We start from the raw sequence: 212,017 nt of genomic DNA on the forward strand, positions 1-212,017 counted from the left end.
GTTTTATTTAACTCCTGACTTTCTGATGAAATAAACCAAAATTAATATCTCCAAAGAAATTTACTGGTGCATAAATATTTTGGCCATTAAATGCAACTGCAAGCCAAGTATCCGCATGTCCTGTCAAATGAAAACTGCTCCTGGCATATACTCGTATGCCACATCATTCACAGTTCAGAAGGCCTGGGAGAAGGGTTGTCAATCCCAGGGTCGGCCTTATTTGGATGTGCGCAAATATTAAAGCACCTGAAACGGCTGGAAACATGATGCCATGTCTGGGGCAGCATGCCAACCAGACTCCGTCAGGGTACAGAGAGAAGGAAGGACTCCCTTCCGTCAGGAGTTAAAATTAAAATTTAATTTCAATTAGCTTATGTTGCAGCTCAAATGGAATCAAATTTTGAGCCAGAATTGAAATTGAACTAGGACCTGAACATAAAACGCACTCAGACATAGAAATGACGTCTGACGGAATGTCCTTGTACATATGTATGTACATTAGAGCATGCATACAGTGCGTTTCAGGACAGTCAGTTTAAGAGTGGAGTTGATAGATGGATTACTTCCACTAGCACGTCGCTTACATTCGAGAAGGGCAGAGGTTATATTCCGCTTTCAGGCGTGATTTGCACCAGAAGTTGTATCGAAACTTTTGGGATGTACACGAAACAACGAACAACAGAACGAAATCTGAGGGATTATTATTAATTACTTGTAGTCAGGCCTTTATTTCCGGTTGCCTAACAACTCCGGGTCGCACTGTACGCCCTTGGAGCGACTACCGTACGGAATGTTGTATTCAGTTACAAATTACCTTATCAATGAACCAGTGCGGGTCTCGCGAGTCAATTTGGAATACATACCTGAGACAGGCACAAAAGAATTGGAGTGTAATGCGTAATGGGACATGTGATGCCGTTCACTGGGCCAAAACAATTCAATTAGCTGTCATCGAGTACTTGGATGGATACTTGTGTAATTGAACAAACACAATTAGGGAGCATACGCGACCGTCCTGACGTGAGAGTACTGGCGGTAATCGGATCTATGAGCTGTGAAAATTAGCCCACTCATATGTAAATTCCTTCTAAAATGCTTCTCAGCAAATCCTATTAACCCACTCATTGAAGAAGACTCTCGAAATTAGCATAAAAAGCATTGGGATGACCCTGAACCTGAACTTGAAAAATGCATGTGGGAACCGGGTCAAATTTGCTCCCGCTCATTGCGGCCGAGTTAGCAGAAAGCTCTGACCATGACAATGCAAATGGGAATTGAAAACTAAAATACTGATTTAAACTGAAGCCAGAATTAAATCTTTCATTTGTCCTCCCATGAGAACCGTTGATCCATGCCATCCACAGAAACTGCAAACGAAACGCACAAAATGATTTCCAATAAGAGCAACAATTCTAGGCTTTCATTTATTAATATGAGGTGAGGTACTAGAGGGACAAAAGAGAGTCAGATCAGCCGTACTGTGAATGCCTCACCCTTTCATGAACTTTACTTGGGACTTGGACTCATTCCTTTTCTATTCTCTTCTTTACTGCATCCCACTCCTACTCCCGAGTGAGTAATGGGAGTGGGAAAGGGACAACACTTGACGAATTTTCAAGCACGCACACACAAACACATAGCTGGAACTCACGTGATCAAACGAAAAAATGGCAACACCACGGAATAATAACACATTTCAGATTTTGGCCCTTTAAAAATATGAAATTATGTTAAAATAATATGTTTATCTGTACTAACATAACACATTTTAAATATATATCACACATTGCCGTCCCTTTCCTTCGTCAAGCTGCCTTTTTGTCGCCATCTTGAATCTTTCTGATCTGATTTTCTTGCAATAAAACACGTTTTTGTATATAATCAGTGCATCACTATACTAAACTTCACTTTGCACATCTGCGCTACATTTTACCCGTTGGATTTTTCACTATTTTCCGAATTTTCAGGGATTGAAACGCGGAGCTGACCTACAAACACGCGCTTTGACCGGGCGAAAAAATTATAATGAGAGCGGTGCAAATGCGTTCATTCTATGCTCTCCTTCTACTCTTCCTTATTGCTCTCTCTCTCCCACGCACACTTCAACTACTTGTATAATTTCATCATGCTCCTTGTCTTCTTCCTCTGCTACTGAAAAGAGTGATCAAAAGAGTGTTGGAGTGGGAGTGAGATGGAGTGACTGGCGAGAGGGTTACGCTACAATGCGCGTGCTGAAATTATCTAATATAAATAAATTATTTCATATCTCTTGATGATCCTGGTCCTAAATTAATTGATTTAAAGACAGCTTTGAAGTAAAAGAAGATGAAGATAAGGAGTAGAGTTAAGCATAAGCAAAAGTACTCGAGAGAGCGTGGGAGAGAGAGCAATTAGGAAGAGGAGAAGGAGAGCATAGAATGAACGCATTTGCACCGCTCTCATTCTAATTTTTTCGTCCGGTCAAAGCGCGTGTTTGTAGGTCAGCTCCGCGTTTCAATCCCTGAAAATTCGGAAAATAATGAAAAATCCAACGAATCAAATGTCGGGCAGGTGTGTAGTGAAGCGCAGTGTAGTGATGTAGAAATTTGATACAAAAACAGTGCTTCAGTGTTTGATCAAGGGCGGAAAAGAGGCAAAATGGCGACAAAAATGCTGCTTGATGAAGGAAAAGTGCGGCAATGGGTAATATTAAAGTGCAATATTGGATACACATGTAGAAAAACATATTATTTTTGCATACTTTATTTTCGTTTATGTTTCAAAATCTAAAATAAGTAATTGTTTTGTTGTCTCGCCATTTTTTCGTTTGATCACGTGAGTTCCAGCTGTGTGTGTGGGTGTGTGTGCTTGAAAATTCGTCAAGTTTTGTCCCTTTCCCACTCCCATTACTCGGGAGTAGTAGTGGGATGCAAAGGAGAAGAGAATCGAAAAGGAATGAGTCCAAGTTCCAAGTAAAGTTCATGAAAGGGTGAGGCATTCCCAATGCTGCTGATCTGACTCGCTTTTGTCCCTCTAGTGCCTCACCTCATATTAATAAATTATTGACTGAAATTTGTGCTCTTATTGGAAATCATTTTATGCGTTCCGTTAGCGGTTTCTGTGCGATTTTGTCGTAACTTCGTAACACGTAGTACCATGACTCTCTTCATCAGAATCGTCCGAATCGGAGCAAGTAAGCGAGAAGAGCGATGACAGAAACAATGTTGTTCATTACCATTCCACTTTTATTTTCTTTGTGGGGTGGGGAACGCATCCTTCTGGGTGTAACGCACATCCATTTCCCCCATCGAATATCGGGTATAAAAATAGCCCAGAACAATACGTGAATTAATCTGAATGGCAAATTTCTTACGTTTCATAAATAAACGCTCGAATGGAATGCAAGGCAGCTGGCAACTCAAAATATGTTTACCTGCTCCAAAAATTAGAGCGTAATTGGGGCTTACTTCCTTACAAAGAGCACAGTGAAAAGAAAAAAGTTTGTTTTTCTTTCCCTTCAAAAGTTGGTAATTAAGGGGATGTAAAAAACAAAATACTTACGATAAGAAACAGTTTTCGAGGAAACATAAGATGCGTAAGTTTAACTTGCTCTTTCGCTGTTTTGTAGATGAATCTGTAATCCAGCACATATTACTTCCCACAAATACCTAAGTATTTCCTCCATACACAAAAAAGGTCGTCAGATTATCTCCATAATTGACGACTAGACTGCCTGAAGATGCCATTTGATTGCAGGTGGAAATGTGATTCGCAATTTGCAGACAGAATGAGTTGGATAAACATCAGACAGGAAGGCAAGACAGACAGGAAATAAGTAATGTGCTCAACAGGCCAGAAGCCATCCGACCGACTGAGCGACCGACCGACCTACCGGTTGTGACATAAATCCCACGCCTACGCCTAGGCCTACGGCGTACACAAATCAGCATTGGGTCACAGTAAATTTAAAAACGGAAATTTTCGACCCATGAGGGAACGAAAACAAACAAACGAAAGTCCTTCACATGGTGACCATTCACGCAACACGAGCAGGACGACCGGGCCTCCCCTGATCCCAGGACTCTATGGTTTTTGTCATTCATAGACCACTTAATACTGGCGCGACCCCTCCGAGCCCTCGGCCGTCGGCAGTCGAAAGCCGGAACCGAATCGAGTACGAGGCGGGACACGAAGCGCGTAGGCTATAAAAAGCCATCCGTCTCGGAACAGGCAGCCACAGTCTCCGCCAGACTACGGCCGTGATGCAGTGCCGTGCCGCACATAAACGGAACGGATTGCCATCACCTGTTGGGATTGAGCATATATTTTAATATCTGTGGACTCTGGTGTCGGTTGTTTATAGATGCACTCCCAAGCTCTAGTCCGTACCATGTGATGGTATTCCTTGGTGACGTAGTGCGTCAATCAGTGTCGTCGTCCCCGTCCGAGTGCGTGACGATATCAGTTTCGTGAAAAATAAAACTTTATTGCGTCCGTTAAGAATGCCTGCCACTGCCACAGCCACAGCGAGAGCCACAGCCAGAGCCAGAGCCGCATTCTGTTGCAATCTCGCGTTGCCAGCTGCCATGCTCGTCCTGCTGCTGCTGGGCTCTCAGAGGAGCTCCCTGGCGGGCAGAGGAACGGCAGCAGCATCCTCGACACGCCGTCTCTCTGACACGATAAATATTGGATTCCTAGCGGAATACTCCCAGATGAGGGTAAGTAAATGGCATATCCCTAAGCTCCAATCCTGATTTACGTTGATTTGTTTGCATAGAAAATTTTTTTAAATATAATATCACCGAAATTATCGAAATTCTGTCGCCCATCCCGCACATAATTGTAAATTGTAAATTGTGTAACTAATTGTGTATGTGCATGCATAATGTATGAGAGGACTGGTGAACATTTACAATTCTAATGCGAATCCGTCGCTGGGCCACAAGGCAACGCATCCTGTCCGAAAAATATCATGAAATTCATGGCTTCGATATTGGGCGACACCAAAATGACTCCAACCCATCATCCGGCGCGTGTCCTGCCTTGAGACTTTTGACGGGCATACGCTGTCCATAATTCTGCACGCACCTACAGTGCGTTTCATAAGCATAGGGCAGTTTAAAGTGGCGACAGGGTGGCAGCATGTATCTGCTAATAATTTTGGAATGACAAATTTCCAAGTTCTTGATCTTTAAATTCGATTTAAGATTCATTTCGTATCCAATTCTTCAATAATAAGTGTTCTCTTTCCAAGATTTCGAAGACTCGAAAGTGTTTTATTCAGAGTGAAGTTATCCTTTGGAAGTTGTCTTCTCTTCCTTCCGCCTTTCTGGATATCATATTCCCATAGTTCTGAAACGCAGTGTAACACCACCTCACGGTCATTAAATTGAAATTTTTGCACAAATTATATTTAAACAGTATCATAGCCTGGGGAAATATTGACAGTCGTGAACCCCGCCTTCAGGGTATGTGGACTTCGATGTAATGAAGTGGCACCTTTCCCAAGGATTCCTTCTTTGTTTCTTTGTTTTGCTTTCAATTTACTAGCCGTGCACGTGAAGCTCACGAGAGCTAAGGATAAGGATTATGCAGCTCCAATCGATTGACCAGTAATCCCCATCAGGACGCACTACTTCCCAAAGCTTTCTTCCGATTGGAATCCGATTTAATTGGCACCAGCATGAATGTCCCTAGACCTAGTATATATGTAAATTTTAAGCCCGAATTCGGGGCAAATAAAAGGCACAAAGGCAAATCCATCAAGTGTCAGTTGTGCTCCATAAATTGGCCAGCAAATCCAGCAGCTTGGCCGTGTTCAGTTGGGCTTAATATAAATGGGAAATAAATGTTTCGTACATCTCATACAGGGGGGTAAGCTGTCACACGATGAGAGATTGTGTGGATCAAAAATATGGTGATGATGGGCATGAAAAAACAATCTAATCATCTTCTATAATCCCAGGGATTTGTGGCCATGTGTACAGATTTGTTGATGGAAAACTTTGGGAGGTATTGAGTTTTTAATCATTTGGTGGGGGCAATCCTAGATTTCTCAGAGCGTAATGTGCTATGTGCTCCCTGGAGAAAACCACGTGAATAAATCAAATTGATTGACATAGAGTAGAGCAGGCTAGACTGGTAATTTAAGTAAATATTATCTCGCCCAGTTTTATTGTTCCCCTTTGTACCATCCGACGATGGTTTTTATAGCACTTCAGGGCATTCAAACCACACCAGACAAAAAAAGAAGAAAGGAAATATTAATTAATTTCATTCATAAAGGGGAGATATGATAGTGGGTTTGTCTTTGGGGAAGTTCGGAGAATAGGAGACTAGCGAATGGATTTTATTTCAAGGAGTAAAATGTACTCTGTTTGAGTGCAATTGAAGTGTGGGCTTCGCGTAACATGTGTCAAAGTATCCCAATAAATCTGGTAGTCCAGCTTGCGATTCCGCGAAACCAGCTATAAAGCGGGGAAATTGCTCATAAAAGCCACACCAACGCCTTGCCACAGCTCGTTAAAAGGACAGAAGCCATCAAAAGGACACAATCTCCTTTCGTTTAAATGTAATCAATCGTGGCTTTAATTGACTTCTCATGGAAAAAGTACACATCAGCTGTATCAACAATATACAATGTACAAATATATTTTACTGAAAATCAATAAGGAATACAACAGTGCGATGCTCCGACCGGAAGCGGCAGAGCTACAAATATTCCCAGAAATCATTTGCTATAAAATTAAAAACCAATTCTGTTTCCAGTTAAGTTTCACTTCAAAGGAAATATTTATGCTTAGTGCCCCCTCCCCCCTCCAGAGCCTGGGGCCAGCAGCGTTTAAACGACAACAGAAAGTTGCAAACTGAATAATTGATTTGGCCATCAGCTATTTGGCTCTGGAATTTGAATAATTTTTCCTCCGAACATTCTCAAAGATTATTGAAATCAAATGAACGCTAAATCGGCTTTTGGAACCCCACCTACCAGCACACTAATGTGTTTGATTTCTAGAGAAGTGGACACATTTCCTTGGAACTGATTGGCGGATCAGGAGGACGGGCTTTGTCGGCGGACACCACAAGCCGGGAACTATAGCGACAAATTCCCTTCGTTTTTGGCCGGTTCTCCGTTCTGCTGGTCGGAAAATTGCTTCAATTTATTTTAAGCCAGCAAAGAGCTATTATGCTAAGGGGCCTTCTTTTTATGGAATTTTTTCCATGCGTTGCACAGTAGGTAACACGAAACAGTGGGGTGAAACTGAACTCTATCGAGCACCCCCTATAAACGAGTACCCCCATCGAATGATTTTTATGGAAATTGCCCCTGAAAGACAGTCTCTTCTTTATTTTGCAACTGGCTTCGAGTACTGGGCCCACTGTGCCGGGTTACTATGGCATTAAAACACATGCTGTAGCTAGTTAATTGCCAGGTCATCTGTCATCTTGCCACCTTTCACCTGGATGTTGCTCATTTCCGTAAAAGGCGCGCCACTTTTCACCGCTTGTTAAACATTAAGGACGTCAGAAAAAAGGAAAACCCCTACGTGAAGCAGAATATGAGAGCATGATTAATTAATTTCATTCTTTTGATATGAAAATATGCACTCCATTCAAACAATGCTGTTCTCTTGGTAGAAAAATAATGCTAGATGAAGAATATTAAGTGTTCTCTTGGTATTGTACTTGCTGGCAATCAAAGTGGGTCTCGACATTCCGAAAATTAGGTTCATTCAGGGCCTGCACTCATTTGAAAAGAATTAAAGTCTGCCTTGAGTCCCTGGCGTCCTTGGGGTGCAATCTTTTCACCACTTGTTAAACAGGAAACACTTGTTAAAAAAGAAAAACTCTACTTGCAGCAGAGTATGAGCGAGAGCATGATTAATTAAGTACAATCTTTTGAATTGCAAATATGCCTTCATTCAAAGGCTACAAAATGCAATTAAAGCCAAGGAATTCAAGCAATTTCGTTCCCTCGGCAGGGAATATCTTTCATTTATTCCATTATATCCAATGGATAAGAAGTTTCTTATCGTAGTTACGAGTATGCATCTGAAATAGGTGTGGTTTTTCATTTAAATAAATTAAATGACCCTCAGAGGGACCATCCATAGGCCACTATAGTCCTTTGTTATCCATATGGGGGGTATGAACCTTGGCGGAAGTGCTTATGAGGTTTCAAAGTCCTCAAGAATCGATGTATTTCTATTGGAAAGACTTCCTCTTGGAGGCATCTTCTAGTATTGGCAGCTCCGGGGCGCCCAGGTATCTTCTCCTTGACCGTGAGAGAGCCGGGCAGTTACAGATGATATGCTCCAGGGTTTCAATGGCCCCTGGTTCATCACATTTCCTATAGCCGTCTCGTTTGGTCTTTCCTAGCTTCGCTGCCTGCGCCGCACCCCCACAGTGACCTGTGAGCATTCCCCCCAACAATCTGCATTCCCTCCATGGTAGGTGCCGTAAGTACTGACTGAGCTTTCCATTGCATTCTTTGCACATAGTTTTCAAGGTTCTGATGGGTGTAAGCTGGGCTGATGCTCTAAGGCGCTTTTAGGGGAGACAGAGGCCCTCGATGCCTTGGCGGCTGGCAGCCCAGTAGATCCGCACTGACTTTGTCGTGCCTGGGGGTGTCTAGGGCCTTCCTGCTCGTCAAGACACTTCTGGAACTGACCGCAGACGACTGCTTGGCTGTCAACGCATAGATTGACCACATCGTGTGCTCGTTCTGCTGCTTCCTTGATGGCGAAATCTTCCGCCTGGAATATGCTTCATCGGTAGGGTAGCCTTATATCAGGGTCTGTACAGTATAGGCCCGCTAAAACACCTCACAGTCATGGGGTCCCATAAACCAGATTGTTTTCACATCGACGCCAGTTTGGGGGAGTCATGAAGTCAGTAAAAGGGGATCACAACGGATTTTCACAATGCATTTATGCGCTGTCCTGCCTTTCCATGTCCAGGGGGTCGACTCCGAGTATGGTTTCGAGTGCTTTTTTGGGGCTCATGTATGCAGAGCAGAGCCTGTGGCTGAGGTTTTACCAGAAGCTTATTGTACGTCTTTTTTTCGTTAGCTTGCCAGTGCAGAGCACACAGAGACTCCAACACCTCGGTGGAGAGGTAGATCCATTGCATTAGAGCAGGTGACAAGCCCCCTCTGCTGCTGAGCATCTACTTGGTGCTCCCATGAAACAGCCACAACTTGCATACACATCCATCCGCCTGGCCAAGACTTTCATCTATCTTCTGTCAAGAAGGAAGCAAATGCATAGATTACTTATAAATTGCAACTGTCAGCCGAAAAGGCTCTCACTTTATTGCAGTTCGGTTCAGCAGAAGTGTGTCCTGTGGGCTGTGGGCTAAGACTCGATTGCATCTCCTCATTATCCTGTTCGTTTGCTGCCCCCAGAATGTCCAAATGATTGCATTCGGTTTTGAGCCTGAGCCTCGGAGCACAAATTGCAATTTTCCGTAAGCCATGGGCCAGACGAAAACGCAACGACATTTGGCCCAAACTGGGAAATATTGTTTTAGGCCGAAATCGGGGCCACACGTGGCGCAATGGGTGGCTGCTTTTTGGGGCCTATGGCGGTTCGAATAATTGCTTGGCGGACAGCCTTTGGCAAAGGCCTCAAAACTCCACAAATTTTCTGTTTAAAGCCTCATCCATTGCATTTCTTTGAAGAATTTTTAAGCCGAATTGGGCCAAGTTTTAATTGGGAATTAAATAATTAATTTTTTAAGGGACACACTCAAAAATGTTTTCACATGCAAAAGCCAGAATTTGCAACAAATTTAATGCCGTAATTGCTCACCAAGAGCATCGTCGAGGCGTCACCACATCTCACGTCCCTCATCCGATGTCAAGTGCACAAGGGAAGGGGACAGACCACAGCCTGCCACCGGGACTGGCCTAGCCAGCTGCTTATTTAAAGCCCCGCTATAAGTGGATTAAAATTTGAATTAAAACAAGTACGAAAGGCGGCAGTAGACGCGTACTCGTGTGCCCTATAGCGAGCCACCTTTAAAAAGGGCAAAACCGTATGGAAGGATGGATGTTTGTTGTTACAGGGAAGCTGAAAACTATACCCAATCATATACCTGAATATAATATACACTAGGGACTAGCTTTTTTCCAGTACAGTACAGGGTATACCGTATGTTCGGGTATGTTTTTGGTATCCCTCTACCTTTTCCCGAGTCCTTTTTTTTCTCTTGTTGTTTTAATAGCTTTCTGCGAATGGATTTGACGAGGGAGGGGCTCTGCCTCTCCACACTTCAACCTTGACGAATATTTATAATTTCCAGTAAATACTCGTAATTCGAAAAGGTCCGTTTACATCGTTCTAGAGCACCGATGAAGCCACCAGATGGTTGTGTTTTATGGCATTACAAATGTCTGATTTATGGAATAATCAAAAGTGACAGAGTAGATTTTTTAAAGAGCAGGCGTGATGTCCATTGTGTTGACCGCTATGACCTATGGCCCTCAGGGCAAGCCTCTACTGAAGCCTCTCCGCCTTGAAGGTTCGACGCTTGACTAGAGCAAAAAACCTTTGGTTTATGCATTGAGGTCCCAATCTTTAGGTCTTCTAAAGTCTACCTCGTAATAGAACCACTGGATGATGGACTTTCTTAAAGGACATTGCAACTTCTTGGACAAAAGCAAAGGTTAAATCTCTGATTACTCCCCACAGAAAGAAAGCCTTCTGAAATTTGAATTTTTCATTTCTCACTAAATCACCTGTAGCTCAGTCCTTAAGCCCAGCAGGCCCTCTGAGATGGCGGAACCAAGACATTGCTCCATTTTGGGCAGAACTTTGATATTCGAGATCAAAAGTACTTCCTGGCTTTTTGCCCTCTTCGAGCATCGGCGGCCTCCGCCTCCCATCCCTTTAGACGGAAACGGACGAGACGGGGCCCAACTCCAAAACTTTGCGGGCTGTCAAATGCCACAATTGTAATAATTTTGTTTACACATAACCTACGTACAATTGAAACGTGTATCAGGCCCTAATTAAAGGCACGGTTGGCTGGCAACAGCCCAGCATTTAATTATAATTAAATTAGCAACTTCGGGTTTACTATTAATTTAATGTGGTTTTAGGTGGGATTTGGTTTGGCTTCCGTTCAAAGGACATGCGGCGGGCTAATTATTTCATAATACAAATGGTTTCTAATGAACTACTGATGCCAGGCCCTACTGCCATGGATCTATGAGGCACGAGACGTGGACTCCTCTATAGAAAAACACCCCTGTACGAGAACGGGGGGCATAACCCTGATCAAGGACTCTCTACCATTTGTGTTATACTGTCTGATCGTTCAAAATAATAGTTTTTTATAGTTACACCTCTTGGTTCCAAATTATCTTTTGTTACTCTGTACAAAATGGCCAAGTTTTTGCCATATCCGGTGTGTGTGTTCCTGATGCTCCAGCTGACGGCCCTCGTGTCGATGGTGGACGTGGAGTACAAGGTGGTGAAGATACGTAGAGGCCGCAAGCCGCAAGCGCAGATGTTCTGGAGCTTTGATGCCCACGAGCTGCTCTTCAGTCCACTGTATTCTCTGGCCGCCATGAGCCTGTTTTACTACGGCTATGGTCTGGTGTATCTGCGCCATGAGGGCCCCTACAAGAACCTTCTCCTATGCCTGTGCAACGCCAGCGTGGACATGTGGCGGAAATTCTGGCCGGTGATGCTACTGCCGTGGCTCATGACGGTGCTGCCCGGCGTACTGCCGTATCCCAATCGCCTGTGGCACTGCCTGGCCATGGATACCTCGAGGATAGACTTTTGCTTCATCCATGTGGTGGCGTGCATTAGCTTTTGGATCGTGTCGATGATGGTGGTTTTTCTGACCTTCAGCTTTACCGTGCTGTCAAATCTCTGCCTGCACCGATCTACGCGAATCGATAGGTACGTGTCGCCCGAGCTACGCGCCTACATACGGGGCATAAACGAGTCGTACGGCTTTCAATTGATTACCATCCATCCGTAAGCAATGGCCCTGAGATCTCCAACCATAACCCACGTAATTCTAAACCACATATCATTAAAGATCGATAAGTTACATCAGTTTGTGGTCGTTCTATCATGTAGCGCAGTAATACTTTTGACGAGACAGCCAGGACTAGCTGTGTAGATCCCGTCAAGACGATCCACTAAGCCGCTTCCACCGATGCAGCAATCAGATATGGCGATCCTGCTTCACATATACTACCTAATGTACAATAGTATACCAATTAAATACCAAACCCAAACTGAATCTTTCCTGGGTAGAACTTTCCCTGTTTCAGGCTATATTTTATTACGGGGGGGGTGCTTCGCCGATGAAGCCAAGCGGAATATTTTGGTCGGTTGTTTGCCTTTCCCACCGCCCCACTAGCCGACAAAATAGGAATAAATTAAGACACAAAACCCTGTACCGCCCTGCCCTGCCCTGCGGATGCTGCCGATTCGTCTGGCTCTTCCCTGGCTACTGCTTTAATGTGATTCAATTTCCCTCAGGTGACTCTTGGCGGACTGCCGCTGGCCGTGGAAAACGTTAACAAGAACCCACATCTCCTGCCGGGCAAGAAGTTGGCCTTCAAGCCCGTGGACATTGGCAAACAGAGTACATATCGGATCAAGCCTTTAAGGTGAGTCGTAACCACAACCCAACAGTGGGCCATATGCAGATATTGTACTTTTTTTGATTGAATTTTCCAGGGCAATGACCCAAATGCGGGAGACTGGCATCACAGCCTTCATTGGGCCCGACGAGAGCTGTACGACCGAGGCCCTGCTGGCCTCCGCCTGGAATACCCCGATGCTGTCATTTGTGAGCCTCTCTTCTCTCCCTTCATGGTATTTTCTGTACACCATCTCCCTTCTATCCTATGTAGAAATGCTCTGACTCAATTGTCTCCAACAAAAGCACATTTCCCACCTTTGCACGAACTCTGGCCCCAGCCTCGAAGGTAATGCCTCTCAAAGACCTCAAGCAACTCCTTAAACACATCTTATGCCTTCCCATAAAGGTCTCCAAGAGTGTGATAAGTCTGCTGAGCGCTTTCCACTGGCAAAAGTTTGCCATCGTAGTGAGCTCCAAGCCCATTTGGGGCTCAGATGTGGCACGGGCCATACAGGTGAGTGGGATATGCTATTCTGTGGCTACATCCTCCATTGACTTGGTGCTCTTTCGTATCAGGAACTGGCAGAGGCCAGGAACTTCACCATCAGCCACTTCAAGTATATATCAGACTATATCCCAATCACGAAAACCCTGTCGCAGATTGATAAAATCATAGAAGAGACCTACACGACGACACGCAGTGAGTTTTTGCCTCCCACAAAACTTTGGGTATAATCCCACGACATTCTATAACATCCCTCAGTCTACGTGTTTATCGGGGAGCATATAGCGATGGTGGACTTCGTGCGAGGTCTCCAGAACCGACGGCTGCTCGAGAGCGGCGACTACATCGTGGTGTCCGTGGACGACGAGATCTACGACTCGAACCGACGGGTGAACATTATGGAACGTAGTAAGTGGTTGGTTCGATCCAGGCGGTCCCGGCTAGAGTTCTAATGCATGGCACCATCTATTCCAGATTATTTAGATCCTTATATTAGAAAAGAAAAGAGCAAATCACTGGACAAAATCTCATTTCGTTCAGTTATAAAAATAAGCATGACATATCCACAAAACCCCCATATTCGGTAATTTATCTGAATCTTAGTTATCTAACTGTGCGTATTTCTGTTGCCTCTTTCAAAACAATTATTATAAGATATATTTAAAGGATCGATTTGAGTTTGCCTATCAACAAATGTAGTTTGAGTTCGTTGAGCATGTTTTCAATTAACTATTGGAAGATATCAATTAAGGCTATACTTTTGGCAGAGATATAGTGCCTTTTAGGGATCCTTTTCTTATTCCAATTATTTTTGAAAAATATCTAAAACAATTTTCGATGCTAGAGTTCCATTTCCAGTAATTCTTTTGCATGGCTTTTCAATATTTTATGCATAATTCCGAAACCCATTTTTGTCCGTCTATTCTTCCGTGTTTCATTGTGTTTCCAGCGATATTTGCTCGAAAATAAAGGAATATGCACGCAAGACTCCATTCCTGGTGCCATATCATCAGCGTGTGTTCGACAACATATCGGTGGGTAGTACCTCAAATACTATATCCCATCAGATCTCTACTTTAACACTTGTTCTAACCAATCTAGGTCCCCATTTATGGCCTGCATCTGTACGATAGTGTTATGATATATGTACGCGCCATTTCGGAGGTCCTTAAGCTCGGCGGAGATATATACGATGGAAACTTAGTAATGAGTCATATATTCAACAGATCTTACCATTCAATACAGGGATTTGATGTAAGTATTCGGGAGTTTATTTAATCTAAAAAAAGTAAAGCGGGAAAAAACTTTTGTTTGAGACAAATCGGAATATATTTTCCAGCAATATTCATAAAATTAAATATGCAATATCCCCTCGACTGTGCATATGAATAATTTCATTTTAAATACGAACAAAGTCTGCGTAAAAGCCAACAGTTCAGGTGCAAATGACCCAGTTAATCGGCGGACTGTCAACCAGTCGACCGTTGATTTGTCAACTGTCGGCCGATGCTAATGGGCTTTCAGCTGAGTCGTAGATATGCCTTCTGGGCGGCAGTCTCTGCTGGAATGTAGCTATTGCGGGGGTCATCAATGAACCTAATGCTGCTGATGGGGGAGACAGAGAGTACAGGACAGGACAGAGTTTACGGATGCCAAATCAGCAGGGGAGGTGTCTCTCATCTAGCAGAAAAGTAACAGGAGAAGAGCCTCATCGAGTACTTAGATTCATATTGGTCTCCTCTGATCTTAAATTTGTATTAGAGGCATTTAAGTCCTGCCACTATTACGATTCCCTTACATATACGAGTATGCCTAACAAACCTCCACCTATCATCATTCCCATAGGTCTACATAGATGCCAATGGCGATGCGGAGGGCAATTACACGGTAATAACATTGCAGAACGATTTGAGCAGCGGATCCTCGGGCGGATCTCTGGCCAAGATGTCCATGCAGCCAGTGGGATTCTTTGCCTACAACAAGCATTCCATGATACCCGTGAGACCCATCAGAAAAGAACACTATTAGTGGTGCTAAATAATTCCCCAATTCTTAGGAGTTCCGTTACATAAAGAATGACAGAACCATACAGTGGCTCAATGGTCGGCCACCACTGGCGGAGCCCGTCTGCGGCTTCCACGGGGAGCTGTGTCCGCGCAAGAAGCCCGATTGGCGGTACCTGGCCACGGGTCCATTGTGTGCCCTAGTCGTGGTCGTGGCCATCGCTCTACTAATCAAGCAAGAACCCATCTTTCCATTAGTATGTATCTCCACTTAAGTGTTTATATGCCTTCGCAGACATTATCGCTATGAACAGACCCTGGCTGGACTCTTGTGGAAGGTGGACATGAAGGAGGTGACGGTCATCAATCTGGGTGAATACAACAATCCCAGCAACAAGAACATAGTGGGTGAATCCTCATTAAAGCACTCTATTTAATGCCTCTCTTTAACGACCATCTGTTTGACATCCCTGCAGTTTCAAATCTGTCGTCAAAGTATCCTTGTGGTTGGAGAGCCGAACAAGAGGTCCTTTACAAATATTGGTAGGCATTAAGTATCATATTAAGGTCCATATTGCATTATATTATCGTTTGATGCAGCTCTTTTTCGGGGGAATATTGTGGCCATGAAGAAGATTCACAAGAAGAACGTGGACATCACGAGATCGATACGAAAGGAATTGAAACTAATGCGTGAAGTGAGTCCGAATCAGTAGCAATCGACGCCCATAACCCCCGTCGGAATTCCAGGTACGGCACGAGAACATCATCAATTTCATTGGCGCCTCCACGGACCATGGATCCGTAATACTGTTTACCACGTACTGTGCCCGAGGCAGCCTGGAAGATGTGCTGGCCAACGAGGACCTGCATCTGGACCACATGTTCGTGTCGTCGCTGGTCTCGGACATTTTGAAGGGCATGATTTACCTGCACGACTCGGAGATCATATCGCATGGTAACCTGCGGTCCAGCAACTGCCTCATCGACTCCCGCTGGGTGTGCCAGATATCGGACTTTGGCCTGCAGGAGCTCAAGGCGGGTCAGGAGGAGCCGAACAAGTAAGGACTTACTGGTTGACTTTCCACCGGGACGAAAGCACTCCATCTTTGGTCTTGTGACGTTCGCAGAAGTGAGCTGGAATTGAAACGTGCCCTGTGCATGGCGCCGGAGCTTTTGAGGGATGCCTATCGACCGGGCCGTGGCTCGCAGAAGGGGGATGTCTACTCCTTCGGTATACTCCTTTACGAAATGATTGGCCGCAAGGGTCCCTGGGGCGACGCGGCCTACTCGAAGGAGGGTGAGGCCAGAGATCCCTGGATTTAATTCAATAAATAACCAAAATATCTACATATCTTTTTCCAAAGAGATAATTAAGTTTGTCAAGTGCCCGGAACTGCTGCAGCACGGCGTATTCCGTCCGGCTCTGACGCACACCCACTTGGACATACCCGACTATATCCGACAGTGTCTCTGCCAGTGCTGGGACGAGGATCCAGAAGTCCGCCCGGACATTCGGCTGGTGCGCATGCACTTGAAGGAGTTGCAGGCTGGTTTGTATGTACCCAAAATGTTCCCTATAATTTCACAAGGATACTGTGTAGATGTGAATATGCGAGGAATGGGATATCCATCTGTGGGCTCCTTATTTTTTTTCTGCCTTTTGGGGGAAGAGTTGTTTTGGTACCTGTTTTCCAGGTTACTTCAACGAACGGACAGACGTCTAGGGTTACTTTAAATCTACTACTCATCAAATCCATTCAATCCATTTACAGAAAACCCAACATATTCGATAACATGCTCTCTATAATGGAGAAGTATGCCTACAATCTGGAGGGCCTCGTACAGGAGCGAACCAATTTGCTTTACGAAGAGAAAAAGAAAACGGATATGCTCCTCTACCAGATGCTGCCCAAGTAAGATTTTCTGACACCAACCCATCGAGGAGTTTGCTTCACTTAAATCTCCCTTCCTTTGGCAGAACTGTTGCCGAGCTACTGAAGCGAGGAGATCCCGTCGAAGCAGAATGTTTTGATTGTGTGACCATCCTGTTTAGCGACATTGTGGGATTCACGGAACTCTGCACCACCAGCACACCCTTTGAGGTGGTGGAGATGTTGAATGATTTGTACACCTGCTGCGATACCATTATATCCAACTATGATGTTTATAAGGTGCGGCTATAGAGGAGCTTTAAGATTCATTCAAAAACGTTGATCCCATGCAGGTTGAGACGATTGGGGATGCCTATATGGTGGTGTCCGGATTGCCTCTGCAGAATGGAAACCGACACGCTGGGGAGATAGCCTCCTTGGCCCTGCACTTGCTGGAGACGGTGGCAAATCTCAAGATCCGCCACAAGCCCACGGAAACTGTACAGTTTCGCATCGGAATACACTCGGGCCCGTGTGCGGCAGGTGTCGTGGGACAGAAGGTATGTGAAGACCACAAAACATTAGGTGTATGATGTCTGTTGAAATATCAAACCCTATCAGATGCCCAGATACTGCCTCTTTGGGGACACTGTGAACACAGCCTCGCGCATGGAGAGCACCGGAGAGTCTATGAAAATCCACATCTCAGAGGTCACGTACCAGCTCCTGCAGTCAATTGGCAGCTATGTCTGCATCGAACGAGGTCTGACCAGCATAAAGGTAAGCTCAGAGTGTGCAGAGTGTACAGGGTGATGGAAGTTTCTGTTGATTATACAATCCAACTGTAATCGTAGGGCAAGGGTGACATGCGAACCTATTGGCTCACGAATCGCCTACAGCCCGAGCTGACGCCGGACCTCATCAGCACCGTGGACACTGTGGATGCCTACTGTTCAATGAGCCGGACCAGCATGGATCACACAGTGCTGCAGTATCGCAGCCCCACGGCCCTGCCGGTCAACATCAGAACTGGTGCCTGCAACTGTGCCACGAAATGCTTGTACAGTCGTCGCTCCGATGACAATGTGACCAACTCCCACGAGACACCGGAGTTCCCAAAGATGACCGAACCGACGCCGATGAACTGCAGTCATCTGTGCGTGTGTCGCCTGAACAGCAGTCAACTCTTTAACAATCGCAGTCCGCGATCGGCGCCAAGCATTACCTTTAGACTATAAGAAGTCCATATCTTTGACAGAGGAGCTTCAGATGGGATCTACATCGATCTAGAACTATTTCCTGACGTCCATCAATGTTTATGTGTTTGTGATTCAATTATATACATATACGTAATTACATATTATTAGTACGTATATATTCTGTGCTTTAATTTGGCACAAGAACTATTTCTGTGCTTTTCCAAGTGTAAAATTATCCTTTAGGGCCTGCCAGCATTCGTAGTAAGCGGAATCCAGCTTCTGGCATGTGTCCTCTCCCCATTTGGTGACGGCCAGACTCAGCGAGGACTCGAACATAAAGGCCTTAAAAGGATAAAGGATAGAGGACATCAATATCCTACATATTTTAAAGTTATTCAGAACCAACACAAACCTGTGTTCCCTCAGCGATACGTTCCGGCACAAGTTTCGCATTTGAGGCGCCCTCAAAGCACTTTACATCCGGACCATGTGGGGTCATAATCGAGTGGAGAGTGGCTCCACCAGCGGCAAAGCCATCCTCCTTGGCCTCATATTTACCCAAAATCAAGCCCATGAACTCGCTCATGCAGTTTCCTATCGATAAAGTGCAACATTAATTATAGAATATCTATTTTTGTTGGTCAATCTCTACGTACTGTGATAGTAGGGCGGTCGGAACGTGTGCTCCTGAACGGACCACCTGGGTGGGAAGATGACAAAGTCGGCAATGGCGGTTCCAGCCCTCAGACTTGGACACGTGAGGACTGTGAAGATGCTGGGATCGCAGTGGTCGAAGCTCACCGAATTGATGACCATGAACTTGGATAGATCGTATTTGTAGGGAACATAGTTTCCATGCCAGGCCACCACATCGAAGACACTGTGATTCTGCTGGGCAACAAAGAGACTGCCCTGGAATTTGGATATAACCTGGAAGTCTTTAGATGTTTATTAGATTGACGGCTCGAGGCTGATAGGAATGTAGTCACCTTCGATGGGTTGATCATTGAACCAAGCCACTGGCGTTTCAAAGTCCCTGGGATTGGCCAGACCATTGGCACCGATGGGTCCCAGGTCTGGCAAAACGAAATGACCATCGTACACCTCCAGTATATAGCCTCTGAAAACCAATTTACCATTTAAGAGATATGCCAATCCCGATACCAATCCTTACCTGGAGGGACCGTTCACACTGACAGCGAATCGAATGCCCTGAGGGATCACGCAAATCTCGTTGGGTGCCACTTTCATTCGACCCATCTCGGTGGTTATATCCAAAATTCCCTGCTGAGGCACTGGAATGAAGAATAGGGTATGATACAATTAAAGTATTCAACGGAAAGAAACTCCCTCTTACCGATCAAGAAATCACCATCGCTGTTGTAGAAAGCCGAGTTATCCATGGACTCATTGCACGAGTATATGTGGATCGCCAGCCCATGTCGAGCCCTTGGATCGCCAGCACCACAGACCGTATGCAGACCCTCTACAAAGGTAATCTTCCTGCCCTGCTGAGGCGGCAAATCGAAGGGTTTCCAGCGAAGCTAAGTAGCGAAAGGGATTGCTGCACATTTCTATGTGAATCACCAATGAATATTTACCTGATTTGGGTTTGGTGGCTGCTCATCCCAGTTTTGCTTGAAGTAGGTCGCCCCTGTGAACGGCTGGAATGGTTGATGCACTGCCGAAGGCAGTTTTCTGTAGAGCCAGGTCCTTACGTTTTCGGTTCTAGGCGCTGTGAAGGCGCTTCCTGAGAGTTGCTCTGCATAAAGTTTGTAAGGACAAACCTGAGGCGAGTTCTGACCCAACGGCAGGGAGTTGGGATACCGCTCATCCTCGGAGGAAAAGTGCGAGCCAAAACCCGACAGGTACTAAATTGAAAAGATGATAGCTCTATAAATGTTGTGCCGGAGATTTGTACGCTCTCCCAATCGGAAACTTGTTTATTTCGAAGAAACCGGAGAGTATGATCGTGGGGTGTGTCACAGGTAGTGGGCGCGTGCCATATCTGTCGGTTTATTTAGCTAAATTAAGCATTATGTGATCGTTATCCATATTTAAAGAACTAAAGTCTTTAATCAAATCGTAGATTGAAGAAAGGACCTAAAATCAACAGGCCGCTTGGCAAAGCGATTCCAGAGTATTAGAACTCAAAAATCAGATAAACTAATACGAATCTAACGATATGATAATATTGTTTCTATAAGCTGGTAGCACTGTACGAGTATTATACTCATTTTCTCATATAATCCATTGTCTATAGATGTTGATCAAGAAACACAGACTGTACACTATTAAACTGTTTTTGGGTTCTAAAAATATCATTCGCAAGCAGAGCACAGCTTTCTTTTCTAGCCAAATCCAACGGATTAAGATTCACGAATCACGAAATGTTTGAGCAAACGTTTACCTTATATTGCGACATATCCTCAAGCGGTCAAAAGTATCAACTGAACTTCGTCGATCAGCAGAGACTTGTATTTATACACGATCGGTCTAGTCAGGCCACTTGTTTACCAGTTACTAGATGGCAAGTGTTTTGAATACCTGCTGGAGAAACTAGTCGCCGGGAATAGGCCAGTCCTCCAAAATCTACCGAATGATAGCAGAGGCAAAAACCAACACCTGCGCCCCCTGTTGTTTATGCGAGATTGTTTTGATTTTGCATATATCTAAATCGAAGCACTGAACCTCTGGGAGGCATATCATGGGTCGACTTAGCATAGCAGATATTCTGGTTTTCCGGCCCCCAATCCTACAGCTAGATGTATGCCTAATCGGAAGCAACGAATGTAACGAACCGGTGGGCCTTTGAGCAAAATTGAGAACTGCAAATGGAAAAGAGTATTTTCCAGTCGATGGACCTCTGCTTGACGCTTAACAGCAATAATAACATCTCGTTCTCTCAATCCAAATCCCCCTACAACAGATTTAAAATAGAATTATGATTATTCCCGCTGCTGTTAGCAAATTTAGCAGTCAAACTTCAGTCTTTCCGACGCGACGACGGCAATGGTCTTCGGGATGGGCTTCTTGACAGCAAGCTTTTGACGCCATCTCCGTAGTATGCACCTTCCAAGATGCTAAGTTAAGTAGGAAAGTCCAGTAAACCACTAAAGTAAGTAACTAGTCGTGTAATTTATTGCGGCAAAGATTCAAAGTTATAGTTATGCGGTAGGCAAATACAATACAGTTGATGTGTCTTTCATGTCCGTCCGTTCGGTTCGTCTGTCTGTCTATATATTAAAATACTTAAAGTACTTTTATGCAGTAATTAAGACTAAATTAGTACGAGTACATTAAATTAAACCGTTTAAGGACATGCAGCGCTCGTGAGTAAAAGCGGAGATTCACTCGCAGGACTGGCGAAATCTACAATATACGATGGATACAGATCAGATGATTCTGGCTGATGACAAATATGCACGGCATATCTGGAATGGTGTGGGATGAATCGTGGGATGAATCGATATCAAATCATATTTTGATTGCTCAGATTATAAGGTCATAAGAAGGTTATACGAATATAAGGAAAGTTTATCTGAGTTTCATATGCTTCGTCTATGAACTTTACACCTAAACAGAAATTCACTTAAATAAGGGTACAACTTGAGAGAAATATTGTTGACAAACCAATCAATAGAATTAGGTTTTGTCCCGAAAGATCGTGATACTTCCACTCGGATGGGGCGATTAAAATGACGGACACTGGTACGCTTATGAGTGCTACGTTACGTTACGATACGTATGAGGATAGATACTGATGGGGAAATACTGCATCTGCGTCTGCGTCTGCTGGCAAGGATCCTAATCGTGCGACAGGTTCAGGATGTCATCGCTCATGCTGCTCTTGGGAATCTTGGCTGGCGGCGGTGCAGCCAGATCGGCCACCGAGGCAAACTCCATGCGTTTTTTGGGCACCCCGCTGCCGAGAAGGCCGCCCGGGGGCGCCAGCTCCCCGTACAGTCGGCTCAGGTCTGGCGATGGCCGTCGGTGAGAGGAGCCACTGCTGCCATCGGACGGGGCCGGTGACGGTGTGTTTGAGGGCACACTCGATATGGCCAGATCCACGGCACTGAAGTTGTATTTGCTACCAGAGTTCGAGTTGTTGCCACCACCGCCGCTGCTGGACGACTTGGTTGGGGTGAGTCGCTCCAGGGCCGGCGAAGCCGAGGATTCTCGGGTGCGCGCCGACGATGGTGTAGTCGACTTCGGTGGCTTCATCATCATGGCCGACAGCGACTCTTGTTGGATCTTGAACAGCGCCGACGGCGACATAAACATATTGTTGGCGGCCAGGGTCGTCTTCGAGAGCGGATCTGGTATGCCGTATTTTCCGTGCTGCTGCTGGAAGAAGGCCGCATAGTCCTGCATTTTTTCCTGGGCCAATGCATTGTAGTAGGCGGCCGGACTCGACAGGGACGAGGGCGAGGGTACACCCGTTCCGCCAGCACCGCCCGACGAGCCGGAGGATTTCATCGAGTTCGACGAGGAACCGGCCCCCACCACAGCCCCCGATGGCGTGGCAAACAGAGCATCCAAGTCGGCGGCAGCCTTGTTCTGACGGTACAACAGCGCCTTGATCTCCGAGTCCTGCTTCTCTAGCTGCAGCAGCTGGTTCAGCATATCGTTTCCCATGTCCTTTTGTTTCTGCTTTGAGCTGCTGCCGCCGCCGCCGCCGCCACCCCCACCGATGCCTGCTCCAGCGTTAAGCAGGGCCGAGAGTTCGTTGTGGGCCCCGGCCATGTGCTTGTTGGAGGCCATTGCCGCCGCAAACTGATTGTTGGGATCGAACAGTTTGGTGTAGGTCTGTAGCAGAGCCGTGTAGTCCGCCTGGGCCGACTGCTGCTGCAGCTGATGTTGCTGCTGCTGCTGCTGCTGCTGTAGTTGTTGCTGCTGCTGTTGGTGTTGTTGCTGTTGCTGCTTCTTGGAGCTGCTGCTGCTGCTGGCGACTGGAGGCGGAGGAATGGCAGCGGCGGCCAGACCAGCCATCTGTTGCTGCAGGAACGCGTTGAGGTCATTACTCTGCTTACTTTGCTGCATGTAGGAGTCGTAGCCGAGCAGCTTCGAGGCCTGTATCAAGTTGTTGTAGTCCGCATTGAGGGCAGCCGCAGCTGCCGCAGCCGAAGCGGAGGCAGACGTCGATGGGGACGACTTCGAGGACTTGCCAGACGACGAGTTCGAGGGCTGGCTGCCAGTGAGCGCACTGGCCGTGGGCACTCCCAGTCCCGCTCCTGTCAGATAGCTGTAGTCGGAGCCGAATCCAAGGGTGCCCAGTGTGGTGGCTCCCAGCGCCTCTGCCTGCTGCAGGAGCAGCGCTGCATACTCCGGGGAGCGGATAAGCTCGCTCATCTTCAGGGGATCGTTCTTCAGCTCGTCCAGCTCCTTCATCAGCTTCGTTTTGTACGAATTGGACGTGGAGCTCGAGTTCGAGGAGGACGACGACGATGAGGATTTTGACGACCTTTCAGACTTGGATTTACTGTTGCTGTGGCTGTTGTTGTTGCTGCTGCTACCACCAGCACCTCCACCACCTCCACCGCCTCCCGTGCCCGTGGGCAGTGGCATGTTGAAGCTGTTCGAGTAGGCGGCCACCGCTGCTGCGACATTCGGATCATTCAGACCGCCCAGGGCCGCTGCTGCCGCCGCCGCGGATGCGGAAGCTGCATTGGCAGCATTGCTGCCCTGCTTGGAGCCTCCCACTTTCGCCGCAGCTGCCGCCAATTGATTGAGCGACGAGTTGCCGTAATCCTTGCGCTGCTGCTGGAAGAGGGCTGCCAGATCTGCCTGCAGGAAGTTCGGCGGTAGCTGTCCGGCGAGCTGGGCCAGACTGGCGGCCATCAGATCGTTGGCTGTGGGTAGACAGGCCGCTGCTGGTGGCACCAGGGCACCTGCTGCTGCCTCGTACTTGTTGGGCGTAATGCTGGGGCTGTTGCGGGCAATGTCGCTCACACTGAATTTGCCCGGACTTGGCGCTGGCGAGTTTCGAGTGCGGGACGTGGACGTGTGGGACGAGGCGTCCGATTTGGCCGGCGACGGAGAGGCTCGCACGGGCACCTCGAACTTAGCCGGACTGGCCGAGTTCGATATGGTGATGGGGCTATCCCGCGGCGAGGCGGTCAACGCAGAGGTCAGGGCTGACGTTGTGACGGCTGAGGGGGCGATTGCCACACTTCCACTGGGTGTCTGTGGGGGAAGGAGCTGGCTCGTGGTCGCCGACGGTGGCATTGCAGGAGCCGCAAGATTTGGCAGAACTGCGGGTAGGCTGCTCGTGGGATTGGGAGTCGCTAGTGGCGACAGCATGCGCACTGGATTCATGTTCAGGCCGGATGGCATACAGAGCTGCTCCTGCAGCGACATCACCTTGAGGTCCCTCGCCTTCTGTTCAGCCTGGGCAGATGATTCCTCTTCCGCTTTGCGCGCACTCTCCTCAATAGATGTCGCACCATCGGCGAGAGGCTCTTCCTTGGCCGATGACAGCTTCACATCGCTAGTGGCCTCACTAGTCGCCCCAGCACCGGCTCCTGGCTGTGTCTCCATCTTCACATCCATCTCATCGTTGTCGATAATCTTAATGGTCTTCGGTGGTATGAAATCATCCTCTTGCTCGCAGTCCAGCACAGCGCATATCCAGTTCCACAGCGCCTTGTCGCTCTGCTTCGATGGGAATTTCGGGTACAAGGTGTTCTTCAGCTTTTCGTTGTATGTCACATCGTTGTTGAAGATGTTGCGGAACTTGACCACTTCGCCGCGATACTGTGAGTAGTAATCCACGCACAGCTGTATCTCTGTGCGCACCTCCTCCGGTATCTCCTTGTCCGGCAGCACCGAGTACTGCATGAGCATGGGTCGTCCGTATTCCATGGCCTGCTTGTTCTCGTTGGGCGGCACAATCCAAATACATTTGACCACCGACTCCAATGTGGGATTCTCATCATAGTAGGGTGCTGCAAAAAAAGATTAAGAATTACAAACATTCCTAAAATCTTTAGGCAATTCTCTGTCATACAAAGAATGAGGGAAACACAGGGCGTGTAGGTAAGATCGCTCGCCCCGCGCATTCGTATCTGGTAGTCCAGCTGAGAGTCGCAGTCACGCAGTGTGGGCTCCGCTTGGAACTTGGGATGGGAGTGATACCATCCCACCAGCAGAAACTGATCCTGGATCATCATCTTCTGTATATCGCGCTCCACTTCGCCGGCTCGCTGTCGATCGAATCGCGTGTTGCGACAAGGATATGTCTTTGTAATCGATAGAGCTGCCGAAGGAGTAAAGTTTAGACGAGGTTAGGGCTGGTCTCTAGACTCTGGAGATGTGGAACCACGAGCCGGACTCACTGTGTGTGTTCATGTCCCAGGTGCCGCCCAAGTAGCCGCAGACCTCGCGCACTGTCAGATGGCTGTGGAAGTCGGCCAGCAGCAAAGCCGACGAATTAATGGTTATCAGGAAGGGCTGCAGTTTACCCACAGACGTGAACGGCACGGACTCAATGAGCATGTTGGCATCGCTGTGAGTAAATCTCCATAAGAATTCAGACTTTCAACGGTTATGGAAAATACTCACTGAACAATATTCCGATTCGATATGCTGTTGTGTGCGAAAACAGTCCTCTTCACGATTATCTCCGGAGAGTCAGTCTTTCGCTCAGCATCTACAACGAAAACAATTTATAATGGATTACCAACAAAGGAAGGCCAGGTAGCTGGCTGGACACTTACCTGGATCACCGTCGTCAGGTGTGGATTCCTTTTGCAGGGCACACTTCCGCAGATAGGTGTTTTTGTACGAGTCCAATTTCTTGTTCTTGTACTTGACCGATGCCCAGCCGCAGCCGCTCTTCTTCTCTGGATTGATGATGCGCTTGCAGTGCATGGCCCAGGCACTGGGTGTGAGAAATATCGTTTCAGTCTCTTGCGATTTGATTTTCCCATCGGACAGCAGGTCGCCGACAAACTTCTGGCCAAGGTACTCGATGGTCATCAGACCCTTGCCGGGCTGCAGCACATTGGCGGCCATCAACGTTTGCAGAGTAACGTTGCGTCCGACGGTGCCATTGAAGCCCTCGTAGTTCTCCTTGGCCTAAAATTTAAAGGTGCATGTGTGAGCACAGGCGGGCAGATATGTTTGTGAGTAGCCATGCTCACCTCATCGTCGTTGTCGTCGTCCGGCGCATCACTGTCCACATCCTTTTCACAGAGACTGTCGTCTAGTATGGTCGCGGGTGCTGCTGCAATATCGACTACCGTTGGCTCTGGATCCGGGATGGCTACGGCGGTTGTCGGTGTCGACAAATCGCATTCCCCATCCCCCTCGCAATTATTTGTTGTTTGCGGCAGCGGCGGCGGCTGCTGAGCCTCCCCCTCCCCATCGCCCTCACCTTCAGAGCTGCTTACCACCTGGTTCTCGCCACACTCGTCTACTTGGTCGCCATCGACCAGTGAACCATTTTCCACGCCGTTCTCCATGCGTCTTCGTCTAGAATTTGATCAACAAAGCCTTAAAATTAATGCAATTCTCCTCACAACGCCGCAGAATTTGTGTATGTGGTAGCAAAGTAGTGTTGATTTATTATAGAGCTGCAGAAACATCGATGGCAACATCGATAGTATCGATGATTGTGTGTGTATCGCATAAAATATATACAAAATTCAAAATTTTAAAAATGAACTAGTATAGTGAGGAAATTGAGGCAAAGAATCTGTTCACTGTTTCTTTTCATTAATTGATTTGAATCACTAACCATACAGTATGTATATATATCTGCGACAATTCGATAATTTCGATATTTTGTTACCATCGTTGCTTCTCTCATCTCTAGAAATTGTGCAAAAAGGCGCGATCTCCAACAAAACAAATCAAATTCGGCATTTAACTCAGATTTTGTTATATATTTTAATGGCGCTTTGGGTGGATAAATACCGGCCCCGGGAACTAACAAAGTTAGATTTCCACAAGGTAAAAAACGCTGTCGCCATTAAAATGCTGTGTATACATTCTTGAAAAAAAAAACTCAATTTCCATTAATTTTTGCATACAACAGGAGCAAGCCGAAAACCTGCGCAACCTATGCAAGCAGAGTGACTTTCCTCACCTCATGTTCTACGGGCCATCCGGCGCCGGTAAGAAGACGCGCATCATGTGCCTACTACGGGAAATGTATGGAGCCGGCGTGGAGCGCCTGAGGAGTGAAACAATGACCTTTACCACGCCATCCAATCGAAAGGTAGAGGTAATGACTGTCAGTAGCAACTACCACTTGGAGGTGAACCCGTCGGATGCGGGCATGTACGACAGGACGGTGGTCATCGATCTGATCAAACAGGTGGCCCAGACCCACCAAATCGAGATTAACGGCCAGCGGGAGTTCAAGGTGATTGTCATCTCAGAGGGCGACGAGCTGACCAAGGATGCCCAGCACGCTCTGCGTCGCACTATGGAGAAGTACGTGGCCACGTGCCGCATCATAATGTCGGTAAATTCGACTTCTCGCATCATCCCAGCCATACGATCTCGTTGCCTGGGAATTCGCGTGGCCGCGCCTTCTGAGGCAGAAATGACCGCCATTCTGCAGAGCACCTGCAAGCGCGAGGGCCTGGCCTTGCCCGTCGAGCTGGCCAAGCGGGTGGTGGACAAATCTGAACGGAATCTGAGGCGCGCTCTGCTGATGCTCGAGGCTGCCAAGGTGGCCAAGTCACCGTTTACGGCCCAGCAGGAAGTCCCCGACCTGGACTGGCAGGTCTTTCTGCGTGAAACTGCCTCACAGATCATCAGTGAGCAGACGCCCGCCAAACTGGAGAAGATACGTGATCGTTTGTACGAACTACTAACGCAGGGCGTACCACCCAATCTTATATTCCGCGGTCTGGTCGAGCATTTGGTCAGCAACTGTGATATGTCCATCAAGGCAAAAACGCTTGAGCTGGCCACCGAATACGAGCACCGCATGCAAAACGGCGCCAAGCACATCTTCCACCTGGAGGCCTTTGTTGCCCAATTCATGAGCATTTACAAAAAGTTCATGTCCGAACTGCTCATGACGGACGACTTTTAAGATTAGCATTTAATTCGAAAAACATACATTTTACTTAATAAACTGAATTACTGGCGTAGTGCCTGCAGCTGCTGCTCTTCCCGATTCCGCAAAATGGCCACTTTCATTTTATCCGATGTGGTACGGCTGACAGTCTCAATGTATCTGGCCACATCCTCCTCCAGCTGAATGCAGGCCACTTCGTATTCCGAATTTTCCTTGCCATTGACCTTCAGGGCGTGCAGCAGCAGATCAATTGTGTTGATGGGGAATGCGAGCTGCGGAGTCGTCACATTGATCGACTGCTGGAAATCAAAGTATTCGCTGCCTGCCCCGAGCATGGCACAGATCATCTCGCTGGCCATATCGGCGGCCTCCAGCAATCGATTGTGCCTGACGTACAACTGCAACAGCTCGCGGGAATTGCTCAGCTTGTAGGAGTCGTACAGCCACTTGGGCACAAATGCGTTCATCGTGAGCAGTCGGTTCACGACGCTCTTGCGTATGACTGTCGAGTCCTTGAGCTCGTGGTCGAGTATCAGCTTCTGCAGCAGGGACCATGCCATATCTGCGGCATTGTTACGATGTGGTAGATCTAATAAGAGGATAATCAGAGATTAAATCAATTGAAATTTTATAATTTAGCCAGATTTATGCACCTGCCAGATCGTTGTTCTGCAGCCAATCCCAGGCATCGCTGGCCGCCTCTTCTGTGGCGCTCACACAGGCAGCAGCCAGGCTCTGAAATGTCGGCAGCACAGAGAATTTGTGCCCGCGGGACAGTTTCAGGGCAGCCGTATACAGACCATAGCTTCCCAGGAGATAGGATAGCTCCTCTGCCCCTGCCAGCACATAGGCGGCTATGTCCTTTCGATAGTGTGAGAGCTCCTTCAATGCCACGTTGTAGACAAGCTCGCGACGTATGTCGTCCAGCTCTAGGACCAGCACTTCATCGTCGATCGGCGGCAGATCATCTTCGTTATCCAAATCCATAGCCGTCGACTCCCGCTCGTCGCCAATGATTGGCTTGGCTATCCATCTGTACCGACTGTCGACCAAATTCAGGCAATTTACACAAATCAGGAGCGCGGAGCAACGCTTTTCCAGTGCCTTTGGGTCATTGCTGCTCACCTGCAACCGCATGGCCTGCTCATACATGACTGTGGCAGCCTTACGCATATTTCCCTTGCTCGTGTGAAAAGCATACAAAAAGTTATAGACGTCATTCTGATCGATGCTCAAAGAGCGCGCGCGCGACTCCACAATGCTCTCGAACTCGTTCTGCAGCCCATTGTAGGGGAGCTTCATAAGCAGATCCAGGTTCTTGCATTGAAACAGCGTCACCACCAACTGACGCAGGCAATCCTTGCGCCGTGATATGTCGGCATTGTAGATTAAAGCGTGATACGCGTCCTCGTAGTGGCCCAGATGCATATGGTTATTGAAGACTATAGACTGGAACATCGGCAACTGTGGATCATGATCCCCCAGCTTGCTTATGGCCGTAAGAGCCAGCTGAATGATGTAGTCGACGGCCGAATACTGCTCAAATAGCTGTATAACCTTCAGATAATAATGCACCATCGCCTGTTTTCTATCCTCCACTGATGGTCCATCATCATTGCCCAGTTCGAGGCTCTCTTTCATTTGACTGTACAGCGGTGTGGTCTTCAGCACGTGCTCAATGAGGAATGCATCGTCGAGCACCATTTCAGCTGTATTCTGAAAGATGATCACTGCCTTTTGTGTCTCGCCGCAATCCAACAGCGTCACAGCCAGCATAAAGGCTCCTGCGAAATAAAGATTGGATTTGGCATTGATGGGATAAGCAACTTCGACGGACTACTCACGACAATAGGATTTGCTTTCGCACCAGTCGGCCAGCAGGCGCACATAATCCTGCACAATGATTTGATGGCATGTGCCATAGAGCCATTCTGGGAATACATAGCTGGGAGATTCGGGCCATCTGAAAGGACAGACATAAACATAAATAAAGTACATAAAGAACCTACAAATATTTGGCTAGGGCTTTACTCACAGCATCTGATTGCTGTAGGTAACCAGCTTCAGCAGCGTTTGACGCAATGTTGCTGGCTCCGTCTCCAGTTGCATGCTCGACTCCTTCAGCAGCTTCGACAGAGCACTGAACAGACCCTTGGAACGTAGGAATAAACAGAGCAGCGTGGTCTGGTCATTCCCATAGCCACGCACATGGCTTGAGTACGGTCGAGAATAGCCATCAAAGAGCTGTGCCCGATTGAGGCGCTGAATGGAAGCCTCACTATAATATGAACACGATTATAATCATTCAATGTTTAGGATTCAGGGTCTTTTTGCTTACAAGCCTGCTGGGGTATTCGAGGAAATGGGTGTCACGGCCATCCAAACAAGAGTGTAATACGATCTCATGTAGTTCTCAGTCGTCGTAAGGAAACTTTGATCCGTCTCACAGTGTTCCTGGTCCAAAATGTAAAGTACAATGAGTAAATTGCGGCAGACGGAAAAGCTGCAAAGGAGATATAATATTAAGTGTAATTAGATGCAGATTAAATCAGGAATATATTTGTATTCATATTGTACCGTATCAAAGCCATTTGTTTGAACGTCTCGGCTAGAATGGATATTCCGTATTCGCTGCCAAACAATGCCCCAGTTGGCAGCAGAAAACGCGTGGACCTGGCATAATCTGCAAAGAGAAAATAGAGAATAAGACAATAATAATATGAATGAAGCTATAAGGATTAACTCTACCGTTTGACGGCGGTGCATCCGGATCGATCACGCAAAGAATATTCAGCAGCATATCGACAGCGTCCTGTAGGTTGGGTATTTGCTCTAGCTCGATCTTCAGTTTCTGAACGGTGTCCATTGGGAAGATGGCGCCAGTGTCGTCATCATCTAGGCTTTTGGCAACCAGTTTGGCCACAAGATCGATGGGCGACTCTCGCTGATACAGTTTCTTATCCATTTCCATTTTGACATCCTCTGGGAGGGTCTTTTCCACCTGAGTGACGATCCTTATTAGCTCAGCGAATGCCGTCGACATTGAGAGATTGTCTTGAAAGAATGGGGACATCAGCGAGGCCACATCTGTGGCTTGCTCTCCAATGAGCAGAATATGCTCCCACAGTTCGCATGGACGTAGCAGGGCAAAAGATTGCCGCCTGATGAGGCATGCCGCATCCATGCCACCCAATATGGACAAACCAATGGGCTCCGAGTACTTGATGTGGTATTGCTCGCAGCAGGAGTAGAAACGATCCCATAGCCTAGTGGCGATTTCTAGATACTCCTCATCACTGACCACAAACTCCTTGAACTCGTTCTGGATCTCATCCTCGACGGCCTGGCACACCTGCTCCTTGAGCACTGTCATCGACAGCTGCCTAACATCAAACTGCAGGTTGACGCGTCGGAACATCTTTTGGGGGGAATCAACAATAGAATAATCTACATATCAGGCAAAGATATACTCACATATAAGGCCTTGGTAATCACAGTCCGATCGAATCGACCCGGATGGAAGATGTACGAGCAGTAGGCCTCGCGTGGATCGATTCCCTGCTCCGTGGTGAGACAATAACGATCCGGTGGCGGTTCTAGGACAGAAGAAACCCATTGAATGGCCTGATTAGAGCCATAATGAATCGTCGAGGCATTAAAATCCCCTTCAACATTGCTCCAGAGCGCCCAGATGTGTGTGAGGGTGACATTAAAGTCGATCAGATCCATGTCTGGTGCCACCACTGTGTGCTTCACAATCAATTCTATGTCTCTAGAACCCACATCCGTCATATTCTTGTCGATTTGCACGCAAACAAACTCGGCCCCTTCGTCGTGTGAGAGGAAGACGCAAAAGTTTCGGTCGTCAATTTTTCGTATCACATTGGTTTGTGCTGCAAAAATAAACCAAATATGCAATTAGCAGCTGCACAAATTTAAGCTTTAGAATTCGAACACTTACGTCCTTGTGCTGTTGGTGCTCCTACACCCCCACCAGAGCAGCAGTTAATGGTGGATACTGCCTGCATAGTATCCAATGACCAGAGTCGCAGCTCATTACTCCTGTAAACAACCAGAAGATAGGTCTTGCCATCGATTTCACTGAATGACATGTCATTGGCCGCATCCACAGATTCCGCTCGTCTAATAAAATAGCAGAAAAAGACAACATTAAATCGGTATGGCATGACCCAGAAGCTGCGGCACTCACCTCAGAGCACCCGCAAATTTGTACAGAAACCGAGGCATCAGATGCGGTTCCTTGACCTCTTGCGTTACAGTAGCGCCATCGACACAGTTCATCACGTGGTGCAGCAGCTTGTTCGGGTAGGCCACCGCAAAGTGGGCTACTTGAGCGTGCTTCGACATAAACGAAGCAGCGACAGTGGGCATTCCAAGTCCGTCCGTAAGAAAGTACGCACTTGGATCGTCGATCTTTTCAGTCACATCATAGAATATAGATTGTGACTGCAGATCGTCTGGCCCAGCAGCAGCGCCCACTTCTACAGTAGCCGTCTTCAGTGGAAACACATATCGATGGACACTGCTCACAGTGACAACCAACAGTGTAATGGCTTGTGGCTGCTCCGTAAGGGAAACATTGAGCACAGTCGACTCATTGAATCGCATACGCAGTTGGTTCCTGACAAGTGATATATCCAAGCTCACCTCTCCGAGCTCCAGCACCGACTTGTTAGTCCGCCTTTAGGCAAAAATTTTAGTTGCTTTACCGATTTGTTCACAAATTAACTTACCAATATATGAATCGGTTCCGGTACATCACATTATTGTTTTTGTAAGAATGTCCGCCAGATATCTCAAAGTTTTGGGAGTCCTGCAGACTGTTCAGTGTATCTCCTGGCAGATGGAAATTAATGAATGGTCTCTCTTTTTATCTGGAACAACCTACCCGTATGTATCGTAACATCTATCCAGTCTGCTGGCTTCAGGTTTTTAGTCGCAACTTCGCGGTAGCTCATATTAACATCCATGTTGAACTAATAACAATCCGGAAAAGGTTAAATTATTGACGCCGGCAACTAGAGCTGTACTTTTTCTAAAACATCGATGTTTCATCGATTGTTCTCAAAACATCGAAAAACATTCCGATATTACCTATAGATATTCTGTGCACACATGTGCCTTTTGACAACAAATTGAAAAAAATGAGCTCAGAAGGAGATGAAAACACAGTTGTGTGCTTGCCAGGAGAACGCTTGTGCCGAGTAGAAGACAATGTTGTTTTGGGCATAGGCACATACGAACAGAACGGCTACATCTACGCCTCCAAATCGGGGGTCGTGAACATTGAAGAATCTGGAGAAAACGTAAGTTGGCCTGAGGGACAACCTGCCGCAATAAATTGAACCAACCAATTGCCTCTTTGCAGTGTCAGGTTGTAAGTGTTCACAAGCCAGGCTTCCACCTGACCATTCCGGCCACCGGGGACGTCGTCACAGCCCGTGTTCTGGTCACAACACCAAAGTTCGCCAAGTGTGCCATATTCTGCGTGCGAAACGTCTTGCTGGAGAGCAGCTATCGCGGGCTGCTGCGGAAGGAGGACGTGCGGGAAACGGAAAAGGATCGTGTCGACATATACAAGTCGTTCAAGCCTGGCGATGTGATACTGGCCCGCGTCATCAATCAAATGGAACAATCATTTCTCATAACTACTGCCGAAACAGAGCTCGGTGTGGTCGTAGCCTATGCCAGCGATGCCCGTAAAACCCGAGTGCCTATGGTACCGGTGGGCTGGAGCGAGATGCAGTGTCCACTGACTACCATTAAGGAGCCTCGCAAAGTGGCAAAAGTCCTGCCTGAAAGTTCAATAAATATAATCAAATGATGCCCAGTAATTTATGTAACTTATCTAAAAAAAAGTCATTAATAATTCTCGGTTAGTCACTAATTAATTCTGTAACGTTGCCTTAGATTGCGGTTGTACGTTCATTCTATTTCCATAGTTACATGTTCTATAATATTACAATTTTCTATATAACCAGACAGAAGCATACAAATTGATAGCATCCATTGGATTCGATTCCATTGGATTTTCTTAACTTAAAACATTCCTATCCAAGGCGTTCCTCAGCCTAATCATCTGATTGGTGCGATCGCATCGTCAGAATTCCCCCTTCAGAAAAGAAAGAAGTGAATGAACCTTAAGTTACCATAGCTACGTCGTTAGTTCTCGTAACTAATCTTGGCTGGTTGCCACGGTTCTCATGTCAATTTAAATGCATTGTTTGTACATATTTATTTGATTGGGAAGCGATGAACCCAGGCACATGACAGCCAATTGAGTTTATCAATTGATCTTATATTCTTGAATATGTGCATATAAACATTTTAGGTGTGATTTAATGTTTTTTTAATGTACTGCCTAGACGTTTGCGATCTATTGTTTCCCCTTCTGAGCGTTTCCCCTTCAAGTAATTTAAGGGTCAGCTCATCTATAAAAATCAGTAGATTTAGAATCAAGAATCCTACAGGCAGGACATGTGGAATAGCAATCTGGTGGTCTACTGATCTTATACCTCTATTATATTACATGTTTCATATGTAAATATTGCGTCGCAAATGCAACGCCAGGTATAAAACAAATCAAAACATTTGTCGTTCATATAAAAGTTTCCTCTAATTCACAAAGCAAATTATCGAGGAAATCAAATAAGTCAAATAAATGGTAATATATGTACGCGTCATAGCATCGCATGGGCTCCATAAAACACTAACCCGTTGCCAATCAATGTCGAGGGAAACTGTTATTGAGTGGCATGTGCTATGCAAATAGGAATTCGCTTCGCGTGTTGGAGCTGCGACTAATTCAATCAGAGGAGTAGGAGCATAGCAGGCAGGCAGGCAGCTCCTGGACTAGGCCACGTTATCTTGTCTTGCCAAAAATGCAAATGCATAAAATGTTACAGGTGTGTGTCTGGGAGTGAAGTCCCGGCCGAGTCCCAATCCCAAGCATGGGGGATGGATGGATGGATGTGTATGGCCAATCGTTGTTTGGTCGATAGGCCACGCGGCCGGCTTGGCTATTCGAAGACTGGTTAATATTCAAATTAAAGTAAATCGAACCAATATGCACTCCAAGTGAACATTGTATTGTAGTTGTAGTGTTGGCCCTGTCGCAGTTGTCAGCTTAAACTGCTGCTCTCACAAATTCCGGGAAGCCTATAACATAAGTTTGAGCACTGGGCGATTGCTCAGTCGGAAATAACTCGCGAGGACGACAGCATACCGGCAACGGAAGCGAAGCTCATCATGGTGCAGATATCGCAGACCGAGGACGACATCAAAATTTCAATTGAACTCAATCGTCTGGTGACACGGAAGCCGGACGTTGTCCTTCTGCCCCAGTACTTGAAGTTCAATAATCCGCCCATATTCTTTGAGCGTCATCTGGCCCAAGAGATCGACGAGATGGCCAGGTTATTATCACACCTTCTATACATATGTATATTCCTCCGTGAGTAATGATATGATAACTCTCGTTCAGTTTTTGCCGCATCTTCAAGAACGAGGCCCGCATCGTGCTGGTAAAGAAGGAGAAGGGCGTTTGGCCAGAGATGTTTCAGAAGCTGGACAAGGAGGCACTCTTGAAGAAGCGCCTGGAAATCGCCGATCTCATTGTAGAGCGCAACAAGCAGCGCGATCAGCAGGCCATGGAACGGTACGAGAACAAGCGTCGCGCCGAAATCTCGAAGGAAATCAAGCGCGAAACAGAAATGAGGGATCGCGTCAAGCAGTTCCAGGATAATGCCCGACGTGAGGCACTTGTGGTAGATGTGCGCAAGGAGACATCCACGAAATCTGTCAGTCCCCCATTACACGCCCCCTATCAGCAACCACCCGCACCGACAGCTGCCGCTCGCCTGTCCACTCCACTGACTCGTCCCCCGATGACCGCCGTACGTGGCAGTGGACGCATCAGTGTGAGCTTCACCAATGAACACAAGCGGGTCACTCCCAAGCGCGAGTCCCAAACAGACATACAGATGGCCTTTGCGGCGGCCGGCAAACCCACCGACCCGTCCATGAAGTCTCCTATGGATACTCTGGATGAATGATTATCCCCACATCATCACAATATTATACATACATATATCCCTTTTTATGCGTGTGTGGGTCAGCCTGTGCAAAACTGCTGTTTCCTATTTTCATATCTCTACAAATTTAAACGTGAATTAAACTAAAAGACAAGTGGGTTTCAATATCTTGGGAACATCAATATTGTATAATCACTAAATATATTAGATAAAACCTAGTCAAAATTATGCAGTCCACTAATTCATAACTAACCACTGATCGATCAATACGGATATTAGGGCAAAACATAATAATAAACAAACATCTGTCAATCCCTTGACGTGCACAAGGACTGGGGCCCAGCCGGTTACAAAAGGTAGATTCCGCATACAGGAGACACAGCCAGCGCAGCCACAGACTTTTCCATCTCCAGGCCGCTATTGTAGTTTCTTTAATGCTAAAAATAAATTGAAAACTATAAACAAAAAATCGGCGGTTTAACCAAATACAGTGCTGGCAAACGACATAGACCGATGCAATATATCGATACACATCGATAGGATCAGCTGACACACAGTTTTCTTCGTTCGACGACGTTGCTTCTTTTTTTCACATTTTTTTTTGCCGCTATGAAACTTTTGTAATCTGTAAAGAATCGTATTTAATTTGTAAGAAAACATACATTTGGAGACTGAAAGAACCAGGATAAACCCATGAGTACGAGAGAAGATACCATCGAAGGCGCTGCCGGCGACACCGACCCAAACCAAAGGCTATCTAAAAACGGGGCGACGACGGCCGGCAACCTGGACGATCTGGTGAAATATGTGACCCTGCACGTGCGCATGCCAACGCCACTGAGCGGAGTGGTATTGCCCTTTGTCCCGTTATACCTGACTGCGTTATACCTATGCATCTACATGTACGGCGGCGAGGACGCGGATGTTCCCACCACTCAAGAGTTGATCTCGTCGGAAAACCGCACAACGGACTCGACCATTGCCTGGAATGACATTGGCTTCATAGCCGTTCTGGCCATAGCATTTCTACACATTCTCACATTACTCTTCTGCTACTGGAGCGTTCATGTCCTGGCCTTTCTTACCTGCCGCAAAGCGAAGCGACCGGCCCCGAATGTCCTGGCCAAGGTGGTGCCCACAGCGAACAATGGCAACTCAAAGATAGTTCCGATACGCTCCGCCAAACTGGAGGATGGTTCAACGCAGTATTTTCTGGTCTTTCAGAAGACAAAATATGTGTGGAACGACGATAGGAAAACCTTTCGCGCCGTCGAGTTTCCCGTGGACGGACTCTTGAGAAACTATGCCGCCTCTCGAGGACTGGAGTCAGAAGAGGCTGTGAAGAAGGCCACTTCCACGTATGGAAATAACGAGATGGATATGGTGGTACCAGAGTTCCACGAACTCTTCCTTGAGCGGGCCACTGCACCGTTCTTTGTGTTCCAAGTGTTCTCGGTGGGACTGTGGTGCATGGACGACTACTGGTACTACTCCCTGTTCACGCTCTTCATGTTGATTGCCTTCGAGTGCACCATTGTGAAGCAGCAGCTGAGGAATATGTCCGAGATCCGTAAAATGGGTAACAAACCGTATCTGATCTATGCCTTTCGTCAGAACAAGTGGCGCCACATTGGCTCGGACGAGCTGCTTCCTGGAGATCTAGTGTCCGTGACCCGCTCCCAGAACGATAATATTGTACCCTGTGACCTGGTTATCCTGCGCGGCACATGTATTGTAGATGAATCGATGCTGACGGGCGAATCGGTGCCGCTGATGAAGGAATCGTTGGAGTCTTTGGACAACCTGAATACCGAACTGGATGTGGACGGTGATGGAAAGCTGTTTGTGCTCTTTGGTGGCACCAAAGTGGTGCAGCACACGGCCCCCACCAAGGAATCGCTGCGTGCCCCGGATGGCGGCTGCATTGGCTATGTGATCCGCACGGGATTCAACACATCGCAGGGTAAACTCTTGCGCACGATTCTGTTCGGTGCCAATCGCGCCACAGAGAATAACAAGGAGACTTTTGCGTTTATTGCCTTCCTCATGGTATTTGCTGTGGCCGCAGCCTCCTATGTGTGGGTAAAGGGCAGCGAGGATCTGGAGCGCAACCGCTACAAGCTCTTCCTCGAGTGCACTCTAATTCTGACGGCCATCATACCGCCCGATCTCCCCATTGAGCTCACCCTGGCTGTGAATACATCGCTAATCCAGTTGACCAAATTGTTTGTATTCTGTACGGAACCCTTCCGCATTCCGTTCGCTGGAAAGGTTCAGATCTGCTGCTTCGACAAGACGGGAACACTAACTACGGATAACCTCATGGTGGAGGGCATTGCGGGGCTGACATCGAATGGGAGTTGTGTGCCCATCGAGCAGGCAGAGTCCAACACTGTTCAGGTCCTGGCCTGCTGCCACTCGCTGGCCCTGCTGGACGATGGGCTGGTGGGCGATCCCCTCGAGAAGGCCACCTTGGCAGCCGTCGATTGGAATCTCACCAAAATGGACAGTGTCATACCGAAGCGGACGCAGTTGAAGCCGTTGAAGATCATTCAACGTTATCACTTTTCATCGGCCCTGAAGCGCATGTCGGTCCTCGCTGGCTACCTGGTGCCCTACTCCAACGAAGTGAAGCACATTGGAGCCGTCAAGGGAGCACCCGAAGTTATTCAGAAGATGTTGCGGGAAGTGCCGTCGGACTATGAGAAGGTGAGTGCACAATTAAAAGAAAATTAGGCGAACATTAACCTTCTTGTAAATAGGTTTATCTCGAGTATGCTCGTCGTGGCGCCCGTGTCCTGGCTCTGGGCATCAAGGAGTTTGGCAGCATGGGAACTCAGAAAATACGCGAACTGAAGCGCGATGAAGTGGAATGCGATCTCACCTTTGCCGGCTTCGTGATCATCTCGTGCCCCATGAAACCCGACTCCAAGACTGCGATCAAGGAGCTCATTCAATCCTCCCACAAAGTGGTTATGATCACAGGCGACAGTCCGCTGACTGCCTGCCATGTGGCCAAAGAGCTGCGATTCACACGCAAGAAGCTGCTCATCCTGACCCCGCCCGAACCGGCAAAGCGAAACACTTGGAACTGGATATCCGTCGATGGAGAGCAGTCGTATAAAATGGACGAGCGCAGCAAGAGCATATCTCCCATGCTTGCCACGCACGATCTGTGTATTACTGGCGAGGGACTGCTGCATCTACAGCACAATCAACCCCAGTATATGCGTCAGCTGCTGCCCCACGTGACAGTCTGCGCACGCTTTGCACCCAAGCAGAAGGAGTTTGTGATCACCACGCTAAAACAGTTGGGCTTCTGCACGCTCATGTGCGGCGACGGCACCAACGATGTGGGGGCCTTGAAGCACGCCAATGTGGGCGTCTCTCTGCTTACCAGCGCGCCCGCGAAGCGCAAGCGCACCGAAGAGGAACAGCAGCTGGCCACCGCAGCAGCGGCTGCAGCCACGGCCGCCGCTGCCAACACTGCCAACCAACAGTTGAGCCCGCGAGAGCGTGCCATGCGCCGGCGACAGGAGCACCTTAATCAGTCGCAAGCTCGCATGCAGATTGCTCTGCGCGACATGGAAGAGCAGACGATGGTTAAGTTGGGTGATGCCTCAATTGCGGCGCCGTTCACCAGCAAATCGTCCTCGATCATGTGTGGTGGGTAGCCCTGGGATTTCACAGCCTTTTTGATGCATTTCTGATCTTCCTTTTTCTATATTTTCCGTATCAGTCAATCACATAATCAAGCAGGGACGCTGCACTCTGGTCACCACACTGCAGATGTTCAAGATCCTCGCTCTGAATGCCCTCATTCAGGCCTACTGCCAATCCGTGCTGTATATTGATGGCATCAAATTCAGCGATACTCAGGCAACCATGCAGGGCATCTTCATCGCGGCCTGTTTTCTGTTTATTACTCGATCCAAGGTCTAGAAATTATAACAGGTCTATGGCTCACTGTACTCACAATTCTATTTGCAGCCACTGAAAACTCTGTCGAAGGTCGCACCACTGCCAAACATCTTCAATTTCTATACAATTTCTACGATCCTCTCGCAATTTGCAGTGCATTTTGGCACGCTCTATTACTTGACCAATGAAGCCACCAAATTGGCACCGCCAAGGTGGGTCTACTACTATAATACTCCTCTATATTGGTACTAACTCTTTTTTTTCTCTTCCTAGAGTGGGCAAAGTTAAGCTGTATATTGACATGGATGCCGAGGAGAAGACCAAATACGATCCAAACATTGTTAGCAGCACGGTCTACATTATTAGCATATCACTGCAGGTGGCCACCATTGCAGTCAACTATAAGGTAGGAACTAGACCGATCCCTGCCGAAAGGAACTATATAATATAATCCTATATTTAATTAACAGGGGCATCCCTTCATGGAGAGTCTGCGCTCCAATCTCATGCTGATGTATGCCATTGGCGCCTCAGCCGCGTTGGTGCTGCTGTTATCCACGGGCCTGGTGCCCGATCTGACGGAATTTTTCGAAATTATTGATTTCCCCACAAATGTACGTATATGCATTTGCAAGCCATTATGCGAGACTATACATTAATTTTCCCTTTATAGTTCCGTTGCGTATTGCTCGCTGTCCTGGTGGCGGACATCATTGGTGCCTTTCTGTTGGATCGCATTTGCTCATGGCTGTTCGGGGAGACACGTGGCAAGTCCAAAGTGTTGAACTGTTAGGACCATTTAGATTTAAGTACTAGACAAAAGTTGCAAACCCCACAAAATCTTACGTTCCACAGATCAATGAAAAATTTCTTCGTTTCATTATAATATCTTTAAAGCCAGGCGTCGGTTTCTTAAATTCTAAAAATCCTTTGGATTGTATTAGCGGCCAATTTTGGTGCTTATTTTATTACTTTGATGCAATTAGCAAAATTGTCGTAATATTTTTAAAGCAAATAAATTTAAGAGGACAAGTATAATTTATATTCAAGTCTGTTGCTGGTCCTGTATGTTGTCCTCCACTTTAGAGTCCTCCAGCTGTTTGAACTGTATCAAGATGACCAAATAAGTGGTCACAGCCGAAAAGATCTAAGATTTAACAAATTTTTAGTCATTTATTTGAACACCTGTTACGCACAGACAATAGTCACCTTGAAGAGTGTGGAATTGTCTATGGCAAAGAATCCATAGGCCGTGAATTGTACTTCCTGCTTTATGCTTTTGGTTAGAAATTTATCAATCTACAGAAGAGACCAAAGACAATATAAATACAAATTTTAGGCAGAATTTTGAGCTGGCTCAGTCTCTCTAAAAACATTATTGAAAAGCCAGAAGAGAGCGCTTAAAAGCCAATTCGAATTCATAAAATAATTTTCATAGATTTTTCCTTTAAGAACTCACAATATTCTGATACTCCTTGCTCTTGGCATAGACCCTGGCTAGGATTTGGGATGTGGCATTGGCCTGGAAATAAACCCATACAGAAATCATTAGTAAATCAGTTATCCCTGATTGAGATTGGGGCCCACCTCTCTGGTGGTTAGACCACAACTGCGAGACAGCAAGGCCAGCAGGGAGACATGCATGCACAGCCAGGCAAAGCACCATTGAAGAATATTCGATGAGACCATTCCCTTGGCTGTGATCTGGACAAACAGATTGTAGCAGTTCGTTGTGACCGTGTAGAAGGAGTAGCCCAGAAAGGAGACCAGAATTAGGTTGCAGCAGTCGTTGATGCCCTTGTAGATGCGCAGCAATTTGTTGTGCATGCGATATATGAACAACGAGTCCTCGGGGAAGTTCTCCATGAGTGTAGCCCCTGCCGCCTGTCGTCTATGGCCGCCCTTTTTCCGCTGCTGCTGGGCATAGGTGTATCCATTCAGGAGCTGATTTATAAAGTGGAATCGAATGTACACGATGCGTAGCAGAGCCGAGGCAAATACAATGTACGTGGCTGTCAGACCATTCTGTACGGCATAGAAGGCCAGTAGTACGTAGGATGTGGGCGTGATTACGCCATCCACCGCATAGATCTTCAGCACAATGATGTACGTCTGACAGGCGGCAATACCGAAGAGATATTTCACCGAGAAGCCAAAGTTTTGGCTTAAATTGGCCCCAAACTGGCGGCGCACTTCATCGTCCAGCTGAAGGATCTCGTTCATGATCCGCAGGATGTTCTTGGTGTTGCGCGCACACACGAACACGGTCAGTGTGTAGGTGAGGATGCAGAGCAACAGCTCGATCCACTGATTCACATTGTCCGTCTCGCGGTAGGAGTAGAAGAGCTGCGCCGAGCTGGGCGTGAAGAGGCTGTACACATTGAAGATGGTCAGGGCGTGGACCACGCCCCGCACAAAGAACGAGTAGAACTCGTTGGTCTTGGTGGGTGGCCCCACTTCGTGGCTGGAGAGCTGCTCGTAGATTGGCATTAGCCCACTGGCCTTCAGCACGGACATTATCGTTCTGATGTCCTCGAAGACGGGATGCTCCAGAGTCCTTGGAGGCGGCGGTGGTGGTGGTGGTGGCGTCTCATGACTGAAGGCATACCTATTCACTGAGGGAGTCCGATACGGCGATATCCGACGTGGATACGGATGCAAACGCGCTTTCTGTGTCGGCATTTCTATTACCCAAGTGTTCGGTGACATCGCCAACAAGGCACTGACACGACACCACCCGGCTTTAGGATATGGCTAACAGGGGCCAAACTTATCTGATTAAATGGCCAATGACCAGGGACCTAGTTATCATTCGTCTGACTTCAGTGGCCATTAGAGTAATTGGTTTTCATTGTGGAATATTGAATATTTGCAGACAGAGTGGAGCTAAAAATCAATTATCCCATCAGCGAATAATAGATAATGCTTTTGAATACACTCCCAAGTCAATAATAGAATATAAGCATTCATTGGTTGAGGTATAGAACGGAACCAATCTGGAGACTCATAGTAATGGAACAAAGATGTATTTTATTTAAATAAATTATAGCTAAAAATGTATCACATACTCGTTTATTTTTGAAGTGAAAGTTCTTTAATTATTTTTAAACTATTACAAATAGTTGGAAACGTGTATGGTTTTTTAAAAAAGTTTGAACTCATAAGATTGTTCCGAATTCCGAAAATTTTAATGAAAATCGAAAAGAATATCTTATAATTACAAGAATAAAGATATTCTAAATAAAACTCGTTAGCGAAAGTACCTAACCCATTCCTCATAAGTCGGTGTAATCTCTCAACAGCAAAGAAATGTTCATGATTCATTAAATAAATGGCGGTTTAATATAAACCTCATTCATTTAAGCTTCAGAAATACTATTTCCATAAAGTTTTATTATAATAATTGTCAAAAACAGTCAATAGGCTTATAAGGTTCTTAATTTTTGCTATTTTCTTTCCAACAATCCATTTTTCAGATACCACCACCAATTAATTTTCGTGACCAAATCCCTCTGATATTCTTTTTGTATTTACTTTAATTCCTCTTAATCCCACAACCAAGACCCACAAATCGGACAGTCATTTCGTTGGGGGGAAACAATCATTTTGTATACCAGTCGGGTCCAGTCCACCCTCGGATGTGATATGTGTTATGAGAATGTTATTGCTATATTATCGCTGAGATGCGTGGAATATTATCTTCGTCACACCTTTTACTCCCCCAACACAGGCACGCGACCAGCACCCACACATACGCACACCAAGCATATGTAAGAGTTCTATATACATATATATAGATATACCGACAACCGGCCTCTCACATTTTTCCACCCCTAATGAGGGATTGCAATTCAATGTGTCCCCTCTCCAGGTTTTGTGTGACTGCTTTTTGTATACCCTCGTCAAAGGTAATACCACATTTTGGATAGGATGGAATCGATTTCGAATTCATCATTATTAAGCATAATCGATATAGCCATGTGCGTTCATCCTTCTGTCTTTTCTTATAAAAAACTATACAGAGATTGAACCTTTTCATACTACTGATACTACTATAGTATATATCTGGCAACTGATAAGATCGGATCAATATATCCAAAAATGTTATAGATTGCAGTTCATCAACATTAAAATACAATTACTATTTCATCGGAAGAATTCCAATTAGATACCAACTATAACACACAAGATCGGATCACTTTTATAGAAACGATTATGAATCGATATTTTACATTTATTACTACTCAAGAGTGATATAATCATCAGATGCTGAACATTTTCCAGCAGCATAAAAACATCTTTAGTTTCAGTTTTATAAAGATTGGATGACCATATAATAGATCAGTCTTTGGAAAGTTCGTTCTAAAAGGGTTTCAAGACTCCATCCAACCATCTCATGTGATTCCCCGTAGTTCATCCAAATTTGATTAAGATCTGCCATAGAACGAATCTTCTGCAAGGGTATCAAGAGCTTCGGTCCTTGCTGAAAGCCTCCCCTGAATGTTTTTGTCATTTCTTTGCCTCACCGTTTGGGGGAGATATGAGGCAGACAAAGCAGAGACATACTTATAGACATAGAGAGAGATAGAGAGAGAGAGCGAGAGTGGATAAACTGGCACGCTGTTGCTCCACAGCAGCTTCTGTGACGTCACGACACGGTGAGGGCTTTTCTAAGCCCTGCACGGCCCTGCCCAGCACGGCGGGCAACAGATACAGACACACGACACATCGTGCGAGGGGCGGCTCTTATCAGCATTCGGCATCGGACAAATCGAAGACAAAAACAAAAGCGGATTTAATCTCGGAGAGAAAGGTCCGGCTAATCATTCGAAATGTTGCCACCGCCAACGACGCCGGTGCTCCTCTGGGGGCTGCTGCTCTTCTTGACGGCTACCCTGGCCGGACGCGTCCACGCCCACTACACCAGCGGGGATGTGGTCTACCATCCGTTGTCGCACTTCTGGACGGGCGTGGGCTTCTGTCCAGCCGGTGACATAGATCACAAGGGGATTAGCGCCGCCCTGAGCGCCCCTGAGCTGCAAATGAACCTCCGGCAGATTGCAGCCCTACCGGTGGGCGCTGTGACCCACATACGCATCCACTGGCTGCTGGAGCTGGTGCAGTTCCTGCAGTACGACATGAGCGGTGTGCCACAGTACGACTTTGGTAAGTTCGACAACTTTATTGACTTTCTGCACGAGGAGCTGCGCCTGTCGCCGGTTCTTGAGTTCATGGGGAATCCGGGACAGGTATTCACGGAGAATCCACAGCAGATCTCCTTCTTCTGGGACCACTTCGTGAAGACTACCCTCAATCATCAGATAGGTGAGTGTGTTTCGACCCAGGAAACCATGCCGCCGAAGCTCAATCCTTCTCACCTTTCCTTCTGCAGTACGACATGGCTCTGCCCGGATGACCAACTGGCGCTACGAGACCTGGAACGAGCCAGATCTGAGTGGCTACAACACGCTCAACCTAACACTGGACTACTACTTGGAGTATGTGCAAGCCGTTCGACGTGGTCTCAGCAAGGCGGGTGGTGCCCATTCCCACACGAATCTGCCCATGTACCGGGCTCTGCGGGGCCCTGCAGGCCTGTTCAAGAACCTCAACAGTCACCCACGTTGCTGGAAGCTGCTGCAGCTGTGCAATCAACGTATGGTCCACTGCCCCATCGATGTGCTGACCTTTCACCGCAAGGGACTCAACGGAAGTGCCGTGGAAGTTGTGAATGCTTCGCTGTCTTTGCTGGCGAAGATCTACACGGAGTATCCCAATCTTAAGCAACTGCCGGTGGCCAATGAGTAAGTAGATCCAAAGAGTGCGGTAAAGAGTAAGCTCCAAATCTTGATTCTCCCACAGTGAAGCTGATCCTGTGGCTGGGTGGAGCACACCGCGCGAATTCCAGGCGGATGTGCGGTACGGAGTGACTTTGATGTCCACGGTGATGCAGCATTGGCATGCCAAGCTATCCGGCGGTCCGCTGAGCCGTCTGGAGTCCATTAGCCATGACAATGCTTTCCTCAGCTATCATCCGCACGAGTTCACACAGCGCACCCTTTTGGCCCACTTCCGGATGAACGAAACAAATCCGCCGCACTCTCAGTTCATACAGAAGCCGGTGTACGCTGCCCTGGGGATGCTGGCCAAGTTGGGAAGCCGCGCTGCCGACATGGAGCTGGTAAACATGGACACCAAGCACAGTGTACAGGTCTGGCGCACCGTCTCCGGCGGCATGGGCGGACCGGGCCAGTACATGGCCACCATTTTCCTCAGTCCCGAGGAGGCAGTACCAAAGATCACGGCCTTCCATCACAAGTACACGCTAAACATGTCCATAGCCAACGAGTCGGCATTCATCACCGAGCTTCTGATGCCGCACAACACGGATCCATACTATCTGTGGACCCAGGCAGGCAGTCCAGCGTATCCCAATGCCAACCTGCGCGAGGCCATGCGCCGGGCGCAGACACCACGGCTCTACGAAACGGGTCCCATCTGGCAGTACAACAGCGAGCTGGTCATCAATTCGGCCAGCATACCCCTGCCCTGGGCGATGCTGTTGCGCGTGTGCTCCGCCTCGTGGCCGAAACTAAAGCGACCGCAGCAGCTGTCTATTGTGGAGGTCACGCACCGCGAGGTGTTCATCAGCTGGCGCGAGCATCCCAAGTCCATGCAGTGTCTGAAGAGCTACGAGGTGTGGTTCAAGCAGCGTGGGGGCCAAGGTTCTGCCGCCGACTGGCTAATGATATCCCGCGACTGGCACTTGCCCTATCCATCGTTTCAGTATGCACCCAACGGCCAGACGGGATCAGTGAATGGTTTGTGAAGGGTCCTTAATAGAGAGAGAGAGATTTTTAATTCCTTGTCTTCTTGCAGGTTTCTACAAAGTCCGCGGTGTGGATGTGTTCAATGAGACCAGTCCCTTCTCACAAATAGTCGAATATCTGGAGTTGTAATTCAAGAAAAACAGTTTATCGCACACATATTTAGACAAAAGTAAATGACAAAAACATAATCAGGCTATGGCCAGGCGCCATCCCTCTATCTGTCTCTCTTGGAATGGAACTGGAACTGACTTCATTGGGCACAAAACTTCTGGACATGCGCCTCCGCCTTAAAGCCACCCATATACATATATATATCATATACAATATTTAGTGTATAGTACATAATCTGTGTTGTGTTCGTAATGCATAAAATGCCCTCATCCTGTGCAGGGAATCGGCCAAAAGCGTAACCATTAAGCATTCTCTGTCTGGGCGGGGTATTTACAGAGAGAAAGAGAGAGGATCAGGCACTTAACAGCATAAACAAGTAGAATCCCTGTTCTCTTTTAAACAATATACTTTTTGTTTGCTTAAAGCAAAGAACTACATAAGTCTCTAAATCCAGTTCAGCCCTCGGCATCTAGGACCAGCCACTTTTCGTTGATGTGTTCGATTTGCTTCGTCAGGATGGGATTGCGGACACGCACTTTCACCTCCAGCTTGCCTCCGACCTGCTTGCGGCCATCCATCAGCTGTGCGAGATAAAAGATAACCAAGTTATACGAACTGCTGGTGCCACATGGTGTTAGGTTAACTCACATCGTACGTGTCGTGTATATCACACTTAGTCTCCAGTGGCTGCAGCTTTACATTGACGGTGCCGATCAGTATGTCAGATCGCAGGAATCCTCTGAAACAACATAGGGGCAGTTTACGACTTAGTCCACAACAATCTATGCTGCAGCTATTATTTGGTTACGATTTATTTAGCGCGTGGCATTTTGAGATGAGTTTATAGTGTGGTGTTTGTTTTTTGTTGGGAATTGAGGCGTAAACAATTTTGAGAATATTTTATTAAAACCATTCCACATGGGAAATCAAGTGAATTCAATGGATAATGCATATGAATAATCATATACTACTGTTAGATATATGTATCTATGTGTGGTGCTGAAGCCGTGACCGAAATGCAGTGATCTAAAGAATTTATACTGATTACGGGAGGGAATCAAATCAAATATTGCATAATTTGTAGGCAAACAAATATTACTAAGCCAAATTATAAAGAAATATATATAAAAACAAACAATTTCTTTCAATCTAAACTAATTTAGCGAATTTCTAAATACGTTTTAAATGGGAAATTAAATAATAATCTTTTTGGAATGTAATGAATAACTGTCTTAGGGAATATCGACTTTAAGAGTCTATGAACATTGGATGATTTGAATCTTTTTGAATACTTCACATGCTTTAAAAAGTTCCCGGAATCACTCCAAAGTAGAACTGCTTCCTTTTGTGAGTCTTAGGTACCCATATGGGTAGTAAAATTTTCATCTCTGCGAAGTTCCCATTATAATTTTAGCAACCATAGTACATGTTTTATGGGAATATATATCGTTGAAGTCGAAACGTGACCAAAAGTGACTTAATAAGTGGAACCATGTGGAAGGGATTTGTGAATGGGAAAAGTTTTTAAAAATATCGAAGTAACTACCATTTTGACGAAATGCTCAATCTTCAAATGCTCTAAAACAATAACTAATTATTTAAACCATATACCACTTCTGTTAGTCCCGAAAAAAATGCATGGAAAGCGCCTTAGTACGGATTAAAGAATTGTGCTAAGATTCACCCACTCACCCTCTGGAATAGATCTCTAACTTGACACCGTGCCGCTTAAAGATTCGCTGGAACTGGCGATTGCTGCGCTGAATGTCCACCTTAAAGCGTTCGTCGTAGTCGGGGCTGTTTGTGTCCTTGATCACATTGGTTTTTGTCTTGAAGGATTCATCCTGGAAGGGTACACAATTGCGTTAGGGGAAAAAATTCAAATTGTACTTGTATTTGCTTACGTTAAGGAGTGGAAACTCTACTCGAACATAGGTGTCCACTTCCTTGGGATTGGGAACATTATAGTTGATTCCACGGGCCACAACAATTTCCAGCTCGTTGTCTGTCAGATCCGTGTTGCAGTGGACAATATTAAAGTTACGCTTTTCGTAGTGGAACTTTGGCAGTGGCTGGCCCTTTCGCTTGGAGTAACGCACCAGATCCAGGTCCTTTTGGACAGTCAGGGCCAGATTTTCGAAGCGATTCATGCCGGCCACATCGCCCATGGCCTTGTGATGGTCTCGCGTATTCTTACACATCATCAGCTGCTTGGCTAGCTGCTCCTCCATGCGTACACCGATCTCACAGATGTCATCGCTGGGATCGCATTCCTCTGCCGAAACAATGGCAAAGGAGGCCTCCAAGTTATCACGTTGAGAGGGCGGTACGGGCAGCTGTAAAGGATTGCATGTTAAACTGATATCTTTTTGATATAAATCCCATAAAACTAACCGTGCTGAGGTCCACGGGCAGTCCGCTGCTGGCTGCATTGAGCAGCGAATCGAATCCCTTGTAGATCTTGAGGTACTCCTTGGCCTGATCAATTTCTCCCGCCTTCTTGGCTTCGATGGCGGCCACCTTGAACTCCTTTTGGCGCTCGAGCAGCAGCTTCATCTGTTGCTCGGCCAGGTTGCTCTTCTGGTGATTGCCAGTGACGCGTGTCGTCAGCTCTGTCGGCTGCGGTGGTGATGGTGCCGCCTTTCGTGGGACCGTTGGCGTGGTCGCACTGCTCCCAGATGGAGTTCCTCCCGCAGAAGTGCTTGCCGTAGCTGGCGGAGATGTGGGCGAAGTGGGCAGTGATGGAGTGGCTGCTGGAGCAGGCTCTGTCGAGGGCAAGGGTCCGAAACCTGGAGGCACAGGCAGCTCATCGTAAGCCACAGGTTTCCCTGCCTTGTACTGTTTTATGGCATCTTCGTACTGCTTTACAATCCGTCCAAACCGTCGCGCCTTGCCGGTGTTTTCCTCAGCCTTGGCCGCCGCCTCTACAGACTTATACTTTTCCAAGCGCCGCTGCAGTGCCTCCAGCATGGATTCTGCAGCAGCAGCAGCAGCAGGCGGGGTAGCCGGAGCTGGAGCGGGTGTCGGCTCAGGAGCTGTGACCACTTCTGGGGCGGCTTCACCTTTCATCTTGGCTAGGAACTCAAGAAACTCGGAGGGAGGAGGGGGCATGTCACTGAGATCCACTTCCTGACCATCCTCGCACATCTTGACGACCACATCGAACTGCTTCACGACCTTTAGGAACTGCAGGGCATTGGCTGTGTCGCCACTGCGCTTGTATTGCAGGGCCGCAGCTTTGTATTCGCTCTGACGGCTGCGCATTTGGGCCACAAGTGGATTTGGTGGCGTGGCAGGCGCCGGAGGAGGAGTTGCAGCCGGTGGTGAAGTAGGAGTGGGCGGAGCAGGAGCCACACGTGTGGGCTGCGACACTGGAGTGGATGGAGCCGGAGATTCGTCTGCAGCTGGTAACGGATCACCAGCTGGTTTCACGCTCACTTCAGGAGGGATATCATCCACATTGATGGTCTTTCCAGCAGCCGCCTGCTTATGCAGATCCTGCAAGGTTTTGAGACCCCGACCAAAGCGACGCGCCTTTCCAGCATCACCCGACGCCTTGGCATTCGCCTCCGCCTGCTTGTATATTTCCAATCTCTGCTTGATTATGCCCAGAGTATCCACTGTGGTGGTGGGCAAGAACGTCTGCACAGGTTCCTCCTCGCTAGCAGCCGGTTCAGCTGCAGCTTCCTCTGCCTCCGGTTCTTCCTCCAAGCCCCCAATGCCATGCAGTTCGCCCAACAGGTCAGAGTCATTTTCCAGATTTTCATCGTCGTCATCATCGCTGACATCACGCAAGCTGTCGGCAATCATTTTGTCCAAATCACTGGTGGGCATTAGCTTTGGCTTCGGCTTCGCCTTTGGCCTCTGGCCGCCTCCACTGGCAAGGGCGGCCAGCTCTGCCTCCAGGTCGCTATCCCCGCCATCGTCATCCCCATAGCCAGAGGTGGGATCGAAATCATCTGGAATTTCCGTCAAGCCAAACTGTCGCGTGAGAGTGTAGGGGGAATGAAGAAGCGATGACTCATAATACATAAATAAGCAGATCTAGTTGTCTAGTTCAACCATTTACCTGGGCCAAATTGTGCTGTCGTCGCTTGGCAGGCTCTGGCTTTCGCTTGGCAAACATCTTTGACTAGTTTAAACCTATAAAATTACTACAGACACTTCTATTCCAAATCCTTTTTAATTGCGTTGCAGCTGCTCTCAGACAACAATAACAGAATCGCTAACGGGAAGCAACGAAGGTGACGCAAGGAAGAGCTGGTCAAAGCCTGAGCGACGTAACTTGTCCAGGGCTATATAGCAGCTATATTGAATTATTTTTGAACTATGTGTTAATTTTTATTGAATATTGTTTTCTAGAACATCCTTGAACGTTTCATTCGGAAATTTCTTGAAGTGCATCAATGAAATCCGGCATTCAAGAGCGGCAAAAACCTTGCGCCACCTTCTCACTTGTCTTGTTTCAGGGCTGCGTACACACTCACAAGCAGGGCTGCTCGCCAGCTGATTAATCGATAGAAAAACATCGCACCATTAAAATCCATCTATCGAAAGCCAGCGCACACACAGTGCGAAACATTTTGCGAAAAAATTAGACCAAAAAGTTATATTGATTGGAAAATTGAGCAGCTTAAGCTAACTGGTGTAGCCCCTTAACAAGTGGCAAGGCATGCTTTAATCCCCGCCAGCTCAAACCCGGCTGTGGTGGCTTTGTAAGGCTAGCAAAACCATTGCAAGTGGAGCTGTCGTGGTCTTATTTGCCTACTTTTTTTCCCACCTCCTCCAACTCTGTCGCTGTGTGGGCCATCAGCAGCAGCAGCAACAGCAACAGCAGCAGTTTAACAACAACGAGAGAGGAGAGACTTCGTCACGAAGGGGACAAGGGGCCGCAAGACCACCGACAGTCTGTTTGGTTTAGGCGTGGAAATAAACAAATAGATCACAGGCACAGAGTTCCAAGGAACGGAACGGGGCGTGGCTAGCTTAACACTCGGCTTGGCAACAACAGCAGCAGCAAGAGCAAGAGCAACAAGTAGGCGGCATGGACGTAACGCTTACCGAGCCCGAGACACGTTTCTACAGTGAACTCTTTCATTGCTGCGATGTAGAAAAGACAGGCATGGTGCCAATGCTCAAGGCAACGGAGCTCTTTCGATCGTCGGACATTGCCAGCGCAAAGCTGATTGAGGTAGGTCCAATTCCCGACCCTCCGATCGTGACACAGCTAATTAGTGAATCTCGTATCTCCGGCAGATCACCGGACTGGCAGGGATTCCCTCGACAGCGTTGCACATCTCACGCGCCCAGTTCTATTCATGCCTCAAGTTGATTGCCGCCCACCAGGCAGCGATGCCGCTGCGTCAGGAGCTGATATTCGCCACGTGCCCATTGCCAATGCCACATTTTAGCTGGAAGGAGTTGTCAGCAGCGTCAGTGGCCACAGAGAACGGACTGGGGGCCCTGCCACCGCCACCGCCCACAGATCGGCGGAACTCGTTGCGTCGCAACTCGCAGCAGGATCAGCTGCAGGACACCTCGGATGTGCCCAGCACCGACTCAGAGGTGGAGCAGAACGAGTCCATTGAAGAGGCGGCGGGGCAGCGCACAGATGGCAGTGGCGTTGTCAGCAGCAGCAGTCGAGAGAATGTCGGGGTGCGTATCTTATCATGGCATATATGCAAATAGGCTTAACATTGACCCCTGTCCCGTGTTCCCTCTCCCTTATCTATGCGCAGCGTCGACGTGGCGGCTCTCCAGAGGCCTGGAGCACGAACAGCGATAGCCCCACGCCCACCAATAGCGTGGCGGAGCGACCCTGGGCTCAGGATCCCCTCTGGCAAGGGCTCCTGGGCGACGAGCACCGCCAGCTGCTGGGCACAGAGGAGGAATCCTCCGATCGCCACAGCAGCGATGACGATGACAACGAGAACGAGCTGGTGGCCGTCTATCAGATCACCCCAGAGCAAAGGGAATACTACAATAAGCAGTTCAAAACAGTCCAACGTGATCCCCATGGCCTGCTCTCCGGCCAGGCAGCGCGGTGAGTGCTCAAGAGCTATTTTTGGCTAGAGATATCTTTTAATTTGATCTTCTGTAGGGTTTTCTTTGAGAAAAGCCGCATACCCGTGGAGGAGCTGCGTCACATTTGGCAGCTGTGCGACGTGACACGCGATGGGGCGTTGAGTCTCTCTGAATTCACGGCTGCCATGCATCTGGTGGTGCTGCGACGCAACAATATACCGCTGCCCACCAGCCTGCCCCACTGTCTGCATCCGAATGTGCTGCAGACGAAGGCGGTTGGGGGCAGCGGTGGAGTGACCTCCTCCTCGTCGTCGTCGTTACCTCAAGAGCCCCCCGAGGCTGATCTCCTGCATTTGAACGACGACGACGAGGACGAGCAGACGGACAATACAATCATTGCTGGTAATCTCAGCGGAGGCAGCTCGGCAGGCACCAGCAAACCGCGTCCCACTGTGCCGCCGAACGACAAGAATATCATGAATCTGAGCACCATCTCCACCTCGTCCCAGGCCAGCAACAGTTCGAGACGCGAGGCGACACCCACCACAACGTCGCTGAATAAGAATCGTAGCATTTCGAATTCCCCCAATCACGAAAGGATCGTAGGCGGTACAGTGTCGTCAACGGGAAATGCTCCCGATTCGAGTAATGCCTCCAATCAGTGGACAAAGTTCAGTGAATCTCCCACAACGAGTGCGGCACCAGCTCAATCCACGACTGGAGCTGCTGCTTCGACTTCGGCTACGGCTGCTGGTGCGGTTGCTGGTACTGCTGTTGCTGGTGCTGCTGCTGCGGCTGTTCCAGCCGTCTCTAGTCCCGGCCTCAAGCCAGCTCTGTTTGATATGAAACGTACTGCACAGGATGTGGTCTCCAATCCGCAAATATTGCATCCCGTGCCTCTGCGTGTGACTCCCATAGGTAAGAGGAAGTGAAATACAAGAAACGAATAGCTCTAATAAATTACTTTCCTTTAGGCAATGCCATAGCCTCTTCCTCCGGCGAGCAGTCGTCCGATATGGATGGGGTCGTTGTATTGCGCGAGGAGAGTCCGAAGACCATAACATCGACCACCACAGTCAACAATCAATCAACAGCAGGAGCAGCAGTAGCAACAGCAGTCACAGCTACAGCAGCGACAGGAGCCACTGCCACACATCGTGAGAGCAGTGATCTGCGTGCCATTCAGCGTCCCCAGGCCAAGAAGCTGCCGGCCAAGAACAGTGTGCTGCCACCGCCACCACAACGCGAGCCGAGCATTGGTTCCACTGGCCCTAGCGAGACCTCGGATCCGCTGCCCACGACAGTTTTTCCCACGACAGTCGCCGTGTCCAAGAAGGAGCCGCCGCCATTGCCTCCACCAAGGCCACATCGTCATGCGAGAAGCAGCAGTTTGGACTTGAACAAGTTCAAAATGGGCACAACGGGCGGTGCACAGCAGGCGGAGGTGAGTAAACAGTGCATAGGCATATAAGAAGAATTATTTCCTCTGTAAGGCGGTACAGATCTTCAGACAACCGATGATTTCTATCTGTACCTTTTTCTCTCATCTGTGAATGTTGGAAATCCAACTGATGATCCTTTCATACCCTTGCAATATGTGTATACAGCCCTATCGATCTTCGTATCGATCCTTTGGCTGTTGTTAGGCTAAAGTTTCGAGAGTATAGTATAATATATTGTTTGTATGTACGAATCAGTTCCTGGAAGCTTAAGCATGAGTGGGAGATAGAAAATGAGTGTTCAGCAGTTTTAGAAAAGCTAACTTAAGCGAATTACTAAACGAATATCGCGCTGAACAAGATGATTTTGAGGCCTATAAAATTTTAAACAATAAATGGCTGCATGACGAAGAGGCTTCGGAGAGGGGTTCTCAGAGTTAGCTTCCTCAGAAATGAGTGCTTCAAGACCAGGGATTGTATAAAGATAAAGATACATATCTCAGAGACAGTGTCAGTACACAATAGATTCGATATATAGATAATTAAAGGAGAAATCTATAAATGAATAGGACTTATACGTGTAAAGATGTTCAAGATGAGTCAGTTGAGGGCATAGATCGATTAAAGACGATTTCAGTTGAATGCCCGTGTCAATACCTATGAAAACGAGGCTTGGAATTAGCAGGAGAGACCAAGTCTAACCAATTTAAAGATGCTCAAGACTTTCCACTTCGCTATGGAGCCATACATGAGTATTTGCAAGGGTATTTGAGCCCTCGGCATGCCGGGGACTACCAGTTGCTGTGGTTGTTTGTTGCTAACTTTATTCCTCAAAGATTTACCACCTATAATATGTTATGTTATGTGTATATAAATATGAAACCCACCCTACCCCTACTCTTTGTTAAGATTACTGCGCAAGCCAGCTTCGATATGCAAACCTCAGCGGGTTTTGCCGATTTCACGCACTTTGCCGACGAAGGTGGCGCCGCGAATGTTGTAAGTCCATAAACAAATCTTAAATGTTTGAAAGCATTCCACTCCAATTGGCTGTAGCTCCACTAGTGTCATGTGTCCAAATTCAGTAGCTTCTAAAAACATTCCAAAACAAAAAACCCACCAATTACAATCTACAACCATTTCCTCCTGATCGAATCGTACTAATCTTTGGTTAACTTCTAGCTGGAGAGTGGAACTGTGGCCGAGCAGCAGCTGCACTCGCTGCCGCCGGCCCAGCCACCGCCTGGCGGTGTGCCTCCGACACGGATTACACTGCAGCAGACCCAAACGCAGCAGCGGGTATCAGCCTTTGAGGTCTATCGCAAGCCGCAGACGCCACGGAACTCACAATCGCCGCCACAACAGCCGCCGCCACCGGCCCCGGCCCTGGTCGGGAGCGGAGTTGTCTCTCAACTGCCAAGCGCCGAAACCTTTGAGAAGCGAGTGACGGCCATAAGTGACAGCCTGCGTCACGTGTCCTTTAAGCAGAACCAGACGAGCACCACCGAGCTGCTGCAGCGACTGCGCGAACAGAACAGCTCCCTGCTGCACCTGTGCAATGATCTCAGCGACGAGCTGCTGAGCGTCCAGACGCGCAAGGAGGAGATGCGCCTCAGGCTGGAGAGCCTGAATGGTGGTTCCGAGGGTCCCACTGGGCGAACAAGCTCGTCGATATCTTCGGCTCCGGTTACGGCGAGTGTCACCGGGGGATCCTCTGGGTCAGCCGGTTACACAAATGTCTAAACAGCGTCAGATAATCATTATTTTCATTATCATTTGTCACACTTTTATGTGTTGATTCTGCACAATTTATTTATCGCGCGGTATCGCCCACTGACATTCAATCATTTCTATTCAAAAAGGTTCTCTTTTCGCTTTTGCAACAAATCTAGAAAGCTGTGCAAACAGACGGCATGAATGCTGGAATGTTTGCACAGTTTCGTTGACGATGGATGGCCAGTGGAATGGATGGATGGATGGAGGAGTAGAAAGTACTCCCAAGTTTGTGTGCTGCTACATAGAAGTCGCTAATTTAATTTGTAGGCTAGTTAAATCTCAACAAATCATGCGAAAATCAACAAAAACAATAATGCCGCCTCTATAGATATTTATGCAGATCGATTTATATATACATATATATGTAGAGTGTATGTATATGTGTACTACGTGTGTATGCATATGCAGTTCTCCTAATTGTTACAAGTAAATGATGACACACACACGCAGCCCTCGAACCCGAACCCAAATCCGTATCTCACCCCCCTCTTAGTGTATAATGAAACTGCCACAAAGTGGTCCAACGCCCAGCTGTAATATTTCGTGCTACAAACCTTTTGCAATTGCATTTTTCTTTTGCCAATTTGCTATTTATCAACGCCTCGAAATTCCAATGCCTCCCCCATTTCTTATTCATTCCGGCAATGAAAACTAACAGAAAAATCCAAAACGAAAAAAAAACGAAAGAACCTATATTTAATCTTAAAAATCCTACCTATCAAAAAAGAAAGGAAAGTAAAGCCTGGCTTAATGTTTAAGTATTAGAAAAGGCAAAAAAGCTGAAACAGAAAAAATTTTCATTTCCTTGAAGGCGCAGCTCCTACCCCACACAAAAAGTATATACGTATTATATACTATATATTTTCTATATGTATAGTGTACACCACAAGAAAAAACTTGATATTATGTACATTTAACAAAATTTCTTTATAAACGAAAAGAAGATTGAAACAGGAGAGAAATTTAATTTAAACCGGACCACTAAATATGTCGAATTTATCAGATATATACCAGCATATGTATCATTTCTTTTGCATACTTAAACCACTTGATGTATGAGTTTTCTTCAACTTGTTAAACATTTACCCCCACCCCAAAACACACACAGACAAAACATAAAACGTAAAGAAAAAGTCTAATGAAATTGAAGAAGTAAAAAAGTGATATTGAAACACTATGAAAACATATTATTACGTTTCTGCGTGATCAATGTGTATTGTTTTGATGGATATACATCTGTGTGAGTAAAGATAAATGTATTATGTGTTAAAAAAGCTAAAAAATGCAATAAAAGCAAAAGTGCGAGAAGAGCAAACAAAAATTGTATATCATTTGAATTTTCGAAATTCGATACTTCGACAGAGCAGACCGGCCTAAAAAGCGATAACATCGCTATCGACTTCATTTGCGGTATTTTTAATACTTTTCGGTATTTTTTGAGGTCAAAATTTAACCGACGGTATATTTACGGTGTATCGGTATATAATGGTATATTTTGTCAATTTCAGCAATCTATTAAATTTCATTTTCAATGTTATATGCAAATCCAATAAAAGCAAGTGTTAAAATTAAGCCAATCAAGTAGAAAATAGATTCATCAATCGTATAAAACCATGTGGGCGTGGCTAAATGATCTATATAGCTAGTAATATTCCACGGAATATCAAAAACGAGAAATATGTAAAATCGTCAGTATATTTAAGGTATATTTTTCAAAAGACTGTATATTTCTGAGGGTCAGACGGTATATTTTAACGATAAATCCGCGGCCACACTTTTTGCGGCATCGAGCAAATTTTCTGCGAAAATTTGTAATTTGTTTTTTAATTAAATGGTTTAAGTTTGCTGCAAGCAACAACAAAGGTTTCCACACATCTCACAGGCTAGGGAGGCTTTGAACGCCCAGTGGCTCAAGAGTGTGCTTATTGGATATAGAGCAGGTTAGTGTGAATGAATGAATGGTGGGCGAAGAAAATAATGGTCTACCTGCGCCCCGTCGCGTATACACATGTACATGTACATTTTCCTTATTCGAACTTTTGCAGTAAGTTAATGTGTCAATGTTAGTCGCGCTCTTTGCGCTCGCACAGTTGCCAATATTTCGTAAGCCGACGCCGCCGACACCGCCACCTCCATCTTCATCGTCGCGTCCCCAATTGTCAAGGTGTGGCAAAGCAACAAAAGCAAACACATCCGCCCATTTAACATCCCCAACGATCTTCACAATATCCGAGATGAACACCAACGCTGACCAGGATCAGGGCCATGCCATAGCCGCCAATGGGAATGCCGCCGACTCCAATGATATTGAAACGATGTGCGTATTATAGTGTATAATATATATGAATCATCCCATCGCTTTCCTCCTAACTAATGATAAATGGACACTTTTTGCAGCCATTTCAATCCGCACGAGAAGCAAATCTGTCGCATCATCAAAACGAATCATACCAAAATCTTGGCATCCGCCTCTGTCCATACGCGGGGTTCGTCAAAGGTCAAGCTAAAGAACATTGTCGACTACAAATGGGAGCGCAAATACTATTATCCTGGCCATTTGGTGGCCGTCCATCGTGATGGCAAACACCTGGCCTATGCCATCAACGGTGAGAACTGCCACCGATTGACTTCCCTCATTTATTTAAGAGAATTCTCGCCTTTCAGTCAACAACAAGGCCACCGGCATGGAGGGCATGGTGCGTGTCTGCAATATCAGCACCAGCATGCGTGCCCTTATCAAAGGTATGAGCGGCGAGGTCTTGGATCTGCAGTTCGCCCACACAGATCGGGAACGTATACTGGCTGTGATCGACGTGAGCTCCCTTTTCGTATACAAAATCGATCTGATCGAAGGAAATCTGCTGTGCAATCTGGTGTTGAAAGTCGAGGATCCCATTGCCAACTATCAGCCCGAGTACGATATGGTCTCCTGGTGTCCGTATGTGTGCAATAGCTCGAGTGCAGGTGCCCCCGGTGATGATGATGATGAGAATCAGCTATTGATTTGGTCGCGCAGCCGACAGTTTCAGGTCTTTCATGTGAAAATGATCATCAGTGAGCATGGGGTAAGTGCGCGGTAGTCCCCCAATCTATTGATAGACTGATTGATTTATTAATGTTTCTTTTTAGCGTGGCAAGATCAATCCTACTGTCCTGGATGCTGGCTATCTTAAGATTGAGGAGGATTCGTTGATCACCTGCGCCGCTCTTTCGCCCGATGGTACCACAGTGGCCGCCGCCTGTGCCGATGGCCTGGTGCGTTTCTATCAAATCTACTTCTTTGATGTCCGCAATCCACGCTGCCTGCACGAATGGAAGCCCCACGATGGCAAGAAAGTCAATTCGTTGTTTTTCCTGGACAACATCAACAAGCCAGTGGAGGAGTAAGTCGATGACCGCTAATATTACTCTGATTCCATACTGATACACTGATTCTACTGCAGATCCTACTGGCAGCACGTAATCACCACCAGCGACAACAACACGGAAATCAAGCTGTGGAATTGCTCGTTGTGGGAGTGCCTGCAGACCATCAATATTGTGGCCGCTCTGGCCGTACCCGGACAGTTTATTGCTGGCATCGATCGAAGTGCCAATTATTTGGTGGTGTCCTGCCTGGAGAGCCTGGCTGTTTATGTCATGCAGATTGGCAGCGTCAGCGGTGATGCGGGAGATGCGGGCGAACTCAGTGATGGCGAGGGTAACGATCAGCGAATCCAAAACGTGGCCGAGTTCAAGCTCAGCTCGGGAATACTCTCCTTCTCGATTGTGAACGCCGCCATGCGGCGTCTGAAGAGCTCTGTGGAGAGCTACTACCCTGTGGAGGAGCCGGACGACTTTGATGATGAGAACAATTCCACATACGCGCTGGTGGTGCACATGTTTGTCGTGCAGGCCAAGAGCCTGCAGGAGTGCCACATCATCTACCAGCCGTGTGTGCCCGAGAAGACTGAACGCAAGAGTCTGACTAGCAGCAGCATTAGCAGCATTCCGAGCAAGCAGCGTTCCGAGACGCCCGAAGATAATCTGTTGCTCCTCAAAAAGGAGACGACTGTCTCGCCCAACAGTGGAGCAGGTTCAGGCAGTGTTCCACTCGACGCACTGTTTGCCAAGTCCGCTAAGAGAGCAGCGGCTGCCTCTGTGGGTGGCAGCAGCTCTTCTGCTGTGGTGGCAATGGCGGTAGCTGCTGCCGCCGCACCCTCAGCCATCCTCCAGCAGGCCATAGACGCTGCAACGACCATTAAATCGAGATCCGCTTCGCCCCAGTTTGGCAGCGCCTATCCGCAGGTGAATCTTATGACACCAGATGCTTTTAGTGCGAGTGGAACACAGTCCAGCAGCACAGCGACCACCGCTGTGGTGGTGGCCACCAGCACCACAACCACCACAGGGACTGATTCTGCCGGCGCCGGCCCCGTCCCAGCGGTGACTGCGGCCACCGATGCCATTGACTCTCAGGTCTTGAATACTCTCCGCATGCTGGCCACCGTGACGGGCGGCAAAGCAGGCGAAAATTCCAATGCGAATATCCTCAATTTGATGAACAATACCCTCATAGAGGATCTCGAACAGCAAAAGATCAAAGACAAGTTTGAGGCGCGCAAAAAGTTCATTGCCATCGACCGGAATCCCGAGCGAAATCTAGCCGAGAACTTGGCCAGCGGCGGCTCGAGTCCCAGTCGTGAGGTGCAGGAAATTATGGCCACACAGGAGGATGCCGATGATGCCTACGAGGCGGAGCTGGATAACCTAGACGACGACGACGACGACGATGATGATGAAGAGGAGGAGGAGGAGGAGCTGCCAAACTCGTCACCCCTGCTGGAGCCGGTTGATGCCAAATGGCTGGCAGAGACGGCCAAGGTGAAGCTCGTAAAGAAATCGGCAGAACTGCAGAATGCAGCACAGATCATGTCGCAGGCGGTGCAGCACAAGAACAATGGCAACGTGCCGCCAACACTGGGCGGTGGCAGCATCAATAGCAACAGCAACAACAACACTGGCACAACTTTGAACACGAGCAACAGCAGCAGCCACAATGCTGGCGAGGGCGAGAGCACGGCCGGTGGAAATGCAGAGCTAAATGATAAAATCGATCTGTTATTGGGTGAGTAAGAGATGCATCATATCAAAGACTATAAAATACCGGATCAACATCAGGAAAATATTCCATATCCATTTTCGTTTGATGGTTCGCGTGGGTACTGTTACTTCAATTCTCTTTTGAGCTTTCCTTTGTCTCCTTTGTCGGTCCCCAGAATACAAAAATGAAGATTCACGTACAAAAAAAGATTCTTTGACGTCCAAAATGCAATCGACGACAAATAGAAAATCACTTTAGAACATCAAAACCTTGGTATAGAGTCTTCGAAGTGTTGCTTCAGACCCTTTAAGGTCATGAACAGAGTCTGTGGAGTCCATATGTTGATGAATAAAGTCAATCAAGTCTTTTGAATGAAGCATTGGGTCTCAAGAGCTTCTTCAGAGCTCTGAAACAGAGTCGATCACTAAACCCAGTCTTTAATTCTCTTTAAGATCTGGTCAAGGCACAATCTAAGCAACTGCACAAGCTGGAGAACGAGGTGTCCAAGCTACAGCTGCAACAGCAACAAACGGCGGCAGTGGCAGTGGCGGCAGCAACAGCAGCACAGTCTACCAAAAGCGATACCTCCTTGGAGCCCAAGAATGTCAATCAGTTGGCATACAAAATCGAAATGCAGCTCTCCAAGCTAATGGAACAGTATCTGAAGCGATACGAGAACGAGCACACAAAGAAGTTGTCCGAGTTTCTGCAGGCGCGGTGAGTGGGAAATGGAGATTAAATCTTAATCGAAATGCATAATTTAGAACTATCTCTCCGTATAGCGAGAACCAGAATCGTGAACTCCGGGAATCTGTGGTGGCCGTTCTCAATCAGTATGTGCTCACTCATTTTACGGACATCATTGGCAACGTACTAAACATGGAACTGCAGCGTCAATTGGTGCCCAGGGTGAATGCCAAAATGGATCAACTCCAGGCCCAAATACAGGTCGAGTTTGTCCAAAAGTTGGGCGTCTTTGAGAAGGCTGTCAAGGAAAATATTGCTCAAGTATGCAAGAGCAAGGTAGGTGGCAAGTAAAGCTCCTAATTGTCCACTATTGATATTATTTTGTGATACTCTACTAGCAATTTATTGATTCCTTCGGCAAGTCAGTGCTGATAGGTGTCCAAACCAGCCTACAGTCAGCCTTCATAGAGTCCATGGGCAGCACTCTGATACCGGCGTATGAAAAGTCCTCGCAGAATATGTTCCAGCAGCTACACGATGCCTTCACTGTGGGGATTAAGGAGTGTAAGAAACAGATTTCAGAGTTACTTCGGATAAAATGGTCTTCTAAATGAGTGTCTCTTCCCTTCCAGTCATGGTCCAATTCAATGCCTACCTGCAGCAGATGCCACAGCAACAAGGCGCTGGTGCTGGCAACTGGGATGAGCTCAATAATAAGCTCGGCCTTTTAAAGCAATTGGTCGAAAGTAATCTGCTCAAGCATCGCACCGAACTCACGGACGCCATGCTGGAGACCCAGCGTGAGGTCAAGAGCCTGGAGATTCTATTAGCCCGCCAGGTGCAGGAGACCATACGAGCGGAGCTGCGCAAGTTTCTGGAGAACCAGAACTTGGCCATGCGCTCGCAGGCGGCCACACCAGCGCAATCGTACGATTTGAGGGACAACATTAAGCAGCTGCTGCATGCGGGGCAGACAAATAAGGCCTTCCACCAGGCGCTGCTGGCCAACGATTTGAATCTGGTGGAGTATACGCTGCGACACACGGACAGCAACCAGGCCTTTGCCCCAGAGGGATGCAGGCTAGAGCAGAAAGTCCTGCTGTCGCTCATTCAGCAAATCTCCGCTGACATGACCAATCATAATGAGCTTAAACAGAGGTAGGATTGGATTGATTCCGATTGCATTTGAATATCCATTTGCATACTTAAACAATCTGTTTCCCAATCCACTTACAGATACCTCAATGAGGCGCTGCTGGCCATCAATATGGTGGATCCCATTACCCGCGAGCACGCCCCCAAGGTGCTCTCCGAGCTGTACCGCAATTGCCAGCTGTTCATCAAGAATTGTCCCAAGAGCACGCAGTGCAGCAATGTCCGACTACTCATGAAGGCCATCATGTCGTATCGGGATCAGCTGAAATGATATCACGAGAATTACAACATGGCCAGTGGTTGGTATTGATTGATAGTGTGCCCCCGATACCCATCCCATCCATCCATCCCCCGATCCCCATTCAATATATACACACACACACACACGCTTGTAGAAGAGGAGTAGAGTCCCAAAAACAATAACGGCAGCTAAAATGTTGAAATTCCATCGGGATTTAAATTTAATTTGTTTATTTCTTTCGTCTCTGTGCGCGTGTGCTTTTTGTTTTAGCTTAAGGGACTTGTAAGTTTTTGTTCTCTCGTTTAAGATCCCGGCAATATTGTGTTCTTTATAATTTATCCCTTTTCTTTATTGCACGCGAGCTGCGAGCAGTTCCCGGCGTGTGTTTTAATTTTCGTTCCTTGAGGTTCTTCTATTTAAATTTTTATGACGCTTATAAAAGAAGGGAGAACACAAAAACAAAATACGAGCTGTAGAAATTAATTTTAAAAATTATTTCCAACATAAAAACAATTACGTTACTTTCTACACACACACGCAAAAATTATGATTGCAAACGCAAAAAAAACTACAAGTAAAATCGTAAATTATAAGCTAAAAGTAAAACAAAAAAGAACAAGAAAAGATAAACTAAAAATTATAATTATAAAAGTAAAAAATAAATGTATGTACTTGAAAAAAACGAGAAATAATTCAATTAATTTTAAATTTAATAATTAAAATTTAATTTTATCAAATTTAATTTTTGTATTTGATATCTTTTGGAGCGTATTGTGTGGGATTTTTATTTCTTATCAGTTTATTAATGTTCGTCTTTTTTGTATGATTTTAAGATGCTTTAACGTCGACTGACGGCCACCACGCGTTTTATAAATTTAAAGCCTAATTCTGCTTTGACCTTCTTTTAGTCTCATGGCTACGTTTCTTTGGTCAGTTCCAGCCACTCGTCTTAGGATCTATAAGCATCCTGGTCATATGGGTAGACTTATATACGTACATATATATATTTCTCAAATAGTACAAAACATCTTTTCGCTTAGAGCCTACAAAAAACCACCAATCTATGGGGTAGGGAATTTTAAAGCTGTGGTAGGTTCAAGATCAGCTGAGCAGTGCCAGTAGCTCCGAGGTGCGCTCCAGGCAGCTACAGCCACATGTGGCACAAACAGTGTGTTTCTGAAATATAAATAAAGATTAAAGCCTCGTTTGCAGGTTAAGAGTAAATAGAATTAGGGAAACACCATATAACAGCTTTTTGGTGCCTCATGCAACATCTAAGGAGTTGCCTAGTCTTTGATAGAACTCACCTCAAACCACTGCATCATGTGATCCATGTGTCCGCCATGGCCACAGGCCAGACAAGCGTTCGCTGCTCCTTTGACAGGCAGACGACAGAGAACGCAGTATAGCGCCGGCCTCTTGCAGAACTCACATTTCGGAGTGCGCTTCGGCTTGTTGCAAGTGCCGCACTCGGTGACAAACTCCACGCCTTGGATGGGAGGCGGTGTGTTCTGTGTGTGCTTGAGGATAAGGGCCCGCTTTGAGAGGAGCTGCCAGCCAAAAAGAATCTCGGAATAGGCACGCTTGAACTGGTCGAACAGCGGCATCTTGGTGCGTCTGATCAGAGAACAGGAATAGGCATCGGCTTGCAACTGTTTGACATCCAGCCAGTCCAGGGAGTCCGACCAGGAATTGCTGCGCATCTGCTTCATCTGCTGCCAATGGCTGGAGGAGCTGGACTTTACGTCCAACGGGAGCACCGTGTGGTAAGGCGACAGCTGAGCGTTCAGTTGCGGTGGCAAGCGACTGGGCACGGCCACGTCCATTATGCCACCCGTGGGACACTTGTCGAACAGGCAGGCCAAGAGGACGGACGTCTGAATATCACCCGAGCTGGCGTAGTGCATGATCAGCGACTCCAGCAGGGATTTCTTGAAGGGATCCTTGTAGAAGAGCAGCTCATTCATCGTCTCGTGCGGTACATGCGGAGTGGCTATCAATTCCGCCAGCAGCCAGACGGGCAACAGGTCCATGCGTCCATACTTGCGACAGATCTCGAGATTGCGCCGGCACGTCTCTGCTATGTTGTGCTTGTCCAAAGAGAATTCCCTGGCCATGTTGCGGCTGACATGGAGAAGACTGCTGGCATCGTAGACATGCACCACGGGACTGCCATTCATCTGCCTAATGGCACGCTGTTTTCCTGGTTTGAGTGAAATCATCCGCTCCTGGAGATAAAATGACGCGTTTGCATCCCTTTGGGCTGTGCCCATTACATTACCCAGCAGCCCGCTACCGTTGATGGCAGAAAGAGTCCTTGGGGTCATCGACTGATGCTGTCGGAGGGTCAGCCGCTTGTTGTTCACGGGCTGGGCAAACGTGGTCAGCATGCCAATTGCATTGAAATGCACGCCCGAAGTGCGTGGAAAGGGAATGCAAGCATCGTGCAGGGCACTCGAGAGAGCTCCCTCCAGCCTGGGGGACTGCAGCAGCAGTTGACTTCGGTCTTCGCCCACGCCCCCGACAGCAGCCACCTTCTTTTTCATGGCCGCCACCAGAGCACGCAGGCATTGCTCCAGGCAAGTACGCGATTTCTTGACTCGCTGCAGGGCGTTGCATCGCAGGATTTTCATGAGTATGGCACTAACCTCGCTGGACAGCGTCGTGCCCTGGCACAGCTGAAACACTGGCGGGACACTGGGACTGGGATACGATGTGGAGAAGGTGACCTGCAGTATGACCGTGTGCCCACCCGCACAGATCTTGAAGCAGGCATACCGCTTGATGGCATCCAACATGTCCACCTCCACATGCGGCATGTTCGTGTTCAGAAGCGAGAACTCGTGATGGAGCGAGCACGTGGGTTGATCTGTCAGCGACCTGGCTATATGCGGCTCCTCCCGGCGACAGTAGCCTCCTCCGAAGCTTGGCGAGCGTGCCATGGGCAGCGTATTGCATGCCCCATCGCCCGTAGATATGGGCAGCGAGCCAGCGGTCGCCGCCACCGAACGTGGATGCAAGAACTCTGGCGGCGTGGGCACTCTCAGTTCACTCAACTCGGGCTCATAGCGTGGTTCCTCTTCGTCGGCGGATGGCTCGCACAGCCTCAACATATTGTCATCGATTTTCCAAACTCTCAACGTGCGATCTCTGGACCAGGTAACCAGCTCCTGAAAGGTGAATTCATAATTAAATCATCCGTAGGAGGGGGTATGCTTACAATTTCAGTGAAATTCTCGCGATTGGGACGCCAGGCAAAGTCCAGAATGACATCCGTGTGACCCACAAACGAGCAAATGGGATCCGTTTGTTTGCTATTGCTCCAGAGCAGCAGACTATTCTCGCCGCGGCCCAAATGTGGCACCACAATGCTAACCAGGCCGTTGCCAATGGGCTGCAATACAGTAGATTTAAATTACTTATTATAGAGCCATAAGGTAGGGGGGACGGGACACTACCGTGTAGCGTGCTCGCCAAACCGGCGACATTGTGGTGATGATCTTCTCTGCTCTGCGGGGATTGCACACATCAAAATACTTGACAGTGCCATCTTGGCTGGCAGTGGCCAGGCACGTCTCTCGCCTGTGACTCCAGTTGATGCCATGAACTCGATTCAAATGGGCTGTAATGTAATGCGTGGGACAGCTACCCTTGCGTATGTCCCAAATCCGTAGATCGCCATCATGGGCGGCAGCCAGCAGATTCCCCGACACGCGATTGAAGCCCACCTGAGTGGCACCAGCTGCAAAAATAGAACAGAACATACATGAGAGGAGAATCCATGGGGATCGATGCAATCTATTTACACATGCAGACGGCATTCAAGGAGAGGGCTGGCTTGCGCGGCTCCCGCAGGTCCCAAATGTGTGAGAAGGTGTCAATGGAGCAACTGACCAGCAAATTGGGATCCTTGCCATGCCAATCAATGTCGGTCACAGTGCGGGTGTGTCCACGCAGCGAGTTCTCATAGTAGGGCTCTGCCGGACCCCAGCGCACAATGTCAATATGCTGGCTCGTCTGCAAGAAGGAAAAATCATGAAAATCGTCCTGCTCAAGGATTCACTTCTCTTACGGCTATTGCGCAGAACTCTTTACGGCTGGGGGTTATGGCAAACTCCGCCACAGACACCTCGTACTTGGACTGGCGCTCGTGACGTCGTAGAGTTCCATCGTCTTGGCCCAGGCGCTGCAAGGCGAGATAACCACGCCCCGCCAGTAGCACCCACTGGCCGGAATAGTCTACGGACATGGCCGTAGCCTGGGAATCGCGGTGCTCATAGTATTTGTTGCTTTGTCTTATGATGTATGTCTGTTCAGAGGCGGCACTGGAACTGGTGCCTGTGCCAGCGCCTCCCATTCCTGTGACTCCACCAGCAGCACCACCGCCTGCACGCTCTCCCGATCGCAGAGTCTCCGTTGGTGGCATCTTTTCCGTTAATGTGAGTGTGCGGGGTGATGTGGACGATGTGTAACCAAAACGGGATCAAATTAGTCCATTTTGTGCAACAAACAAATAAAAATTAAACAACGAAAAAACAACTGATAAGGGGACCTTCCGCACGCTCCCCCCTCCAAGCAGTGCTGTAAAACGCGAGTAGCTTGCATTTTAAGTGTGACCGGAGTGTTTAGAAGCTTTTTAGCATAGCCCGCCAGATTCTAATCGGAAAGGCGCAAGTAAATTTGAATTCAAATTTCTGCAAGTCTAATTTTCTTTTATTCATGTATATTTCACAACATCTTCTGACACAAAACTGTTCACATACACACCACACACATAACACATAAAGGGATCTGTTTAACCAGCTATAAGTTCGCTATCAATTCTGTTACATTTCTCATTGATTATTATACAAAAATAATTGGGGCAACGAATTGTATAATTTGATCAATATTAAGATTAATTGTTATTGTGTTGTATTGTCCGCTAATTTAAGGAAAACTAAACCATTTTTCTACGCTACCACTACCAAAACTACAAATGCATATACATATGTATATGCACAAGAGAATGGAAACTCTTTCACATTAAAGAGCATTAAAATTTGATTATTCTTTATACAAAGTGTACGCATAGCATATCTATTTCATAGAAATAAACTTAGTGGTATGGCTAAGGCTACGTATTGGGTCTCAAGTCTTTGACAAATTACCCCTCCTTGTCCCGTACCGTCCCCACCCCAAATGCTTATCTGACTTATCTATGGCAATAGCAAAACATTTTAAGTGCCGGATCATTCATGCAGTAGCTCTGACTCCCATACAGATTGATGCGACTGATGGTTCCGGTCAGTACACTCGTATATCCCGACATCCTCACCGTCGACTCGAAGACAGCCAGGCCGGGCTTCGTTTGCATACGCAGCGTAATATCCACGGCATAGTCCGTGGATATATTCTTGACAATCTTGTGATGCGGGGCGGCAATGAAGGCCTGCAGTATGGAGTTCAGATAGAGCGTTCGGCACTGGGCGTTCTCCTTCAGTCGATTGTTGATGAAACGCACCACATAGCGTGCGGCGCGCTGCACCCGGCCATCGTTGGTCTGAATCTCCTGGCGCTGATGGCACGTGCACCAATGGGAGGCGATGCCAGCCTGCTCGCACGTTCTTTCCGCCGGTATGGGCAGAAACAGGCTGATGCCGCGCGGCAGGATGCCATCGACATCATTGAACTCTTCCGCCTTCTTCAGCACTTGTTCTGCCTCCAGGTTGCCCATATCCAGCAGATGCAGCATTGTGGCATGCACATCGAAGGGCGTGGCCAATCGTCGCGAGTTTGTTCTCAGATTGGCTATGGCCTCCGGGTAGCGTTCGTTCATCCACGGCGGATAGAGCATGGTCATCAGCGGCTGTCGTTCCTCCATCATGCCCTGGTAGGTGCGCCGAAAGGAGCCCCAGCGTAGGCCATGATCGGACAGAAGCATCACCACCGTACGATTGAGTACTCCCGAGTTCTGGAGCTGTCGTAGGCGCGTTACCATGGCCTCATCCAAGAGTGCCGGAAAGTTGAAGTAGTCATGGGTGAGGGTCACAGTCCACAAGAACGAGAAGAACAGGTCCTTGCCCATCTTTGGCACCATTTTCGTCAGATATTCCAAGAGCACATCCGGCGTACGTCTGCCGCCCATGCAGAGTTTCACATTGACGTCCTTTTTGTAGGCCAGCGTGCGTTCCATTTCCAACAGGATGGGCCGCAGATAGTAGTCCGTCGGCTGCTTATGGAACCCATTCTGATTGAAGTTGAACGCCGATATCCGTCCGACATCCTCGGCAAAAAGGGTCTTGTAGCCAGCCTGCTGGTAACGCTTCCAAATGAAGGAGCAGCCGTCGTAGGTCTGCTTGGCCTTGGGTGCACAGGCGATGTTTAGTTCCTGATCGTCCAGACCGCTCAGCATGGGCACTATGTTGGGGAAAGTGTTGTCCCCCACCTTGTTGTAGCCCCAGAGTTCGACGTGGGACAGATTCTTCTTGATGTAAGCGGCCGTCTTTCGCATTTGTCGAAGGAAGTTCAAGTGCGAGAGACTGTCAATGCCCAGGATCATCACAGACAGTCGCTCCGAAGCAGCCTCCTTGCTCTGATTAAAGCTAACCCTCTCCACACCCGGCCTGGTCGTGATCTTCTGCACTGGCTTGTCCACCGCAAAGAAGTGGCAGTCCTTGTAGATGCAACGGTCTGTGGAGTCGTAGCACCAGAGGCAGAAAAACTCCATTTCCGGCGGCAGATGCATGACCTTCTCCAGCTTAAAGCTGACGCCCGGCGAATAGGTGTTGTTCCAGTCATTTTTCCGCTTCACCTCCGTATAGTTGCAGCTCACGGCGGACAGATCGCTGATGTTATAATGAGACAGAAGCTCGTTGGTGTTCAGATTCAGATGCAGTTCGCCAGGCACACTGTCACTGGTACGCGTCAGCGGTTTGTTGCACTTGTAGGCACTCGGCTTGAAAATGAATTGGGCTATGTTGTCATCGACCACCTCAAAGTGTGGCATGCGGCAGCCGGTGGTTTCCACAAAGTACGCCCGACTCAGTTTGCCACCGTACGAGTCCTCGATCCTGGCCACAAAGTCGAAGCCATCGCGGAAGCGCAGCAGCTTTGTCCTCAGATTATAGTCGACGCACAGATACGAGAAGACGCACAGGCAGAATATGACAATCACAATCTTCTTGAACTGCCCGCGATTCTTGTTCATGTTGTAGTAGCGATAGTAGTGCTGCAGGTCTCTTTTCGTCATAAACTTCGGATCCAGCAGGTATTTGCTTCTGCAGGAGACAGGGGAGATTGATGGAAAGGGATTTAATTAGAATTTGCAGTATACATCGTTTGGGTTCGTATTTATTTATAAGAGTATTAATGTCAATGGAAAAATACCCATAATCGGGGCGTGCCACAGATTGTAATTCCAACGCAGTTGAAATTCGCTGAAAAAGGTTTTATGTTACCTTTCGCTTACGACACTATTTGTAAAGTGAAGTTCTGGGTTTTTTTTAAAAATGCTGCCAGTATATCTGATAAAATAATAAAAGGTATATTGATTTCGGATAAACGACTATCCCCATCTGTCAATCCGTCCATTTGTCGGGACAAATATGTACAGGTAGTTGGATACGGCTGCACCTGGACGGAGCCCTAATCTGTTTGATAAATGTTGCGCCACACCGAATGGCATTACACCTGTGGCGACCGTGGACGTTTCTCAGGGAAAGGTTTTAACTATTACGCAATGATTTTATTAGCTTGAGGTTAGGGTTAAGTTGACAATATTAGGCAGAGGGGGTGCGCTGTGTTTCCCTTGAGTGTCGCTCGCAGACTTCATCATCGACTGCCGTTCATGGCCGAAGCTTTAGTTCTTCATTCTCTTCGATCGCCTGGTACGCCCAGAGAAAATACAAAAGACATGCATAAAGCATATTTCCAAATATGAAATCATTGACCCTGTGAAAACTTTAATTGCCGAAACACAATACAAACATACATACATCACAGGAAATAGAAGATCAGAAGCAAGAGCACTTGGTTAAATCGGTAGATACGTCGATTAAATAAATTTCCTACTAGCTTTTAGTGATTTATATTTATATTGAATACATTGTTTGCCTCTTAGAAAAGCCGAATCGGATCACTTGAAATCAATTTCATTACTAATTACGGCTCACAGCTTACAGCTTACGAAGTGCAGCTGCAGTGACGTGTGGGAGCCGAACGCGGCGTGTGCTCGGGTCGGCTCGTCTTCGGCGGACTGTGGGAGCTGTGGGTGTGGGCGGCAGCATAAGAGAATAGCGGGCCCTTAAGAGTGCTATAACGTAAACAGGCGGAATTATTAAAAAAAGCTTACGAGCTTACATTTGCTAAGCAACGTGTTCTGGCAGTGTCTTGGCTGAAGAATACCCCATCTTAGGGCTCAGTTTGGTTTGGTTCATTGGCTTGATATTTCGCTGAAGTTCCTTTCAGTCTTCACTGACCTTTGTGAAGGCACGGCTGCGTTCTTTTGGGTTCATTGTCTCCGTTAGCCTTCACTCAGGAGCCATTAATTGAGGCAACAGAACAACATAATGAATGCCCACAACAAGGGGAGCAGCTCGAGTGGCCACTCAGCCGAAAGCCCTTAATCCGCTGCCCACCACCCACCACCACCTAGCCCCATTTCCCTCCAGCCAGCCACAGTCTTTTCCTTAAAGCAGGGAATTATTTAAGCTGGCGCTAACTCATAAATATTCAGGCGAGGAATGCCCATCCATATGCCTCTGCCCAAGAAAGTAGGCAGCTCTGGCTTACAGTCGTATGCACAGATGCAGTGTGGACGAGATTTGCCGTTAACCCACTTCGCCCAGGTGCAATCCATTCAACACAAATTTCTTTTCCCATCCATCCGATTTTGTACAAAAACAAATTCTCAATTGACACTTTGGATTGCTTTTTACTCGAGCAAACACACACACACACACGCACAAAAGAAAGGTTGGGCTGCAGGGAGTCGAAGCAAGAGATACCCTTTCTGAGGCATGGTTTGATATGAGTGCTATGTGGAAGGGGCTTGGATTTGTATGCAATTTGTCTTTTGATTGGTATCTAATTATGTAAAAACATGGACAATTGATAGACAATGCCTGTATTGCTTGGAATTTATTCCCAAAAACAGCCTAAGAGCCTGGTTGCTCTGGCTATAGCTATAAATTGTAATGTAGGATACATCTCAGGCTACAATTTTATAAACAAATAAATTATAAGTTCCAAAATAGACTGCTTTTTTCGCTTCTATTGCATATATATTTATTTGTGCTCTGATTTATCCGATCTTGCCTTCTGATCTACATATATTCTGTGTGACAAGTATACCATCCTTCCTTGCGTTACAAACATCTCATCAATATCATAATACCCTTTTTGAAGCTTACAATAACACAGAAATGAAATGGGTTGAAAAGGAGGACGAAAGAGACCGATAGTGAGGCAGGAGAGAAGTAAGCATTGAACATTGAAATGGCATTCGATGCTGCTGGCGATGACACACAATGACACACCTGTCTCCTCTCCCTCTCTTCGCTCTCTCTTTCTCTATGCTATGCCTTTCGGTGACTTAAATGTCTCCTCTCCCCTTTACAATCTCCCTTTCTCTCCCACACCGTACTCACTCATAGCTCAAATCGCCGTATTTTCGCATATCCTTCGCACTGTAGTAGGTACGCATCTTTCCAAACAAATCCTGACGCGCTCTAAGTTCCGCTTTGCTCTCCTTACCCCGCTCTCTGTTCTGTTCACACTCAAGTCCTTGACATGTTGTTTGCTTTCTGTTTAGCTGCCTTTTGTCTCTGCCTCTTGTTTTGGCTCTTCTAGCATGTGCCGTTCTGCTCACTTCTGTTGGCACCACTAATTGTTTGTGTGGCACATTTTCATTTTATGCACTTTCGATACAACAATTTTCACACGACTGCACTAGCTACTGCTGCTGCTGCTCCTCCTCCCTCCTCCTCCTTGCGGTGGCCGTTCCAAATGTGTTATGTTGTTGTTGCTGGTATCGTTTTTGATTGCTTTTGCGGGAGAAATTACTGCAGTTTATTTCCGTTGATGGCTGCTCATCAATGAAAGGCTGAATCGAGCATTGCCAAAGTTTCGGAAGCTGTGCCAGGTCCAGGCTCCAGGCTCCAGACTGGCTGGATTACTGCCTCTCTCTCTCTCTCTCTTACTGGCGTGTGTGGGCAAGTTGTGCGCATGCGTGTGATTCGAACAGCTGTTCCCAGGGATGCTGTGGCACAGAAAATACACAGGGGGAAATATTTGTAGCTATTGTGCTTGCAAGGGCAACGTATGCATATACAATTTAAATCAATTTAATCTTTTCTTAATTTAAATCTCGGGAATGTTTTGGAAAACTAGGAATATAGAAAATCTATTCTCTATTAGTCGCGAAATTGTTGCTGTTGGAAGAGTAATGAGTAATGAGATCATACCATCCTTGTTCTTGAAGATGCTATTCATGCAAAAAAAAGGCTAAATCATATTGAAAGCGGAATGTGTCTATAACAGGATTCTACCGAGAGCCTTTAATATTTCCCGAATTAACAACATTAATTTGTAGCTCCTCGTTTCCTACTGGCAATTTTTCAAGGTCTGAGTAGCACTTAGCCAATTGTAAGCCAGTCTTTGCAAAAAGAGTCTATACCAAACATAGCATCTTAAGCGGCTTTGTTGTATCTTTTTTTAGACGAAAGACCTACACAGATCAGGAATCTAGATAGCTACTCGTATCTATATATCTACACTTGTACATTAACAAATATAGCGCATTTTTCCGGAAACTAGGTATCTAATATTATGATGTGTCCATTCGAGATGCAGACATGTTTTCCTTGTTGTGACAAGTCTTTGGCCGATGTCCAGAAGCTATCTCTGAGATACTGGTTATAGTTTCTGATTTATCTAGGGTTTCAAGCGAGATAGAATGAACCAAAGAGCATATATGTTATAAACATTTACCTAGGGCTCGATTAGTTCTACTGTAATCTCCAATAAGCTCCTATTAAGTTCGGTCTGTAATAATAATGATTGGATTCCATCTTAAACGCATTAACTGACATGCATATGAGTGGATAATTTAACTTGTTTTCCCAAATGTTTATGGCATAGTTGTGGGCTTTAATTGCGATTCGATTTGCATGTTGCAAATATATACATATATGTAGCAAGCTGCGTAATTAACCGTAGGATTCTTTTTGCCAGCCAATGTTTTATGGCCAATGACCTTTGGTTTGCAGAGCTCGCTCCCGCTGTTCCTCGAGAGAAATCTTCGTCTTGATTGGTTTTGGGTATTTTGTGTGTCAGTGGGAGTTAGCCCTCCCCATCCCATCTACACAAAAACGGTTTAATGTGTGTTAAATATTCATAGATATAATTGAAGTCTAATGGAATGGACAGCAAAGAGTGATTAACTTTTTGGCATGCAAATTAATCTGTAAAAGATCTTAATATTTGGTTAATTTCGAAAGTACCTCGAAAGAAAAGACCCTGGCTAGAAATTGAACAACCCAAAGGCTGATAAGATTGCGCATCCCACACATGTACAGAATTTTGTATACTGTTCTGTTGAAATAAATATTCGAAAAATAAGGCAAAAATTAATGAGCCTTAAACCCAGAATCCCTATTCAGCCATCGAGTACGAGTGCTCTTTGTGCACTGCAATTCCAGAGTTATTTACATGCAAAATACTTAAGTATCGCACACACACAGAACGACCAAGACAGAGAGAGAGAGAGAGAGAGGCAGAGGACACATGCAGCGAGGAGTCAACAGAGTTCGTCCATGCCTGAACATTTTGCCATTCCTCCACCTCAGGGCTGAACAGCCAACAAGTGGAGAGCCGAGGCAGGGCAATCCTGCCAAAGGACTTTCGCATATCGCTCATTAGACGGACCTACCAAAAAAGCGCAACAGGCTGCAATAAACCCACACAGGCACATACACATATATGTGCACTGGGAAAACCAGCAGCAACTAGAAAATATATTTTCAAATCCTTTAAGTTCAAGTTTCCGAAAGGAAATATAGAATTTTTAAAGATTTTAAATACAACGTACGGACTTTATATGATGGGGGAGTTTTTTCCATATCTACTATCAAACCACTCAAATAGCTCGCGATCAAAATGAAATTCAACTCTACATATAGTACATGTTTTTTTTTCCTGTGTACATAAACTGTGTATATCACCCACGTACCATCGTATGTGTGTGTGTTTGTGTGTTAATAACTTGGCTGCAGGCAGGACATGGATTTTGATGTTCAATAATTACAGCAACAACAGCCACAAGCAGTCCCTGCGAGAGTGTGGGAGAGAAAGCAGCGTAAATCAAAGTATGAAAAAAGCATTTCACTGTTGATCAGACCACCGCATTGCCCCGCCCCCTTTGAAGCTGTTCCTTGGCGATTAACAAGCATTTATAATGTTTCATTATTGTAAAAAAGGACGAGGAAAAAAGCCAACCGAAACGAGGACCTGCTTCTGCTATAAAAGCGTCAGGCGCATAAAGGCAACGCTTCAGTTGAAATTTCAAAAGTGTCGAAAGCAGAATTCTGAGCCAAAGCATCCCAGTGGCAGGAAGGATTGACATTAATTAGTTTTCTGCAGCTAGAAACGTAATGCAGCACCAACGAGGGCAGGGCCCACTGCATACTTCGAGGCGCAGGTGGAACAGGACCAGATCCAGCGACAGGAATGGCATGGGCAGCGAGGGCGGTGGCAGGAGCCCCAGCAGTAGAACCTATCACCTGCCAGCCTTGTTGATTATCCTGCTCGTCCTAATCCAGAACTTTGAGCTTCACATGTGCCGGCAATTGATGAGGCAGCCAAATGACAAACGCTCCAAGGACAAGCTCTCCTTCCTGGGCAGCGCTGCAGCCTCGGCCCAGGCTGCCTTGCCCGAGGCTTTGGCTGCAGATGATAAGCGAACTGCAGGAAGGTCATCTCCCAGCCAGCCCGAGGAGATATTCAGTGCCCCGACCGACGATAGCTACGACGAGTACCCGGTAAGTGGACATCACGCCAGGACGCCAGACATCCACGAAAAACTGGGAACCGATACCTGTGTGGGTCGTGTCGGGGTCACCTTTTGCTCATTTGCTGTTTTTGTTTTTCCTGGAAACCTATCTTCTTACGCACAATTTGTAATCGTATATTTTTCATTTGATTGCTTTTGCTTTGACCCAAAGGTAAATTTCTGACAAAAAATCTGACGTCACGTTGCTTTTGATTATGGAAGGTCCTAACACGTTTAATGAGCCGTAGGCTAAAACAACATTTTCAAGAATTTAAGTGGCTAATGTAGATGCGTGGGTAGTTCCAATAGAGGCCTCTAACACGAAAGTTCTGGAAAGTAATACCATAAAATTTTATAGGAAATGTATGCAATTGCATACATAACAATTTGTGTGGGTGTTAGAGTGAGCAATGATTTGGGCCATCGAACAAATAAAGCAAGAAACATGCCAAATTGTAGAGCAGAAAAAACAGACGACCGAATCGAACAAGATAACGAAAATGTGCGTGTGAGCATGCCTCAATTGCTTGAATTTCAATCACAAGTTCCTCTTGCGACGGCAAAACTCTTCGATTCATAATTTGTTAAGGTTTCTTGAACTACTTGAACTTATTTTATCGCTCCCTCCACAGATGGTTGTACCGAAGCGTGCTGCTCTACTCCTGGATCGTCTGATGGTGGCTCTGCACCATGCCCTTGAACAAGAACGCGGGGGACATCGAATCGGTGACTTCTATGCGGACAAGAACAATCTGAATGTCAAGTTGAGTGAATACAAGAACGGATTGGAGGAGCACCAAGCAGGGGATCAGGATGGTAAGTACTGAAATAGAATCTCGCCTTCTAAACTTGTATAAATTGAATTGGACTTGCGATACAGGGGTCAATCTGCATATGTATAGCGATGATGATCCGGGCGTAATGTTGGATTATGATTTCAAAGATTTGAATCAGATCAATCGCGCCACCGGCGAAACAGTAAGTTGGAATATAAAACCTAAATTGCAATATAAGACATAAAATTAGCAGCGCGATGTGTAAGAAAATTTCAGTTAATGGCAAAGAGCTTTCAGAGAAGAGCCGGTGCGGAATCGGAGCGAACCGGATCGCCCGCCACCGCCGCCACTGGTTCCCCCACTGGTTCCCGGCGCATACACCCATCCCCCCATGGCACTGGCGGTGGTCGCATGTACTGGCGTTGCTATTTCAATGCCGTCAGCTGCTTCTAATTTACCATCAATACCATCAAAAGTGCAGCTCTGGAGTGAAACGATACGATCTCCAAACAGATCTCCAGAGAGGTCTTCTGTTTTGGAGACAGTTTCCGTTTCTCCGTTTTTGGTGGCTGCTGTGAGAGTTGTTCGCGCAATTAACTGAAAAAATCCCAACATCCAATTCAAGTTCTGTCATTTGTATCTAGAGGTATCTGTATCTTGTATCTGTATCTGTAACTGTATCGGTGTATTTGTAGCTCTGTTTATCAATGGAACTCACTGTGAAACTGCGTTATAAATAAACCACAAATGATAAATCCAATCGCATTCATAAATAAATTAATTCATATTCTTTTTCGCATACACCCATCCTATATATTCCTATAAAAATACATACATGAGTACATAGTATATCTCTTGGGGAAAATACGGCACAGACAGGAGTATCGTAATCCCAGCCATGCTTAATGCTGATTGACATGACCATAAAACTTCATTCCAACCAAATCCATCCATCGCATGCCCTGAACTCGTGTCTCCCATTGCGTTTTATTTTCGGTTGCAGAACGGGGGCGGAAGTGCTTCTTATATCGGTCAGTATCTTGATATACTGCTGTTGTCAGAGTTATGGGGGCCTATTGAAATGACTGCCTCAGACTGATCATCTGTCCCAGGCGATCAGCATTGAGGGAATAGCATTCGGTAGCAGCTTCGAGACATCGTCAATCTTGTGTGGAATCTCGAACCTGGCAAAAAGTAATAGTCAAGACAGTGGAGTACCTCAAAGAACGCCTATTCTTAGCACTATTATTCAATGCCCACAAAGCTTGGATACCAGTAGGTATCATAAAGCTTCTAAGAACCAGAACCAACTTTGTATTCAGACTTTTGTGATATCACACGATTACAAGTTTCTAAGCTGTGGCATCCAGAAACCCAAAATCATAAAAAATTACCATATCTATAAGATTGCCGAATCTGGCTTAGATCGGGTCATTATTGTAGCCAGAAGGCAATGCGCTAACTCATTCTCTTTTATTCTTATACACTCTTCTTCGTGTAATGTGCACCCTCTGGCGGAGGGTAGCGTTTGAGGTATAAATGTAGAGCCCTAGCCGCGTCTCACAACGTTCCCGCTCGTTTTGTTCTATAATCTTCGGCTATCTTAGTTCTTTTGCTACATATATTACCATACCTGCTTTCATCTTCAACTCCCCTCGAATTCTTTATTCCTCGCACTCTTATTTTTAGGCAATCCACCTTCACTTTAATGCAATTTCCATCTCCACACCGTCTTTCTGCTGTCAATATGGTGCATCTCCTTTGGTGTCCTTTTGAATGTAAATTAACCACTTAAACTTCTGGCAAACTATCCTGCGCTCACTTTCCCCACTCAATGCATACCATTACCCAACCTATAGGTCGTCCTTCCCCTACTTGCAGACCAGCCCGCAACTGTTAGGCCAAACTGAACGATCGGCTTAAGTGTGCAATTCACGTACTGTATGCCTCAGACATTTCCTTCAGCTTTTGCATTTGAAAGTTTTATCTGGCGGCCAATGGCAAAGTTTTATTGGCCAATAGAGCGCATTAATGAGATTGTTTGGACGGACATTAATGAACTTTTATGTGCAATTGCCTTCGTTAATTGATGGTCTCCAGCTCCCAGGAAGGGAGGAAAATCCGCCTCACAGCAGAGTACTATGTGAGTGCCTGTCCACCTCCATAATCTCTTCCTGCCACATGGCGCGATTTCCTTATCAATGGGCCGTAAATCAATGGCAGAGCTGCTGCCACTACTATCCGTGTGCATTTTGGACTCGTTTTATGTAACCTCTACGTCATAGATCCCGGCGTCGAAACGTATGCAACAAGTCTCGCCCCGCCGCAACCCAACAACAGGCAACAGGTGCCGCTACCTATCCTCTGATACTCACCACGCCCGGTGGGGGGGTGGTTAAGCGTGGCCGAAGGGGGTGGGATTAATGGTGGCTGTTCGTGTGGTGAAATAATAAGTCGCACACATATTGTTCATACGCACCGTTGTACGAGCCACAGCAGTGGGTTATCGACTAGAGGATGCTCTATATGTGCTGGCAGTGGGTTGATTTTGGCGCCTTCGGGAATCAGTATTACTTGGGGATGCTCCTGGATGTCTATTAGACCACGAGTATATAAGGCGCCCTTTGCACCATGTAACCCAAAGGACAGATCTCGGTTAACAAGATATAATGATAAAAAACGGAGGAAAAGTGGCGAAAAGGAGTGTTCTCTACATTATACAAATATCAGAAATTGGTAATATATACCCCTTTTGCAGAATACTTTTATAGAAATTAATCTGACATTTGGCAACCTTCTTACAGATCTGAAAGAACCCATGTACCCCATCCATAGGCCAAGTGTAACAACAAGTGTTACTTGTTGCAGTATCGCTTGACATGAGGCATAAAGCTTTGCCCAAGCAGACGCCCCACCTAGCTAAGGCAGAGCCAAAGCCAGAGCCCCTTCCTTCCCCAATTGCTTCCTCGTGCTTCCTGCTGCTGTTGCTGCTGGCTCTGCTGCTTCTGCTGCTGCTGCTGCTGATGGCTTCGTCGTTGGCGTTGTCGTTGCTGCTGTCGTCGTCAGCCAATGGCAGAATGTTGGCTATTTTGTATATAAAGCCCAGTGTCAGACATGGCCAACATCGAGTTAACCATTTCCCTTCTTGGCGTTCACATCGAGAGTGGCAGCAGCAACAAGTCAGCCCAAAGTCCAAGGATCAGATCAGAGTTCGGTTTAGCCAAATCCCAAAAGCAAATAGTACCCACAATTAACAGGAATCGTCTACAGTTCGTCGTCTGGCACCAGATTTGTCCAATTTCGCGACGCCACTTAAATTGCCGGCCATTTCCAGCCCATCCCCAAATCAACGCAAGGAATCGGTGAGTACCGGAGGTTCGAGCCGTACAAATTGTGTGTGCCTACCTTTTGGGCCCTTTGGGGGGCACTAAACCGGCCGGCGATTAATTGAAATGGGCATTTGTGTGTCAACGCAAATGAATTTGTGGGCGCGGAAATTGTGCGACAAGTGAATTATCGGAGGCAGAGTGAGTTATGGCCCAGTGATATCATATCATATGGGCAGATATCCACAGGGATTATTGAGTACACGGGAGTGCAGTGAGTTGTTACCGATGATAGGAAAATGGAAAAGATCACATGGAAATATCGAGAATCAATTGTTAACAACGATTTTGATGTGTAAAGTTGGCTTAGCAAAGGCTTATGGAAAGTGTTTGAACTACTATCAGATAGAAATATCATTGATTATAATGATAAAGACATAAATATATAATTGGCAATCCTTCAATCAAGCTTGGAAAATCCAATATACATTTTTATTTTGCTCTCAAGAAACTTCTTTTCTTCCTTTACGCCCATCATTCAGATCTGAAAATTGTATCAGTTTTCCAAACTGTTTCTGGAAAAAAGAAATCTAAACAGTTGATGCCATTTTTTAAATCTTTTAGAACATTTTATTTATAGAAAAAAGTGAAAGAAAGTTTTCCGCTTGATTTTCTGTAGAAATATAGTTTGATTCTGAAATAAATTGAAGATGTTTCGGAAAACTCAAACTGAGTTTATTGTGAAAATATATGTAAAGGATTGAATGGAGGGATTACTTCAAGCTTCACGGAAATGGAAAAGCTCCATACGTTATATGAAAATCTGAAAAAGAAAGCAAATTATACAAAAATTATAAATAAAAGTAAAAATAAATAGGCTCATGTTATGGTAGAAAATTTGTAGTTCAATCATTCAAGAGATTGAAAATATTCATTTGAATAGTAAAACATTTAAATTTTTGTTGTTTTCAAATTTAAGTTCATTGAACAAATAACTATCTTTATTAATATATTTTATGCGTACAATTTTTAGTAAAAACCTGAAATACCTTCTTTACTTTCTGTAATAAATTAGCCTGAAAGACTTTCAGCATTTCTGTTTATGTTTCCACCAAAATTTTTGGATATTTTGAAAGAAACGCTTTAACAATGAAAAATATTTATAGCTGTTTTTAAAATAGCTTTTTCTACTTCAAAAATAATGAAAGTCCAAAGGCACTCAGAAATGTTCATCCGAAAAAGAGCTTAGGGAAAAGTCGCAGCACATTTATTCGACATTTTAGCGCCAGGAAGGTGTGCGAAAGGTGCTGGGGCCTTTGTTATGGAAACACCAGAAACACCCACAGGCTTACAAATATATGCCATTCGGAGTCAATACATCATCTGCTTTTAGCCCTTTGCTCCCCCATGATGTATTTAAATGTAATTTTTGTTTTGAATTTATGTACGTAAATGCGTCACTCCGGGGACCAATGGCTTGAGCTGCCTAATGACGGAGTAGGAGAGGAAACCTCCTACGCTTCGGGTTGAATGAAAATGATTTGAATTATTTATGGAGTGTAGAAAAATCTGGCCAAGTGAAGAGCTAACTTTGTTCAGTTCTGTTTTGGTTTTCGTTTTGATTTAAACTTCAATCTCCATTCAAGAGCCCCAAGTTGATAAATAACTCGACTTCACTTGGCTCTAGACTGGGTTCGACTCTCGACCGATTCCTGCTGAAATGAAGCCGCAATCAAATTGCATTTAATATTTATTAGAATTTCCCTTTCCGTGCTTGTTTTTTCTCCTTTTTGGTTTTTTTTTTGGCTGTGGTTCGAGGCCATCAATGAGGCAGATAATTTTGGGCAGAATTTATGAGAGAAAAACCCGGGGAGGGAGTGAAAAGTGGGCCTTTAAAAACCAGGGGCCACTCAAAATAGCACTCGTTTAAATATTTAACAATTTAAATTAAATATGAAGATGGTTATTCAGCATAATTTATTTAACTTTGATGAATGTCTTGAGTCAAAAGTTGACAGTGCTTTTATCGACAATTAATTTCTAGACATCAAAACATCATCAAAGAGTTTTTTTTGTTAAAGTTTAAGGATTTAACCTTTCAATTTATAAAGTTTTCTTTACCGAAAATTTGTAATTAAATTCGAATCAAGGTGAATACTTTTTCGCCTCCAATAAAAACCATATCTTTCATAGCCTTAGAACCTTCCAATAGTCCCCAAAACCTTAACAGATTTGATCTCGTCTACAAACTCTTAATATTTCCAACCTTCCAGGAAATTGTCACAAGAATTTTCTGTCCATTATTTTTCAAGACATTTATTCCTATCAAATATTTACTTGTTACATTTATTTTCATTTCCTCAGTTTCCTTTTCATTTCGAGTGCCAACCATATTGACAAATCTCCCTCTTCCCCTCCATTACACATTTTTACCGGAAGCCGTCATTTCCCACCTCCAAATGGGGCGCCTCAGGCTCAGTAGCTCCAGAAAAAAATGCGCTGCAATAATTGAGCAAAGAATGTGGGCCTCGTCAGAGTCTTAAACTCTAATTGAGGACACAACTCTTCCGTTTAGGACGGTAGCGTTTGAACCGAAGTTGCCACAAATCAAAGCAAAACCGCAACGCGGTCCCGGCCGCCGAAACTCGATACAACTTCAAGTGCTCCTGTCCCCGAGCCCCAAGGAACTTCTGTTTATTTGAAGATGTCTGAAGTTGCCAAGTTTTGGGTGACGTGACTGACGTAATTTTAATTTGATCCAAGTGGAAATGGTCCCTAAAAAATATCATATGACCAGATAAATCACATGGCCAAGGACAAGGCTCTGGCAGGTCCTGCCAGACACACACACACACACACATTAATGATGCCCACGGCAGGTCCTTGACGCAAATATTTGGCCAACGACATTTGGTCCTTAGCTAATTATACCCTGTAATTGGGGATTGGATGGAGTATGTTGTATTGTTAGTATTCCTTAGTATTCCGATTCGAGTATTCCTACAGCAGGAATATAGAACATAACTTCCCCTTTTCCTGTCAAAATTCTTTTATGGAGTGCCTCCATCTCTGTTGGTCACATTCTACAAGAATTAAAGGGTGTCGTAATGCCGCCTGTGCAAGTACAGTACTCTCCTGTTTGAAAGTCCCTCTTAGCCCGGAGCCGAAACAACGAAAACTCAAACTGAAAACAGAACTAAGCTGCTTGTGGCATAGACGGCTCTGGCATCCTGGTCCAGGATTAGCCGGGAGGAGACCAACGTGAAAATTGCATTTTCCTTTTCCTCCGTTTTCACTCCTTTTGTTTCAGTTCCTGCATTGTCGTGGCGACGGCGGGTGGCGGGTGGCGGTGGCTCGACTCTGATATTAAATTTCCAATTAACATTGGAGCATTATTTATCGGTGGCAATAAAAGTGTCCTGATTATGTTTGGCTCCGGGCTCTGCTTAGGGCCTGGTGCGGGTCTGGTTTGGGCCTTTTATTATTCCATTCGGATCTGGCTAGAGTTCGACTGAGAGCCTGCCATCCATCCCACCCACAGCCTTGTTATTAGTTTTTATTTATCATCCCACTGCTGCTGCTTAATCTATCAAATATTTTATGAGCTAAAAGCGGTCTCCAGGCACGCAAAGTAGTGCCACTGTTAGGCATTATAATTATCTCTGTTTGGTATTGCATTTGCAAAGTGTTTCAGAGATTCGCCTGCAGTTTTGTCGTTGACAAACATTGGAAAATATATCCATATGCAGCTTGCTTTTGCACACAACATTTGTATGGCTTTATGGCAGGGCTTAGAGCCATTAATGGATAACAAATGGTGTGGAAATTGTTAGGTAGGGAACTGGAAAGATTTTAAATGTAAATTCAACGTTTGCCTACTTTTAGGAGATTTTCAGAAGGAAAGAAAAAATACAAAAAAAATACAAAGAATGTGTAGTACTTTTCTTGGATTACATTCATTCAATAATTACCTTCAAAATACGCTCCAAGCTTCGTTGAAGTTTCACAAAATTTAAATACTAAAATATTCTATTATTTATAAAGTCCTCTAATCCTCCTACAAACCACACAATTTTCAATACATATCCTTGGCCAGAAGCAAAGTCAGGAAAATGCAAAAATCACAAGCCATAAAATACTAGAAAATTCTAGCAGCTGCCTAAGGTCCTTGCTTTTTCCTTCGAGCATCCAAGCAGCTAAAGAAGCAACATTTTATGAGCTGCAGCAGCCAGATGAGACAAGTCATTAACATTTACGGCCTCCATCAATGAGGTCCTTCATGGGTTAGGGCCTCGTCTCTGGTGGTTTTTTATGTGCGTCGCTTACCTGTTGCATGCTGATGACACTGAAAGTCATTTGATGACCCCATTTTGCCGGGCTAAGCTAGTGTATGCCAGGGGATTTATCTACCCTACCCTACCCTACAGATTTCTTCTACATAGCTTCGGCTGCTTACGTATTCATGGTTTATGTATGGGGTTTTTCTTTTGATTTTCCGCCCACTTCATTGCCAACAAATTAGTAATTAGGTGTGGACTGCAAATGTTAGAGGAGTTAGAGGCCAAGTATTTGTGGATTGACTTGCTCTGATTACTGTATATGTTTAATGGGCTTTTCCTTTGATGCTTTTCCCAGGAAAAGGGCATAGTTTGACCTCCTATAGCACAAGGGAAGGAGGTAAATTACCCCCTAACTTTTGTAATTGGCAAATAAGTAATTAACATGTTAATGGTTTTGTATCTGAATTGATGTTTGGAGGTCCAGCAAGTGTAATCTGCTACATGTGGAATTTATTAGTGATATAATCTTCGATTCATAGACTTCCTTGAGGGTGACTTGGTAATCCTCCGAACTGAGCTTGGAATCTCATAACAAACTGTCAGAGACTGTTCAGATTGAGTCCTCGTGCTCATCCGCACTTACATAAGCCATCAGTCGCTTGAGCAGTCACACATCTGTGGATGTGTGGAAGAACCCATATATCAAACTCGAATCACGTTTCGGCTCAGCCTCGGGACGAAATCAATTAAAGTTCGCCCACTGGCCCACGTTTGAAGGGCAGTGTCCAGGACCTGTTATTGTGCGGCTGCCACACGTTGCACAATTGGCATTGTATTGTACGGATTATGGATGCAGGGCGCGTGGCTGTCTGGTTGCAGTGGCAATGTTTCGGTTGCAAGTTCATATCCGTTTTTAATTGCGGAAATGCACTTAAGCCGGGCTAAGGTGAAAAGCAGCAGCAGCCACTCGACCTGGCCGGACCCACCCTGTACTCCAACCCGAAAGGGTATGCGGGTCACGTTTGTGGAAACAAGTGTTCTGGTTGCAGCTCCAATCTGCTTTGTTATGAGTCCCTGTTGAGCGCGATACTCGTCGTACTCGTGTAAGGAAAAAACTGCACAGGGAAATCCGTGACCTTTAATTAAAAATATTGTCAGCCATCTTTTGTACAGTCTGTGAGGCATGCAACATGGCTTTGAGCTTCGCAGGCTGTTCGGTAACCGTAAAAGCGTTGGTTGCATGTGCTGCAATGGTGGCTCAAATTCTTGGAAGCCTCCCAAAGCCTTTACCATAAAGATCCGTGTTGTGCAATATTAGTTACGGATTAAACGGAGGAAACAACATACAAAAAAGCTAATCCAAAGGCACTTTAAGGCTAAGCTACTCTGTGAGAGAGTGGCACTAATTCTCTACTTTTATTCTCTACCACTTTCAGTTGAAAACCCCATCAAAATGATGAAATACGTGCAGATTCTGTTGTGCTATGGCCTGCTCCTGGCTCTGGTCTTCTCCGTCAGCGAGGCCCGACCCTCCACAGCCGAAACAGGACCCGTAAGTACATGCCTGAGATTGACCCTAGCTCTAATGAACTCTATGATATATTTTGATGCCGATGAAGGATGCCGATGGTCTGGAGGGACAGGAGGGTGAGGATGTTCGTGGCGCCTATGGTGGAGGCTATGATATGCCAGCCCAGGCCATCTATCCCAACATACCCATGGACCGCCTGCAGATGCTCTTCGCCCAGTACAGACCCACGTAAGAGGATGGGGAACGAGGGAGTGGTTCTGTGCATAATTAATCTGTATCCCAGTTACAGCGCCTACTTGAGGACCCCCTCCTATGGCAATATGAACGAGCTGTATCGGCTGCCCGAGAGCAAGCGTCAAGTGAGGTATCGGCAGTGCTACTTCAATCCCATCTCCTGCTTTAGGAAGTAAATTTGCTACCTCACCGGAAGTGTATCCGTACCGTAACCGAAAAGCCCTTGGATAACATTAACATTTCAAGCATTTCAAACAAAAAACAAAACCAAATCAAACCCAGCATGGAATTTAGCATAAAACCTCAGACAAAAATCTAACGCAAAAATGTTTAGTGCAATTAAACTAAAGCTAAGACTCAAAACTACATATATCTATATATATATACATCCCCCTTATATATGTATATCGCAAATATAAATGTCTAAACAAAATACTGCAAATAAATGCTTCATTGTAGTTACCAAAAAAAAAAGCAGATCGAAGAAATATTTATTGAAAATATATATTTGCAAGACAAACGAAAATTGTAAGCCCTTTTTGTGTCTTTTTCTACAATTCTTGATTTACGCTTGGCATATGGTGTGGTAAAATAATATATACAATGATTTCTGACTATATAAACAATTTGAATCGCATTGAATTGCAATTGAAATTTGCTTTTCTACATTTAAATGGTGCATTCAAGGCTCTTGTATAATACTAGCAACAATTTATGAAATGACAAAGTACAGTATGCAAATGTAAGAGCCGTATAACAATATCTCTATATACAAATCGATACATGTAATATATATCTACAATACATACATTAAATAAATAAAGTTATACGTATGCATACGAGTACGTAGAAAATAAATGCGAATGTCTAGGGTAAATTTACATTAAATGGAATTCTGAATCACAGATACTCTGATTTGGAATCAAATGTATATAATTCTATAAGCTTTTGATTATTTTTGTTATTATTTGTAGTTTAAGTACTTTGTTTATGTTTTTACATTCCTATTCCATCGCCATATTTATTCCTTATCTATTCAACTTGGATATACTTCTGTTTAATGTTCTTTGACATATTAGATTGAATTTCGGTTACATTTAAGATACATTTATTCTGATAAAGTACTTATTTAATATTATTTCATTATATTCCAATCCTTCTCTTGGATCCTTTGCTTCTTCAAGTGAGTTCTGTTTTTAAAAAGGACTCAAATTTTCTTCATGTTTAATGTTGTTGAGGCCTTTTTTATAGCCTTCTAGAATTCGTTATTCGTGTGATATTTACAAAAACAGAGATCTCATAACCCATATGTATACATCCCAAAATATACACACTCATCCTTGATCGAGAGGACGATCTACCTTCTCATAGCTATAACCCTTCTTGGACAATAGTGAGTCCGCTCGAGTACCAGGTATTATCGTGTCGCTTCACGTGTGCCGCGACTTCGAAACGTTTCGACGATTCTTGTCTATACATCGCTGCAGATGGAATTGGAACAAAGAAACTCCAAATGTAAGGGTGAATAATGATTCTTATTTCAAATATAAACAAACTTTGGATGCAGTTTAATAAGTATATGATTAGGTAGAACCGCTTGATAGGCTCGTTAGGAGTCCGTCTCGGCTCGTTGTGGTACCGCTTGGGATCTGAGACCTGATTTCAGCAGTTATCCCATCCGGATGCTCCTAAGACGTTTTATATCTAGCTGGGACATACTGTGGACATTTCTAAATTGAGAGTTATGAAGGGAGAGTGTTTTAACCTTTTTCTGCTCAGAACTGGACAGGAGCAGAACAGGTGTTTCACCGTCTCCTCCTTTTTCTCGTCTCTACAGCTACGTCAGAGGTCATTATGTGGGGTGCCCAGCCTGATTGCTTGGGCGCCTGTTAGCCAATGTCCTGTGACTGCGCTGCACCTTTTTCTGCCGAGTTTGCAGAGCTCTGAGGCATCTATGTTCGGCCATGTTTGCCGAGTTGTGCGACATCACGTCACTAATTGCCACATATCGTCTGTTGGTCGCTTGTATTGGCTATTGTTTAATATATAGATAATTGCAATTATCATTTTATAAATGTAACCATCAAAACAAGGATCAAAATTGACTTTGTTCAGGAAGATATTTCATGAAATTAAAAAAGATGATATTTCTTTTTATTCAGGAACATTTTAAAAGACATTTTAGAAAAAAGTTTATGTTTGGAATTTATTCAATCTGTATGTAAGAATTATTTCAAATATCTCAGTATTTGATTCTTATATCTAGCTTTTTGTATAAATCTATCTAGTTTCTGTGAGATTGTTTCAAGGATTTGGTGTTGCCTCTTAGGCCGAATATCCTTTAGATCTTGAAGAACTCTGCTCTGTTATCACTCCATTCAATCGCGTATAATTATAATTAACGATCCTCGTTGGATCTTGACATCCTAATCACATTTATCTGTCCCGCTTTATCTTCAGATACTCAGGCGTCTCGTCTCAATGTTCTTGGACTGGTACTGCCCAATGGCCTGGCGCTTTCTCATTTGGAGAACGAGTCGGTCCGGTGTGGAGATCTTGAAGCCATTGCCTCTGCGGTGGCGCTCTTCGATCTTCAGCGAGGTGGCCATCATGAAGATGGAGAAGACCAGGGCAATTAGATAGCGAACGATTAGCATATTGTGACAAACGCTGTTCGAAACCAAGACTGGACAGTCCAGCGATTCCAGTTCGTTCTTTTATAGCCCAAGTGCAGGACTATATCCGTTACCTGTCCTCAAGAGCGAGTCCTCCCTCCCACCGATCCCTCGATTTCTAGCCCGAGGGATTAGCGATTGGCTAGAGTTTTATAGCCAGTACTCCCCAATAAACAATTTCAGCGTTAATCCATTTGGCAATTTCCACTTCCTCTGCTGAAATCCGCACTCTCGATCGCAGTGCCGATCCCTAGATGAACCCCAGCCCAGATACAAACGGGGAAAACTAATTGCCATCCATGCCCCGATGATGCCTGATGAGTGGAAGTTCCAAGAAGGAGAGACAATGTCGACCTACCTGTGATGCTGCACCCTGGGACCCTGTTTTATGATCTGCTCTGCTCTCTCTCTCTCTCTGCCTCTTTCTTTGTGCCATTAGACATTTTAATTGTTAATTTTTGCAAAGGCGAAGCCTGGCCAGCAGCAGGAAAATTTAAATAATGGCCAGGCTGCAGGCAGAATCCAAGAGAGGAATCCAATGGCTACCTGCATTTATTATCTGCTGCTGCTGCTGCTTCTGCTTCTGCCGTTGGTGCTCCTCTTTGGCTGCCGCTGATCTACTCGACTCCGAGTGCCATCAACGTGAAAACAAGTGGCAACAATTTTCTATAAATTGCATTTGTGCAAAATTAAGTTCAATCTTGGCCAAGTCGCGAACCAGTAGCTGTATCTCTTCGGCTTGCATCCGCTCGTCTGGGTCTGCGCCCAGTCCCCCCCTCCCTATCCCTCTCTCTCTCTCCTGCTCTGATCTTTCACTGCTGGAGTAGCCAAACTCCATTAACTTTGCAATTGGCCACCATAACTCGTCCGTCGGTCGCCCGTTGCCGCCGTCACCTCGTCGCCCATTTGGCCGCCGCATCCACATCCACATCCACCTCTACATCTCTACATCTCCACATCCACATCCCACAGAGCACCATGCCGATGCCGATGCCGGGCCGGGCCGGGGCCAGGTCCAGGTCCAGTCCAGGCGAGGCCTGGCCCCATCGCTTGTTAGTTTTTGCGCCAGATCGTTTATAATAATTCGTATGCGAGTCATGTCATGGCCCCTAAAGTGTATCTGCAGCCGCGCAGTCGCAGTCGCAGTCGTCGCGGTCGTTGCGCATATCTGTATCTAGTCGAAGAGCACTTGGAGATGGTCTCGTGACACGATCCAGGATAATGCAGCATATTGATTGAGGGATAAAAAGTATAACTAAGGAATTTATTAAGGTACTAAAGATTGGTTCAATAGGAGATTGAAACTTAGAGAATGGCAGGCTGTATGATAAATTCCCTGCATAGGGTTGTAATCAGTCAGCAAAATGGTCACTAAAGGTACAGAATAGTGGCTTCCATTTATCTTGTTAAAGAAGGTATTATCGTATTCCAATAAATGATGTTAAATTCCGTGCACTTTGGAAGGAATTTGTAAAGAAATCACAACTTTTGATTTCCTTCCTTGCGTTAAGAACTCATTCTGATCTGCAAGATCTTAAGTAAGCTTCCCCTTTGAAATTCTACATGGGACTGCATAAGGGTACATATTTCAAGATCAAACAAGACTTGTAAACTTTCCATAATAATATTTATGTATGGGAATCATATGTATATACAACAATGATATTTCCAAGATGTTTTAAGATCTTTACAGAGCTATATACAATTCCATTTGTTTCAGTTAACAATAGATAGATCCGAAAAACATCATCTGATTGAAAATACCATAAATCATACTCGTTCGCTTCGTAATATGAACGTTCCAGTGGTATCAGGAAGATTTAAGCCCTATAAATCTTAAGAACTTCCTTAAGGAATGTATAATAATTAGACTGTGCATGTGATACACATTTCTAGACGTAGACGTGTATCATTCTGTGCCTCAAAGGACTCTGAATAGGACATTCGTAAAGATGTGTCAAGTGAAACCTTCAGAAACCTTTAAATTCCATAAAAATCCAATCACGAATACCTCTCACGAATCTCACACGCCCATCTCTGGGTAATGGAGTGGCAAGTCTTGGGATCGCCTGCTCTCGCTTGGCCTGATCTGGTCAACTATGCAACCGGCAGCAGCAGCGGAGTCGCCACAGCAGTCGCTGCCCCAGCCCCAAGCCCCCAGTCGGGTGACTCGAACTTGACTTCACTTGGCTTGATCTTGCGCCCGTTTCTTCTGCGCATAGCTTTGGGTCGCCACTGGCTGCATCTTTCTCCGCATCTCACGGCCAACTCGAATCCCTACCCCCCCCTGCCCACTGGACCGTTGTCATACCACTTTATCCGCGGCGCTTTGTGCTGGTTTTGTTCTATTGGTAAAAGGAAGTTAGAAAAATGCTCTGAATTCATGCGGCCACTGTCGGGGCCAGCCGAGGCGGTGGCCTTAAGTGAATTGTGCCCGGGACAAGCTTCCAGCTGGGCAGCCCTCGGATCTGCAAGGGAATTTCTATTCCATTGGGCGGAAATCTGTTCGAATGGCTTAGAGCCGCATACATATGTGCTGCCAAAAGTTTAAAAGTTGAGAATGATAATGGATTAAGTGAAAGTTTAAAGGAAGAATATAAGCTCGGGCTGGATTGAGATGTTACTCATTGAGTGAGGCAGAACCTTTCGAATAGAGATCTATACCTCAAAGAAGACTTTCTCCAGCATTTGAATGGAATGATTTGATTTTAGGTTTGTGTCATTATGGAGTACCATCACCTCTCCCTAGCATGCCCCATCCTGCACCTTAAGCTGCCGCAAAAGGGCAAAGACAAGCGGCAGCAAAAGCAACAGAAACAGCAGCGAGAAGAGAAATATGAAATTCCAAACAACTGCGGGGCACTTAAGGCGCTGCTGGTCAAGTCGGATCTCGAACTCCCAACGTAACCGGTGTCGTGGCTCTTGGCTCCGCATTCACTGGCCAAAGACCAACAAGACCAAAGCCATAGCCATCGCCTGGGCCATCGCCATCGTCGTCGTCGTCGTCACCATGTCGTCGGACTCCTTGGACAATGTTGCAATGTTGCTCTTATTTCAGAACATGACCATCGTCCAATGTGGGGCCAGGGAGGAATGCCTTAATTCAGGAATTTAATGAAAAATGCTCTATGAAGCGCTGCAGCAAATTAAACAAAAAAAAAGGAAGAAAAGAAAAAAAATCAAGCGAGGAAAACTTGAGCGCACAGAAGCCATCGGAGGAGTGGGGGCAACCCAACAGAACGGAGCGGAGTGGAGCCGCGTACAAAAAGGTTAAAATTAAAATCTTCGCTGGCTCTTGTTCTCCTTAGTTGAGCGGTTTGCTTTTCAATATACACATACCCTATAGGAATCTAATCAAAATGGGGTATATGAGGATCGGCAGGAGCAGGTGTAAAGGCTTTTGGGTTTTAGGTAATCCCAAAAACTTTGATCAAGTTTCTTATAAATAAAGAAACATTTTCTTAAATTTTTTTAGATTGAAAATTATGTACATTTTACAGGAGTGTTATGTACGAAGTAGTATTTTATATTCTCTGGAATAATTTTAATTAAAAGGTTACAATTTAGGTACTAAATAGAAGCCCCTAAACATTTTCGTAATCCTCCAAGAATATATCGTTTTAGCAGTGAATCATTCAAAGTTTTTTCATCACTTAAAATTCTTTTATAGATTTCAGGAAAACAGTTCCTGTATGCATAAAAGTTTGTTCCACTAAGGTTTTCCTTTCAATTCCTTAAAAACTTTTCTGGATGGCTCCTCCATTATCTTTTATTATAATGTATTCCCTTACCTAGATTTCCATTGAATATTAAAAATTGTTGTTTATTATTTGTTGTTTATTTTTAGAATCCTTAAATGATATTCCAACTACATTCTTTTACTGCTCTCAAAGATCTTATGCCACACTGGCCACTTCTTCGATCCCTTCAAGATCCCTCTTATCCACAGGGTATACCCAAATCGATCAACTAAATCCTGGATGCTACTGCTCTTTCTGCGTGCTTCAAGCAGTGTGAGATCGGTGGCAGGTGATGCCGTTCAACTTTGAGGTTGAGTAGCTTGATGCGACCGACCAAAGTTGACCAGTTCCCTCCTCGCGGCACACCTCCTCCGCCCACCCTCCGTCTCTCCCTCTCTCGCTGGTTGTGAGTGCGTCTGAAGCTCCTGTTGCTCTGCGCCGAGCGTTGTAAATTACATTTTCCAAATGCTTTTGCCATGTCGAACCAAAAAGCCATGTACATATGTGGCATAAAGGAGTTGCTGCTGCTGCTGCTGCGTGGCCAGTAGCTGTAGCTGGACAACTTGTGGCAGCATCTCTCGCTGTCTCTGTCCCTCTCCCTCTCCCTCGCTCTGGACTCTGTGGCCATGGCCGTGGTCGTGGATGCCGCCGCCTTTGCTTCCGTTTTGATTTGGAACACTTGTTGCAGTGTGTGGCAGCCCGGGCCTCTCTTCTATAGATGTGTCCTCCAACAACAACAAGCAAAAAACATCCATTCCTTGGGGATATGTACACACAGCACACCCATATATATACCATATATACTCGTACGTTGTTCCTACATGGATTCCAACATGGCATTTGGGATGCTCCTTCCCAATGCTCTTTTCGGTTTTTTCTTCTCTCTCTGTCTCTGTCTCTGTCTCACTCATTCTTTCTGCGTATTTAAACATTTTGTTGTTGCTTTCGGCTCGGGGATTGGGGCATCGGGATCTCCTGTTGATTATGTTGTTGTAGTTTGTTCAGATCGTTGTTGATTGTTGTTGAGTGTTGATTGTTGCAAGCGGCCGACTGGTGGCTGCCCCGCGGTAGGTAGCTGCTTCTGCCCCTCAGAGCTGTTGACTTTGATTAACCCGAGTGTGAGAGCTTTTTGCCAGTGATCATCATTGGCTAAGAGATTTCTGGGGATTGCAGCAAGAGAATGGGCTTTCTAAGAACTCCCTGACCTTAAGGCATTCAAAGATTAAAGCCTTTTTCGGCTATAAGAAAATCCTATCATGGCGCTCCTTCCACTAGAATACTAGTGTGCTTTTACATACAGAAACGAAGAAATAATCAAAAGGCTATAACTCTAAGAATTTAAATGGATTATAGTGATTGGTTCAATACTTATCGAGAAAGATGGAACTTCAAAGTAAGTGTAAAAAAGCGAAAAAAAATCGATAGTAAAGATTATATATTAAGGATATGTGTGTGCTACAAGAGTATGTTCATTTTTCGAATGGATAAGATGGTAGCATTCTCTTTACTTGAATGTGACTGATTTGTTAAACTTCCACTAGGATGATGCTTTGAATACATAGATTAAGGTGTCTTATAAAGTACTACATGGAGGCTCATTCTTCATATAATCTACCTTCTAAATTTACTTCACTTCCTTGTCATCCTTTTGCATCGATGTTTCCATTATCACCGCCGCCACCGCTATCATCTTCAATGCGTTCAGCAGCTCCATCTTGATCCTATTCATCATAGGCGAAGAGAATCACGATGACGATGATGATAATATAAACAAAGCAGAAGTGTATTAGATATAGAGGTTTTTCTTTTGAAGAAGTGAACTATTGTATTTCAACTTGTGGCTCCAATAGCATCATTCCTTGTCCCACATTTCTTGAATAGTTTGTTTGTCTATTTCCAGTACATCCGATAGGCTGCTACGGTCTTGGGGAGGATCATACTCCCAACCATTGCTTTCGTCGTTGCCTATTGGTGTGGTTAAAAACTGCTGAAAGACTTTCGATTGCGGAGGACTTACCTAAGGGTTTTGCGGGTTCCCCTGAATCAGGTGAAATAACGAATAACTTTTAACTTTGTTTTAAAATCAATTTATTATTCAAAATTAATATTTAAAAGATGGCAAATTTTAAATTCTTTTTCTAGAGATGTCAATACAATAGTATTATATTATCTTACAAGATCCATTTGTATTTCTTTAAAAGAAAGAAATTTCCTATCACTATTTGAAATTCTTTCACCTTACAATATATTTAAGCCTTAAAGATGCCTCCCCTAGTACAGGGATTCTGGTTCCATGATCTCGTAGGTGGCCAGCGGCAGCACCTCGTTACCAAAGTAGTTGGCTCCGCCGGGTGCAATGTCCGGCTCCGGCAGATCGTAGATGCGCTGGAGGAAGGGACTCCGCGAGAGCATCATCTTGGGATTGATGTAGGAGTGCCGCCTCATGGAGAAGTCCTTCTTGGCCTGTCGCCTCCATGGGGAGATCTGTTGCTCCAGCAGCTCGTTGCCCAGACTCTCGCGCTCCGCCGGCAGGGAGGTGACCTCGTTATAGACCGGAGATCGTGACCTGGGCCGAGCCGCGACCAGGAGGAGCAGCGTGACAACGACGAGGACGAGGAGTAGAAGTTTAACGTTCGACATCTTGACTGCTTGGCAGCTGGGATTGGAATGTGCTGGTTGAGGCATGGCCCAGTGGAATATAAAGGATGTTTAGGTAGTGCCCAACCGATTTCCCCTAAGTGTTTTCTAATGATGCAAGTCCAAAGGCTGCTACCTGCAGCTACCTGATGATTACCTCTGTAGTTTATGACCAGTGATTCCGTTCTCCTTTGGTTATCCCACTCCGGGCGCACTCACTTTGCCCATCCACCACATCAATCTGGGTCTAGGCGGCAGGCATCCCGAGGCAGGCGGAGAGTCACTTAAAGTCGGCGACTCCACTCAAGGCATCAAGATCGCTGGGACGGGACTGCCGACTGCCGACTGCGGACTGCGATGCCATTTCATGTTAATCAAACAACGAAATCCATCAACAGGTGACACACCGCAGTACGGGCTGCAGTACGGGCCAAGTGGGCGGCGGATCTGTGGGGCAGAGTGGTGATTGTGGCTATAGGGGAGCCACGACATCTACCAGACATGTCAGTGCGATAATGGTGCTCTTTCTGCCTCTGTATCTACGAGTGTGTGCGGTGTGCTGTGTGTGAGAGTATCTAAAACAACTTCATTCACAAAAATCAGACCAAGTAACAAAAAAAAAAGCAGCGAAAAAGCCCGAGAACGAAGCAAAGCATCTGTAAAAAAGAAGCTGGGCCATTAAAAATATCTTGTGTATGCCAAAAGCGAGGCAGATAGCAGCCAGCCACAAGACACATCCCGAGTTGAGGCAGGCACACGGGCAGAGGCAATGGCAGTGGCAGTGGTAGTGGAGGTTGTGGCATCCACAGAGGCTACTTGGTAGCTGCATCATCATCAGAAGCTGCTGCACCTGCGGGGGCGGTGATGGGGCGGGCGGGACAGGGACAGGTCGCCGGCTAGTGGGCAGCCAGGGGGGCAGCAGCCACAGCAATAGCCAAGAAACATACGCCTAATGCCACAGTCATCGACATCCGCCATTTAGCTTGGCTTCTTAACCCACTCTTTGCCGATGGGGTTGGAAAAACATGGATTCAGAAGGATTAAGTTTATTTCGTAATAATATTATGAGTATATTTCAAAACAATGGCATAATTTTTTAAGCCGGTTTATATAGGATCTAAACAATTCTTTTGCACATTTATGGTCGGCGAGTTTCTCATGTTTTTTATCCCTAAAACATGGTTTAAAGTTTGAAATTCTTTTCCGAGTTGTAACACCTTACTTTGCCTTGAGACAATAATATGCATATGGTGAACAGTAACTTTTATTTCCTAGGAAAGAGTCAATTAAAATCGGTATTAAATAATTGGTACAATGGGTTAGTGGAGGGGGTTAAGTTCCCCGTGAAAACAGATTTGGTTCGAAGAATCCAAATAGCGAATCGCTTAGGAACATCTGCATTTTAAATTGAATTATTGAATTCATGATAAAAGTGGATTTGCAAATGGAATGCAACTTAATATAGTAGTATAGAAAACATCGCATAAGGAAATTCCATAACTTGTTTATCCATGCAATAAAAAATGTAGTAAAAAATGGTATATGCGATTTTGAATACCGTATTCATACCCTCAATCCTCATTCCACCAGGTAAGTGCATACATATTTTCATTTAGTGGGTTAATCCAGCTCCTAGCACTAAGCTCTCTCTCTCCTTGTTCTCCCTCTCTCTTTCTGCTTTGTCTTCTGATGCTGACGCTGCTGCTGCTGCTGCGCAGTCGCAACTGTCTACATTTGTCGGCCTGCCTACAGCCGCCGTCGCTCTTCGCTGTTCTTCTCCTCTCCCGTCTCTTTTCCTGTGCTTGTCCGTCCGGCCGTCGCTGGCTACCATCTCCATCTTCCGTCTCCCATCTGGGTCTTGTTCTTCTCCAGTCGATTGGATGTCCAGCTTTCAATTTGCAACATAAAGCATCTTCATCGTGGGCCGCATGAATGGGCAAATGACTAGGGAGAGAGATAGGGGGAGAGGAGGTGGTGGGGGGTAGGTATGCTTGGGTGTGGGCTGGGAGCTGGTTGCTGGTTGCTGTCTCCTCTCCTGCTCCACCTCCTCTTCATCCTCCTCATTTTCCCCACTGTTCCACTGGCATTGACGGTAGGCACTCAGGCGTGCCTTGGCGGTAGTCGCTGACCTTTATTGATTGCTGTTTGACCTCGCCTCGCTATTGTTGCAGTTGTTGTAGTTGCATCTCCTAACCATTTGTACTTAGCCGATCGCTGGCATAGATTGCACCCAGGAAAGGTGTGCAGTGCAGTGTGGGGCGGGGTATAGGGGGGGCAGGCATGCGGTATACGCCCACTAAGCATCGCTGCTCTTGCGCTGTGCTTTGTCGTTTTGCTTTCTGCCTTTTTGTGCAGCCTTCATTGTTACCTTCGCCTCTCTGGCGCGAGCTGCTCTCTCCACGTCTCCCTCTCTCTCACCCACTGCTGCTGCTCTGCTTCTTCTACTTGTGCTGTTGTTGCTCCATTACTCCGTTTCATGGCAGTTAATTTATATTCGATGCATTTCTCTCCCTCTCTGTCCGACTCTTTTGCCAGTGCTTTTTTCTACCCTACCTAAAGGTATCACCTACGACTCTATGGAGTATTTTGTCTCTTAAGGTAATCCAACCAAGCTGCCTTGGCAACGACGGATCTGTAAGGGTATTCAAAGCTTCGCCTACCAAAGACAGTTCTTCGTTTTCTTGTTTTGCGTGTTTTGTTTTTGCTTCTTACTTCCTTTTTGATGTGTCCCTGTTTTTGTTGCTTTTGTTGTCGGGGGACTGGCTGTTGTTGTTCGATGTTCGAGGGTAAGGTCGCCGGTCGTCCGTCGGTCGTCGGTCGTCGGTCGGCTTCGTCGGTCGTCATTGACGCCTCTCCTTGTACTTAGTCTTCCATTTGCTATGCAAAAACAAAAGACTGAAGAAACGACCAGCAAGAAGGCAATTGAAAGGGGACCTAGACTAAAGAATACCCACTAAATCTATTAAAACATTTTCCCCAATGATACCACTTCAAAGTTTTTGTTTTGTTTTCGAGATTCAGTGGATTTTACGAACGATTTTACTGATACGAGTATGCCCAGATCCATTCAGGCTCAGATGATAATCAAGAATATTTGGGAAGCACGAGAACGATTATACCCTTTTTAGCCCTAAAAGGTAGCAAAACGACAAGACCGAGCCTCAGCACACTTTGGGAGCCTTCGTTTTGTTTGGCTTCTATCTTGTAGTTTGTTTTGTTTGACAGTTTCTATCTGGAGGGCTATCAGAGTCGTATTCGCAGTGGGAATCGGAGCCGGGTCGGGGCTGGCACTGGGAGTCCGTTGCAGCCTCAGAGACGAGACGGCTGTCGTTTTGTTTGCTTAATTGTTTGGTTTCTCCTATTGAATGCCCCCCCCCCCGCACCAGAGGCAGGGAAAACTGCTCGGTTTCCTATAGGTGGGGGCGATATTTTCCATGGAAATAAATTAGCTGATTGAGGATAACCGTAGTTAGTGGGATGGCGAATGCAAATGTGAGAGGGTGCTGTACAAGTGAATTATCACCTCGTTTTTCAGGCCTTGTCGCTGTCCCTGTCCTGTCCTGTCCAGGTGATATCTCCATCTTGTTTGGGGGCTAATGGGTATACGTGGATAATGATCCTACTACCATATTGATTTGGCTTTAATCATGCACTATATTATTATTTTTAGCTTCTTTTAAGCTCCTCACGAATCTCGTACCATCTGTAATTATTGACCGGAGCCGTGCTTTAATATCGCCAGCAAATCAGATCACTTCATAATGATAATAATCACTCAACCTGCTACACATTAAAGAGTATCAGTACATCAGATCAAAGAGCAGGCAATTCGTTCTCTTAGCTTGTGGCGCTCTCTTAGGCCAGAGCGTGCCAACGCAAATTCATTCATATCGAGCACAAAAAGGTGTATTTAATCAAAAGGTAAGGTCTTCCCGCTCTTCAAGTCACATGCCACTCGATCGCTCTCCCTCTCTTTGTGCATCGGTTGCTCTCGTGGGGGCCACCCTCACCCTTTCTTCTATACACTCTGCTCGCACGCTAAAAGAATCGCCACTTGTCGTTCGCACCAAGAGAGAGAGCTCAAGCAAGCTCAAGAGCACGAGTGGGAAGAGAGAGAGAGCGAGCGAGCACGAGCCGCCGCACGATGGGCTCCATCGGCGCAGACCGATTGATCAGTTTTCTGCTGCATTCAGCTTTCAGCCGGTTGGGTTAGTGATTTTTCCAACGCTCCCGAGTGCGGTTCGGTGTAACGGAAGCGAGAGCCTTTTGTGGAGAGCCAGAGGAGATTTTTCGTCCGATGCGAGCGAAGACGAAGACGGAGACGAACAAACAAATAAACAATAATCGCAATAATAAACGTAATTCAAACAATTAATCAAAACGCGACGATCAATGAAACACACACACACACAACGAAAAAATGTTTATTTAATTGGTATACGGCTATAAAAAATACTTACAACAACAACAACAGAGGGAAAAAAAGTGCCAGTGAATGAGATTGTACTTAATTTTTACGTACAAAATACTAGCTGTAAATGTGTGTATGGCTTGCCTGTGTGTGCGCGTGTAACAGTGCCAGTGAGTGTGTGCGTGTATGTGAGTGCGGCTTTATCAATTGCTCCACATAAAAGTTTTCATTGAAGTGTTTGACGACAACACACAACCAACCCCAAATAGCCAGCCAGCCAGCCAGCGAGAGCGTACGCGAAGGAGGAGAATCAGCTTAAAACGGTAATTAAGACAAACAACATACTCTACTCCGTACTCTTCTTGATTCGGCCATAAGCAAATGATTCAGCAAATTGTTCGATGAACAACTGTAAATTTTGATTGAACTACAACTACAATTACAATTAGGAAAACTACAACTACAATTTGCGGGTGACGAAAGCTGCGTCAACGCATGCTTGCAATTAGTGTAACTGTTTATGGGGTGGCTGTTTGCTGTCGCCGTCGCTGTCGCTGTCGCTGCCGACGCACTCCGTCTGTCAAAGTAGCAGGCGCAGGAGGGGACGAAGCTTCTCTCTCTCTGCTTACCGCTCTTTCTGTACAGTGAAAGCTCGCTTGAACGGTAATCAATCACCTTTGAATACCTTTGAACGCTATATAAAGTCTTTTTGTCCTCGAGGAGGTCCCACTGTAGTTTGCCAAAGTATTATTTGCCATTTTGTCGCTTTCATTAATTGGCTACCTGTCTCTCCTCGCCTGTTGTTGTTGTTGTTTTTTTTGCCTCTCTTTCAAACGGTAAGTGCAAATCGGACACTCTCTTTGCTTACACCTTCCTTTCTCTCCCTCTCTCTCTCTTTCTCTGCAGATATAGCCCTGTCTCTGTTTGTCACACACACTTGTTGCCTGCTCATTGTTTTTACAGTTTTTAAGTGGCGCTCATATCCGGCGTTTGCTTTTGCTTGCTTTTGGGCCTGATAAGCGCACTTACCTTCACCGCACACCCAAACACACACACACACTCGCACAATGTGCAGCTCGCCCGCTCACTCCTTTCCCCATCTTCGCGCTCCACTCTTTGTTGTTGCGGTTACGTCTCCTCTTGCCGTTATTGTTACAGTTGCTGCATGTGTGCGACAGAGTGAGAGAGAGAGAGAGACTGTGTGCAGTCTACCTGCATTTTATTTGCATTTCGCATTTTTGATTGAAACTTTGTTGTTGTTTTTTCCCCTCTCTATATCCCTCCTTCCTTCTTTTCCACCAAATTGCTGGCCTTGCCGTTTTTTTTTCGTACATTCTAAACTTACATTTTGTGATTCAGTGTTCTATAATGCCCAACTGTTTTCGGATCATGGCTCATTGGGTTATTCAAGGTTTTGGCCTATTTTGATCGCCCAAAACTTTCTGTACCCCTTTATCGATCACTTTTTGGGAAGTTTACCCATTAAGGGGTAGAGGGGTTAGGATTATATGGTTGGGTATTGAGGTTTTGAAATGAGTGTACAAAACATGCGACAAAGTTGAAGAAGCTTTAATCGATTTATTGTGAAATAGATGATCTTAAAGGGTACAAAGTGAACTTTCTATATGATCTTACATAATTCAACTCGGAATAGAACCTATCAAAATCTCAAGGGCGGAAAAAGGGGGTCCCTAAACACACTTGAACTATGAGTACACCTGATAGTACTCTAAAGTTCATAGATTGATAAAGATTAGGTCTCTGCTGAACTGCTCTACTATCGGGACTATCGTGGAAGTAAAATATAGACCGGAAAATGTGTTTATATTTTCAGTCCCAGATCCTAGAGATCCTCAAAAGAGCTCTTCGATAGAATTGAGCAACAGTTCCACTTCTATTACAAGTTAAACCACTCAAAATATTTATAGAACCCAATACAAAATGTGTTATACAATTCCTCACTGATCTCAGTCAATATTCGAAGGTTCTCACTCGTTATGCGATTGTTGTTAGCTCATAGATCCCATATATACTAGCGACAGAGCGTACCGGAGCCCATCTGTTAATCAGCGAATCTCAGTGCATCAGACATCAGTATTTTCCCCTGCTGCCTGTTGCTGCCCGTTGCCTCTGGCCTGTGCCTCTAGCCTGTGCCTCTGGCCTGTTGCATTGTGATGTATCAAAGTTCAGAATGTGAACAAAAAAAAGCACATTTCGGTTTTGCGTTTAATTAAAGTTCAGCACCTCGTCGCCTCAACTCAACCCACTCTCGACTAAAATCACGACATTTGCGATCATTAACACACAAGCACACACACATGCACATAAGCACGCTCTCACACGCTAGAGATCGAGTGTGTGGGCGCCCAGATCGGCACTCAATCATCTATGGGGGGGCAGTGGAGAGCCGTGGCTGTGTGGCAGACAAAGTGGATGCTACGAGTACGAATATATGATTTCACGAGGCGGCTCAAATCAAACAGAAACGCTTCGAGGCTGCTGCGGTCAGTGATTAACCTTAAGGTTCAGTCGATCTTTGATCTGTCAAAAGATCAAATTATAAGCAAAAAAAATCAGATACAGAGAGACGGTGAGACAGAGAGACAGAGAGAGAGAGAGAGACCATAACAAAATGCGATCGATCGTTTCAATTATGATCCCAGTGATCAGTGAGATCTTCCCCCTCAAAAAACAACAAAAAAACGAAAACGCTGACAAAATATGAGGAGGACAAGCACAGCGAGCGAGTACATAAAGTAAACTTCTTTGCTTTTCGGAGGATCGGATCGTATCGGACCGCTGGGGGATCGGTTCTTGCGGCGCAAGTTCATGTGACAAAAATGTGTCACAGTCAGCAAACAAAAAGGCCCCAAGAAAAGCAGAAGAAACGGGGGATAAAACAGAGTCGCGGCGATCGGCTTACTCAATTCCCAAACTCATCTCAAAGAAGGGGAAACTTCAGTGGAGTGATCTTCAGAAAAGGCAAAGAAAGGGCCACAGCACGTATCGAATTTTACATACCCTTTGGTAAGACATCAAAAACGCAGAATGTCTATAAAATTGGTGGCCCAATCTAGTTTGAAATACATCTCATTAAGTAATCTTCAAGTCGTTCCTTCGATACTACCACTTCCATATACCCATTAAACGCCCTCAAAGTGATCGTCACTTGATTTTTATTATTATTATTATTATTTTTCTTCTCCTCTTTTGCTGGTGGGGCAGAACGGGTTATGGATGAAGTTACTCTGGAGCTCTGTGTTGCTGTTCGGGATCGTTTGTCTTCGTCAAATATTTACTTTAGAGTCCGCTAATGACATGAAACCGGCCGGGCAGAAGGAACAGGGGCCAGAATTATGATGTGAGTTGCAGGAAATTGTTGAATTTGTTATTATTAGCATTTATATTCTTTATATTTTGTACGATGCTCGTACGATATGGTGCTCTATCAAGTGACAAGAGAGCGTCCGTCCGTTTGTGAGGTAAGCATTTATATGTCGCCTGATTATATGATGGATGATATCTGATAGCTCCAGCCCAGCCCAGCCCAGCCCAGCCATGGCTCCTCTGCCATCTGCTTGTTTGGGAAATTTTTCAATGAACTTGCAAATTCCATTCACAAAAACTGCCGTTGGAAGTTTGGCCCAAACGGAAGTCGAGACGGGTACTGGGACTGGCCAGAAAGGTCAGAAAGATGTAACAGAAATTCGGATTTTCGATTGCGAGATAATCTATCAAGGAATATTCTTTGTAAATTCCACGAAAGAGCCTTTGATTCTCGTTCTTTCGGTGTACAAGTGTCCCCCAAGTAAACGGCTACAATATGATATGATATTTTACAAGATTTAAAGAGATTCATTTATTGAATGGTCCACGAATCACTCTACAAAGTTCTCCTAAACGAACGGATACGATACTTTGCAAGCATTAAAGAGATGTTCTACTAGGAGAATTCCTGTTCCGCTTGATACTCGTTGATCTGTAGTAAAAAATGTCCCATAGGTGAACGGCTACATTCATTTTACAACCGGTAAAGAGATGGATACATAAATATGCATAGTATCTGGAATATGTTATGCTCTCTCTCTCCCACAATCTGGTTCAACATTGACGTCTATCTGGGTTCTCTAGTTGCATAAATTAACTGGCGATATGCCCTAGCATTAAGAACCGTATTAGATTTAATGTTTCTAATATTTTTGATAAATATTTTGGTTTGTGTCGCTTTTGTTGTTGTTTGTTTAAAGTGTGGAGCTTTTTTATGGTTTATAGCCAAAACGTGTTAATCCCTGCATATATTGTTTTTTTTTACATTTTGTTTTCGTTGTTTGTTTTTCTGTTAATATAAATATTTATATGCATTGAATGGATCAAGCTATAGGCTTTGGTTTTTGTTATGGCTTTAATCCACTTTTTGGTTCGGTTTTGGGCCTAGGTCTAGATTAAGCGTGCGTTCGTCTAGGTAGGTCAAGAGGTTGAAGATCGTTTAAGATAAGTGGCGGGGGAACTGTTAAAATATACAGTTCTCTTCGAACTTCGTTTGAAAGGTTTTTGTAGATTATCTGGGGAACTTTTTAGAAACTGGAATATTATGCAATGAAAAGGTATTCTCAAGAATATGACAGTCATTGCGTATAGTTTTTACTGATTTTAATATTCTGATCTAACAGATACAATAATTAGAAAACCCATAAAAGTTCTTTGTTAAACGATTCAATATATTCCGATTTGATTAAATGATGATCGAAAGTGTGAATTAATCATTGATTAAAAGATGGAAAACGATTTAGTAAAAGATGTATGCTATTTCATTCTATGAATCCCAGCTTAAAATATAAAGTTAAAATTTACTGAAAAAGAAGAGTCCTTTATAGAAGAGCCAGATATGGTTTCCTCTAAATTTAAAAAAAAATAAAACGTGATCCATTCTTACAGCCAAATTCAAGAAAACAATTTCCAGTGCCAATATCCCGCACTCTCCTTCTCTCCGTCGCCCATTCTCTTCCAGAGTTGCTTAGCAGTAAAGGGCGGGTTTTTATGTTTGGCACGTGCTCAAAAATCGCCCACCACTCCGTCACACGCGTCACGGCTAGCTTCCAGAGACTCATCATGAATGAGCCCTTTTTTTAGGTTCTTTTTATTGATTTTTAATTAATGAAAATGAAATAAATTAAGTAATTTAAATGGCTTTTGAGGCCCACGAAGCTCGCTTTAAATAATAGAGTGCCTCTAGAGCAGAAGCAATACTGACGTCTTTTCAAGAAACCTTTACAAGAATATATGTAAATATGCATACCGCTTCAGATCTTCAGATCTTCAGATCATCTTCAAAATATGTATCTACAAAAACGATCTTGCAATCTTTTCTGCTCTCTGTAATTATCTTAAAAGTATTTCCTTTACAATTTGTAAGCTGATCATTTGTTACGAGGACTCTGCAACACGCAAAGCTGTCAGTCATGACCATAAGCACTCCAGTCATCTGCTTCCGCCTCGTTCGCTTTTGACCTGCATTTGCAGGTGTCACTTTTCGAGTACAGTTGCCACACGACCTGACCCCTCAAGCCGGCCCCAAAACGATCTTTGTCGTCTTGTCGGCCGGCCACTTCTTGGCTTAAAGTTTTTGTTTTGTTTGCTGTCGTTGTCCCCAGCGACAGGCTGCACTGAAACTGGTGCAAGACGAGAAGAAAACATAAAAAATACTGAACTCAACACGCGCTCTGGCTGCAGAGGCTGGGACTGGGGCTGCGGCTGGGGCTGAAGCTGGGGCTGAAGCTGGGGGCTGCCCACACGCCTCGACATCGACTTGACTCCAGCTTTGGGTCGGGTCTCAGTCTCGGCCCCAGTCCGTGTCCCTGTTCTCCCTCTATCCAAAAAGAGTCTGCAGTCAGTCTGTCGTCTGACAGAGAGTTGAGTTGTAGTTTGGTTAACAAAAAAAAAGCAACAAAAAAAAAAACAGTAAAGATAAATGCATATTCGCAGGCCGGTACTCGTACAGTGCGTTTCGAAGCAGTAAGTGTAGGATGAATCGAAAATGAATTCAAATTTTACCGAGTTTTTTAGGGAGTAAAGACTGAAATACAATTTTTACCTCAGAGACATACTATTTGGTAGAATTCTATCAAAAGGCAGAGTTCTTTTGGAATTTTCAATTTTTATCACATAATATCTGAATATTACTCTCAAAAATCGTATTACATATGATGATTGTATTTTTCCCTTTTAGTGTTGTAATAGTTATATTGGACGAATTAAAAACCCAAATATTTGAATTATAATTAATTTTTTAAGCATTTCAAAAAGTTTTTCAACGTTGCGTATATTTTTCATCGTTACAGCTGATACAAAAAAAAATTTTTTTGAAACTAAATAAATATCTAGAAAAATTTGATCATATTAAAATATTAATCTTAATATTTTATTGGGGCGAGAGGTACTGAGAAGTATCGAATTTTTCGATACAAAAATAGCTTCTATTTCCATTTTTTATTTAATTTATAGAAACAAAATATTTTTATTCAGAAACAAGTATTATTTTGAATTTTTATTTAAAAACTTTGAAACAGGAGTTACAATAAAAATAAAAAAATTGTTTTTATTTTATAATTTGTATTACGAAAATTATAGACATTTATACAGGCATTACCCGGCTCAACGATCAGATAACCAGAATTCCATACGATATCGTATCGAATGGTCTCCTCCATTCGATTCATTCGAAATGTTAGAATGTGTGCGTTCGTTTATTGGAAATTCAATGTGTAGATAAATGGCAATATCTCTCTAGCTTGCCAGTCTTACAGCTGCGAAACGCACTGTTCTGAGTGTGTGTGCGGATATGTCCTAGCAATTGGCAGACTCCTAAGCAAAGATTCGTGTGAGCAGCGTGTGCCGTAGCCGTCCATCCACAAACGAGGTATATAGAGTACGAGTATCTATATCCACATGAGTATATGCACATGAGATACCCCCCCCCCCACACACACTCACACACACACTCACACAGCGGCAGTGCCTACTAAAAGTATATTCAGATCAGTTCAAACTCTCGACTGAAGTGAACTCTCGAGGCGCGCAATATGTCGCTGTCATTTTGGGGACATGTTTGCATGTGGATGTGGATGTGGTTGTGGATGTATCTTTGTATCTGTGACTGTGTCTGTGTATCTGGGGGAAGTGCGAGTACGAGTATCTGTGTGAGGGCAAACGGGCGTTCGGTTTTTGAGGTCTGGGCATCGGTCGATGTCGGTGTCGATCGGTCGTACGGTCGCTTGGCATTAGCATTTTCAGTGTTGTTTTATTTTTAGATGCGCGCAAAAAAAAGTCCAACAAATATCCAACAAAAGCAACAAAAAATTGCAAGTGTATCTGAATGTGTCTGCCCCGATGTTGCTTGGAGGTGACTGACGGACAGAGGACTGAGCGAAAGACAGACTGACAGACGGACAGACGGACGATCTGACGTTATTTTTGACAGTGTGACAAACGGCTCTGAGAGAGTGCCCCCAACGACAGTTTGCACCACATTTATTATGTGGCAGATTGGAGGGCCAGAAGAGAAATGGAGACAGCCACGGGGAGCTCACTTGAGAGAGAGAAGAGAGATATCTCATTGCAGATCACTGGAGATTCTAACTAGGGAAAGAGATAGGTCATATGGCGATCCTTTAGGATGAAATTCAAATCTTGAGTTGATAAAACCTCATATTGAGGTTTAATTTTGAGGATTGGGATCAAATGGAAAAGGAATATTTGGAAGATCATTTTGTTATTGATCTTGAAAGTAAAGGAACTGAGAAAATTGTATATATTTCAAGATAAATATAACCAGAGATACATTTACAAGTATTTGAGGTTCGAAAAAGTATATTGATGATAAAAAAGACAAAAGGATGGACTTAAAACAAATTTGTAATCAAATATCTATCAGAATTCCCATAGATTTCTAATCCTAGAATGGTTTCCCCGATTCTTCTAGTGAAATATGCAGTTTCGGTGAGAATATATCTAGAGATAATACAGCTTTTCTTTCTGTTCTGCTCTACAAATGCTTTGATCTCCACTTCCTCTAAGTAGAAGATAAGATTAAAGAAGTCTTCTTAGAAATCATGAAAGATCATTATCAGAAAATTTAAAATAGGAAAATCCCACGTCATAGTTCAGCCTGTCAGCGATTTTGAAGCCATAAAAATGGAGTATGGTTTTTTCTGAAGGATAAAGCCTCAAAATTAACCTAAAAGATGACGTCAGAGATTTGTGTAAATTCGAAAATTCTTTTATTAAATATCTCCTTCCACCTCTTGGGTTCTGCCCTTCAGGTCGACCCCCTCTTTAATTAAAACCTTAATCAAATGAAAGCAACAGAGCATAAATGCTAAGCCACACTGTGAGAGGTTAAGAGCGTGTTATCCCCCGACGTTGACTGTGGGACGTTGAATCTTTCGGATCTCTCGGATCTTTTGGTTTGTTGGATCGTTGGTGTTGACGCGTGTTTGGCAAACGATTCAATTGCTACGAGTATGAACTGTCGAACTGTCTTTCCGTTTTGCAGGCGGCACAAAAGCGGCATCTCTTGCCATCTCTTTCAAGCCTTTTCTTTGGTTTCTTACGATTTTTGCCATCATTGAAGATCGACCCACACACAGGCCCAAACGCTGAGGGAGACATGGGGCCCATACTTCAACACACCTTGACTTGCCCCTCATCAGCCGGCCTGGCGGCATTCTGTGGCATATACTCACTCGTACTCCGCATACGTAGTATCTACCTCGTTGTCAACTTTTGTCGTTGTTGTTGCTGTTGTTGTTTTTCTGGCTGCGCCTCACCTCTCACCTTGCCACGGGGTCTCTGGGCTCTCCTCAGCGATCTGTCGCCTGCTCTTCGGTTGGTATTTTTTTTTTGTTTGATTCATTGATGTACTGCGTGGATGTCGTACGTTTTAGGTAGAGATATTCATGCATATATGTATGGTATGGTATGGTATGGGATCTGAGAATATATAGCCTACACCCCTGGCAAAATATTCATTTCATGTTGAGATGATTTGCGGTTGAATCTCTTGCGTGTGGGGTTCCAAAAAAAATATACATAATTTAATATGAATTTTTAAACAATTTAATCCAATGGAAAGCCCATAAATTGGGGTTTTATTAATGGAAGAAAGTTTTTTAAATCAATAAGGACAAAAACGGGAAACCTCTTAGGGCTCAATGAATAAAAGGTCAAAGTGTACCGCTTTTGAAGATTTTAGAAGACCCTCGACCCTATCTATGACACTTTCTTGGAAGGACAGATGTTGGAGCCCCAAACTATGTTTTAGTTCCATGGAAGACGAAGTTCCCATAAGTGAAAGGATATATTCTTCGAGGGATCAATGCAAGTTTTTTCCACAAGTAAAATATAATTTCTCTGCGTGTAGTATCTGTCGGATATGTAGATACATATCTCTTCAGTTTTTACCTATTTATCTAACCAAACGATTGCTGTCATTTGACTTTTTGCCCGGCCAACAGGCACGGCACACACACAAACCCAGATAGATGTTCATATAGATATACATATCTATATATGAAAAGCAAAAATGTATCTCACAGATACCCGCACACACACACACACACACTCGTACGTTCGCCAGGCTGCCTTTTGTTCTTCTCTGCAGTTCGGAGAATTGTTTTTGTGCATTTTTTTTGTTTTTTTTTTTGCAAAAGATCACAGACCTTCTGACCTCTCTCTCTCTCGCTGAGCGCCCTGCAAGCACAACAACAACAAAAGGCAGACAGACCTGAGGTTGGGGCTCTGCCTGAGATACAGATACCGCAGTACTACAATATATGCATGTCCCCTTTGCCCCTGGCATCTCTCTCCCCCCCCGTCACCCGTCCGCCGTTCCTGCCGGCATCGGTCGCAAGAGTTCTAAAAATATTTCGCCGCCAACTCAGGTCGCCGTCGACGTTGCCGTCGCATCGGTCGTCGGTCGTCGGTCGTTGGTCGTCGTCGCCGCCGATCCCGTCATGGCCCGGTCGCCTCTGTTTCGCCTTTTTGGTCTCGTTTTGGGTTAAGTGTGCGGATCTCTCATCTGTGCCTGTAGCCTGAAGACTCTATATATATTTATATATATATTTATATATATATTTATATACTTGTACCGTATATATTGTATATAAAACAAGTAAGAGTGATTAAAGTGATTAAAGTATTACGACTATGCGGGTACTTAATAATCGGATTTATCTAGTGTAAAGGGAGGTTGGAAGTGGTCTTCGATGCGTATAGGAATTTCGGAGTAAGAACTATCCAAATCGAGAGAAATCAGCGATTACATTAAAGAAGAGAGAAGAGTTTGGTATGCAGTATTTTTCTATATTATGACTTTAATACTTAACCTTTTTTTGGTATTTTTTTAGTAAAGCTTAAGGATTAAATGTGTTTGGGAATTACCATAATATCGTCTTAATATTGTTGTATCCAATGATCTTTAAGTGTGAACAAATTATTGATCTTAAAACTAGATCATTTTGTAAATAATCTTCATTTGATATCATTCCACTAAGACCTCAGGATTCTTGAGAGATAATCCTGTGGTTGGGAGTCGTGGCCCACGTATCTAGTCCTCAGTTTCTACGAAATAGATTCTTTAAATCTTATAAAATACATTCGTAGGTCTTTCCATCTTCCACCTAGTGAGAAATATTCTAGCTATTTCCATACAGCCCCGTCCGTTAGATCCCTTACTTTTTCTTAACCATAGCTCTTCAAGAGTCTAACATACCCTTGGTACTCCACGATCAAGGGGTATCCAATATACACGTATATATATATATTTATTTTTCTTATACTTTTTATTTGACGTCTGCTGTCTGCTGTTTGTGGCTGTTGCTGTTTTCTGAGTTCTGTTGATCTAAAGGTTGTTCAGGTCGTCTCCCCGTCCATTTGGAGCCACTCATCGATTTCGATTTTCCACTGAAAATACACACAAATGTCATGCGATAAGGATAATGCACAGATTTCTTCATTGGAATATTATGGCATTATATGGGAAATGAATATGCAGATGGTTTACCCGATCCATCGATGGAGTGGGGTTACGGTTCTATCGAACAACAACTGGACAAACACCTAGAAAAAATACATGTGGGGGAAAGTGCAATGCAACACTGGACAAATAACGGAACACAACTGCAAACTGCAATATGTCTGGTGGTGCTGCTGCTGCTGCCACCAGTTCTGCCACTGTGCCGCTGCTCCTGCCCCTACACCCCTACCCCTTCCCCTTCGCCTTCCCCTTCCCCTTCCCCTTACACTGCTGTTTCTGTTGATTGACGAGTGACGAGGCCAAAGTATCAAATGGCCAGGCGACGGACGCAGCGACGGCACAGATATGCGTCTGCTGCGTCTCTCTCTATCGCCCTCTCTCTCTCTGCCGCCTATCCACAAATACAGTTATAGTTACGCCTACACTTTGTTATCCGTCAGACGGCTCTGCTCTCTATCCCTCTCCCTCCATCATTCTAATACTCTACCTCTATCTGTCTTCCTCTCTCGCTCTCTCTCTCTCTTTGCTCCTCTTTCTAAAGTTGTAGAGCTGTTGTTGTTTTTGTCGGTGCTGTGTTGTTACCGTTTTTTATCGCCGCTTCGTTTCTCTCTCGCATTCCGTCATGGCCGCCCATTCTCATTGCCACTTGAACTCTGACCAGCTGACCTTCAGTGAACCCTTTTTTTGCACTCTGAGCATATGGACTGCAGTTCACAAGAAGAGAACAGAATAGAAGAGAGCAAGATACCAAAAGAATCCAAAGAGAGAGAGAGTAGAGTACAGTGTGGTCATCGGAAAGGAGATTTGTAATTACAAATCCACCTGTCTCAGTTGTCAGCTTTTACTGTACTGATAAAGCACTGTCGGCTCTCTTGCGTACGCTCTCTTAAGCTTTACCGCACTGATAACTGAGACTCTCTTAAGCCCAGAACATTCATTCATGCACACGAGAGCATTTACTGTTCCTCTCTTAAGCTCTGCCAAAAAGCCAAGAGCTCCGAATTGAATGGATAACAGAAATGGTTACAACAAATCAAAATTAAATGTAGGAAAAACTACCCAAATCATGAGCCACCTGCCTCTTGTGTGAGCATTTACTGATCGCCCTCTCTTAAGCTTCGGCTCTCTTTGATATCAGCCACAGCTGACTGTCTCACCTCACAAGGTGTCCGACTCTCTCTCTCACTCTCTTTGGCCTGCACGTGTGTTCTTCCTCTTGTTCGTTTTGTTGTTTTTTGTTTCTTATTGGACGAGGGCTCGTTCTTATTGGGTCTCCGTTCGTTCAGTACGGTTTTGTTCGTGCTCGCGTCGTCGTGTGCTTTGTGGGCAGTGGAAGGTGTGCGAAAAAAGAGCCAAAGCTCCCGCTTTATCAGTGATCGATTCGCGCGCGCGTAAATACAGCCAGAATATAAAAAATATACACAGCAATATTACAGCGTGGGAGTTGTACCCAAAAGAAGATTAAAAGCTTAAAAGTGATTAAAAAAAAACGGGAGCTCATCGCATCCGTCACATAACGGCAACTCGTGCAGAGAGTGGGACCACAACTAATCCCAAAACTAAAAATAAAACGCAAGGAGATAAAACAAATATAAAAAGTTCATTCTGAAGCTGCTTTCTGTTTGTTTTTGTACGTCTACTGGCGGATATTTTTACACAAAAATCTCACGTGTCCCCCCCAAAACGACGACGGATACAAATCGGTTTTCGCGGGCAGGAGAATAGCCTCTGGTGCACGTGACCAACAATTAATGAATGAGACAGCGAAGGAAAGCAAAGCGAAAGAGGGGTGCAACGGTACAACGTGCGAACGAGAGGGCGTGTGAGAGCGAGCGAGAGAGAGATAGGAGAATAAGTGATAATATTGTGTGAAAAGAAAGAAATCCCGAACATATGCTAATCCGAGAGCTCCAAAAAAGTGAAACGCAAAAAAATCAAGTTTAAAAGTCAAAAGTCACCCAAAAAAAAATAGCAACGAAGATATTCCAAAACCGGGCCTCAAATAAACAAAATTTTGAAAGTTCAAAGCTACAAAATACACACACAAATGTTGATTATCCAAATAATATATTATCTGTATTGTTAGATCCATAAAATTCAAACAGCAAACTAATTAAAAAAGAAATCCATTTCCAAACGTAAATTAAATATAAATAAAACCACAACAAAAAAAAGAGTGCAAAAAGTGTCGGAATTTAAATAAATTTTAATCTGTTTAAAAGTGCAATTAGTGGGCGATACAACAGGAAAAGGTAATACCAGAAAATTAAGTCACTCCAAAAATACCAAAAGAAAAACAGAAAAATATTTGTAAGCAACAAATTAATTTTTAAAAAATTATAAAAAAGGGAACAATAAATTAAAGAACATTTTTAACCGTTGAAATTCGTAATTTTTAAATGAAATAAATATCTTGATGAATTTCATCCGTTTTTAAGACCATTTGTATTTTGATAAAAAATGGGAAAACTCCAGTACCAAAAAACAATTGGGGTTTCTCCCATAGAATTGTTTTTTGATCGATAGCAAAAATATTCAATCCATCAAAGCGCTTTCAAAGGGAAGAAGTATAAAAAATCGAGTAAAGAATTATAAACAAAAAGATATGTAGATGGAATAGAAGATCCGATATGCAGTCGGAGGTTCAGCTGTTGAATACCGTAATGCCGCCTGAGAACCAAAATAATAGGAGGAAAAATCGAAAAAATAAATAAAGTATCGATTTCGTCTAGAGGACAAAGGAATAAACTCAAAAATCAGCAAGAAATAAAAGAAAAGGGAAATAATTTAAAGACGCTAAATATTGAGACTACTACGGCGGATACTAGGTCTAGCCTAAATGACATCTTGACAGCGTCTCAATCAGTCAATCTGTCAGTGCGGCAGCCACTGCTGTTAGTTAGCAACAAATACACGTACCACAGAATATGCAACAATAGACACTTGTTGAGGGCAATCAACGTTTAAACAATCAAAAAGGTAAATTCAAATTTCAATTTGAGTTGGAAAAAAAAACACACACCTAAAACAAAGCAACAACAGAGACAGCAACAGAAGCAGAAGCAGAAGAGAGAGAGAGCAACAAATAAAAATGCATAATATAAATGCAAAAAGCTGTTTAAATATTTGATAGCCGCCAAAGCGACCTTAAACTTCTCCTTTGTTTCATCGACACAAACACAGAAAAGGTTAAAGTTCCGAACCAATTTCAACGAGCCGCCAAGACATGCCTTAATGTCATATCTGATTCGTGGCGGGGCCTCCAGCACTATACTATATTTAAGGAATTTGCATAGTTGATGGTGAATCAGAAAGATGCAACCTATAAAGGTGTCCAACTCTAACTGAGCGTTTCAATCTATGAAACTTAGTTTTAGTCGGAATTTAGAATAAATAATGTCCCTAATATGAATGGAAACACTTTGGAAGATCTTTCTGAACGAATTACAGCAATGAAAAGCCATTCAAATGGGAGTTTTCTTGAAAGAACTTGGATCAGATTTGAAGCAGAATATTCATGGTTTGAGTTTACGATCGAATTGTGGACAGATGTAGATACAATATTATCCAGAGGGATGCGTTTCCACCCTTAAAACTCACCCTTAACAGCTAAGTCACGCTGGGAGAGAGAATATACTGAAATAGGAATATGATAGGAAAGGAAACCTTTTGTACTTGGCTTAAGATCTGTAAGCAATTCTCTAATAGCTTCAAAATGTTCCTGCCGCTAATTGTACAATAAATATTATGGAAAATATCCAACCGTTATCAAATAATACCCGAAAATTCATACATTAACCCAAGAAAGGCATTAAATTTGACAGCATTTAATAGCATTTAATTACCCGAAAATAAAGCGTAAAGAGAGGAACACTCGTGGATACATTTGACAGGCGGTAAATTAATTAAGCAAACACCTGACGACTAGACAAATGCACACTTGCAGATACAAAGATACGTGCACACACACACACACACACACACACAGAGATACAACCAGTATTATGATGATGATGACTACTGAACCGTTGCGAGGGACAGACAAAACGAACAAAGATAAATTAGCAACATAAATGGCCAAAAACACAACTGAAAATTGCTTGCAAAAGCTCTCCGGCTTTGGCCTGGCTCGGACTGTGGCTCTGGCAACTTAATTGAAGAAGTGGTCGAGCGTAAAAGTGTTAAAATAACTTTATAAGACTCATGATTTGTCCATGCTCTACCCTCTCGCCCCCCTCTAACCACTCACTACTTACTACTTATTTCCTCTGCCTTCACTTTTCCTTCTCTCACTTGCAGAGGCCACTCGTAGCCCGCCCCACGACAGAGCGAAAGAGACACACACACACACCGTCTGGAAAGAGCAAAAGAGAGAGCAGCAGCAGCAGCAGCAGCGGCGGTGGTTTGACAATATGTTGAGCCCCCATAATGAAGGAAATTGATACGGAGACAACAGTAGTATGGCCAGCCTGGTGTTATTCCGGTAAGTAATGCTCCGTGTGCCCCTCCGTGCCACCTTGCCACTTGCTCCCCCCCGCCCCCAACTTCATTCCACTTTCAATAGATGCCTCGGGGAGGCGAGTTGAAAAAGGTGTTGAAAGTTCAACTATCGCTTTACGCTCTTGTTTTGGAGACGTCTTTGTATCGTCTAGTACCCTGTAGATGGGGGACTCAAGGGAACTTGGAACATGAAGAGGAACATATCTATAATGTATCAAAATATGGTTTCCGTTTGATAATACAATCGTTTGAATGGCAGATAATAGAGGATATATCATTGTATTGTAATCGTACTACGCTTTAAAGACTGATGGAAGGTTTAAAAGATATTTCTAGGAACATTTCTAGTTCATTCACGCCTTCTCAACCAGTGTGGCTTAGCAGCTAGCTTCAATCACGTGATATATTGATGATTTTTCAAAAGAATACGACTGGGATTGAGATTGTGGTGGAGGTAGAGTAGTGGTGGTGCGCTTTCTTAACGGCTAAGTCACACTGGGAGAGAGAATAGGAATATATCATTCAAATTTGGGGAATTCATTCTCCTTTCCCCATTCCCCAAAATGGCTTTTAATCCAAGATTCCACCAACCATTACCTTCCATCCACAAATGTGAACGATCTTCTGTTGGAGCTACAGCATTAGTCAAATCCCATGGACTAAAATACTTTCAATACTCATTCGCAAGAATAGTATTCCTATTATTAGACTCTTGTAACTTTTGCAACTTCTAATTGACATCCCAATACACAGCAAAACATAAACGTTTAAGCGCTTAAATGTTCGGCAAATTACTCAACAAAGCTGTTTCCTAATGAGTGTTCTTTCGAGTGCTTTAATGAATCATAATAATACACCAGATGAATCATTCCATTCTCTAGATCTGCTACACGTCCAAGGGGTGTCTCCATAGTCCAAACATTTCACCTCATTTCTATTTGTTTTTTTTGTCGTTTCCTTTTGCTTTATTTGGTTATTGGTGTTCTTTGTGTTTTTCGATTCGTTTCGGGGTTTATATTTCTTGCGGATCGGTGGTCGAAAGGCCGTCAACGGCTGGGCAGGGCAGGGCCCCCTCCCGTTGCAGTTTATGATCAAATGGTTTTTGTTTTTGTTTTTTGTTTGCTTCGTGGTGCCTTTTTTTTATAACGATTTGTTTTTGTTCCGTTTGTTGCTGCTGCCGTAAATTTGTCTCACCTTTGGCTCCCTCGCGGGGGCAGGGCGGAGGGGGGAGGGGAGACCTGGGGTTGCGGGTTCTGTTTTCACATTTTATTTATGGGCGTGTGACATTTTTTTCCCTTGTTTTTTCTTTTGTTTCGTGGATGGATTAATTAGATTGACTGGTGTTCTCGCTTTTTAGAGAGAGGGGGAGAGAGAGAGAGAGATCTTTCAACGTCTGTTTCACTTGCTGCCACTCTGGAGGGAGTCAAGTACAAGTCTCCTACAGAGACCGCCATGATGTCATGGGGCCTCACCTTTGACTTTTGCTTCGGCTTCAGCTTCAACTTTTGCTTTTGCTTTTGCTTTGGTCAGGCAGCATGCAAAAACGAGAATTTCTGTTCGACATGCACATTGTGAAACACACACAAAAAATGTATAAGCCAAACAGAAAATATATATATAAATCGGTTAATCAGTTGAAAAAAAAGTAAGAGGCAGAGCGGAGATCACAAACCAAAAACCGTTCGAACCGCAAGAGAGGGCATTGGGGTTTTTCTGTGACGTCAGGAAAGGTGTCTGCCATAGCTATAGTGACGGCAACTGTCCGATTAGGGTTTCAGTATTGATGGATCACCTTTTTGTTTGTCCGTGTCGCACGTGCTGCCTCGAAAGCTTGCACTCATGCTCTCTCTTTGTATTTCTCTCTCCCAGTGTGGCTTAGCAATTTTTTAACACAATACTGGTAATAAGTAAGCAAAACGGCACGTTTTGGAACAAGTTTTTTCGCCCAATTAGCAATATAATAATTATGTTAAGTGGAATTAATTTATGAATGAAACGAAGATACGGCAAATATTGGAGTTTTCGAAAGAAATAAATGTTTAAAAATAATTGAATTATCTTTGACGGAAATGCAAGATGGAATTCCAGGGATTTGACCACCTAAGACCACATTTAACCACAAATAGGACAAACCTTCTTAAATTCTATTCCGAACTACTTTTAGAAACCCAATTTTATTCCCGAAATACATATCTTGGGGTTTCAAAATCGAAATTTGAACAAACATTCAAAGAAAGTTCTTCCGAGAATCATTTCCCTACGCAACTTTCCCCTCAGAACTTGCATTCAGGACATCCAAAAGCTTTCATGCACAAAGCACAAAGCTTCAAAAGTTGCCCCTTTGAATGCTTTCGTAAACTGTACCTCAAACTTGTACAGTATTCGCATGCCCTGCCCTGTCCTACCCTGCCTGTTTGTGACAACCTTTTGACCATACAAAAACCGTTTCTGCTGCTGTCCAAAAGCGCTGCCCGGAATCCATTGCTGTGGCAAAAATTAAGCATTCAACATGCAAATTTTTCATTAAATAAAAGTTAAAATATAAGGAACGAACGCAATTTCGATGCCGCTCGCGATTTGACTTGACTTTGACCGGGGCTCCGGGCTCCAGAACAGAGCTTCGGGTGTAGCCCCCCCAAAAATAAAGAGTGGGGGTACACGGGGAGTCACAAATGAACGCCCAAATGGCCGACAAGTGGCGATAAAAAAAAACAAAAGCAACAAAAAGCATACGAAATATCGGACTGCAAGGAGCTTTAAAATGAAAATAATCAAAAATAAAAAAAAAAAAAAATAAACAAGCCAACGACGACGCGCCAACGACGACGACGACGATGATGATAATGATGAAAAAGATCGCCTCGTCGTCGTTGGTTAAAAATTAAAATGCAAAACGAGTCGGATTCAGCGTTGAAGTCGAAGCACGAGGAAGTGAGGAAAGGGCCAGAGATTCTTCCAATACAGAAGCGACCCTGGCCAAGACCCGGGCCAAGACTCGAAGACCAGAGCAGCAGGCTAATACGAAAGCCAAGCCAGAAGGTTAATGGAGGCTTAAGACGAAGTTTGGGATACTCTGGCAAAAGAATAGATACTTTCAAAAAGGAAACTAAAAACTTGTAACCATTTCTTGGTGGAATTTCAAAGGAATCGTACGCCGATCTTAAGTTAACTTAAAGAAGGATGAAGAATTTTCTTTGAAAAGTTTCTAAAAATACCTTTTCTTCGACTGACTTTTCCTATGAAAAGTAATACCTACGATAAAGTAGTAAACTTTCTAGAAGTTTCCTTTGAATGTCTTCAAATATGTTTTATTTAATGGTATCTATTAGCAATATCTGAGTAAAATTTCCCTGACCAATATCTACAGTTTTTAAACCCAAGCTTTTCTGAAGATTTACTCTCTAAGTCTTGCATATTTTATAAAGTAATCCAATTCTGGCCAAACGCCTTCCAGTTCCGCCTGGCACACCTCTTCAGCAAATGGAGAATACCTTCCTTATAGGAGAGTGTATGTATGACAACAAATACTTGTACAATATCAATATGAGAAGAAGGGGAGGGGGGCGAATCGCTGCAGCCCCAGCCACAGCCACAGCTTCGGCGTCAGCGTCAGGCAAAGGTTATAATGCATCCCGGCTGTTGCTCTGCTGCTGCTGCTTCTCCGCTTTTGTTCTTGTGTGTTGCTTGCCTTTTGCGCTTTTCACTCTCCTTTTCTGCTCCCTTCGCCACACTCCTCCTCCTCCTCTGCTCACTGATTTTGTTGGTTTTTTTTTTGCTTGACTTGTCTTGACTCCGAAACCTTTGACGCGAACTTATGCCCTGCGAGTGGCCATGGAATGTTGACTTCTTGCTGTCTGTCTGTCGGTCTTTGGGGTCTGACGGGACTGCGGATCGAGAAGCAAATATTGTATGAGAAGCGAGGGTAATAAGAAGATTCTTCTTTAATGGTGCCAAAACGAATTGGCGATGCTCTTTTTTTGAAACTTTATATAAGATTTAGATGCTAAGATTTCTAAGATTTATAGATTTTGTACAGTACTCATAGATTACCAGGTTATTGAAGGTTTTATTTGCACTTTTTGAGTTTTAATTTTATTTATTATATATTTTTCCTAATTAAGAGTGCCCTTTTTCTAGGTCTTTTTTGCTTTTAGTTAGAACAAGGCTTGGGTCCAATTTTAAGAGCTTTATTTGCAGAGTTCTGAGTATTTTTTCCAATAAAATGCTTAATCCTATATCTGGTTTACCCCCTCGAGAGTGTACATTTTTCCATAAAATATTTATTTATATAAAAACTCCTACCTACAAGATGGGTGACAGCCCTATGGCTGGCTATAATTCATGAAGTATTTCAAAACTCATTCGTTCGTTGCTGCCATTAAATTCCATTCCGGAAAAGGGCATCTGTCGTTTTGTATGGGGAAAAGCTTTTAAGCTTTCGTCTCGGCACCGCATGCTTTATATGCCGATGGCGTGCAGCAGCAGCAGCGGCAGCGGCAGAAGCAGCGGCAGCAATGACTTTGGAAGGCGACTGCGCAGCAGCTTCTCAGCGGCTCTCCCTCTCTCCCATTTGCAGTCGTTTTTTTATGTCTGGCTCTCAACTTTGCACTCGCGCAGTGGAAACGACTTGGGACACGCACACTTGTTGCTCTTTGGCATGGGGTTGGATGGGAGGGGAGGGGAGAGGCATTGCATGGCCTTACGTGGTGCCCCAGCGCTGCACGTTGCACGTTGCAGTTGCAGTTGCAGTTCTCTTCTGTGCGCTGCACTTATTTATTGTTTGTTGTTGCTGCAGTTATGATTTGCGATTTTTTTACGTTCCTCCCGTGTATATCGATGGCCACTTGGCCCCCGTCCCTCCGCTGCCCTCTCCGCTGGAATCCCTCTTGTGGCACGGTAGCCGCCGCAGGGCGCAATTATGCCACTTGTCGGAATTTCACTCAGTCTGAAGAGGGTGGAGTGGAGTGGAGTGGTGGAGGCAGGGGAGGGAGGAGGAACCCTCTTGCCGAAGTTGCGCAGCCGCAGAAGCTCTTTCTCCCTCTCTGGCTGGGTATCGAGTACGGATTTTAATTCATTTCATTTTCGTTTTTTTTTGTTTTTGTTGTTGTTTCTGTTTCGAGCCTAGAATCGCAAATGAGCAAAACGTGTAAATTATATGCGTCGCGGTCACAGCCAAAAGCAAATAACACACAAAAAAGAATAAAAGAATAAAAAACAAAAACAGTACATAACGAAAAATTCCGCCTGGGCCGAAGGGGACCCAACATCGGGCTAAGGACCGACGGGTTGACACTCGGTTCGTACAGTTGTGGTCATAATTGTAGCACCGCTAATCAGTATCTTGGAATCATCATTAATATGTGGTCTTTGGAAACTTTTGTTTTGGAAAATATGTATATAAATGTTTTGGTATTTTCTTAGAAAATTTGTAGTAGTCGATATTTTTTTAAAAGTTGTTTATAGGTTTCTAGAATTTTGTTTCACTGTCTGGTATTTTTAGGTAACATTGTGTCTGGTATTTTGTTGAATGTTTAGTATTTTCTAGTATTTTTGGTTTACACGGATGATTTGTGGGTACTATTTTTGTGACCACAGCTGTACGAGCAAATCTTTACATAGAATATATTCCTGTACATACTCTACGGTTGAAAATATATGTATGTATAGTATTTATGCAGATACTCGTACAGTGATTATTGGCTGCCACTCAAGTCGGAGCTCAGTTCAGAGCTCGGTTATTGTCACCCAACGTGTGTCCAACGGGCTCCGGCGAGTGTGTTGTGGGCACACCCGCGCAAAAACCTTCGCTGTGACGTCTGGTCGTCAAACGGAATGCTAGAGATGGTAGCGTGAGGCCGATACCATCGCAGATCGATGAAAATAACGTTTATCGTGAGTAATCGGTGCAAAGATCGATAACAGCCATATTCCTCCTTCAAATGTAACGTTTTTCTAGGGATCCTTTCGTTCAAATAATGGAAAAGTGAACAGGAGCCCAAAGAGGTGCACTCCCTGGCTCCCCATCTCTAGTCCCAGCCGATCCCCACATCAATAATGAGTCTTGACTTGACTTTTGCACCTTCTCTTGAGTTATGCTTATTGTTTGGCCTGGCATTCTTTGGTTGGGTTCTCTATAATCTACAGGCATTACAGAACGGCTCTGAATAGTTGGCCTCAACTCTTTTCCCAGAGTCAGCCCTCTGTCATTAGGGTCAGGCTTTCAATTGCCAATGAATCTTGGCTCTCTCGAGTCTACAAAATGACAAAGAAATTTTCGGTTTGGAAAGTGAGGTTGAACCTTGTCCTAGCTCCTACTTTTTGCTTGGATCTTAAGTTGAATTTAAGTACAGGGAAATTTATGTACTGTCCATAAAGTTGGTATTGATATTCGTAACTCAATTTTAATGGATTTCTTACAATTTATTACATGAGGCTGTTCGAGGCTAAGCCGTGTAAACGTGTGCTAGTTATGGGAGGTCCACGATGATCGACAGTTTTTGAAGATTGAAATATTATAGTGAACGGAATGGATGATGGACTGTGAATATTACTCTTAAGATGGGGGAAGACTTTGAATGTAATATAAATAGACAGTCAAGGGAATATTCAACTAAATGCCCTTCAAATAGGTCTTCTGGACTATTAAATGCTGTATTCCCTAAAAGCTCTTGTAACCATCCTCATGTTTTGTTTGATTTGCGCACAAGAGTCTTGGGCTCCGCCCAATCAATGTTCTCTTTTCTTCGATCTTTGCCAAAGGTTTCTCCACAATATTCGCTGCTGATCTCCGAGCCTCACCTTTTATGGACAGAGAGAGGGAGAGAAAAGTTCATTAATTCCCAGTGACCTTTTATAGCAGCGGCTCCGCTTAGCTTAGCGATCACTAATTGAATAGTAATTGATATTAATTAAGCGGCAAAAGGTCTCTCTTCGGGGTCTTCCCAACTATGAGAGAGATGGTGCAGCAGCACCTGCCTCTGGGCCACATTCTGGTCAAGCGAAAATTGCAAATAATTAAATAATAATCCAACAGAAAAAAAAAACACATTTTTACATTAACAATTGAACTTGAACTGCTGCCGTATGAGCAAAAGGCAACAAAAAATAAACATCGTTAAAAACAGAAACAAAAAAAAAAACCAACGTTAGGCGCCCATAAATTTCACGAGTGTGTACGAGTATCTCTTCATTTGAATGTATGTATCTGTATCTGTATCTGTGTGTGTGTGTGTAGCTGTATCTGTGTTAACCATGACTGGAACAAATTTAACGAACGTCATTGAAATGCCATGAAAAAAAGTCCGTGTAATTGTCAAGTCCAAGAGCGCGAGCGAATAATAAAAAAAAACTTCAACTTAAACAAAAAAAAAATATACCAACAATCACTGGGTAAAGAACAACAACAACTACAACAAAAAGTGCTCAATAAAATCATCAGCAAATGTAAGAAACAACAACAACAACAACAATCAATGCAAAGTTGTGTCTTGTCCATTAAAAAAGCTTCGAGAGCGCCAAAACCCTCAAAGTTGTATCCAAAGTTTCCCAAAAAACAAAAAAAAACCAAACCCCAACACAGGCCGAAACAGAAGCAAGTCACATTCCAAAATGCAGGGAATTTACGGTTTTCTATGCAACGAATTTGGTATACTCTTTTAGGTTTGTGCTGAGTTTTTCTTTGTGAAAAAGGTACCGAAATATCTATGAAGTTTTGTACACGATTGAGAGGAAATTACCATCTAGTTTGTGCTGTGCAAACGCGGATATTTCAAATAGATCATAAGCATATTGTTTGTAGGTGCCAATCCGAAAAAAATTTGCAATTTTGACTGTCAAAACGCATAAGTGCGTGCTCCGGTTTTCGTAAATCGCAAGATTCTTATAGCTATTCACTAACACTGAATAAATAGTATACTAGACTCGCTGCCTGTTGCGAAATGTAATGTAAATCTTATCTGCCATATCCTCAAAACCAATGTTACTACGATTTGCTTGATATATCCTGATATTCCCATCTAAAACATACGTTTTAACACCATTTTTCATTCAGGAAGTTCTCAAACTGAGGTATATATCAAATAAAACCAACAAAATATACTTCCTTCCTTTGCGTTACAAACCTATGAACATAATCGTTATACCCTCCCTATCCCAGGGTACTACAAGGTTGATTCTCTCTACACACACACACACACACACATACAGAAAGATGCCAAAGCGTAGCTCCCCCCAGAACTGAAAACGCTTTTAGAATTCAATTAAAAAATCATTGAAACGACTCTCGCGCGCCCTGCTCCCAAAGCGGAATGAAGGAACCGAGGAGAAGGAGACGAAAGAACAGTAGCTGTAGCACAAGAAGAAGAAGGCGAAAGAGAGAGCTGGTTATAGCGGGGGTGTCTGGAGCTAAAGAGAGAGGTACTTCTGAAGGCTGTACGGGAAGAGGGGCAGGGGTCCAGACCGAACGGCGACGATCATTGGCGCAGATATTGACAAAATGTCGCAACGTGAGCGAAATATTGATGAAATGGCAAAAAAACAATACAAATTAAAATAAAGATAAAGGGAGAGAGAAGAAAAGAGACAAAAGAGGAGAGAAAGAGAGAGAGAGCGAGGTCGAGAGAGCTACATATATTATAGGATCGGATGGGCTGGAATGGTTATGGGTTGGGTTCGAGTGGGATGGAATGGTATGGGATGTACAATACTGTCGGTGTGTATCCCAAAATGTCAGAACTTATTAACATTTTTAAACAATTTAATGGTTGGGGACATACGGGGAAGGCGAGGAAAGGGTCTCCAAAAGAGAAGATATACCCAAGAGAACTGGGAACTTCTGGGATAGCCTGTGTAGCCAGTGTAAAAGGTAAAGATTTGAGGATTTGGAAACCTTTTAAGAAGAGAACTTTCATGTATTATCTGTTCTTAGAGAACTCTTGAACTTCTGCTAAACTTCCTATCATCCTATGAACTTACTTCCAAGAAACGTTATCAATCAATTTAGTATAGAGGTTCAACAGAAAATCTTCAAAAGAATGATTTATTATTTATTTAAATAGAATCTCTTTTAAATACTTGTACTTCATAGCTCCATCAAACGTACATCCACAAAGAAAGACACCCTCTGAAATATTCAGTTCTTAAATAATTTCACATATCACACCTCAAATCTATAGTGCAATTTTATGTATCTACTCTTTCGTTACGATCTGATATCTGATGCGATCCCATAGATCTCATCTCTAAATTCCACTCAACTGCCACTCTCCCCCATAAAACAGTTATGATCCCCCCACACACACATAGAAACACCCAAAAAAAAAAAAATCACAGTAAAGATCTTGTCAAAGTCTTAACAGCTTTTTGGGGAACTCTTTGGTACGAGATGTTGGTGTGTTTTGGTTTCTGTTTGCCTCTCCTGCCTCACGATGCGCGTGACCCCAAGACACTCGGGCAAACAGTCTTGGCCAGGTTTTTACGCTCGGCCTCGACTTGGCTTTATGACACCCAACACACACACACACACACACAGACGGACGGACACAGGCAGGCACACAGATACGTCTCGACGCGTCTGTTTGATTATTCAATTTGAAAGTTATTCATTATGCGATCACGTACCAACCAGCAACCAAATTGTGAGTACAGAAACAGCAACAGCAACAGCCGTCCCTTTCCTTCTGGCCAAGAGGTCAATGTTCGGAGTCAGAGTTGTCAATCCGTCAATCAGTCAGTCGCAAAAAAATATCTTTTAAACAAATTGAATTTCTAGCACTTTATTTAAATATTTTTTTTTTATTATTTTATTGTGGCTTCTAATGAAGTTTTCACTTTACCTTCTTTTAATTTTGTTTTTTTTTTACGACTTTTGAGCGTCTGTAACCTCAAATTAGTGGCGGCCAGAGTTGCCACGGCATCGTTAAAACGACTTCCTGTTTTGTCCTTGCAAAAAGCCAACCACAAAAATGACACAAAATGTAAGATCTGCAATCATTTTTAGCTTCGAGAGTGCATACCTTTGCCTTAAACCTTCTCCCATCTAATCTTCATTATCACAGCAGCGGCAGTGCGGACAGTGGGGCATGTGGCAGGGGCGATGGGCTGCACTCGAAGCCGGAGATAGAAGGCTGTAAAATTGCCATTAAATTGTTGCCCAGTTCTGTTGATTTTAACGTGAGTTTAGGTTTAGGTTCGTTTCGTTTCGTTTCGTTCCTTCTGCAACTTCCAGTTCAACATCCTCTGGCGCTTTATGCGCCATTTACACTTTTGCCTTCTTGCCTCATGATGTTGCAGTTAAAGTGGGAAGGTTCTTGGGATACCCTATGAAAGGGTAAAGCCACTGAAAGAAAGCAACCACAATCGTTCAAGCTATGGGATGGATTCTTTAGATTTCTGTTGGGTTTTACCTTTAATCCCAAGTTTTGTTCCTTGTTGATTCGCTGTACAAATTTCCCATAAGTGAACGGGCTTCGATTCCCGTTTCTAGCTTTCTCTAGTAAAAGAGTGTTTAAAATTCGCTAAAAACAAACTACATTTTCTTGGAGTTTTTTCTTTAATGTTTACTTAGCCTCCTTCTTGCAGCAGCTCCCTCTCCCTTCACTCCCTTGCCCCCTTGTCCCTGTCTGATGATGTCTCAATTAGCTGGTCTCTTGTGGATTTTTGTGTGGCTGCATTCGAAGATTGCCCCAAGAGAGCGAAAGGGAGAGAGATGGAGATGGAGAGGAGGGAAAAACTATTAAAAAAATTTGCCATTTCACGGAGATCGTTATCTTCTAGCCCCGGATATTGCCGGGGAACAGTGATTTACTCGTATCTCACAGATAATAATGATGCGGGTACGAGTGTGTGTATCTCTCTCTCTCTCTCTCTTTCTGTTTGTTGTGTCTCACTTTTTAAAGTTCAGATTTTTCCCTTATCTGGTGGATTGTCCAAGGCATGTAAATGATCTTTGGGTTCTCTTATCTAAGAATTTACTAGAGAGGAAGAGGGAGGGTGGGAGGTAGAGATGTTTCTGGGTTAGTTTTGATGGAATTCATGACTGATATATTTACTAATGTAAATATTGGCTAAGATCCGCTGCTTTTCCTTATCAGATTATTCCTAATTAGATCACCGGATGGTGATTACGACGGTAGGAACCGTCGAGGGAGTGCTTATAAGGTTTGAAAGTCCTTGAGGCAGAGGCGACTGGTTCCCTAGGCGTCCTCTTGGAGGTATCTTCCAGTCATGACAGGTACGCATAAGTGCAACCAAGAGGAATCATTCTGTGAGGCACTTTTAACTTCTAAAACTTCCTGGATTGAACAAATGTATTCCAAAGTTCAGTTCCAACCAACAGATCATACCATAAATTCGTCTTTCTCATGGAATCAACTCGTATTCTGTTCCCGAAAGCCTTCGGGCTTCCATTTAAAGAATAGCCACTCCTTTTTGGGGGGGACAGACACTCTGGCTAATAGTTCACGCACCACGCAAAAAAGCCGTCAACCAGAGGATCCACTCCACTCCAAGTTCCTGGGGAGAGGCCTGAGCGGGTGAGGGGGCATTATGCAAAACCCTGGTAACAGTACAATATGCATATGAGGTGCAAAGCACAAAGCACAAAGCACAGAGCACAGAGCACATGGGCGAGCGTTTATTATACCCCATTCTATTTGGGGCTTCAGCATAATAGTTCAATCACTTGTCGCCTCAAGAGAGCGTTCATCTGGGTGCCTCTGCGTCGCGTTGCCTCTGCGGATAGTTGGATACTTGGATACTTGGAGACTCCTTTCTCTATTTGTCACAAACACCAATTTCGTGTGACAAATTTGTATGGTCGACGATCTTTTTCGTCGTTTTCGGTTTTGTTTTGTTTTTGTTTTGGGTCTGGCCTCTTCAATGCCAAATATGGTGACTCCTTCTACGAATAGAGAGACCTGCGATGGGGAGTACTTTATGCCTAGATATGTGACTTGGGGAGTATTCAAATGGGTAGCCCCCCACCAGACATAGAGATGCCCCATGCTCAGGGAGACGTGCCGAGTATCGAGTGCCTGCCTGCCTGCCTGCCAGCCCTGCCTGTCTTGTGGCAGTTTGTCGCGCATTTAAAATGCAAATTATCATCATTATGATGGCCCATCATCATCATTACCATCATCATCATCGTCATCGTCATCGTCATGAGGAGGAGAGGCAGCCTCCTGCTGCTGTTGCAGTCAGTCCCCCAGAAATGGTTTTGTTGGCAAATTATTACCTTGGCCAAAGTCATAAACATTTGGCATGTCTTCACGTGCCACAATCATTATGATCATGATCATCATGATGATCATCTCTCGTCCCTCTCTCTCTCTCGCGCCTCTCTATAGGGAAGGAGACAAAGTCAGTCATAAATTTGTCACAAAAATATATATACTTACATAAAGTCTTCTCAGTCTTTGGGGCCTGCTCCGCTCTGTGCTCTGTGCTCTCTGCTATCCGTTTCTTGTGTTTGCTTGTGTGTTGTCTTGGGGCTTGGATTTGTGTGATTTGTCAATCCGTCATTGAAGCGCCGTTGTTTAGTCTCATAATTTATGAGGAGTCTCCCTCTATATGTCTTTCTTTCTCTTGGGGATTCTCCACCGCGTAATATTCATTGGGAATGTGTATACCCTTTGACTCGGAGGATATATAGACGAGGTATACTGGGGTATGGATTGATCAATTCAGAAAGCAATCTTTGGGAATCTCCGAAGTTTGCTTTTTCATTGTGGAAAAGGAATATTCGAACATCCTTTTATACCAATGAGAGATCAATAACGATACTTTTGCGATAAGTTCGACATATTTCGAACGATTCTCACTAACTGGGAAATTTTCGGAACGGCAAAACCCTTCGAACCATCCCTGAAATGGATGGTGGATGGTCGTCAGTCGGAATAGACTATAACAATCTTCGATAACACCAATACTATTCGATAATTTGGAAACTCTTTCGACAGTTTGATACTTTTTCGATAGCAAAAAGTAGCAGAAAGTAGGAGATCTTCTATGAAATTGTCCCTCTTTTGCTTGGAATATCCTTCATTTGATTTCCCCAAAGGGTATCAAAGGGCATCCCTGCTTCGGTGTAAAAGTACTCCCCCACTCCAACTCCTCCTGAAGCACCTTCTACTCCCTTCGACACCAATCGAATCACGTCAATTGCCACATTTTTGTGATATTATTTTCCCTTTTTCTCGCATTGTCAGCGGGGCCCTACATTCCCCCATTATGCTTGATCTTTTGTCTGAAACCTCTGACTGTACGTGGACCCTCTGCAGCACCTCTGCCGCAGTGACTCCTCCTCACGCGCGACTGTTGTTGGTGTCACGCGCTGTTATTATGCAAATATTGGGCTGTTAAATTGTATGGTGCACGCGTTATTTATTCTTTAGGTCTTTATTCTCTCCCTCGCCGATGGGTCCGGCGGGAGGGAAGGGAGCAAGGAACGAGCGAACAAATCGTTGACTGTTTATGTGCTTGGGTTGGGGTATCATTACTGGCCATTTATGTTGCATAAATTACGGCGATTAAACTTTTGTGTCATTTGCAGAAATTGCAAATCAATTGATGGTTGATTTTTATACATATAAGGAATGGTGGAAGTTGTCATAATGATGGCGCATTAAAGCCATAACTTTGAAAACTGTTTTCCAAATGGAAACGAATTCGAAAGAAGGTTCTATAAAGTGTTCAAACACTGTAAGCAAATAGTGTTGAAAACGTGCTAAATTGATGCATCCCAAAATGTAATGAATCTTCAAAAAAGTGCTCCTACTATAGAAACCCTGACTCATATCCCCTCTCCGAGCTGACGATCTTCTACAAACTCTTATCTGACTCAGCCCCCATATAGCACCAGCACCAGCACTGCCCCTTCCCCTTACTCGCATGCGACACCTTTTCCCCCACACAGTGTGTTGACCTATTTTGTGGTTAACCCTAAATTGTAAACGATTCCTGCACCTCAGTACCTCAGTACCCTCTCTCTGTCCCTGTCCGATGGCCAGCTCATGCCGCATTGCAGCACGTAGAATGAATAAATCCCCCCTCTCACTCTCTCTCTCTCTCCCGCTCTATTGCACCCACACACGCACTCACACACTGAGAGTGAACTCTGGTGAACTGGCGGCTGTCGGCTGAAGGCAAAAATGAAATGGCGACAAAGGCAAGGCAAATGGCAATATCAATCAATTCGAGTCGCGCATATGTATGCCAGGAGGAGACAGACAGCCATCGAGAGAGACAGACAGACAGAGAGAGCGCGAGACAGACACGAGAGAGAGCGAGTAATCAACAGCGAGAGAGAAGCAAAGCCGAAAGAGAGCAGCAACCGTTTGACTCGCGCAGTCAACGGTCGTCGTGTCGTGGACATTCGGTTGCTGTTGTTGTTGTTGCTGCTGCTGCTGCTGCTGCGCGTCGCTCGCTCGTCTATATTTACACTTGTGGCCTCTTATCAAATGGCAGCGGCGCAGTTGACTTTTTTGACGTTTGTATGGTGTGCTCTTGGCTGCTGCTGGCTGCGCTGCCGCTCTGCTGCTGCCTGGCTGATCTGGTGTGCTCTACAGTGGGCGTAAAAAGTCTACAGGCGACCCTCATAGATGGCATTTTACTGTTATCAGAAAAGTTCCAAGTTCCCCCCCCCCCTACCATACATACATTCCATCCACTCTAGGTATATTCCTTGATCAACAGCTGTACGAAAACTTAATTGATTGACTGTTTGTATTTACGCGACATATTCCTCCCGTTCTTGCTGTTGTTTTTGTTTTCTGTTGAATTTTGAACGCGTCGACCGCTGCTTTGCTGCTTTGACTTTTCGCTCGGTCGCTCGGTCGTTCGGTCGGTCGCTGTTTTAAATATATACAAATACAGTGCGAGTGCGAAGGAAACAAAAACAACAACAACAACAACAACAAGTCGGGGGCAAAATGGGAACAGAACAGTCAACGGCGACAACGCAAAAACGCAACCAAAAGAAGAACAAGAACAAAATGAAACACACACATGAAAAGAATATTTAAAAGTTCGAGGAATATCTGCATAATTTTCATAGGCCAAAGGTAGGGTTTGGAAGACTACATAAGAAAATATTGTAATCGAAGAAACAAATATTTCTAGAAATATTTCCTTATGTTTATTCACAATGAACTTAGGAGATAGAAATATCTATTTTAAGGAAAAATATGTTATTAGAGTGATAAATATTATCTTTCGGAAGAAACGGAAGACTCCAATAGTCAGGTGCGATCGTATAATCCTAGATATCTACTAGATCTAGCTGCCTTGACGAGAAAAGCCTTTAGAATCCTCATAGATCTATAGATATTGTACATATCTTGGTAATATGCAACAAGTGTAACATTTTCAGGAACTTTAAAGAACTAAAATTTCGAATGAAAGCCAAGTTAAGACCAAAACCACCGTAGCAGAAGCTACACACCAGTTTTCAATGATATCTTTACAGCATCTATGTATTATACAGAGATCTACCATCTTAAGAGTGATGTGCCACCCATAAAAGTAAATATGTTACGTTTTCTGCTCATAAAGGTTAAATTTCGGTACAAAATATATGCACTGCACCTATCCAATCCTTAATCAATTCCATTTTGCCGTCTATCAACGTTTCCGTGCTTTGTTTTTCGTTCCACCCCAACCAGACAGAGCGAGAGAGAGAGAGAGGAGGGCCAAAGAGGTGCAGGGATAGAGACAGAGGACAGACCGCGGGGCAGAGGCAGAGGCAGAGTCAGAGCGATAAGTTCGCGTGCAAAGGTTTTGAACTGCTTGAACTTGTGCTGTGTTGGAACACCCAACCACCCAACACTGGCTGGCTGGCAGCTAAACGGCAGCGAACGTGTCTATTTTTATATATATAAAAAAAACCATATATAACCCATATACTCGTACACATACTGCTACATAGAGCAGGAAATTATATTATTGACTGCCTTCTGGGCGATCGTGTTTAAGATTTATAATTGCATATTAAGTATACGACCGGGTACTGCGTGATATGCTGGGGCTGGAGGGGTGGGGGCATGCAAGTGGGTGGATATTCCAAATGCCTTCTTGGAACGAGGGTGAGGTAAAGGTTGACTGATAAAAGCCAAATCAAATGCTTATAAAACGTAAGTCAAAACACTTCACCAAAGACCTCAACAATTGATACATTACGTATACGCAGCGTTATCTGGCGCTGGGTAGCTGGGGTTTTTCTGGAGGTTTTGGGGGCACTCAAAAAGGAAAACCCAAGTCGCGCTGTTATCAAAACACAGCACTAAAGGCACTAAAGAACGATACCCGTAACAGAAAAGAGGGTCGATTTCCGGATCTCCTCTTGAAACTATAACAGTTCTTGCATTTCAAACTTTTGATGGTTTTATGGGCACCACAACCTTGCCACATCAATCTCTGGCCATAACTGGCTTTCGACGACGTCCGGCCTCCAAAGCACGCGGCCCCCAAAATGCACATTAAACAAGATGCGGCTGCTGTTGCTGTTGCCGATGTTGATGCTGCAACACTCACAACTTGTTAACAGGACACAAGCACAAGGCAAACACGCCCCACACAACACACAAAAACAAAAACACACACGAGAGGCAGAGAGACCCACAGCCGGAGTCAGACTCGGAGTCAGAGCCCAGATCAAGTCCAAGTCCATGTCCACAAAAATCGCAGTCGTCTCCTCATTCGCTCTGGCCATAAATTTGTGGCGAACTGAGGCTTGAACTCGTATGAAATTTATGTGCAACATGCACCGATTTTGCCAGCTATACATTACAACTGCTACACATGTTATATGGAGATAGAGAAATAGAGAAACCGAGAAAGAGAGAGAAAGAGAGCGGCAGAGGAGTCTGTTGTCGGCTCTTTGGCTCTTTCTTTATCGCCAAATATCAATCAAGTCCATAGAAATTCGTTGCACATTTGAGGTTGAGGCTTCTCTATAAAGTCCAGTCCATAAAGTTCAGGAGTTTGTGGCTTTTATCGACTCAAAAATCTATAAAAGAGCGCCAAAGAAATGCACTCGAGTCGAGTCGAGTCGAGTCGGATTTTCTGTGTCTCTTTGACGGAAGTCCAAATAAAAGCGCAAGATTCATACCCTATACCCCTTAGAAGGGGTATGTTTTTAAGGGTTTTTAACATTTATTTGCCATTTGTTTTAACCGAATATGAAATGAAAAGAAGGCACAATGGTTTCTAGAAGATTTCACAAGGTTTTTGTGGGAAAACGATCGTAGGTTGAACGTTTGAACAATTTTATGCAATAAGTAGTAGAAAATGTGGAGAACAAACCCTTTAAAGTCATTTCTTTTGACCAGAATATGATGTAACAGAAGTCAGGTTCTTCTTAAGGACCCAATAGATGAGTGATCAGACTCGGACTCAGACGCAAAACCAGTTGAAACGTAGAGAGTCGCGGCACACGTGGTGCGACCCTATGACATACTTCCTTGTAGTGCCGAAATCCACTGAGGAATGGAGTATGCTTCCATGAAATATATATACCCTATCGAATGATGCTCTTTCCTTGAGGCTTCCCCAAAACGACTCGTACTTTTTCCTGATATATTTCCCAAAAACTCCTCTGTACAGTTGGGTCGCTGTAGAGAGGTGATGCTGCTGCTGCTGCTGCCGCTGCTGCACAGGCGAGTGGCTCGTTTAATTGCTGACAAATTTATAGAGCGATGCACATTAATTTGCTGCGCCTAAAATCACAGAAATGCATTAGCCAAAGACGGGGTCCTCCGGTGGGTCTGTCGGTCGGTCGTCGTCGTCATCACCCGTCGCGATGCCGAGAGACGAGACAGAGACAGAGAGAGAGAGAGAGAGAGAGAGACTCCAACCTCAATCCCAAATGTGCAGCCAATGTGCAAATGTTTCTTTTTTTTATTATTGCTGCCACTGCCGCTGCCGCTGTGGCTTTGCCCCATGGATCTGTGGCTGCTTTCATCTAAAACCAACAGCAGACTTCGGGGCTAGAGGCAGACACGATCTGCCAGAGCTCCCAGAGAGCTGCAGGTCCGTTCATTTAATTATCGAATTTAATTAATCTGCACTTGATTTCCTCGCCTTAGCCGCAGTCTCAGTCTCAGTCGCTGTTGCAGTCTCAGTCGCTGCCCATGCCCCCGCCGCCATGTCTTGTCGTGGCAGGTGCCTTTGAGGCATGCGCGCACATCTGGTTTTCCTCCTCTCCCTCCCCCTCTCCCCCTCTTACCTCTTTGGGTTGCTGTTTCCCCACTCTAACTGTCATATCAGCATCATTTGGCAAATTGTTTCTTTTTTTTTAAGTTTTTTAAACCTTAAAAACGTCTTTGGTTTTATATTTATTTATTTTTTCTATATTTCAGGAAGTATTTATTTTTATTTTTTTTTTATGGCTTTAAAAAAAATGCAGAATTCAATTTGCATAATTTTATGAGTCTACGAGTATCTGATGGGAAAAAGTACTTAAATGTCTTTAATCAATTTCTACATGATTTACAGTAAGCACTGCTTGAGATTTAGAAATTTTAAGGCCTTAAGGCCAAAAAAATACTGAAATGTTTCTTCTATTGAAAGGAATTGTTCAGAAACCGCATGAGGATGGGGCTACCAAAAATGCTACTGTGGAGGGTCAGAATAGAGCCCAGAATTGCTGCAGATTATTTGTATCTTTATATGCATATGTATCTATAATCTTGACGCGGATAAACAATCTAAATCCCTTCCAGATCATTGAATCCATTAACGTGTTATAAGGTATCGAGGGAGATATTGGGCTATATTGGAGCTATTGATTCACTAGATTGTCAAGTGTCCATCGTTTAAAAACAATGTTAAATTGTTTGTAGATTGTAGTTCTTGGAGTTGCTGAGTGTAAGGTGGACGGAAATGTCTGCCAATGCAGGCTTTATTGAGCCTTTCTAAGGCAGATTAAACTACCAATAAAACCCCGTAAAATAATAACATAAAAAACCCAAGAAATACCTTTGGCTAATAAGGCATTTCGAAACATATAAAAATCATACATTTGTTGACGTGATTAAACATCTAGAGCACCCCGCAGGCCCAGCCAGTGCCCATTAAAAGTAGTAACCATAATCCGAAAGGCCAAAGCCATGGCTTGGGGGGGAAAACAATTATCTGCCAAGAGAAGGGGGGAGGAGGAGGCGAAGATGATCGAATGAGGAAGGAGAATGGGGCTCAGTAGGGTAGCAGCAGCGCCGGCAACACCCCACAGATGCAACAGGGAGGAGCACTGGTGCAACAGCAACAACTACAACTACAACATTGTTGAGGCTGTAGAGCGGCCCACAGAGGCATAGCGCACACGCGAATATGCAGCGAAGCATAAACATTAAACATGCAACAGAGAGAGGCAAGAAATCGGAGCGAACATCTAGTAAATTTATGAACCTGAACCTGGGCCACAAGATGCACAGAGACAGCCTTCGGAGGCGGTGGGGCACGGGCGGGGGGGAAATCAAGTAAAAATCAAATTAAAACCAGAGCAGGCAAGCACGAAATTTCTAAGGAAATTTCACCCCGTATGTGGCATGCAACAAGATGTGTATGTGTATTTTTTTTTCCTTCGTTTCGGTTGTTTTTTTTTTTGTTGGTTTTGCGGTGCGCCTGTTGCGCCTGTTGAATGACCAAAACCGAAGCCTCAGCCACAAAAGCGCACCAAGGCGAGGCGAAGCAGCAGCAGAAGCAGAGAGCCAGTGCCCCCAAAGCCCCCGACGAAGAGCCAGATAGCGAATGAGCTGAAGCTGGGGCTGAGGCTGGGGCTGGGGCTGGGGCTGAGGCCGAAGAAGAAGTAAGAAAAAACCTGTGCTAATTATTATTTAGAGCTGGCCTGCCAGCAATCTGCACCAATTTAACCAAATAAGGCGCTTTTAGCGGCCAAATGCATTGCACTGCCTCTGTCGCTGCCTCTGCCTCTGCCATCGGTTGCATGCAACCATGTGGATGGGATCGTATGGTGTGCAGAGGTGGAGAAATCTCTAGCTAAAAGTTGAAAGGCCTGGCCCCACTGTGTGTAGTCATGTGTGTGCCTGCTCCGTGCTGTGTGCTCTGTGGTGTGTGGTGTGGCTCTGTGGTGTGGTGCACCTGTTTTACAGGAATCGAGAACCACAGAACCAGCGTCGTTGTCGATAATAAACTTTAATGCTAATAGTAGTTGTACATCATCTGCAATGGACCAAAAAACGACAAGGTGGAGTCCAGAGATGACAGCGTGACACGATTAATCAGAAAAGAAGTTTGTTAATTGATTTCTTCGAGAACATTAGAGGTGATGGAAAGAACAGTGATGGTAGTTTAAAATAGATGGGATTTTCGAGGAGTAGACTGTAGGAGGAGGAGTAGTACTGGACTTTTGTGAGGTTAAAGACGTCTGTGCTTTCATACATAAGGAAAATAATGAAGGGAACGCACTCAATAAAAAGTAATAAATGTACAGAAAAATATATCGAAATCCTAAGGTACATAGATCTTGCACCTTTCGCTTGAGGATTATCTGTAGCTATGACATACCTAAATTACAAAAATTATAAAAGACATAGACTTATTAAAGCTTTTAAGGGTCTTTCCTCTAATCAATAGGAATTCGGGACTTTAGAGAAGAATCTGTAAAAAGATAGTTTTCCTTATGATATGGAATATATTTGTGTCTAAAATTATATAAGCGATAGATTTAAAAGAGTTAGAACATAGAATTCTATTGATTCCTTGTCTCTTTTCGAGAGAGAAAACTTCCTTTTGGCACAAATTATATGTCGAGATTATACAAGGAAATTATTTAATCTCCTTACGATGAAAGTCTGCTCAAAAAGGTGTTGATTGAATAGCTAAATAGTTTTTAACTTTATGAAATTCTCGACTAATTCTTGCAAGAAATACTTACGAATATATGTGCTTATAATATGTATGATAGATCATCTGTAAAAAGATCCAGGTTACCCTTTGAAATGCAAGTTGTTTAAGATGCATTCTAGAACACAATAAGTTGTAATCCCAAGTCCTAAAGTAATATCTTTAATGATATTCTTTAGGTTATATTTTATTGATAGTTCTACATAATTCATTGGATACATTCAAATTAGTTTCAGCTTTCCATTGCTTTCCCAAAGGCTATTCGGAATATATTCCATGGGAGCTCCTTCTGTTCTATATGTATCTCGATCGTGACTCACGCAGGCATCTCTTACCCTCCATCTTAAGCCTTTCAGTCCACCTTCTGGTCACTGGGTCTACTAGACACTTGTGTCTCTGGTCTCTCTGGCCGCGTGGAGCGTGTTGAGAGGTTGGGTAAAAATCAAATTCCATTAAAGCAATTATGCAGTACGAAGACATGGGCCAGGCGATCCGACAGCCCGGCCAGCAGCAGCTTACCTCAATGAGAAGCGCAAAGAGAGGCGCGACACACACAGATACGGATACCCAAGCACAGATACAGATACAGATACAGATGCATTCGTCGAACGGTTTCCAGTTTGTCCAGTTCAAATGGCAGAGGTGTTAATAATTTATGAAATTTTTCCTTCGGTTCTTGGCCATTTTTTTTGTTTTTTTTTCCTAGACTTTTTGCGGCGGCCGTTATAGCGCGGCAGAGAGAAAAAAAATAGAGAAAAACTATTGCCATTTCCGTCTTGTGGCGCGCTCTGATTTGATTTGAAATTTCAATTTGCTGTTGGACCTCTGGGGGGAGCAGCAGCGCAGTGTCATGAACCGTTAGTGCTGCAACGCCATGCTTTTTGCGGTTGTCCAATGGAGGCTTCACTTTGAGGCGGCCATGGAGCAGCAATGGAGGCTGTTCCAGTTTCCAGATGGCACTCCATTTGGCTTTTCCCTCTGGAATGTCTCTCTCTCTCTTTCCATCACTTGATGGCAATTCGGTGTTGGCTTTTTAATCAAATATTTTTGTGGTGTGTCTTTATGGGAATCGAACTTCAGGGTGGAGTCGGGTTTTGGGAAATTTCATTAAGAAGAAGAGGAATTCTATGGGGAGGTAGCGGTGCCTCTTTTCCACAGGGGCATATTTGAAGAAGGAAAGGAAAGACTTTTAATCGCTGTACACATTTTCCATAAGCGAACGGATACATTCGTTTGGAATGACTCGGAGAGAGACGTTAGGGGTCATAAGGAATATTGTATTATGAAATCCTGACAAGATATAGATGTTTAATCAAAGAAATGTTAAAAATATTTTATTTTTATTTGTTTTTTCTTTTTGTATTTATTTTATCTAGTCTTTTTTTAAATATTTTTTTTTGGTTTGATTTTTTATAAATTTTTACTGGTTTTATTTTTTATTATTATTTCTTTAGATTTTGTTACACTTTTATTTTGTTTTATTGTCTATCTATTTTTTTTAATGTATAATTTTTTATATGTTTTTTATATTTTGTTTACATTTTTACATATACAATTTTGTTTCTTCTACTTAAATTATTTTTTTTTATTTTATTTTATTATTCATCTGGTATATCGTCTTCGAAATCACAAAAATTCTATCCCAAAAGAACCCTGATTCACCAACCCTGCCACCACATGCCATTCAACTTCTGAGGATCACAAATTCCCTGAGATTTCAGTGTTGTTTTTGGGTAATTTCCCCATGGCGCTGTTGAACCGAATGTCATGCCCCCTGTGAATGGCCTAGGCCATAAAGATAAGGCGGGGGCTACACTTCCTACAGCAAATATGAAATACGATTAAATGGCACCAAAATTCTGGGTAAATGCGGGCCAAGTGCCGAGTCTCGAGTCGCGAGTCTCGAGTCGCGAGTCCCGAGGTAAATGAAAAATCAACAGATCTCTAATGAACTTTGAATTACTTTCACACACAACAATTGAACTGGAGCTCCCCAGAAAAGAAAGAAGAAAACAAATACAAAAGGCCAGGCAGGGCCAACAAATATTATCAGTGAAACGGGGCACAATCTTTAACACCTTTTGATGATCTAATAAATGCGACATGATTTTCGAAAACCCAAAAAGAATTGAGACCAGAAGAGAGGGAGCCAGAGGGGGGGTAAAACACACTCACAGACAGCGAAGACATGATGAACCATGAGAAGGCCATATATGAGAGTGTGTACTGAGCCCCCAACCCCTCACTATATAGGAATAAACACATCATCATCATCATCATCATCATCATCATCATCATCATCATCATTATGATCATCGTAATACATATATAGTTCAACTGGCACTTGGACAAACAAGGCAGCGGCGATAAGACCCCAACGGGCCAGAGAGCACAACACTTGAGATACAAGAAATCACGTCACAAAAAGGCAACTGAAACTGAGGCGAACGATGCAGATACAGATACAGATACTCCGATAGATAGACACCTCTATAAATGTTTATCTGTAAAGAGTAAAGGGACAAAAAGAAGGAAAGAGCGTAGGAAAAATAGCAAAGAGGCCGAAGAACCGAATTGAGTTCGGTTCAGGGTTGCCTTGCAACCATAGATAGGCCACCGAATCGGTCGTTTCCCCTCCTGATATGATACCTTCTTTATATACGAGAACCCTGTTTGAACCCTGTGTCCCCTAGAGGGGCGATAACAAAGGCCCAGTTTGCATAAAGGGTAAAGGGGGGCGGGGGGACGGGGACTTGCTCTTTGGTTGCGTATTGCTGCGGCTATTTGGTTTTTAAATGAGGTCAAAAAATAACAAACAAACCAAAAGAAAGAGAATCAGCTGATAAGCCTGGAACTCTCCATTGGACTCTCTCTCTCTCTCTCTCTCCACTCTCTGCACTTCATGCAAGTCAAATGGGAAGCGAGCGGCTCTGGGGGCCACCGAGAGGGCAACAACTATCGATGATTGCCCGGTGGAAGGGTTTTTTTTTTCCACAAGGTCTCTCCACGTCTAGACTCTGGCGGGTGTGACCCTTCAACGACAGCTGCTGCTGGGAAAGAAATCTATCAAAATTCGTACAATTACTCTTTCGTTACTTATTGTTATTATTATTAGGGGACATATTTTCCATGACTGTATGAAAAATGGTCACATGACAGGTCGATCCGCCGACAGCTGTGTTTGCCAGCTCTGAACCAAATGGCAATGAACTTTACCGTTTTCAGAACCTCAATGCGCTTCTACCTTATATCTCTCTCTCTCTCTCTCTCTCTCTCTCTCTCGTTCTCTCTTTGGGTCTTTCTCTATGTGTGAACGTGCTCGGTCCTAAGTTTCGATGTCGGCGTCGTCTATTAGTACTATTGACACTTGTCGACCCAGAGTCGCGTCGCGACCAAAATGCGGCCTGTCACTGTGCGGATCATTCACAGATACGCACACACACAATCCCACGCTCAGGTATGGGCACGACATCAACAACAATAACACAAAAGCAGAAATATGATGGTTGAGACTAGAGAATACCCCTCTTTGGAGATACCCCTGAAACACGGCAAAGTTATCCAAATAGAAGTTTCAAATGAATCATATGGGTTCAAATTAGTCTAAAAGAGAATTTTGTGGAATTTTCAGCATAGAAGAATAATGCAATATTTAATTATTGCTTTATTTTGTATGTTAATATTTTGCGATTGTAATGATTTTCGGTAATTCGGTAGATAATAGCTTTATATAGAATTCCACCAAAAATGATCAGCATATCTTTCAAATTCTGGAAACTACAGGTTTCTCTAGATGGTTCTTTATGGAGAGTGCCCGAGATATCAGAGTACCCACAGGAGAACAAGGAGGCGGAAATAGGCATATCGTTATATACAGATGGATTGCTTATCGGAATCATTATTGGAAATCTATCCCCGATCGTGTCGAAAATACTTTCCTCTATCTTTCACCTTGAGTAGGGAGGGAGGGAGGTAGGCCGTACGTACCTCTTGATGAATCCAACATACCCTTGTGATCCACGTGTGACGCTGGTATAAACATAACATCCAACTTGGAAAAAGTCAACAGTGTCGCGCCTGGCACATGTTGGGTCTCGGTCTCGGCCCCCTGTCCCCCTCTCTCCCTCTCTTTCTCTCTCTCTATCTCTGCGTGCCCTCACCTTCCTCATCGTTCTGGGGTCCGTTGCGGTCGCTGTTGGCCCTCCCTCCACATCATCATCATCGGCTTTCGACATTCGGCATTCGGCACTTAGCACCATTGGCACCAAGCGATGCCAATCAGCCACAGCCAGCCAGCCAGCCAGCCAGCCAGCCGGCCGGGCCCCGGCCATTGATGGGGTCTATGGGGAGCGCTGAGCAAGCGACGAGCGATCTACGACAAAAATATCCAATCCCAAATGCCACCGGCACAGTGGGGCAAGGGCATGGTTTTGGCAGGAAGTTGAAAGTGAAAATTCAAGTGGATTTAAAGGTATAGGAAATATATCTACAAAGTAGTTATGTCTGGCGATCGAAATTATAAAGATAAATATATAGAAAACATTGCCAGAAAGGAATTATAATATATAGAATTGAAAGATGTACAATTTGGAGAATCTTTCAAGGAAGTTTGAAGAAGGAATCCTTAGGAATTTGTTAGGAAATAATCAGAAAGAAAGCAGACATGAAAACTTCACCCTTCACCGCTAAGCTACTCTGTGAGAGAGAAAGGTAGAGAGAATAGAGAGGTAGAGAATTATAATATTTCAAAAATGGGAAAACTATAGTTGGAAAATATTTGCGTGCACATTTGAATAATTTCAAGATTTCCAAATATAAATCTTTTCTAATCAAAATAAATTTCTTTAAAGATCTATAAATTCTCTATCATTTAGAGTTTAAACTGACTTTAAGTACTATTACTATTCCTAATCCACTGTTCAACCACCTTGGGGCGGTTTTTTTCGGTTTTCCCTTTCTCTGTTCTCTGTTGGCCGTTGTTTTGGCTTTGTCTTTGGCTTTGTATCCCCCCCACAACTTAATTTCTATGCTAACCAATGATAAACTTAATTTTATGATAACGCACGACCAAACATATTAAAAAAAACATACATACTATATAAACGCCTATGCCAATCGCCAATCGAATCCGAGATCGGATGAAATTTGATACGAAACCCATCCGCAGGGTTTCCAGAACTCCGAATCTGTTTGTGGCTTTGATTTTTCGATTCCGATTCGAGTGGAGATCGTAACGAGCTTAAAACTACAAATTGCTGTTAATTTCGATTGTAAATATTTCATTTAATTATTTATGCTGTGTGCTTGCTTTTTGGTTGCTAAACAAGCGAGAAACGCCAAAAAAGGAAGGTCTCCATCAGCAGCTCCAGCTCCAGGTCTGTCCCCCAGTGTGGCTTCAATTTATTTACACCTAACTGTGGGCTTGGGGCTCTCTCCCTCTGCCCAAAGGTCAATGCTTGTGTGTGCCGGGGTGGGGGGGCACGCATCGATACACGTATTTGCTTTTTAATTTTTGCCATTTAAATTACAATTAAATTATTTATATGCCAACCAAAGTAAATAACTGACAAAATTGTATACACACGATAAATAAACAATTTATGCGCCCTGTTCCCCGTGTCCCCCTGCCTCTCCCCTGCCCCTCCCCTGGCTGTCTGTGACGGAAGTTTAAACCGCACCATAAAAGATCAATGTATGCGAATGTGACATTGTCTTTATATACAATTGTGTGGTTCTATATGTATCTGTATTTGTATCTGTATCTGTATCTGTAGAGGTGTGTGTTTTTGTATGGAATACTTTGTACTCTTTCTTATGGGGAGTATAGGGATTAGGGGTAGAAGCTTGGACATGCTCTAGATTGGAAATTTTCTTGTATATTCCTGTATTACTAAGCCAAAATGAAGAAAATAATCACCTTTCTCTCTCCCTCTGCCTTTCACAGAGTAGCTTAGCCGCTAAAGATTAGTTTGTGTAGCTTTTGGTTGAAATTTAGAGATTTATTTGTATTTTAAACTTTGATTTACAGAGCGAAATCTTAAAAATAGTTAAAAATTATTTGAAAATAATCAATGATAGCAAACTTTTGATCAGGGGCTGGTCCCTTAAAAGGTATCTGAGTTCTTTAAGACCTCCATCGACTGAACATTAGAAAAGGTGACTCCTTATCGAAACTTCAACAACTTATAATTTGCATTGTCAAAATGGAATACCCATGAATCAAAAGCTGCGATTAGAGCCGATTGGAACTTGTGGTGAATATTTTTTAAGGCAAATAACAGTCCGCCTTGGCATGGGATTAATTTGGATTCATAATCTGGCCTTTGCGAATATTCTTTTGGGGTCCTTGGCAGGCAATAGATATACTGAAAAGATATCGAATAAAAAACCTGTACTGGAATACCTGATGAATAAAGAACTACCATGATCATATACAACGATGATCGTAGTCATCCCCTTTTCAGTATTTATCCCTTATTCTTACCTCTTCCTCTTCTTTACCCAAATATAGAATGCCGTACCGCACTGTACAAGTACTCCACTATACTGTTGTGTTCTGGACTGTACTACGACTAGTTTGCGAATGCGTTGTGCCATGTGTGCTGTGTGCCGTGTGCTGTGTGCACTTTTCGCACTCTCACTCTCGGTCCCACTGGGCAAGACACCTCAAGTGTCACCCCGATAATTAGCTTAGGGGTTCAACATTGCAGGTCAATGGTTTTGTTAACATATTATAAGTTATTTTAACCTTTGGCCGATTTGCATGCGACTCGACTCGACACTCTCTTCCCCGAGTCGAGCTTTCCACTGGGGGGGCTTATTTGGTTCAGTAAGCTTTCGATGGGGTACATGCACGCACTGGGGTCTCCCTCTGTCTCTGAAGTAAAAAGCGTGAATCCACCGTCCACTAACACTGTTTCACTGTATTTTTTGTTGCTGCAGGTAACGCACCCACCGACATACTGCAGCAGAAGCCAGCCAAGGCCACAACAGCGATTGTGGGTGGTCGCAGTGCAACGCAACCCACGGCGACCCACGACCACGACCGGCATTTTGGCTCCTCCTCGTCGGCGGCGGCCACCTTGAGCGCCAGCTCCACCTCCAGCTCCAGCTCCAGCAAGCGGAAACATCTGGAGCGTCTGGCCAGCGATCTGCGGTCCCAGCTCCTCTCCGAACCGTTCTCCTCCGGCCCAGGCTCTGCAGCGAAGATGCTCAGCGAACGATCGCTGCTGCTGAGCGGCTACGGGGCGGCCATCGAGAGCACCGCCAAGAAGCTGAGCGAAGCAGCCACCGCGGGGGGTGGCGGCAACTCCAACCAGGCCACCACGCCCAGCCACAGCACTGCCACAGCCACCTCCTCGGCCTCGTCCACGTCCTCCAGTCCGTCAGCGGCTGCGGCGGCCGCCTATGCCGCCCTCTATCTGGAGAAGGTCAAGAACGAGAAGATGTCGCCCATGTCGCATCTGGATGGCCACAAGGAGGGTCTCCACATGGATGCCACGCCCATGGTGTCCATTCACAATAACAACAACAACAACACCATCAACAACAACAACAGCAGCAGCAGCATCAGTGGCAGCGTCAGTGGCAACAGCATCGGCGGAAGCGGAAGCGGAAGCAGCACCCTTGGCAGCCATCAATCGAGTCAGCAGCAGCACCTGAGCCACGGCGTGAAGAGAGAACGCCTCAGTCCCGGCAGCAACAGCAGCCACAATGGCGACATATCCGTCGGAGCATTTGCCAGGTGAGCGACGGGGCTTTTAACTCAATAAAATATGAGTATTTCAAGATAAGTCAAAGAAGATGAGAGCTCAAAGGGGAGTAAAGTATAACCAGAAGTCTTTAGAAGAGTAAAACCACTCCTTAAGGCCTGAACAAGGGAATATGAAGCTCAAAGATACCTATTTTTCAAGCAAAACGACCGAAAGTCACTCTTGACTACCAAGCTACTCTGTGAGAGAGAGAGACAAAGAGTGCGCGAGGCAGGGGAGTCGCCCTAGTCGCAGTCTTCCTTTGGAGGAACTTCATTGAGGATTAAAGCCTAGAAAAAGATATCAATTCCATTTCACCTTAAACCTTTCCATCTATATCTCCGATTTTTGTAGGCTAATTTTCCATGGAACTAAATGCATAGATGAGAAGGGATCTATGAACATAGTAGCTTCTTGTCAATACCATCTATGAGGTTTTCCTAGAATACTATTGGAAACGCGTATGCTGTATCTCATTCGAATTAATTTGAACACGAAATTATCAACAGAATGGAGGCCATCCCTCCTTTAAGAAAATATCTTTATAGAAAAAGGCAAAGATTTAAAACGCTATAAATTTAATGTCTTCTATATCTATGGGTGAGCTAGGAGAATCACTTGAGTCTTTTGCTTCTAATAGTTTCAAATATGTTTCCAATAGTAGATTTTATAAAGGGCAACAGAAAGAGTCAGCAGACTGGCTCCACACCATCGTTAATTTTTCTCCTTATCCTTATCCTTATCCTTCTCCTCTGGCTTCTGCTGCTCTTCCTTCTTCTCCGCATCCGCGTTCGCCTCCTCCGCCTTGCCACTCCCGCTCTCATCTTCGGATACATGGGTTGAGCCTCGAATCGCCGATCCACTGATAATGCTGCCATCGTCATAGTACATCCGCTGATAGTGATCGCGACGGAGCTCCTCGAACTGCTTGCGGCGGAGCCGCAGCTGCCTGATCGAATCGGTGTCCGAGGGCCGTTCCTCCATGTCGATCTCGGAGTCGTCTATGTCCAGGATGCATATCGAGGCCTCCGGGCGGCGGGCACCTGCCTCCGGATTGTCGCCAGTGCGGAGGATTGTTTGTTCCGGAACGACGGTGCTGGGCGGGGGCGTGTGCACGGGCGTATATTCCACAGTCTCTCGCTCCGGCTCTGGCCTGGGCTTGGGCGCTGACTCTTTCTTGTCCTCTTTCCCTTTGTCGGCCATATTTTCCAAAGAGATGTTTATTATTGTTTATTACATTTTTTAAAATCACATAAATTTCATGGATAGTTTTGGTTGGGAGAAGGAATGAAAGAATATTCGCTACGAGCTCGAGTCCGAGTCCAAGTCCGAGTCCGAAACTATTTATCAAGCAATTTGTGACCGCCGCCTCGATGGCTGTCAGCGCCTGACAAATTAATTAACATTTTCATAAATTAATACCTCGAAGAAAAAAGAAACCAAATCGATGCTGGCTGCTGCTTCTGTTCGCAGCCCGAAAGTAAATTAATCAAAGCCACCAAAAACAAAAACAAAGCCAACACAAGAGCACGCTTCTGCTGTCAAAAAAAAAAAAACAGAACAGAAAGGCAAAAGCAAAAACAAAGAAAACGAAAGAAAAACGACTTGAAAAACTTGAAATGTAAATGCAAAAATAAAGAAAAGATCGGTCTACTAAGATCAGCAGCAATTAATACGCACAACTAAATTAATGGCGTCAAAGATTATATTTTAACTAATATAAATAAAAGCCATTTATCAGCACCACACAAGCGGCATTGGGAGAAGGAGGGGCCACGAGCTTCTCGGGGGGAGGCAACGAAGTTTTGATACCCTTCGCCAAAGAAAATATGTATTAATTAATACTAATTTACTTAGTAGTTTATGGATAAGTAGATGCAACTTTGTAGATTCATCTAGGGCTAGTTTTGACCAGTTCAGAACTCCATATCCCAGGACGAAGCAATCGAAATACGCTACAGACTTAGAGATACATATCCTACAGACTCAAACATATTCTTTAACATTTCATTTAACCAAATAGCAGATGAATGTAAAACCTATCCTTTACTGCTAAGCTACTCTGTAAAAGGGAGAGATATAGACACAAAGCGCGAGGCAGGGGCTCCTTCTGGGCTACTGTTTTCGAGTCCAGCGTTCTACGAGTATATTCCAGATCATGTTTGAATTTTCGAAAGAATTCTACTGATTTTTGTAAAAGAAAACCCTCAAAAGTCCCCATTTCTTCCATGAAGATGGAGATTTAGGTACAAAACCGTGTCTCAGATACAGAGGTTGATGATAAATTGATATTTCTAGGCATATCCTCTAATATTTCGAGATCTATAAATTTATATCTATAAATATCCTATAAATTATGCTATTATTGCATTCAAATGTATAAAATTATGGCTACACCATCCTAGTTTAGGCTAAAAATATCTATCAACCCATCTTTGGATAGAAGATACAACCTTCTGCAGAAATTGGGCATACCCACCCTAAGATAATGTATCGCAAAAACAAGAAACATAAACTAGCCTTTGGCCACGGCATAGATGGAAACAGATGAAGTAACGACACAAAAGATACATAGATACTTCTTAGGAGATACATTTTGGGCAGGTCGCCGGTCGGTGGTCGGTGGTCGGCGGTCGCTAGTCGGCGGCTGGGCCTTATTAATATTAATGAGACATGCTAGTCTATCGCCACCTGAGGTGTGGACTTGAGTGGCTCGAGCAGACACAAAGAGTCACGATAGGCTGTCATTTAGATTTAGCATTCGATACGATTCGATACGATTTGTATCTTGTATCTGGTATCTGGTATCTGGTATCTGCGGAGCCCCCCTAGGCGCGGGGCCTGCTGCTGTTACCGCTCAGGGTGGTCGCGTGATTGGGATTATGCGAATAATTATTCATAATTGATAATTGTTTATCCACAAATTAGTGAGGCCTATTAGGGAAACTAGCAGATGATGTTTCTCGTATGATAAATGGGCGTTTTCTTGCATGATATTTTAGAGGCTCTTTATAGAATTATGATTTGTCTTCTTTTTTTTTTTTTTTTGATGAAATGCAAATTGAATGTAAATTTTTCCCCTGACGCATGAATTTTTATTGTATTTCTTTATATATTTTTGCTTTAAATTTATAGTTCAGGTTCATTCACAAAAAATTCTGCCTCCAAAGAGTTTGGGAGCTCTCCATTCAGTTTTTTATACGATCTTTAACCTTTTGAGGATTGAGTTTGAGGTCTTATCGGAGCATCTGCTGTGACCTTCCTTCCAAATGTTGTTGAGTGTCTTTTTGGAGTTTCTGAATTTGGTAAAATGTTTCATTGTAGATCATTCACGACTCTTTATTTAACCTTGTTTTCAATACTTCAATATTAAATATTTAGTTCAATGAACCGCAAAGAGCGTTCAATAAAAATAATTACCCATCTGCTAAATATTCTTTTAAGCTATTGAAGCATTCAGAAAATGTTGTCTAGACCGAAAGCAGTTTATTTTTGCAATTTATTCAGACATTTGTAAACATTTGAATACTGAATTCTAGTAGCCCTGCTTTTTGCCCTCACATTGGACGGCTTTTTGTCCAGTTTCCTTTCCCTTTTCGATCAGTTCTAGCAGCGGATTGAATTTCTAGATGGTGTATGGTATTTGGTATAGTACTCCCCGATATCGAATGACAGTAAGGGCATTCGAGGCATCGGATTAAGCCTGGCTTTTTGCTTGTTCTTTTGTTGAACTAGTTTCTGACAACTCATTCCATTGATAGACATTCTGTTTTTGGTGTCTTAAGCATCCTAAGAAACATATTTAAAGCATATGAATATTTAAGGACAGTGTGAATCAAAAGTGTAAGGCAGTTGCAACCATTGAAGGTCTTTAAGCGTCGCTTTCGTACAATAGATGGATTCTATATTTGATGTTATACAACTATTCAATAAATATATATGATAGCAGATGATAAATACAAGCAGAATACGTATTTCGCAAACTTTGATTCTAGATTCGATTTTATATACATTATTCCGATCTTTAATCTTCCTTTTTCGATGTTCACCCTTGATCTTCGATCTATTATGTGTATAAAGGCCCACATATATTCAATAACCGAACATCGTTTTGGTTATTCACACAATTAAATTATAGTTTTAAAATTATTCAATGCGTTGACTCATGCTCAAGCAATGTATGTTGTTGCAACCCAGAAGGGGGTCGAGTCTCGACAAAAACTGTGTATTTGTTGCTAGCATTTCGGGACACAGAGGAGCTGAGTAGCCGAATCCGAATGGAAAGGCAGAGGGCCGCTCTCAGAGCCTGCGAGAACCGAAACTTTTCAGGAATCCTCGTGTCTACGGAGTGTCATGAAAAACACAGTCATGGAACAGCTTTTTAGACCATCATGCAACACCTTGGCATTGTATAGTCTTTGCCTCAGTCCGATATGTACATTCAATAAAGCGATAAACATGCAGATGCAACGATAACATTCGATTCGATAAGTAAATTCGCTTGAAATCGGAACAGATTCCAACGAGTATCCGCCCCTAGATCTTTGGTATTGAATTTTGTTCCCAAATTTCCACCTGAGGCTCTGCCCTACACTTTCGAAACGCACTGTATGTGTTGTATAAGTATTTCTTTTTATTAGGGACTTATCGGGCTGGGGCAGCGCCCTGTGTAGGCGTAACAATAGACACCATTTGCATACCAGGGCGGGGGCGAGGCGGTGGCGAGGCGGTGGCGAGGCGGAGACAAGCCGCATGTTGCCGCTCGTAAAAACCAATTAGGCATGCCACCGATCTGTAGATCTGCACGGGTATCTGTACGACACAGCATACAAAACCGTTACCTGTCGGCGGGTGGGGGGAGCAACAACAACAGCAACAACAACGAGAGCATTAAGCAGTAGCCAACATAATCGCCACCATAAACCATTTTTTGTTGTTGTTGTTGCTTTTTCTGCTTGGCTTTTCCTCGGCTTTTCCGCTGCCGCTGCTGCTGTTCAAACAATCGCCAAGAACAGGCTGGAAAACACAACTAAGTAGCTGCTACCAATCGCCAAAGCAATTTGCAATAATCAACATTTTTAACAAAAAATCGAACAAAAAATTACCACAAAAAAAAAAAAAACGGCAAAAACAAAAAATAAAAACAGAAAAAGAACAAACAAAAACAAAGTTGTAAGCAACAACGAGAGAATACAAGCAAGAAAAAAAAATCGACAACCAACAGATCACGATAAATCAATGGCAACAACAAAAGCAACAACAGCAGCAGTGGCAGTGGCAGGGGCAGGGGCAGTGGCAGGGGCAGGGGCAGGCAGGAGGAGGAGGAGGAACCAGGGAGGAGCTAGATGAGGGGGCACTGGCAGGTGGGTCTGCGGCAAAGGGGCAGCACCAATAGCTGCTATATATATAAATTTGTGCTGCAGCCTCCGTAAGCGACACGACATGACCAACGACCAACCATCGACGACGACGACGACGACGACGTGCAGCACGAGTTACTCTTTTGTTGTTGTTGTTGTATTTCGGTTTGGTTTGGTTTTTCCTTGTGGCATGCAACCGAACCCATAGAGAGCAGCCCAGGCACTTGCCACAGCTGCCACCGGCGGCAACGCGCTCAGTTTAGGAGGTGACCGGCGGCGGCAGCCCGCTGCCGATCTAGGCAGAAATCTATGCTGATTATTTTTTTGGTTTTTTTTCTCGTTTTTTTTTTCGGCTGTGGCTCGTGTTGGAAAGCCACAGGTCCAGCCACAGCTACAGCTCTAGGAATGGATAATGGGTAGGTAGAGTAGAGTAGAGACCATGCACCATGCACCATGCACCATGCACCATGTTGGTGGCATGTCTCTCTGGACTGGACTGGACTGGACTGGGCTGGCGGGGCAGTTGCATATGAGTTATGGCCATGCTTGGCTTGGCAGATTGCTTGCCACAAATGCTCGACATTGGTTTAACATGGATGCTGCTTCGAGAGCATCCAAATATGAAATTGTTTCTAGGGGAACAAACACACACACACACAAACACACACACACAAGATGGAAAGAATTCAAACTATTTTTGAGATGTTCTTTATACCGAAGAACAACTATTACATATTTTCCAATTCAATAAGTTTCAAAGCTCGAAGGAGACATCGCCAGAAGTGCACCCATCTTTATGAGGATTCCAACCTGCAGTAAAACGAAATAATTGTAATTGATTACTAAATACAGGAATAACTCTGTTCCACCAAAGTCGAGCCTGAGAATTACATAGATTTGCTGTGCAGATTTCCCATAAGTGAACGTACAAAACGGACAACAAGATATTAATGTAGTCGATACATTTATCGTTTAAGTAAGTCCGTTTTGCGATAATTTTGCGAGACTTCAGTCATCGCTCGTGGACTTTTATCATGTCAAAGTCCGTCTACGAACAATTTATGAAACAGTTGAGCCACTATAATCCACTACTATCCAAAAGAAACGTTGGACTTATGAAGACTTCGACTTACAGAGATGGACGTAATGTGCTCCCTAAACGTTGTTGCAACCCGTCTTAGTTCGTATTATAGAAAATTCAATTTACAGACGTTCGAGCTATGGAAATTTAGCTGTAGTTTTTAGGTCTACTGGGAATAAACATAGATCGGCTGTTTCCAATATTATAGGAAGAGGAATATTTATCTGTTTGAAAACGATTTATTTTTGAACATTTTCCGAATGGAACTGTGTTATAATTCAAGTAAGCGAATCGTATTTTAAGGCCTCGGAGGTACATTGCATCGCATAAATATGTAAAATACATAAATAACTGCAATGAACCGATTGGTTGCACAACTAGTTCACGTTCAGGTGCCAACTAGTTCCACGGAGCTTGTTCATTCGATGCTAACGTGTGTGAATGGCAAAAAGCAACAGCTGTTTTGATCCTCCAAGTGAACTTTAATTAAACTCATTTCGAAAGAAGAGAGATTTAAATCCCAGAGAAGCACAGAACTCCCAACGAGTAAACTCTCCCAGGCTTTGGGCTTTCCTTTCCTTTCCACACACTCCTTCTTCGTTTCCTCCTCGTGGGACAGGGTTCCCATGGCACAACCAGCATATAATCGCATTATGGCCTCATGGAAATTAACTAAATATCAAACGTCAACAAGACTTAGATCGTAGATCGTAGATCGCAGACACCTGTTCTATAGGTGGTTTCGTTCCTACTGGAGTGCTTCTCACGGAAGCCACTCATTAGCATGTCAAATAAGCGGGAACAGAGAGAGAGAAAGAGAGTGAGGGAGAGAGCTAGAGCGAGAGATATCTCGGTTGTTGGATGTGGACCACTCAGAGCTGGAATGACAAATAATCCAATTGTATGCGACACCTGGCCACAGGGGAGTGGGAAGAATAATTAAATATTAATGCAAATTTGTGAACGATACAAAAGATATATGGCTATATGGTGCCTCGTATATGGTGTAATATTTATGCAGGCTGATGTCACACACCACACTCTTCCCTCGACTTATGCAAAGCCCCTGCTAAATGTTCTGTTTAACATAACTAATCCATATATTCTTTTCATATTTTTGCTGTAGATCTCGCAGCGCCACGCCCTCCTCATCATCGTTTCGCGGTGCCGGTGGCAACGGTGGTGGTGTCTCACCCAGCCAGCAGCAGCAGCAGCAACAACAGCAACAGCAACAGCAACAAAGATTGAGTCCGCCGAGTGCTCAGACCACGACACACATGCCGCTCCACAATTTGTCTACAAATTTGCTGAATACCATACAACAGCACCAGCAGCAGCATCGGAACAACAACAACAGCAGCAGCAGCAGCATCGGTGGCAGTGGCAACATCAACAGCAGCAGCAGCGGCAGCGGCACAAGCAACAGCAACAGCAACAATGTGAACCAAGGAAGTGCCGCATCGAGTTCCAATACAAATGCCACGGATTTCTCCACCCGCAACTATTCGGACATTATGCGATGTCTGGCGGCCAAGTACAATAACACCAATCCCAATGAGTAAGCAAATCCTTGAGCGTCAGGCAACCCCCAGAAAAACCTAACACTCGTCTGTAAACTTTTCCAGCAACCATGCAACAAGACGCAATTCCTATTACGACAGCAACAGCACGGGCACCTCGGGAGCAGCAGCAGCAGCAGCAGCAGGAGGAGGAGCATCGGGAGTCGCCTCCAGTGGCACACAGCAAAGCAGCAGCAGTGGCAGCTCCACCGCAAAGTCGGGCAATGCCAATAGCAGTGGCAGCGGCAGTGGCAGCGGCAGCGGCAGCAGCAACACCATCAACAGCCCCACCAATGCCAGCAATGCGAACGCGGCCAGCAAGAAGCTCTCGCCCTCGGCGGCTGCGTCGGCGGCTGCTGTCAGTCTGCCCAAGGAGACCAAAGTGAGTGTGTCCGCTGGAGGAGGAGGAGGAGGAGCAGGAGCGGGCACCTCTGGCTCGAGCGTGGGCTCGTCGGTGGCCAGTGTCGGGCCGTTGCCACCGCCAGCCGCAGCCCAGTCGCCCACGGAGCAGGCCAAGAGCCAAATGGCCGCTGTGGTGGCGGCCGCCAGTGTTTCGCCGTTTATGTCCAGCTTTTTGCCCTTCTCGTCGGGCATTTTTCCGCCGCTGATAGACATGAGCAGCACCCAGGCTCTGATGACGCTGGTAAGTACAGTGGGTACACAAAAACAAGCAAAGAAAAGCTATGTGATGGGACCACCCAAATTGTTAATGGCATGTGCCCCTTGATTGTGGAATAGTGGAGGGGTTTTGAATAGGAGGGATCAATGAATGGATTGGATGGCTGAATGGATAATAACATGGCTACCATAAGAGACCAAATTTTCAGTACTTAAGGCCTTTGGAACCTATAAGATACAAATCTGTGTGGTGTAACGGACTCATTTGAAGCGATAAGAGTGAGACACAAATCTGTATGGTGTAACGGACTACTTAATTTGAAGAGCGAAGAGTGAGAAAAAGATACACAGAAGGGATGTCCACTAAAACTCTCCACTTACGGCTAAGCTACTCTGTGAAAAAGTGTGTGCCAGGCAGAGAGTTTTCCACACACCAAAGAGCAAAAAGTCCACCAATGTACAGGGTATCCTTAGATCTATTATTACGAATATTCCAAGTGTTTTCCAAATTAAAGCTCACCTCCACCGTTCTTTTCCCCATCTCTCCCCCGCCGCTTAGGTGCGTGCTGTCAAAGATGCCCAAATCCAGGAAATTCTGCGCTGCAAGCCACAGCATCCGCAGCATTCACAGCATCCACGTTCCAGTTCCAATGCCTCGTCGCCCAGTGCCAGTGCAGCGGGCACGCCACGTTCCACTCTGAATGCCGCGCTCCAGCAGGCGGCTCAATTTGTTACACCCGCTTTCATCTACTCGGCCCAGCTGCAACAGCAACAGCAGCAGCAGCAACAGCAACAGCAGCAACAATCGCATCACGCTTCGCGGCAGTCTAGTCCACGTTCCACAACAGAGACTTCGACTTCGGTGGCGCCCGTCGGTGGTGGTGGTGTTGGTGGTGCTGGTGGCTCATCGATTGCGTCGGCGGCGCCATTAGACTTGAGCTCCCAACCGCCAGCCGCGAAGCGCTTTAAGCCCGAGCCCGAGGGCCTGCTAGGGAAGACGCGTCGTGCCAGCTCAACGGCCACCACAGCCACGACAGCGACAACAGCCTCATCCACACCATCCCCGCCACTTCTGGACCAGTCCGAGGAGATCAGTAATGCCAACGCCAACGCAGGAACAGGCCAGGGCACAGGCACAGGAGCCTCTGCTGCTGGCGGTGCCCCGCGTCAGTGTCAGGCGCAGAGCGAGGAGGTAAACTCCTGGTCCGTGGACGATGTGTGCGGCTTTGTGGGTGGAATTGATATATGCGCCGAATATGTTCAGGTGAGCAGAACAGCACAGAAACCCTTCCCTCTCCCTTCAGCCCCATTTGTAGTTGATTAAGCATTGAGATTTCGCTGGGAGAAAGGAAGATTTCCTACCGACTGGCTCCAACTAATTGATGTTTATGTAGCCATCGGCTAGGGGACACATAAATATCCACCGCTAGAAATGAAAGTTTACTCGGGAGGAAATCTCTTTCGATAGGGAGTTGATTGAGTATTAGCTTTCCGAGTGATTTTCGGAGAGGAAATAATGTATAAAGAGACTTCTTTGGATACTTGAGAGCTGAGGGAAGTATTTTAGGGAAATATCAAATAATATGAGGGGTGTATTCCTATAAGAAAATCTATGGTGATCGGTAGATAGTAGGAGATATGTATATGTACGTATTTACTTATAGAGTAGCGAAGGTGCTGGGAATCTAACACCAACAACTCTTATCGGAGACAGTCGATTCCGACAATAATGTGCCTCATCAAGCACACGACATGTACTTTGTTTTTGTAATGACAGCAGTTTGAAGCTTGGATATCCTTAGTAATCTAGATATTGACTAGATCAATGTTAAAAGACATTGGTGGCCCATTAAGGATCGTAAATTTCATTTAAAGAATCTTTAAACCAGTCAAAGATTCAAGAATATGCCTAAAGACTCTTATGGATTCATGGATCAACCCTGAGAATGTTAAAAAGGATTACAATTCTTCGGAATATCAAGGATTACATAGAAATTAAACTAAATTTTATCCAAACTGTGTCTTCTGTATAGATATGTATGTATCATATGTATCCTTAGATATGTATCTGCTAAAACCCTAAAAAGGAACTACAAGAAAACTATCGAAACTGTAGATCGAAGATCACGCCATAATCTGCATCTCTTCAGGTAAAAACGTGAGATCTGTCATAAATTTCAGCTGAAAAATGTTGAGAACCAGAAGAAAAAACCTTGAAGAATTGTTTGCAAAACACAAAACAGAAGTAAAGTGGATTGCTTGGATCCCCAAAATCGAAAGATCGGCAAGTCCCAAATGCCAGCATTTACCTGCTCGCGGCCCCCGAGAGACCTTCGAGTGAGTGAGTGACTTGGACGTGGACATGGATGCGAGTGGCATTCTTGAACCCCATCCGAGCAACAGGCAGCAGTCAAAGTTCATTTACCCAAGGGGCAAATCATCGACAACACATAAACGCGTTCGTTTATTTTTGTCTGATTTTTCAGACTTTTTGTTCGGGGGATTTCCTGCCTCGGACTCGAGGCTGCTCCGCACAACGGCAGCAGCAGCCAGAAGACAAGATTAACTATGTTTTTGGGATTTGAACTCCACTCCATGGCCGTGGCTGAACTCTCTGGCGGCCATTAATATTGTGCCACGCGAGCTGAAGCCAAAGCCTCGACTTGGAGTCGGAGTTGCGTTTTTGGCGAGTCCATGAAGAAAATGCTCCACATAGGCAAAAAGAGAAGACGTTGGAGACGACTAGAGCTGGAGCATTGGAATGGTGGTGGCCAGGTGATCTTTTTACGACCAGTTCCGGCAAGTTGAACGACTTTTGATCGGTCAGGCCGGGCCGGGCCGGGGCCGGGGCCGGGGCCAGGCCAGGTTTTACGTTTGGCTTTGCGGTCGACGATCGGTCAACGTCAGGCATCATTACCAGACCCAGTTCAGGCTGCCTGCCAGTTTCAGCCTCAGCCTCAGCTTCAGCTTTAGGATCCTGCTCTCCACTTCATCGCGTTAATGGAGTGAAAACATGGTCGGAGAGGTCCAATGCTCCAACTAGTGCAATCATGTGATAGGAGTAGAGCCATGTACGTAGCGTTCGAACGTTAACAATTAAGCCCGGGCTCTCGGTCTGGCTATCGGTCTGGCTCTCGGCCTGGGTCCTGTTCCAGAGCTCTGGGTGTTGACACATTTTGATGCATATTAGCCCGCAAGAGATGAAGAGTCGCCTTGAAAGTCGCCTAATTAGCAGACCCCAAAGCGGCTTAGCGTCCATTCAAAGATGAACTAAATCTGCTTACCGCCGCGAGTAGACGACGACGACGATGATGATGATGATGTGGATGTGGATGCTGATGGAACCAGTTTCCTCCGACGAGGTTGAGGATTGCTCAGATGCTGATGACTCCTCCCCGAAGGTTTTTGCTTTTTTGCAATAGACAAAAAGGCAATTGGCGTAATATTCAATTGAATTTATGGCCACAACGACACTTGGCCAGCTTTTCGACTCGGACTTGCTCTTGGGCTGCTCTTGGGCTTGGTCTTGGTCGCCTGAACACCTTTTGTGGTGCAGTTGCATGAACTTGTTCCGCCAGGCTAACGATAGAAAGACGTGGCAGACCTCTTTTTTTTTGTTTTTCGTCGTATCTGTCGTTGTTGCTGTGGCTGTGCCTCTTGTCGGTCGTTGAGATATTGTGGAGGTTGTAAATATTTAGTGCAGAGGTTGACTCTCCGTCTGTGAGGCTGGGGCCGGGGCTGGGGCCGCGCTGGAAATCTATATGAAGACATTGAGAACTGGTTCAGTGACATTGTCCAGGCCTCTCAGCGACAGCAACAACGACGTTGTCGCATCATGTTGCAGTCACAGACACAGAGTTGCAAGTGTTATTGATATTGCCCCAGCGAAGCGGCAGCCTAGACTCCTCTCCAGGGTCCCCCGGGGTGGGAGGGGGTGCCACGCATGGGTGGCGGCTCGGTTGTGGCCCGGTACGGCTCTCGATCTCGATGGCGATGGCCAGCCCAGGGTTTATTATCGCCAGAGCATTCGCCATAAAAATGCAGATGAAGTCATAAGTTGGGGCCAATGCCAATCCCAATTCTGGTTCGACTCTCGCAGCAGGATGCGATATTTTCAGCATTTTAAATGTTCAGATTTATGGCTATATTAAAGCACAATAATAATTTCTATGCGTGATCAGCGACACGAGCTACAGGAGGGACTTCTCTATCTCTCTTCCTGTTCCCGTTCCCTGCTCTTTTTTTCTGCATGCCAGCCGGCTAGAAGTCTTTTTTTTGTCATGAATTATTCGCTGATTAAGTGGACCGAAGGTAGCAGGTGGGTTGACTGGGACTTGCCACAGAGCATAGAGCATAGGGGGGCACTCTGCGTGGCATGTGGAATGTGCGGTAACCCAAGTGGAGGTTAGAAACTGGATAGATGGAGGAGATGGCTGCACAAGATCTGGCCAGCAGCAGTTTGGGCGAGGAGGATAATTGGACTGCAAGGGAGATCGATCTCTGGATAGCAGAATGGGGTATGGGAAGGGGAGGGGATAAGTATAAGTAGAGATGGGAAATCAATGTAAAGGATCAGCTACAAGAGTAAGCAAATATCCATGTTGATCTATCAATGAAATATCGTCTCTAATATCACTAGAAAGGTGCTCCTTTTCCCAATATATTCCCTTCTTTTCTATCCCAGAGATGGATGAGTCTCTCTCTCTCAATCTGTTGTTTGTCGACTGCCGAAGGGTTTCCCTTCCTAGTACATTCTCTCTCTCACGGAGCAGCTTAGCAGTCAAGAATGCGTTTCCATGTGGGCTTTTGGGTTCTTCCTCTAACATTTTTGAAGAAAATCTCCTTTCATTCCCTAGTCTGCAGGGAAATGTGTTTCTTTATTTTCCACATAATTTCCTGGATATCTTTTGATCTCTCTAAAGTATATTATAACCTTTAAACTCTCACATCTCATATCTGAACCCACGATCTAATTAAAATCTCCAACAACTTTCTTGGAAATTAGCAACGTTTTTTTTCCGTGGGCAAACATTTGCCCTGTCAATCCATCAGCAATTCCCGTGAACTTATTTGGAGCGAATTAGTTTCTGTCAGCTAATGACAGGCCAAGGAATGTCTCTCCCTTTAGGAACGAGCCAGCAAACGAGGCTCGGAGCCACAAACGAAGCTGTCAAACGCAGCAGCAAACAAAGTCTTGAACCCAAGAGACGAAACTCAAATTGGAACTGGATTGGAGCCTAGGCTGGGAGCTGTCCCATCTCCATCTTCGGTGTGGCATGAGTCTCTGATGTACATGGGATGTGCCTCTTCCAGCTAGCCTCTAGCCCCCTGAGCTCCTCGATCGTCGGTCGGTCGGTCGTCGTCGCCGCTGTACTTATTGTATTTGACATGCCAAATGCCAAAAGTACACGTAGGCGTCATAAGATTCATGACTCGAAAGAGTTGACTTTGCGCCTTTTTGCCCACGATCGGTTTGGGTCTTTTCCCCTCCCCCCCCTCTCTGGGTCTGGGTCTGGGTCTGGGTGTCGTGTCGCGGGCACTGAACGAACGTTCTGTCTAGGCTCCACTCCACTCCACTCGACTCCACTCGCATCTGAACTGTAGCGAGAGGTACACCAACGTGTTATTGTTGCTTGGGTTCACATAAATGTCAAGCATCGGCAACAACAGCAACCAGCAACCAGCAACAGCTACAGAAGATGGAGATCAACTTTAGCTCTAGATTTTGCACCCATGGCTAACGCCCCCGACAATCGCATGGCACTCCATCTCTCTCTCTCGCGGGGGGGGGCACTCGGGGGGCTCTCGCGTATGCATTTCAAAAACGACCCTATTATTAGGCGTAGGGTTTCATTCGTTCATCCGCCGTTGGGGCAGCAGCATTATGAAACCAAAAACATAAACAACCAATGCAAATCCCCCTTAAGTCAGCAGAGTCATCGTCATGATCATCATACCAGATGATCATTATCGTCTCGTATTCGAGAAATGTCAAAAGCCCAGGCCCATCCGCGCACTTGTCACTTGAGCTTGGGGGCCCCCAGAGGTCTCCCTTGCCATACAGATACTCGAAGCAGATGCAGATACTTTCGGTATCTATGTATCTATCTCTCTCTCATTATTTGTTTATCTTAATTCGTATTAAAGTTAGATTTTTTATCGCACAAGCAACTCGTTATTTTGGCTTCAGGGTCCCGGCCCGTCCCGTCCCTTCCCGTCCCTCCCCGTCCCTTCCCGACGACTGTGCACAGCCCCCTCTCATCCATAACTGTCACATTGCCTGACTTAAGTTTTATTTATCTTTATATTGGCCTTTTGGCCAGGCCAACGCTGTCTTGTGGCCAAGCTCCCTCCTCTCTGGTTTTTTAAGGGAAATGCCTGCCCTGCCCCCTTGCCCCGCCGCCCGGGCTGACGCTGTCGCTGTTTGGTTTTGAAAATTGATTTGGAAAGTTGCATTAAAATGCAATTTGTTGGTTGTGTGGCAAGAGGGACAGAGACAGCGACAGCGACAGGGAGATAGAGAGAAAAGTGTGTTATGTGGCCAGTTGCCCCCTGCTTCTTCTGTGCCACAGGAAGTATGACGGTGCAACATATGTACGTGAGTGTCTCCCAAAAAAGAAACAACAAATAACAAAATTCAAATTAATTTTTCGGCTAAGCGGAGTGACAGAAGAGTGAGAGATTGGGGGGAAAACCTCAATGGATGAGTCAAAGTTCAGATGTGATGTAACTTTGGGACTGGAAGTGTGATGGGGGCGCTGTATGGTTTATGGGTTATAGAAAAATAATAAAAAAACGTGAAGAAATTATGGTTTTCTACATTTTTATTGAATCTTAAATCTTGAATTTATTGAATTTCGATCCATAAACAAATAAGATGCTTAAAATCCACATGGGATATAAGTGGGACATCTGTGCTTGCCTCTGAGAGTCCAAGCCGAATAGCCACTGGGTCCACTCTAATCCATTCTCTAAGCGGTTCTTGTACTAAAGGTAGTATCTCTGCCTTTCTCCTCGTTCTGGCAACAAATTTCCCTCTTCCTGCCTTCCTACCATCGGAGTGTTTTTTATCCTCCGTCTTCCGTTTGTATCAAAAATGGTCCTAGTCATGCACACGACAATTAATTTGTTTGTTCTTCGATTCTTCTTCGTCTGCCTGGCGCCAGTTGTCGAAGATTAAAACTCGGAAGCACTGAAAGGAGCTGGGAACTCAAAAATATGAGCCCAAGAAGTTCGAGTTCCGTTTCCATTGAACTCGTATCGATCAGAATTCCTTGCATAGAGAAAGGTATACAAATTAATGTTCGTCAGTTTTACTTCTGTAAGAGAGAGAGAGAGGGAACACCCCATGGCAAAAGGCCACAGATCCGGCTCCACAAATGTTGTGGCAGAAAAAACACTCTATGTTTGCCCCGAGTTCCGTTTGCGGCGCACAACAACCCATATTAACGGTGCTTTTGTGGTAAAAAAAAAAAAAAAAAAAACAGAAACCAGCAAAGACTTTCATAGCCCAAAGAATCAATGCACAGCCAAGTGGCTGGGAGTGGGGGCCCAGAAAGGAGAACAAATCACCGACTTGCCTAATGATTATAAACGTAACAATCTAGTTTGCGGCGTTGGCGGTCAACGCATTATCAGCAACGGGCAACGTGCAACGCGCAACGTGCAACAGGAACAGGAACACAGAGGCAACTACCGCACACGAGACTGCAACAACAATCGAGTGTGCAACAAGAGGAACTGGAGGCACGTGCTAAACATGCAACTCCTACTCTTACCACGGCCAAGGCCCCGGCAGACAGGCAGCAACAGGCAGCAGCCCGAGAGACAGACAGAGCGGCACAGACACGACCATTCAGTCAAGAGACAGCCACACAGCGTTGCAGTTGCAGTTGCAGCCCAGCTCCTTTCGGCCACAAGACCAAGACCAATATGCTACCATTAATCCATGAATTACTTAAAACCACATTCCGTGCAGCGGCAGAAGCCAGTAAGGAGGAGCAGGGTGGCAGGGGGAACATTTAAATTGCCCGCTTACCGCCATATTTCAATATATTGGGGTTCTGGGCGGGAGACCGAAGAGATTTTTGCCTTTTTTTCTGTGTTGGCTTCCACTTTTGGCCGCCTACGAAATGGACAAAAAAAATTGGCCCAACGACAAGCAATTTCTTGCCTCGCGATTGCTTGGCTTTTCTCTGATAATGTTGCACGATAATGATGTCGTCTGTTTGATGATGTTGCTGCTGGCTGGGCCTTGCTGCAGCGACCTGCTGTGGCAGGCAGGCCGTACCGCCGATCCGCCGAACCGAACAATCACCTACATTGAAGGAAAAAGTTCTCTGTTCTTTTTAGAAGAGTTTTGGGGGCCAGGAATCACAGCACGAAAGCAAATGATTGCAATCGAGTGCGGAGGGGGGGAGCTGCAAGGTCCCTTCACTCCTTCTCTCTGTGTCTCTCTCTCTATGTGGCACAGTGGCGATTAACAGACAAATTGTGGACATACTCAGAGAAGTTCAATGATATTTGTACCCATCAAGAGGGCATTACATGTGTAATCTTTAGGCAGAAGGCGTTTGTCCTGTAATTTCTTTATTGCTAAGGAATCTGCAAGCTGTAGGATGGATCTGGCATACCATCCCAGAAGGCCCACTGTGGCTGCCGGACTGGAGCAGAGGTTAGATGAAATGTGCACCAGACGGAGGTTATAAGGTGGCCACGGCAACAGAGCTGCCATTTAACTGACAGTCGGATGGGGCAGGCAGGAAGGCAGCAGGGAGCAGCCTGCAAAGTCAGGCAGCAGCCCCCATTGAGACCCCAGAGACCCCGGAGACCCCCGAGACCTCAGAGAGTCGGAACCAAAGCGAAGTCAGCGCATGACTGGAAGCACAGCCAAACACAAACATACAACCGAAAGAGTCTCAGAGTCCCAGAGACCGAAAGTCAAATGCCAAGCAGCAGATCATGCCAGGGTCTGGGGTCTGGGGGTCTGGGGGTCTTTGGGGTGCTCTCGAGTGCTGCTCGGACCCAGGCAGGTCGTTGCAGCAACGTCGCGTCGCTCGTGGTGTGTTATCAAAGCTGATGATGATTATACCCACTTGCACGCCTTTTTTCTGTGCCCCTACAGGAAGCCCCAGCCAGAGCCCCAGCCAGAGCCAGAGCCAGAGCTGGCCTGGGCTTTAGCTGCAATTGGCTACTCGTCGCCGTCGCCATCGCCATCGTCGTTGTTGTCCGTCGCCGCCGTCGTCTTGTTGCATGCATTATTATTATGCGCATGCGCGCAGTTGGCCATATAATCTAAAATTGTATCTTTGGCGTGTAACCCGGGGCACTTCTTCTTCTTCTTCATCTTCTACTTCAGCGCAGCTCCTGCAGCAGCAGAAGCGGCAACGGCAGCGGCAGCGGCAGCTCCTCCTTGCCTGCTGCCTGCTGCCTGTTGGGGGCGGGGGGAACCCAACAAAACTACAAAATAAACTGATTATGTGCCTACCGCTGCTCTCGAGCCGCGTCCACAGCGAAATTAACAGCCCCATCTCTTCGCGGACCTCGGCTGCAGGGGTCCTCCCCCTCCACACACTCCTCCTTCTCCTCCTCCTCTGGGCCTGTCCGAGTCCGAGTCGGATGGAGCTCCCCCTTGTGGCCTTCTTTTGTTTCTATGGCAAACGATCGGGTCACATAAAATTTGCTAATATTTTGACCTTAAGATACAATATCTTTGCTGGTACGTAGCCATTGTGCACAGTGGGCAAAGATGGCCAAATATTGGTAACAAATGGAGAAGAAATATGAATGAGCATTTCTATAAGGAAAGTACTTTGATTCTCAGACTTCTTATGTTTCCAATTTGTTTAAATTTCTCCAGTACTTATCAGCCATTTACTCCCACTGTATCTCTATCACTCTCTCTGGCCAGCGGCAGAAGCTGTGAAATAAAAATAAAACTTATTTATTACAACTGTCTAGCGGGACAGCCAGACAGAGCCGCGGCCCCAGGGGGACTTTTCAATAATTTATTAAATTATTTAAATAATAAGCGGGCAATTTTTATTCATTGCTGTTGAAACCACAGTCGAGTGATTGATATAGAATACAGTTTTCTCTGTAATAGGTATAAGGGGGGGAGGGGGCCCAGACTGGCAATTTCCAACACTTTCGATGGAAAGTGGATGGAATTGAGCATTTTGGAGGATGTTCTCTCGTCGAACTATGATAGTCGGAGGAGAGGCTGCATGCCAATCAAATGCTACCTTAGATTGCAGCAGATTCCAGATGCCAGCAACAAGAATCCAGAATCCAGTATTCAGTATTCAGCCATGAACGGGGCGAGGCCACCTAGTAGTAGAGAGCAGAGCATCGAATGCGTAACAAGATCAAACCACAGCCACCGCACTGGGGGGATACTCGGGCGGGGAGGCCCCGTTGGACCCATTGGACAGTGAGACAGTCGGACGTCAGAGGATGTTTGGCATTAAGCGTAATTGTTGGGTTGAATGCTGGGCCTGGGATGGGATGGGATGCCTGAATAAAAAGAGAAGAGAAATATCATTAAATACTCGTACCAAAATCAAAGCCAAAGCCAAAGACACAAGTGAAGTGTAGCCCCGCAATGGCGATGGGCAAACAAGTCAACTTTTCAATGATACCCCTTTGACAGGGCCAACAGAGAAAGAGGGTAGATTGGGCTGCATAGAAGGTTGTCGAAATGGGGATGGGGATTATTATGAATATGAGTTCCTAAAAGGGAAAACAGTCCTTTTATAAGTAATATCAGTTTATCTCAGAATATTGCAAAATATAATATTAATATTTTTTTGTATTAATATTCTCTTTAGATACTTTTTTCCAACTATCAATCTTTTCAGATTGTTTTTTATGATAATTTGTGTATAATTTTCTGATATTTATATGAAATTTCCCTAGATACATCGAAGATTTAATTCGAATTGACTAGAAATTCTATATATTTTTTGATAATAATGTTTCTTTGTTCAATGCAATCTACACTCTATATGTTTATGGATTATTTAAGATAAAGAATATCTTTTTTGTCCTCAGTAAATTACTCCATAATACTCCACTCATTACAGGCTATCCCGCTGTCGACTATACGCAACTTTTGCGATTCTTTTGTTGTTTTTGTTGCGGCTGTTATTTTAGGTGGGCAGCCACCGATACGAGCAAACCGAGCCAAAGGTTGTTGATGGGCAACTGGTACTTGGTACTTGCCACTGCCACTGCCACAGCCACAGCCACAGCCACTGCCGGCAATCAGGTCGAAGTCAGTCTCTTTCTTTGAGCTTGCTTTTGGCCAGTCCCCGGCTGTAGCTGTAGCTGTAGCTGTAGCTGGGGCCCAGACCAGACCCGATCCGACCCGACCAGGCCATGCCAGACCAGACATGAAGAATTACAATGAGTAGGTAGTTGGGCGCAATTGACGGTGGCTCAGGCTCTGGCTCAGCTTCAGAGTCAGCTCCGAGAACAGCTTCAACCTCTGCAAAAGTTGGCAGCAGGTCGGCCCACGTTCTACGGGCTCCCGGGCATAGGTAGCACAAAAAGCTGTTCAATTTAGAATTCAAATTGTTGTCTTCGCCACTCGTCTGCCCCTCCCAGCCAGCTGTCCCTCCCCTACCCTCCGCTCCCCTCCCCCGACAGTCACTGTGTCTGTGTGTTGGACTCTGTGTTGGCCTGTTGGCTGATGGCTGGCTGTAGGGTTAAGCAGGTCAAAATACGTACAACTAAATTGAGCCCAGAAATACAATTGGGAGAGGAGCCGCCGTCGCTGCCGTCGCCGCCGTCGCCGCTGCCGCAAAGACGGGGTAGAATTCATTTTTCGTCGAGTCGAACAGCAGGGTCTTTGGTCTTCAAATTAAAATGTTTTTTGGGGGAGAGAGCGAACGGAGGAGTCCGAGGAGTCCGTGGAGAGACGAGCGAGTGACCAGAAGCAGAAGCACTTTTGTAGCCGCTTATTAGTGTGATGTGTCTTTTGGGCCAAGATTCGGGTTCCGAGGAGGATGAGAGGACCCTGGCACGTTTCACATTTTGACGCGCCATGCGGCCTGACCCTGCTATTAATTTATTTGGCGAAAAAACAAAAAAAAAAAAAAAACGGAAACATTCCACAACTTTGAGATTATCCCTCAAATGGTTGTTCTTTTCTTTCAATTTGAAACCAATCCACTTATATGCATATTAGAGATGGGCGCGTGACAGAAATATCGTTTGGATTAGGTGCTCTTCAGCCTCTTTCCGGGATTCAATTGGAACATTAAGCGTTTAGGAGAGTTCTTCATTTATGCTTCATTTTATTATATTTTAAACTCAATTATCGCCATTTACTTCTGAAAATTAGAGATGGAAGCGGGATAGGAATATCGTATAAGCGATAGTATTGGCTTGGCGGTTTCAAGAAATCATGTTTCTTTTTACTATTTGTACTTATCTGTTTGAATATGGATCCGTGCCTTTTGAATTTGAGCGCTGGAAAATGTGGATATTCTTTGTCCATAGCACTAATCTGCGCTTTCGGATGAGCGGAATATTCAATATTTGGCTCGTTCTCGAATGCAAGACGAGAAACGAAGCGGAGGTGAATTTTCGATCTACTTGTTGGCGTTTTCTGCCATGTTCTTTGAAAGTTCCATTGAAAAATCCAATATTCAATATAAAAATTGGTGTTTTTTTTTTGTACTACCGCCATTTTTCTCTGAGTGTACAGATTACAAACATAAATCCATATTTTAGGTAACATTTTTCTTCTCGTGAGCTTGCGATAGTTTATCTCTGATATCTCTGGCATCTTTGGGATCTCTTTTTTTTTCTTTTGTATGTTTTAAGCCAAACGAGTATCAATTTTATGTTGCCATTTTATGATTGAAACCCACTTGAATTCTATGTAAATATTGCGCAACAAAATAGCTTTATTGGGCCTAAACTTTATAGCTCTATTAAAGCCACCAGCAAAATGAAAAGAACGAATGACTCTAGACCGGAGTTTAGGTCGTATAAAAAAAAGAAGCAACGCAACAAATATTTACGAGTTCTTTGGCTCTAAAACAAACCTTTGACGAATCTTTTGCTGGTGCTCGTCTGGTGCTGTCGTATGCAAATCAACGTCGAATCGAACCCTCCTCTCATTGATATTTAACCATCTGTGTCCCATGGTCAAGTCAGGTCACCACTCGTGTCCGTAAAAACTTGAACTATAAAGTTTAATTAGATTGAAAGTCTGGGCGTAGCTCAGAGATAAGCATCTCACGTGTCGGCCTCTAATTTGATTGAAAATATTTTGGCAGCCGCCACGATTGCGCAGATTCCAGGCGATGGATGGTCTATGGACTGCGGACTCGTATGCTAATTTTCAATCAAGCAAATGTGTATCTGTTTTGTGTGCCAAATAAATATTAGCTGCGAAACCATCAAAGCTACATAAATTCCAGTCTCCTTTGCATTAATTAATATTTCTTTTTTTGGGGAAAGAAAAATCTACACACGATCATCGGATCCGCTGCTGCCCCGTTTCTCTTTCGAGTCTTTTGTTTGATGCAACAAAATGATTTGCATATTTCCATATTTTTTGCTGCTCGCTTTTGTTGTTGGCAATGGGCTTTCCGTTCTGTTCTTTTGCTTAAATTGCCTGCAATGGACCCAGTCCAATGGACTGCAGTCCAATTACATTGCGTGTAGACCTCCTCGCTGGCAGACTCTTTGCTCGAAAGGAGTTCAAAGTCAAGAGCCGAGAGGCCTAAGAGACTCACAATTCAAATCTGCTTTTGGCCCATATTGTTATGGCCAGGCTTTCTGCCTCTATCGTAGTTAATGCAAAGTTCTTGTTGCTGTTGCTGTGGGCTGCTCGGCTGGTCAGTTGTTGCTATTGTTGGCCTCTGTCAATTATTGGCACAGAATTTAGAATGCAATGCTCGCCGGCCCAATGCACTTGGCCATGGCCATGGCCATAACCACAGAGGCACCCAAATCAAAGCCTGGTCTTTTCCCCATTTCCCCCTCGCCGTTTGCCCGAGCAACAGAATTATGACAGAGCCGAAGAGAGCTAGCTCTGTGGGCCCTGGCCATTGGAGTAAAAGCCACCAATTTCCGGTCAGAACCTGGCGTTTTTCCTACTCTGCAGCTGGCTTTTTTTTTGTGTTTTTTGTGGTAATGTTGTGGTGATAGTAGGGAAATAAATTCATAATTAAATTGCCAGAGAAATGTGCAGAATGGACACCCAAGAAAGCTTTTACTGGGAGTTTGATATCTGTTTTTTCGAAGAGAGAATGTTTGAAGATCAAATTACATTTATATTATAATTCTATTCTCTTCGATTCATTGACAAAATGAATATCACATTCATGCCTCTTCTTCGTGCAACAAATTGCTTTAACAAAAGGCAGATCGTAAAATCGTAGATTTTCTGCATATTTAAATATTCGAAATCTTGGCAACACACAAATGAATGGATCCGATCCCCTCCCCCCAGTGAAAAGACCATAGAAAAAAATTCATCGTATATTTATTGAGTATTTGATTAAAATCTTTTCTCTCTCTTGTTCTTGTGAGTACCAGCTCTCGTCCTTAAGCCTAGGATATGCTCGTGTGCTATGTAGTGCCCAATGGCTGGCCGTTGTCCATTATTCGGTTCTTGTCAAAGTCTCTGAAGATCTGAGAGCGACGCCCCAGCTCAGCCAGCGCGGCCCTCTTGGTGTCCTGAAACTCCTCATTTCTGAGCTGGTGGTACACCTTCTGGTCGTGGTTAGCCTGCTCCATGAGAATGGCGTCGACGGTGGGCACCCAGGGACGTCGTGTGGTTATGACATTCTCGTACAGGGCCGTGTTGTTGACGGCAAAAGGACTGGGCTTGATGAAGATGGCTATGAAGCCCGGACGCTTGATGTCCCTATCCACGGGAAAGACACTGAAAGGAAGTCATTGGGAAATTCTACGGAACAACTCTTGAGTACCAATGAGAACTGCTCTCACCAGAAATACTGGGATGTGGGGCGCCACGTGTTGAAGCCCCACCAGCCGCCCATCACGTGGAACGGACAGGAGCGATTCCGACCCGAAAACGTGTTGATCACATCGCCCACGGAGACGAACAGCAGATCTGTGGTATTGGCCTCCACCAGCTGGGCCTTGCGCAGCATGAAGAGATCGTTGAAGCCCGAGATGACCACATCGTCGTACAAATTGTAGACCAACTTGTCGTTGTTGTCCTGTCCGATGATCAGCATGGCTATCCGCATGGAGTTCATGATGTGCGCCAGGGAAATGAAGTTGATATTCATGTCGTTGTAGTCATCGGTCAAATACCCAAAGAACCAATGCCGCATGTGCACCCTACTCGGCAGCTCGATGCGAGTCATCAGGTACCAGGGACCGCCCCAGTCATTGTTGAAATCACAGAACACCTTGCTGGGCAGGCCGCGATCTCTCTCAAGGCTGATGCCGAACAGCTCGTGCAGATCCAGTTCCTCGTGACACTTGGCTCCGGGATAGTGGAAGAATTCCGGGGGATGGGGTGTGACGGTTTTCAATTCTGTGGTCTTATTTGAAGTGCCATCCGCTGTGTCTGCTTCTGTGGTTATTTCTGTTGGTTCTTCTGGGATTGTTTCTATAGGTTCTTTTGGATTTGTGTCTATGGGTTGTCCTGGGATGGTTTCTACGGGTTCTTCTGGGATTGTTTCTATAGGTTCTTTAGGATTTGTTTCTACAGGTTCTTCTGGGATTGTTTCTATAGGTTCTTTAGGATTTGTTTCAATAGGTTCTTTAGGATTTGTTTCTACAGGTTCTTCTGGGATTGTTTCTATAGGTTCTTTAGGATTTGTTTCAATAGGTTCTTTAGGATTTGTTTCTACAGGTTCTTCTGGGATTGTTTCTATAGGTTCTTTTGGATTTGTGTCTATGGGTTCTCCTGGGATGGTTTCTACAGGTTCTTCTGGGATTGTTTCTATAGGTTCTTTTAGGTTTGTTTCTATTGGTTCTTTAGGATTTGTTTCTACAGGTTCTTCTGGGATTGTTTCTATAGGTTCTTTAGGATTTGTTTCTACAGGTTCTTCTGGGATTGTTTCTGTAGGTTCTTTAGGATTTGTTTCTATTGGTTTTTCTGGGATTGTTTCAATAGGTTCTTCTGGGATTGTCTCTATAGGTTCTTGTGTGGTTGTTTCTGGAGGTTCTTTTGGAGTTGTTTCTATTGGTTTCTTTGGTGTTGTTTTTCTTGGTTTCGTTGGGGTTGTTTTTCTTGGTCGCTCTGGGGTTTTGGTAGTGGTTTCTTTTTGGGCCCCTTTGCCAGAGTCGTCTATGATATCTATTAGGATGCCATTAGCCAATTTCTCCGTGGTTACTTCTTCGACTTTTACTGTAGAGTCTTTGTTTACGACGGGTTTTGGTTTCTTTTTTTTGTTTGCTACTGGATACTTAATCATGGGCTCTTCTGTGGTGGGTTCTCTAGTGGTGTGTTTTGTGATGTGTCTCTTTGTGGTGAGTCGTTCTGTGGTGATGGTGGTAGTTTTCTTCGGTTTCCCATTGTTATGTATAATCTCAACAATGTTGTCAACCGTATCCACCTCATCAGCCTTATCATCCTCATCCGTGTTTGATGCAGACAGTTCCGATTCATGGCTTTCCAGTGATGGCCAGTCCTCATAGGAGACCCCTGGCTTGGGCGAAATCTGCTTTGAAGTGATCTCCAGAGTCTCTGACTCTATCGAATTGATCTCCAGAGTCTCCTCTTCGATGGTCATGTTCTTTGTATAGTTCTTCCCATCGGTATGCACTTCCTTACGTTCCCGGTCCACATATCGATAGTTATTGAAGATGAAGTTCATGTAGTAGGTCTGACTAAGGACAATCCACGGCAGGGTTATGGTCCACAAACAACGCTTTAGCATCGCGACGACCTTCACGCTGGTCGTAGCCAGTGTGAAAGTCAATAGATACCATCTGGGTTCTCTTTATAACCTCGCCTGCTGGGCATGTGACCGATCCTATTATCTATTGCCAATTGTGATATCAGGCCATAGTTGAATTTTAATGAAGCGGCAATTAAGTGTCATGCGATTCGATAGAGTCAAGCTCTGGACTTATAAAACACATGTTCTCTCGAGTTCATAGTTCATTTTTATTTCTAAATGGGCATTGAGAAAGGTTAAATGGTTACTTGGTCACAGAACGCACATTATTCGGTTGGTTAGTAGGGAGAAAATAAAAATGTAAATCGCATTATAATATAAATATTGTAAAAAAATATTTGTATTTGTAGTTCTATGCCATACTCTTATGAAGAAAATATAAAACGGGGGAATGGAATGTATTGTTTTTGCATTCTTTCGATAGGAACAGCTGGGAGCAAGGTCATGCCCTTTCTGTACAAACATCTTGGTATTGTTCTCAGTGTATTTTGTATTCATCACAAGATTGTTTGCAGTGCTATTTTCCGTTGCCTTTCTTGACTATTTACCGTTTGTTCTTGTCCACCGCCCTTCGCATTGCAGTGCATGCTTGTTCTTGTCCACCGCCAGTGCCATGGCTGTGTAGGTGTCAACGAGAGAGTGCGTAGAGAGAGAGAGAGAGAGAGACGACTTGCTCAGAGAGGATCGAAAGCAAAAAGAGCGAAAAGAGTGCGTGCGCTTTGAGCGTGTTCCTCTGCGCCAGCGCTAATGTGCGTGGGTTAGAAAGAGAAAGAGCGGCAAGGTAATTGCGTCGCAAGTAGGGATTATCTTTGAAGGATTTGAAGGCTTGGCAATGCTCTGAGAGTAGTAGTGGCTTTATTGGAGCCTGCATCGGAGTGTAATTCGCTGTTTAACGTGTAGCAATTATTTCTTATCGTTTTTCCCACCAATTACTACTGTCGGAAAGGGAACACCCCATCCATAACTATGAAATTCCCTGTTCTATATTTAAAATTTTATTGACATATATTTAATGAATTCATGTGAAGAGGATTATTCAACCTCCGAAACTCCACGGCCGGGCTATACTGCCAAAAAGAAAAGAAACGAAAACAGATACTTCAGTATATGCATTTGCTCTGAAAGATTGGTCAGGGAACTACATACATACGTTCAGTATTCCTCGTAGTCATCTATCCCGTACGTTCTTTCTTTGGCCTTGGGGGCCTTGGGTGCCTTGCGTGCCCTTCCAGCGGCGGCTCCACCTCCACCTCCTCCTCCTTGACTGTCAGAACTGTCCGCCTTGCCCCCACTGCCGGAGCCGGCCCGGCTGCCGGAGTGGCCGTGGCTTTCGCTGCTCTCGTAGATGGAGCGCACATATCGTCCGCCGAAGCTGTCGTCGATGCTGATCTCGTAGCTGCTGTGGTGGCTGTGTGCTCCATTCGCAGCGGCGCCTCCCTCGGCCTCAATCTCGGCCAACTTCTGGCGACGGTTGTGCGCGTCTTTGCTGTCGCTGTCGTCGTCGTCATCAACGCCGGGAATTGGATCGGGAATTCCCTCGCCATCGTCACCATTATCCATGCCTTCATCACCACCATGATCATTGGCATCGCCATTGTCAACGTAATCGTCTTGAAAACCATCGCCACCACCACCGTCGTCTCCCCCATCGCCCCCGTCGCCACCGTCGCCTCCATCGCCTCCATCGCCACCATCGTGATCACCCCCTACGTAATCAGCGTCGTGATCACCGCCATGATCCCCTTGGGGTCCTTCGTTATGATCTCCGTTATCATCGCCTCCGTCAGCGTTGTGATAGCTGAGGTTATCGGCGTCATGGTCACCTTCATCCCCGATCCCATGATCGTTGTACTGTTCGTTTGGGGACGTTCTGCCATCGGCACCGCCGCCGCCCCCGCCGTTGCCCTCGCCGCTGAGCGCCGCATCGGGATTGTTGTTGTTGAAGGCAAAGTTCATGTAGTACTTTTGCCCGAGGACCCTGGTCGCCTCCATCTGGACGAGGGTCAGCAGGACCAGTGTGAGTAGCCGTATCCTCCACATCGCTGCTACAATCCCAAGCTTTGGAGCAGCGCCCTGGTTGCCTCTCTTATATATAGATGATGAGGTCCGTTTAGTGCGGCGAATCGCTCGAATCGCAACAATCGATTTGGATGTGGAGCAGCCCATAAACAGTTGCCCCGATAAAGGCGTGTCCAACATGAAGCACAGGCAATGGCAGTGGCAGTGGCAGTGGCATCAGGCGGGAGACCGCCACAGCCACAGCCACAGCTCGATGGCCAAACAGTGGCAGTTGTTAGTTGCTGGCCAGCAGAAGAAGTTGCAACCGTTGCAGCAGCAGGAACTGCAACATCAGCAGCTGGCTCTGAAACAGGTTGCCCCCCCCTTTCGAACGAGTGCGGCTTGGAATTCAATCAGGGCCAATCTATAATAGAAATCTCATGTGGCGCGAGCTTCGCTTTTTGCCCCAAAGGGGAGTTTGGTTAGAGAGCAGAGCTGTGGGGGGGCGTGGCAGTCGCAGTGGCAGTGGCAGTGCCTGCCGCTCTCTGCGCCCACTTTCAATCGATCGTGCGTTGCAAATATGAAAATGCTACTGCAGCAGGAGCCGGAGTCAAGTCAGGCAGCCCTGGCTAAAATCGTTTTTCATTAACAATTTTAAAAGTCGCGCATTAATCAGAGGCACACACACAGAGAGATACAGGATGCCCTGTGCCCAAGAGGCTTCCTGGCTGGAACTGGCACTGGCACTGTGGTTCTGTATAGACTTTGGACGGGCATCAGTCGAGTTTCATTGGGAGGGAAATATAGTACTTTTCTGATGTCCCTCATTTATTTTTGAATTGTAAATTTCGAACATGAACCACTGTGCCGCCCATAAATCTACTCTTACACACACGCATGCCCACAGACAACTAATAATCCTCTCTCTTTCCGCTCTCTCTCTCTCTCTCTCGCTCTCTTTGCAGTCGTTCCGTGATCAGTCCATCGACGGCACCGGGCTGCCGCTCTTAACCGAGGATCATTTGGTTAACTCGCTGGGCATGAAGCTGGGGCCGGCTCTCAAGTTGCGATCGATATTGGCGAGGAAATTGGGCGGGCCGTGTCCGTGTGTTGCATGCGTTGCGCAGGCGCAACAAATGTTGGCCTTGCAAACGACGGGAGGAACACCGCCAGCAGGGGCTGGCACCGCCACTGCCACAGCCAGTGCCCCAACTAGTTGCAGCATCATCAAAACGGAGATCTTCAATGGGAGCAGCAGCAGTAGCAGCAGCAACAGCAACAGCACCAGCAGTAGCCACAGCAATGCCACATGTTGCATGAACGACGCCAGCTAGTTATCAGCTGCCGTCCCTATAAATATCTATGCTAACTAATTGCATTTCAACTGCAAAATCGTTGTACCAAATGAGCTTTCAAGAAAACAAAAAAAATGGCGAGGAAGAGTACGAGTATAACTGTATAAATTAAATGTGTAATCTAATTGCTAGTAGCTAGTAGTAGCTAAAGTTCTGAACTCTAAGTGACAGCAACTAAAACAACAACGATCGCAAAGTCTTCCATTTGCACACTGACACACACAAATACACCCACACAGACAGCCACACACAGAAACAGACAGATCACAAACACATACATAAACACATATTTGTATAGAGTTAATCAATTAATTAGTCAATTTAATGAGAGAGAGATAGAGTTTTCGTTTTACGTACTTAAGTGCAGAGCGGCCTGCCCTTTGCATTGAATTTTATTTATTTTCTATGACTTTTATTCGTTTTTAACTGCTAGTCAGTAATGCAGATACACATACATATGTACATTTAATACGTAGAATTCCGCGAAATGAGAAACTTAAAAACTTAAAAAGAATTCAATATTATATTGTTGTTTTAGCAAAACCGAAAGTAAAAGGCTATTTATTTTATATCTTATATTGCAATACGGCAAATCAATTGTTACACCCCAACCACAAACCCCACCCACAAAATTTTTTATTTCCACATATATTTTATATATGTTTATATATTTTCTGCGGCCATGCACAGAGAGAATTCAAAATTCAACTTTAAGAACTGTACATCATTTTTTTAAGAGCTCCAAGACTTGAAGACACACACCCACACACATACACACACACACACAAAACACACATACACACATATACACACAAAGACCCAGAAAGAAAGTAGGAAAAAACAAAAAACCCTATATTTTATAGTTTCCTTTGTAAATATTGTTTATTTAATTATTTATAAGTTGAATAGAGACAGACATTTTCTAACACTTAGGCCGTATGCAACGAACTTAAAAAATACTTCTGCAAAAATAGGAAAGAATAAATTTGATTTATTATTTACATTTAATAGAAATATAGCTATTTTTCACAAGCTAAAGCAAATAAATTATACCAGTTATCATACAAAACGCACACAAAACATCAAACCAGAGAGAGTGCCTCGACAATGGAATACCCTATTGCTTAATAGAGAACAATGGGGGCTTTCAGATACTACAGGAACCTATTTTCTTCATCGTGGCTGCCGCCATCCTGGTGGGATGATATGTCCGAGATCATCTAGGTGTTCATCCGGATGGAAAGCCAGCCACTTGCGTATAAGTTATGTATATGCTTTATGAGGTTACTTCTGAACCTATGTACATGCACCCCTACGGTGGGGTACCAGGCATAGCCAGAGTCTTGGTTATGCACTTCTGAGTGCAGTCTCTGAGGCGTTATGGGCACGCGGCTGACCTCCGGACCGCTCTCTGCGTTGCGGGTCGAGCGGAACCGTTGCGCCAAAAGGCAACCAAGGATGGCTGCAAAACAATTAAAAGCACGCAGCGCACCTCCAGCGTCTAATTACAAATTGGAGTCATTGAATTTATTAAAATCGGCCCCGCGTAAATTGCACAGCAATGCACTTGAGACACGCGAACTGATATTGTGGGCCATCGGATCGCCGCTCCTTGGTTCTCATTACTCGGTCATAACTCACTGCGCCTGCCCGGTTCAAGTATCCCTAAGAACAGCCCATCCAGGTTATCCGCTACTGCCACGGCAATAATCGTTTGCTATGGTTTTATTTTTAAAATAATTACGCTTAAATCTTGCCCCAAAGAGGTTGGTCTGCAAGTGCACGTTAATTAAGGCCAATTAAAATACGTACGTATACCGCGGTGTGCCAAAGCTTTAATGGCAGATTCTTTAAAGGGGCTTGAACCCCAATTTTGTACCATGCCCATTTCGATTGGGTTTTGTCGTAAGAGCAAAAAGTATTTAGGCAATATACGTGAGACGAGAAATATATTATTAATAATAATAATTGTTGAGTGAACTGAAAACTGGCTGTGCAACAGGGCGGATGGGTTCATTGGTGCTCTTTCGCAGCCAAAAGAGCGAGTAGAACTTGAAGAGAGAGATTTGCATTCACGCCCCTGTGTTCTGAACTTGGATTCTGACTGCGACTCGCGTTGGTTTGTGACGTCACAGGACTGTGCAGCAGAGACCCGGGCCTCGCGACAGATGACCTACTAATACAAGTGCCAGCTCATTTTAGCTTGCAGCGAATGACCCCAATTCTTGGCAACAAGCAACAGTTTGCGCCCTCAGTGGATGGAAAAACATCCAGCAGGGAAAACACAGTGAGCGGTCTGTTCGCTTGTATCTGTGATTTTCCTGTTGCATTTAAAAATTAGTTTTTTCTTTCTTTGTGCAATAAAGACTGCCATAGTTTGAGGGTGGAACGAAATACATATGTATGGTACATTTGTATATGAATAAACTTCTCCGATTTAAATGGAGCCTACGTTTTCGTGAGCACAAGTGCGGATTTTATTCATCTTAATCATCCTAGTCGCAATCATGATAATGGACGGTAAGGAAAATGTAAAACAGGTGTAAAGCCAATGACTAATATTCAATAACTTCAAACAGAAGAAATTCTAAGCGACAGCGGGATTGAAACTGAAGACAACGATAGCTCCCACAGCAGCAGAGAGTCCACTCCAGAGCCCATAGCACTCCATCTAAATCAGTACAGACGGTCACTATTAGAAGGTCTGCGTTTGATACAAATAAGAAAGAATGTGCTAAGGAAAGTAATTAAGATTCTCCAGTCACCACGCAGCGACTTAAAATATGAGTTTTAGAAACTGCCGCAAATTCAAATTTCTTCAGTGAGTAATAACAGAATAATACTCGTACATTACGTGGATTTAAATAAAGTGTGTATCATGGACGTTCGTTATTGTTCTACTCGCCGACGCGTCGGTACCTCCTCCGCTCTCGTCCTCTCGGGAGGTCCAAGGTATGTGTCGACAATGTGGCGTTCAGTCCGTTGCATCATTCATCTTCCGTCGAATCAAACGCTAGACTTCACTTTCAAGACGCATAAGTGAATCAGTATGTAATTGTGCTATCCAAGCATTACCGAGGCGTGCTCGAGACACACCGAGTCATATTCCAGCCAGCCAGAATCATATCCCAGCAGGAAGCGTACCACTTGCAAGATCCGAACGTAACAAGCCATCGTCATCGTTCAACCTGGCCATCGACAACAAGGACTTTGACTTTGGCATTCAAGGGAGGGGCTACACAGACTAGTTAGATATCGTTTTAGTTAGGTTTAAGGATATACGCGTCCATATATTTAGATAGTAGATACAAATGCTGTGGAGTCCTTAGCGAAATATCAAGTATATTTCTCCATTTACCCGACCCCATGGAACGGATTTTGATGCAGTTCGATTCAGTCTGGATTCTCACGATCCTGGGAGACTTGGTCCTGCACCGATCTGGCCCTATTTGTCTGAAATATAGCCTTCCGAAGTATTTTATTGGTTAGAATACTGGGTTTTCTGCACGCTATATCTCTGCTATCCGGCAGCCGATCGGAGCGCGGCATGTCTTTTCGTGATGGGGAGAGTCCTGCCAATCGACTGCCATCGGAAAAAGGGACTTCCATTTCCTCACGATTTTCGCAAAAAATCATGATGGTTACATCATTAAAATTGCCAAAAATCGGCCTCATTTTCGACGTCGAGATTCTGATGCAGTTCGACAGTCTGGATTCTCACGATCCTGGGAGACTTGGTCCTGCAGCGATGTGGCCCTATTTGTCTGAAATATAGCCTTCCGAAGTATTGTATTCGTGAGAATACTGGGTTTTCTGCACGCTATATCTCTGCTATCCGGCAGCCGATCGGAGCGCGGCATGTCTTTTCGTGATCGGGAGAGTCCTGCCAATCGACTGCCATCGGAAAAAGGGATTTCCATTTCCTCACGATTTTCGCAAAAAATCATGATGGTTACATCATTAAAATTGCCAAAAATCGGCCTCATTTTCACAGTCGAGATTTTAATGCAGTTCGACAGTCTGGATTCTCACGATCCTGGGAGACTTGGTCCTGCAGCGATGTGGCCCTATTTGTCTGAAATATAGCCTTCCGAAGTATTTTATTGGTTAGAATACTGGGTTTTCTGCACGCTATATCTCTGCTATCCGGCAGCCGATCGGAGCGCGGCATGTCTTTTCGTGATGGGGAGAGTCCTGCCAATCGACTGCCATCGGAAAAAGGGACTTCCATTTCCTCACGATTTTCGCAAAAAATCATGATGGTTACATCATTAAAATTGCCAAAAATCGGCCTCATTTTCGACGTCGAGATTCTGATGCAGTTCGACAGTCTGGATTCTCACGATCCTGGGAGACTTGGTCCTGCAGCGATGTGGCCCTATTTGTCTGAAATATAGCCTTCCGAAGTATTGTATTCGTGAGAATACTGGGTTTTCTGCACGCTATATCTCTGCTATCCGGCAGCCGATCGGAGCGCGGCATGTCTTTTCGTGATCGGGAGAGTCCTGCCAATCGACTGCCATCGGAAAAAGGGATTTCCATTTCCTCACGATTTTCGCAAAAAATCATGATGGTTACATCATTAAAATTGCCAAAAATCGGCCTCATTTTCACAGTCGAGATTTTAATGCAGTTCGACAGTCTGGATTCTCACGATCCTGGGAGACTTGGTCCTGCAGCGATGTGGCCCTATTTGTCTGAAATATAGCCATCCGAAGTATTGTATTCGTGAGAATACTGGGTTTTCTGCACGCTATATCTCTGCTATCCGGCAGCCGATCGGAGCGCGGCATGTCTTTTCGTGATGGGGAGAGTCCTGCCAATCGACTGCCATCGGAAAAAGGGACTTCCATTTCCTCACGATTTTCGCAAAAAATCATGATGGTTACATCATTAAAATTGCCAAAAATCGGCCTCATTTTCGACGTCGAGATTCTGATGCAGTTCGACAGTCTGGATTCTCACGATCCTGGGAGACTTGGTCCTGCAGCGATGTGGCCCTATTTGTCTGAAATATAGCCTTCCGAAGTATTGTATTCGTGAGAATACTGGGTTTTCTGCACGCTATATCTCTGCTATCCGGCAGCCGATCGGAGCGCGGCATGTCTTTTCGTGATCGGGAGAGTCCTGCCAATCGACTGCCATCGGAAAAAGGGACTTCCATTTCCTCACGATTTTCGCAAAAAATCATGATGGTTACATCATTAAAATTGCCAAAAATCGGCCTCATTTTCACAGTCGAGATTTTAATGCAGTTCGACAGTCTGGATTCTCACGATCCTGGGAGACTTGGTCCTGCAGCGATGTGGCCCTATTTGTCTGAAATATAGCCTTCCGAAGTATTGTATTCGTGAGAATACTGGGTTTTCTGCACGCTATATCTCTGCTATCCGGCAGCCGATCGGAGCGCGGCATGTCTTTTCGTGATCGGGAGAGTCCTGCCAATCGACTGCCATCGGAAAAAGGGATTTCCATTTCCTCACGATTTTCGCAAAAAATCATGATGGTTACATCATTAAAATTTCCAAAAATCGGCCTCATTTTCGACGTCGAGATTCTGATGCAGTTTGATTCTCTGGATCCCCACGATCCTGGGAGAGTTGGTCCTGCAGCGATGTGGCCCTATTTGTCTGAAATATAGCCATCCGAAGTATTGTATTCGTGAGAATACTGGGTTTTCTGCACGCTATATCTCTGCTATCCGGCAGCCGATCGGAGCGCGGCATGTCTTTTTGTGATCGGGAGAGTCCTGCCAATCGACTGCCATCGGAAAAAGAGACTTCCATTTCCTCACGATTTTCGCAAAAAATCATGATGGTTACATCATTAAAATTGCCAAAAATCGGCCTCATTTTCGACGTCGAGATTCTGATGCAGTTTGATTCTCTGGATCCCCACGATCCTGGGAGACTTGGTCCTGCAGCGATGTGGCCCTATTTGTCTGAAATATAGCCTTCTGAAGATTTGGATTCGTAAGAATACTGGGTTTTCTGCACGCTATATCTCTGCTATCCGGCAGCCGATCGGAGCGCGGCATGTCTTTTCGTGATCGGGAGAGTCCTGCCAATCGACTGCCATCGGAAAAAGGGACTTCCATTTCCTCACGATTTTCGCAAAAAATCATGATGGTTACATCATTAAAATTGCCAAAAATCGGCCTCATTTTCGACGTCGAGATTCTGATGCAGTCTCCTGGGAGAGTCTCCTGGGAGACTTGGTCCTGCATCGATCTGCCCTTATTTGTCTGAAATATAGCCTTCCGAAGATTTGCATATCATTAAAATACTGTTACTTTATTTAACTCTTCCTTTCATTTTAGCAGATCGCGCCCTCCGGTGGATAGGAATACCTTTCGCGTTCCCGTGGTCACCGATTTGCCCACCATTGTTTACCAGGGGCATACGGGCTCATAAGAGGGAGTGTGCGCTCGATGACGGATATGCCCTCCAGGCGCTTCACCGGCTGACATCGTGAACATCCGCTGGCTCCTGCGTACGGGGACAAGATTGCTGTCCCCCATTCCCGAGGCGTACTCGAGTCAGACAGAATCGTTTTCCAGCAGGACAGAAACGCTCCCCTGCAAGATCCGAACCCAACAAGCCATCGTCATCCTTCAACCTGGCCATCGACAACAAGGACTTTGACTATGGCAATCAAGGGAAGGCTACGCGGGCTACTAGACTCTAGATAAATATCGTTGTTGTTATGTTTAAGGATATATACGTCCATTCATTTAGATAGTAGATACAAATTTGTTGCACTTGTATATTTATTTATACTAAGCTAAGTTATGATGAATAAAACTATTGAAAAATCATCCTTGCTGTATCCTGATTTGGGGCAAATAAAGCGGGGAATTTAGGGAAAAAATAGCAGAGAAAATTTAATATTGTTGATTCTCTAAAATGTCCTTGATCCTGGATAAGGACTCTATCAAATCAGGGACATTTTTTTGATCATAGGAAGCTTTCGCACGCCCAGATCGGCCCACAAATTATCGCGAAAACTAAATATGTATGGTGGGGTTGTTGGATTCCTTACCGAAGGATCAAGGACATTTTTCCGATCACGTGGGGCCATGGCTCGCCTCGATAGCGCCACACATAAGGCATAAAAGAAGATATATGTATCTGGAGAAAATATCCTTGATCCTTGGTCCATGATAAGTTTTCCTACAGATCAAGGATGTAATTCCGAACCCAGGAAGCTGTCGCACGTCCCAATCTGGCCTCAAATAACGGAGAAAAAACAAAACTTGTTGTTGTCAACAAAAGTTTGTTTTACAACAACAACTCTCAAGTTGCGACCGCTCAAATTCCCAAAAACGAGAATTTCAGATCTGGGATACCAGGCGAACAGAAATCAGCAGAAGGTCGCTGGTTTTTTCTTTACAAAAATGTGTTGCATACTTTTGGGGAGTTTGAAAACGGAAGAACAAAAAATTTGTAAAAAATTTAAAAAACCAGCGACCTTCTGCTGATTTCTGTTCGCCTGGTATCCCAGATCTGAAATTCTCGTTTTCGGCCATTTGAGCGGTCGCAAGTTGAGGGTTGTTGTTGTACAACAATCGTCAGCACCAACTTTTATTGTTTTCTCCGTTATTTGTGGCCCGATCGGAACGTGCGACAGCTTCTTATGATCTAAAAAATGTCCCTGATATGATAGAGTCCTTATCAAGGATCAAGGACATTTTAGAGAATCAAAAATATTACATTTTCTCTGCTATTTTTTCCCAATATTCCCCGCTATATTTTTCCCAAAACAAAATACAACAAGGATGATTTTTCAATAGTTTTATTCATCATAACTTAGCTTAGTATAAATAAATATACAAGTGGAACAAATTTGTATCTACTATCTCAATATTTGGACGCGTATATCCTTAAACCTAACAACAACGAGATCTATCTAGAGTCTAGTAGCCCGCGTAGCCTTCCCTTGATTGCCATAGTCAAGGTCCTTGTTGTCGATGGCCAGGTTGAAGGATGACGGTGGCTTGTTGGGTTCGGATCTTGCAGGGGAGCGTTTCTGTCCTGCTGGAAAACGATTCTGTCTGGACAGCAATCTTGTCCCCGTACGCAGGAGCCAGCGGATGTTCACGATGTCAGCCGGTGAGGCGCCTGGAGTGGATAGCCGTCATCGAGCGCACACTCGCTCTTAAGACCGGAAGACTAAAAGGGTGATGCCCCTGGTAAACAATGGTGGGCAAATCGGTGACCACGGGAATGCGAAAGGTATTCCTATCCACCGGAGGGCGCGATCTGCTAAAATGAAAGGAAGGGTTAAATAAAGTAACAGTATTTTAATAATATGCAAATCTTCGGAAGGCTATTTTTCAGACAAATAGGGTCACATCGCTGCAGGACCAACTCTCCCAGGATCGTGAGAATCCAGACTGTCGAACTGCATTAAAATCTCGACGTCGAAAATGAGGCCGATTTTTGGCAATTTTAATGATGTAACCATCATGATTTTTTGCGAAAATCGTGAGGAAATGGAAGTCCCTTTTTCCGATGGCAGTCGATTGGCAGGACTCTCCCGATCACGAAAAGACATGCCGCATTCCGATCGGATGCCGGATAGCAGAGATATAGCGTGCAGAAAACCCAGTATTCTCACGAATACAATACTTCGGAAGGCTATATTTCAGACAAATAGGGCCACATCGCTGCAGGACCAAGTCTCCCAGGATCGTGGGGATCCAGAGAATCAAAGTGCATAAGAATCTCGACGTCGAAAATGAGGCCGATTTTTGGCAATTTTAATGATGTAACCATCATGATTTTTTGCGAAAATCGTGAGGAAATGGAAGTCCCTTTTTCCGATGGCAGTCGATTGGCAGGACTCTCCCCATCACGAAAAGACATGCCGCGCTCCGATCGGCTGCCGGATATCAGAGATATAGCGTGCAGAAAACCCAGTATTCTAACGAATACAATACTTCGGAAGGCTATATTTCAGACAGATAGGGCCAGATCGGTGCAGGACCAAGTCTCCCAGGATCGTGAGAATCCAGACTGTCGAACTGCATTAAAATCTCGACGTCGAAAATGAGGCCGATTTTTGGCAATTTTAATGATGTAACCATCATGATTTTTTGCGAAAATCGTGAGGAAATGGAAGTCCCTTTTTCCGATGGCAGTCGATTGGCAGGACTCTCCCGATCACGAAAAGACATGCCGAGCTCCGATCGGCTGCCGGATAGCAGAGATATAGCGTGCAGAAAAACCAGTATTCTAAGGAAATGCTAAATCCAAATCTTCTCAGACAAATAAATGAGGCCCTAAACTAAGGAAAAATCTATGATAGAAAATTCAAATCTCTGCACTGGGATATTTTATGGATATTCTACGTTGCCGACAGCTCAAATTCTACTCAATAGCGGAACTTCTTTGCATAGTTTTATTTTATTACTCAGGGTTTCATCTTATCATTTCACTGGTTTATTTTTAAGGCTTCTTTAAAGGCGACAGCCCGATAGAATTTATGTTAACCATAGGCCTGTTCTTGATCTGCAGGCTGTAGCTTGGATCCCTTATGACCAGTGTCTTGTAGCAGTGTTCAGATTCGGACATATGAAACTTTTAGGTGGTCACCGGCTTCCTGAGGATCAGATTGGATGAATGGGAAAATGGAATTCCAGATAATTCTGTGTTTCTGTGGACACTTACCTGCCGGTTAGGTTGCAGGAGACCACGGTGAGAGTGAGAATGGCATGAGAACGGGACAAGGTCTCGCTCATTGCAGTGGCAGGCACTGGTCGACCGGCAGAGCCACACGTTGGATGATCGGCAACCTCACGAGCTGAATTGACCTCTAATTCGATGAGGCCGAGCATCACAATGGGCTTCAGTGTCTCGCGTATATCCTCTGGGGCCTTGTCGCGCTTGTTCGGCGGGAAAAGATCAGAAAACTGTTCCTGGGGCAGCTCCACAATGGAGCAGGTCCCAATGAACTTGCACTCCTCCTCCAGTTCGGCAGAACATCATTGACGGTCGTCCGAACCCTTGGTGTGTTTTTCCGAGCACAGTCTGGTCATTCGCCAGGAGGGTCATCTAATAGCCATCGAAGAGCACCTTGTGTTTTCCCAGGACACAGATTTGCTTCAAAGAGATTTTGTTGGGTGGCGTTATACCTACGATACCAATACCCCAACAAAAGTGCAACTAGAAAATGCCTCTTTCCGGCGAAGAGCTGACAAACTTTCACAATTAAATTTGGTTTGATAATTTTGTTGGAAAATTTTAAAATAAAACAAACGATGTTATCCGGATGAAGTGCCAAAAAGTTATGAGACCTGACTGCCCAAATCATGCATATAACTAAGCTAAAATAAAACTGAAAGCAAGCCTACTAAGATTCTAAAGTTTCCGTTTTTCTGTTGCATGAAATTGCGTCACAATTTCTAGAGCCACTGCCTATGTCTTTAGCCTTTTTAAGCTGTGGCACCTTTGATGATTTGATGATAAGGAAAGTCCCAGATAGCCGATAGCAGAGATATAGCGTGCAGAAAAACCAGTATTCTACCGAAATGCTAAATCCAAATTTTCGGAAGGCTACAAATAGCAATCCCGAGCAATCAGCCAAGAGAACAGTACGAAAACCGGGTTAAACATTTGAAGACAGACGGTAGAATCATCCAAGGTCGGTGAGCTGAACATCAAGTAGGATGAGATTAGGGAATTCAATCTGATTTCGGCCATGGAGAAAATCAGCTTCCTGCCAGTCGAGAACTTCACTGATATCAACAGTAAAATCTTCCAAGTGCCCGCCGATTCAACTTTTCGCAGATCTGGTTGAGCAGGACTACCCTCACATATAATGATAAGCTGCCGTTTATGCTTGCTTAACTAACTTCGTGACTTGTCACCGCTTAAGAACGTCTAATTATTAAAAAAAAACAAAACAATTTCTGAACAACTGTTTTAAAATTTGCTTAAAAAGCTAGTTACTGTTGGGAATTAACTTATTTCAACATATTTTCATAATATTTAATGACACTTTTAGTGGAACTTATGGAAATCGAATGAATGGACCGGTAAGATAATGAAAAATGTTTTTTCGCTTAAGATAACAAATGTATGCCGCACTTGGAGCGCACGATGCAATGGGGCACATTTATGTGGCAATGGGGGTGGGAGTGGCCTCTGGCTCGGCTGGCGGTGCCTTCTCTCCGTTGCCGTTCTTGGCAGCTGGCAGATCTTTGACTCCTGTTGAGCCGAAACCGGCCTCCCCACGTTCGGTGTCTTCCAGCTTGTCGACCATTACCAGTTCTGGGTAGAAGATGCGCTCGCAAATGAACTGAGCAATGCGATCTCCAACCTTCACCTCGAAGTCCGTATCAGAGTGGTTGAAGAGAACGACACCCAGGTTGCCGCGGTAGTCTTCGTCCACCACGCCGGCGCCCACATCAATGAAGTTCTTCACGGCCAGGCCAGAGCGAGGAGCGACGCGACCATAGGAGCCCTCCGGAACTTGAACCTGCAGGTCGGTCTTAACAATGGCCTTACCACGGGCCGGAACTACCACATCGTAAGCACTGCAAAGATCAACGCCGGCTGCCTTTGCAGAGCCGCGGACCGGCTCCAAGGCGTGCTCCGTCAGTTTGGCGAATCGCAGGACACACTTGTCGATCTTCATCTTCTTGGCAGCTGGAGTGTCGTCGGTTATGGGTGAAGACATCTACAGTGGTTACAGTTTAATTAGAAATACACAGTTTTCTGCACAAAATGAGGTTGCAAATTTTTGGCGGCGAATAAGCGTCTACTGTGTGACCGCGCAGCCATTGATAAAATATACCGTCTGACAATTAGAAATGTACCAAAATATACCGTAAATATACTGACGAATTTTCGGTATTTTTGGTATTTAAAAAAATCAAGGATATAAAACCATCGATATGAAACCATCGGTATTAAGCGAGCAGCTGTCGCGACTTATCGAAGCACTGCCATCTCAATTGGATTTGTGGGAAATTTTCCCGTGGACGTTTCCAGTTGTGGCCCACTATTCCGCGCTGCTTCAGCCCCCAGACCACCCCGGAGCAACAATCCGACCACAGAGAAGACCCACACTGGCTACCGGAAACACCATCTTTCTAAAGCCAGCTGAGCAGTCAATGTGGCCGGCGCTTCCCTGGCCAAATTTAAAGTTAAAATATTGATTAATAACAATAAATACATTTGATAGATAAACGTAGGCATAGCTATGGACTTCACCGGATTTGAAGTGCGCAAGGTAAGGCAAATATTGAAAATCCCCGCTACATCGTGATTTCACTCTCAATCTGGTGCAGTGCCCACCGACAGCCATGTACATTCCCAATTTCATTACTTCGGAGGAGGAGCAGAGGATTCTCAGCCATATTGAGCGGACGCCAAAGCCGCGCTGGACGCAGCTGCTTAATCGGCGCCTGGTCAACTATGGCGGTGTTCCGCATCCAAATGGAATGATTGCCGAGGAGATACCCGAATGGCTGCAGAGCTATGTGGACAAGGTGAATAATCTTGGTGTGTTCGAGTCGCAGAATGCCAATCACGTGCTGGTCAACGAGTATTTGCCCGGGCAGGGCATCCTTCCTCACACAGATGGACCGCTCTTCTATCCCATCATATCCACAATTTCCTGCGGCGCCCACACCGTTCTGGAGTTCGCCAAGCGTGAGGGGACGACAGCAGAGGAAGGTGATGCCTCTGTCGGTGACGGTGACGGTGATGGTAGTCAGGCGGGTCGGGTAGTTCTCTTCAAGCTATTGCTGGAGCCGCGAAGTCTTCTCATTTTGAAGGACACTCTGTACAGTGATTACTTGCACTCCATTGCGGAGACCAAAGAGGATGTACTCTGTGATCGCATTTGCAACTATGATTTGTGTGAGACCACCTACAAGATGGGGGACCATTTGGTGCGACGCGCCCCCCGCATCTCCCTAACCATACGCAACGTGCCCAAGACCAGCAAAATGAAGCTGAAGTTCTGCTAGACTGATCCGAAGCACTCGAACCACGCACTCGTAAACGTAAATGTTGTTGCTGTTGATTAAATGTTAACTAAATGCACGAAGAAACCAGCCCACTGATGTCAGCCACCAAATAAGCCAACCCAACAGCAATACACCCGGGATATATGGCGACTATCTATGATAATCTGCAAAAAGAATCTTCCGCTAGTTGTTTAAGCACCCACACGCGCACCTGAGCAATCAATGTTTGCCCACACAAAAGTGCTTTATTTTATCATTAATATTATGTATAGATGATATATATATATAAATGTTTGTATTATGTATTTGTGGAGCAATAAGTTCAGCCGTACTGAGAGACAGGTTCCAGACCCAAGTTCCTTAACCCTGCTGGATGTTCAGCCTGTCTGCATCCGGCCTTATAGATTTAGTTTCGCGAGCAATTTTTAAGAGCAATCCACGGCTGAGAGCTATGAATTGTGTATTGTTAAATGGAGAACGATGCGCTCTGTACTGTGCTCTGTATGCGCATCGGTGTACTCCATACAAATCCTGTGTGTATTTTTGTAACCGTTTTTCACCATGCACCGAAAAATGATATGGATCAATTCCAAAAAGTGTTGCAAATAAAAGTTATTGTCGATTGTTACCACACGCGTGTGTCCTTCTACCGCTTTTCACTAACGCCCTGTTAGGCGTCAGCCTCCTGCCACTCCAGACGAAACTCCCGTTCGAATACCAGGCGGTCGTATAGACGCACTTCGCTGATCCTCGCCGAGATGTCCAGCCGCAGCTCGCTCACCGCCAGATGAAAGTTCTGACGCACGGTCCGTTGCTTGTCCGGCGTCAGCTGATTGAGGGGCTTCCTAAAGATGCTGATAATGCGCTGGAGGTGATACTCCACGCTGGCGCAGCGCCCAATGCAGACCCAGAGGTTCTCCGGGTCATGTATGTTGCCCGGGAAGCGGGTTCGTTGATCAAACGGAGCCTTGCCCGACAGCAGAGCCCTCACCTCGGCCACAATCTCCTGGTGTGTCTTCAGGTCTCTTGTGCTCAGGCTCGTGAACTCGTATTTGTCGCAAAAGTACATAAGTTCAGAGATGGCCACCCAGGGCTGCGAGGAGAGCGTTGTATGGTGGTTCGACCAGTTGGAGTACCCTGCTGGCGTCGGGGATTTGGTGGCAGTCGCCGCAGCGGCTGCAGTGCCCGTGGCAGGGGGAGGGGTCTTCGTTGGGCTTTCCAGTTTGGGTGGCATGGCTTTGGCCGCGTCCAGGCCATTTGTGGTTTTCTTTTGTATGCTCTGCAGCTGCTCCATTTCCTTCTCGTGCTCGCGGGCCCTGAGGTAGGCCTCCTTCTTCATTTGCAGCTCCTGCAGTTTGGTTAGCTTCGGCGGCGAAGAAGATCTTGTGAATATGCTGGCCGGCGATTTGGTTGCCGGTGCCGGAACACCACCTATACTCAAAGCGGACTCATTCTCTGTGTAGATCACATGCCCGTTTGTGTCCAGCGATGCACTGCGCCCATACTTGGCCCGATACCGCTCCAGGGTGTCCAGTGAGAAACTGAGCTCCTTCTTTATGGCTTTCTGCATAGTTTTTCCTCCCGATTCGGCTTTATGTAATCACCTTGAAACGTTCAATGCGTTCAATTGCACGCGTTCCTCTCGAAAATTTACAAGCGAATGCAAGCGAAATCGGGGAAAATTCTTTGCTCTTCTTCGGCTCTCTTTATTTTTATCTTTTATCAATAGACGGCAGGCAGCCATGTGTACTTTATTTTGGTCTCTGCCAATACATTTTATTTTGATTCGCATACACATACATACATATGGATCAGGAGCACAAATCTTGAATAGAATACACACACACAAATGCCCTACTAATAACTAATTAATCACTTAAAGTTCTCCAACCTCCTTCTTTTTTGATACCTTTTTGTAGCTTCAGGCGACGTGTTTTAATCTGCAACCGCTTGACTGGAAAGCGAGGATCGAGTGACCGCAATTCTTGTTCCTCTTTCTCGAAGCTTGGACGACAAGCAGGGACCGGAGTCATCTCCGGCGAAAGATCTAGCTCGGACTTGGTATTTGTGTAGTCCGCATGGAACTGTGAGTAGGTTACAATGTATAGTTTTGAAACTTTAAACAATTTGTATGCTTTTCTCTTACCCACGCCTCACTTTCGAATCTAGAAATTATTCAATAGGTCCAGCAGGCTACATGAGAGCGTTTTCAGTACAAGGTATACAGATTTGATTTATTTTTATTATACTCGTATTGTAATGGCACACATTGTTTTTTGTGGATTTCGTATTAAGTACAAACTTATTGAATTCGTTGAATACATATTCATTTATTTATTAATTTTATCATTATATAGTTTCTTTTTTTTGTAGAGTGCCTGATCATCTTTTAAAAAAAATGCGTAAAGTACTTTTAATACTTTTAATTTGTTGTCTGCCAGCTCAACAGGCAGGTCGACCGATCTCTCACATTGATTGTGGTAAATAAATATCTCCTTAAAACATACGTAATAGAAAAATATACAAAATTACATGCATCTTCAAAACAAAGACGGATACACGACGGATACACGACGAATGACTAACTAGAAAACGTTTTTACAACTACAATTGGGGGTTAGCAGAAGGCACAAGTTATACACAGAGTGATGAGGGTTAGTGGAAAAGGTCTTTAGGAGGAGGCTTTAAGTAGATTAAGATTAGGTGTGTTGCAAATGTACAATAAGGATGGAGTCATCTCTCTCGCTTTCCATTCAGACGCAGTACGATGAGGGAACCTCGAAGATGATACTGCCAGCGGAATGACGGAAATTTGGGTTCTCCACATGGGCCACTCCCTCGACTACAATGTTGCGTGGCTTGTCGCCCAGGCGGCAGGCAATATTACTGCTGACATTCACGCGGAGTTCCGTGCCAGTTAAGCTGTAAGAAATTTACACATTTAGATATGGATGATGGGCACTCTGTGATGGAATACATACTCATGATACTTCTTGCAAACTATGCCCACCAGCTCACCAATACGGTCTTCCTTCAGAGTTGAAGTCTCGCCCTGGAGGGAAAAGACCAAATCGTTGTTCTTTGGTGAGTGGAAGACAATGAGCTGGTCCCGTCCAGGCGTAACACTGATCGACGTCAACTGTTTAGACAAAAGTTCAGAAGTTAAAATTGGATAACGATAGACTTTGGATGCCCAATACTCACTTCACGGATAGCGATGGAGCGTTGGAGATCACGGAACTTCTTTTTAATGCCATCCAGCTTGCAAATGTTGGAGTCCGTGACGATGAAGGCACGGTCCGCCTGCTTGTTGTGTCGGTTGAACTTCTTCACAAAGCCGGAGAAGAGCACCTGGCGGAAGGAGTCGCCTCCGCCGTGGTTCTTCATGTTGCGCACATTGGTGGTGTACGAATCGTAGCCGCTGTTGTCCTGCGAGTTGGACAGATAGTCGCCCAGCCATCTCCGTTGCTGGCCCCAGTAGGGTCGTCTGCCCGCCAAGGCGGTGGCGGCGACGATCTGCAGCCGCAGCTGGGGCCATTCACTGCGGGGATACTTGCGTAGGATCATGTAAGCACGCCAAAAATCGAAGATACGATGCAGTTTTGATTCCGCCTTGCGGCCGGCTAACGGCGGATGGGGCCATTGAACGCTCTTGCCATAGTCCCGCATCTGCTTGGCGTTGCGGAAGCGATTGGCCAGCTCCTGGACGTAGCTGCGCAGCTTGTAGGTCTTGTAGGCCCTCATTATGGCCATGGCTGCCTTCATCTTCTTGTAGTTCCGCCGGGCAATCCAGCCACGCACCTGCTTCTGCAGCAGCGTCACAATGTGCGGTATCATATCGTTCCTCTGCTGTTCCAGGGCAAAGAGCGTCTTGGGCGAGCGTATGAAGATCTTGGTGTGGCCGTATTTGACGTCCTGGGCGAAACCCTTCTCCTCGATCAGAACTCGAACGCCATCACGGTCGCTACCGGCCCTGAAATTGGGCCACGTGTACTGGGAGATCATCTTATAGCGCAGCAGGAACTTATCGTAGCGCTGGCGATGCACAAAGCCGGCGCGACGCACGCGAACGTTCTCGAGGAGACCCAAGTAGCGCACTTGATGCTGGATTCGCTCCTCGTCGAAAACTGTCGAGCTCTTAATGTCATTGGGCTTGACGCAGCGGACATAGAAGGGTTCCTTCTTTAGCAATGTAACCACCAGATCGGCCATGGATCGCTGGAAGAGTGTTCCCGCGGTGAGGGGTCGCTTTGTGGTCTTCTTGATGTCCTGCGCTCCCTCGGGCCACATCTCGCTGAGGTTCGAGTCCTTGGAGTTGTGCAGCAGACGCTTGAAGTCCTGGTACAGTGTGTCCTTGTTCTTTTCGATGAATCCATTGATGTTGTAGATCACATCACCCGCGTAATGGGTGATGCGGAAGTCCTCGCGATGCTTCAGCTCCTTGTCCGTGGGCTTCAGCTGTCGGCTGGTGTAGTGCGGATGCTTGCTCAGGTTCTTGTCCATGGCCCCCAGCAGGGTGTCGTCGGTCACATTGCCCACGCTCAGACAGGCCTCGTCCATGATGGCGATAATGCCCTTGTGCGGTTGCTCGACCAGATCGCAAATGATCTGAAAAGTAATGGATATCTCTTTAGTTTAAGGGTTTCTTTGAGGTTTCTCGAGCGTACCTTGTTGTTGAAGTAGTCAATGTTTGTCCACTCGATGCCCTCGCGCTGGTACTCCTCCTGCTCCTGCTTCAGCACCAGTTCTGAAAGAGAATACATGGCTTAATCAGCATGAATCAAGGATAGAAAGCTTTCCACACTCACCAATGAACAGCTGCTGCAGCTTCTCGTTGCAGTAGTTAATGCAGAACTGCTCGAAACTGTTCGAGTCGAAGATCTCAAAGCCATAGATATCCAGGACGCCAATGACAGAGTTGTGCCGCGCCTGGGTCTTGCTGCCGCGGAAGAGAATCGCCCGATTGATGCGCGAAATGATCCAGGTGAAGAGGCGATCATAGATGGCCTTGGCCAAAGCATCCTTTCCGTACTCTGCCTGTGTGGCATTGTGATCCTTCTGCATGACATTGCCACCGGCGGCAATGACGCGCTTGGTCAACGCAGTCGACAGCTCCGATTCGGTGACCTGGAGCAGCTTGGCCGTGGACTGCAGATGCTGCTTGTTGCTGATCACCAGCTCATCCTCAATGGCTGTGGAAGTACCGAGAAGTCAATGCAAATTCATCCAACTACAACTCTCTTTGAACTCACTTTGGAACTCCACATTTCCCAAGTGAAGAACTGCGGCCACTGTGCGCCAAATGGTGTGCACCTCATCCGCTGAGAAGCCCAGGGTCTTGAAGGCATTGCAGGTGCCCTTGTAGTCGGACTTCTCCGTCAGTATATCCATGCTGCCTTGGTTCAAATAGTGATATTTGCCCGTCTCCTTCTGCAGCTCGTATTGACGCAGCTCATTGTCGTTGGCTCCACGCAAAAGCTGTAATGGAAACCAAACCAAATTGGGGGCATTAGTTCAGCCAGTCCACTATACGTAGAGCACAAATTATTCAGTTCCATGCCTGTGACCATATCTATATCGCAAGTATTTAGCACAGCAGACAATTAGTAGACGTGCTATCCATTATTAAATTTCCGTTTACCAATTTATATGTTGCGGTATCCCAAAGAATATCTGTGCTCAGATAGTACTGTACAAAACTTGACTCACTTCAACATAACTTTGGCACTCGTTACTCGTTGCTATCTCAGTGTCTCACGAATAACTGGGAAACTCCAGGAACTATCTTTAGCTCTTCAGTCATAAATATCTCCAGCCGAAAACACACACAGTTTATGATCGATGCAGACTAAGTGCTACATTTCCTACAGTATTTACTTTGTTGACTCAGATTGATTAAGAATTAGCACTTGATTGTGGTGTTAATTGAGCAATTGATCAATTTGCAATTAAATAATCTAGCTGGATACTGGCAATCGCATAGCTCTATCAATCAACACCTCTACAGAATTAATGGATCTGAACAATGGGAGTGCATTATACTCGTAAATCCGTTTATTGGAGGTGCGTCTGTTTTTCTTGCTTTGTGGATAAGTCTGGGGGTATGGCTATGTTATCATTTCGATGATATCATCAATCCGCGTATGCCAAGCCAAAGACCAGGGACAGTTGGGCAATTGAACTAAATTACCAGCTGTCAGTATGTGTAATTGAATTAATAGTCTGCTCTTTAATCTTGTTCGTAAGAGAGATAATTAGTCGAGGAATATGTTTTTCGCATAGAACAGTGCTCAAAATTTACTTCAGCGGGCATTCCACAAGTTTGATACACATGTATATATTTTTTCATGGCCATGGGGGCTTATCAAGGGCGAAATTACCCCGAAATATATATGACAAAATGTTCTGTTTTTTTTATAATTGTGATATCAGTTTCAGTGTCTGTATCACAACTTACTCATCAAACGGAAATGAGTTTGAAAAATAGAGAATGTATATATGTGGGCTAGAGAATGGTATGGATTGTCCATAAAGCTGTCTCAAATTGCTTTCGCATTCAAGTTAAATGTCCATAAATGTCTAACACACCCTAGCACACATCAACTGCCTACCCATCCGAGGAGAATAGAATACAATGTTCCAACAACCTGACAGCACCCACCCCGTGCACAGCAATTGACGCCCCATCGCCCTGCCTTTCGTCACCTTGCGGCAGGCGGCACGCGTCACGCTGACTCACTTGAGTAAATATTGCCCACCCACATCGCTCTGACCACCAGCTCTCCTCTCGGGAGGGAGAGGTAGAGTGTGGAGTGTGGAGTGTGGATACTACTCACCTGATAGAAACTGTGGAAGTTCCGCTCGCCGGGCTGTTGCTGCACCACACGCGACTTCTCCAGCAGGTAGTTGGTGATGATGCCACCCACCGGATCCGCCTTGTAGTCGAACTCAATGTCCATGTATTTGCCAAATCGACTCGAGTTGTCGTTGCGGTTCGTCTTCGCATTGCCGAAGGTCTCCAATATCGAATTGCTCTGGATGAGCACGTTCTTGACCCTGCAACGGAATGGGGAATGTGGAAGGAGCATATTAAAAAATGGCATGGAATCATTAAAAGCGCCATTAAATCGTAGGAGAATGCTCTTTTAAATGCCTCTTAAAACGATTCTTTCGTTCCCAGTCCCGCCCGAGTTGTAATTTAGTAATGGCACTCGCCCTAATCCCCTCTAAATGTCGTTTTAAATTTCACTTGTGCCACTAAAAATTGGCAATTTCGTTGGTTATTACTATTATGTTGGGCTTGGCTGGCCCGTTGCGGTGGTCTTTTGTCTTTGGGCTTTATGGAGCACCTTAAACAACACCCAAGTGATAAAAGTCGCTCAGACAGAGTGGTTGACTGGTTCGGGCAATTAGTGGTGCAATTAATTCGGTAACTTAAGCTTAAGTCTGTCAATGATGTCATCGGAGGGTCCCGGGTCCCGGGTCACGCGATGACTCTCTTCGGTCACGTGTGTGTGCTGTTTATCTGGGGAATGTTGCCAATACCGCCCGGGCTTTGCCTAATTAGAAATTGCCCGGCCTTCATGCACTCCCCAATGAAAATTCCACTTGCAATTTGCATGCAATACAATGGAGAAATAGAGATAGTGTTCCTTTTAAGTTTGTATTCAGATATCGGGCTGGGCTGGGGTACGGGTAGGTCTACGTCCATGGGTTCCCACTGTCTCTAGTTCGCAGTATTGTGATGCCTCTGAGGGCACATTCTCACAGCAAGTCTGAGGTTCGAGTGGAGTAAATTGAAAGACTGCTACAATTTATGGTGTACTCTTTGAAAACTCTCCTTGGGAATTAATGAACTACTTCTTGAGTATGAAAATACGAGTATTTTAGATATAATACCTCTTTACGGTAAGATCAAATGGTGTTCTCTCTCAACTCATCTATTTTGTGGTGATCTCCAATAGAGTATTCCTTGTTGGATCTCTCAGTTGCTTACTCACCTTTCGATTTCATTCTGTCCCTGGGTATTGGTCACCGCCGCTATGTACTTCATGATGATCTTCGAGGCCTCCGTCTTGCCGGCACCCGACTCGCCGGAGATCAGTATGCAGGTGTCCTGGTGGCGCTGCTTGAGCACCCTGTAGGCGGCGTCCGCGATGGCGAACACATGGGGAGCATTCTCGAACAGCTCGCGGCCCTTGTACTTGCGAATGGTCTCCGGCCCGTAGATGTTCATCTGTCTGTAGGGATTCATCGAGACGCACACCTCCCCGATGTATGTGTAGATGGAGCCAACCTGGAATCTGAAGAGAGACAGAGAGATCGATAGGTTGCTCATTAGTTAATGCAATGTTTGGAAATACATTTCATTTATGAAATGGACTTGGTATTAGCTTAAAAAAATGGCTGGTCTGTGGATGTGGGAGCTGCCACCCGTGGTTGGCGCCTGTGGATTCCGATTCGAATACGGTTCTCCCAACAGCCGTGGAGATTTGGGGCTCTCCGGTAATCTCATGGGGTGCGCCGTATAATCAAATTGATTGCAGTCGATGATGTGGATGTGGATCAAATTTTGATCATTTCTTTTCGCCTTTTGATTGACTGAAATGGGCGCACGGCTGTGTGGGTGGGTGTGGGTGCATTTATTTTGTATGCAGTTTGTAAGGCGCCAAAAGATTGAGTCTACAGCTCTGTTGTGTTGATCAGATGATGAACTGAATGCTCGCTAAGTGGGTCAATTTGGGGGGATGGGGTTGGATGGGTGAGTTTGGAGAATGGGCATAGAGTGCCCGTTCGATCTGTCGAAATGTTTCGGAATGCACTAGTTCTGTTTTTAGAATAGTATTGTCATGGAAAACCAATACAAGCCGCAAAATACAAGGAATAAAGAAATAGTAATGTATAGAAATTTCCTAAAGGCAATCGAGGCAGTATTCAAAGGACTTTCAAATCTATAGGAATGGGAATAAACCAAGAGAAATTCGAATGAAATCTTAATGAGCTGTGGAAAAGTCATTGTTAGCTGTATAAAACTGAATTCAATCTACTCAGGCACTTTATATTCAGAAACTAACCTTATCTTTTAAAAAGGTTTTTCGGAAATCCTGATCAAAGCTAAGCAAACCAATTGAACTAAGATAGTGCCCTCATATTCATATAGTTACTAACTCACAAGTACTACAATCTTACTACATAATCCAACCAATTATCAGAAAACACTGTAAAGATAGTGCTGAAGTCTAGGGAAAATGTAGTACTCAGTCCTACAGATCAATAACTATTGTAATCTTATCAAAACACGTCGAATTGTACGGAAGATAGGCAACTTTCAAATGAACTTAAACATTAATCTTGAAGGAGAGCCTGTTCAAACCACGCAAAGCAAATATTTCCATTGAAGTCGAAGAATTCACAGCTGATAAAAAAGCTGATAATCAAAAGTGGGACAGAAAAGAAGTAACTTAGCATAGATTAGATATTGCTTAAATGTGAACCAAGACAGGGGCAACACAGTACCATTATTCAATCAGTGAAAATGTTGCCTCAGTAAAACATGTAATTAGCAATAAGGAAACCCCTGGAGCCCTGCAGTTAGATGCAAATTGTGTGCCAAAACTACACCCCGAGGCAAGGCATTTGCCCAGTGGGGTCTTGGCTAATACTGGCCCAAAAATAATGGTTTCTCTATGGCGATTACCCCAGAAGAGCCGCATAACCGGTGGTCTGTGCAACAGGTATTACAAAACCACAAAGCCCCGCCCCGCTCCACCAAGCCCACAAAAAGAAGCAGACAAAGACACGGAGAAATTGATAAAAAAAAAACAAAACCAAGCCAGCAAAACAGCCAACAGTTTTGTTAGCCCAAAAGAAAACTAGAAAAATTATTAAGACAATACACACTTAATACGCGGCGCATTTGTTTGTATTTATGTTTTTGTTTCTGTTTTTGTTTTTGCTTTTGCGTTTGCTTTTCGGATGTGTTTGGCCCGCTGGATGGGCCCAGAAGTCGGGCAACACATGTTTTTACTTAAGTTTTCACTGTTTATTTATAGACGGGGGCTGGCTTTTCAGCTTTCTGTTTCGTTTTCTATATCTGTGTCTGTCTGTCTGTCTGCTGTCTGTCGGCTGCTCTTTCTGTTACTCTAGCCACCTCGCCACGAACATTTGGGTCAGAAATGTGACAGGCGACAAACGGCAAAATGCCCTGCGGGCGGGATACCGATAATAATAGCGCTGAACTAGTGAACTCCAGGCAGCAGGTCCGAGAAAGCGTTTAGTGCGCTTGTTAACTTTTAAGAACACCCCAAGGGGGTCACCCTCATCATCATCATCAACGCCAGCATTATATACGAGTGGGTCTCAGGTCTCAGGTCTCAGCAGGGAAAAGGGCAAGCAGCAAGCCTCTTAGCTTACAAAAAATACTCTCCATTCGCAGTCGTGTGTGATTTCTATGATTTCCCATTGACTCTTTTGGTGGCGAGTACAAGTATGTTCTGTCTCACATTGACACCTTGTCTGTCAGGTGTGTGTGTGTGTGTGTGTGTGTGTGATGGGGGAGTGATGGGGCAATGTGTGGGTGTGGGTGTGAGGAACGCCCACGTGGCACATGATTGACATACAGTCAAAAATTTTTAGGTGGCCTGCATGACTTTCCACTTGCCTTCTGTGTAGGCGGGCCCCAGCCCAATGAGGCATTAGAAATTATTTCGAGCTGGACTCTGTACAGTCACTGTTGACCAGGTTGGTTTGAAACATTGAGAGATTTAATGAGATCATTGTACAGGTAGTTGAGCGCTGGAGAAGGTTTTGAAATTCCTTAAGGAATGATTGAAGGAAAGTGTTAGGTAGCGGCAGCGGACTTTCGTATGCTCATAAGATAGGGGTCCTGCCAAGGCCTTCATTATAAGGTCTCACCATAAGCAACGTTTAAGCATCCCTTAGTTCATCAACATTCAAATAAATTTGTATAATTTACAATCTGAGCACAGTAATCGTTTGTCATAATACCGGCTAAGAAGCACTTTTATCGTATGCTTATTTGAGATGGATCTTTATAACAAAAACTACATTGATTCTGGAATTAAATATATATAAATTGCTTCCATTTAGAGCTGTTCAGTATATGGAATTACAGCTACATAGAGCCCCCCTTAAGGGGGATAAAGTCTGAGTCATGGCATAAGTTCCTCCAAAACGCGAGCCTCATAGCAATGCTCCTTTAATGCTGCTTTTAATCGGCTTAGCTCTTTCGTTTTATCCATATGGCAGAACTTGCTTTCCAGAAATATTCATATACATAATATATATAAATTATTTCTGTTCTTCTTGGGGCTTTCCCCCCCTGCTGCTGCTGCTGCTTTGAGCCCAAACATAATCATACATAAAATACTCGTACATTGTTTTATGATTCCCGTCCCTTCGCATATTTTCATTCTTCCACGCACTTCATAAACTTGAAAACCCGACTTGACTGGGTGTTTATTCATTATAACGATTGTCGCTGGGCTTTCAGTCGAGGCGGTCGTTCATTCTTTGGCCAACAAATGACGTAACCAAGATAAAAGACCGCGAAAATACACACAAACAACGGAATCAACAGAATTCCCAGCTACTCCACAACAAAATGTAACACATTCAGCAACAATTTGTTATTCCAATATGTCTTTATTTCCCCCCTCTGTGTGTTCACACCCTCTTTTCACACTATTACGCGTATCCAGTATTATTTGCGATTTGTGAGTCATCTTTCCTGATGTTGGGAGACCTTCAATATTGCTTGAATTATTTACATTTATCAATGAACAATTTGTTGGCTTCGAATACCCAGTACTAACACGTTTAAGGCGAGTGAGTGACTCAGCCCCGTCTCTAGTCTATTAGTCGTACGGTTTTCTCAAATGCATTTTGCATGTTGTCATTAAATATTTGCAACGCATTTTCTATAGTACTCCTCCAGCTGTGAATCATCGAGTTCTGATCTGCCAAAGAAATACTAGCTACGGACCAGGCCAGAAATCCCAGAAGGCCACATACCGTTGAAAATCGATAAGTTCACATTGCACTTTTCGCATTCGTTGGGAAAAGTTTTCTGCTTTTGGGCTGACGTCATGGGTTTGGTCAACAAACTTGGCCATTAGTGGGTCAATGTTTTTATTTCGCTTTTATTTAGGGGTGGTCTTCTGTTCTCCTATCTAATTGAATTTGAGCGATTTATTGATGATTTTGATGGCAGAAGGAAATGCAAGAGACCTCGATTGGAGTATATGAATGTTTGATAGGAAGGTGATTGGATATTGGAGAATACTAAAGGTAGGTAGCATCCATTGCTATGGGGGTGTTCTCTGAGTAAGCTAAGAGATTCGTGGTGGGAGAGTGTAAGTTCTATTTAGAAAATAATGAAGGGTAAACAGCTGGGAACCATCTTGATGAATATTTTTGGTAAATAAACATTTCTCATCACACTTTTATATCCCATTTGATAGAATGTACCATGTATGTACAGAAATTGTGTCCTACTCTAACAGAAAGCTTTAAAGGGGGGAAAAAATATACAAAAATTAAGTAGACGGAAAGAAAGTTCATCCATGTGTGGATAGGTCAAAACCCCACGCTAATTTCTTGATCGGCTGCCAATAATCGCATTTATGGGAAACAGACCTGGGCCAGAAAGCTGTTCTATCTCAGGCTTCTAGCCATCGCATCCGTCAGAGGACGGAAGACACATCTGTACATCTGCGTAGCATCTCAGGGAGAACAAAGGCGGGAATAGAATTTTCAACAGAGATTTTCCCGCAAGACTTTCCATTTTCATATACGTCATGTTCTGGCTTCTGGCTTCTGGCTCTTCGTTTGTGTTTTTCTCCTCAATTTGCGCAATGCACAATTGCAGCTTGCGATGCTTTCAAATTAACTTCAATTTACACCCGAAAGGAAAACGCAGACGCAAATCAATTAACAGGAGCGGAACGGACGGACGGACGGACGGACGGGCGGACGAACGGACGGGCGGACGGGGTCTAGGCAGAGGAGTCGGGCCATGGGCGCTAGAACTTGATAAAGAATTGTGTAAACGAAATGCAGATGCTTCTGTAAGGGTCGCTCCTCTCCATCTTCTATCCTCCATCCTCCATCCTCCGACTGATCCCAGTAAAAGTTATTGCAATGCGAATGACAAACATTGCCTGGGCTCTGGATAAACAAACAGAGCGATAGAGAGGCGTCGTCTAGACGGGTTCTCAGGTCGTTCCGTGTGTGTCTGCCACAGTCTCCGCCTCTGCTTTTCCTCTGCTTTCCCTGCCCAGATCTACAGTTTTTGCGGTTTTTCTCTCCCATTAACGATTCGCACATTACGGAACAGAGATCTACGTGGCAATCAAATCGAGCCGGTGCCGGTCGGTGCCGTTATGTAAATGATTTGATTTCCGTTTCGGTATCAGAACTGCTTATCACACCAGCAATTGACTCGTTTGATAGCCGCTTATCAGTGCAGTCCGACAGGGGGCTAGGCGGCGGCAACGTGCGGGGAGGGGGGGGGGATCTAGATTCTAGAAATGTTTACCGCGAGTCAGATGAAAGACTCCACTACAATGCACTCCACTCCACTCCATTCCCTTTGAACTGCCTTCAACTGCAAAGACAATGCCGTTGAAGTTTCCCCCACTTTGATTTCACTTCCACTGCTGTACAAATAAACAGAGAATCGAGAGAATCGAGGGAATCGCTGATTGCAATCGGAAATCGGAAAAGCCGTCTTGAAGTATTGAATGGCTTTCTGCTCCAAGAAAAACTATAATACTGCCAGTACAAATAAGCAGTGCCAATTGTTTACCTTTACGTAGAAATGGAATTTATAATAAATTCCCATCAAAAAGTGAACAAATAAACATTTTTTATATCCAATTTTGGGGTATTGACTGTGTGTGTGTGTTTCGAGGGGGAAACATAATCCCCTAGAAGGTCTTCAAGTTACCAGCAATTGCATAACCGAAAGCTGGCCGCTTATCACCTTGGCGATAAGCACCACACTGCCCATGTCCAATCCCGAACGTGGGCCAGTCAATAATAGCCAAGAGACCAGCCAAGGTTTCATTTTCTGCGACTATTTCTGGCGCTTCGAACAGAGTACGAGTACGAGTACGAGTACTAATATGTATGCAATCTTATCGGCTAACAAATAAATAAATAAATATACTAAACGGTGCCTCTAAGGAATGCTATGCCACACCAAGGTGTACCACCATATGTACCCACATAGGAGTATTATAAAAACAAATTGGGATTTTTTCTTCTCTGATAAATACTATCAATTCTGGCTGAGCGATAAGATTCGCCCAAGCTCTGCTAGAGAGCTCTCAAGAGCTGCCTTTTGAACACTTTATTCCAGTAGAGTGACACCAACATTTGAGCGCCATAAAAGACTCATAAATTAGTGTTTTATTTCTTTGGGGTCTCGGAGTTTCTGTTTGCCCACAAAACCCCTCTCCGATTGGCACTCAAACAACACAAGATTTTTGTTTTCAGTGCACTTTTATTGTCGTCTGGGGAATACTAAAATCGAAGCCTTGACAAGTCCAAAAATTAAGTAGAATAAAATAAAATAATTGGAAACATATAGGAGGCGCGACGAAAAAAGCATTCAAAATGAAATTGAAATGCAGTTTGCTGTTTGCATTGAGAGTCGGGGACGGGGACGTCACTTTAATGATTCATTCGATGCCTGGCCTGAATCTGTATCTGTATCTCTATCTCTATCTGTAGATGTACATGTTTCCTCACTTGATAAGACAATGGCCAGACAATCTATGAAGTGTGTAAATAGTGGAGGGCTCTGGGTGCAGAAGCACTTGAAGATCACAAGAACTGAGGATGGAGAACTAGAATTGATTTGTGGGTGGAAATAAATATATTTCAGGAGTGCTTTTTATGGACCTAACTCTTTCGTTGTCAACAAGTTAAAAGACCAGAAATCTCTGGTAAATTTATAAACTAAAAGATCTAGAGAGGAACGAACCCGAACCTTTTCTCAAGTCAATGCATTATCGTCATCGGGATGTATAAAGTTCAGGAACCCCCCTTTAATTGAGTGTTCCTAAGAGATCTGCCTGCCCTGCCCACATATTTGTATTTTTGGCTCGTTAAAAATGTACACTGATCACCTCGTAAATAGCATTTTCCTCGTTGTCATGCAGATCATTTAATAAAACCCCGAAATAATATCATAGATTCATAGCCGTAATAAATGTTTTTCTTTTTCCCAGTTCAACGGCAGTTCATGGGAAATCCATGAGCGAGCACAAGCCGTAAACAGAAGCCCCGAAAATGATCTACAGGTCCATAGACGGAGAATATAGGCCAAATAAATGCGTAAACAAAACAAAACCAGACAATGAAAACTAAACTTATCAGCCGAGGTACTAGTACTTGAGTGTACTTACGAATGAGAGCAGCTGAGGGGTCAAAGGGCAATCAATCAGGGATTTTATGGGACTCTTTTGGGGCCTCCCGTGAGGAGGACACTTGACTGAATGGCAGTCATAAAAGAACTCCTTGGGCCGCGACTCCGAACTCGGCTATGAACTTGGCCAGATCAAACAATCCCCTCAGTTCGGAAAAGAGGAAGCCTTTTCTTAGGTTTTCGGGTAACTCAAACAAGTTTTCTTCACAGCACACATTCTTTGTTGCTTTTTTGTGGGTGAGTCTTGGCCAAACTGACGCCATCAACCGGTTTGTATTTTTGGCTACGCCATGGCATTTTTTTCCTGCCTTTTTCTGTTATTTGTTGACTCCGCGACTCGAGAGTATCTGCAAGATACACAGAGAGCGAGTGACTCAGAGCCAGAGCTACGATCCAAAGCAAAAGCGAGAGCCTTTTAATAAAAATATTTTTTATTTTGAAAATAAAATATGCTGCTATCGGGGATGTTTTTGGGGTGCCAAAAGAAATAAAGCAGAAAAGAGAAGAGTCCGTCTCTGTGCCAAGTCCCCAAGCCAACACATGATGTCATTGCCAACAAACTACTACAGAAAATCCAAGAAAAAAATGCACGAAAGAAAAACAATTCGACGAGTCGAAGTTTGAATACTCTATGCAGTTCGAAGAGCATTGAAGTGGATCAATTTTTGGCTGAGGCCTAGGTTGATTCGCCTAGTTCATTAGTTCATAGATCCTGATGCTCTCTTCTGTGGATACCAAACGTTTGCACAAGTCTATAACACCCTCTGCTCTCGCAAAGAGTATCTTCATCCAAAAGTAAACCAAATAAAATGCAGTTATTTCCCATTCGGCCAACGGAATGAAAGTGAGTTTTGTTTTACTGAATTTAATTGCATTTTCTTCAGATTTTCGCTATTTTTTCAATTACTTGTTTCGATTTTCTTTATGGAGCTTTTGGCTCGTTTTTGACCCTCAATTTGGTTGGGGTTTTCCTCGACTTCAGACTCTGTTGCACGGGTATCGCATTGTATCACTTCTTCCGGGTTTCCTGATAAATATTTATTAATGCACAGCAAATTGATGCGTGTTGTGTTATGTCTTTCGATTATGATACCATGTTATGAGAGAAGAAAATCGTGATTATGCAATTAATCCAATTTCGAGCAAAACAATTTCTGTTGTTGTTTGCGATGCTTCGATAAGCGGTCTTATGATCCACATAATTGGGTTAACATCTTTCGGAGAGTAATCTGCTGTTAATTATAGTTTTCATTTCGGTTGTGCAATCGAAACAGTTCCAGTGAGCCATCCATCCATCCATCAATCATTTGGGAATGATCTCAGTGATTCAATATCATCCACTCATCGTTTCATTCAATAACAGTCAGTGCTGCCACAGCTGCCTATGCAATTAATTTCCTTTTTCTATGCCGATTCCATCTGACAGCTCCTCCACTCAAGGCGAGCATTTGGCTTTTTTGGCTTATCAATTTCGGCGATTCGTAATTGTGATATATCGTCGTCTGAGTGTGTGCTTAGTAATTAAATATATATGTATACTCTATAGTACGATGGATGAATCACTGCCCAAATACTGGGATTTCGGATGGAAGCCCAGCCATTCGTAATGGAGTGATGAAGAACTCATTATCATATGAGTTAATGTAGAAGTCAAAGCGAAACAACATAAATATTTCCACAATTTTGTAGACCCATTGCTAATCAGAAAGATAAATATGTGGACTCGACAATGTAGCGAGAACTTCCACGATAGTGATCGTTTTTACATGAAACTTAGCGAGGCATGCAATGCAACGACCCGTGGCAGTCCGGGGAGACGCGAAGCGACACCCCACACACACACACACACACACCGACAGACAGATACTTTTCAAAGGAAGCACATGCAACAAGTTGTTGACACACGCCGCATGAAATGACATACTGGTCCGTGTGCTGCTGTGTGTACTGCTGTGTGTGGGCTGTGGAGGTAAAGGAACTACACATAATGGGCCCTGCACTGACAGTAACTACCAAAACATACTAACTGGAACCAACCACAGTGCTGGCCACACAAATATTGACACTCGGAATGGCAGGCCGCAGGTGGGATGGGGCTGGGGTAGGGATTGGTGGGTAGCAGATACACATGTATCTATAAAACGTGTTTGTTTCTATGTGCATAGTTTATTGGATTACAATTTTATTGAATCTATTTGTAGTTTATTGTTTCATTTGTTTGATTTGTTGTAATTTTATAGATTGTCAGACAACGAAGTGAACTTTGGTTGCACTTAGATCCGTAGTTACTTCCATTCTGGTGCGATTGTTTCGAAAAGAGTATTGGATGAGTTTCGGTGTGTGTTTCTTAAGCATAACTTGATTTTGCTTGAATTTTTGTACTATAAAATCTTTATAGATGCTCACGGAATGCGATTTCAATCATTTGACATCTACTATGCATATTATATCGTTTCGTTACCACCTTGACAGCGTGAGTAAGCCCGAAAACAGGAAAAATTTAAATTGAATTTAGATAGTATAAGGAAGTGCTCTTTTATTTATATCGAAATGAAATGATTCCCCTTCCAAGATGTTCCTCATCTACCAAGTATCTTCCACCATTTCCATTTCCCTCTTAAATTGTATAAATGGCCCGCTAATGAATGTGCAAAAAACGAAAGTCATTCCGTCAACACTCCAGTCACTCACTCACAAAAAAAGAGTAAAGTTAAACACTCTAAATGAGCATGCAAATGGGTCCATTGAGCGCGCTCTCAAGTAGAACCAAGCCGACACATTGGGCCACAAGCCTGAGCCCAAGCCAGGCACGGGGTCAGACAGAGCCGGCAGCCGGCAGAGTTTAATTGAAAAGCCGATAAAAGAAATCAAGTTTAATCGAGTTGGAAAAGCCAAGAACCGCAACCGGTTGGGAGCCCGCCCGTGCCCCCGCCAGTGGCAGTGGCAGTGGCAGTGGCAGTGGCAATGGAGCAAAACAGAAGCCTTGAACTAGACCAAGAGAACAAACCAAGTGGAAGCGGGGAGGGCGAGGAGTGGAATATAAGTGGAATAAATATGGGTTTGCTGACTTACCGCTTACGCAAGTTGTCCATGAACTTCTCCATGGACACATGATCCAGTAGGACAAAGTCCTGTACGCCCACTTCTCGTTGCATTGCCATATTTGCTTCTCCTTCTACTTCTTACTCTTCCTTTTCCTTTTCCTTTTCCTTGTTTTGTTTTCTTTTGCCCGGTGAGAGCGGGAGAGCGAGTTACGTTACCAATTGCCTGCCGGCTGCAAGGGCACAGACTCAGGTAAATATACAGTAAGAGTCAGATGGGATGGTTGCTCGCAGAAGAAGATCAAGAAAATTGAATATTTCGGGGTAAGAATCAGCGTTCACTTCTGCTTTTGTTTTGCTTGATGGTTCGTCTCTCTCCCTTCTCCCTTCTCTCACTCTCTTTTCTCTCGCCTCGTGTGTTGCCTTGTGTTTCGCGTCTCGTTCTGAATTTTAATTATAAAAAATATATATATTTTTTCGTTTTATGTTTTATGGGACTTCGTTTCTGTTTCTGGTTCTGCTGATTCCGTCGTTTAAGTTTTGCTGTGACAACACTCAATTAATAAAGAATATTTTTGGCTCGATCCAGCACTACCAATTGGAATGGATCAGTTATGGATTGACATCTGATTTAACACACTAAAATGCCGCAAATTTCGCGTCGCTGTCCGGAATAAACATTTATAATAACGATGATGTTGGCTCGGCGCGGGAGACCTCTTTGGCGGCGATATTGCAGAACCCGCGAGCTAATAAATAAATATATACATATATAAATATATATATGTATGTGTATTTGCCAGCTGGTTTCGGTTTTAGCGCTGGCGAAAAGCACGACACGGCACAGACGACAGACGACTGACGACGAAAGACGAACAGCACAACAAATGGGAAACAAGCGCGCCAATCAACCTGCCTCGGCGAGAATTTAAAAAGTGGGCTGTTTGATAGGTAATATCAATATGGGATTTGTTTGTCGATATCAACGGAACTACTTTTCTGAAGTTAGACTCCACATTACTTCGTTGTTTACTTGTCCGCGGGCCCGATGAAACTGTAAAATGGGGAGGCAAGCCCGTGGCTTTCAAATGTCCGATACAATTCGGGCTCGATACAATCTATCGCACTTTTATATCGATACACTAAAAATTTATGTCGAATTTTCGAACTTGGTGCCGTGTGTTAGAAGAGTACAACTAGTGAAGTCTTGAGTTTTGATTTGGCGCGTTGCTTTCGAATACCGTGCCTATTATAAGACTTTTTTAAGAATTTAACCAAAGAAATAAGCGTGGCAATGAGGCTTAGTCGTGACGTAATCATTTTTATTGTTTTGTTGTTTAAGGCATGTTGCCTTAATTATGATGTTCATTCCTCTTCTACTTGATGTTCCCCTTCTTAACGGCTTTCCTTTTGTGCTGCAGCACTTGTAGTTGGACGATCAGTGGCCTCTCCAGTGACAGATCTCGAGTTTATTAGCTTATTAGTTTATTAGATCTTTTGATCCTGACACAACATTTGCGAACAGTAGGTTTGGATTGTTGTTCTGCTTTAGCTTTCTCCTGTGCCGCCTTACTTCTTGTCTTCATCCCTATGGTAGATGGTGTCTCACTTTTACTACCTTTAGGTTTTACCTTTGGCTTATCCTCCGTTGATATTTTACGCTTCCTAGATCCTGCCACCCTTTGTTTTCCCACAGCACTAGTAGTCTTTTCCTTCCCTACAGCGATTTCTTTTTCAGTTGCATCTTTCGGATCCTTTTCGATTGTTTTTGAGTATGTTAATTGCCCGCGTGGTTCATTTGGAACGTACTGATCCTCTGTTTCGAGTTCGATTCTCTTCTTGACTTTGGATTGCGACGCAGAATCGAGCTCTGCACTAGTCGACGCCTTGTAACTAACCGACGATTCCTTGACCAGCAATTCCGGGGTTCTCTCCTTGTCAGCTGACCCTTTAGCCTCTTTTGCAGTAAGCGAATTGCAAGCAAAACGGACGATCTTCTTTCTATGTCCGGCTGGCTGGACTCTGGGGGACTCGTCTGAAAAGCGTCGTGGATATGTTCCTCTTGTAGTACTTGGAGGTGACAGCGATCCGGATTTGCGGCTACGCAAGACTTCGGGTAATTTCGGTAAACGCCAGGATTTGTTGCTGTGTGGAAAGACGGATTCTATTCGGGAAACCTTAGCATTATGGTATTCGTCCATAATAATGCAAGGTTCAACGAACTTAATTTGGGGCTTGTTTGGATCATCGGGCGGTTGTGGAGGGCCTTTAGCCATTTCATTCAGCATCTCCATGATAAGGGTATCCAGAGCTGTTATTAAATAGGGAATGAATCAAATTTTTCTGATCTTAATTGTGCAAAGATCTTCTTATCTCACCTTCTGCGTCTTTGGAAGGGGAAGCTTTGGGTTCTGTATCATTATTTTCAACTGCAATGTTCTCTTCATTTTCTTGAGTGTTCTTTGCTTGCTTGCTCCTCGGGGGTAATCCCTGCGTGGCTGTCATATCTGGATTGCCTTCATTGTTGCTGAGATCTGCAGTACATTCAGCAGTGTACAACCACTTTTGATTCGGTGAAGGAAATGGCTGAGTGGCTATGAAATCCTCAGGGCTCTTACTAGAACTGGGCTGTTCAGAAGAGTTGGGTTCAATTGGAAACAACTGAGTGGCAATGAAATTCTGATTATCGTCCTCCTCTTCGAGGTGAGTTGCTGTTGGCGTTTCCATGTGGTCCATAAACTGCGTTAAATCGTTGCTTTCCATGTCGGTTGCACCGATATCTAAGTGGATAAATCTAAATGACAATACATATATGAATAGGTTCTACATACCCAGTACATCTCCAACATCTAAAATCATAGATAAATCAAAGTCGTCTAATTCATTCTCATCGAAATAATTGAGTTGCATTTCAGAGACGAAGTCGCTGTCAATTGTTGTGTCTACGGATGTGTCCATGCCGGATTCGTCGATTCCGCTGCTATCATGGTGCTGAATAGGTTCCATCACTTGCACTTCGGCCTCCACATTACCGAAGCGCAACTTCACCTTTCCATCGATGGCATCCTTTTGGCTGATGTCCGCGTTGATTTTCTCCAAGCCATTCACGAATACTTTTCCCTGCAGAGCATTCACGCGAAGGACGCCAGCTAGATAGACTGTTGCCACAGCATGAAACAGCTCCATGGACTGGGGCACACAAGTTTAAAACAACGAAACGTTTGCATCTTTGGGGTAGAGCTATAAATTTGGCTGTACTTACTTCATCGTCAACACAGAACTCATATGACTTCTTGCGCCCAATGCGGTAGACATTACCGAGCTTCAGCAGGACGGCCGGCTCCCCGTTGAAGCTTATACTTACAGCTGCCATCCCAAATTTGCAAATTTCTCACAATTTTTTAAAAATTTTCTTTTATTGTTTCGAATCAGACCTGAGTCTATACTTAAAGTAAAGTCAGAACGTACTGAAGTACAAGTATTGTGCCCAGCAGAAGAAAACTACTCTGACAGTATGGTCGTAGGCCACTAGACTTAGCATTTTATTTACTTTTCCGATTAATGCTTAATAATTTTCAAAATACACAATGTATGTGCACATTTACCTGTCTGACCTTTGCGAAAGTGAAACCCGTAGTGTGCCCAAGTATGTACTCGCCGAAAACCAAATTTTCTTTACTTTAGGTTAGGTTAGGTTCAGGCGGTAGCCTGGGGGAGTGATGAAACCCTCCCAAGCTCACTTGGACCTGTAGAAGGTCCGTTGTGGTGCCGCATGGGCGTGTGCCCCTTCCCAGTGCCTAAAAACCGTGGAGAAACAGGCTGTTGCAAATTAAGGGCAGTCCCATCCGGAGGCTTGGATGAATCTGGACAAGGTCCCCGGTTTGATTTCGACCAGGTCCGAAATGTCTGTGAGGAAAGCAGCCCCGAGAAAACGAAGACGACGATTTCCAAGGGCCGGGCAGTGGCAGAAGAAGTGGGGGACCGATTCCTCCTCTTCCCCGTCGCGACAACTCCTGCAGAAGTCGTTATGAGGGATTGACAGTCTAGAGGCATGAGTGCCAATCTGCCAGTGTCCCGTAATGGCTCGAGTAACTGCAGAGCACTGTGCTCTGCTGAGCCTATACAGCTCGGCTTTCTTTACTTTAAAAAGAATTTTTAATAGAACTTAATGCTGAAGCTATATGTGAATATTCAAAAGCATTTAATAACGCATTTTATTGCAAAATGCATCAGACTTTAAACCATTCTGACACTCCAAGGAATAGAAAAAGGTTAAGGACGAGAGTTCAATGGGGCTCTATCTTTACCAGATGCCTGCTTTGATTGTGGATCAGGATATATAGCTTTAGCAACATTTTGTCCGCCTCCTCAATGGACATGGCATACACATAGACCCTCCCATGGTCATGCAACTGTGCCACCACGCCCGGTAAATCGCTGCTCACATAATACACGTACTCCGATCCGACATTATCGCGACTCGTCTGGGCGGACAGCACAAAACATTCGGCGAACAGCTTCAGTTTGATTTGAAAGCCAAAATGAGCGCTGGAACGCATGCGCAGGTACAGCAGATTGTGGGCTGGCTCCGCCTTGAAGTGGGAGACATGCAGTAGGGGAGAGAGGAGTTTATTCTGGACTTCTATCAGATCTTTCTTGTCGTCGCGACAGCCGTTTATGATGGTCACAGTGCCATTCGGCCAGAGCCACGATATCCGACTGTGCTCCGAGTTTCGGTTGTGGTTCTCGAACTTTTGCAGGACATTTATGGCATTGTCGTACTCGACTCTTGAGAGCTTCTTGGCCGCCGACTTGAGATGGATCGGCTGGTTCAAGTGCAACGTACAGAACGTTTTCGAATACTTCAACTCGATCCGCAGGGTCAGCGTTTCCAAATTCTTGATATTTTTTTTGGCCATTATCTTCACTTTGAGCAACGGCCGGGAGCGGACTGTCGGCAGTTTTGTGTCCAGCTTGCGGCACAGATTTGGACGCGAGCTCTTACCAAATCTCTGGACCCATTTGCTGCGCAATCTTTTGGCCTGCGGGTCGCGATACTCGCATGCGGTCTCCTCACAAATATCCTCGAAAACGTCCAGCATCGAGCGGTAGCTCCGTTGCCAGGCGTTTTCTTGCAAGGTCGATGGATGACCGATGCCAGGCAGGCGCTGATTCTGCTGATCCTTTTCGATTTCATCCTCGAAATCAATATCAACAGGTTTTCGGTCTTTCCAGAGAAGGGACTTGTACTGGGAGGTAAGGATTTGGCTAGTCTGAAGGATCCATTGTTGGCACTCGGCCTTATCCTGTGGCTTGGGCTGCACATTGCCAATGCATATGGGTTCCCGCTCCTCTGCCACGTGCAAGTACTCCTTATTGGGAACTGGAACCGGAACTGACACTTCTTGCTGTAGGTGCGGAAGGTCCTCAGGCATAGCCACTTCTATGCATAGGCCTGAAATCAATGGCTGCGATTTTTGTGGGATCTCATCCTGCAGGGCAATGGATGTTCTTGGAATGTCATTTAGCAGGGCCAGTGATGTCGATTTCCCAGGCATGTAATCCTGCAGGGAAATGTCTTGTTCCACTTCAAGCGGCACGTCCATATCGGGCGCCGCGATGCGGTATTCCATATCTTCTGAAATTTCTGGATCCTGGTCAGCGGGCGGTGTGAGCTGCAAAGTGTCATTCACAGGACGAGGATTTTCCGTTGGAGTGAACATATTAAGGATCTCGTCGATCTCCGTAGTGTCGTTAATTTTCTGGCTTTTGAATCTGAGCGACTTAAGAAGTTTTATCGAATGCAAGCCACGGGATACCTTAGGGATGATCCGATGTATCAAAGGACTCTGACTCTCACTCTGGCTCGGTTTCATGGCTCGTTTTTGCTCCTCTTGGAAGAGAAAGTCGACAGCCAGAGCATTTTCATGTGCGCATGGCTCCAGTCTGGACCTTTTCGATGGCCTCGGTGTGGGTGGTGGTGTGGGTGGATTATCATAGCGCCATTTTGGGCAAGGGGATGTGGGACAGGGCATTCTGCAGTTGAAGGGCCAAGTGTTTGGATCCAGCAGACCCGCCTCAAAGTCCTTTTCCATCTGACTGAGTTCCTCAGACGTTGGGATACGACTAAACAGATATCCGGGCGGCTCTTGTGGATCTGCTGCTGGGATCTCTGGGACAGCTGCTGGTACTTCTTGGTTTCCGGCGACTGCTTCTGGGATCTCTGGGTTTCCTGTATCTGCTTCAGGCATTTGAGGGGCCTCTGAGATAGGGCTTACACATGGTAAAGGACAATATTCATCCAACAGCATCTGCAGATATTCCAGCTCTGGCTCCAGCATGGGTGCGATGACCTTCGGTTTCGGGATGTACCTTCGAAAGCCGGCAGGCAACTTGAGCGAAGATTGAAAGCCTCTTTTCTTGAGCTCTCTGCCCCAAGCAAATGAGTCAAAGATCTCAGCGACCCTGACGACCCCGGCCTTCTTGTTGGCCACAAACTTGGCCATGAAATTGACTTCGGGCGTGGAGATGGTGGGTGGCATGGGACCATGGCGTCTGTTCCAGATCGGAGTGGTGATTATTGGATAAGGGCTTGACGAATCCTCTCTATGAGGTTTCTCTTTGGCCTGAAATGTGCTGGGAAAAAAGGAAGAAAGCAGCTTTGAGATTTGTCTACTACAAATACAAGTTTTTCAAACGGTCTAGTATGCCTTCGCACGAAACGTCAAATATCTAATGTAACAAATGTTTCTTTTGTTAGACAAATTATCTTTCACTGCATGTCGGATGCAAAAAATTAGTTCTAGGTAATTTGTGAATCAAAGAGGTTTTTAAAAGGCGCGGTTTTTAAATCTAATCGATGGCCACTATAGATGATAGAATTCTGTTACCTGGCCAGCTTTTCCTCTGCATCATTTTCTTGGTTCTTCTGCAGACTTGTATTCTGTTTGTTGACATAGTTAAAGTAGAAATGGTCCTGAGATTCGTTGAAGCGTTCCTCCCTGAAGTCTCTAAAACAATGCACTTTTGATTTGGCCGAAAAGCACGTTATAGTTATGTCCCTTACCTTTCTGAGTCCAATTCTGTGTGCGTTTCCTGGTCGCAATTATTGAACATTTTTCTGTTAGTTTTTTTCAGGGCTTTGATTTGCCAAACATTTATTTTTTCCAATATTTTTTGGTTTTTTTTTGACGCAATGCCCGATTAAAGTGTTGTACAACTCCTCGAATTTGGTATTTTGAAATTAACAATGTTGTGCAACATCCTTAAACCTTAAGGCAACTAGCACTATTTGCTGCAGTAGATAATGAAATTAATACTTGTACTCCACAGATGCCACAGTCCAGGATGTCCTTAAATA

General features: G+C 44.8%; 28 protein-coding genes across 39 annotated transcripts; 13 read left to right on the forward strand and 15 right to left on the reverse strand.

The window, feature by feature from the left end:
* Positions 1-4,565: 4,565 nt before the first annotated feature.
* LOC6589721 (guanylate cyclase 32E) lies at positions 4,566-18,212 on the forward strand. Its single transcript, XM_026988882.1, has 23 exons — positions 4,566-4,697; positions 12,486-12,616; positions 12,687-12,798; positions 12,863-12,937; positions 12,998-13,105; positions 13,168-13,291; positions 13,355-13,504; positions 13,571-13,679; positions 14,046-14,130; positions 14,198-14,350; positions 14,942-15,094; positions 15,153-15,334; positions 15,395-15,503; positions 15,576-15,642; positions 15,700-15,797; positions 15,850-16,160; positions 16,230-16,399; positions 16,467-16,656; positions 16,875-17,015; positions 17,081-17,273; positions 17,327-17,533; positions 17,595-17,753; positions 17,828-18,212. The coding sequence occupies exons 1-23, from the start codon at positions 4,566-4,568 to the stop codon at positions 18,209-18,211; spliced, it is 3,543 nt and encodes a 1,180-aa protein (XP_026844683.1). The 3' UTR covers position 18,212.
* LOC113565770 lies at positions 11,354-12,243 on the forward strand. Of its 2 annotated transcripts, none has more exons than XM_026988885.1 (2): positions 11,354-12,009; positions 12,078-12,243. In XM_026988885.1, the coding sequence occupies exon 1, from the start codon at positions 11,368-11,370 to the stop codon at positions 11,974-11,976; it is 609 nt and encodes a 202-aa protein (XP_026844686.1). In that variant the 5' UTR covers positions 11,354-11,367; the 3' UTR covers positions 11,977-12,009; positions 12,078-12,243. The 2 variants fall into 2 exon arrangements, with proteins under 2 accessions (XP_026844686.1, XP_026844685.1); XM_026988884.1 differs by having other exon boundaries at positions 11,354-11,972; positions 12,037-12,243.
* Positions 18,213-18,273: 61 nt separating the features above from the next.
* On the reverse strand, positions 18,274-20,612 carry LOC6589720 (homogentisate 1,2-dioxygenase). Its single transcript, XM_026988883.1, has 8 exons — positions 20,583-20,612; positions 19,774-20,043; positions 19,530-19,716; positions 19,347-19,467; positions 19,162-19,292; positions 18,829-19,110; positions 18,585-18,766; positions 18,274-18,514 (listed from the first exon to the last, which is right to left on the reverse strand). Exons 1-8 carry the CDS (start codon positions 20,595-20,597, stop codon positions 18,377-18,379), a joined length of 1,326 nt encoding a protein of 441 aa, XP_026844684.1. The 5' UTR covers positions 20,598-20,612; the 3' UTR covers positions 18,274-18,376.
* Positions 20,613-21,291: 679 nt separating this feature from the next.
* LOC6589719 (MPN domain-containing protein CG4751) lies at positions 21,292-26,684 on the reverse strand. Its single transcript, XM_002015092.2, has 6 exons — positions 26,317-26,684; positions 25,891-26,251; positions 25,736-25,823; positions 25,510-25,679; positions 25,182-25,430; positions 21,292-25,119 (listed from the first exon to the last, which is right to left on the reverse strand). The coding sequence occupies exons 1-6, from the start codon at positions 26,635-26,637 to the stop codon at positions 21,980-21,982; spliced, it is 4,329 nt and encodes a 1,442-aa protein (XP_002015128.2). The 5' UTR covers positions 26,638-26,684; the 3' UTR covers positions 21,292-21,979.
* Positions 26,685-27,029: 345 nt separating this feature from the next.
* Positions 27,030-28,290, forward strand: LOC6588806 (replication factor C subunit 3). The gene is made up of 2 exons (XM_002015091.2): positions 27,030-27,127; positions 27,213-28,290. Exons 1-2 carry the CDS (start codon positions 27,068-27,070, stop codon positions 28,221-28,223), a joined length of 1,071 nt encoding a protein of 356 aa, XP_002015127.1. The 5' UTR covers positions 27,030-27,067; the 3' UTR covers positions 28,224-28,290.
* LOC6588805 (nuclear pore complex protein Nup160 homolog) lies at positions 28,215-36,611 on the reverse strand. Its single transcript, XM_026988400.1, has 13 exons — positions 36,566-36,611; positions 33,118-33,205; positions 32,963-33,065; positions 32,419-32,910; positions 32,170-32,351; positions 31,683-32,101; positions 30,957-31,626; positions 30,786-30,891; positions 30,547-30,711; positions 30,244-30,486; positions 30,053-30,171; positions 28,862-29,992; positions 28,215-28,797 (listed from the first exon to the last, which is right to left on the reverse strand). The coding sequence occupies exons 2-13, from the start codon at positions 33,197-33,199 to the stop codon at positions 28,271-28,273; spliced, it is 4,239 nt and encodes a 1,412-aa protein (XP_026844201.1). The 5' UTR covers positions 33,200-33,205; positions 36,566-36,611; the 3' UTR covers positions 28,215-28,270.
* Positions 33,362-34,116, forward strand: LOC6588804 (exosome complex component CSL4). Its single transcript, XM_002015089.2, has 2 exons — positions 33,362-33,535; positions 33,598-34,116. Exons 1-2 carry the CDS (start codon positions 33,374-33,376, stop codon positions 34,051-34,053), a joined length of 618 nt encoding a protein of 205 aa, XP_002015125.1. The 5' UTR covers positions 33,362-33,373; the 3' UTR covers positions 34,054-34,116.
* Positions 35,372-36,428, forward strand: LOC6588803. Its single transcript, XM_002015088.2, has 2 exons — positions 35,372-35,644; positions 35,713-36,428. Exons 1-2 carry the CDS (start codon positions 35,478-35,480, stop codon positions 36,281-36,283), a joined length of 738 nt encoding a protein of 245 aa, XP_002015124.1. The 5' UTR covers positions 35,372-35,477; the 3' UTR covers positions 36,284-36,428.
* A 282-nt stretch (positions 36,612-36,893) lies between the features above and the next one.
* Positions 36,894-41,225, forward strand: LOC6588802 (manganese-transporting ATPase 13A1). Its single transcript, XM_002015087.2, has 7 exons — positions 36,894-38,971; positions 39,025-39,928; positions 40,002-40,198; positions 40,253-40,395; positions 40,457-40,589; positions 40,654-40,797; positions 40,857-41,225. Exons 1-7 carry the CDS (start codon positions 36,956-36,958, stop codon positions 40,974-40,976), a joined length of 3,657 nt encoding a protein of 1,218 aa, XP_002015123.1. The 5' UTR covers positions 36,894-36,955; the 3' UTR covers positions 40,977-41,225.
* Positions 41,215-43,187, reverse strand: LOC6588801 (gustatory and pheromone receptor 32a). The gene is made up of 4 exons (XM_002015086.2): positions 41,771-43,187; positions 41,643-41,705; positions 41,393-41,482; positions 41,215-41,330 (listed from the first exon to the last, which is right to left on the reverse strand). Exons 1-4 carry the CDS (start codon positions 42,890-42,892, stop codon positions 41,229-41,231), a joined length of 1,377 nt encoding a protein of 458 aa, XP_002015122.2. The 5' UTR covers positions 42,893-43,187; the 3' UTR covers positions 41,215-41,228.
* A 1,282-nt stretch (positions 43,188-44,469) lies between these two features.
* On the forward strand, positions 44,470-47,423 carry LOC6589728 (alpha-L-iduronidase). The gene is made up of 4 exons (XM_002015085.2): positions 44,470-45,508; positions 45,576-45,987; positions 46,046-47,004; positions 47,063-47,423. Exons 1-4 carry the CDS (start codon positions 45,016-45,018, stop codon positions 47,140-47,142), a joined length of 1,944 nt encoding a protein of 647 aa, XP_002015121.1. The 5' UTR covers positions 44,470-45,015; the 3' UTR covers positions 47,143-47,423.
* LOC6589727 (coiled-coil and C2 domain-containing protein 1-like) lies at positions 47,137-51,320 on the reverse strand. Of its 2 annotated transcripts, none has more exons than XM_026989036.1 (6): positions 51,194-51,320; positions 49,519-51,105; positions 49,029-49,460; positions 48,817-48,968; positions 47,773-47,863; positions 47,137-47,705 (listed from the first exon to the last, which is right to left on the reverse strand). In XM_026989036.1, the coding sequence occupies exons 1-6, from the start codon at positions 51,248-51,250 to the stop codon at positions 47,580-47,582; spliced, it is 2,445 nt and encodes an 814-aa protein (XP_026844837.1). In that variant the 5' UTR covers positions 51,251-51,320; the 3' UTR covers positions 47,137-47,579. The 2 variants fall into 2 exon arrangements, with proteins under 2 accessions (XP_026844837.1, XP_026844836.1); XM_026989035.1 differs by having other exon boundaries at positions 47,773-47,917.
* Positions 51,321-51,689: 369 nt separating this feature from the next.
* LOC6589726 (ralBP1-associated Eps domain-containing protein 1) lies at positions 51,690-56,690 on the forward strand. Of its 3 annotated transcripts, XM_026989033.1 has the most exons (8): positions 51,690-51,839; positions 51,941-52,315; positions 52,381-52,779; positions 52,863-53,167; positions 53,225-54,066; positions 54,123-54,592; positions 55,497-55,586; positions 55,770-56,690. In XM_026989033.1, exons 2-8 carry the CDS (start codon positions 52,169-52,171, stop codon positions 56,328-56,330), a joined length of 2,814 nt encoding a protein of 937 aa, XP_026844834.1. In that variant the 5' UTR covers positions 51,690-51,839; positions 51,941-52,168; the 3' UTR covers positions 56,331-56,690. The 3 variants fall into 3 exon arrangements, with proteins under 3 accessions (XP_026844834.1, XP_002015119.1, XP_026844835.1); XM_002015083.2 differs by having other exon boundaries at positions 51,690-52,315; XM_026989034.1 differs by lacking the exon at positions 55,497-55,586 and having other exon boundaries at positions 51,691-52,315.
* A 1,520-nt stretch (positions 56,691-58,210) lies between these two features.
* On the forward strand, positions 58,211-64,131 carry LOC6589724 (enhancer of mRNA-decapping protein 4 homolog). Its single transcript, XM_002015081.2, has 11 exons — positions 58,211-58,303; positions 58,409-58,680; positions 58,761-58,969; positions 59,028-59,428; positions 59,493-59,746; positions 59,807-61,470; positions 61,899-62,163; positions 62,229-62,469; positions 62,532-62,697; positions 62,766-63,291; positions 63,370-64,131. The coding sequence occupies exons 2-11, from the start codon at positions 58,424-58,426 to the stop codon at positions 63,557-63,559; spliced, it is 4,173 nt and encodes a 1,390-aa protein (XP_002015117.2). The 5' UTR covers positions 58,211-58,303; positions 58,409-58,423; the 3' UTR covers positions 63,560-64,131.
* Positions 64,132-64,266: 135 nt separating this feature from the next.
* Positions 64,267-68,071, reverse strand: LOC6589765 (GATOR complex protein WDR59). Its single transcript, XM_026988649.1, has 6 exons — positions 67,602-68,071; positions 67,336-67,546; positions 66,988-67,271; positions 66,750-66,923; positions 64,837-66,699; positions 64,267-64,705 (listed from the first exon to the last, which is right to left on the reverse strand). Exons 1-6 carry the CDS (start codon positions 67,953-67,955, stop codon positions 64,631-64,633), a joined length of 2,961 nt encoding a protein of 986 aa, XP_026844450.1. The 5' UTR covers positions 67,956-68,071; the 3' UTR covers positions 64,267-64,630.
* A 528-nt stretch (positions 68,072-68,599) lies between these two features.
* Positions 68,600-73,605, reverse strand: LOC6589764. The gene is made up of 2 exons (XM_026988612.1): positions 73,159-73,605; positions 68,600-70,788 (listed from the first exon to the last, which is right to left on the reverse strand). The coding sequence occupies exons 1-2, from the start codon at positions 73,212-73,214 to the stop codon at positions 68,724-68,726; spliced, it is 2,121 nt and encodes a 706-aa protein (XP_026844413.1). The 5' UTR covers positions 73,215-73,605; the 3' UTR covers positions 68,600-68,723.
* Positions 73,606-76,242: 2,637 nt separating this feature from the next.
* LOC6589763 lies at positions 76,243-77,836 on the forward strand. Its single transcript, XM_002015078.2, has 4 exons — positions 76,243-76,548; positions 77,192-77,375; positions 77,440-77,537; positions 77,633-77,836. Exons 1-4 carry the CDS (start codon positions 76,243-76,245, stop codon positions 77,786-77,788), a joined length of 744 nt encoding a protein of 247 aa, XP_002015114.1. The 3' UTR covers positions 77,789-77,836.
* Positions 77,837-80,480: 2,644 nt separating this feature from the next.
* On the forward strand, positions 80,481-87,191 carry LOC6589762. 2 transcript variants are annotated; one of them, XM_002015077.2, is made up of 5 exons: positions 80,497-80,544; positions 80,606-80,697; positions 86,378-86,493; positions 86,561-86,700; positions 86,756-87,191. In XM_002015077.2, exons 3-5 carry the CDS (start codon positions 86,395-86,397, stop codon positions 86,880-86,882), a joined length of 366 nt encoding a protein of 121 aa, XP_002015113.1. In that variant the 5' UTR covers positions 80,497-80,544; positions 80,606-80,697; positions 86,378-86,394; the 3' UTR covers positions 86,883-87,191. The 2 variants fall into 2 exon arrangements, with proteins under 2 accessions (XP_026844427.1, XP_002015113.1); XM_026988626.1 differs by having other exon boundaries at positions 80,481-80,697; positions 86,762-87,191.
* A 1,971-nt stretch (positions 87,192-89,162) lies between these two features.
* Positions 89,163-89,363, reverse strand: LOC6589761. The gene has a single exon (XM_002015076.1). The coding sequence runs from the start codon at positions 89,361-89,363 to the stop codon at positions 89,163-89,165; it is 201 nt and encodes a 66-aa protein (XP_002015112.1).
* Positions 89,364-95,392: 6,029 nt separating this feature from the next.
* Positions 95,393-95,761, reverse strand: LOC6589759. The gene has a single exon (XM_002015074.1). The coding sequence runs from the start codon at positions 95,759-95,761 to the stop codon at positions 95,393-95,395; it is 369 nt and encodes a 122-aa protein (XP_002015110.1).
* Positions 95,762-100,011: 4,250 nt separating this feature from the next.
* LOC6589510 (homeobox protein 5) lies at positions 100,012-174,226 on the forward strand. 3 transcript variants are annotated; one of them, XM_026988441.1, is made up of 7 exons: positions 100,012-100,492; positions 115,501-115,684; positions 143,503-144,304; positions 151,879-152,310; positions 152,378-152,954; positions 153,489-154,193; positions 172,794-174,226. In XM_026988441.1, exons 2-7 carry the CDS (start codon positions 115,630-115,632, stop codon positions 173,160-173,162), a joined length of 2,940 nt encoding a protein of 979 aa, XP_026844242.1. In that variant the 5' UTR covers positions 100,012-100,492; positions 115,501-115,629; the 3' UTR covers positions 173,163-174,226. The 3 variants fall into 3 exon arrangements, with proteins under 3 accessions (XP_026844242.1, XP_026844244.1, XP_026844243.1); XM_026988443.1 differs by lacking the exon at positions 100,012-100,492 and adding an exon at positions 103,510-103,530; XM_026988442.1 differs by lacking the exon at positions 100,012-100,492 and adding an exon at positions 113,391-113,453.
* LOC6589511 (accessory gland protein Acp32CD) lies at positions 170,792-171,879 on the reverse strand. Of its 4 annotated transcripts, none has more exons than XM_026988446.1 (2): positions 170,981-171,879; positions 170,792-170,892 (listed from the first exon to the last, which is right to left on the reverse strand). In XM_026988446.1, the coding sequence occupies exon 1, from the start codon at positions 171,868-171,870 to the stop codon at positions 170,983-170,985; it is 888 nt and encodes a 295-aa protein (XP_026844247.1). In that variant the 5' UTR covers positions 171,871-171,879; the 3' UTR covers positions 170,792-170,892; positions 170,981-170,982. The 4 variants fall into 4 exon arrangements, with proteins under 4 accessions (XP_026844247.1, XP_002015107.1, XP_026844246.1 ...); XM_002015071.2 differs by having other exon boundaries at positions 170,792-170,897; XM_026988445.1 differs by having other exon boundaries at positions 170,977-171,879.
* A 9,918-nt stretch (positions 174,227-184,144) lies between the features above and the next one.
* LOC6589508 (deoxyuridine 5'-triphosphate nucleotidohydrolase) lies at positions 184,145-184,916 on the reverse strand. Its single transcript, XM_002015068.2, has one exon. It carries the CDS (start codon positions 184,863-184,865, stop codon positions 184,302-184,304), a length of 564 nt encoding a protein of 187 aa, XP_002015104.1. The 5' UTR covers positions 184,866-184,916; the 3' UTR covers positions 184,145-184,301.
* Positions 184,917-185,153: 237 nt separating this feature from the next.
* Positions 185,154-186,340, forward strand: LOC6589507 (alpha-ketoglutarate-dependent dioxygenase alkB homolog 6). 2 transcript variants are annotated; one of them, XM_026988569.1, is made up of 3 exons: positions 185,154-185,420; positions 185,479-185,692; positions 185,771-186,340. In XM_026988569.1, the coding sequence occupies exons 1-3, from the start codon at positions 185,391-185,393 to the stop codon at positions 186,160-186,162; spliced, it is 636 nt and encodes a 211-aa protein (XP_026844370.1). In that variant the 5' UTR covers positions 185,154-185,390; the 3' UTR covers positions 186,163-186,340. The 2 variants fall into 2 exon arrangements, with proteins under 2 accessions (XP_026844370.1, XP_002015103.1); XM_002015067.2 differs by having other exon boundaries at positions 185,155-185,420; positions 185,479-186,340.
* Positions 186,341-186,670: 330 nt separating this feature from the next.
* LOC6589506 lies at positions 186,671-187,794 on the reverse strand. The gene has a single exon (XM_002015066.2). The coding sequence runs from the start codon at positions 187,730-187,732 to the stop codon at positions 186,833-186,835; it is 900 nt and encodes a 299-aa protein (XP_002015102.1). The 5' UTR covers positions 187,733-187,794; the 3' UTR covers positions 186,671-186,832.
* A 776-nt stretch (positions 187,795-188,570) lies between these two features.
* LOC6589505 (myosin-IA) lies at positions 188,571-205,642 on the reverse strand. The gene is made up of 9 exons (XM_002015065.2): positions 204,689-205,642; positions 194,163-194,465; positions 192,999-193,218; positions 191,415-191,640; positions 190,971-191,354; positions 190,830-190,909; positions 189,367-190,770; positions 189,144-189,301; positions 188,571-189,084 (listed from the first exon to the last, which is right to left on the reverse strand). The coding sequence occupies exons 1-9, from the start codon at positions 204,775-204,777 to the stop codon at positions 188,916-188,918; spliced, it is 3,033 nt and encodes a 1,010-aa protein (XP_002015101.1). The 5' UTR covers positions 204,778-205,642; the 3' UTR covers positions 188,571-188,915.
* Positions 205,643-205,962: 320 nt separating this feature from the next.
* On the reverse strand, positions 205,963-208,030 carry LOC6588938. Its single transcript, XM_026988246.1, has 4 exons — positions 207,920-208,030; positions 207,489-207,846; positions 207,036-207,437; positions 205,963-206,968 (listed from the first exon to the last, which is right to left on the reverse strand). Exons 1-4 carry the CDS (start codon positions 208,028-208,030, stop codon positions 206,130-206,132), a joined length of 1,710 nt encoding a protein of 569 aa, XP_026844047.1. The 3' UTR covers positions 205,963-206,129.
* Positions 208,031-208,920: 890 nt separating this feature from the next.
* Positions 208,921-211,000, reverse strand: LOC6588937. The gene has a single exon (XM_026988725.1). It carries the CDS (start codon positions 210,996-210,998, stop codon positions 208,944-208,946), a length of 2,055 nt encoding a protein of 684 aa, XP_026844526.1. The 5' UTR covers positions 210,999-211,000; the 3' UTR covers positions 208,921-208,943.
* Positions 211,001-212,017: the final 1,017 nt, after the last annotated feature.

This window comes from Drosophila persimilis, unplaced genomic scaffold (assembly GCF_003286085.1).
Source record: "Drosophila persimilis strain 14011-0111.01,24,50 unplaced genomic scaffold, DperRS2 tig00000191-arrow-pilon, whole genome shotgun sequence".
In the NCBI taxonomy this organism is placed as follows: Eukaryota; Metazoa; Arthropoda; class Insecta; order Diptera; family Drosophilidae; genus Drosophila; species Drosophila persimilis.

Bases quoted from the DNA above. Each gene is read 5' to 3' on its own strand.
- LOC6588806 (XM_002015091.2), top strand. From the start codon at position 27,068: ATGGCGCTTTGGGTGGATAAATACCGGCCCCGGGAACTAACAAAGTTA. The intron at 27,128-27,212 runs GTAAAAAACGCT...TGCATACAACAG, and splicing joins CAAAGTTAGATTTCCACAAG to GAGCAAGCCGAAAACCTGCG.
- LOC6589763 (XM_002015078.2), top strand. From the start codon at position 76,243: ATGGGCAGCGAGGGCGGTGGCAGGAGCCCCAGCAGTAGAACCTATCAC. The intron at 76,549-77,191 runs GTAAGTGGACAT...CTCCCTCCACAG, and splicing joins ATAGCTACGACGAGTACCCG to ATGGTTGTACCGAAGCGTGC. The intron at 77,538-77,632 runs GTAAGTTGGAAT...AAGAGCTTTCAG, and splicing joins ATCGCGCCACCGGCGAAACA to AGAAGAGCCGGTGCGGAATC.
- LOC6589724 (XM_002015081.2), top strand. From the start codon at position 58,424: ATGTTAGTCGCGCTCTTTGCGCTCGCACAGTTGCCAATATTTCGTAAG. The intron at 62,164-62,228 runs GTGAGTGGGAAA...CTCTCCGTATAG, and splicing joins TCCGAGTTTCTGCAGGCGCG to CGAGAACCAGAATCGTGAAC. The intron at 63,292-63,369 runs GTAGGATTGGAT...ATCCACTTACAG, and splicing joins CATAATGAGCTTAAACAGAG to ATACCTCAATGAGGCGCTGC.
- LOC6588937 (XM_026988725.1), bottom strand. From the start codon at position 210,998: ATGCTGGAGCCAGAGCTGGAATATCTGCAGATGCTGTTGGATGAATAT.
- LOC6589728 (XM_002015085.2), top strand. From the start codon at position 45,016: ATGTTGCCACCGCCAACGACGCCGGTGCTCCTCTGGGGGCTGCTGCTC. The intron at 45,988-46,045 runs GTAAGTAGATCC...ATTCTCCCACAG, and splicing joins CAACTGCCGGTGGCCAATGA to TGAAGCTGATCCTGTGGCTG. The intron at 47,005-47,062 runs GTTTGTGAAGGG...GTCTTCTTGCAG, and splicing joins CCAGACGGGATCAGTGAATG to GTTTCTACAAAGTCCGCGGT.
- LOC6589721 (XM_026988882.1), top strand. From the start codon at position 4,566: ATGCTCGTCCTGCTGCTGCTGGGCTCTCAGAGGAGCTCCCTGGCGGGC. The intron at 13,292-13,354 runs GTGAGTTTTTGC...AACATCCCTCAG, and splicing joins GACCTACACGACGACACGCA to TCTACGTGTTTATCGGGGAG. The intron at 15,643-15,699 runs GTAGGCATTAAG...CGTTTGATGCAG, and splicing joins GAGGTCCTTTACAAATATTG to CTCTTTTTCGGGGGAATATT.
- LOC6589720 (XM_026988883.1), bottom strand. The intron at 19,111-19,161 runs GTGACTACATTC...AAACATCTAAAG, and splicing joins CAATGATCAACCCATCGAAG to ACTTCCAGGTTATATCCAAA. The intron at 18,767-18,828 runs GTACGTAGAGAT...CTTTATCGATAG, and splicing joins CCGACCGCCCTACTATCACA to GAAACTGCATGAGCGAGTTC.
- LOC6589761 (XM_002015076.1), bottom strand. From the start codon at position 89,363: ATGCTAATCGTTCGCTATCTAATTGCCCTGGTCTTCTCCATCTTCATG.
- LOC6589759 (XM_002015074.1), bottom strand. From the start codon at position 95,761: ATGTCGAACGTTAAACTTCTACTCCTCGTCCTCGTCGTTGTCACGCTG.
- LOC6588803 (XM_002015088.2), top strand. From the start codon at position 35,478: ATGGTGCAGATATCGCAGACCGAGGACGACATCAAAATTTCAATTGAA. The intron at 35,645-35,712 runs GTTATTATCACA...ACTCTCGTTCAG, and splicing joins GAGATCGACGAGATGGCCAG to TTTTTGCCGCATCTTCAAGA.
- LOC6588938 (XM_026988246.1), bottom strand. From the start codon at position 208,030: ATGGCAGCTGTAAGTATAAGCTTCAACGGGGAGCCGGCCGTCCTGCTG. The intron at 207,438-207,488 runs GTATGTAGAACC...TTATCCACTTAG, and splicing joins AGATGTTGGAGATGTACTGG to ATATCGGTGCAACCGACATG. The intron at 206,969-207,035 runs GTGAGATAAGAA...ATTTAATAACAG, and splicing joins CCCTTCCAAAGACGCAGAAG to CTCTGGATACCCTTATCATG.
- LOC6589719 (XM_002015092.2), bottom strand. From the start codon at position 26,637: ATGGAGAACGGCGTGGAAAATGGTTCACTGGTCGATGGCGACCAAGTA. The intron at 26,252-26,316 runs GTGAGCATGGCT...TTTAAATTTTAG, and splicing joins ACGACGACAACGACGATGAG to GCCAAGGAGAACTACGAGGG. The intron at 25,431-25,509 runs GTGAGTCCGGCT...CTCCTTCGGCAG, and splicing joins CTGGGACATGAACACACACA to CTCTATCGATTACAAAGACA.
- LOC6589507 (XM_002015067.2), top strand. From the start codon at position 185,391: ATGGACTTCACCGGATTTGAAGTGCGCAAG. The intron at 185,421-185,478 runs GTAAGGCAAATA...AATCTGGTGCAG, and splicing joins CCGGATTTGAAGTGCGCAAG to TGCCCACCGACAGCCATGTA.
- LOC6589511 (XM_026988446.1), bottom strand. From the start codon at position 171,870: ATGTGGAGGATACGGCTACTCACACTGGTCCTGCTGACCCTCGTCCAG.
- LOC6589765 (XM_026988649.1), bottom strand. From the start codon at position 67,955: ATGCCACCAACGGAGACTCTGCGATCGGGAGAGCGTGCAGGCGGTGGT. The intron at 67,547-67,601 runs GTAAGAGAAGTG...TCCTTCTTGCAG, and splicing joins AAGAGTTCTGCGCAATAGCC to ACGAGCCAGCATATTGACAT. The intron at 66,924-66,987 runs GTAGTGTCCCGT...ACTGTATTGCAG, and splicing joins TTTGGCGAGCACGCTACACG to CCCATTGGCAACGGCCTGGT.
- LOC6589506 (XM_002015066.2), bottom strand. From the start codon at position 187,732: ATGCAGAAAGCCATAAAGAAGGAGCTCAGTTTCTCACTGGACACCCTG.
- LOC6588804 (XM_002015089.2), top strand. From the start codon at position 33,374: ATGAGCTCAGAAGGAGATGAAAACACAGTTGTGTGCTTGCCAGGAGAA. The intron at 33,536-33,597 runs GTAAGTTGGCCT...GCCTCTTTGCAG, and splicing joins TTGAAGAATCTGGAGAAAAC to TGTCAGGTTGTAAGTGTTCA.
- LOC6589762 (XM_002015077.2), top strand. From the start codon at position 86,395: ATGATGAAATACGTGCAGATTCTGTTGTGCTATGGCCTGCTCCTGGCT. The intron at 86,494-86,560 runs GTAAGTACATGC...ATGCCGATGAAG, and splicing joins CCACAGCCGAAACAGGACCC to GATGCCGATGGTCTGGAGGG. The intron at 86,701-86,755 runs GTAAGAGGATGG...TCTGTATCCCAG, and splicing joins TTCGCCCAGTACAGACCCAC to TTACAGCGCCTACTTGAGGA.
- LOC6589764 (XM_026988612.1), bottom strand. From the start codon at position 73,214: ATGCGTACCTACTACAGTGCGAAGGATATGCGAAAATACGGCGATTTG. The intron at 70,789-73,158 runs GTGAGTACGGTG...TGTCTCCTGCAG, and splicing joins TACGGCGATTTGAGCTATGA to AAGCAAATACCTGCTGGATC.
- LOC6589510 (XM_026988441.1), top strand. From the start codon at position 115,630: ATGAAGGAAATTGATACGGAGACAACAGTAGTATGGCCAGCCTGGTGT. The intron at 115,685-143,502 runs GTAAGTAATGCT...TTGTTGCTGCAG, and splicing joins GCCAGCCTGGTGTTATTCCG to GTAACGCACCCACCGACATA. The intron at 144,305-151,878 runs GTGAGCGACGGG...TTTTTGCTGTAG, and splicing joins TCCGTCGGAGCATTTGCCAG to ATCTCGCAGCGCCACGCCCT.
- LOC6588802 (XM_002015087.2), top strand. From the start codon at position 36,956: ATGAGTACGAGAGAAGATACCATCGAAGGCGCTGCCGGCGACACCGAC. The intron at 39,929-40,001 runs GTGGGTAGCCCT...TTTCCGTATCAG, and splicing joins ATCGTCCTCGATCATGTGTG to TCAATCACATAATCAAGCAG. The intron at 40,798-40,856 runs GTACGTATATGC...TTCCCTTTATAG, and splicing joins TTATTGATTTCCCCACAAAT to TTCCGTTGCGTATTGCTCGC.
- LOC6589508 (XM_002015068.2), bottom strand. From the start codon at position 184,865: ATGTCTTCACCCATAACCGACGACACTCCAGCTGCCAAGAAGATGAAG.
- LOC6589726 (XM_002015083.2), top strand. From the start codon at position 52,169: ATGGACGTAACGCTTACCGAGCCCGAGACACGTTTCTACAGTGAACTC. The intron at 52,780-52,862 runs GTGCGTATCTTA...ATCTATGCGCAG, and splicing joins GCAGTCGAGAGAATGTCGGG to CGTCGACGTGGCGGCTCTCC. The intron at 54,593-55,496 runs GTGAGTAAACAG...CTCTTTGTTAAG, and splicing joins GCGGTGCACAGCAGGCGGAG to ATTACTGCGCAAGCCAGCTT.
- LOC113565770 (XM_026988884.1), top strand. From the start codon at position 11,368: ATGGCCAAGTTTTTGCCATATCCGGTGTGTGTGTTCCTGATGCTCCAG. The intron at 11,973-12,036 runs GTAAGCAATGGC...ATATCATTAAAG, and splicing joins CAATTGATTACCATCCATCC to ATCGATAAGTTACATCAGTT.
- LOC6588805 (XM_026988400.1), bottom strand. From the start codon at position 33,199: ATGGATGTTAATATGAGCTACCGCGAAGTTGCGACTAAAAACCTGAAG. The intron at 29,993-30,052 runs GTGAGTAGTCCG...TTTATTTCGCAG, and splicing joins CGAAAGCAAATCCTATTGTC to GAGCCTTTATGCTGGCTGTG. The intron at 28,798-28,861 runs GTGCATAAATCT...TCCTCTTATTAG, and splicing joins GCAGAACAACGATCTGGCAG to ATCTACCACATCGTAACAAT.
- LOC6589505 (XM_002015065.2), bottom strand. From the start codon at position 204,777: ATGGCAATGCAACGAGAAGTGGGCGTACAGGACTTTGTCCTACTGGAT. The intron at 190,771-190,829 runs GTACGCTCGAGA...ATTACTTTTCAG, and splicing joins TTGACTACTTCAACAACAAG to ATCATTTGCGATCTGGTCGA. The intron at 189,085-189,143 runs GTATGTATTCCA...AATTTCTTACAG, and splicing joins GTTTGCAAGAAGTATCATGA to CTTAACTGGCACGGAACTCC.
- LOC6589727 (XM_026989035.1), bottom strand. From the start codon at position 51,250: ATGTTTGCCAAGCGAAAGCCAGAGCCTGCCAAGCGACGACAGCACAAT. The intron at 48,969-49,028 runs GTAAGCAAATAC...GTACCCTTCCAG, and splicing joins TAGAGTTTCCACTCCTTAAC to GATGAATCCTTCAAGACAAA. The intron at 47,706-47,772 runs GTGAGTTAACCT...TATCTCGCACAG, and splicing joins ATATACACGACACGTACGAT to CTGATGGATGGCCGCAAGCA.
- LOC6588801 (XM_002015086.2), bottom strand. From the start codon at position 42,892: ATGTCACCGAACACTTGGGTAATAGAAATGCCGACACAGAAAGCGCGT. The intron at 41,483-41,642 runs GTGAGTTCTTAA...TCTCTTCTGTAG, and splicing joins GCAAGGAGTATCAGAATATT to ATTGATAAATTTCTAACCAA. The intron at 41,331-41,392 runs GTGACTATTGTC...GTTAAATCTTAG, and splicing joins ACAATTCCACACTCTTCAAG to ATCTTTTCGGCTGTGACCAC.